This window comes from Bos taurus, chromosome 2, assembly GCF_002263795.3.
Source record: "Bos taurus isolate L1 Dominette 01449 registration number 42190680 breed Hereford chromosome 2, ARS-UCD2.0, whole genome shotgun sequence".
Lineage (NCBI taxonomy): Eukaryota > Metazoa > Chordata > Mammalia > Artiodactyla > Bovidae > Bos > Bos taurus.
Window position 1 is genome coordinate 124124891 of NC_037329.1, and position 243793 is coordinate 124368683.

The 243793-nt window shown below is 49.5% G+C and overlaps 2 protein-coding genes and 1 non-coding gene across 18 annotated transcripts; 2 read left to right on the forward strand and 1 right to left on the reverse strand.

Moving 5' to 3' along the window:
• Nucleotides 1-112293: 112293 nt before the first annotated feature.
• PTPRU (protein tyrosine phosphatase receptor type U) lies at nucleotides 112294-200788 on the reverse strand. 4 transcript variants are annotated; one of them, XM_024976162.2, is made up of 32 exons: nucleotides 200590-200788; nucleotides 183057-183188; nucleotides 179807-180078; nucleotides 179208-179289; nucleotides 178987-179102; nucleotides 178361-178535; nucleotides 177458-177751; nucleotides 161995-162303; nucleotides 157988-158097; nucleotides 157492-157693; nucleotides 157055-157157; nucleotides 154358-154631; nucleotides 153357-153393; nucleotides 152294-152432; nucleotides 147535-147564; nucleotides 143802-143959; nucleotides 133003-133193; nucleotides 132227-132302; nucleotides 131660-131736; nucleotides 129941-129958; nucleotides 126025-126061; nucleotides 125340-125437; nucleotides 125143-125259; nucleotides 124232-124386; nucleotides 122673-122808; nucleotides 121270-121419; nucleotides 120205-120378; nucleotides 117555-117695; nucleotides 115316-115441; nucleotides 115035-115192; nucleotides 113692-113827; nucleotides 112294-113479 (listed from the first exon to the last, which is right to left on the reverse strand). In XM_024976162.2, the coding sequence occupies exons 1-32, from the start codon at nucleotides 200660-200662 to the stop codon at nucleotides 113417-113419; spliced, it is 4359 nt and encodes a 1452-aa protein (XP_024831930.1). In that variant the 5' UTR covers nucleotides 200663-200788; the 3' UTR covers nucleotides 112294-113416. The 4 variants fall into 4 exon arrangements, with proteins under 4 accessions (XP_024831930.1, XP_024831937.1, NP_001178423.1 ...); XM_024976169.2 differs by lacking the exon at nucleotides 147535-147564; NM_001191494.1 differs by lacking the exon at nucleotides 129941-129958 and having other exon boundaries at nucleotides 200590-200662.
• Nucleotides 200789-207675: 6887 nt separating this feature from the next.
• On the forward strand, nucleotides 207676-243532 carry MECR (mitochondrial trans-2-enoyl-CoA reductase). Of its 13 annotated transcripts, none has more exons than XM_059891948.1 (11): nucleotides 207802-207884; nucleotides 215173-215398; nucleotides 223821-223918; nucleotides 224363-224494; nucleotides 232860-233003; nucleotides 235576-235678; nucleotides 236931-237033; nucleotides 238326-238399; nucleotides 241231-241291; nucleotides 241421-241493; nucleotides 242128-243368. In XM_059891948.1, the coding sequence occupies exons 3-11, from the start codon at nucleotides 223873-223875 to the stop codon at nucleotides 242397-242399; spliced, it is 1008 nt and encodes a 335-aa protein (XP_059747931.1). In that variant the 5' UTR covers nucleotides 207802-207884; nucleotides 215173-215398; nucleotides 223821-223872; the 3' UTR covers nucleotides 242400-243368.
• LOC112443602 (U6 spliceosomal RNA) lies at nucleotides 209135-209238 on the forward strand. Its single transcript, XR_003031992.1, has one exon. It is a non-coding gene; the product is annotated as a U6 spliceosomal RNA (small nuclear RNA).
• Nucleotides 243533-243793: the final 261 nt, after the last annotated feature.

The window sequence follows — 243793 nt, forward strand, 5'->3', positions numbered from 1 at the left end:
AGCAGAACTGCTCCAAAGAGGCAAGGGTGGAGCCAAGATATATAGGAATGTTTCCAACAAAGACTAGGTAGTTGGAACATCAAAAGATTACTGTTAATTAAAGAAAACCAGATATCTAAGAGGAAGAAATGGTTGGATAGCATCACCAACTCGATGGACATAAGCTTGAGCAAACTCTGGAAGATGGTGAAGGACAGTGAAGCCTGGCATGCTACAGTCCATGGGTCGCAAAGCATTGGACACAACTTAGCAACTGAAAAACAGCAACAATAAGATATCTTAAGGAATTTAACATTTTTGTATGAATGGGAAGTCTGGGCTCATTGAACTCTTTCCTTTGATGTACACTTCACCTATCTGGGCCCCATATCCCGTGTCTCATCCCAAGTCCCCTCAGGGGGCATATGGCGGGGGCAGGGGGTGGCTGTAGTGGCTGACTGCTAGATGGCAGGCAAATCCTACATCCATCCTGAGTTCCCTCAGAGCTCACTATTAGGCAGCTGTAATGTAGTACTTTGGGCTTCCCTCATAGCTCAGTTGGTAAATCATCTGCCTGTAATGCAGGAGACTTGGGTTCGATTCCTGGGTCGGGAAAATCCCCTGGAGAAGGAAATGGCAACCCACTCCAGTATTCTTGCCTGGAGAATCCCATGGACAGAGGAGCCTGGCAGGCACAGTCCATGGGATCACAAGAGTTGGACACAACTTAGAAACTAAAACACACACAACACAATGTAATACTTTGATGGCTGCAACATCCTTTACTGCTATCATAGGTTGCATTTTTAATGCACAAGCCATTACTTATACACTAGTGAGTTTTAATGGCACCCCACTCTGGTACTCTTACCTGGAAAATCCCAAGGATGGAGGAGCCTGGTAGGCTGCAGTCCATGGGGTCTCTAAGAGTCAGACATGACTGAGCGACTTCACTTTCACTTTTCACTTTCATGCATTGGAGGAGGAAATGGCAACCCACTCCAGTGTTCTTGCCTGGAGAATCCCAGGGACGGGGGAGCCTGGTGGACTGCCGTCCATGGGGTCACACAGAGTCAGATACGACTGAAGTGACTTAGCAGCAGCAACAGTGAGTTTTAAATTGTTTTACAACAGAAGCTATAAGATCTCTGTAGGTTTGTGTTATAAATATGGTATTTTCTACCCCTAGATGGTATTGCCAAAATTAATTTGTAAAAGAGCTCTATTTAACCAACTTAAAAATAAGCACTCATATAAATTTAGTATTTCTAAATTCTCAGAAATATAGAAACTAACCCAAATGCCTTCAAGTTCATGTGATCTGAGAAAAAAAAACCTTTGGTAAATAAAAACTAACATGTTGTAAATGTGTTAACTGAATTAATACAGACATGTCTTTAGAGTTATCAGCATTAAATATAGAACTTTCATTCTACCTAGGTTTCATCAAAAGATCATTTGAATGCTGAGCAACTTCCACAAAACAACTTCTGAATACTGGTGGAGGACACCAGGCACCAGAAAGGCAGCCTCTTCTCTTCGAAAGGAGGTAAGACAAAATATAAAAGACAAAAGAGAGACAAGAGTTAAGGACGGAGACCTGTTCTGGGGAGGGAGTCGTGAAGGAGGAGGTTTCCACACAGTAGGAAATGCTCTCACAGGTGGATCTGTGGGGAGTTTTACAATCTCAGAAGGCAACATAACCGGGAGAAAAAAAAAATCGACAGAATACACACCTAACCACAACTGTGGAAAAGAGAACTTTCCCACCAAAGGCTCTAACCTAACAACCTAACAGGCAGCCCGGCCCGCTCACAGAACAAAGGATTGAGGGAATACCAAAGGAGAGCTAACCACTGTGAACCAGCTCCTCCCTGCCCAGAGGCAGAGAGGCAGACTTACCACAGCCAGAGCCGGAAGGTAAGGGGCTGCTGCATCTTCCACCAAACTGTGAGCAAGCTCCCAGCTGCTTACCACGTCTTCCTGAGATTCTGTATGGTTGACATCCACCAGGAGGGTCACAGCCTGAAATCAGCTCCCCAGAGGAGACACACGGCACACCTGAGATGATGCTTTCCCAACGTACCCAGGAAACCAAGCCACGGGGACTAGGGAGGTGATTAAGACACACAGCCCACTTGGGAGAGTGCATGCACCAAGCATCTGGTCGCCTGAGCTCCTCAGACCTGGGAAGGGCACAAAACGCAGGCCCAACCCACAGAGACTGAGCCAGAACTCTGTCTGAGTGTCTTCTATGGAGGTATGGGTCAGCACTGGCCTGCTGCCGGGGCAGGGGCTCTGGGTGCAACAGACCTGGGTATGGCATAAGCCCTCTTGGAGGAGGTCGCCATTAACCACACCATAGAACTGCCAGAATTTACACAGGTCAGGGGAAACAGACTCTTGGAGAGCACAAACAAAGCCTTGTGTGCGCCAGGACCCAGGATAAAGGAGCAGTGACCCACAAGAGACTGACCCAGACATGCCCGGAAGTGTCCAGGAATCTCCTGCAGAGGCATGGGTCAAAAGTGGCCTGCTGCAGCATCAGGGGCACTGAGTGCATGCAGCAGTGCATGCCTGGGACCTTTTGAGGAAGGTCACCATTATCTTCATTACCTCCACCATAATTTGGCCTCAGGTCAATCAACAGGGAGGGAACACAGCCCTGCCCATCAACAGAAGATTGGATTAAAGAGTTACTAAACATGGCCCTGCCCATCAGAACAAGACCTCGTTTTCCCCTCAGTCAGTCTCTCCCATCTGGAAGCTTCCATAAGCCTCTTATTCTTCTCCATCAGAGGGCAGACAGACTGAAAACCACAATCACAGACTAACCAAACTAATCACATGGACCACAGCCTTGTCTAGCTCAGTGAAACTATGAGCCATGCCTTGTAGGGCCACCCAAGATGGACAGGTCATGGCAGAGAGTTCTGACAAAACATGGCCCCCTGGAGAAAGGAATGGCAAACCACTTCAGTATTCTTGCCTTGAGAACCCCATGAACAGAATGAAAAGGCAAAAAGGTATGACACTGAAAGATGAACTCCCCAGGTCAGTAGATACCCAATATGATACTGGAGAATAACTCCAGAAAGAATGAAGAGACAGAGCCAAAGAAAAAACAACACCGAGTTGTGGATGTAACTGGTAATGGAAGTAAAGTCCAGTGCTGTAAAGAACAATATTGCATAGGAACCTGGAATGTTAGGTCCGTGAATCAAGGCAAATTGGAAGTGGTCAAACAGGAGATGGCAAGAGTGAACATTGACATTTTAGGAATCAGTGAACTAAAATGGACTGGAATGGGTGAATTTAACTCAGATGACTATTATATCTACTACTGTGGGCAAGAATCCCTTAGAAGAAATGAAGTAGCCATCATAGTCAACAAAAGAGTCCAAAATGCAGTACTTGGATGCAATCTCAAAAAGACAGAATGATCTCTGTTCATTTCCAAGGCAAACCATTCAATATCACAGTAATCCAAGTCTATGCCCTGACCAATAATGCTGAAAAAGCTGAAGTCAAATAGTTCTCTGAAGACCTACAAGACCTTCTAGAACTAACACCCAAAAAGGATGGTTGCTTAAATATAGGGGACTGGAATGCAAAAGTAGGAAGTCAAGAAATATCTGGAATAACGGGCAAATTTGGCCTTGGAGTACAAAACGAAGCAGGTCAAAGGCTAAGAGTTTTGCCAAGAGAATGCACTGGTCATAGCAAACACCCTCTTTCAACAACACAAGAGAAGACTCTACACATGGACATCTCCAGACAGCCAACACCGAAATCAGATTGATTATATTTCTTGCAGCTAAAGATGGAGAAGCTCTATACTGTCAGCAAAAACAAGACTGGGAGCTCACTGTGGCTCAGATCATGAACTCCTTATTGCCAAATTCAGACTTAAATTGAAGAAAGTAGGGAAAACCACTACACCATTCAGGTGTGACCTAAAGCAAATCCTTTACAACTATACAGTGGAAGTGAAAAATAGATTCAAGGGATTAGATCTGATAGACAGAGTGCCTGAAGAATGACGGATGGAGGTTTGTGACACTGTACAGGAGGCAGTGATCAAGACCATACCCAGAGAAAAAGAACGCAAAAAGACAAAATGGTTGTCTGAGGAGGCCTTACAAATAGCTGAGCAAAGAAGAGAAGATAAAGGCAAAGGGGAAAAGGAAATATATACCGATTTGAATGCAGAGTTACAAAGAATAGCAAGGAGAGATAAGAGATCAATGAAAAGAAATAGAGGAAAACAATAGAATGGAAAAGACTAGCGATATCTTCAAGAAAATTAGAGATACAAGGGGAACATTTCATATAAAGAAGGGCTCAATAAAGGACAGAAATGGTGTGGACCTAACAGAAGCAGAAGATATTAAGAAGAGGTGGCAAGAATACACAGAAGAACTCTACAAAAAAGAGCTTCACGACCCAGATAATCACGATGGTGTGACCACTCACCTAGAGCCAGACATTCTGAAATGTGAAGTCAAGTAGGCCTTAGGAAGCATCACTACAAACAAAGCTAGTGGAGGTGATGGAATTCTAGTTGAGCTATTTCAAATCCTAAAAGATGATGCTGTGAAAGTGCTGCACTTTCCACAACTCTGGAAAACTCAGCAGTGGCCACAGGACTGGAAAAGGTTAGTTTCATTCCAATCCCAAAGAAAGGCAATGCCAAAGAATGCTCAGACTACCGCACAAGTGCACTCGTCTCACACACTAGCAAAGTAATGCTCAAAATTCTCCAAGCCAGGCTTCAGCAGTATGTGAACCATGAACTTCCAGATGGTCAAGGTGGATTTAGCAAAGGCAGAGGAACCAGAGATCAAATTGCCAACATCTGTTGGGATCATTGAAAAAGCAAGAGAGTTCCATAAAAACACCTACTTCTGCTTTATTGACTACACCAAAGCCTTTGTGTGGATCACAAGAAACTGTGGAAAATTCTTCAAGAGATGGGAATACCAGACCACCTGACCTGCCTCCTGAAAAATCTGTATGCAGGTCAAGAAGCAACAGTCAGAACTGGCCGTGGAACAACAGACTGGTTCCAAATCGGGAAAGGAGTAAGTCAAGGCTGTATATTGTCACCCTGCTTATTTAACTTACATGCAGAGTACATCACGCAAAATGCTGGGCTGGACGAAGCACAAGGTGGAATCAAGATTACGGGGAGAAATATCAATAACTTCAGATATGCAGATGACACAACCCTTATGGCAGAAAGCGGGGAAGAACTAAGGAGTCTCTTGATGAAGATGAAAGAGGAGAGTAAAAAGTTGGCTTAAAGCTCAACATTCAGAAAAGTAGGATCATGGCATCTGGTCCCATCAGATCAGATCAGTTGCTCAGTCGTGTCCAACTCTTTGCGACCCCATGAATGGCAGCATGCCAGGCCTCCCTGTCCTTCACCAACTCCCGGAGTTCACTCAGACTCACGTCCATCGAGTCAGTGATGCCATCCAGCCATCTCATCCTCTGTTGTCCCCTTCTCTTCCTTCCCCCAATCCCTCCCAGCATCAGAGTCTTTTCCAATGAGTCAACTCTTCGCATGAGGTGGCCAAAGTACTGGAGTTTCAGCTTCAGCATCATTCCCTCCAAAGAAATCCCAGGGCTGATCTCCTTTAGAATGGACTGGTTGAATCTCCTTGCAGTCCAAGGGACTCTCAAGAATCTTCTCCAACACCACAGTTCAAAAGCATCGATTCTTCAGCACTCAGCCTTCTTCACAGTCCAACTCTCACATCCATACATGACCACAGGAAAAACATAGCCTTGACTAGACGAACCTTTGTTGGCCAAGTAATGTCTCTGCTTTTGAATATGCTATCTAGGTTGGTCATAACTTTCCTTCCAAGGAGTACGCATCTTTTAATTTCATGGCTGCAGTCACCATCTGTAGTGATTTTGGAGCCCAGAAAAATAAAGTCTGACACTGTTTCCACTGTTTCCCCAACTATTTCCCATAGATGGGACCAGATGCCATGATCTTCGTTTTCTGAATGTTGAGCTTTAAGCCAACTTTTTCACTCTCCACTTTCACTTTCATCAAGAGGCTTTTGAGTTCCTCTTCACTTTCTGCCATAAGGGTGGTGTCATCTGTGTATCTGAGGTTATTGATATTTCTCCCGGCAATCTTGATTCCAGCTTGTGTTTCTCCCAGTCCAGCATTTCTCATGATGTACTCTGCATATAAGTTAAATAAACAGGGTGACAATATACAGCCTTGACGAACTCCTTTTCCTATTTGGAACCAGTCTGTTGTTCCATGTCCAGTTCTAACTGTTGCTTCCTGACCTGCATACAAATTTCTCAAGAGACAGATCAGGTGGTCTGGTATTCCCATCTCTTTCAGAATTTTCCACAGTTTATTGTGATCCACACAGTCAAAGGCTTTGGCATAGTCAATAAAGCAGAAATAGATGTTTTTCTGGAACTCTCTTGCTTTTTCCATGATCCAGCGGATGTTGGCAATTTGATCTCTGGTTCCTCTGCCTTTTCTAAAACCAGCTTGAACATCAGGAAGTTCACAGTTCACATATTGCTGAAGCCTGGCTTGGAGAATTTTGAGCATTACTTTACTAGCGTGTGAGATGAGTGCAATTGTGCGGTAGTTTGAGCATTCTTTGGCATCACTTCATGGCAAATAGATGGGGGAACAGTGGAAACAGTGACAGACTTTATTTTGGGGGGCTCCAAAATCACTGCAGATGGTGACTGCAACCATTAAATTAAAAGACACTTGCTCCTTGGAAGAAAAGCTATGACCAACCTAGACAGCGTATTAAAAAGCAGAGACATTACTTTGCCAACAAAGGTACGTCTAATCAAAGCTATGGTTTTTCCAGTAGTCATGTATGGATATGAGAGTTGGACTATAAAGAAAACTGAACACCAAAGAATTGATGCTTTTGAACTGTGGTGTTGGAAAAGACTCTTGAGAGTCCCTTGGACTGCAAGGAGATCAAACCAGTCACTCCTAAAGGATATCAGTCCTGAGTGTTTATTGGAAGGACTGCTGTTGAAGGTGAAACTCCAATACTTTGCCCACCTGATGTGAAGAACTGACTTATTTTAAAAGACCCTGATGCTGGGAAAGATTGAAAGCGTGAGACGGAGACAACAGAGGATGAGATTGTTGGATGGTGTCACCAATGTGGTGGACAGGGAAGCCTGGCATGCTGCAGTCCTTGGGGTCGAAAAGAGTCGGAAACAACTGAGCAACTGAACTGAACTGAGGTTTGAGTATGCATGCTAAGTCATTACATATGTGTCCAACTATTTGCAACCCTATGACTATAGCCTGCCAGGCTTCTCTGTCCATGGGATTCTCCAGGCAAGAATACTGGAGTGGGTTGTCTGCCACACCCAGCCAAGGGGATCTTTCTGACCCAGGGATCAAACCTGCATCTCATGTCTCCTGCATTGGCAGGTAGGTTCTTTACCACTAGCACCACCTGGGAAGCCTATCTACCTAGGTCTGCTGCTGCTGCTAAGTCGCTTCAGTCGTGTCCGACTCTGTGCGACCCCATAGATGGCAGCCCACCAGGCTCCCCCGTCCCTGGGATTCCCCAGGCAAGAACACTGGAGTGGGTTGCCATTTCCTTCTCCAATGCATGAAAGTGAAAAGTGAAAGTGAAGTCGCTCAATCGTGTCCGACTCTTAGCAACCCCATGGACTGCAGCCTACCAGGCTCCTCCATTCATGGGATTTTCCAGGCAAGAGTACTGGAGTGGGTTGCCTTTGCCTTCTCCCTACCTAGGTCTACCTGAAGTCAATTAAGCTTATGTTATCTGTTACAAAATTTATCATCAGGAAGAATATTTTGGAATGATGGATGACTTTGTCTAATATCTCATGAAGTTTTCATGAGTAGTCTAAACATAAATGCTAGGAGCCAATGATATATATATATATATATAAAGATAAATGGGATAAGTGTTTATAGCTGAACTTTTTAAAATAATTGTGTGCTATGGCATGTATATGTCTTCAAAATCTTTTTGGTAACTTGGAACTTCAAAGCTTTATTAAATTTAATGATAGGAATTCACTGAATGTCTTGATCATTTCCAAATAAGATAAAATACTGAAACATTAATTGCTAAACGAGTCTAAGTTTACCTACTTTTGATGCCTTATTACAGAAACTATAGACATTTTAAACATTAAAATGTTTTATTAAATGTTTATTAAACAGTAATAAACATGTTTTGTGCCACATTTGAAAAAATGTGCTATGAGGAAATATATGTTTCTAGAAATTATTTAATATATTCATAAATTTTCAAGTCTAAAAAATGCCATTGTAACACTTTGCGATTGCTTGCTGCTGTGTGGTCGCATAGAAAAATCACTGGAGGTGTTCCAACTATGAGCCAGGAGAATCTCAGATTGCCACCGCCTGCCCGCACTCCATCTAAAGATGCTTCAAGTCTAACATCTAGAAATCTTCTTGATTGGCTACCTTCTGAATTCAACAACTGGCTTATAATTTGCTCCAGTAATTAACAATTGTTCTTTGTTTCCATAGCAGTGGCTCTTATTAAACACCTCATCTCTTGTGCAAAATAACATAGGCCTAACTTTGGGAGCCCACTTTCATCACCGCCTCCTGAAATGAGTTTAACTAAACTGACCAATTCTCAGGACTAAGTAACTGGTTCAGCAAGATATGGAATAAACTACCACTCAGCTACTAACCCTGCTTCTCTCCACTGCTGCCAGATCAGCTGTTAACATGAAAACTTTCAGAGACGTTTCAGAGGAGACATCTGTTGGAGCTCAAGGCAGGTCACCCCAAAGTGGCATATTCATTAGTTTGAATTAAAGCTCCTTGAGGAACAGCCAGTGGAAGAAGAACATTCTGATCCCCTCCCGCTTTGTCCCGCAGAAAATAAATCTGCGTGAAAGGTGCCCTCCCTGTACCAGGAGGTAGCAAGGCATCCTCATCACCAGAAATAGGGAATTTTGGAGCCAAAAAGGCTGTGTAAACAAATTCTGCTTTGGTAATTCACTAATTAATGACCGAGCCTGAGTTTCTTTGTCTTTGTCAATTCTTCACAAATTTGTTATTTCTTTGTTTAAAGCCTACAAAGGCTTCCTGCTTTGGTCAATTCTTTGAGTCTCGTGTTTCTATAAACTCCTGTACATACAAAATTAAAATTTAATTTTCTCCTGTGAATCTGTCTCGTGTCAATTTAATGACTAGACCAGCCAGAAGAATGTAAAAGGGGAGCAGAAAATGTTTTCCTCCTCAACCATCACATGTGGGGAAACTGAGGCTCAGAGAGAAGAAGTCCATGTACACAATTTGAACTGGAGTGTTTTCCTCCAAGTCTTGGCTTTTTGAACAGAAATCCCAGGCTCTCTCCACTAGCCCAGATGTTGAAAATCGGTTGCCTCAAGCAGGAACCTGATTCTTGGTGGAATTTGACATCCACAGTATAATAAAAATTTGGAAAATTTCATAGAAAAATGTAAGATTTCTGATTTCTCTTGAAAAATCAGGGAATTGAGACACTGCAACCTCTGGGAGATAGTGGAAGACAGAGGAGCCTGGTATGCTAGAGTCCATAGGGTCACAAAAATTTGGACACAACTTAGCAACTAAACAACAACAACATTCCAACAGTCCTACCTGGCAACAATTATAAGGAATCAAGCTCATCTTCAGGCTGAGCTTTGGAGTCCAGGTACAAGGGCAGCCTTGGGCATCATCTTGGGCTCCAACTGTATCATCTATATGATGAATATATCACTGATGCCTACCTCAAGGGTTGTCCTGAGCAGTAAGTGAGTTTAACACATGTAAACCCAGGTAGGATCATAGTTAGGATACCATTGTGTTCATTCTGGCTCTCCTCTGATGGGACCCACCCTCTCCTGGTGCCCACAGTTCCCCCCTCTGCCATTTATCTCCACTGCCTTCACCCTCTCACTCATGTATATGACCTGCCACCTGCCCCAAGCCATTAGATCTTGTGAACCCTGCACTCCCAGAGCCACTTCCCAACCCAAAGTGAGAAAGATTTAGGCTGAAAAAGAGCAGGACTCTGATGTGGGTCAGAAGTGTCCAGGCCAGAATGTTCTCAATGTGAGTTCCAAGCTGGATTCTGCTCCCAGACTGCGTATGTGAAACCGCGTCTGCCCCTGGGTGCCTTCACTAATCCATGTATCTATACACAGGTGGTACAGAGAGAATGGTCTGAAGGGGCAAGAGAGCCTGGGAAATGTCAGTGTGACCATGACGACAGGCACATCCCCTCCTGCATCCTTACACCTGGGGCTTCTCCAGGCTCCGCCCACATGATGCCTAGGATTTCCCTGAGCTCTCACTAGGAGCTCCAGGCCAGTGGGGGCAAAGAACCCCTGCTTCACTGTCCTGAAAAACATCCATCACCACCAACAGGATGGTATGAATGGTCCATCAGCTCCCATGGACACTGTCAGCGAAACCAAGCAGGGGGTCTGGGTGAACTTGGAGGGAGAGAGAAAGATTGATTTTCAGATTATCTCCCAATCCATAGTTGTCAAGGAAGAAAAAAGACCTAAACAATCGTAAAATTAAATCAAACGACTTTCTGGATGCTGAATCGCTTCTCTCCTGCCCACGGACACCTCCCGCTCATCCCTAGGGAGGGGATGATGCATGGGCTTGCCATGTGCCTGTGCCCCTACTGATCCCTCTGACCGTCCCTGCATCTCCGCAGTGAACAGGGATGAACTGTGCCCCTACTGTGTGCTTGGGATTCCCTGGTGGTTCAGACGGTAAAGTGTCTGCCCACAATGCGGGAGACCTGGGTTTGATCCCTGGGCCATGAAGATTCCCTGGAGAAGGAAATGGCAACCCACTCCAGTTCTCTTGCCTAGAAAATCCAATAGATGGAGGAGCCTGGTGGGCTACAGTCCATGGGGTCGCAAAGAGTCGGACACGACTGAGCGACTTCACTTTCACTTTTCTTTACTGTGTGCTTGGCCCTGTGCTTGGTGCCAAGAATCTGGAGGTGAGCAGGCAAACACCACCCCTTCCTCATGGGTCCACTGACCAGGGGGCAGTACCTGGCATTCAACAACCACCACACGTCCAGAGGCACTCCCCCTCCTCCTGTGAGTCTTCCTTCCAGAGTCTCCTCAGTGAGCCCACCCTGACCACCCAGCTTGAAACTTCAGCCCCCACCCCCGGATCTTTCAAGCTCCCAACCAGCTCTTATCACCTTCAAACATAGAGTATAATTTACTTATTCATTGTGTTTATTGTCTGTCTGTAATACACACACACACACACACACACACACACACACACAGAGGCTTGTAAGCTCCAGATCAGTGAGGACTTTGTTGTGATTTGTTTCTGATGTATCACCAGCATCTGCGATGGTGCCCGGCGTGAAGCAGGTGCTCAGGAAATATACGTGAAATGAATGAATGATCATTGACCTAGTCACTCTTCTCATCACCTCATCACCCTCCAGAGCAGTGACAGTCCTTGGCCCAGTGCCTGAGCTCAGCCCAGAAATGGGTGTCCTCTTTCTCAGTTGCCCTTGGGGGTCAGTGGTGGAAGGCGCTTGCAGCTCCAAGGGGGAGGGGAGAGGTGGGGAGGTGGTTTTAAGACTTGGGATGCAATTGATGGGACACTTTACCTTGTAGGAAGGGGAGTGAGTTTCAAAGAGTGTACTTGAGGGGTGAATGGGGAGTTGAGAACGTGCATGCAGCTGATGGTGGTGGTGGATTCAGGGAGGTGCTAGGTCTAAACTAGGCCCAGACAAGGAAAAAGAAGAGGAGCAGGGTGTGGGTCCAGGCCAGGCTGGGGAAGGGGCCAAGAAGGCCAGCAGGAAACACCCAGCCTCTCTGTGTGGTCCTCACTCTCCCTGTGTCAGGATGAGGTGAAGGGTGGCCCCCCAGTCCTGCACAGGGGCTCGGGCTCCAGCACAGCCCTTCTCCCTGCCCCTTACCCCTCCCCTCTGTTGCCTGCTTCACTTGCCCCTGGTCTGGGCTTAAGGGCCAGCTGAGGGCAGAGGGTGCATCACCTACCTCCAGGCTCTAAGACTAAAGTAAAATAAAGTGAAACTCGCTCAGTCGTGTCCGACTCTCTGTGACCCTATGGACTATACAGTCCGTGGAATTCTCCAGGGCAGAATACTGGAGTGGGTATCTTTCCCTTCTCCAGGGGATCTTCCCAACCCAGGGATCGAACTCAGGTCTCCCACATTGCAGCAGATCCTTTACCAACTGAAGTGTCAGGGAAGCCGAGACTGGCCTTTGGGCAACCCTCGTCTACCCCTATTGTATCTACTGGGAAACTGAGGCCCAGAGAGGGTGAGAAGCACCCTGGGTTTTTATCCTCCCTTGCCTTTCCTGCCTCTACAGAGTGGATGGACCTCAAATGGGAGGCCAGGGACCTAGACACTCTCCTGCTGTCTGTCCCTTTTCATCTGTGCCATTGAGTAAGATATTATGCTGCCCCAATTTCTCCATCTTTAAATTGACCCCAAGAGGCAATGTCTTCCCTGCTTTGAGCTGCACAAAATGGCACACTCCAATTTCTGCTCACACTAGATGATAATATATCTTTTGAACTGAACAGAACAAACCTCCTGCTTCTCCTTTGCTGGAGGGGAGAGGAACTTGGAGTTACTGAGCAGCTGCTACACACCAGGCTCATTCAGGCATATTATCTTACTCACCACAGTTCTAGGAAGGTTTCCCATCTTACAGATAGAGAAACTGAGACTCAGCGGTATAAAGCAACTTATTTTGTTTGTTTAGTCACTAAGTCATGTCTGACTCTTTTTTGCGACCCCATGAGCTGTGGCCCACCAAACTCTTCTGTCCATGGGATTTCCCAGGCAAGAATACTGGAGTGGGTTGCCACTTCCTCTTCCAAGGAATCTTCCTGACCCAGGGATTGAACCTGCATCTCCCACAGTGGCAGGCAGATTCTTTACCACTGAGCTACCAGGGAAGCCCATGAAGCAACTTACCCGGCCACCCAAATCCAGTGGGTGGTAGAACAGGGCTCTGAACCCACCTCTGGGTCAGGCCGAGTCCATTGTCCTCTTTGTGCCCACGGCCTCTGACCTCCTGTCCCACCTCTAGTCCTACTCTAGGGGGTCTTGCTGCCTCCTCTGTTTCCTCTACCAACAAAAGTGAAGGAGTGTAACTTCTCCCTGTCAGGCCCACTCTGGCTAAGCCCTTCCCTCACTGTGGTGAGCATTCCTTTCCTCTGATCAGGTCCCTAAGCTTGCAGCATCTTTGCAAATGGAGCTTCAGTTCAGTTCAGTCACTCAGTCGTGTCCGACTCTTTGCGACCCCATGAATCACAGCATGCCAGGCCTCCCTGTCCATCACCAACTCCTGGAGTTCACTCAGACTCATATCCATCGAGTCCATGATGCCATCCAGCCATATCCTCTGTCATCCCCTTCTCCTCCTGCCTCCAATCCCTACCAGCATCAGAGTCTTTTCCAATGAGTCAACTCTTCGCATGAGGTGGCCAAAGTACTGGAGTTTCAGCTTTAGCATCAGTCCTTCCAAAGAACACCCAGGGCTTATCTCCTTTAGAATGGACTAGTTGGATCTCCTTGCAGTCCAAGGGACTCTCAAGAGTCTTCTCCAACACCACAGTTCAAAAGCATCAGTTCTTCAGCACTCAGCTTTGTTCACAGTCCAACTCTCACATCCATACATGACCACAGGAAAAACCATAGCCTCGACTAGACAGAGCTTAGGGATCTGCAATTTGGGATTGTGGTCAGTTAGAGCCTCCTGACCCTCCTACCTGTGGCCAGTCCCTTGGATGCCAGACTCATTTCCTGCCACCTCGAGTAATGTGGGCAAACAGGAAAAAAGTGAAAGGAGAAAGGATTTAAAGTCATACATGCAAGACAACAGCAGTTAAAAATGCACACAGGTAGGTATGAGCACACACATGTAGATGGGCACATGCCCACATGCACACACCCGGCAGCTGCTGGCCACCTGGGCTCAGAATAACCAGCTGTGGCTGGAGAAACGTCTGGGATGGGGAGAAAAGATGGCAGAGGGCAGGGCGTGTGTGGAGTGCCTGCTGCATCGGATGCCTGTGGAGGCCCCCCTAAGCGCAGACCCAGGGGCTCTGGTCTCTGGTTCCAACTTCACCACTTGGTGGCAGTTAACTTCTTTGTGGTGTCCCCAGTGCGTGCTTTTTTGTTGTTTGTTTGTTTTTTGGCCACATCCTGTGGCATGTGGTATCTTAGTTCCCCAATCATGGATCAAACCCATGCCCCCTGCAATGAGAGTGCAGAGTCTGAATCACTGGACCACCAGGGAAGTCCCCTCAGTGAATTTGAGATGATCTTATTGCTTTTAAGTCAGATCATCCAAATGAAGCCTCCACATTTGGTGAAAACCTTTCATCTGCTGGGATGACAGACAGACAGAAATTTAATTTGATTTGCAGTCATACACGGGCCTCCCTGGTGGCTCAGACAGTTAAGAATCCGCCTGCAATGCGAGAGACCTGGGTTCTATCCCTGGGCTGGGAAGATTCCCTGGAGGAGGGCATGGCAACCCACTCCAATATTCTTGACTGGAGAATCCCCATGGGCAGAGGAGCCTGGCGGGCTACAGTCCATGGGATTGCAAACAGTCAGACACAACTGCGTGACTAAGCACAGCACAGTAGCACAGTCACACACATAAAAGGAAACCCGAAATATGCCATAATATGAACAGTGGTCACCTCTGAGAAGCGGAGTGTGGGTAACATCTTTCTAGTGTTTTCAAGAGACATGAGCTGCTTTCAGAGTCCTCTCCAAGCAAACCACACAAGAAGAGCTTACCCTGCAGCTGGCAACTTCCTCTACCAAGTCACCTGCTCTTCCCCACCAGTTGGCGGTGGATAATTGATAGTGGTGTGGAGGTCAGGGCTGGGTCTGGATCAAGATTGGTACTCAGGTCAGGAACTTTCCAGAAAGTCAGGTGCTGTTACCTGCATCGTCACAGCATTACTGCTGGCCTCTTTGCCCATAAACTCCCCAAGTGGGCAGAGGGTGCAGGTGAGCCCTGGGGATGGCTGCAGCAAGGCCGCAATGGCTGTGACTGACCATATTCAGGTGACCCCTATAGCCCTGGCCCTACAATAAGCCTGTGAAGTAGACGGTACTGGTCCCATTTGGCAGATGAGGAAGTTAAGGATCAAAGAAATGAATTGACTGGGCTGCGGCCACACAGCGATGTAGCAAGGTTGAGACGCCAATGCAGTGGCCACCAAGGCCTGATTTAAGGCTCAGAACACCCCAGTAATCTCCATCATCCCCCACAAGCCTCCTAAAATAAAAGTATTTGTTGTTGCTGCTGTTATTTAGTTGCTTCAGTCATGTACAATGCTTTGCGACCCGAATGGACTCTAGCTCACCAAGCTCCTCTGTCCATGGGATTTTCCAGGCAAGAATGCTGGAGTGGGTAGCCTTTCTCTTCTCTAGGGAATCTTCCTGACCCAGGGATTGAATCAGCATCTCCTGCACTGCCACAGGATTTTTTTTTACTGCTGAGTCATCTAGGAAGCCCTAAAAATAAAAATATGGCCTAGGGTAAAAGCAGCTTTAAGGCCAGAGCCCTGCCCCATGTCCAAATCATGGAGCAGCCCAGGGAGCCCTGCTCCAAAGCCCAGATGCCCCCTCATCTCTAGACAGCTTCTCAGATTTGACCTTGACCAGCCTGGAACCTGACCGCCCTGGGCTCACTCCCGCTTTGATGAGGCTGGCAAGAGGGCAGTGGACAGCTGGCTGGTCAGTAAGCCCCCAGCATGTCTCCAGCCATGGCCTCACTGAACTCTTCCCTCTTCACCCTTCCAAACACTCTCTTAGGGAAAAGAAGGCAGCCTACCTCGGTCCTCTCTCTTGTTTCCATACTGAGGATAGAGCTGGAGTCCTGGCACTTGCAGTGAATTCTATCTCCCTGAACCCTCACTTTGGCTGTCCCTGGAGATTTTAGAAACTAGAGCCGATAAAGAGCATAATAAATCTATGCATGGAGGGACAGAGGATTGATGTCACCTGTGCTCTTGAACCTCTGTCTCATTAAACCTCATCATAACTGGGGTGAGGGAAGGGATTATTATCTTACTATCATTGTACAGGAGACAGGGATCAAGACCATCCCCATGGAAAAGAAATGCAAAAAAGCAAAATGGCTGTCTGCGGAGGCCTTACAAAGAGCTGTGAAAAGAAGAGAAGCGAAAAGCAAAGGAGAAAAGGAAACATATAAACTTCTGAATGCAGAGTTCCAAAGAATAGCAAGAAGAGATAAGAAAGCCTTCTTCAGCGATCAATGCAAAGAAATAGAGGAAAACAACAGAATGGGAAAGACTAGGGATCTCTTCAAGAAAATCAGAGATACCACAGGAACATTTCATGCAAAGATGGGCACAATAAAGGACAGAAATGGTATGGACCTAACAGAAGCAGAAGATATTAAGAAGAGATGGCAAGAATACACAGAAGAACTGAACAAAAAAGATCTTCACGACCTAGATAATCATGATGGTGTGATCACTGACCTAGAGCCAGACATCCTGGAATGTGAAATCAAATGGGCCTTAGAAAGCATCACTATGAACAAAGCTAGTGGAGGTGATAGAATTCCAGTTGAGCTATTCCAAATCCTGAAAGATGATGCTGTGAAAGTGCTGCACTCAATATGCCAGCAAATTTGGAAAACTCAGCAGTGGCCACGGGACCGGAAAAGGGCAGTTTTCATTCCAATCCCAAAGAAAGGCAATGCTAAAGAATGCTCAAACTACGGCACAATTGCACTCATCTCACACGCTAGTAAAGTAATGCTCAAAATTCTCCAAGCCAGGCTCAGCAATATGTGAACTGTGAACTTCCTGATGTTCAAGCTGGTTTTAGAAAAGGCAAAGGAACCAGAGATCAAATTTCCAACACCTGCTGGATCGTGGAAAAAGCAAGAGAGTTCCAGAAAAACATCTATTTCTGCTTTATTGACTATGCCAAAGCCTTTGACTGTGTGAATCACAATAAACTGTGGAAAATTCTGAAAGACATGGGAATACCAGACCACCTGATCTGTCTCTTGAGAAATTTGTATGCAGGTCAGGAAGCAACAGTTAGAACTGGACATGGAACAACAGACTGGTTCCAAATAGGAAAAGGAGTTCGTCAAGGCTGTATATTGTCACCCTGTTTATTTAACTTACATGCAGAGTACATCATGAGAAATGCTGGGCTGGATGAAGCACAAGCTGGAATCAAGATTGCCGGGAGAAATATCAATAACCTCAGATATGCAGATGACACCACCCTTATGGCAGAAAGTGAAGAGGAACTCAAAAGCCTCTTGATGAAAGTGAAAGTGGAGAGTGAAAAAGTTGGCTTAAAACTCAACATTCAGGAAACAAAGATCATGGCATCTGGTCCCATCACTTCATGGGAAATAGTTGGGGAAACAGTGGAAACAGTGTCAGACTTTATTTTTCTGGGCTCCAAAATCACTGCAGATGGTGACTGCAGCCATGAAATTAAAAGATGCGTACTCCTTGGAAGGAAAGTTATGACCAACCTAGATAGTTATTCAAAAGCAGAGACATTATTTTGCCAACAAAGGTTCGTCTAGTCAAGGCTGTGGTTTTTCCAGTGGTCATGTATGGATGTGAGAGTTGGACTGTAAAGAAGGCTGAGCGCCAAAGAATTGATGCTTTTGAACTGTGGTGTTGGAGAAGACTCTGGAGAGTCCCTTGGACTTCAAGGAGATCCAACCAGTCCATTCTGAAGGAGATCAGCCCTGGGATTTCTTTGGAAGGAATGATGCTGAAGCTGAAACTCCAGTACTTTGGCCACCTCATGCGAAGAGTTGACTCATTGGAAAAGACTCTGATACTGGGAGGGATTGGGGGCAGGAGGAGAAGGGGACGACAGAGGATGAGATGGCTGGATGGCATCACTGACTCGATGGACATGAGTCTGAGTGAACTCCAGGAGTTGGTGATGGACAGGGAGGCCTGGCATGCTGCGATTCATGGGGTCGCAAAGAGTCGGACACGACTGAGTGACTGATCTGATCTGATCTGATCTGATCTCCCTTTTATTCAGTCCTGAATATTCATTGAAAGGGCTGATGCTGAAGCTGAAACTCCAATACTTTGACCACCTGAGGCAAAGAACGGACGCATTTGAAAAGACCCTGATGCTGGGAAAGACTGAAAACGGGAGAAGGGGATGACAGAAGATGAGATGGTTGGATGGCATCACCGATGTGATGGACATGAGTTCAAGTAGGCTCTGGGAGTTGGTGATGGGCAGGGAGGCCTGACGTGCTGCAGTCCATGGGGTTGCAAAGAGTTGGACACAACTGAATGAGTGAACTGACTGATCTCCATTTTAAGGATGAGTAGCCTGAGGCTCCAAGGGGCCTGTCAGGTCACAGCAGCAGAACTAGCCTTAGACCCCGGCCAGAGTGATTTCTGGTGCTGGAGTGATTTCTGGCGCCCATCCAAGAGTGGGCCTAGGATGTCTACACTGCAGGGCTCTTTGGGGATTGCCATCATGAAGTTGCTTTCTGCAGGCTCTATTCTCAGTGCTCAATATGCCTTGTTACCAGAGGCCATCTGCAGCCACTGTCACCTTCATGCTTGCACGTGTCCAGAGAGGTGGGCCACGGGGGACATGATCCCCCCATACAGATAGGAAAACTGAGAAAGGACAGCATGCGTGAGCCGTCCAATGTCCTGCAGTCTGTTTGACGCCAGGCTTGGACTTCCCTGGTGGCTCAGACAGTAAAGCATCTGCCCATAGTGCTGGAGACCCGGGTTCGATCCCTGCATTGGAAAGATCCTCTGGAGAAGGAAATGGCACCCCACTCCAGTACTCTTGCCTGGAAAATCCCACGGACAGAGAAGTGTGGTAAGCTACAGTCCATGGGGTCGCAAAGAGTCGGATGTGACTGAGCAACTTCACTTTCACTTTCTTTTTTAAATTTTTTTTGTTTAAATTCTAAAACAAAATTTATTTTTTAATATAAATTTATTTATTTTAATTGGAGGCTAATTACTTTACAATATTGTATTGGTTTTGCCATACATCAACATGAATCCGCCACGGGTGTACACGTGTTCCCCATCCTGAACCCTCCTCCCTCCTCCTTCCCCATACCCTCCCTCTGGGTGGTCCCAGTGCACCAGCCCCAAGCATCCAGTATCATGCATCGAACCTGGACTGGCGATTTGTTTCATATATGATATTATATATGTTTCAATGCCATTCTCCCAAATCATCCCACCATCTCCCTCTCCCACAGAGTCCAAAAGACTGTTCTATACATCTGTGTCTCTTTTGCTGTCTCGCATACAGGGTTATCGTTACCATCTTTCTAAATTCCATATATATGCATTAGTATACTGTATTGGTATTTTTCTTTCTGGCTTACTTCACACTGTATCATAGGCTCCAGTTTCATCCACCTCATTAGAACTGATTCAAATGTATTCTTTTTAATGGCTGAGTAATACTCCATTGTGTATATGTACCACAGCTTTCTTATCCATTCGTCTGCTGATGGACATCTAGGTTGCTTCCATGTCCTGCCTATTATAAACAGTGCTGCGATGAATATTGGGGTACATGTGTCTCTTTCAATTCTGGTTTCCTCGGTGTGTATGCCCAGCAGTGGGATTGCTGGGTCATAAGGCAGTTCTATCTTGTTTTTTAAGGAATCTCCACACTGTTCTCCATAGTGGCTGTACTAGTTTGCATTCCCACCAACAGTGTAAGAGGGTTCCCTTTTCTCCACACCCTCTCCAGCATTTATTGCTTGTAGACTTTTGGATTGCAGCCATTCTGACTGGCATGAAATGGTACCTCATTGTGGTTTTGATTTGCATTTCTCTGATAATGAGTGATGTTGAGCATCTTTTCACATGTTTGTTAGCCATCTGTATGTCTTCTTTGGAGAAATGTCTATTTAGTTCTTTGGCTCATTTTTTGATTGGGTCGTTTGTTTTTCTAGAATTGAGCTGCAGGAGTTGCTTGTATATTTTTGAGATTAGTTGTTTATCAGTTGCTTCATTTGCTATTATTTTCTCCCATTCTGAAGGCTGTCTTTTCACCTTGCTTATAGTTTCCTTTGTTGTGCAGACGCTTTTAATTTTAATTCAGTCCCATTTGTTTATTTTTGCTTTTATTTCCAATATTCTGGGAGGTGGGTCATAGAGGATCCTTCTGTGATTTATGTCAGAGAGTGTTTTGCAGAGCTAGAACAAATAATTTCACAATTTGTATGGAAATACAAAAAACCTCGTATAGCCAAAGCAATCTTGAGAAAGAAGAATGGAACTGGAGGAATCAACCAGCCTGACTTCAGGCTCTACTACAAAGCCACAGTCATCAAGACAGTATGGTACTGGCACAAAGACAGAAATATAGATCAATGGAACAAAATAGAAAGCCCAGAGATAAATCCACGCACCTATGGACACCTTATCTTTGACAAAGGAGGCAAGAATATACAATGGATTAAAGACAATCTCTTTAACAAGTGGTGCTGGGCAAACTGGTCAACCACTTGTAAAAGAATGAAACTAGACCACTTTCTAGCATCATACACAAAAATAAACTCAAAATGGATCACAGATCTAAACATAAGACCAGAAACTATAAAACTCCTAGAGGAGAACATAGGCAAGACACTTTCACTTTCATTCTCACTTTACTATGCATCCCAGAGCTCCAGCCCCTCCGCTAAAGATGCTTGCAGTGAAGATGAAATCAACCATATTGTCCTCTACATCTCAATCTTTAGGTTACTGAAGAACACCCAGGAGTGAGTGTGTCTGTTAAAACACATGTTCTGGGGCCTGACCCAGAGAGTCTGACTTAGTAGAGATGGGGATGGAGCCAGGGAATCTAATTTTATACATGGCACACCCCTTCCCCAAGGTGCTTCTGGCAGGTCAAGCACGTGTAGCCCACCCTCAGAGAAACACTGGCTTAGCGGGTTCGAGGACCCATTCTCAGTTCTGTATGGACATTTTATAGCCCAGGGTTTAAGGTCTAAGATCTAGATTCATCCAGTTTGGACCAAAGGACCACCTGTTCCACTCACCAGCTTGAACCCAGGGGAAGTTACCTCACTGTGCTGTATCCAGGGTCCCCACCTGAAAGCAGGGAGAATAATAGCACCCCCCTCATAAGGTCTTGGGCTGCCGTCTATGGGGTCACACAGAGTCAGACACGACTGAAGTGACTTAGCAGCAGCAGCAGCATAAGGTCTTTGCAAAGTATATTGAGAACTTAGAATAGAGCCTGCACAGAATGAAGCTTGTGATGCAAACCCCAACATCCTAGGCCCACTGTTGGATGACACAGGCATAGAGATGAAATCAGTTGCATAAGGACACACAGCCAATGAGTGACAGAGCTGGGACTCAGGGAACAAAGTGCTCCTAAGTGCTGGGTGACCCTGCTCTGATGGCACAGACTCCCTGGTCCCGCCCTTTGCACCCACACCTGTTAGGGGAAGCACACTGATTGAAACCGCCCACCCTGGCCAGGTACCATAACAACCATTGGCATGAGTTGTTTCATGACAGGAGGTGCTGGTAAGGGACACGGAACTAACAAGCCTCCACCAACCGGAAGAGTTCAGGAAAGGTCAAAGGGAGACACCACTTGTCCGACCACCTGCCCGAATCCTTCTCTCTGTCATCCATCTTGGCTGAACAAGGCGTGCACCACCAGGAAGTACTCTGAGTCAGAATGATTGGCTAAAGACAACCCGGAAACTAATCCCATCACCATAAAACCTGAGACTGTGAGTCACGTGGCAGAGCATTTCTCCTAGGTTCCCTTACCTTACTGCTCTCCACCCGGGTGCCCTTTCCCAATAAAATCTCTTGCTTTGTCAGCAGATGTGTCTCCTCGGACAATTCATTTCCGAGTGTTAGACAAGAGCCCAGTTTCGGGCCCTGGAAGGGGTCCCCCTTCCTGCAACACACCCACAGGGCAGTGCCACGCCGGAGGGAGTCAGGAGAGGCCCCTTGGTGCTAGGTAGAGATTTGCTACAGAGACCGTGTTCTTCTTAACCTGCACCAAGCAAGCAGCCCCTGGTGCAGCCTCTGCATTAGGTAAACAGGGAATCTGAGGTCCAGAAAGTAGGAAGAGACATGCCTGAAGTCACACAGCGAGAGGGCACAGAATCAGGCCCAGGCCGCCCATCTCAGCCACCTCTGGCTGGGAGGACTCCTGGAGGCAACAGTAATCCTGGCAACCTGTGCGAACGTGACCCTGCTGTGCTAACATTCCCTGCAGCTCCCCCTCCTTGTCCAATGTTGATTTAACCTGTGGTTTTATGGTTAATCATCTCGTAGTAAATCTCTGCTTTAATCTCCCACTGGGCCACCCAGGCTGTCCTTTTATTAGGGAATAAATAGTGCAGGTACTTTGTGCCACATTGCGGCCAGCGAGGGGAGCTCGGCGGTGGGAGGAGAGGCCATGGAGCCTGGAGGAGCTGTGAGGCCCTGAGGACAAAGAGAGGTGTGAGAATAATCCCGAGACGCCGGGTGTGGGGGCACGGCTTGTGCCAGACACAGAAATTGCGACAAAGGACTTCCCTGGTGGTCCAGTGGCGAAAAATCTGTACTCCCAGGGCAGGGGGCCTGGGTTCTATCCCTGGTCAGGGAACTAGATCCCACATGCCACAACTAATACCCATCGCACCAAATAAACAGAAAATACATTTTAAAAATATTTTTAAGTTGTGATAAAATTGGCTTCTGCTCCAAAGCTCTAGTGTTCTTGCCTGGAGAATCCCAGGGACGGGGGAGCCTGGTGGGCTGCCGTCTATGGGGTCGCACAGAGTCGGACACGACTGAGGCGACTTAGCAGCAGCAGCAGCAGCCAAAGCTCTAGGTGAGATTTTTATATGAAAGAACAGCTGACAGATAAGCCCCCCCACCCCGCCCTCCCTCCCCTCCACACTGCTGCTCATGTTCTGTGCTGTCTGAGGCTAGCCAGGCCCTCTCTGGGCCTCCTGGAGCCTGAGGAGGGGCTTTGGTAAGTGTCACTCAGGGGTGACCCACCCACCCAGTGTAGTGAGAATGAGCAGACAAAGGCCAGATCAGAAGGAAGGTCCCCTGACACAGCTCTGAGTAGCCCTGGTGTCAGTCTGGCCCCACCCAGCTTCCCTGCTCCCTGACCCTCTGAACAAAAGGAGTATTGGACAGCAAGTCAGAAACCTAAGCCTCTTTCAATTATGGTTTCTCAAGGTATATGCCCAGTAGTGGGATTGTTAGTCATATGGTAGCTCTGGGACTTCCCTGGCAGCTCAGCTGGTAAAGAATCTGCCTGCCATGCAAGAGACCCTGGTTCAATTCCTGGATCAGGAAGATCCCCTGGAAAAGGGATAGGCTACCCACTCATTATTCCTGGGCTTCCCTGGTGGTTCAGACAGTAAAGAATCTGCCTGTAATGCAGGAGACCTGGGTTTGATCCCTGGGTTGGGAAGATTCCCTGGAGGAGGGCATGGCAACCCACTCCAGTTATTCTTGCCTGAAGAATCCCCATGGACAGAGGAGCCTGGGGGCCTACAGTCCATAGCGTCGCACGGAGTCAGACACGACTGAAGCAACTGTGCATGCACACACATACGGTAGCTCTATTCCTGGTTTTTTTTTTTTTAAGAAATCTCCACACTGTTCTCCACAGTGGTTGTATCAGTTTACATTCCCACCAACAGTGCAAGAGGGTTCCCTTTTCTCCACATCCTCTGACCCATGGCACCCCACTCCAGTACTCTTGCCTGGAAAATCCCATGGACGGAGGAGCCTGGTAGGTTGCAGTCTATGGGGTCGCTGGGAGTCGGACACGACTGAGTGATTTCACTTTCACTTTTCACTCTCATGCATTGGAGAAGGAAATGGCAACCCACTCCAGTGTTCTTGCCTGGAGAATCCCAGGGATGGGGGAGCCTGGTGGGCTGCCGTCTATGGGGTCGCACAGAGTCAGACACGACTGAAGCGACGCAGCAGCAGCAGCAACAGCAATGGAGATGCAGACATAGAGAACAGACTTGTGGGCACAGTGTGGGAAGGAGAGGGTGGGACAAATTGAGAGAGTAACATGGAAACATATATACTGCCAAATGTAAAATAGACAGCCAGTGGGAATTTGCTGTGTGACACAGGGAGCTCAACCCAGGGCTCTGTGACAACCTGGAGGGGTGGGATGGAATGGGAGATGGGAGAGGGGTTCATGAGGGAGGGGACACATGTATACCTATGGCTGACTCATGTGTATGGCACAAACCAGAAAAAGACTGTAAAGTAATTATTCTCCAACAAAAAAAACTACCAAAAAAACTGAGCCTGTCAACTAAAAAAATGCAGAAGGCTGCAAATAAAAACAGAGCTTATTTAGGGTCTTAAGAACTACAGTTTGGGAAAAAGAGATTGAGTTAAAACAGAGTGTTCTGGGGGAGAGAAAGTCAAGGGATTATTAAGAAAAAGGCCACAAGGCTGTACTCTGACACAAGGAAAGAAATATTTGTCCTGAGGTGATGGCTGTCAGGAGCTGTTTTAGGGTAAGGGTCCCATAGTCATCTTGAGTTTCTGGCAGATGCTCTGGATGCTTTCCTAAAGATGGCAAGTGGTCAAAAGGTCGGATTCCCTCCCAGCTGGGATGAGCATAAGTCACCCTTCTTCAGCTGCAATTCAGAGAGCTCCCTTAGCCTTGCAAATGGAAGTGAAAGTCGCTCAATCGTGCCCGACTCTTTGCTACCCTGTGGACTATAAAGTCCATGGAATTCTCTAGGCCAGCCTACTGCAAGGGGTAGACTTTCCCTCCTCCAGGGGATCTTCCCCACCCAGGGACCGAACCCAGGCGTCCCACACTGCAGGCAGATTCTTTACCAGCTGAGCCACAAGGGAAGCCGGCCGACCCCACTGTTATTTTCCTTTCACAAGCTTCAGCCCAGCCTGTATGAGATGATTTGCTGTGTCACCTTGGAGTAGGGTCTTCCTCTTTGGTGTCTGAGATATCGTGATATATATATAAGAAATATATATAAGAAATTTTATATATAAAATATATATAAATCTTTGGTCTTCACTGTTTCTGACACAGAGCTCCTAAAACCAAGAATTTCCTAAGCATTGAGAGCAATAAAGGTGTCATGTTGTATGAATGAGATGACGTTTTTGGAAAGCACCTAGGTTAAACCTCAGGACGGGGACTGGTTGCCAGGGGAACCAGCCATGTGATTAGAAGGTTAGAACTTTCAGACCCTCCCCTCCCCCAACCCCCACCAACCTCCAGGGAGCAGAGAGAGGCTAGACTCCCAGTTCAATCACCAACGGTCAGTGATTTAATCCACTGTTCCTGTGTAATGAAGCTTCTTCCCACGCGCCTTGCCCTGTGCATCTCTTCCACGTGGTCATTCCCGAGTTATATCTTTTTATAATTAACCAGAAATCATTAAGCGTGTGTGCTCAGTCATGTCCGATTCTTGGTGACCCCCATGGACTATAGCCTCCCAGGCTCCTCTGTCCATGGAATTTTCCAGGCAAGAATATTGGAGTGGATTGCCATTTCCTACTCCAGGGGATCTTCCTGACCCAGGGATCAAACCCATGTCTCTTGTGTCTCCTACACTGGCAGGCAGATTCTTTATCAACTGCACCACCTAGGAAGCCCTCGAAATAAACCGGTGATCTAGTGAGTAAAATGTTTCTCTGGGTCCTGTGAGCCACTCTGGCAAACTAATCAAATCTGAGGAGGGGGTCTTGGGACCCTCCCATCTCTAGGCGATTGGTCAGAAGCACAGGGGACAGCCTGGACTCACCACTGGCATCCGAAGTGAGATGGCAGGGAGTCGTAGGAATGAGCCCTTCATCTGTGGGACCTGACGCTGTTTCGGGGAGATAGTGTCAGAACTGAGTTCATTACTTGTGGTGTGGGAGAAAGCATCTGCATCGGATGCCTCGTCTGTAAAACGAGGGACATGCTGGGGATGTGCTGGACCCCTGTGTTCTTCCTAGGGGTCCAGGTGCTGAGATCCACTGAAGGGTGGTCCACCCAGTGGGAGGAAGGTTTGGGGACTGGATGAGGTCTCTCTGCCCAGCTACCCGCCCCCTCCTCTCCGTGCCCCTCCGTCTCCCTCCCTCACCTTGGGGACCCCATCTGGCACCGGCCTCATCCCCCCCGCTCCCCAGATGCAATGCAAAGACTTCAGCGCAGCTCAGCCAGGATGCAGAGAACTGAATCTCTCCCTCCAGATGGCAATGTCCTCTCCTGCTCCAAGCCCTAAACTTAGACGTGTTAGAGCTGAAAACCAGAAGCTCTAGCTGCTCCTTCCGGTAGCTGTCAGCCCACAACCTGTGCTTCAAAAAGCGGTGCTGCAGAAGAATTGGAAGCAGGGTCGGGAAGAGCTCTCTGCACACCCACGGGCAGCGTTACTCACAACAGCTAAAACGCAGCCCAACCGGCCATCAGCAGATGAGCGGATGAGCAAAATGTTGTCTATCCCTGTGATGGATAGGGCCCAGAAAGGTCTTAAAAAGGAAGTTCTGACACATGCTATGACACGCATGAACCTATGCTGAGAGAGACAAGCCAGAGATAAGCCTGGGGGAAGTGAGGAAAGGGGGGATGTTATTTAATGGGGATGGAGTTTCAGTTTTACAAAGTAGAGTTATGGCAATGGATGGTAGTGAGGGTTGCACAACTTTAAGAATGCATTCAGTACCACTGAACTATAAAAATGGTTTTTATATCTGAACCTTAAAAATGGTTCAGATCAGGCTTCCGTGGTGGCTCAGTGGTAAAGAATCCACCTGCCAATGCAGCAGACACAAGTTCTATGCCTGGTCCGGGAAGATCCCACCTGCCTCAGAGCAAATAACCCATGTGCCACCACTTCTGAGCCTGCACGCTGGAGCCTGTGCTCAGCAAGGAGAGAAGCCATCCCCATGAGAAGCCCGGGCAACGCAACTAGAGAACAGACCCCACTCTCCGTAACTAGAGAAAAGCCCACGCGGTAACAAAGACCCAGCACAGCCAAAAATAAACAAAATTATGTTTAAGAAAATGGCTAAGATGGTTAATTTTTTATTATGTGTATTTTACAACAATTAAAAAAAAATAAAGATAAAAAACAGTCCAAATAATAATAACAACCACTCTATTAACTAGTGGACATTCACCACCAAAATGTCCTGGGCACCGCTTTAAATAATTCACATGCAGGAATTTATTTACTGCTTACAACAAGCCTGTGAGAAAGAAACTTTTACTTCCATTTTACAGATGAGGAAACTGAGGCAAAAAGAAGCTAGGTAACTTGCCCAAGGTCATGGGGGCTGGTAATAGCTGACCAGAACTGGACCAGAGACTCAGACTCTTGAATCCTCACGGTAACCCATGGGACAGCCCTCACTAGCCCTGATTTCCTGGACTGTTTGTGGATTTACCCAATAAGACCCCAGGGGGAGGCTCAAGAGAAGCTGGGGAGTATGGACGTGGATTCCACAGGAGGATGAGGATTGGCCCCCATCAGCTTCTTCCCCATGGTCCCCAGAGCTTCCCAGGGCAGCCCTATGGAGAGTGAACCACACTCAGCCTGGCCTCTGGAGCTCACATCCTACAGCATGGGGAGCTGCAACTCGGCACTGGGGAGTCTGGTGGCTACTGGACTCACCCAAGGTTGAGGAAGTATGTTCTGCATTCAGTGAGGCTAGACCAGGAGCAGCTTAAAGAGTCCACGAGCCCTGAGAAGGAAAGTCACGGAGAGACTCAGAGATTTCCTGCTCTTAATAAAGGGAATGACTAGGGCTTTCTGGGTAAGAGAAAGTTTCCGAGTTTGGTCACCTGCAAGGAGGCCAGAGGCAGTTCTGGCCGAGCCCAGGGAAGTCAAATGTCAACTCTGGCCTCCCATCCTCAGGAAGGTCATCAGGCCTGGCCCTGGTCACCACCGCCTCCACAAAGTGACGGCAGCAGGGACCGGCTTTCTTCCCTGTGCCTGGTCAGTGCACCCAGACCTTCCCAACCTACTTCAAAGATTATTACTGTCTTAAAAAATCAAAAAACATAAGAGCTGCCATGGGACAGAAGGGAAAGAGGAGGGCCTACAGTCAGGCGAGTCTCCGTCATTTTCTAGCAGATGAACTTGTGGCCTCAGACAATTCACGTCTCACTTCTGAGCCTCCGTTCTTGGGCTGCAAATGGAAACAATGACCCGACCTCGCAGACCACGTGAGGTTGAAATGTGATCACAGCCGGTGAGGGTGAGGGTTGACCCACGCTTCCATCACCTCTTTGCTCTTGATGGAATGTCTCTTCATGACCCAGGAAGGGAGGAGGTACCAGTCAGTGAAAAGGAACAAGAAAACATTTAAAAGTAAAACATTCCCCCATGCCTAAGCTTTGAAAGCAAAACCTTCCCTCCAGGTTCAGGAGAGGACCCCCCCTACTGGGTCCTGGCTCTCTGCCACCTTCTTCCCACACTCAGGGGTTCCTACTTTGCTTCTGTGCCTGGACCAGAGCCAGACAGACACTTGGAGCCCTGCCAGCCACTGAGCCGCTGCCCAGAGAAGGGCCAGGCGCCCAAGCAGCAAGAAGGATCCAGGAGAGAGGCCAGAAGCCAGCAGGGAAGATGGTGCATACGGGAGTGTGTGTGCGTGTGTATGTACTCGTGTGCGTGCATGAGACAGAGACAGAAAGACGGAAAAGAGAGAGTGACAGAGAAGGAGAAACAGAGAGAGACGCAGAATGAGAAAGACAAAGAAGGAAAATTAACTGTGACCCCTGTCTTGGCCTAGCACGCCCCTCCTCCCTGACCCCCTTCCGACCCCATCTTCACTCCAACACCACCCCAATCCCACCCCCAGCTCTGGTAAGTCAGCCCCTCTTCTGTAAGTAGTGGTGTTGATAGCACTGCCCCTGGGGTCCAGTGAACCATTGCACAGTAGGTCTTCAGCAAACATGGCTCTTCCCACACCCCTCCCTCAGGGGAAGATCTACTGGATGGAACCCGGGCTGCACGTCCCCAGGGAACAACTCACAGTAATCAGGATCCATCTGACGCCTCCATCACCTCGTCCAGAAAACCAGGACGGCTCTCAGTTGTTTATTTCTTAAATGCTTTGATGTTTCATTCATGAAATACAGTTTTCCTGAGGCCTCTTGAAATACACAGGCTGGAGTGAAGGATTTAATGAGAACTCAGGCCTGTGCTCCCTGAACGCTGCTCCCAGGAGGCTGTGTCTGTTCTCAGAGCAGGAGTCCCCATCCTAATTCTGCAAGGGGAGGAAGAGGGGGAGAACCCTCAGCTACAGGATGGAGTGGGGGTCATGGACCCATTTCACAGGGAGGCAAAGTGGAGTCACCTCAGCATACATAAACACACACAGTAGCTGGAATGTGGATGATAGTTCAGACTTTTCAAAGCAGCTAGGAAGTACCAAGAAAGACTGAGAGAATGAATGCAGGACATCCCATTCACAGATTTGACTTGGGTCCCAGAATGTCCCTGAGGATGGGGGAGGGCAGCTGTCATTATCTCATCCTTCTAGACAAAGAAGCAAAGGCTCAGAAATGTTAAGCTACTTTCCCAAAGACACACAGCAGCAGCTTGTATTCCTGGCTTCTGGGGAGTACTGAGTCCAACTCTCCTTTGACAGACAGGGAAGCTCAGGTTCAGAGAGTGATGATGATGAGCCCGAGAGCAGTGGCCAGGGTGGTCAGGACCCACCCCCAGGGTTTCTCTAACCCAGAACAGCCTGAGTCTCTCCATCCAGGCCTTCTCCTTCTCTCAGAACCCTCTGCACTCCCACCATCCTGTTCCCCTCCCATCAAGGTAACAAGCCTTGTCCCAGACCCTCCCTGGCCTTAACCTTGGGAGCCAAAAGTCTAGTGCTCCCAGGCCACTGGAGCTGTGCACCCTCGTCAGCACCCTACAGCCTCCAGGGAGCTGGTCCCATGCATCCTCCCCACCAGAAGGTCGGGGAACACAGGCCTCCCCCACAGGAGTTCTGTATCAGCCCAGGAAGTGGGCTGCAACCCCTCCTGACCCCAGGACTCAGGTTCCCAAGTCCAGTATTGAAATACCTCTCAGAGCACTGCCCCCAGGCCTCACTTACACACGTCCTGTGACAGGACACTCACTCCCCCAAGTCACCCACAACGGGGAGGCAGCCCCGACAGTAGAAAGCCTTTCCTTAGACTAACCTGAAGACTGGCCCTGTGGCCTGACTATTCTCTCCCAGACACAACTCTTGGGGCCACCCAGCCTGCATCCACTTTTCCTATGGCAGCGCTCTAAATATTTGAAGGAGTGACCACAGTCGCTCCTTCATTCATGAAACACTTACTGGAAGGCAGTAAGGCGGCTGCTTTCACCCATTCACTCACTCATTCATTCATCTCACTGGGTGCCAGGCCCTGGGCTGGCTCCCCCAGCACAGCCGGCGAGGCAGGTGGGTGGACCAGAAGTGACACACGATTTTCAAGTGCCGTGATGCGGTGTGGGGAGGCAAATAGCTGTGGAGCCCGGAGCCCTGGAAGGGGCCTTTGGGGAGGAAGCAGAAGGTGAAGGGAGAAAGTTGCAGGCAGAGGGAGCAGAAAGTTCCAAAGCCCAGAGAGAATTTGCCGCACCCTGGGGGCTGGAAAACAATGGGGAGAAGGCTGGGGCTTGGGATGGGGTGGTGAGGAGGGAGAGGTGGAGGGGTGGGCAAAGCAAGACTCTGCAGGGCCCCAAAGCCATGCAGCCCACAGCACCCTGCATCCCCTCTTCCCTATCTCCGTGACCCCCATGTCCTGAATGGTCCAAGAGGCCAGAATCCCCCTCACCTTGGTGTTCAGGACACAGAAGCCAGGAGCAAAGTAGGGAAAAGACCCCAAGGGTCTCCCTAGTCCAGGCCCAGGGGGAGCCCAGGTCAAAGCAAGAGGACACTGTGACCTGCTTCAAGCCCCCAGCACAAGTGCCAGGCCGGCCGGGCTCCCTATGAGCTTCAGGGAATCTGGTCCTCATTGCAGTCTGGCAGGATGGAATCACTAAGCAGGACGGAATCACTAACCCACCTGCCGAGCTGTTCCGTGAAGCACGTTCATTCACGTCCCGCACTCCCGTGGGGAGGAGATTATTGGTCCTGCGTGGAGGCGCCGTGATTTGTCCAGGCTCACCGAGGTCCCTGATCCCAACACTCAGCCTGGGTCTGGCCCCCACTGGGGCAATAAAAAGAGGCCAAGATGGGAGTGACAGGACAGCCCAGGCCAGGTAAACGTCCTGGTGGCCCGAAAAGAGCCAGCCGTGGCTCTGCCCTGGGCTCAGGCTCAAGCTCAGGCCCTGGCCAGCCCTACCCAAGGCTTGATCTCTGGGGGCTGGGGTCACTGAGGTCAAGGTCTCTGCCAGGGTCAGAGAGACCCAGGGTAGAGTTCTGTCTCAGGGATTCAGTGGCCGATCCTCTACTGCCTGTGGTCTCCAGGGAACTGGAAGCTGAGGGGGTGGGATTGCTGGCTGGGGGTTGTCAGGAGGGGTGCTGTCTGGAGACCTGAAGTAGTAGACAGGCTCTGGAGTCCGATGCTCCAGTTCAAATCTTGTCTCTGACCCTGAACACGCATGTCCTGGGTAGTCCACATAACCTGTTGAGCCTCAATGTCCTCATCTGTAAAATGGGCTGATAGCAGCAACCCCCCCATAGTCTGATTGTGAGAGGCCAGTTACCCACAAGGCAGGCATTCAGCAGAGTCAGAGCCCCGTCAACATCAGATGTGACTCCCTGGGAGCCCTGAGGATGTCATCAGTGGAGAGAACCCTGGGAGGACGAATCTGGGAGCCAGGCTCTGGCATTCACTCCCCTCCACACTGTGATCTTCCCCAAAGCTGTGACCCTTTATCTGTAAAAGGAAGATGTGTGTGTGTGTGTGTGTGTGCTCAGTTGCGTTTGTCTCTTTGCAACCCCAGAATCTGTAGCCCACCAGGCTCCTCTGTCCATGGAATTTCCCAGGCAAGAATACCAGAGTGGGATGCCATTTCCTTCTCCAGAGGAGCTTTCAGGGATTGAACCCACATCTCTTGTGTCTCCTGCATTGGCAGGTGGATTCTTTACCACTGCGCCACCTGGGAAGCTTAAAAGGAAGATGGTGATGCCCATTTCCCAGGGCTGTGGTGGGGATGAGATGTGAGAGCCCCTCCTCCACCCCAGTGCCTGGCACCAAGGAGGACCCAGTGAATGTGGTTGCCCCCCTTTCCCCATGAACTTGCCCCAGGCATTGCTGCAAAGGGGTACCTGTCCCATAGTCTGCATGAGGGGCCTGGAGCCAGGCCAGACCAGAAGGCGTTTGGTGCGTTGGCTGGTTGGTAATCCTATAAGCTGACAGCCAGTTCACTACCTGTGCCAGGTAGAGAGCAAAGTGCTTTACACAGATACTATCCCCCGAACCCTCCCAACAGCCCAACCAGGCAGCCGCTGATGCCCTCACTTTAGAGATGAGCAGATCAGAGGTGAGCAGTGACTTGCCCAAGGCCCCACAGGTGGCAAACTGCGGATCCCAATTAGAACCCAGCCAGGCTCCCCAAGAGCCCGCTGTCTCCGCCACCCACCCTCCCTACCAGTAGTAGCAGTGATGAACAAACAGGAGGTGACAGTCCCGGCTGTGACAATGAGGCCTGAAGGGACAGAACCCTCTGCTTCCCCTCCAGGAGGCCTCATGATTCAGCAGGAGGAGGCTCACCATCTGGCCCCACCCACAGATTCACTCTAGGACAGGTCTGCCCGGGACACTGTCTCCCACTGTTTTACCTATTGAGCTGAACAGGCAGGCAGGACAGAAAACGGGTACAGCTAGCACCCCTACAGGATGGCGATGGAGGAGGGGTGGGGGAGGGAGGCAGCTCTGCAGTCAGCACTAGATGCCGAGGACGCCTATCTGAGGTCACTGAAAAAAACCGTACAACATGAGGGCTGGGTTGTTGTTGTTGTTGTCCAGTTGCTCAGTCGTGTGCGACTCTTTGCGACTCCGTGGACTGTAGTACACCGGGCTTCTCTGTCCTTTACCATCGCCCGCAGCTTGCTCAAACTCCAGGAGCAAGTGACTCAAACTCATTGAGTCCATGATGCCATCCAACCATCTTGTTCTCTGTCGTCCCCTTCTCCTCCTGCCTTTCCCAGCATCAGGGTCTTTTCCAGTACATTGGCTTTTCACATCAGGTGGCCAAAGTATTGGAGCTTCAGCATCAGTCCTTCCAATGAATGTACAGGGTTGATTTCCTTTAGGATTGACCTGTTTGATCTCCTTGCAGTCCAAGGGACTCTCAAGAGTCTTCTCCAGCACCACAGTTCGAAAGCATCAATTCTTTGGCACTCAGCCTTCTTTATGGTCCAATTCTCATATCCATACATGACTACTATAGCTTTGGCTATATGGACCTTGTCAGCTAAGTGATGTTTCTGGTTTTTTATTATTATTATATTTTGTTATTTATTATTTATTTTTTTAATTTAATTTTATGTATTTTAATTGGAGGCTAATTACTTTACAATATTGTATTCGTTCTGCCACACATCAACATGAATCCGCCACAGGCGTACACATGCTCCCTATCCTGAACCCCCCCTCCCACCTCCCTCCCCGTATCATCCCTCCATGTCATCCCAGTGCACCAGCCCCAAGGATCCTATATTGAACCTGGACTGGATGTTTCTGTCTTTTAATATGCTGTCTAGATTTGTCACAGTTTTTCTTCCAAGGAGCAAGTGTCTTTTAATTTCATGGCTGCAGTCACCATCCACAGTGACTGAGTTTCAGTTTTATTCAAGGATCTTACTGAGGACTATAGCCTGGGAGACAGCCTCTCAGAAAGCCATGAGCAACTTCCCCAGAGAAGGAGGGAGAGAGGCCAGTTTATATGTGATTTCAGCTAAGGAGAATGTACACTCATGTACACATCTCGGTAGGAGGTCATTGCTAATCACAAGGACTAGATATCTCAGTTAATGATTTTAGTGCTTATCCCATTCCAGCATTCTTGCCTGGAGGGGTGGAGGGGAGGAGAGGAGCCTGAGGGGCTACCGTCCATGGGGTCACAAAGAGTTGAACACAACTAAGCAACTCACACTTTCACTGCCAGTGTGGGAAGATACAAGAATCCAAGTTCATGAAGAATTCATCCTAAAATATATCTAACTATCTAAGGGCCTGTTTTGCCTATTTTTCTAAAGCACAGCGTACTTCATCCTGTTCTTTGTCCTGAATTCCTTTCAGAGTGTCCTGTAGGTCAGTGGCTGCAGTGGCCAATGACTTGATCTTTGTAGAAGTAGGTTGCAGGCAACTTTCTTTGTTTTACACCAGGCCCCTCCTCTGGTGTCTTCCTCCACCCCCCCGCAATTCAGTGACCTTGTTCCTTCTCTCCTCATACTCTGCACCCTGGAACAGTTTCACTCTCAGTGTGTGATGGTGGGCAGAGGGGAGATGGCCATTATTAAGGCTCGCAGAGGTTTCCCTCATTTCATGGGATGGGGTTGGTGTTAACAGAAGGACAAGCTTTGGGGTGTATTGGTCTCAAATCACTTAAGCATTTTGGGATCCGTTTTTTCATCTATAAAACGGCATGATATGTGTTGATGCTTCTTGAAGTTAATGGACAGATTCATGTGGATTTATTACACTACCCCTTCCACTTTTGTATATGTCTGAGTTTAGTTCAGTCACTCAGTCGTGTCTGACTCTTTGCGACTCCATGGATTGCAGCATGCCAGGCTTCCCTGTCCATCACCAACTCCATGAGCTTGCTCAAACTCATGTGCATCAAGTCAGTGATCCCATCCAACCATCTCATCCTCTGTCATCCCCTTCTCCTCCTGCCTTCAATCTCTCCCAGCATCAGGGTCTTTTCCAGTGAGTCAGTTCTTCTCATCAGGTAGCCAAAATATTGGAGCTTCAGCTTCAGCATTAGTCCTTCCAATGAGTATTCAGGATTGATTTCCTTTAGGATTGACTAGTTTGATCACCTCGCAATCCAAGGGACTCTCAAAAGTCTTCTCCAACACCACAGTTCAAAATTCTGTATGAAATTTTTCATAATAAAAAAGCTTTTTTTTAATGGGATGATAAATCACACCTTGGTAGAAGGAAATAAGATAATAACACATGGAGAGTGCTCAGTGCTGGGCAAGCCTACGGCAAATTATCAGTGAGTACCAGCTGTTAAGATATTATTAAACCATCTGGCCCAAGCCCCTGTAATTGTGTGAAGAGGGAAACCGAGACCCAGAGAAATCAAGAGATGTGCTTCAGACTCCAAAGTTGCAAATGGGGGACCGGAAGGAAGGCCAGGGCCCTCAAGGCCTGCATCCCTCACCTTGCTGGGTCTCAGCCCCATTGGGTTTCTTCGGGGTGTCCTCAGAGAGATAAGCAAATCCTTGGCTTCAAAGGGTAATTTTCTAAGAGAGGCAACGTTCCCTGTCTCTGGTACTAGACACAGAACCATGTCAGTGCCCTAACAGAGCCCCTGGATTAGGAAGGGTATTGTGGGGAGTGAGCTCAGACACCCACTAAGCATCTCCTGCATGCCAGGCATGATGCCAGGCTCTTTAAGTCAGACGATGCTCAGATCCTAGCTCTGCTGCTGGCTTGGTATGGCCTAAAGCAAGTCCTTTACCTCTCTAAGCCTCTGAGTTTTCTCATCTGTGAAATGGGAACATAAAGAGTCACATTAAGGGAGGTTGTAAGGAATAAATGTAATAATTTATATGAGGCACCTAGCACACAGTTGGAGCTCACATACTCTAGTTCTCATCCCCTTGGCACTGACTAGATGGGTGACCTGAATGACCCCTGCCCCCTGGCTCCATCCCCTCCCCCCTGGCTCCATCCCCTCCCCAAGGGAACCAGCCTCAGATCTTCATAATCCTCCCCCACACAGCAGGTATCTAGAATACCACATTTTCTCTGTCTGCTCCTTACAGACCAACAAGGCTCATCCTGAGGGCCAGGCTGGGGGCATAGTGGGTGCGGGGGCGGGCAGGGGGGCAGGGAGGGGATGCACTTTGAGAAATAGTCAGAGGAGGGGCCGGTAAGCATGACTGGGAACAAAGAGAATCTACCCTTCACTGATTCGAGCCCAGATGACAGTGGTGAGGATGACGATGGTGGTGGTGAAGATGATGGTGGTGAGGATGGCAGTGGTGGTGAGGTAATGATGATGATTCTCACAGTGAAGATAACAGGGAAGATGATTAGATCAGGCAGTTACATGGTAATGCTGTGTGCTAGGCAGTGTTTTAAGTACTTCACTTTTTCCAGCAACTCTAAAAAGCTTGCATCAATATTATCCCCATTTTGTAGTTGAGAACACTGCAGCATAGAGAGGTTAAATAACTTGCCCAAGGTCATGCAGTTGGTAACTGACAGTGTTAAGATTCAAACCATCTACACGAGCCTATGTATTTAAGCCCAGTGCTATGATAATAATGAGATACAACAATGGACACAAATAGTGAGAGAAGAGAAACATCATTAAATGTTGATAATGTGCCAGGGGCTGTTTGCTTTATATTATCTCATCTAATGTTCACTATTGAGCAAACTCTGGGAGATGGTGAAGGACAGGCAAGACTGGCATCCTGCAGTCCATGGGGTCGCAAAGAGTCAGACACGACTTAGCGACTGAACTGAACTGAATTTTCACTCCATTCCTATGAAAAAGGTAGTATTCCCTCCATTTTACAGATGGGAAACTGAGATTCGGAGAGAAAGAAAAATTGGTCCAATGGCTCAGTGATGAAGGTGGGGTTTGACCATGGCCCTGGCAGACCCCCGAGCTTGTGCTTTTAACAGCTTTAAATAGCAAAGGATGTAGTCTGGAGTCCTTCTCTGGAGTCTGGAGACTCAGGATCATGCTTGGCTCTGTTCCTCATTCACTGTGTGACCTTCGGCAAGCTGCTCACCCTATCTGATCCCTGCTAGTCCTCAGAGTCCCTCCCACCCCTTCCAGTGCTGCGCCTCCATTTCACACCTGTATTCAGGACCCTCTCCCCTCCCCCTCCCCCATAGCTCACATGTCTCTTAAATCCAGCCATCCAAAGTCAAGTTCCTAGACACTTCCCAGCAGCCCCACTCAAAGAAACTGCCCACCTGAAGTCACTACTCCTGGGTCTTCAGGCCTTGCGAAGTGTCTGGGGATCAGAGTAGACACGTTACCATCTCCAGGTCTGCCTTTTTCGCTTTTGTCCTCCCATCACCACTCATTATATGCAAATTGAGCCAGGTTTCCCCCTAATAGCACAAAGAACAGAAGCACAGGACTTCTTTGTGCAGACCCAGTCTTGAGAATCTCAGCTATGATGCTTTCCATGTGATCTTGGACAAGTTTCTTTACCTCTCTGAACCTCAGTAATATGCTTGCAAATTGCAGTTAACAATAGTACCTACCTTATGGAGTGGTTGTAAGAATCAAATATGAAAAGGTAGTATCGAGTGTCTGAGTGATACAAATTCTCAAGTAATGGCAGCTGTAGAATTATTATTCTCTGTCCCTCCTCCACGTTCACCATTCACCCCGGTTCAGGCTCCATCTCTCCTCTGTCCCTGCCTAATGAGATGACCTCCTCACAGGTTCCCTGCCTGAGGTTCCCCACCCTGCCTCTCCTCATCCATCTAGCTCCCCATTGACTTTCCTCTCCTTCAAGTCCTTTAGGGGCCCCCACTGCAGGGTTGCAACGCGGCTCTCGAGGCTCTGCTTCATGGCCCCATCAGCCACTACCTGCATTGCAGCTCCGGTTCCCACCACATCCCTTCTGGTGACTAACCACCAGGCCAACCAAGCTCATCCTCAGGCTCCCTGACCAAGGGGTCCCACTGCCAGCCCTTTGCTCAGACTCTTCCCTGGGTTGAGCACACCCTTGTGCCCATCCCCACATCCCATCCAAACATCAGGACCCAGCTTGAGTCTGCTCTGATTTCTTACTTTACTCCTAAACCCTGGGTAAGAGTTCTCCTTCTGCTTCCCCCTTCCGACTTCCAAAACAGTTCCCTGCTCTTTCCCCATGTATAGCATGTATCACAGTCTATTTAAGTGTTCGGCTTACACACACGCACACTATATTCTCTGCAGCATGTCCCCTCCCCTCCAATGTGAGCTGGCCTGTCCCTGCTCTGACCAATTGTGTTTGGCAGAGGTAATGTGAAGCCAGCCCTGAGCCTCACATTTAAGGGGTCTGGAAGCTCCTGCCATGATCTCTCATTGGCCCAAGTCTCCATGTGAGAGTTCCACCTCTCAGGATGTCACTGCCCTGTGGGGAAACCCAAGGCAAATGGAGAGGTTCTGGAGGCAGAGATGCCCCATCGTCAGAGATGATAAGCTCAGAGCTCCAGGAGGCCCAACTTGAAGTAAAGGAGTGAAGCGGCCATCTCAGGAGGGGTCCTTGGAGCCAGCATTTCCCCTAGCCAACCCCAGGCGGTCCAGCTGAGCCCTTCCCCAATCCCTGACCCACAAAATGGTGATCAAAATAAAATAGTTGTTTTAAACCACCAAGTGTTATGATGGTTGTGTAGCAATAAATAGCCGGAGCAGAATCACCTTCCCCGGCTGAGCAGGACTCAGCCCCTCCCCCGCCTCCACGTTCTCAGGCCCAAGGTCACCTCCTCAGGAAAGCCCACCTGGCCCTCCACATGGGGTCAGAACAGGGCTCTGTGTGTTCCTCCCCCGCTGCGCTCCTCCATCATGGTGTCTGCTCGCCCCCATGTCCTGAGAGTGTGGCATCACCTCCATCTCCCCTCCAGACCGTGCACCCCCACTGTATCACCAGCCTGGCACATACCAGGGTTCAACAAATACATGGGGAGCGAGTGAGCATGTCTGTCTGAGAGGTGGTACCATCTGTCCCAGTGCCACGTGCTGAGCAGGACCAGATGGCAACCCCAGCTCTGCCTCCCAGCACCAGGCCCGATTCCCTCCAGATGACAGGCTGGATTCGAGGGTCTTGGTCCCTCTGCCAACCTTGAGGCCTGGTCCCTGGCTCTCCCCCTCCATGGAGCCCCTGGCAATGGCCTTCCCTGGGAGGGGACTGGAAGTGCTGGGTGTAGGGGAGGGAGAGAGCTGAGCCAGGCCGGGGGACAAGGCATCAACCTCCTGCTGCCCTCTCCCCACATCCCCCCAGCCTGTCTCGACACCACCTCCAGGAAGCCTCCAAGGCTCCTTCATGACCACCACAGCTTCTCCATCTACCATTTCCCTGTGGGCCTGAGGCCACGCTGGGGCTGCCTTGGAGTCCTGACTCCTCCTCTATTTGTTGTGCCCTCCCCCCCACACCGTGCACTGTCCTCTGATTCTACAACAGCCTCCTTTTACTAATGAGGAAACAGAGGGTCAGAGAGGCTGAGCAACTTACCCAAGGTCACACAGGAAGCGGAAGGAGCAGGACTTGGGTTTTGACGCTCTGGCTCTGAGTCCAGTGCGTTTCCCACCACATCGGGACAAGGTGACTCAGGAGCGCCCCTGAGATTTTCAACCTATTCCTTCCCTGAGAATCACCTAAGGGCCTCCTTCCTCAGAACATGAAGCCCAAAAATATGAGTCCCAGACCAGACCCCCATGTTGGTGTCAGCAGCCAGTATGGGGTGGGAGGAGTGAGCAAGTCAGAGAAAGAGTGTGCATGCTTGCTAAGTCACTTTAGTCACATGCGACTCTTTGTGACCCTATGGACTGTAGCCCACCAGCTTCCTCTGTCCATGGGATTCTCCAGGCAAGACTACTGGAGTGGGTTGCCATTTCCTCCTCCAGAGGATCTTCCCAACCCAAGGACCAAACCCACGTCTCTTGCCCCTCCCGCATTGGCAGGCAGACTCTTCACCATTAGTGTCATCAGAGAGAGAAATTAATTGGTTTGTTGAGAAATAGAGACAGAAATATCAGGCAGCCTTTACAAAACACAGACACCAGGCTCACAAACACATAAACACAGACATCTATTCACATGGAAAGAAAAAGAGAAACATACAAAAGGGAAGAGATGGGACGTGTGGAAATCAGATAATAGATATAAAGAGAAAGGAGGAAGATGGCGGAGGAGTAGGTGGACAAGGAGTACATCTCTCTCCAATGATACAGTGGGAATATACCTTCAGACACAGAAGTACATGAAGAACACCAGCGGAGAACGAACAGGAGTACCTGACCAGTGGAAAAGAATATACAGAACCACACAAAACTCAGTAGGGTGAAGGATCTAGGGGGAAAAACAAGAATGTTAGTAGGACTGGATCTGCCCTCAATGGGTGGGGGAACTGAAGCAGGGGTCCGATCCCCACATTGGAGCAACTGTCTGACTCATAGAAGAAACATTTAAGGCTGAGAGTGAAACAGCTGATTTGTGGCAGCCTAATGGGACGACTCTCTTGCTTTTTAAATAATCCAGTGGATGTTGGCAATTTGGTTTCTGGTTCCTCTGCCTTTTCTAAAACCAACTTGAACATCTGGAAGTTCATGGTTCACGTATTGCTGAAGCCTGGCTTGGAGAATTTTGAGCATTACTTTACTAGAGTGTGAGATGAGTGCAATTGTGTGGTAGTTTGAGCATTCTTTGGCATTGCCTTTCTTTGGATTGGAATGAAAACTGACCTTTTCCAGTCCTGTGGCCACTGCTGAGTTTTCCAGATTTGCTGGCATATTGAGTGCAGCACTTTCACAGCATCATCTTTCAGGATTTGAAAGAGCTCAACTGGAATTCCATCACCTCCACTAACTTTGTTCGTGGTGATGCTTTCTAAGGCCCACTTGACTTCACATGCCAGGATGTCTGGCTCTAGATGAGTGATCACATCATCGTGATTATCTGGGTCGTGAAGATCTTTTTTGTAGAGTTCTTCTGTGTATTCTTGCCATCTCTTCTTAATATCTTCTGCTTCTGTTAGGTCCATACCATTTCTGTCCTTTATCGAGCCCATCTTTGTATGAAATGTTCCTTTGGTATCTCTAATTTTCTTGAAGAGATCTCTAGTCTTTCCCATTCTGTTGTTTTCCTCTATTTCTTTGCATTGATCACTGAGGAAGACTTTCTTATCTCTTCTTGCTATTCTTTGGAACTCTGCATTCAGATGCTTATATCTTTCCTTTTCTCCTTTGCTTTTCACTTCTCTTCTTTTCACAGCTATTTGTAAGGCCTCCCCAGACAATACCAGACCACCTGACCTGCCTCTTGAGAAATCTGTATGCAGGTCAGGAAGCAACAGTTAGAACTGGACATGGAACAACAGACTGGTTCCAAATAGGAAAAGGAGTACGTCAAGGCTGTATATTGTCACCCTGCTTATTTAACTTATATGCACAGTACATCATGAGAAACTCTGGGCTGGAAGAAGCACAAGCTGGAACCAAGATTGCCGGGAGAAATATCAATAACCTCAGATATGCAGATGATACCACCCTTATGGCAGAAAGTGAAGAGGAACTCAAAAGCCTCTTGATGAAGGTAAAAGAGTTGGCTTAAAACTCAACATTTAGAAAACGAAGATCATGGCATCTGGTCCCATCACTTCATGGGAAATAGATGGGGAAACAGTGGACACAGTGTCAGACTTTATTTTGAGGGGCTCCAAAATCACTGCAGATGGTGATTGCAGCCATGAAATTAAAAGACACTTACTCCTTGGAAGGAAAGTTATGACCAACCTAGATAGCATATTAAAAAGCAGAGACATTACTTTGCCAACAAAAGTCCGTCTAGTCAAGGCTATGGTTTTTCCAGTAGTCATGTATGGATGTGAGAGTTGGACTGTGAAGAAAGCTGAGTGCCGAAGAATTGATGCTTTTGAACTGTGGTGTTGGAGAAGACTCTTGAGAGTCCCTTGGACTACAAGGAGATCTAACCAGTCCATTCTGAAGGAGATCAGTCCTGCGTGTTCTTTGGAAGGAATGATGCTAAAGCTGCAACTCCAGTACTTTGGCCACCTCATGCGAAGAGTTGACTCATTGGAAAAGTCTGATGCTGGGAGGGATTGGGGGCAGGAGAAGAAGGGGACGACAGAGGATGAGATGGCTGGATGGCATCACCAACTCGATGGACGTGAGTTTGAGTGAACTCCGGGAGTTGGTGGTGGAGAGGGAGGCCTGGTGTGCTGCAGTTCATGGGGTCGCAGAGTCGGACACGACTGAGCGACTGAACTGAACTGAACTGAAATGGAATGAGAAACAGACAGCCCTTGAGGCAGCCATACACATCCCAGACAGGTCCCCTGGAAGGTGCAATCCCAGGGTGAGGGATTGTGGAGCAATCCCAGGGTGAGGGCTGCTGCTGACTGTGGAGAGATGGATCGGGGGGATGTGAGGCAGGAGACTGTGGTGAGAAAGGCCTGTGGAGGAAAGTTGGGCAACCATGGAAGCAAGGTGATACTGCTGAGGGGGTGGAACCATCACTATAGCCTCTCCCCACACACCAGCATCAGCAGCTGAACAATACAGACTGACCCATCAAACGCCTGAGGCACTAAACTACAGAACAGGACCCCACCCAGGGTGTCCCTTTAAGTGCCTGATGTGCCGATCTACAGAGTAGGACCCCAGCCAGGGGGGCCTCTCTATGTGCCTGACACAGCGAACAACAGAGAAGGACCCCAGGCAGGGGAGCTCTCTAAGTGCCTGAGTGGGCAGAGCTAGGGAGAAAGACTGGCCAAAGAGGTCTTCTGATCGCCAGCTACAAGAGGCTGGAACAAAGACTCTGATAAGGTCATAACTCCTGGGGTAGAGGCAGTCCGTGTCCCTGCACACTTTTGCACCACCAGGGTCCCCGTGAGCCAAGCAGCTGTGCCACCTTCGCACTCAACTCTCACGGGGGCAGAGTTGCCACAGGCAAAAAAAAATCTTGCATCTATGCGCACAGGGTCACTTCGGTTGTGTCCAACTCTTTGCGACCTTGTAGACTGTGGCCTGCCAGGCTTCCCTGTCAGGGGGGGGTTCTCCAGGCAAGAATACTGGAATGTATTGGCCAATGCTGATTGCCATACCCTTCTAGAGCACTATATTTCCTGCTGCCCTAGCCGCCAACTCCCCTGAGTACCTGGTGCTGCCAGAACCCCTGTGACCCAAGCAGCTGCACCACCTCCACACCTGGCCCTCACAGGGGCAAACCCAAGTCCTCCAGGGCAGACTCAGGAGCAATCCCCAGTGAATGACCCACATGCAGAGGTGGAAATAAAACCACAATTGAAATCCAGGGGCAGTATGGCTAAGGAAGAAGACTCAAAACCTTCCTACCAGCTGTATAAGCTGCAAATTAAATCCACATGATCAACTAGGCAGACTCGGTCTGTGGAATATGTAAAAGGATATTGAGAGCTCCCACAAAAGAAAATGCATTAATTCTGATAGCTGTGGATATTGGAGGCAAGAACACACAGGAGTAGGACCAGATTAGAATCTCACCTGCCCCCACAGCAGGTCCAGAGATCAGCACAGTGTTGGAGGGCATCCTAGGGAGGTGAGGTGGACTGGGACTCCCAGCGAGGGAAAGGACTCTGACAGCAGTGACTCAAGAAAAACATTTATTGTTATGTTTTGACTTGTTCTGTAGATTCTTTCGGATTTTTTTTCTTTTTCCCCCCCTCTGTTGTAGTTGTCAATTTTATTGGCAGTATGAAATCTAACTAAGCTTTTTTTCTTCTCAGTCACATTTTTTATTCTTGTTATAAACCTCTGCCTCTATGTTGGGTTTTTACAGTTCTGTGGAGTTTTCCTTTTCTCTCTCTCTCTTTTTAATTTTAATTTTTAAACCTATTATTTTTCTACATTTATTCCTTTGTTTTTACTACTGTTCTTTTCCCCTTATAGTTAATTTTTACTGTATATGAATCTTCTTTATCTACCTCTATTTTACTTTGCATATCTATTTTATCTTTTCTTTCTTTCCTTTCCCGGCAATGTATTTGTTAGTTTTATTTTCATTGCTTTATTCTCCAACTGGCACCTTGCTTTATTTCTGTTTCCAGTTTTTGCTTTAGTTAGTTTTGTTTTTAATGAGTAGATATAATTTTTGGTTTCCTTTGTTTTCTGGGTCAGTCTATTGTACTTTATTCTTGTTGGACTGTTTTGATTTTGCTTATGGGTGTATGTGTATATTCAGTCACACTTTTTATTGTTCTTATAAACCTCTGCCTCTATGTTGGGCTTCTGTAGTCTGTGGAGTTTTCCTTTTTTTTTTTTTTTCTTTTCTTCTTATAATTTTAATTTTTTAAACCTCTTATATTTTTTCTATATTTATTCCTTTGTTTGCCTTTCTTACTATTCTTTTCCCCTTGCAGCTAAACTTTAATGTATATAAATCTTCTTCATCTACTTCTATTTAACTTTGCATATCTATTCTTTCTTTTCTTCCTTTCCTTTCCTCTCAACATATTTGTTAGATTTGTTTTCATTGTTTTATTCCCCACGTGGCACCTTGCTTTAATTTTGTTTTCCAGTTTGTCCTTTAGTTAGTTTTGTTCTGGTAAATATAATTTTTGATTTCCTTTGTTTGTCAGGTCAGTCTGCTGAACTTTATTTTAGTTGGACTGTTTTGACTTTGCTTTAGGTGAGCGCTGAAGAATTGATGCTTTTGAACTGTGGTGTTGGAGAAGATTCTTCAGAGTCCCTTGGACTGCAAGATCCAACCAGTCCATTCTGAAGGAGATCAGCCCTGGAATTTCTTTGAAAGGAACGATGCTAAAGCTGAAAGTCCAGTACTTTGGTCACCTCATGCGAAGAGTTGACTCATTGGAACAGACTCTGATGCTGGGAGGGATTGGGGGCAGGAGGAGAAGGGGACGACAGAGGATGAGATGGCTGGATGGCATCACTGACTCAATGGACGTGAGTTTGAATGAACTCCAGGAGTTGGTGATGGAGAGGGAGGCCTGGCGTGCTGCGATTCATGGGGTCGCAAAGAGTCAGACATGACTGAGCAACTGAACTGAACTGAACTGAATGGGTGTATATGTATATGTGTATATTCCATTATTTTAATTATTATTTGCCTGCTTTTGTAACTGACATTTGTCTGGGGTTCATCTTTGGTTTCTTGATTTTGGATATTTGTTTTAATCTCACTTAATGCCATAACAAACCACTTGTGGAATCTTTGTTCCTGACCAGAGATCAAGCCCTGAGCCTTTGGAGTGGGAGCACTGACTCCAAGACTCTAGACCAGAGAACTAACCCTAGGGAGTATCAAGTAGTTAGAGCCCACTTGAACACAAGACCTGGCATCACCCAACCACCAGTAGCACCCTGTGCAGGATGCCTCATCTAAACAAACAAAACTAAAATATAAACCAAATCATCAGCAGACAGGATTACTACCTCACTCAGCCTTGCCCATCAGAGGAAAAACAAGCAAACAAAACTCAGCACAAATCTCACCCTATATGAAACTTACACAAACCTCTGGACCAAACTTAGGAGGGAAAAAACCAAAAAGAAGAAAGAACTCAATCTTGAAGCCTGAGAAAAGGAGACCTCAAACACAATAAGTTAAAAATAATAATAATAATAACAAAAAGGCAGAGAAATACTACACAACTGAAGGAACAAACTAGAAACACAGAAGTCCAAATAAATGAAGAGGAAATAAGCAGACTACCTGAAAAAGAATTCAGGATAATGATAGTAAAGATGATCAAAAAACGAAAACAAAATGGAGAAAATGCAAGAATCAATTAACAAAGACCTAGAAAAATTAAAGAATAAACATACAAACAACACAATTACTGAAATTGAAAATACTCTAGAAGGAATCAATAGCAGAATTTCTGAAGCAGAAGAATGAATCAATGAGCTGAAAGATAAAATGGTGGGAATGACTTCTGAAGAGCAGAATAAAGTAAAAAGAATGAAAAGAACTGAGGACAGTCTCAGAGACCTCTGGGACAATATCAAATGCACCAACATTCGAATTTTAGGAGTCCCAGAAGAAGAAGAGAAAGAGAAAGGGTATGAGAAAATTTTTGAAGAGATTATAGTTGAAAATTTCCCCAACATGGAAAAGGACATAGTCAATCAAGTCCAAGAGGTGCAAAGAGTCCCATATAGGATAAATCCAAGGAGAAACATGCCAAGACACATACTAATCAAACTAAAAAAGACTAAACCCAGAGAAAGAATATTAAAAGTACCAAGGGAAAAGTAACATACAAGGGAAACCCCATACTTTTACAGCTGATCTTTCAGCAGAAACTCTCTAGGCCAGAAGGGAATGGCAGGATATATTTAAAGTAGTGAAAGGGAAAAATCTACAACCAAGATTACTGTACCTGACAAGGATCTCATTCAAAATTGATGGAAAAATAAAAAGGTTTTCAGACAAGCAAAAATTAAGAGAATTCAGTACCACCACACCAGCTTTACAACAAATGTTAAAGGGACTTGCATAGTCAAGAAATACAAGAGAAGGAAAAAGATCTACAAAATCAACCCCCAAACAATTAAGAAAATGGCAATAGGAACATATATATCAATAATTACTTTAAATGTAAATGGATTAAATGCTCCAACCAAAAGACACAGACTGGCTGAATGAATACAAAAACAAAACCCATGTATATGCTGTCTAAAAGAAATTCACTTCAGACCTCAAGACACATATAGACTGAAAGTGAGAGGATGGGAAAATGTGTTCCATGCAAATGGGAAGCAAAAGAAAGCTGGAGTAGCAATCTTCATATCAGACAAAATAGACCTTAAAATAAAGAAGATTACAAGAGATAAGGAAGAACACTACATAATGATCAAGGGATCAATCCAAGAGAAAGACATAACAATTGTAAATATCTGTGCACCCAACACAGGAGCACCTCAATATATAAGACAAACACTAATAGACATAAAAGGAGAAATTGACAGTAACACAATAATCGTAGGGGACTTTAACACCCACTCATACCAATGGAAAGATCATCAAAGCAGAAAATTAATAAGGAAACACAAGTCTTAAATGATACATTAGATGAGATGGATCTCATTGATATCTTCAGGACATTATATCCAAATACAGAAGAATACACCTTCTTCTCAAGTGCACATGGAATATTCTCCAGGATAGACCACATCTTAGGTCACAAATCAAATCTCAGTAAATTTAAAAAATTGAAATCATATCAAACAACTTCTCCAACCACAATGCTATGAGACTAGATATCAATTACAAGAAAAAAAAAAGTGTAAGAAACACATGGAAACTAAACAACACATGTCTAAATAACCAACAGGTTACTGGAGAAATCCAAAGGGAAATCAAAAAATTTCTAGAAATAAATGACAATGAAAACATGCAACTCCAAACCTATGAGATGCAGCAAAAAGCAATTCTAAGAGGGAAGTTTATAGAAATACAATCCTACCTCAAGAAACAAGAAAAACATTGAATAGACAACCTAGCTTTACACCTAAAACAACTGGAAAAATAAGAACCAAAAAAAAAAAAAAAAAATAGTAGAAGGAAAGAAATCATAAAGATCCAAGCAGAAATAAATGAAAAAGAAATGAAAGAAACAACAGTAAAGATTAATAAAACTAAAAGTGGGTTCTTTGAGAAGATAAACAAAATTGATAAACCTTTAGCCAGACTCTTCAAGAAAAAAATGGAGAAAAATCAAATCAACAAAATTAGAAATGAAAAAGGAGAGGTTATAACAGACAATACAGAAATACAAAGGATTATAAGAGACTATTATGAACAACTATATGGCGACAAAATGGATAACCTGGAAGAAATGGACAGATTCTCAGAAGAGTTGAATCTTCCAAGACTGAACCAGGAAGAAATAGAAATTATGAACAACCCAATTACAAGCATTGAAATTGAAGCTGTGGTCAAAAATCTTCCAAGAAACAAAAGCCAAGGACCAGATGGCTTCACAGGAGAATTCTATGAAACATTTAGAGAAGAGTTAATGCCTATCACTTCATGGCAAATAGATGGGGAAACAGTGGGAAAAGTGGCTGACTTTATTTTTCTGGGCTCCAAAATCACTGCAGATGGTGATTGCCACCATGAAATTAAAAGACACTTACTCCCTGGAAGGAAAGTTATGACCAACCTAGACAGCATATTAAAAAGCAGAGACATTACTTTGTCAACGAGGTCCGTCTAGTCAAGGCTATGGTTTTTCCAATGGTCATGTATGGATGTGAGAGTTGGACTATAAAGAAAGCTGAGCACAGAAGAATTGATGTTTTTGAACTGTGGTATTGGAGAAGACTCTTGAGAGTCTCTTGGACTGCAAGGAGACCCAACCAGTCCATCCTGAAGGAGATCAGTCCTGGGTGTTCACTGGAGGGACTAACATTGAAGCTGAAACTACAATACTTTGGCCACCTGTTGTGAAAGGCTGACTCATTTGAAAAGATTCTGATGCTGGGAAAGATTGGGGGCAGGAGAAGAAGGGGACGATAGAGGATGAGATGGTTAGATGGCATCACCAACTCGATGGACATGAGTTTGGGTGGACTCCAGGAGTTGGTGATGGACAGGGAGGCATGGCGTGCTGCAGTTCGTGGGGTCACAAAGAGTCAGACACGACTGAGCAACTGAACTGAACTGAATGCCTATACTTCTAAAACTCTTTAAAAAAATTTTCAGAAGAAGGAACACTTCCAAACTCATTCTATGAGGCCACCATCACCCTGATACCAAAACCAGACAAAGGCAACACAAAAAAAGAAAACTACAGGCCAATATCACTGATGAACATAGATGCAAAATCCTCAACAAAGTTTTAGCAAACAGAATTCAGCAACACATCAAAAAGTTCATACCATGATCAAGCTGGGTTTATTCCAAGGATGCAAGGATTCTTCAATATATGCAAATCAATCAATGTGATACACCATATTAACAAATTGAAAGATAAACACCATATGATTATCTCAATAGATGCCAAAAAAGTTTTTGACAAAATTCGGCACACATTTATGATTAAAACTCTTCAAAACATGGGCATAGAAGGAACCTACCTCAACATAGTGAGGGACACATATGATAAGCCTACGTTATTTTCAGGGGTGAAAAACTGAATGCATTCCCCCTAAGATCAGGAACAAGACAAGGGCACCCACTTTCCCCACTATTATTCAACATAGTTCTGGAAGTCCTAGCTGCAGCAATCAGAGAAGAAAAAGAAATAAAAGTAATCCAGATTGGAAAAGAAGAAGTAAAGCTCTCACTGTTTGCCGATGACATGATACTGTACATAGAAAACCCTAAAGATTGTATCAGAAAATTGCTAGAGCTAATCAGTGAATTTAGCAAAGTTGTAGAATACAAAATTGATACACAGAAATCACTTGAATTTCTATATACTGATAATGAAAAATCAGAAAGAGAAATTAAAGAATCAATCCCATTCACCATTGCAACAAAAAGAATTAAATATCTAGGAATAATAAGCAGAGCCATTACTTTGCCAACAAAGGTCCATCTAGTCACGGCTATGGTTTTTCCAGTGGTCATGTATGGATGTGAGAGTTGGACTGTGAAGAAAGCTGAGCACTGAAGAATTGATGCTTTTGAACTGTGATGTTGGAGAAGACTCTTGAGAGTCCCTTGGACTGCAAGGAGATCCAACCAGTCCATTCTGAAGGAGATCAGTCCTGCGTGTTCTTTGGAAGGAATGATGCTAAAGCTGGAACTCCAGTACTTTGGCCACCTCATGCGAAGAGTTGACTCATTGTAAAAGACTCTGATGCTGGGAGGGATTGGGGGCAGGAGGAGAAGGGGACGACAGAGGGTGAGATGGCTGGATGGCATCATCGACTAGATGGATGTGAGTTTGAGTGAACTCCGGGAGTTGGTGATGGACGGGGGGCCTGGCATGCTGCAATTCATGGGGTCGCAAAGAGTTGGACACGACTAAGTGACTGAACTGAACTGAACTGAAACTTACCTAAGGAGACAAAAGAACTGTACACAGAAAATTATAAGACACTAATGAAAGAAACCAAAGATGACATAAACAGATGGAGAGATATTCCATGTCCCTGGATAGGAAGAACCAACATTGTGAAAATGACTATACTACCAAATGCAATCTACAGATTCAATGTGATCCCTATCAAATTACCAATAACATTTTTCACAGAAGTAGAACACAAAATTTCACAATTCATATGGAAACACAGAAGACCCCAAATAGCCAAAGCAGTCTTGAGAAAGAAGAATGGAGCTGGACCTTCCTGACTTCAGATTATACTACAAAGCTACAGTCATCAAGACAGTATGGTATGGCACAAAAACAGAAACATAGACCAGTGGAACAAGATAGAAAGCCCAGAAATAAACCCATGGCTACCTTATACTTGACAAAGGAGGCAGAATATACAATGGGGCAAAGGCAGCCTCTTTAATAAATGGTGCTTGGAAAACTGGACAGCTACATGTAAAAGAATGAAATTAGAACACTTCCTAACACCATACACAAAGATAAACTCAAAATGGATTAAAGACCTAAATGTAAGACCAAAAACTATAAAACTCTTAAAGGAAAATATAGGCAGAACACTTGATGACATAAATCAAAGCAAGATCTTCTATGACCCACCTCCTAGAGTAAAGGAAATAAAAACGAAAGTAAACAAGTTGGACCTGATTAAGCTTAAAAGCTTTTGCACAGCAAAGAAAACTATGAGCAAGGTGAAAAGGCAACCCTCAGAATGGGAGAAAATAGTAGCAAATGAAACAACTGACAAAGGATTAATTTCCAAAATATACAAGCAGCTCATAAAACTCAATACCAGAAGAACAAACAATGCAATCAAAAAGTGAGAAAAAGACCTCAACAGACATTTCTCCAAAGAACACTTACAGATGGCTAACAAACACATGAAAAGACACTCAACATTGCTCATTATTAGAGGAATGCAATCAAAACTACAATGAGGTATCACCTCCCACCAGTCAAATGGCCATCATCAAAAAGTCTACAAGCAATAAATTCTGGAGAGGGTGTGGAAAAAAGGGAACACTCTTGCACTGTTGCTGGAAATGTAAACTGATAGAGCCACTGTGGAATATGGTATGGAGATTCCTTAAAAAACTAGGAATAAAGCCAACATATGACCCAGCAATCACACTCCTTGGCATATACCATGAGGAAACTAAAATTGAAAAAGACACATGCATCCCATTGTTCATTGCAGCACTATTTACGATAGCTAGAACATGGAAACAGCCTAGAAGTCCATCAACAGATGAATGGGTAAAGAAGCCATGGTATGTATACACAATGGAACATCTCAGTTATAAAAAGGAATGCCTTTGAGTCCGTTCTAATGAGGTGGATGAACCTAGAACCTATTATACAGAGTGAAGTAAGTCAGAAAGAGAAAGATAAATATCGTATTCTAACACGCATATACAGAATCGAGAAAAATGGTACTGAAAAATTTACTTACAGGGCAGCAATGGAGAAACAGAGAATAGACTTATGGACATGGGGAGAGGGGAGGAGAGGGTGAGATGTATGGGAAGAGTAACACAGAAACTTACATTGCCACACGTACAATAGACAGTCATTGGAAATTTGCTGTATGGCTAAGAAACTCAAATAGGGGCTCTGTATCAACCTGGAGGGGTGGGATGCGGAGGGAGATGGGGGGTAGGTTCAAAAGGGAGGGGATATATGTATACCTATGGCTGATTCATGTTGAGGTTTGACAGAAAACAACAAAATTCTGTAAAGCAATTATCCTTTAATTTAAAAAAGAGAGAGAGAGAAAGAGGAAAAAACAGATTCAGACAAGAAAGGAACAACAAAGAATAAGAAATAGCCAGAGGAAGATCAAGAAAGAAACACACAGAAATGGGTTGAAAGGTACGAAATCACATGAACACATATACAGAGACACAGACAGACATGAAGAGAGAGTGCCATTGTGAAAGGAGGTGAAATTCAGATAGAGACAGAGGCTGAGAGAAAGAGACTCAGAGACATACTGCCAGGCAGATGTGGACAGACAGACAGCCAGCCATATGGAGAGACAGAGGTGAGTTACAATAGATACAGGCAGAGGGATAGAGGACTAGGTCAGGGAGATAGAAAAGGCCATAGTGAGACAGAAGAGTGATGGGGAGAGGCTGTGAGAGAAGCTGGGAGGTAGAGGTGGAGGGAGCCAGAGGGATGCAGGAGCCGGCAGCGCCCAGAGCATCAGATGCTAGGAGCTCACCGTCTCCTCCACTGCCCACAGCCTTCTTTTCTCCACCACTTCCTGACTGGCTCACAGGAGCCTGCACTGTCAGTAGAGTGGAGAAGGTCACTCTCCCAGGTCAAGCTGCCCCAAACGTGCTCTGCCCTCCACCTGGAGCCCCAAGGACCAAGAGGTGTTGTGGGCGCATCTGCATTGAGCTGGGCTTTCTCCTCCGTCCTCCCCTTGAACCAGACTCATTGATGGAAGGACAGAGACCTGCCCAGCATCCATTCCCACCCCTAGAACTCAGAGCTGCTCGGTTCTCCATGCTGGTTTCTGAGCCGCAAGGACAGGGGTGGGCACAACTGAGTCCCCCCAGCAAGCCTCTGCAGACTCCCCTCATGGGTAAGACACTGCCCCTGCCCCGGGACGCCCACACAGGAGGCAAGCAGCCCCCCTCACATGCCCCTCGCTGGCTGCATGACTGTGGTGTCACCTGCCCTTTGGAAGCTTCAGTGCCCACCTCTGAAATGGGTGATAAGCAGCCTACCTCATGAGTAGGTAGTGGATGCCAGTGAAGGGCCTGACACAAAATCTGGCATATAGTAAGTGCTCAGTAAACACTGGCTTTCTTTTATTGGAAAAGTCTGAAAAATACAGAGATAAAGACAGAAAGCGAGGCATAGCCAACAAGAGTTAGAGAGTCCTGGGAAGGGAGAGGTCATTCTAGCTGGGTCAGAGGAGACTTTGGTGGCATTTGAATCAGGCCTTGGCATATTTTAGGGCTTCCCTGGGGGGTTTAGATGGTAAAGAATCTGCCTGAAACGTGGGAGACCTGGGTTCAATCCCTGGGTCAGGAAGATCCCCTGGAGAAGGGAATGGCAACCCACTCCAGTGTTCTTGCCTGGGAAATCCCATGGACAAAGGAGCCTGGCAGTGTATAGTCCATGGGGGTCACAAAGAGTTGGACATGACTGAGCAACTAACATTTTGGAATATTTAAAAGTGAGAGATGGAGATGAGTGGAAGGTAAGCATATACCATCTCAGAAGGAGTGATGCTGATGGACTTCATTCTGTTGACCACCTGGATAGGTTTGGATCTATGCAGGTGCAGTAGGAGCAGAGAGCTGGATGGTGTGAGTAAGAGAGAAGAGCTTGGAGCCCCCAGAAGCCATCAATTAAGGGGAATGGGGAAAGAGAGCAGTGATGGATGGAGGGAAATGGCACCACTGTCACAAGACAGGTCCCATAGGGTGAAACTGACAGGGACTTGGGCCAATGATTCCTAAATCTGAGGATGACAAAGGGACCCCAAGAAGCTAGCTTACATCTGATCGTATACAAGTGCACACTTTACTAGAGAAAAGATCCATAGTTTTTACCAGATTCTCAAAAGAATCTGTGTTAGTTTGGACAGGCCAGATTTATGCTTAGTAAAAAACAGCCCCAAAGCTCCCTGGCCGGGAGTTTATCTCTTTATATCTCATGAGTTCCACTGTGACTCTCCCTTAGTTTTAACCCAGAGATCCAGACTGTTTTGAGTTTATACCTCGACCATCTCAACGTGCTGCCTCCATGACCGCCAACAAAGAAAGAGCTGGTGTCTTCCAGGGGCTTCTTACTGCTGCAGTCCATAGGACACATCACTTCCAGTCACTATTCCTCAGTGACTAGCTGTAAGGGAAGCTGGGAAAACCTCCATGCTCCTGGGCAGCAGGGAGAGGTCAGCATTGATGAGCACCGATTATGTCGGGGACCCCCAAGAAAGTTAGGAACCTTAGTTTCAGAACAGTGAGTCCCACACTCTCATTTATAGACCACCTGCCTCACATGGTATTCTGAAAGCTCTGGGTAAATGCGGATCCTAGGCTATGTCTTAGAGAGTTATGTGCTAACGTCCAGGAACCTGTGTTTTTAAAACATTCATAGGTGAATGTACAGAACCAGTTTGGCAACCCCTGGAGTGGAAGGTTCTCTGATCACAGGGCTGGGAGTTGCCTCAGAGGTCATCCAGGTTAGAATCTTAAATAACCTCCAACTGGCTTGCTCTCCTCTCCCTACATCTTCAGGCTGCTGGAGTGAAGTTACAAAACCCTCAGTCAAAGTTGATGCCCACTGTCACTTGGAATTCCAGGCCCAGTCCTGTGCTCCTCATGCCAACACTAAGGTTGGGCCCATTTTATTGATGTGATAACTAAGCCACAGAATGTCATACTGAATCTGGGATTGCTGACCCCACTCACGTCTGATGTGAGGAAAAGTCAGTGTCTGGCCCCAGATGCCCTCAACTCCACTCCCAGGAGATATGGTTCCCCGGTATTTTCCAAGGCAAGTGGGCCTTTAAGACACAAGGTGCTCAAAAGTACTCAAACACCCACATTATGGCCAGTTCTCTCCCTGCAACCATTGTTTAATTCCTCCTGGAGAACAAGACTGGAAAGACAGTGCTAATTTAATTTGCCGGAATGAATAAAGATAAGACAGTGACTGAGGGTGGTGAAGCGCTGGGAGCAAATAATTCACATCCCCGAAACCCGGCTCCTTCCATCAAGACTGCCGTCCCCACACTCAAGCTGATTAAGCCAGGACGATGACAGTTAATTACCTTCCTCTGTCACTGAGGAAGGCTGGCTTCCCCCAGCCAGGCCATGGGCATGAGGGGATTTATAAATGGGCAAATGAGATCAAAGGGAGGAAGGAAGGAGCAAGGGTTCGTGGACCCCTCCAGGGTCAGCAGTATGTGGGTGAGGAGGGTACTTGGAGAACATGTTCATTAGTTAGCAGTTCATCAATCAGCCCCCAGGGCTTGGAGTCCAGTGCTCCTGGTAACTGTGTATGTGTCCACCTGGAAGCAGGTTCGTCACTGAGCCCAATGACCAGCTCGATCCAGAACACAGGCAGCAGCATCCATTGTGTTCATAGACGGCATCACCAGTGCTTGTGGGACATTTCACCTCCCAGGAAACAAGAAGGCTTTCCATTGGTGCACACATGGACCTGCCCATCAGCCAAGCAATGAATATTTTCCTGGCACATGTTGGGCGTTGCTGTGAGGGTGTGTGGGGATTACAGGGGGCTGGTTCAGCACTTCTACATCACATGGTGAGATGTAGAAGCACCCCTGCCCAGCTGCTAACTAGTTGTATGATCTTGCCCAAGTTTCTTCTCTAAGCCTCAGTGTCTCCATCTGAGGAATGGGGACAGTCGTGGCACCGACTTTATAGAATTCTGGGCGGGAGGCATTGAGAGATTGTGCCTGGAGAGAGCCCAGCTTGGCCCCCAGCCCATAGGAAGGGCTCCAAGATCATGAGTTACCATCAGTGTCACTACCACGAGGATCATATGCATCCTTCCCGAATGTGCTCATGTGCTCACCATGAAAGTGAAGGGAGGGGGCCCACTCCTCTGGTTCATGGATCTCATGGGCAATGGCATTTAAGACCCCAGGGAGAGACTTCTGTGTCACCTCCAAGGTGCCTTGCCACCTTCCTCTGTGGCTCACAGAGTGAGGACTCAGTGCCCAGGCGGGAGGGAGGGAAAGCAGGTGGAAAGCCGTCTCTTGAGAGTTTAGACTCTATGCAAAGCTGGAGACCTACTTTGCTGGAACTGAAAACAATTTGCAGCAACACAAAAGGAGACATTAAGAGAGCGCCAGGCACCCTGCAAAGAAAGGGAGGAACTGATTTCGGGAGAGCAATTTAAATGCAACTAAAGCCTGAACACATTTTCCAGGGACCCGGCTTCCCTTCACGTAGAATGAAGTGCCTGCATGATGTGGGAGCACCCCTCCCCACAGTTGTGGAGACTCTGTGAGCTGAGTTTCAATCTCCTTTTGTGTGGAACCTAAGATGAAGACAGCTGGTCTTGGGACCTGGGATGCGGAGACCCCGGAACCTGGGTCAGATAAGGCTGGAATTTTTCTGGGGGTTAGGGAGAAGGCAGAGTCACAGCCAAAGATGAAAGGAATTTGGAGCTGAGAAGGCAGTACCAGGCATGGGTTCAGGGGTGACCTTGTCTCTGAGTGGGGAGGTTCAGGGGGCAGGAGCGGGTGGGACGGAGCTGAGTTCTGGGTTCAGAGCGAAAGGCTCAGGATAAGACTGTCAACAGTGAGGTGGTGGGAGGTAGTGCCAGGTATGTGAGGGGACCAGAAGCTTAAAGAAACAGCGGCCTGGTTTTTAGAACCCAACCCCAGCCCCAGCTCAAAACTGGGCTCTCTGACCCCTTGGGAGACTAAGTACCCGTGGATCGAGGAAACCCCACTATTGTGGGGTATCAACCAAGAAGACACAGAGGCTACAAATAAAAGGTTTTTGGGGGGTCTTAGGAGCCGCAATTCGGAGACACAGATTCAGGTAAAACCAAAAGAGTGTTCCGGGGGAAGAGAAAGAGTCAGGGGCTTACAAAGACAATGCCACAAAGTTAAGTTGTCTGGAAAGAATTATGATCAACCATGACACAGAAAAGGAAATACTTGTCTTCAAGGGATGGGCTCTCATGAGTTGCGTGGAACAATGACTGGTTCAAACTTGGGAAAGGATGTATATTGTCACTCTGCTTATTTAACTTATATGCAGAGTACATCACCAGAAATGCTGGGCTGGCTGAATCACAAGCTGGCATCAAGATTGCCAGGAGAAATATCAACAACCTCAGATATGCAGATGATACCACTCTAATGGCAGAAAGTGAAGAGGAACTGAAGAGCCTTCTGATGAGGGTGCAAGAGGAGAATGGGAAAGCTGGCTTAAAACTCAGCATTCAAAAAATGAAAATCATGGCATCTGGCCCCATCACTTCATGGCAAATAGAAGAGGAAAAAGTGGAAGCAATGACAGATTTTATTTTCTTGGGCTCCAAAATCACTTCTTAAAAGATGCTTGTTCGCTGGAAGAAAAGTTTTGACAAATTTAGACAGCATATTGAAAAAGCAGAGGTGTCACTTTGCCGACAAAGGTCTGTCTAGTCAAAGCTATGGCTTTTCCAATAGTCATATATGGATGTGAGAGCTGGACTATAAAGAAGGCTGGGCGCTGAAGAATTGATGCTTTTGAACTGTGGTGTTGAGAGTCCCTTGGACTGCAAGGAGATCAAACCAGTCAATCCTAAAGGAAACCAACCCTGAATATTCATTGCAGGGACTAATGCTGAAGCTGAAGCTCCAATACTTTGGCCACCTGATATGAAGAGCCAACTCATTGTAAACGACTCTGATGCTGGGAAAGATTGAGAGCAGGAGGAGAGGGGGTAACAGAGGATGAGATGGTTAAATAGCATCACCAACTCAAAGGACATGAGTTTGAGCAAGATGAGAGAGATAGTGAAGGACAGGAAAGCCTGGTGTGCTGCAGTCCATGGAGTCAGACATGACTTAGCAACTGAACAAGGGCCCGATAAGTATCTTGAGTTTCTGGAACTTTGGACAGACATTCTGGATGCCTTTGATAAGACAGTAAGTGAGCAGAAGGTCAGATTCCATCCAAACTAGGACGTCCATAAGTCTCACTCCCTCCATGGCCTTCTGGCTCTGTTTAGAGAGCTCTCTTAGCAATACCAGCTCTGTTTTGATTTTCTTTTCACAGAGAGTTGGGAATGGGAAAATTTGTGGAAATAAGCCAACCCAAAAACTTGACAAAAGGGATTCCCAGATTCAGGAATGGGGGGTGGGAGTGGGGAATGACTCCCCAAAGTCTCTGTATCTGTTTGGATTCTTTTCAGCAAGTATTCACAGCCGTCCACCCTACTGATGCAGAGCTTGGCCATGTGACCTGTTTGGGTCCAGAGAATGTCAGTGGATATGACAGGAGGCAATTCTGAGCCAAGTCGTTAAGGAACAACCCACGTTTCTGCTCTGCCTCTTATGCTTGCCCCAGTTTTGAGGAGCAGAACATACCTTCAGGAGCCACTGATCCACAGAGGTTTATCTCAGGGCCCAGCAGGAAGCACAGGTGAGACACAGGACTGGAGATAAACAACACAGGAGCCAATATTCAATTCATGAATCACTCAGTTTATTATACACAATTAGCACATGACACAGGTTAGTCAATGTAGGGGAAAAAAGGAATAACAAACCTCTCCTGGGAGAAGTCTGGGATGGAGACGTCTCTCAGCATGAGCAGCGCTCCATGGTCCAGCAGAGGATCTCGAGACTATTGTGGGTGGGGAGCCTCCTTCAGTTCTAACAGGGCCTCTGGCTGCAGCTCTCAGCAGCACGGAGTCAGATCCTCCAGTGAAGAGCTGGAGGAAGTCATTCAGCTTCATTCAGTTCTTCAGTCGCTCAGTCGTGTCCAACTCTTTGCAACCCCGTGGACAGCAGCACGCTATGTTTCCCTGTCCTTCACCATCTCCCAGAGCTGGCTCAAACTCATGTCCATTGAGTCAGTGACGCCATCCAACCATTTGGTTCTCTGTCAACCCTTTCTCCTCCTGCCCTCAATCTTTCCCAGCATCAGGGTCTTTTCCAATGAGTCAGCTCTTTGCATCAGGTTGGCCAAAGTATTGGCGCTTCAGCTTCACCATCAGTCCTTTCAAGGAATATTCAGGGTTGATTTCCTTTAGGATTGCCTGGTCTGATCTCCTTGTAGTCCAAGGGACTCTCAAGAGTCTTCTCCAGCACCACAATTTGAAAGCATCAATTCTTTGGTACTCAGCCTTCTTTATGGTTCAACTCTCACATCCATACATGACTACTGGAAAAACGATAGCTTTGACTATATGGACCTTTGTCAGCAAAGTGATATCTCTGATTTTAATACTCTGTCTAGGCTTGTAATAGCTTTTCTTTCAAGGAGCAAGCATTGTGCTGTCTTTTTATGGTTACCCCCTGGAAGATGTCTTGATTCTATCAGCTTCTCCTGTTCAAGTGATGTACATGATTCATCAAACTTCTTATCTAAAGCAACACTCTTAATTTATCACCCAAAGACACAGTCCTATAGCATGTCAAAACAACCACATTGGCCACACTGACTCCATTTGAACTACTTGTTCATCCACCCAGTCATGTCTGACTCTCTGAAACTCCATGGACTGCAGCACGCCAGGCTCCCTGTCCCTCACCATCTCCCAGAGTTTGCCCAACTTCACATCCACGAACTACTATGAACTACTTAACATAGGTTAAGTCCCATAAGTATCACACAAGATGAGTAGGAGTCAAAACAGTAGAGGATGAGAGGCACATGGAGCAAAGTAAAACCCAGCCCACGGTCTGGATCCAAGGGCCTCCACCTCAGAACCCAGCATGGGCTGCCCAGCCAGTGTACAGACCCATGAACAAGAAAAGCCAGTGCCCACTGCTGTAGGTGCTTCAGGGGGCGCTTCACACAGCACTACGATGGCAATGGCTGTGTGATATTGTGATTTATGAGAAACAGCTATTTGATCTTTGTCCCCATCCTTGGCACAGAGCTCCTAACTCCTTTGGAATTTCATAAGTGATGAGAGTGATAAGGCTGTTTTTGTTTCATTCAGCTGGGACGGGTCTTACTTGCGGCCCGTGAACTCTTAGTTGCAGCATGTGGGATCTGGTTCCCTGACCAGGGATGGAACCCAGGCCTCTGCTTTGGGAGCCCAGAGTCTTAGGGACTGAACCACCGGGAACGTTCCAAGGGTCTCTTTTATTATGTTAATGAGGCAATTTTGGACCCCACCCAAGGATGAGATCTGGTTGCCAAGAGAACCAACCGTGTGATTAGAGGATTAGAGTCCCATCTGACTTCCCTGGAGGGAAGAACGGCTGGAAATTGGATCAATCGTCAGTGGTCAATGATTTAATCAACCATTATATAATGTACTCGTTGTGCTTGTGCGCTCGGTTGCATCTGACTCTCTGCGACCCCATGGACTGTAGCCTGCCAGGCTTTTCTGTCCATAGGATCTTCCAGGCAAGAACACTGGAGTGGGTTGCCATTTAATTCTCTAGAGGATCTTCCTGACCCAGGGATCGAATCTTCGTCTCCTGTGTCTCCTGCATTGCAGGCAGATTCTTTACCCACAGAGAAACCCCAAAGAACAAGGTTCAGAGAGTTTCCAGGTTGATGAATACACAGAGGTGCCAGGAGGTTGGTGCACCTGGAAAGGGCCTGGAATCTCTACATCCCTTCTCACATAGCCTGCCATCTGCATCTCTTTTTCTGGCTGTTCCTGAGCGGTATCCTTTCATAACAAACCAGTGAGGAGTGGGATGGGGAGAGGGGGTGCGGATAGGATGGAGGCTAAAGAGGGAGAGGCTACATATACAGTTATGACTCATTCGAGTTGTTGTAAGGCAGAAACCAACACAACATTGTAAAGCAATTATCCTCCAATTTAAAAATAAATTAAAAAATAAAATAAGCCAGTAGTCTAGTGAGTAAATTGGTTTCTGAGTTCTGTGAAGGGCTTTAGCAGATTAAGCGAACCCAAGGAGGGACCTGTGGGAACCTCTGATTTATAGCCAGTAGGTCAGAACCACAGGGTACAACCTGGACTTTCCACTGGTGTCTATAAAGTTCGGGGCAGCGGGGGTGGGGTGGTTGGCCAAGGATGGAAACTCTGCCTTGTGGGGCCAAGACTTTACCCTGTAGGATCTGAGACTATCTCTAGGTAGACAATGTCAGGACTGAGGTGAATTATGGGCCAAGCTGGTGTTGGAAGATTGCTTGATTGGGGGGAAAACACACACACATGTAGAACTGGGAGAAGAAGTACTGGCTGGCAGACAGTCACACAGCAAGTCAGGGCTGAGCTGGGCCAACCCAGGCAGCCCCAGAGAGTAAAGAATACTTCCTCCTCCACCTCTGTCCCCACAGAGCGTCATGCCTCTGACAACGTGCTGGCCGAGATCTCCCTCTCAAGAGGCTGTGTTTGGACGCTCGCACTGGATGTGCCCTCTCTGGGAAGCCCTCCATTAAAGGCTCAGGATGCCTGGAAGGGATGTGCCAGCCTCTCTCTCTCTCCTGTCAGCCAAGTGGGTCCCTCTCAGACCAGGCAGCGACACTGCAGGGGCCTGACAGGGTCAGCAGGCAGCCATGACGCAGAGCAAGCAGGGAGGAGGGCTGGGTAACAGCACATGTGGCAGTGCCCTGGGCTGGGTGGGTCACAGGAGGCAGGACGTGCAGGGTGCCAGGTGGGCACTGCACCCAGGGGACCACTTTCCCACAGGAATGAGTTCTGTAGGCAGGAGCTGTGCCCTGCTCCACATATCCATCTCTGTGACCCTGGGCAAGGGACCTCAATGCTTGGGGCAGGGAAATGAGAATAAAAACACCCCCCAGGACTGCAGGGCAGAGTAATAAATCTTGAAATAAGCAACAGGCCCAGCCCAGAGCCTGGCAGGTGGATGGTCCCTGACAGCGGGACCTCCCTCCTGCCCACTGCCAGGACACCCCTGCCGGGGTCACGGCTCCACCATCACGCTTCTGGGACTTGTGTCCTGCTCCTCTGGCTCCTGGCTGTGAGACCCTGGGAAAGCCCCTCTCCCTCCCTGAGCCTCAGTTTCCTCATCTGCAAGATGGAGAATAATAACACCTCCCTGCAGATCAAGGTGAGGACTCGGTGAGGTGATCATTGTTACGTGCCGGCTCACAGCCTGCACGAAGTCACCGCCATCAGAGGCAGCTGCTGTCCCCCAGAGCAGGGGCTCTGCGGGGCCTCTTAGAGAGTGAAACCCTGGACCACAGGAGGGCTGTTGTTCCCAGAGTTATCATTCACTCACGGCATCCCTTCCAGAATCCCCCCTGGGATCCACGGCTGTCTGTCTCCTGTCCCTAACACCGCCTCTCTCCCTCCCCATCTAGCTTTGACAGAGCAGGTCTGGAAAAAGATACTCTGTTCACGTGAAAATTTCACAGAGAACAGTAATATCTTCTACCTGATGATGACAAGAGCAAAAATATACCAGCATCCTTGCATTTTGCCTTTATGAACAAGCAAGCTGCCCCCATGTGTGAGGGACTCAGTAGAAACTATTCAGGGACACATGAGTCTTCCTTTTAAGCCACATTATGTTAAAAGCAGTTTCCCCTCCACTACATGTTACCTTCTCTCTCTCTCTCTTTTTTTTTTTTCTTTTGGCTGTGCTATATTTTAGTTACAGACACGCATGCAGGCGCTCAGTTGTGGCATGCAGAATCTACTTCCCTGAATAGGAATCAAACCTGGGCCCCCTGCATTGGGAGCACAGAGTCTTAACCACTAGACCACCAAGGAAGTCCCTTTCTTTTCTTTTTAATGAGAGGAACCCTTGTTCATTATTATGGACTTAATTATTGTTGTTTAGTCAGTAAGTCCTGTCCAACTCTTTGTGACCCCATGGACTGGGGCCCAAGAGGCTTCTCTGTCCATGGAATTTCCCAGGCAACAGCAGGAGAGTGGGCTGCCATTTCCTTCTCCAGGGGATCTTCCTGGCCCAGGAATTGAACCCACATCTGCTGCATTGCTGGCAGACTCTTTACCACTGAGCCACCAGGGGGCCTGAGTGGTCTTAATTAAGATCTGCCCCAAAATCCTACATTGATGCCCTAACCCCCAGTGTGATCAGCATGATCGTATTAGGAGATGCAGCCTTTGGGAGGTGATATGGGTCAGATGAGGTCATGAAGGTGGGGCCCCCAGGATGGGATTAGTGCCCCTATAAGAAGACACCTCAGATTGCTTGCTCACACACTCTGTCTCCCACCTTATGTGAGGATGGCAAGAAGGCAGGTTTCTGCAAGTCCCCTCACCAGGACCCAACCCTGCTAGCAACTTGATCTGAGACCTCCAGCCTCCAGATCTGTGAGAAATAAATGTCTGGTGTTTAAGTACCCATTTGTTATAGCAGCTGAGCTAAGACGTTCATTCTTGTGAATGATCTGTTAAGGGAGATGAATCTAGGAAATTCATATACTGATGGAAAGCTATGGCTCTTTAAAAAAGCATTCATTTGTGGTGTAAAATACAGCTGAGTGAGAGTGTACAAACCCAGGCAAGGTCGATGGGCCATTACGGCACAGGCTGAATAGCTTTGCTGTAGAGCTGTCTGTAATTACCTGCTCCTAACTGGTGCTCAGGGCTTCTGTTTCTATTCATTCCATGCAGGGAAACTACAGGTCTGGTGGTGTCTGTCGCCCCTTCAAGGCCCCAGCTGCACCCTGTCACCTGCACCCTCTCTGCTGAGCTCAGATCCTTTCTCTGGTTGACTCCAGTCTTGGGGCTCAGGCCCAGGTGGTCCTATCTCTGGATCTTTGTCCACGGCCTTGGCACGGGGCCTGTGGTCTTGCTTTCCCTAAGGACTTGGTGCAGCAGCTTGGGTCTCTCCCACTTCAGAACCGAGCAAATGTCCTGGCATGTGAAACAGAGCTCACCTTCACACCATCCCCCAACCTGGGGCAAGGTAGATCCCTACCCTGGACCCCAGACATGAAAGGACCCTGCTTTTTCCCTCCTCTGGCCCTGCCTCTCCTCATAGGATGACAAACATGTATAGCCAAAGAAATATGCCCATTGGAGACTAGCCCCTAATTTAGACAATGGTTTGAATTCTTGGGGCCTAGAAGTCTCTGCCCAAGTAGCCTGAAGGGCTTCCTGACCCAGGTGGGCCTCTGTCCTGGGTCTGTCCTCCTGAGAGTGAATACATTGGGAGCATACCCCAGGCCTGAGGGATTCTGAGGGATACTGAGGGGTTTGTGGGAGTCATGGAAGGAGTTCAAAGATGTGCCCTGGGGCCTCTACACCCTCAGGGTGTGGGACAGACCTGGGAACAGAAAGGGAAGGAGGTGGGCCCATGAGGGGCTAGGGAGGATTCTTCCTGCACCTCCACATCTGGGCTGGAACCCCGAGGGACCCAAGAACCTTCAGATCAAACCTGGCCTCCTGATTTATTATACAGTTGACTCAGTCAAGATAACAAATAGAATATATATTATTTCCAGTGCACCGGTGTGATTCATCATTTTAAATATTTAGGAACGAGGGCCTCCACCAGGTGTGGTCTGTGCCCGTCAAATGGCAGGGGCAGCCAGCAGCACCTGTAGCATGTAGACGACGTGCTGGGCCCTGGGGTCAGTGGGGGAGAAGCGGGTCTCTGGGAGGTTACGATCACTGCCTCATCTCTGAGTGGAGGCACCTGATCTGGACGAGAGGCAGGTGGAACCCTCACGGGGTCATAGGCTCTCCCTCTGCGGGCCCAGCGCAGAGCTCAGCCATCCATGGGGGTCCTTTTATCACACTGGGTGAGGGGTCTTGCTCTGCTTCAGGGTGCCTTCAATGCTGTTCCACAGAAAACCAGGGCCCTGCAGGAAGAGAGGCTGGAGAAGGTGGCAGAGGCCCCATAGCTGGGCTTATGGCTCCATCCTCCCACTCTGCCTCATTTATTCCTCCCAACCAGCCCATGAGAGGGTACGATCATCTTCCCATTTGCAGGTTAAAGCACCTGTCCTGGTCACACTGTCAGCACAGAAGCCCCCATCCTCCACTGTCAGACCAGGGCCCCTACAGGGGCCAGCTGAGTGTCAAGAGCAAGTGTCCAGAGCAAGTTTCGAGGCTGATATGGGCAGGAGCTCAGGGCAGTGAGCAGATCCCAGTCACTCCTGTTGCAGCCCCTGAACTTTTGGTACCCAGCACAGGTGTAGCAGAGAGGGAGCATCCCCTGAGACAGAAGGCTGGTGAGGGGATGAGAGCTGTGGGACCCAGGTGGCGAGGCTCCTCCAGACCCCTTCAGCCTGGTCTCTCCTGTTTCCCCAGCCTCGTTCAGTCACTGACCTTCCTGCTCTGTTTCCTTCGCCCTCCAGCATCCAGGGCCTTGTTTCAGTCTCCCAGGATGCACCAGGCTCCCACCCACCACAGGGCCTTTCCACGTGCCCTTCTCTCTGCCTAGATCACCCTCCTGGTTCGCATAGCTCTTCTTCCTCTTCCCTAAGCAGGTCAAGTCCGTATTATCGTTTGTTTTTCAGAGCATCAGAGCCCTCTCCCGCGTGGCACTCACCCCAGGCGCAATGAATTAAAGATGTGGGCAGTGAGTCATCCAGTGCCTCCCTCCTCCAGGGTCCCCAGGTCCGCCTCTCCAGCATCAGAGTTCCTGCACTAGAAATATGGCATGGATGAACAAATGGAGAGGATGAGATCTGAGCTGAGCCTGTGACTGCAGCCTGGAACCTCCCACAGCCCCGTATCATCAAGCTTCTCCAGTCCCTAGTTGGAGCCCTTACCATTCTGCTTCACAGATGGTCCTGTGTCTGCATTGGCCTCCCCATCCAGACCAGAGACTCTGAAGGGGGGATTCCCTCCAGGGTCCCAGGGCTCACCCCAGTGCAGGACTAGGGTGGACTAGGGAGGGTGGGTACAGTGAGTGTGTGTTCAATGAAAGGAGGGACTTTCAAGAGGAGGGAGGCCCCAGGCTCTACTCAGAGGCAAAAGCTCTGATCCTCAGTGTTGTGTGGTAGCCTGAATGGGAGGTGAGTTTGGGGGAGAATGGATACATGTATACATATGGCTGAGTCCCTTTCCTGTTCACCTGAAACCATCACAACATTGTTAATCAGCTCTACCTCAATACAAAGTAAAAAGTTGTTTTTTTTTTTAATTGAAAAAAAAAAAAATCTCTGGTCCTTTTGCAGGCTGAGCTATGGTGTAGACTCTCCCCAACACACACGCACGCACGCACACACATGCACGTACGCACGCGCACGCACGCACGTACGCACGCACACGTCTATGGCACAAATTTGGCCGCAACCCTCAGAGGTCCTGGGGGAAGATACAGGAAACAAGATGGCACCCGGGAGCCGAGGGGATGGGAGAAAGGCTGTCAGGGTAAGAGCATCAGGGAACTGGGGCCTCCTCTCTCCTCTGAGAAGAAGCAGGTGGTGGCATGCCTGAGACCTCTGTCTAGTGGTCTGGCTTCCGTCACAGCTGTGGAGTTGGCAGTAACTGAGAGGCATCGGTGGAGTGACAGCTTCTAACTCATTCCCACCCCCTTGAGGCTGACATCTTAAAATTCATGGAATCACAGCACCTCAGGGCTGCAAGGACTCCCCTAGGCACTTGCTAATAACCTGCCATGGCAGGGACTGGATTTATTATCATGTGCATATTTGCAACCGTTTACACACACACACACACACACACACACACACATGAGAATTTTATCTTTACCCACTCAGCTTCTCCCCTTCCCTTGCCCTCTAAATGAGAATGTTATCTTTGCAAGACGGTTTCTGATGTATGTGTGCACCCACTTACAACACAGAGAAGTGAAGGGAAAACAAAGAAGAAATCAAGACTGAGGTGCTGGTCCTATGAGGTACAATGGGGAAGGCAGAAGAGGGGAGACAGCAGCTCAGCAAGCTGCGGGCTGGAGAGATCTGGAAGGTTCGGCTTCTGTGAGGCGCTGCAGTTCCCCAAAGGTGAGGAAGGGGACCTGGAGAAAGTGTTATGGAACGTACAAATTGCATCCCCTTTAGATTCCATCATGAAATGGAAGTAATAAGAAGTGAAGTAAAGTGAAAGTCACTCAGTCGTGTCTGACTGTTCGTGACCCCATGGCCTGTAGCCTGCCAGACTCCTCTGGCCATGGGATTCTTCAGGCTAGAATACTGGAGTGGGTAGCCTATCCCTTCTCCAGCGAATCTTCCCAACCCAGGAATCAAACTGGGATCTCCTGCATTGCAGGCGGATTCTTTACCAGCCGAGCTACCAGGAAAGCCCAGAAGTAATATAGGAATTCCTTTTTATTTTTTTAATTTATTTTAATTAGAGGCTAACTACTTTATAATATTGTGGTTTTTGTCATACATTGACATGAATCAGCCATGGGTATACATGTGTCCCACCATCCTGAACCACCCCCCACCTTCCTCTCCACCCCATCCCTCTGGGTTGTCCCAGAGCACCAGCTTTGGGTGCCCTGCTTCATGCATCAAATTTGCACTGGTCATATATTTTACATATGGTAATACACAATTGCACTCATCTCACATGCTAGTAAAGTAATGCTCAAAATTCTCCAAGCCAGGCTTCAGCAGTACATGAACCGTGAACTTCCAAATGTTCAAGCTGGTTTTAGAAAAGGCAGAGGAACCAGAGATCAAATTGCCAACATCCACTGGATCATCGAAAAAGCAAGAGCGTTCCAGAAGGACATCTATTTCTGCTTTATTGATTATGCCAAAGCCTTTGACTCTGTGGATCACAATAAACTGTGGAAAATTCTGAAAAAGATGGGAATATCAGACCACCTGACCTGCCTCTTGAGAAACCTGTATGCACGTCAGGAAGCAACAGTTAGAACTGGACATGGAACAATAGATTGGTTCCAAATAGGAAAAGGAGTACGTCAAGGCTGTATATTGTCACCCTGCTTATTTAACCTATATGCACAGTACATCATGAGAAACTCTGGGCTGGAAGAAGCACAAGCTGGAATCGAGATTGCCAGGAGAAATATCAATAACCTCAGATATGCAGATGACACCACCCTTATGGCAGAAAGTGAAGAGGAACTAAAAGCCTCTTGATGAAAGTAAAAGAGGAGAGTGAAAAGGTTGGCTTAAAGCTCAACATTCAGAAAACAAAGATCATGGCATCCGGTCCCATCACTTCATGGGAAATAGATGGGGAAACAGTGGAAACAGTGTCAGACTTTATTTTGGGGGACTCCAAAATCACTGCAGATGGTGATTGCAGCCATGAAATTAAAATACGCTTACTCCTTGGAAGGAAAGTTATGACCAACCTAGATAGCATATTCAAAAGCAGAGACATTACTTTGCCAAGAAAGGTCCGTCTAGTAAAGGCTATGGTTTTTCCACTGGTCATGTATGGATGTGAGAGTTGGACTGTAAAGAAAGCTGAGCGCCAAAGAATTGATGCTTTTGAACTGTGGTGCTGGAGAAGACTCTTGAGAGTCCCTTGGACTGCAAGGAGATCCAACCAGTCCATCCTAAAGGAGATCAGTCCTGGGTGTTCTTTGGAAGGACTGATGCTAAAGCTGCAACTCCAGTACTTTGGCCACCTCATGTGAAGAGTTGACTCATTGGAAAAGACCCTGATGCTGGGAGGGATTGAGGGCAGGAGGAGAAGGGGACGACAGAGGATGAGATGACTGGATGGCATCACCGACTCAATGGACATGAGTTTGAGTGAACTCTGGGAGTTGTTAATGGACAGAGAGGCCTGGTGTGCTGCGGTTCATGGGATCACAAAGAGTCGGACACGACTGAGCGACTGAACTGAACTGAACTGAATATACATGTTTCATTGCTATTCTCTCATATCATCCCATCCTTGCCTTCTTCCACATAGTCCAAAACTCTGTTCTTTACATCTGTGTCTCTTTTGCTGTCTTGCATATAGGGTCATTGTTACCATCTTTCTAAATTCCATATATATGCGTTAATATACTGTATTGCTGTTTTTCTTTCTGTCTTACTTCACTCTGCATGATTGTTGATTGAGGCCTCAGAGGCGGTGCCACAGAAGATGCAGACCAAGTGCTCTTCTGCCCCTTCCCAGACCCAGCGGATCGCCACACCAGCACGTGCCCTCCCTCCGGCGGCCCTCAGGGGACTGTGCTGGGCCGCAGCAGACGGCAAGAACGTCCAAAAGTGACGGTGTGGGAGATTCTGTCCATGGGAGACCTTCTGTGGTCCACAGACTTGTCACTCGACTCGGACAGATCTACCAGTCCGGGCGAGACAATTCTGCGGCGCTCCAGGCCCAGCGATGAGTGGTGAAGCTAGACGAGAGCTTCCGCTACATGATCCGAGTTTATCTGCTGCAGGGTTGGGACATGGTCACCAACGCCTTGGGAGTCTATCATCTAAATCTCTTTCTAGCTTTCCTTTCTCCAAAAGTGGATCCCTCCTTAATGGAAGATTCAGGCAGTGGCCCCTGCATTATCAACCAAATAGAACGAGGGGTTCCAGCCCTTCATCCGTAGGCTCCCAGAGTTTAAGTTTTGGCACGCAGAGACCAAGGGCACCCTCATGGCCGTGGTCCGCACCTTCTTTGAGGTGTTCTGGCCCATCCTGGTGATGTAGTTCATCAGGGAGTTATTTTCTTTCTAAAAAAGAGCTTCAATTATTTGTAACTGAAATACCAGGTTCTTGAAGAAACTGGCATTTAAACTGAATCTCATTGATTTACTTTCCAATTCCTGTCAGGCATGCAGACGCTGTAATAGAGCGTGGGCTGGGGGACAGCCAAGCGGGCTGGGGAGGGCGGGCAGGCAGCAGCCAGGGCCAGACCCACGGAGGGAGCCAGGATGCCTGGCTGATGACTCTGAGGATGTCTGCCAAGGCCGGACAGCCACGTGGAGAATGCCCACCATCCTGGGTGGGTAGACGCTCCAATAACTGCAAGTTCCAATGCCAGTTTCCCAGTTTCATCTCAGGAGAGATGTGTCGAGTTGGCCTCTACCATAATGACTCAAAACTTTGTTCTTAACCACCATGATGGCTTTTAAGGTCAGTTATACATTAATGTATTATAATTTGGATTTATAAATATATTTAAATATTATATTATATATTATAAATAATTGTATTTGTATATTATAACCTATTAATATTATAAATAGGTGGAGCCCGTGGTAAAAAACCTGCCTGCCAAAGCAATTGACCTAAGAGACTTCAGTTCGATCCCTGGGTGGGGAAGAATCCCTGGAGGAAGGCATGGCAACCCACTCCAGTATCCTTGCCTGTTGGCAGCACCGAGGAACCTGGTGAGCTACAGTCCATAGGGTCGACACGACTGAATCGACTTAACATGCTGCTGCTGCTAAGTTGCTTCAGTTGTGTCCGACTCTGTGCGACCCCATAGACAGCCGCCCACCAGGCTTCCCCATCTCTGGGATTCTCCAGGCAAGAGTACTGGAGTGGGGTGCCATTGCCTTCTCTGTAACATGCATGTGTACCATATTTATATTATAAACATTTGGAATTGTAAATATATATTTTAATTGTGATTATTTTGGCACATTTATTTGATATGTGAAGAGTTGTTTTAATTTAAATGTGTTCTCAAGTAGCAGCCCCATTTTCAGAAAAACCTGGCAGGAGTGGCCAGTTCTGTGGGTTTTAATGCACGCACAGCTTCTCTTTCCACAGGGAAGCAACTCTGACCTGCATGTCAACTTTTTTAATGTAATAAAAAACCAATACTTGTTAACATTTTACCAAGTGACTTTTAAATTCCAACTTTATTCAAGACATTGTCCCTGCAAAGAAAAATTGTTGATCACTGGACTATTTCTTTGGATACAACACTGAGTTGAGACTGGGCCCCACGGAACCCCAGTTATAATCAGCTCATGGCATCGTGAAGGATGCAGACATTTTTCAGGGGCAGAGGTGAGATTGTGGGGATCATCCCAAGGGCCCAGGACCTGTCAAGGCAGGAGAGACACTGCATTAATAAGCTCTGAACCAAGAAGAGACTTTACTTGTAGAAGTTCATTTTAAAGTCAGAGAGCTTGTGGGACAAAAGTGAGGAACAAAAGACTATCTTAAGGAGGGTGATCAAGTTAGCATTTGTTGGGTGCATCACTGAGAGTCAGGTGACAGTCTGGCCAGTGGATGTCACCTCCCCCATCCCACAGAGGTGGAAATAGCCTCCGAGAGGGGAATAGACTCGCTCAAGGTCACACAGCCTGGCAGTAAGGAGCTGGGCGCAAACACTGCCTGCCTGGCTCCCCCTTAAGCTCTTTCCACTCATCCCTGGGGCAGAGGAGGGGAAGCCAATGTGAAGCTTTGGAGGATCTGACCAGGAGCTGAAGGGGTAGCAGAGGTCACATGTGAGCTGGAGTTTGAAGGAGGAAAAGAATTCTGAGCAACAGGGGCTAGGACATGGGTCATAGATGAGGGAGGGGCATTCCAAGTGGAAGAAGCTACATGAGGCTCAGCTCGGAAGTGGAAAAGCCGAGGGTATTTGGGAGTGGGGGCAAAGAGGGAAGTGGGGTTTGGTAGGATCAGCAAAGGGAGAGGTAACAGGAAGGGCAGGGCAGGTGGGCCTTGACCAGGAAGTCCCTCCAAGGTCACAGCTTTGCCCAAATCTTCCAGCCCCCTGGAATGAAATGGGTGAACTCAGCTTGAGTGTGAAAGCTTGGGCCTATTTTTTCAGCCCTTCAGACTCCAGTTCTTTCCCTGCTCTTATAAGTAGCCAACTGCCAACCCTCCCTCGGAGCCCTGACCTCTCCCACAGGCCCAGCTCCGCACATCCAGGTTCAGCTGGCCCAGCGGATTCCATCAGCCTGCCCTGAAGCCCATCGCCCGGCCTCCTCAGGCTCTGCATCATGGACAGCTGTGAGCCAAGTTACAGCTGAAGTAAGTGATGAGAGTGGCTATTGGAGGTGCTCACCCCTCCGGCCTATTGTCCAGATTAAAGCCACATTTTCCAAAAGCACTGGCAGAATGAAACCCTCCCCTGCCTACAGTCCACCAATGGCTTCCCATCCCAGCATCTGTGGCCATTGAAGCCACCCGTGCTCCCACCTCCCACTGCCACTTCTACCCTGTTATTCCCACTGTGGGAGGAAATTAGTTTTCAGGCTGTGCAGCTGCTGATTTACGACTCACTCCTAAGCCACCCACCAGCCTTAAGCACAGGCCAGGGTTATACACACTGTGTGTCCACCTGACCACTCCCCCAGGCTTCCCATCATCTCCACTGCCCCAGGCTTCCCATCATCTCCTCTCCCCCAGACACAATCCAGTGTCCCTGTGTTGCTCTGTGGTCCATGCTGTCTCCTGGGAGTCAGGCCTCCTGCTTTCCTTCAGCACATCTGCTGGTCTCTCTCCGGGAACCCAGTCCAGGGCACTCCATCTCTGCCTGCAAGTCAAGGAGCGTGTCACCGTCAGCTCAGGGGCCACACTCAGCATCTCTCAGTGGGAGATCCGTTCTGGCTGGTTGGCAGCCACCACCTTCCAGACCCCTGGGTCTCCACCATGCGCATAGGGGAGTCACAGGGGAGTCCTGGGGACGGCGTTACTGTTGTCAGAGAACCTTTGTGAAATGCAGAATCCCCATGAAAGTAAGCACATCATGCTCTCAGCATTCTCCAACTTCCCTCCCACCCAACTGGGTGCTGAGTCCTGGAGTCAGGCCTCGTCACCAGGATCAGATGCTGATGTCATCAACAGTACAGGCTCTGGATTTGGCCGGGCCTGACTTCAAGTCCTGTCTCCGCCTCTCGAGCCCTCGGGCGACCTTTGATCACTTTGGACCTCAGCCTCCCATCTGTTCTTGGAGCAAAAGATATGAAGGAAAAGACAGGGTGACACTGGCTGCTTCAGAGGACAGAGGAGAGGATCCGGTGAAATGAGGCTCAGAACCACTGGCCCTGAGCCTGCATGTAGGAGGAGCTCAGCACCTGTTGGCTGTTGTCACTGTCCCAGGGGCAGCAGGATGAGGTGGTGACAGGCCGGGTGTGACCGTGGGCTCCACCCCTCCCTGGTATGTGGCCAGGCAAGCTACTCAACGGTGCTGGGCATCAGTCTCTGCATCTGTAGCATGGGGAGGATGGTGCGTCTGGCGGAGTCATTGCAAGTATTCAGTGAGTACTCATGGGTAAAGCACTTGCTCACGGCACCTCCGTCTGAGCCCTCCCCACCATATTCACAGTAGCTCTTTCTGGGCCGGTCAGCCTCACCCAACCCCAAGCCCCCCGAAGGCAGGGCTGGTGTCCCCATTCAGGTGGCCAGCTCATCCTGTTTTACCTGGGACTGTCCCAGCTTCAGCACTGAAAGTCTCATGTCCCAGGAAGACCCTCAAGAGCCAGAAAACCAGAAGAGTTGGTCACCCTCTTCTCCATTTGTGCATTCCTCCCCAGCTCCAGCTTTGTCCAGCTGATTCCCCAGCTTTGTCCAGCTGATTCCAGCTTACATGTCGCTGCCTCCGAGAGGCTGGGCCTGACCTGAGACGTATGTCCCCCTCCTTCCTGGTCCCTGTGTCACTCATCACATTAATGTCTCCATCTGTTCCCCATCCTCTTCCCCAGTTCAGGAAGGGAAGCTCTCTCCCCCTCCTCCACAGGATTGCCAGGACCCACTTAAGATCTGGCGTGTAACTGGTGGTGCTCAATACATAAATCAATGTCATTCATTTATTAAGCACCTACTATATATATGCCAGGCCCTCTCTAGGCACTGGGGACACAGCACTGAGCAGGACAGATTTAACATCTTGGGGAGGGAACATGGGCAGTGGGCAGAGCGAGATGGACAGTCCAGCCCGGTGGTGTCAGGGGCCTTCCTGGAGGAAGTGGTGTCTCAGGTGGGGTTGTGAGGATGAGCAGGGGTACGCAAGTCACAGGAGGGGAAGAGGGCCCCAGAAGACCCGCCAGCGGAGCAAAGGCTGAGAGGACAGAGGAGGTAAAAGGGCCCAGCAGAGTCAGGGTCCCTGAAAATTCCAGAAATAGAGTTGCCCACTGGCTGTGTGCTGGAGAAGGAAATGGCAACCCACTCCAGTATTCTTGCCTGGAGAATCCCATGGACAGAGGAAACTGGTGGGCTACAGTCCATGGGGTTGCAAAGAGTTGGACACGACTGAGCGACTGCCACACACACTGGCTGTATTTAGCTGGAGCCATTTTACGCAGAAGAGAGCCAGGCCTGGAGAGGTTAATGGGCCCACCCAGGTCACCGGGGGTCAGCGATGGAGCACTTGCCTGGGAGTCCACTTCCCCAGAACCCTGGCCACGCCTCTTTCACCTCGGGTCTTTCTCTGCACACCAGTCCACCCCAGCCTCTGTCACGCTGATCTTCTTCCTCTTCTCTAGCAACTCCTCTTTCACCTTCCACCTTGGCGGCTAAGGCAATTTCTCAATGTCCAGCCAAAGGGGTAATACTGATCGGATTTGATTTAAGTAATAAAACATTTGCTGGCCCAGCCATTCAGTCGGGAGAGCTGGGAACAGAGGTACCTGGCCGCAGACACAGGCATCAATCTTGCTGTTTTCCCACCATGAGGCCTCAGAGGTGCTGACTGGGGGCTTTGGGGCCAGCGGCTCTGGGGGTGGATCCTCTGTTCCCAGGCTGTGTGAGTCTGGGTACATGTCTTCACCTCTGGGAGCCTTGGCTTGCTCCTGTGGAAAGTGGGGCACCACTATGTACCCTGCAGGGGTTGTCATAAGGACTGGAGATGTTGGAATGCTAGCTGTCTTGGTTCTGCCCCCTTCACTACCTCTTGCATCAACCAGCACATCTCAGGATCGTTCTGTGTAGAAAGAAACAGGTCAACACACCTGTCCAAGTTCTCCAGGCCCCAGGATAGACCCTACCCATCCTCTGAGCCCCTGTGTGCAGGTAGGGAGGATGGCTCATTGGGCAGAGACTCAGGTTCTAGATTGCCCCTGCCCTGCCCCCTGGAGCTGAGCCCCTCTCAGCTCAGATCCTGAGGTCTCACCCTTCTCATAGTACAAGGGGGTGGTTGTCCCTACGTCTGGGGCTTGTTGGGGGATGCAGGCACATAAAGGATCACCTTGCCCCCAGGGCGGTGCTGCCCTGTGTTCTCTGATGACCATCAGCCTTCTTAGTTTCTACCCCCATCGTCTCCTCTGCAGGTTCTCTTGGGGCTGAAGCTCTTCCTCCAGGAGCAGGAGGTCCCTGTTCTCATGATCCTCCCCTGTCTGGACTCTTGAGTCTCCCTCAACAGAATTTAGTACCCTTTTCCAGCCTGGAGGTTTATCATTTCCATTTTGTTATTCAATCTAGACCAGCACTGCCTTAGAGATCGTCTAGTCCAATTCCACCATCATCAGATGGGGAAACAGAGTCCCAAGAAGTCATTCAGGAACTCAGAGCTGAGATTAGAGCCGGGGAAGCCCAGTGCCGAGTCCAGGACTGTCCACCTCTCCAGGCGGCCCCCTTCTGATGCAACCTCCTCTGAGACCCTCCCCTGGGGGACTCCACGAGCATCATCCCCAGGTCAGGAGAGGGCGGATCCACCCTGCCAACTCACAGTTTCTCCATCTATGAATCAGTTACAATCATCCCTGCCTCTCCAAGGAACTGGGAGGAGAACCCTGCTCAGAACTGTCCCCATCAAGAAACACTGCCTGGATGGACACAGAAAATTCAGGAGTGGTTTAAAGGGTCAGGCACAGGGTCTTCAAAGGAGCTAATGAATAAATCATGAGTCATTCAGAGGTATCTGAAGCTCATCCACCTTCACTAGACTAATCCTCCTCTCCCATGCTCTCCTTCCCTCCAGCAGAGGTGGGGGGTGAGAAATAAACAGCAGTTTCCCCCGCACCACCACCCCTCAACACACACACACACGTCTGCCTCTGTGCAGACATCACCCATTGGGCCAGCAGGGCCAGGAGAGGGAACCCAAGTCAGCCTCCCTTCTAGGATCAACACAACACTAATACCATCAGCTACTGTTTATTGAACACTTACTATGTGCCACGCATCATCTTATTTATCCCACAAGAAGTGATTTAAACACTGATTAGCCTCAATTGACAGAACTGTAAGAGAGTCAGACAGTGGCACAGAAGAGAAACGACAGGCTCTGAGTCAAACTGGCAAGAGTTTGAATTCCAGCTCCAGCACTTGACCATTGTGAGGCTTTAAGCAAGTTATTCAGCTTCTCAAAGCCCAAGTTTCCCCCATCTCTAAAAAGGTGAGTAACCACCTCGCTGGGCTCTTTTGAGGATCTCGTGAACAAGCAGGTCAAGGCCTAGTAATCATTCTGCACACAGTGGCCTTGGTTATTCATATTATCGTTGTTGTCAAAGCATTACTCCTGTGTTATTTCTTTCCCCTGTGCCACCCTGGCTGCCGGTGCTGGGAGAATTTGGAGCTGAAACCAACCAGAAAAAGAACATGAACTTCAAGTGGCTCGGAGAGTTAAGACTTCCCTGCTGGGAGGGAATCAGCACACACGCACGCGCGCGCACGCACACACACACACACACACACACACACTTTTCCTCCAGCAAAAAGAGGTGCTGCTGCTGCTGCTGCTAAGTCGTGTCAGTCGTGTCCAACTCTGTGCAACCCCATAGATGGCAGCCCACCAGGCTCCTCCGTCCCTGGGATTCTCTAGGCAAGAACACTGGAGTGGGTTGCCATTGCCTTCTCCTAAGAAGACGGGGCCTAAGGGACGGGGCCTTCTTCCTGATGGCAGCTCTTGAGCACTCTGCCCTTCCAATGGTTGCACGCTCCTGGTGTGTTGCCCATCTGGGTCAGGATCCTATTTGCCGGCACCAAAAGGAAGGTAGATGAAGCCTGGGCAGCCAGGATGCCCAAGTGAGGATTCTCCTCTTGGGATTTAGCTTCCACTCCTGCTTCAAGAATCTGTTCTCTGGACTTCTCTGGTGGTCCAGTGGTTAAGAATCCATCTGCCAATGCAGGAGACACCGGTTCAGTCCCTGGTCCAGGAAGATTACACATGCTGCGAGGTCACTAAGCCCATGCACCTCAACTACTGAGCCTGTGCTCTAGAACCAGTGCATGGCAACAAGGGAAGCCGCCACGCAAGAAGCCCGCATACCACGACTTAGACAGTAGCCTCTGCTCGTCGCGACCAGAGAAAGTCCGTGCACAGCAACAAAGACCCAGAGAAGCCAGAAATAAACACATAAATAAAATCAAAAAGAAAAAAAAAATCTGTTCTCGACCTGCAAAACTGTCTCAGTACTCTTCCCAGAACCTCGCATAAAGGGGACAGTCAGATGTTTATTAGATGAACACACACAGTCTAAGATGCTATAGTTCTAGCTACCTAAGATTCTGATTCTCAGATTCTGTGGTTCGAGACTCTTAAACTGCTTGTGCTTTCAACCAAGGATCCCAGGCTCAAACACCAAGAGGAGACAGGCAGGGAACGTGTGTGTGAAATGGGCCAGATATAAAGGCAAACACATCCAACTGTGTGATGGGGACAGGCTGGGAGGGTCTGGGGAGCCCAGTCCCATCATAGCTATGACCCGTATGAGAACGGTGTGGCCAGATCTTTTGATTTTTTAGGGCAAAGCAAACAGCTAGGTTTTTTTTCCTTTTCTCTATCTTGTTGTTGAATAGCCTCATTTTTAAACCTGCTATGTTTTTAAAAACAATAATAGGAGAAACTGGGTACGGGGCTTATGGGAACTCTCTGAACCATCTTTGCAACTTTTCTGCAAATCTAAATCTATTCCAAAAGAAAAATTTTATTAAAGGGAACAAAAACACCAGGAGGGCCAAAAGAAATAGACCTGTTAGCAGAATCAGCCCCCAGGCAACCGTTTGCAAACTCTATTTTCAATAGCAGTAAAACTGGGCACTAAACTCAAAGCCAGGCCTGCAGTCTGAACAGCTGACGCACTCCCCATGACCTGGCCAGGCTGGGGAGGCAGAGTCCACACTTAGAGGATGGAGGCTGAAGAAGACAGGGGACAGGCAGAGAAGACCAGGTGAAGGGTGTGGGGCTGGAGTAGGGGGTTCTGGGTAGACAGTTTAAGTTGAGAGGATGTGGAGAAAAGGGGACCCTCATGCACTATTCCTGGGAACCTCAGCTGGTACAGCCATTATTGAATACAGCATGGAGTTTCTTCACAAAATTAAAAATAGATCTACCATGTGATCCAATTATCCCACTTCTGGACTTGATCCAGGTCCACACCCTGACTCTGCTGCTTACCAGCTGAGTGACCTCAGGAAAGTCACTTCCTCTCTTTAGACCTCAGTTTCCTGATCTGTAATATTATGAAGATAATGATTTCTTGGCCTCGGATGCTACCTGGTCCACCGCGTCAGCACAGCAGGCACAGTTTCTCAGGCTCAGGGGAGCAGGGCTCCCACAGGCAGATCTGGCTGGGGTCCCAGCTTGGCACAGCCGGGCTTTGCCTCTGGTTTAGCTGACAGCTGGCAACCCTTGCTGGTAACACAGCCCGTCGTTCCCAGAATCTCAGCCCTGCAGTTTCTCTACTTCTCTGTTCCAGATCTTGCTTCCCTTGCTGAGTAGGGTTCTCCTCCTTGACTCTGGCTTGTTTTAGGCAGAACCTTTTATTGCACAGGGCAGAGCACAGAGAGTTAAAGTCATGGTATGAGGACTTACTGACCCAGAAAACTGGAACCCATAGGACGTGGAACTGGCGTCACAGGGATGACTAAGGGCAGAGGCTTTACCCTCTTCCTCCCTTCCCTCGGCTCTGCTTCCTTCTGTGTCAACACCCTTCTCAGGCAAGTCTTATCCTCACCAGGGGGAAGATGGCCACCAGCGACGCCAGGCTTAGCTGGTCCTTACAGCTGTGTGATCCCAGAGGGAGAGGGCCTGTCTCCCTCCCAGTGTCCATATCAGACGATCCTGTTAATAAGAGAGAAGGGAAGGGTCTGGACAGACCCCTCAGAGCTCCTCCAGATGAGCTAAAGCACCCTCCCTTCACAAGACCTAGGGAGAACAATGGTCTGTCTCCCTGGTGGAACTGTCGTCCATGCCCCCCCAGCCCAAGAAGGTGAGCTGTGAGGTTGATGGTGTCAGTAAGGGCAGGGTGGGCTAGATCAAAGGGCTCAGAAGACAGTGGAAAATTTGGAAAAGGCAGGAATCTGCTTCCAGTCTTTCTGATCAGAAACAGGAAACAAAGGGACATCTGAAGGGACTGGAGGCCAGAGCTCGATCTCCCACCACAGTCTCCAGGGGCCCTGGAAGAGATAATGCCCCTGGCCTTCTCCTGGGCTCTGGGTCTAGCCAGGCTGCCTCCTGTACCAAGGGGGCAAATGAATAAACAATAGGAAGAGGGGTGCCTTAGAATAAACCAGGATTGGGGAAGACCATCCCCAAGAAAAAGAAATGTAAAAAGGCAAAATGGTTGTCTGTGGAGGCCTTACAAATAGCAGAAAAAAAGAAGAGAAGCTAAAGGAAAAGGAAAAAAGAAAAGATAAACCCATTTGAATGCAGAGTTCCAAAGAATAGCAAGGAGAGATAAGAAAGCCTTCCTTAGTGATCAATGCAAAGAACTAGAGGAAAATAATAGGATGGGATGACTAGAGATCTCTTCAAGAAAATTAGAGATACCAAGGGAACATTTCATGCAAACATGGGCACAATAAAGGAAAGAAACGGTAAGGACCTAACAGAAGCAGAAGATACTAAGAATACACAGAATACACAAGAATACAAGATACAAGAATACACAGAAGAACTGTATAACAAAGATCTTAATGACGCAGATAACCACAATGATGGGGTCACTCACCTAGACCCAGACATCCTGGAATGTGAAGTCAAGTGGGCCTTAGAAAGCATCACTACGAACAAAGCCAGTGGACATGATGGAATTCCAGTTGAGCTATTTCAAATCCTAAAAGATGATGCTGTGGAAGTGCTGCACTCAATATGCCAGCAAATTTGGAAAACTCAGTAGTGGCCACAGGACTGGAAAAGGTCAGTTTTCATTCCAATCCCAAAGAAAGGCAATGCCAAAGAATGTTCAAACTACCACACAATTGCACTCATCTCACATGCTAGTAAAGTAATGCTCAAAATTCTCCAAGCGAGGCTTCAACAGTACATGAACCAAGAACTTCCAGATGTTCAACCTGGATTTAGCAAAGGCAGAGGAACCAGAGATCAAATTGCCAACATTCATTGGATTATCAAAAAAGCAAGTTCCAGAAAAATATCTACTTCTGCTTTATTGACTACACCAAAGCTTTTGACTGTGTGGATTACAACAAACTGTGGAAAATTCTTAAAGAGATGGGAATACCAGACCACTTTAGCTGCCTTCTGAGAAATCTGTGTGCAGGTCAAGAAGCAACAGTTAGAAATGGACATGGAACAACAGACTGGTTCCAAATTGGGAAGGGAGTATGTCAAGGCTGTATATTATCACCCTGCTTATTTAACTTATATGCAGAGTACATCATGTGAAATGCCGGGCTGGATGAAACACAAGCTGGAATCCAAGATTGCCAGGGAAAATATCAATAACCTCAGATATGCAGATGACACCACCCTTATGGCAGAAAGTGAAGAGAAACTGAAGAACCTCTTGATGAAAGTAAAAAAGAAGAGTGAAAAGGCTGATTTAAAACTCAACATTCAAAAAACCAAGATCATGGCATCTTGTCCCCTCACTCCATGGCAAATAGATGGGGAAATATGGAAACAGTGAGGGATTTTATTTTCCTGGGCTCCAAAATCACTGCAGATGGTGACTAAAGCCATGAAATTAAAAAATGCTTGCTCCTTGGAAGAAAAGCTATGGCCAACCTAAACAGCATATTTAAAAAGCAGGGACATTAGTTTGCTGACAAAGGTCCATCTAGTCAAAGCTATGGTTTTTCCAGTAGTCATGTATGGATGTGAAGGCTGGACCATAAAGAAAGCTGAGAGCCAAAGAATTGACGCTTTTGAACTGTTGTGTTGGAGAAGACTCTTGAGAGTCCCTTGGACTGCAAGGAAACCCAACCAGTCCATCCTAAAGGAAATCAGTCCTGAATATTCATTGGAAGGACTGGTGCTGAAGCTGAAATTCCAATACTTTGGCCACATGATGCAAAGAACTGACTCATTGGGAAAGATCCTGATGCTGGGAAAGATTAAAGGCAGCAGGAGAAGGGGATGACAGAGGATGAGATGGTTGGATGGCATCACCAACTCAATGAACCTGAATTTGAGTAAGCTCTGGAAGTTGGTGGTGGACAGGGAGGCCTGGTTGTGCTGCAGTCCATGGGGTCGCAAACAGTCAGATATGACTGAGCAACTGAACTGAACTGAACTGACTGGGAAAGATTAAGTATCAGTGCATGAGCAAATCACAAAAGGAACCAATCAGCAGGAAAAACCATCAGCTGCACCAATCAGATGAATTCGTTTTTCAGCCAGTCACCTGTTGAGAGCTGCTATTCAGAAACAGGGAGGGTGGCGTTGGTGCGGCCTCCAGATGCTCAATGAATTTGGGCTTCGAGGAGTCTCCCCACTTCCTGCAGCAGAGGGTACTCTCCTACTGAACACACAAGGACAAAATGACCTTCCATTGAATGGAAGCCTTCATCGCAGGCAGGGAGAGGGGGGGCCAAGCCTGACATTTCAGTGGTGCATTGAGACACTCCTGTCTCCAGGCCCCTGATGATGTCAAAATGTTATGATTTTCCTGCAAGAAATGATGAGTGGAACCGAGTGGAATTAAATATCGGCCTGACTGGAGAGGTTGCTGGGGAGTATGTAGCCATGGTGACAGCATCCATGCTGTCTCACCACTCACCAAAGGGGACACGGGAAGCTGGGAGAGGAGGGGCCTGTCAGACCCTCCTGGGGACCCCACCCCTGAATCTCTGTCTCATCCAGAAGACTGAGGACCCCCTACTTTGTTAATTCATTCCCTCCCTCATTCCATATGTTTCCCTAGCATCTATTTTGTTCTGAACAGCATGACATGTTCCCTATCCTCAGATATCCTATGGTCTAGCTGAGGACGGAGACATAAATAGATAAGCTAATGAATATAATCAGAAACTGGAATGTTTATTGTGAAGCGAAAGAAGAGAACAACATGAAGGAGAAGAAAATCAGGCTTAAATTAGGGGTCTGAGGAGGGCCTCCCTGAGGGAACATTTGCACTGAGACCAGAAGGATCAGCAGTCAGACAAAAATGAAGAGCTCTCCTGGTGGCAGTAACTGCCAAGCAAAGGCCCTGAGGCAGCAAGGAGGTTGGGGCAGCCCAGGAATAGAGGCTGCCAGGGTGGCTAGAGCAAGGCTGGAAACTGACAAGGACCCAGGTCAGGAGGGACCACGTGGTCTAGAAGTGGTTCATCTCAAGACAGGTGGGGGTGGGAGAGCTTTAAACTGGTTTGTGATGCCATCAGGCCCTTGTTTTAACCTCTTTTGTCCTCCCTGTGGAGAGTGGACTAGGGGAGGGGAAAGGAGGGAGAAGAGCATTCCAGGAAGAAGGGACAGCTTGCAGGCAGTCAGGTCAGTCCTGAAGAAGCAGAAACTGCCAGCAGGTGGGAGCATGGAAGGAGAGGGAGGTGCTTGAGATGAGGGTGGGGATTGGATGAGATTCTGTTACGGAGGGCTTCACAGGTGCCTGTTTAGTTCAGTCGCTCAGTCATGTCTGATTCTTTGCGACCCCATGGACTGCAGCACGCCAGGCTTCCCTGTCCATCACCAACCCCTGGGGCTTACTCAAACTCATGTCCATAGAGTCGGTGATGCCATCCAACCATCTCATCCTCTGTCATTCCCTTCTCCTGCTGCCTTCAACCTTTCCCAGCCTCAGGGTCTTTTCCAGTGAGTCAGTTCTTCGCATCAGGTGGCCAAAGTAGTGGCCTGTTCAGAGTGTAGCTTTTTAAGTGGGGGAAGTAACATGATCCAGCTTTTTCTAAGTGCCCCTTAAGCTCAGCCTTACTTTGTCCAACAGTCACTCCTGAATAAGGTGTTAGGAGGCTCAGCTCCTATTGGATGGGAAGGGGAGGGAGGAATCCTCAGATAGGGACATTAGGGCCCTGGCTCTGTCCTTCTCAGCTGTGTGAGCTTGGGTGAACTCCTGAACCTCTCCGAGCCTCATCTCCCTCCTCACCAAGCAGGGCTGAGACCCTCACTCTATCGGCCTTCCCTCAGGGTCTGATAAGCACTCATGTGTGGCTCAGTCCTCAGTGCTATCACCCATATCATCATGAATCCATCTTCCCGAGGGAAGGGGTCATGACTACATCCGTGGGAGGCAGAAGAGCCGAGGGCGTCTCTTCCATTTTCCAGATGGAAAAGCTGAGGTGCAGAGAAGGAGCATGACTTACCCAAGGGTGGCAAGTGGCAGGCAGCAGCCAGGAGACAGAGGCTGAGGATGCTGGCCTGTTAGTGCTGGTGTTCTCTGGAGCCCAGTGGATATGAATTCACATCCCGTCTCCTAGTCACAGGCTAGGCGCTTGAGTCAGGTGACCCAACCTCTCTGGATCTCAGTCACCCCATCTGCAGTTTGGTAGAAGTTCAGAAGGACTGAGGTCACCCCATATGTGGAGCCTGGCACAGGGAAGAAACTATTTAAACTGACCGAAAGGACACTGCCTGAGAGAACTACTCTCCCCACCTAGGGGTCAGTTGCCCCAAGTCCCCCCCACACTTGAATCTCTCATCTCCCACTTGGCTCTTGGCAGGATCCACTGTCATTTCTAAGCAGATGTAACAGTAACAATAATTATGCTCATCCCAGTTCACAGACCCACCCTCCCAGCAGCGCTTGTCAGCACCAGCTGGACTCCCCCCACCTCCCCAGAAAGAAGGGTGCTCAACGCTGTCACAGGGCAGGACATCCAACCCACACACCATGGGACTCTGAGCGGGCCAGCCTTTCTCATCCTCAGCCTCAGGTTCCTCATCTGCTCAAAGCAGGTATTGAAAGGTGTGAAGTGTCGGTCATACTGGGCAACCAAGTTCTGAGGATGTTTATGGGATGTGTGTGGGGTCACGCCCTCTGACCTTATCCCCCTCCCCTCCCCCCAACTCACAAAGCAACAGCCATCATGACCTTCTGCCATTCCTCACACAGGCTCTGCCTACTCCAGCCCCAGGGCCTTTGCACTCGCTGTTTCTTCTGCTTCCCTCAGGTATAACCAGGCTTGTCCCTTTGTTTCATTCAGATCTCAGCTCAGACATCCCTTAGAGTGTCACCCACCCCAGCCTACCACTCCTAGACCCCCTGAATTTGTCCCCCCTCCAGATTCATGTGTTCAAGTCCCAACCCCCAGTACCTTAGAATGTGACTGTATCTAGAGACAGCACCTCAGTTAAAATGAGGCTGTTAGGAAGGGACTTAATCTAATCTGACTGCTGTTCTTTCTCTGAGAAGAAGAGATTGGGACACACAGAGAGACACCAGCGGGTGTGTGTACACAGAGGAAGACACAGCAAGAAGGCGGCTGTCTGCACACCAAGGAGAGAGGCCTCAAGGAAAACTAAATCTGCCAACACTTTGATTTTGGACTTCTAGCCTCTGTAACTGTGAGAAAACAGATTTCTGTTTCTTAAGTTACCCAGTCTGTGGTATTTCATTAAGAGAGCCCACATAAACTAATACAGCCCCCAACTCTAGTTTATCTTTCTGTATAGCACTTACCAGCTCCAACATTTTATATACGCACATGTGTGGTTATTATTTGCCCTTTCCCCACCCCATACACCAGGAACCCCATGAGATCAGGGACTTAGTCTGTTCTGTTCTGTTTCCAGGAATAGTAAGCAGAGAGTAGGTCCTCAGTAAGTGAAGAAGTTGGAGCCAGATAGCCCTGAGTTCAAGTTCAAGCCCCTTCACTCCCTTACACTATAACCCTGGACTGCATCTTGAGCTCTCTGAGCCCAGTGTGTCTCCTCTGTAAAATGGACCTAAGAATCATGCCAGACTCAGGAGAGGATGTGCCACTGTAGTGGATTAAGGCAGGCCAATCGCCTAGTGCAGCGCTTCAGAAATTAGAGATAAATTGTTGCTGCTATCTTAACAGCAGTAAGTCCATTCTTTCATCCATTCCACAAACACACTGACATCTTTTCTGCTGCCAGATGCTGGGAACGTGGAAAATCAGGCTTGGCTTCTGACCTGGAGGTGCTCCCACTTTAGTGAGGGAGACAGAACAAGGAATCAATAATGAGGGGCCATGAGCAGAGACAGAAATAGACTCTTCAGTGAAGGTTCACAGAAAGGAGGGTGTAGAGGCTGGGTCTTGAGGAATGAGTAAGAGCTCTCCATGCATCCAGGCAGAGGAAAGTATGCTAGTTGCTCAGTCATGTCTGACTCTTTGTGATCCCATCCTCCTCTGCCCATGGATTCTCCAAGCAAGAATGTTGGAGTGAGTTGCCATTCCCTTCTCCAGGGATCTTCCCAACCCAGGGATGGAACCCAGGTCTCCTGTACTGCAGGCAAATTCTTTACCATCTGAGGCATCAGGGAAGTTAGGCAGAGGAAAGGGCAGGTGCAAAAACAGGGATGGCTCTTTGCATGGTGTGTTCCTAGTTAATGTCCGTTCCTCTGCCTAGCTGGTGAAGGGCCAAGGAATTTAGACCAGGATCCAAGGACAGCATGGAGCCTGGAAAAGATTTCCAGCCAGAGGGACCTGGTCAATTTTGTGCTGTGGAGGACCACTCCAGGGCAGAGTGGAGGGTGGGCTGAAGGGGAAATGTTTAAGGGCAAAGAGACTGTCAGTGCACAGAGCTGGGGTATGGCGGGGTGGCAGTCAGCCAGAGGGCCAGGAAGGAGCCCAGTGGTGAGGGTGAGGCCCAGGTCAGCTCAGGAGAAGCAGCCAGGCCAAGGGGCTTGATGTGGAAGTGTCTGGGCTGCAGGATGGGTGTCCCCCGCAAGGTAGAGCTGGACTGACTGGCAGGGCTCCATGGTTATGATCTCAAAGAGCTGAGGCAGGTCATCAGTGTGTCATCTTCACAGTTCACAGGGAGTCAGGAAGGAACATTCTGTCAACCAGAGCCAGAGCAGGAAACTTGATAGAACTGGAGAAGTTTCCTCCCACAAGAAAGCCAAAGGGAAATACATTTGTTTTCATGACACATGTTTTCAGGAGCCCATGTGCTTGTTTTTGTACTGGAGAGCCATGAATGGAAAATTCCACCTAGCTGAGACAGACACTTCCTCCTCCAGGCACTAAACAATAGAGGAAGCTTCTGTCCTAAGTTACTGGTGCCTGAAATTCTGCTATTGGAGCTTCATTCCTAAAGCTTGAGGCTTTGTCCTTTGTAAAAACACAAACAACTCCACAGGAGTCGTGTCTTCAACACGGACTTATTTTCATTAATTCAACAAATATTTATTGACTTCTTTTTCTAAACCAGGCAGTACCTAGAAGCTGGGAATAAAGAGATTAATTAAGACTTGTCCAGGTCCATACCTTTGTTTTAAAATGATTAGAGAAGACAATGTAGGTGACACAAACCTTAACACTTCATGAAGCAGGAAGTCTGTGTTCTCAAGGGTCCAGAGAACTGCAAACTGGGGCAGAAGGCAGGAAGCATTTATAAGATAAAGAATAAAGAACAAAGAAGAGAAAAACAGAAAACCAATATAAAACAAGGACGAGAAAAGGGGAAAATAAGAAACAAGGAAAAAGCCTAGAGTCCAGTGCTGGCTTGGCCTTTGGGGACTGGCTTATTAGATACACTGCATTTCTGGTCAAGTGGAACGTTACCTGGGTTTCATTATGCTGATGTAGCACCCTGGGCAGGAGTGGCTTGATCTTGGGCCTAGAGATTTATTTCAATACCTTAAAGGAACTGGCAAACTCTGTGTGTAGTGCGCGGAGGAGGGGGGAGGCTGAGGGGGGTTGGCAATAGAAAATCTGACCTTAATGGTGCAGCAAATGGGAACCCCCAGCAGAGGTAACTCATTTCATAATTGCTAAAGGTGAAGCAGGAGCTGCAATCTAAAGAGTGAACTGGGTTGGGCTGGGAAGGACAATCCCAGCTAAGGGGCACAGCCAGGAAGAAGGGATGGAGTCCTGAGCCAGGGTGGTGGGGAACAGGAGACTCCATGCCTCTCAACAGGTTTGGACATGAGGCTGGACATGAGAGATGTGGCAGTGAAGACTTCTCATTGACTGGATGTTATTACCCATCTCAGGTGGGAGCATCTGTCACAACCTTTGCTGCTGTCACCCCCAGCTTCCAACTCACCTCCTCCCAACAATTCCACCACACTCCTTGGCTGAGCTGCCGGCTTCCTCAGTCAGGGGATGTGAATGATTTGCCCTCAAGTCCAGAGGTGGGGCCTGATTGGCTTAAGCCATCAGCCCACTCCATCCTGCTGGTAGGTGATTGGTTTGGGGCAGGGCACATGATCCAGCTCAGGCCAATGAGTGGGGAGATGCTTGCTGAGCTTTCTGGGAAAAGGATTCACCTCTCACCTCTGAGGGTCTTCCATGGTGGCTCGGATGGTAAAAGAATCTGCCTGTGATGCAGGAGACCTGGGTTTGATCCCTGGGTGGGGAAGATCCCCTGGAGGAGGAAGTGGCTGGAGAGTTCCACAGAGGAGCCTGGCAGGCTACAGTCCATGGGGTCACAAAGACTCTGACACAAATGAGCAACTAACACTTTTCACTTTCTCCCTTCTGAGAGAGCTCCCAGAAGGGTGTTCTGGCTCCATGGAGGGAGGGAGGGAGGAGTTAGGGGCAAAGATGACACTGGAGGAGAGAATGTCAGAGAAATGGAGCCTGACTGGACGTACCTTGTAGGTCTCAGTTCTCCCACGTTTGTTTAATCCATTTATTGTGCCTGTCAGTGCAGGAGACATAAGAGACATGGGTTCAATCCCTGTGTTGAGAAGATCCCCTGGAGAAGGGAATGGCAACCCACTCCAGAATTCTTGCCTAGAGAATCCCATGGACACAGGAGCCTGGCAGGCTGCTGTCCATGGGGTCAAAAAGAGTCAGACACAACTGAAGTGTCTTAGTACATTGTTACCTTCAAGTGAAAAGTTCCTAACTGAAGCAGGGCATTTCTGGAGGAGAGACTTGGATAGAACTGGAAAAGAGGTGCCACAACCTGGGGTAGGGTGGAAATGGTCAGATCCCATTTCTCTTTGATGCCATCTCCATGAATAGTACTTAGGAGTCAAGATCTTTCCCCCAGAAAATACCCCCTGACCCCTATCACTGCCCTATGTGTGATGGACTGGGAAGCCTGGCATGCTGCCATCCATGGGATCACAAAGAGTCAGACATGACTTGGCAACTGAACAACTATGTCACTGCCCTGGCTCCTTCTCAGGGATCCCAGGTGTCAAGAGTCCTGGGTTCCATCCTAAGCCAGCCAGTTGCCTGACTGTGGGGCTCTGTGTGAATCATACTCCCTCTCTGATGCTCCATTTGTGATTCACCCACGAGCCCCTAGACTGAGCTCTGGGGCGATGTCCAAGCAGCCCCAGAACCCAGGGCAACCCTGGCCAGAGCAGGTATCAGTTGGCTTGTTGATCAATCAGTATGGGAGCTGTACCTTCCAGCTCTTACCTCCTATGTAAGGGGACCAGTTGTTCCTCTGTTCACCCAAAATGCTTCCTGGAGACCCCAGCCCCATCTTAGAGCAGCAGAAAGAGATTTCGCTGGGAGAGATTCAGCCTGCAACCTGCATAGTTCAGCTCACACAGAACCTCTAATGCTATTAAAGGCTCACTGAAACACAGTTGATCTGTAGAGTGAGAAAACAAATTCCCCAAAAGCTCAACCCTTTACTTTCCGGTTGCAGCTGACCTGGGGCAGTAAAGCTCTAAGACTCTTTCCTCAGTCTGCTCATTGCAGGCAATGATGAAGAGTCTATGCTTTGACAAGAATCAAAGAGTGAAATAAATTAATGAGATGGGTTGCGGGGAGGTCAGGGGTGGTTTCGGGGTGGGCGGAGGATCAATCTAGGTTTATTCCTTTGCTGGGTCGCATGGGTTGCATCTCAGAGTGTACGACATGTGTGTGTATTCACAGGCAGGCTCAGAGAAGGCAGGGATGGAGGGAATCATCTTCTCCCAGGAAGAAAAGCTACAACTCAAAGAGCACTGAAGGGTGAGTCAGGGGTTCAGTGGGATCCTATATATGTGTGGCATGTGTGTGTATATGTAGCCCTTGTGTGAGATGTGAGGGTGGGGTGGCCGTGAAAGTGGTAGAGGAAAAGGAGGAAGTAGCACATGATGGTGTGAATTCCAAGATAAGTGTCTTGAGCTTCATCCTGTGAGCACTGTACCCCACCACACACACACACACACACACACACACACACACACACACATATAATACACTTGCCAGAGGAATTTTTCAGGTGTGCCTAGCAGTACAAGAAGCCATAACATAGGTATAGGACATCTTCCCTCTGTTTCAGTTTTACTCTAATACATGAAAAATACCATTGTTTTGTATTTTGTATTTTTTTTAACATTTATGTATTTGGCAGCATTGCATCTTAGTTGCGGTGCACAGGATCTTTGTTGCAGCATGCGGGATCTTTCATTGCAGCACATGGACTCTCTAGTTGTGGTATGCGGGCTCAGTATTTGTGGCACATGGGCTCCAGAGCATTCAGGCTTATTGATCGTTGCTCTGCAGCATGTGGGACCTCAATTCCCTAACCAGGGATCGAACTCACATCCCCTGCATTACAAGGCGAATTCTTAACCACTGGACCACCAGGGAAGTCCTTATATTTTGTATTAAAATAATCATGGGTATAATATAAATAGCAAATTATGCATATTTTTGAAATATTAAATTGGAGAATTCAAAGAACCTGTTATCCTGGTTTGGGGTCTTGATGAAGCACTGTCTGCATTCAGACCTTTTGGTAACCTGGTGTTCCCTTGTCATGCCAATTAGCAAGAAACTTCCAGTTCCTGTTTCTCTGGGGCAGGCTGGAGGGCGGGGCGGGGCGGGGCGGGGCTGTTGAAGGGATCTGTCCATGGTGCTGAAGCAGGATTAAATCATTTCAACAGGTAAATTCAGATCTTTAAGTCTCTGATCTATCTCTATCTTGTGGAAGATGAAGAGGGCAGGCTCAGATCTCAAGAAGCTGAGAAACCCTAAGGGCTGGGGAGTGAATATTCCTTACTACTTACCCTTCAGTCCAGGAGACAGAATCCTCAGGGCAAGGCAGTGATGGAGGTTAAGGAGGAAAGCTGGAGACCAAGATTACAGCAATTGTGTGTGGCATTCACAGACCTCAGGGTAAATGTTTTGTTGAGTTTGGAGACTTTTTTCAACTTCCTAAGAACCATCCTGGGTTCTTGAAGAAGCAAGAAACCCAAAGTTGTGTGTGTGTGTGTGTGTGTGTGTGTGTGTGTGTACATGCATAGGTACGTATCTGACTGACTGCATGTAATAGATTCTCCGAGATGATACATCTCTCATATTAAACAATTGGCATCTCATAAGTCAGCTACTCAAGAGGGAAAATCTAGGGCAAATGTTTAGCTGAAATTTTATCCCAATTCAAAAATGTAATCATTCCATGATAATTTTTAAATGTATGAAAATAGCGAATCACTATGCTGTATAACAGGAACTAGTGTTGTAGGCCAATTACACTTCAAAAACAAACAAACAAACTCATAGAAAAAGAGATCAGATTTGTGTTACCAGAGGCATGGGGTGGGGTGAGGGGGAACTGGATGAAGGCAGTCAAAAGTTACAAACTTCCAGTTATAAGATGAATAAATACTAAGGATGTAATGTACAGTATGATAAATATAACACTGCTGTATATTAAGAGAATAAATCCTAAGTTCTCATCACAAGGAAACATTTTTTTCTGTTTGTTTAATTCTGTATCTATATGAGATGATGAATGTTCATTAAACATCATGATAATCATTTCATGATATATACAAGTGATTATGCTGTACACCTTAAACTTATACAGTGCTGCATGTCAACTATATCTCAATAGAACTGGAAGAAAATTTAATAAAAACAAAAATTAATTAATTATTTAAATGTGTTAAATTTAAACACATCTAATTTTAACATTCTGAGTTTTTTCAGCTTCACCCATAGCTTTCTGGTCATAGCAACCAGGTAGACATGCTAAAAAGAGAAATATCTGTCATCCCCGAGAGAAGGGTTCCCCTCTTGGTGGATGTCGTGGGGAAAGCCTGCAAGGATTTCATAATCCCAGGAAGCTGGAAAACCCACAGCTCAGTGCATCCTTCCTTCTGGCAGGCACTATCCTGGTTGTACTTCCTGTCCAGCTCATCAGGACTGCAGGGAAGGTCCCCTCCCCCCAGGCCCTCAGTCCTCAGGTGCTCTGCCCTCCAATCTTGCTAGGCCTTCGACTCCTGGGAAACTCCAGCCTGGAGATGTGGTGCTGATCAACTCTGACAGGTGGTCAAGCCTCAGTTTCAGACGTCTGGGTTGGAGTCTGGGCTCCACTCACCCACTGGGGAATTGAGGGGATGTTGTTTCACCTGCTGCATCTTGTTTGATATCAATGCTGACTCCAGTGAGTGCCCAGGGTGTCTGCACATGGTCAATGCCCTGTCACCCCCCTCTCCCATCTCTCTAACATCACACCGATTGTTTATACATATGACAGTCATTTGATAGTCACTGACATTGACATTTCTTCCTGGTTGATCTAATGACTTTAAATCTGCCTTCTTGTTATTTTAATCAATTTAGCCATCATTAGCACATGAATTGTCCTTATTAATATAATTGCTGTTAACCAATAAGAATAATTCCTGCTATAATCAGCACAGTATGTGTTAACTATATTTCTCTGCCTGTATGACCTGAGTTTCTGTGCTTTTTCAGGCTTCTGTCAACTTGGACAAACCCACTTGCTCCTCTACTTGAACAAGGCTCTCATCTTCCAGTATCCACAGTCACTGGGATGGATTCTGCATCCCCTTCTGAAGAACACAGTAATCTGTAGATTTACAGCTACTTGCTCTGCTTATGTGGCCACTCTAGTTATTGTGTATTGAAAACTTATTCTGGGTCAGGTGTGGTGCCAAACACTTTGCCAAGATTATCTGTAAGAAAGAGGCACCATTCTTATCCCCATGTTACAGATGTGGGAACAGGTTTAGAACGGTTGAATGACTAGTGCAAAGTCCCTCCATATGATAAGTAGATGAGCAGGCCTTTGATGTCAGGTCTTTCTGATTCTAGAGCCCACACCTTCTGCTTGCATTTTGCATCATTGAAAGGAAATAGTCACCCCCCTCCAGATACCCCTTCTCCTCCTCTTTGCCCTCTTCTTCCTCACCTCCTCTTCCCTTCACCCCTTTCTCTTCCTCCCCACCTGTTTGTAAATCACCACTTTCTCCCTTCCCCTTCCTTCAGCTTTTGCCTACAGCCCAGCCCTGCCAAGATCCCTTTCAACAGGCACCCTGAGATTTGACGTTCCACATCACTTGCTGTGACAGCAAGAGGGAAATGGCTTCAGAGACAACCTCACCTCATGGGGAGGGAATCCAGATTTAAACCCCTTCCCAGGGCCACCTGGGAGACCACATGGGTTTCCCTTCACTCCTTCTACAGATTAGATGTGGAACTAGCTCTATCCTCAGCGTCACCTTGCTGCAGACGTGGGAGTGATGGTAACACTGACCCTGAGGTTATTTTCACACGACTGTGTCAAGGAGCTTCTGGACATCAAGCGATTCTCATAGCAAGGAATCTCATAGCAAGGACCCTAGGAAGAAGAGCACTGTACCCCTTAAATGAGAAAACTGAGGCTCAAAGTGATTTTTGGAAGCTGAAGGATTCTAGAGGTCATTAATCTTCTATTTGACAGATAAAGAAACTGAAACCCAGAGAGGGGTCACCAGCAAGAAAGAGGCAAAACCAGCCCAGAGTCTCTAATCTTCAGGTCCGTGTCTATAAAAAAAAAAAGGCGGGCACAACCTGTGAGTCTGTCCACGTGTTCGTGTTTTTTTTGTTTGGTTGGTTTGGGGTTTAGTTCCATCATGATTTCCATCCTTCCTGGTCTTCTGAGAAGTTGGAGGGGGGGGTGGTTGGGGGCAGATCTGTGTGGATTCAGACTTAGGAGTCTGAGGTCTACCACCAACTCAGTGTGTGTGACCTTGGGCAGCCTCTTCTTTGCCTTTGTGCTCCTCAGTTTTCTTATGTGTGTGACAGAACCAGGTCACTGAGTTTGAGTTCCCCAGGTAATCTGGATGTACTCAGAGCATCTCGTTCCCCCGGGGGTTTCAAAATTGGACATGGTCTTCATGACCTCTTGGCTTGGCAGCAGCTGATTCACTTCCCAGCCATGATTTTATTTCGTCCTGCTGGAAACTCAGCTCCATGCACTTGGGCTGAATAAGTTGATTTGTAGAAATTAACATTTCCTGGGGCTGTTCACATCAGAAGCAGCAAGTCGTTGATCTGAACTTCTGAATGGGCTCGGGAGTCCAGCTGGCACAAATTCATCCCTCCAATGTGACGTCTGCTAGACGGTGACACCGAATTATGTCACATTATAATAGCGTCTCCCCAGGTTCCCAGAACCTTTATTTAACTGAAGTCGGAATCTCCCACCAAGAGACCCACTCCCCTCAATGAGGACTTTTCCTGGTGGGCAGCTTCCTGGGAACTGATTGCAATGGCGTTATAGAGGACAGAACGGGTGTTGATGACAGAGGGAGGGGCCTCAGGACCCTCAGGGAGACAGGGAGCAGGGATAGACCCCCTGACAGGAGAGGAGAAGGTGGGGATTGAGGGGGCCACACTGATGGGAGAATTCACTTCACAGGGTCTGTCATCCAGGGTAGGTGCCTTCGAGATTCATGTCCATCATTTACCCAATTACTTTCTCACCCCCTCACTCAGCAAACTTCTTGGCCGGTGATGGGACAGGTAATGTGCCAGGTGAAGGAGACACAGGGGTGATGAAGAACTTGCCTTTACCCTCGATGGGGCTGACAGTCTGGTACAGGAAACAGAGGCTCTGCCTCAAGAAGTACAATAAGAGGCCCCAGGGACCAGAAGGAGGGAACACTGAACTTTCTTGGGGGGCAGGTAGGGCAGGCGTGGGTCTTAGGGTGGGGCTCCCAACTGGACCCTGAGGCAAGGGCTCTAGTTCCAGTAGCTCATCTGGGAGGTGGGCCCGGGAGTACACGTGAGGACTGGAGACGCTGAGCAGGGCAGGGAGGAGGGCCAGGGAGCCTGGGTCCATGAGCGGGCTCGGTCCTGCTGGGGACCCTCTGAGGAAGGAATAAAAGAAATGCAGTCACTTGGGTGGGAAGCTGTCAGCAGGCCCAGAAATTTCTGTAGCTGCAGGAGAATTCAGAAAGTCGGGGGGGTTGGGGGGGTGGTGAGGTGGGAGATCAATAGCATCTGCTATGGCTTCTTCGAAAAGCTGACATTTGAGCTGGATTTGAAGCGTGACTAGGAGTTTTGCAGCTGGAGTAGGCGTGGGGAGTGGCTAATCCAGGCAAATTGAAGAGTATATGGATGGGAATATGTGTTAGTCATTCAGTCGTGTCCAACACTTTGTGAACCCATGGACTATAGCCGGCCAGGCTCCTCGGTCCATGGGATTCTTCAGGTAAGAATATTGGAGCAGGTAACCATTCCCTTCTCCAGGGGATCTTCCCCACCCAGGGATCAAACCCAGCTCTCCTGCACTACAGGCAAGTTCTTTACCATCTGAGCCACCAAAGTGGCTTAAAGGGCCAGAGGGTTTCAAGAAAATAATTTATTTTAAAATTAATTATGGGGGAGATTTGAGCAGCCTTTATGCGGGGAAGCCGTAGGTAGTAGAGTTGGGGAAGTTGACAAATGTGAGAGACAGAAAACACTCAATAGGGACAAGCCCTGGAAAATGCAGAAAGGAATGGATCCAGGGGATGGGAAGGGATGCCTTCCATCAGAAGAGAATATTTTCTGTTCCTGAGATGGTTAATAATGCTTTTCCTGAGCTGAGGGAAAATAGGTTTAGCTGTAGGAGCAAAGGGAGTACCCAAGAAACTCAGTTACCTGTTGAGAGTGAAGGAGTTGATTGATGATTGGGATGGGCGAGGGCTTGTGAAGGTGGAGGACTTGAATAGTCCTTGAAGGTAGGGGAGTAGAGCAGATTACGGGAAGGCCAGAAGAAGGATGGACGATGCTGGAGCCAGCTTATGTTGGCACTTACTTCCTGGCAGTGTTGCCAGTACTCATTGAGTACAGTTTTCTTGATGGCTTCCTGGCAGCTCAGAACAAAAGTTGAGAAAGCAGATGGCTGCATTGGAAAATGGCTGGGATTTGGCAGGGCAGGGTGGCAAGAAGAGAATGCCAGCCCCCTGCAGGCACACGGGATTCAAGGCAAGGGGACAGGACGTACTGGCTTCCTATCTCCTTTGCTGTCCTTGAACCAAGAAGAATGGGTGACAGTGGACTGTCATTCAAGTTCTGCTGCCCCCTTTCTGTGTGACCCTAGGCAAATCGTTCCCCTTCTTTTGGATCTCCATTCCTGTATGTTACTTCAGGACTTCTCAACCTCAGCCCTACCAGCATTTGGGGGCAGATGATTCCTTATTGTGGGGAACTGTCCCGAACATTATGGGATGTTAGCAGCATCCTTGGCCTCTATCCACTGGATGCCAGTAGCAGAAACACACACCCATTGTGACAACCAAATGTCTTCTCAGAAGCAAAACTGCCCCAGTTGAGAACCACTGTCCTAATTGGAATAAGAAGACCTGTCCAGTCACACCATGTGAAAAATGGGTCCCGAGAGGAACACACAAAATAATGGGAGCTGAAGCCAGCAGAAAACCTTTGACAGCTGATTAGAGATGTATGAGTAGCTATTTATCACAACCTCAGCTCCATTTTCCCACGTAAAATACATGGCTCACAGGCTGCACTGGGTCTAGAACCCAGGCACCCTGCTTCCGAGAGCCAGGCTCTTTCCAGACTACTGGTTTTGTGAAATTCCATCCTTTGGCAAGACGTCCTTAGAGGATCCTACGTCCTTGTCCTTGTACAGTGGCTGGTTGTTCAAGATGGATCTGAAAGAGGCAGAGGTGAGAAGAAAGGCCAAGACAAGAACAGAAGGGAAGGACTTCCCTGGTGGTCCAGTCGTTAAGACTCCACACTCCCAATGCAGGGGAGTTGATCCCTGGTCAGGAACTAGATACCATGTGCTGCAACTAAGACCCAGCATGACCAAATTTTTTTAAAAAAGAAAAAAATTTAAGAACAAAAGAGAGCTCAAATCTCCCAAAGGTTGACATGAAGAGAGCAAAGGAAACCAGGGTGGAGTGTACTTGAGTCAGGGTCTGTTCAGGAGGAAAAGACCACACCAGTCATTTGAACATGGAAAATTTACTGTAAATAAGTGTTAATTAGAAAAAAGGGTTATCTACTAAAAGGAGTAAACAGGATACTAAAGAGCAGAGAACAGCAAATGTAGGGAAATTTTACTACCTCTAGCAATGTCCGAGAGTGTGGCTGAAGCTGGTCTGGAAGAGTGGCTGCTGGATGAGCAGAGCATCACCATGGAGCTGGTCCCCAGTGGCTGCTCAGGTGAGTACCACCGGGCAGCTCCCACACTGAAGGAGGTCTGAACACAGAAAAGCGTCTTTTCATGCCATCGCCTGGCAGCATCCCTCCAGTGCCCTCTATTGACAGATATTGGCATTGCACCAGCTGGCAGAAAGAAATGTTAACAGGGTCCAGCTCCAGCATCACAAGCAGAGCAAAGAAGGGTAGACGTGGAGCTGAGAGAACATAAAGTGACAGCTGCCACAGTCCTTACCTTGGGCCAACCAGCTTCCACATACACCTTCCATGCACTCTGGAACTTCCACTCTGGTAACCACTCTGTTACCACCTAACAGGGCACAGTTATCCCCCGTGCAAACACAGAGGTTCTCACACATGCCTCGATGTGAGGAGATCTAGAGCTCCAATGTCAGTGTCTCCATTACTGACTATATGAGTGACTCCTCAAATACAGCACAGTCACACTGAATATTCTGTTTCCTACAGACTAAATTGTACAGTTAACCTCCAATGACTTATATATAGATAATAATAGGAAGAAGGAGAGAAGAGAAGAAAATGGTTAACATATGGACATAAACTTATAAACATAACAAATGGAGCTACTCTAGTCCTCATTTCTGTAACTAGTCAAGCTATAATTTATATTAACATCTATTGCTATCTGTACCACATTTCCTCCCCCTCAGCCAGAACCTCAGCTAGTTGGAGTTTTGGCTTTTTTTTTTTTTTAAGGAAGAGTGAACCAAAGCTTCATTCTTGAATGGTATGACTCCTCTCAATTACTCTGCATTTTTGTGTTGCTTAAGTTTTTCGGTTCTATTTACAGTTGGATGCAGAAGTATTAAGAGGTGCCCCAGACAATCCTTAAGTTCTATGTATAGTCCTCTGTACTCTCACTGTGTGGCAGCAACCCAATTTCCCCTTGGAAAAGACCCTGATGCTGGGAAGGATTGAAAGCAGGAGGAGACAGGATGACACAGGATGAGATGGTTGGATGGCATCACCGACTAGATGGACATGAGTTTGAGCAAGCTCCAGGAGCTGGTGATGGACAGGGAAGCCTGGCATGCTGCAGTCCTTGGGGTCTCAAAGAGTCAGACACGACTGAGCGACTGAGCTGAATCAGGATCAATCCTTCTGTCCAGTAGAGTAACCCTTTTTTGGCTTTGGTGTTTGTTCAGTGATACAAAGATCTCAAAAAGCTACATGGCAGTCTCCTCCTTCTGTTTACCGGAACCATCATGGTATCCTCTGGTATGCCCTCTCAGGAAAAAAGATCTCCAAGCTGGAAGAGCTCAAATTTGCTACAACAAGAAGCAACAATTCTGCAAGTGTGTGAGAATGAGAGTGAAAAGTGCCAGTCATCATTTACTGCTTCTCAGCTCCAAATCCAGCCTTCAGGGCCTGCTCGTAATACTGGAATAGTTATCCTTACAAGCATGATGTTGATCTTTGTCAATAGATGGCACTGATAGTATACAGGACACGCTATCTGATTTCACTGCCCTCTGCTTCTTCTTGCTCCTGCAGCACCAGGTTGGGGGGCAGGACACTTAGGAGACCACACCCCTTGTGGTATCCGCAGCAACTGCGCAGCTGGCTTCACAAAGGCAAGGTTGATGGGAGCCCCAGCTCATTTCCAAGAATGTTCCCAGTCCTCCCTAATCCTAAACCTAATCCCAATTCTGTGGGAAACTTCTTAGCAGCCAGTTCTTCAGTGGGCTTCTCAGCAAGTTCAACAGCAGTTACCCACAGGCAACTTCAGAAATTCATCAGCACCCCAGCAGGCCGCTCTCTGCCTACTAACCTTGGCCTGTTTGCAGAGCCAGATCACCTCTGCCCTGGGCAACCCAGTGAACTTTTCTGCCATCCAATGGGCTGCTTCCACGCTCTGTCCAAGGGTCTGAATTCCACTCGGGGAGGATCCTCCCTCCCTCTCAAGTTTTATTCCTTGCACACTCTCCTTCCAGCTTAGTTGTATTCTTTAGAGTTCTTTCTTGTTCTCCTTTAGTTAATTTAATGTAGTTTCTGTCTCCTGGTTGGACCTTGGCTGACACAGAACACTCCCATTTCCACACCTTGATTAATGGATCCATGTATTCTAATGATGAAGGAGGCAGCCTTATACAATGGTGTCTGATTCAAAGCATACCTTACATCCTTTCAGGATTTGTCTGCCAACTGGTGCCCTACCTGATCCTTCAATATGTCATTCCACCTTTCAATTAGGCCATTCACTTCCAGGTGATGAGTTATATTGTAAAAACTAATGAATTTCATGAGGATGTGCCTACTGCTCCACTTCCTTTGTTACAAAATGAATTCTTTGAGAAGAGGCAATTTTGGGTAGAATACCATGATGGTGGTATGCTGTAAGTACTTGGATGATGGTGTGGACAAAAACATTACAGACAGAGACAGCATATTTGTATCCAGGAAAAAAAATATCTTTTCCAATAAGGAAGTATCTCCGCGCTGTACAGGACAGAGGAGATAAAATGAAATCAACTTGCCACCAGGTAAACAGCTGGCGTATCCAGGGAAAGGTGCTGTATCATAGGCTTACGTTGGTCTTTTCCACTGAAAGACTGAGCACCCAGCAACGGCGATATCCAAGGCAGCCATTGGTGGTGGTGTTGTTCAGTCTCAGTCGTGTCGGACTCTTTGTGACACCATGGACTGCAGCACACCAGGCTTCCCTGTCCTTCACTATCTCCCAGAGTTTGCTCAAACTCATGCCCACTGAGATAATGATGCCATCCAACCATTTCATCCTCTGTCGCCCACTTCTCCTCCTGCCCTCAGTCTTTCCCAGCATCAGGGTCTTTCCCAACGAGTCAGCTCTTCATATCAAATGGTCTGAGAATTAGGGCTTCAGCTTCTGCATCAGTCCTTCCAATGAATATTCAGAGTTGATTTCCTTTAGGATGGACTGGTTTGACCCCCTTGCTGCCCAAGGGCCTCTCAAGAGTCTTCTCCAGCACCACAATACAAAAGCATCAATTCTTCAGTGCTAAGCCTTCTTTATGGTCTAATTCTCACATACGTACATGACTACTGGAAAAACCATAGCTTTGACTATATGGACCTTTGTCGGCATTAGTAAGGGGAAATTCATGTTTTTGAGCCCACACATGTCCTCCATTCCTGCCACTAAGGACACTTTATGCACAGTACCACTGGACAGGAACAGGGACAGCTCGGTAAGCAGGGTAACTGATAACCACGAAGCATGACATACTGTTCCTTTGATAACGGAAAGCCTCCAGGGCAGCAGATGCCCATCAGTGAGCATTCATGTGGGACACAAATCTTCACAGTCTGTACCCATCCTGAAGAGTCCATCCTCGTACCTCTTCCCCAGAATTCCTTGTCACCAATTTTCCAATCCCATTCCTTCCAAGTCCCTGACCATCCAGCCAAACCATACCATTAACAACTGCTCATAAATCTGTGTAGATTCCTGCTCCTGGCCATGTCTAATCCCCAAACACAACCAAATATACTGCTTAAAGTTCTACCCACTGAAAAGATTTTCCTTTACCACTCTCCTTCAGGGTCACCCCCTGATGGTCTTTTAATGCTGCAGTCTTCTATTTTGAGGTGGTACTGACATATCATGGAGCAGCACCTGTACACCAGGCTTAAGTTTGTATTTCTCAGCTAACTGGCCATAAGGCACTCCCCACAAAGCCATCAGCAAGATTTGAGGAAGAGGAGGCAATGAAGCAGGAGTCTGAATTCATACAGCTTACTCATATCTCTCAGACTTGCCCAAGCATGGTCTCTTTTATACCACTTCTATCTGATGATAGATTGCTGCTGCACAAAGTTAAATTTATGGCTAGCTGTGTCAGGAGAATCCTAAATGGGGTCTCAGGCAGCATGGTCACCTACTATACTCTCTTAACCACAGTTCAATAGAAAACTAGAAACTGTTTCTCAAAAAGGAAAGTGTTTTACGCAAAAGAGGGTGTAAAAAAAACCCTAGAAGGGACGTCCCTGGTGGTACAGAGGATAAGAATCCATATGCCAATGCAAGGGAAATGAGTTCAACCCCTGGGCTGGGAAGATTCCTCATGCTGCAGAGCAACTAAGCCCGAGTGCCACAACCACTGAGCCCGAGATCTAGGGCCCACAGGCTGCAGCTATTGAACTCACGTGCTGCAACCACTGAAGCCCAAGCGCCTAGAGCCCATGCTCCACAGCAAGAGAAGCCGCCGCAATGAGAAGCCCGTGCACCGCAATGAAGAGCAGCCCCCGCTCACCACGACTAGAGAAATCATGCAAGCAGCAACGGAAGCCCACAGCAGCCAAAAATGAATAAATAAATATATCAATACACAAATAAAAATACTGTGAAGATGTATTGTTGGTCTTTCCGGGTAAAGGAAAACTGATTTTGATGGTCTTCACAACTTGGTTTGGGCAAAAAGGCAGTATCTAGGTCAATGGCTACATACCAAGTGCCATGCTGAGTTGCTCCAGTAAAAATACTAGATCTGGGATGGCTGCTGCAGTAGGAGTTACTTCCCAGGTGAAGTAGATGAAGAACCTCATCATTCTTCAAAACTCATCATATGTCTGCCCAGGCCAAACAGACAGGTTAAATGGGAATGGCATGGGAATCATCCCCTTTGTATACTTCAGCCTTCTTCATTCTCTGAACTTTCCCCAGAGAGAGAGAATTGCTTTCAATTTACTATCAGGGGTAGAGAGGAAGTTCCAGGAACTTCTACTGAGCCCTGCCTTTCACAGCTTCCCTCACTTCATGAGTCAGAGACCCAAAGTGGAGATTTCTTCCAGCTTCCAAGTATGTGTACTTCAATTACACGTTCTGGAATTGGGGAAGTGACCACTGGACACATCTGAGCTAAGGATCTAATGCCTGACTCCCTAAGTTTTCACTTTGACTGGTAGGCCTCAGTGCCGTTTTGCATCCCCTGTCATTTATAACTTTATTGCTATTTCTGTCTTAGGCATTCCTTTAGGAAAGGTGTATGGATTCATTACATACTCTAATGTATTGTCTATAGATTATAAGAGAAAATCAAGTATCTGCTGATACTTTTTAAGTTGACCTGTCTTTATACTTAGAAATGTCTCTTAATAGTAGGCTTCCCTGGTGGCTCAGATGGTAAAGACTCTGCTGCAATGCAGGATCCCTGGGTTGGGAAGATCCCCTGGAGAAGGAAATGGCAACCCACACCAGTAATCTTGCCTGGAGAATTCCATAGACAGAGGAGCCTGGCAGGCTACAGTCCATGGGGCCTCAAAGAGTCAGGCATGACTGAGAAACTATCATTCACTCTGGCATTCTGAATTATCATAAATTCAGAGCAGTGTCTAATAATCTCCAAGGTCTGTGTACCTTCCTTTCCCAAGTGCTTAGCCGCTCAGTCATGTCCAGCTCTTTGTGACCCTTTGAACTGTAGCCCGCCAAGCTCCTCTGTCCATAGGATTTCTCAGACAAGAATATTGGAATGGGTTGTCATTCTCCTTCTCCAGGGGATCTTCCAGACCCAGGGATCAAACCCACGTCTCCTGTGTCTCCTGCACTGCAGGCAGATTCTTTACCCACTAAGCCATGGGGGAAGCCCCTTCCCAAGTGCATTTGTTTAGTAAATGGACACAGACCCATCTGGTGAAAGCTTGGAGGAAGATTTATGGTACATACTCAGAGCACTGCTGCAGGAAGCTTCTTCGAGGGCCTGGCCTTCTCTTCAGTCATGGGGCTCAAATCTGTCTCTAAACTGATGAAAAGCCACCACTCTCCAATGTGGTGAGTCAACTCAGGCTTAGGCCACCAGTCTCAGAAGTTGATTGGCTGTTTTTTTTTTTCTGTTATGTAAATCAAGCGATACTCGAGTAGTCTGTCCACCTGGCTCATTTCTAGGGCTGCACTGGTCAATTCAGTTCAGTCACTCAGTCGTGTCTGGTTTTTTGCGACCCCATGAACTGCAGCACGCCAGGCCTCCCTGTCCATCACCAACTCCCGGAGTTCACCCAAACCCATGTCCATCAAGTCAGTGATGCCATCCAACCATCTCATCCTCTGTCCCCTTCTCCTCTTGCCCTCAATCTTTCCCAGCATCAGGGTCTTTTCCAATGAGTCAGTTCTTTGCATCAGGTGGTCAAAGTATTGGAGGTTCAGCTTCAACATCAGTCCTTCCAATGAACACAATTAGTTACTACTAATTGATTTCTATTGGCCAAGGCATTCTGATTACTGCTACATTCCTGCTGCCATTTATGGTAAATGCACTCACCTTGTCTTTGGCTGTTAAGTACTTAAGTACCGTCTACCACTCCAGGACCCTACCATCCCCGTGAAATCAGGGAGCCCATCTGAATACAGCATCGTAACATCTGGTCTACAAAGATGAACATCCACAGAGTATCTTAAGGATGTAGGTTCTCACCTCATTAATATGCCTTTCAAAGACTTATTTAGGAAAGTGTGTTTTGGAATGTTCATGGAACATAGGTTAGGGGTGGCTGTGCAGGTCACATATAATAAATCCACTACAAAATCCTGTATCCTTAAGCCTTTGGATCAGAGGAAAACATAGGCAGAACACTCTTTGATATAAATTGCAGCAATATCTATTTCAATCCGTCTCCCAGTGTAATGGAAATAAAAACAAAAATAAACAAACAGAACCTAATTAAACTCAAAAGCTTTAGCACAGCAAAGGAAACCACAAACAAAACAAAAAGACAACCCACAGAATGGGAGAAAATATTTGCAAATGAAGCAACTGACGGAGGATTAGTCTCCAAAATTTACAAACAGCTCATGTGGCTCAATACCCAAAAAACAAAAACCCAATCAAAAAAATAGGCAGACAACCTAAATAGACATGTCTCCAAAGAAGACATACAGATGGCCAAGAGGCATGTGAAAAGATGCTCAACATCACTAATTATTCAGTTCAGTTCAGTCACTCAGTCGTGTCTGACTCTTTGCAACCCCATGAATCGCAGCACGCCAGGCCTCCCTGTCCATCACCAACTCCCAGAGTTCACTCAGACTCACGTCCATCGAGTTGGTGATGCCATCCAGCCATCTCATCTTCTGTCGTCCCCTTCTCCTCCTGCCCCCAATCCCTCCCAGAATCAGAATCTTTTCCAATGAGTCAACTCTTCGCATGAGGTGGCCAAAGTACTGGAGTTTCAGCTTTAGCATCATTCCTTCCAAAGAAATCCCAGAGCTGAGAATGGACTGGTTGGATCTCCTTGCAGTCCAAGGGACTCTCAAGAATCTTCTCCAACACCACAGTTCAAAAGCATCAATTCTTCAGTGCTCAGCTTTCTTCACAGTCCAACTCTCACATCCATACATGATCACAGGAAAAACCATAGCCTTGACTAGACGAAACTTTGTTGGCAAAGTAATGTCTCTGCTTTTGAATAACTATCTAGGTTGGTCATAACTTTCCTTCCAAGGAGTAAGCGTCTTTTAATTTCATGGCTGCAGTCACCATCTGCAGCGATTTTGGAGCCCCAAAAAATAAAGTCTGACACTGTTTCCACTGTTTCCCCATCTATTTCCCATGAAGTGATGGGACCGGATGCCATGATCTTCATTTTCTGAATGTTGAGCTTAAGTCAACTTTTTCACTCTCCTCTTTCACTTTCATCAAGAGGCTTTTTAGTTCCTCTTCACTTTCTGCTATAAGGGTGGTGTCATCTGCACTAATTATTAGAGAAACGCAAATCAAAACTACAGTGAGATGTCACCTCATGTCAGTCAGAATGGCCATCAGCAAAAAATCTACAAACAATAAATGCTGGAGAGGGTATGGAGAAAAGGGAAACTTCCTACACTGTTGGTGGGAATGTAAATTGGTGCAGCCACTATGCAGAACAGCATGAAGTTTCCTTTAAAAATAGAGCTAACATATGATCCAGCCATCCCACTCCTGGGCATATAGTTAGAGAAAACACAGTTCAAAGGGATACATGCACCCCATGTTCATGGTAGCACTGTTTATAATAGCCAATATTGGAAGCAACCTAAAGAGCCACCAGCAGATGAATAGGTACAAAAGATGTGGTGCATATACATACAATGGAATATTACTCCACCATTAAAAAGAATGAAATAATGCCATTTGCAGCAACATGAATGGGTCTGGAGATTATCATACTAAGTGAAATAAGACAGAGAAAGACAAATATCATTTATTATATGATATCACACATGTGAATCTAAAAATAATGATATAAATGAACTTGTTTACAAAATAGAAACAGACACACAGACTTAAAGAATGAACTTATGGTTACCAGAGGGGAAGGGTGGGGTGGGGATAGAGAGTTTGGGATTGACATGTACACATTGCTATATTTCAAATGGATAACAAAAAGGATCTCCTGTAAAAAACTTAAAATAAAATAGATTATCCTTCTTTAAAAAACCTTTGGAGTCTTTTCTTCCAAATTATTCCTTGGAAACTCTAGTCTCTCCACTCTTTGAATGTAAGCCACTTTCAAGTCCAAGTTTCAGTCAACCAACTACAATGTTAGAGCCACCTTCAGCTGCACGAGCTGACACTCTAAATCTCAAGTCTACACCCATGAATTCAGAATGATTTCGTATTCTTCCCTACCCTTAGCATCAACTCCTGTATACATTCCCCAGGATGATGTCAAATCTTGGCATTCTTCTATTGTATAAGCGATCTCCCCCAGACCACAGTGTGTACCTGATCCCTTGGAGCACGTTGAGATTTGACCTTTGTGATGGATCTAATGACAACAAAGGACGCATATGTTATGTCTTCAGGAGAATGGTCATCCTTTTTCAAGGTATCTGTCCCATATCACAGGGTTTTCAAACAAAGGAAAACTAGTCTGTTCAGATATAAGAGGGAAAGTTCTTTCCATTGGTAAAGGGAGCTTCAGAGTGACTCTCCATTTCATCTGAGTCCAACCAGATGTCTCTACCAGCTGTTTCAGGATCCCATTCTTTCCTAACTTATGTTCAAGCTCTCATGTGAGAAACTTGGCAATGCTATAAATCTCACTGACATTTAAATTCCGTGACCCACACCATTAAATTTTATATTTTCTTTTCAGCAATATCAGCCCTGTGGCTACATGAAATAAGATTTTTTTAAAGATGCCGCAGAAGCTCTGTGGTTCTCAAACCATGATTTGAGCTGAGAATTAAATGACCTGAACTTATTTTCTTTCGAGTAAGTGCTCCAGTGCCTTCAAGAATCCATCCCACACCACAGTCTTCGCAGTCATAATTACTGACATGATGGTCAAGTGCAGTAGTCAGTTGGGCTCCCCAGACATTTGCTTCAGTTAGCATTCCATCAAAATCCATCACAGGTGATCACATAATTATGATGCCACTATGCTGCTGATTACTAGCATCCCAAGTCCCATTGGCAAGGTGCTTAGCGCTATGCTCAAGCCCAAGGGCAATGAAGCCAATCAAAATTCCACCACTGAAGGTCTGTCTCCTGAGACCACCCCTGCTCCCAATTCTATATCAATTAGAACCCAGTCAAGAGACAGAGTTCAGAACCCATAAACTGAGCATGAAAATTTTTAATATAAAGAATTATTAACTAGCATAGGGTAGTTAATTACCAACAGGAGTAAAAGAGGACTCTGCTGCTGCTGCTGCTGCTGCTGCTGCTAAGTCACTTCAGTCGTGTCCGACTCTGTGCAACCCCATAGATGGCAGCCCACCAGGCTCCCCTGTCTCTGGGATTCTCCAGGCAAGAACACTGGAGTGGCCTGCCATTTCCTTCTCCAATGCATGAAAGTGAAAAGTGAAAGTGAAAGTGAAGTCGCTCAGTCATGTCCGACTCTTACCGACCCCATGGACTACAGCTCACAAGGCTCCTCCGTCCATGGGATTTTCCAAAAAAGAGGACTCTAAAGGACCTGAAAACAGCAAGAAAGAAACACCCAGAAGAGCAACTTCCCTGGTGGTCCAGTGGTCAAGATCTCACCTTCCATTGCAGGGGGTGCACGTTTGATCCCTGGTTGGGGAGTTAAGATCCCACATGGCAAAAGCCCAAAATATAAAACAGAAGCAATGTTGTAACAAATTCAATAAAGACTTTTTAAAATGGCCTACATCAAAAGAAAATGTATGTTTTAAAGAAAGAAATATCCAGAAGAAAAAGTGGGCTGCAGAAAAAAAAAAAAAAAGTTGTAATATATCTAGGCTGAGGGAGAGTGAATAATGATGGAACTAAAAGACAGGAAAAAGCCCTCCCTCAGTACTGGAATCAAGATTGCCGGGAGAAATATCAATAACCTCAAATATGCAGATGACACCACCCTTATGGCAGAAAGTGAAGAGGAACTAAAAAGCCTCTTGACGAAAGTGAAAGACGAGAGTGAAAAAGTTGGCTTAAAGCTCAACATTCAGAAAATGAAGACCGTGGCATCCGGTCCCATCACTTCATGGGAAATAGATGGGGAAACAGTGGAAACAGTGTCAGACTTTATTTTTGGGGGCTCCAAAATCACTGCAGATGGTGATTGCAGCCATGAAATGAAAAGACGCTTACTCCTTGGAAGGAAAGTTATGACCAACCTAGATAGCATATTCAAAAGCAGAGACATTATTACTTTGCCAACAAAGGTCCGTCTAGTCAAGGCTATGGTTTTTCCTGTGGTCATGTATGGATGTGAGAGTTGGACTGTGAAGAAAGCTGAGCACTGAAGAATTATGCTTTTGAACTGTGGTGTTGGAGAAGACTCTTGAGAGTCCCTTGGACTGCAAGGAGGTCCAACCAGTCCATTCTGAAGGAAATCAGCCCTGGGATTTCTTTGGAAGGAATGATGCTAAAGCTGAAACTCCAGTACTTTGGCCACCTCATGCGAAGAGTTGACTCATTGGAAAAGACTCTGATTCTGGGAGGGATTGGGGGCAGGAGGAGAAGGGGACGACAGAGGATGAGATGGCTGGATGGCATCACTGACTCAATGGACATGAGTCTGAGTGAACTCTGGGAGTTGGTGATGGACAGGGAGGCCTGGCGTGCTGCGATTCATGGGGTCACAAAGAGTCGGACACAACTGAGCGACTGATCTGATCTGATCTCATCTGATCAGTACTCTTGCCTGGAAAATCCATGGACAGAGGAGCCTGGTAGACTGCAGTCCAAGGGGTCGCGAAGAGTGGGACACGACTGAGCGACTTCACTTTCACTTTTTACTTTCATGCATTGGAGAAGGAAATGGCAACCCACTCCAGTGTTCTTGCCTGGAGAATCCCAGGGACGGGGGAGCCTGGCGGGCTGCCGTCTATGGGGTCGAACAGAGTCGGACACGACTGAAGCGACTTAGCAGCAGCAGCAAGACCAAAATTCAGACCTCTTCAGGGAGGATGTGAGGAACACAAGCACATGCAGCCTCTAGTGGCTAAGAACTTTGCCAGGGAGTATGGGCTAGAACTGGAGAGTGAAGCTTGAGGATATATCAGAGCTGGTCCACAAAGGCCACTGAGGTCTGGCTCCTGTGCCGAGGGAAAAAAAAAAAAAGATGGTGGAGGATCAGAACCTGAAAGAGTTGCCCACGCCGTCACCTCGCAATGTCCCTCTAGTGCCCCCTACTGGCAAATCCGAACATTGCTCCCACTGGAAAAAACTATTTACAGGGTCCAGCTGCAGTATCTCAAAGCAGGGCAAAAAAGGGTGGATCTGAAGCTCAGAGACAAAAAAGAAAAAAAAAATAGATAACTGGTACTGTGGGAGAGACAGACATGGAAGGGAGCAAAGAGTCTGTCAGGAAAAGAGGCTACAGGGGCCAGGGTTTCTCCGCCTTTGGCAGAGGAGGGGCAGACAGAGGCTGTAACCCTGCAGAGCAAATTCTGTCCCCAGCCCACTTCAAAAGGAGAATGCAGTCACAAAATAAACACAGCCCAACAAAGCCACATTGTTCAGCTTTCAAATGAACAGAAAATAAAATTCCTGGAAAAGTTCCCTCTTCCCACCCCTGGGAGCAAGTAGGAAGTGAGTTAGGATGCATTTCATTTTTCTTCAAGAGGCTTTCTCAGTTCCTTGGTTCCTGCTGCCTCAGGCCACCTCCACCATCTGCAGATTCAACAGACATTCAGACGTTCATTCAACAGCGTTGTCAGCAGGCCTACTAGGTGCCAAGCAGTGAGTCTGGGAGGCTTTTTAGCTGTGGGCCTCAGCTAGGCCTGCTTACATCTTTCTGTGGCTGAGCCCAGCTTGAGCGAGTGTTAGAGAAATTACAAGTTAATGTGGTTCGGGTTCAGACTCTCCAAAATTTCTATGAGGATTTTAAGAGCAAGGGCTTTGGAGTCAAGTGACATGGGTTCTCAGTCTGTTGTTTCTTCTTTTTTTAACCACCACCCCACACACACACACCCTCTGTCTTGGCTCTTTAGTGACTGTACGACCTTAAGCAATTCAATTCTCTGAGCCTGTTTCCTCGTGTATCAAGTGATTTTGGCAATATCTACCTCAGAGTTGCTGGAAAGATCAGGGATAATGTCTGTATTAAATATAATCCAAGGTGTCCAGGTCTTCACACCAAAGCCCAAACCACACCCTAGGTTTCACCAGACCCAGAGAGCAGATGCTTAGGCCAGGGGCCTGGCACCACCACCAAACAATGCCAGCCCATCACCACTGATATTGAACCATCACTGCCCCACCTAGTTCTACCTCCTTATTGGACAGACCAGAATACTGAACCCCAGAGAGGGCAGGTGATGATCCAAGGCAGCCCAGCATGGTGCTGGCCAAGCCCACACTGGAACCAGGCCTCAAATGGCATCAAGCCACGTGACCATCTGAAAAAACTAAAAATAATGTGCTTCAGGGTATGGACTCTGGAACAAGGCAGGCCCGAGTTCAAGTCCTCTCTCTGAAATTTCCATTCATTCAACAAATATTCACTGAGTATCCGATACAAGCCAGGCACCCATGCTAGTGCAGGGGACACAGAGGGATCTGATCTACACAACTCTGACTCTTGCACAGTCTAGAGGGCGAGACAGTGAATAAATAATCAATGAATAACCAAGTTCATCACCAGCTTCGGGAGAGTGAGGAGGGACATACAAAGGGTAAGGCCCTGAGACAACAGGTCAGTGGGGCAGGGGTCCCTGTTGGGGCCATCAGGGAGGGGCTCGTGATGGGGGGTGTTGCTAAACTGGGACCTGAACACCAAGAAGGACCAGCCATGCAGAGGCCGGCAGAAGGCACCCAGGCAGAGAGCTCGGAGCCATGAGAAGGGAGGCCCAAGTGAGCAGAGAAGCAAGAGGGACACGCGGAGAGAAGGCAGAGCCCTTCAGCCAGGGCCTTCAAGATCACCCCAGGAGCTCAGCTTCGCCCACCGAGTGGTGGAGGTCGCGGGGGGTCTGAGCAGACCAGTGATGGGACCTGGCGTAGTTGTTCGAGCGACCACTCTGGCCACCACTGTCAGTCACTCCAGGGCTCTGTGACCTTGGGCAGGTCACTTAAACTCTCGGAGCCCCAACCTTGGACGCCAGAGTCTCTGCTCCCACTGCCCCATCACAAGGCAGTTCTGCCCACATAACAACACCTTTCTTTCTGCACTGGCCTCCACCCTGAGGGTGTCTATTAATCCCCTGTCCAGTAGAGGTTGACAGGGGAGGTCAGTAGGAGCCTGGTAACAGGGAACAGCCAGGCCCCTCTCTCAATCAGGGCCTTACAAATGGCCTTAGCATCCATCAAAGTCACAGCTCCATCTCCTGGGTGCCCAGGATGTATAACATGTCCCAATCAGGGCCCGGCAGAGAGGTGGTGAGAGGTAATAATTACCTTGGCAGGTTCCTACAGCCAGATTTATGATGACATAAAGAAAAAAATTTAGCTCCAGGCAGTAAATAGGCAGCTGGCCCCTCAGCACTTGCAGAGATTCTAATGACTGGAGTGGGGCAGGTGGGGCCTCTACCCCACGTCTGCTCCCCCTGCGGCCCTGGGCAGAGCCAGGCTGGCCCATTCAATGTCTTTGCTCCAGGCCACTTTGTCCGAGAGGCCACCGGCTCTGACACATTTCACAGCCTTTGAAAGTCAGTGCGCAGGCCACCAATCACATTTGGCATTGCATCAAGGGGTCCCCTGGTTTCCGACACCCCCAGGCAGGCCGCAGTGCAGCTACAGGCGCAGCCTTTGGAGTCAGCCTGATGTAGGTTCAAGTCTGAGCTCTGCCGGGCAAAGGCTATGACTTTGGGTGAGGAAACTGCCTTCCTGAAACTCTGTTTCCTCATCTCTAAAATGAAGGGGTAGCCTCTACTTTGAAGGGCTGTTGTATGGATTAAGTAAGAGACAAAGGCTTCAGGTGCTAAACGACTGGGCAATGGTGAGCACATTTACTATCCAGGGCTTCAGGATTATGATAAGAGATGGTGAGTCTGAGGGCCAGTAATGTCACGGTGACTCTGCTAGTTCTTTTCAAACATTTTATCTCTAGACTTTGCAACCAATCCTGCAAGGAGGTAATGTTATGTCCCTTCTCTAGATGAAGAAACTGAGCCTGGGGTAGTTCAGGGACTCGAGCAAGGTCACCAGCTGGGGGGATGTGGGAGCTTGGCTTGTTGATTCTGCAGCCTGCACTCCTCCTAAGCTCCTCTGAAAGCTCGAGTAAGGCCAGACAGACAGGCAGAACCTCCCTCCCTCCCTCCCTCCCTCAGGCCAACATTTCCTAAGCATCTGCTTCAAGTCCAGTACTTTGCCAGGCAATGGATACAATCAGGTGAACACGGAAACACTTCCTGCCCTTAAGGAACTCAGCACCTGATGGAGAAGCAGGACCGCTGACCCACTGCACAGAACTCATATGTATTAGTTAGCTTTTGCTGCATAACAAAACAATCCCCAAACCTCCTGGCTTAAAAGAACAATTTGCTATCTCTTCCAGTTCTAGGGGTCGGTTGAGCAGTTTCTGCTAAGCTTAATCATGTGGGTATACTCACCTGACAGGTCAGCCTGACCGGAAGGCCCAAGATGACCTCATTCACCACATGTTGGTTCTTCTCCATGTGCCCTTGAATCTCCCAGTAGGCGAGACAGGCTTCATTACACGGCAGAGTGCCAAGAGGGCAAAAGCAAAAGCTGCAATGCCTCTCGAGGTCTAGAAGCCAGAGCTCGTGCTACATGCTAAGTTGCTTCAGTCACGTCCGATTCTCTATGACCCTGTGGACTGTAGCCCACCAGGCTCCTCTGTCCATGGGATTCTCCAAGCAAGAATACTGGAGTGGGTTGCCACACCCTTCGGCAGGGGATCTTCCCAGACCCAGGGATAGAACCCACGACTCATGTCTCCAGCATTGGCAGGTGGGTTATTTACCACTAGCGCCACTTGGGAAGCCCAGAAGCTCACCTGATGTCAATTCTGCCACATTCTGTTGGTCAAAGCAAGTCCCAGATAATGCTTGGCCGGTATCTATGACATACATTTGTGGCCCATCAGGTAAGTCTTAGTGGTCAGTTCAGAATGAATGGGAAGGTCAGCTTGTGCCCTCGCTAAGTGGGATCATAACCATCAAAAGATTTTTAATTCAGATTAAAGGATATTGAATTGTGAGGGTTTTAGAATGGACTGTATTCTTCAACCAATGGAGAAACTGAGGCAGAGTCAGTCAGTGTGGACAAAATCAGTACATCATAGTGCCAGTCTCCACATGAAGAAACCAAGGCCCAGAAACGATGAGTCTTGCCCATGTCCTACAGCAAGTTTGTGACAGAGCCAGGGGTGACTTGAGTCCCTGCCAGCCAGCTCACTCCTCCTCCAAGACTGGGGATGGGCCGGACTCGGGCAGCTGAAGTGGGTCCACCCTGTCCGGTCTGTGTTGTGTTTTAAACGGACCTCTTTCCACACACCCGCCACCACACAGGCACTTAATCACTGTCTCATTTCATCCTAAATAGAACTGTCTCCATTTTACAAATGGAAAAGAAACCAAGGTCGGGAGAGGCAGCTGATTGGCCCAGGGTCTCACAGCCCTGGGGGACCATTTGTCTGACACCAAAGCCTGAGCTTCTCAGGAGGGACCCAAAGGAGCTCAACCTAGATCCAAGCCCACAGGGGCTGAGAGGCAGCTCCATGGCCATCAGAGGTCTCGGGATAAAGCCTCCTGTCTGAGTGCTTCAGAGGCTTGGGTGGAGCCAGCTCTGCAAGTGGAAGGCCCCTGAATGATGCTCGGGTCCATGCCTCTCCCCCCATTTTATGGATGGAAAATCCAAGACCAGACCGGGGCCCTCCCATGGCACTGGGAGGCTGGGGGCAGGTTCCAGTCAGGCTGGTCAGACACATAAAAGGCTGCTCGGTGGCATTCAGAGAGCACGTTTATTTACAAAGCGCTTTACAAACAACCAGTTTATGCCTCCCCACAGCCCCCTGCGAGGTAGGTCAGTAGTCATATCTACAGTTTACAGATGGAGAAATTGAGGCACGGAATGGGGGTGTGGCCTGCCCCATTTTAAAGAGAACTTCCCACCCACCCATCAAAAAATAAACAGAAAAGCATTGATCTTCCATCTCAAAATATACCTTCTTTCTCCAAACCCTAGGGGGTGGTGAGCACCCCTGACAACAGCGCCCCAGGAGGCACCCTGACCAGGAGCCACAGGGACCTCAACCCCAGGGGCTGTCGTGCAGCCTTGCCGATTGTCACTGAGCCAGGCGGAGCAGGACCCAGCCAGTGAGGCCTGAAGTGACAGGCAGAGGGGGCTGAGGTGAAGTCATTCTGCAGACATTGGGTCAAGCAAGAAAGGGACCCCACACAGGACAGGGTAGGGATGGGCAGATCCTGGTTTGGGGGAGGTCAGGGCACATTCAGGGATGCAGAAATTCGGGGTTGGGGGGATCATGAGCAAAATATCCCTAGGGCTGCAGGGAGGCGAGGGGTGGAGAAGGGAGCTGAAGTTGCCCCTGCGAGGACCAGTCTGAAGTGCCTACTGGAGAATCAGGGCAGAGTGTGGTCTCCCCAAGACCTGCAGGGGCTGGCCAGATGGGATATTAGATGCCAAGCCCCAGTGCACGCTCTCCCCACGTGGGGCCAAGCTGGGTGGAAACCCTGGCCTGCCATTTGCTCTGCAGGGCTTCACTCATCTCTGCCAAGGGCTGGGATGCAGTCCAGGGGCTTGGGTCTGGGGCCCCCTAAGCTGGCAGTTCCGAGCCGGCCACTCTGCCAGGAGGTGCCAGGGCTCTCAGCAGGCCTGCAGGACTCCGTGAGGCAGGCTTGGCTGCAGTCTTGCTAAGCTCCTCCTTGGCCCACAGCCTGCTCACGGCCGTGCTGAAAGGCCCTGCCCACAGTGGAAGGGGGCACCAGGCTGGCCCAGCACCCACTCCAGTGCTTTCCCTGGGGGCGCAGGTCTTCCTCGTGGGTCCGCTGGGGATGGTGGGCCTGGCCCTGAGTGCGCAGTGGGTGCCCCAGGCCAGGGGCCCCTGCTATCTTGACTCCAGCCCCTCCAGGTACTCCAGGGCCACGTCATAGCAGAAGTGGTACTGATCCTGGGAGAGGGACAGGAGTCACCAGCCAGGTCCCTCTCTGCCCCACGGTCAGGGAGAAGGGGAGAAATGGGGGTGATGCTTTCCCACCACAGGACTAGACCCCAAGGCCCAACTGTGGGGCCCAGATACGGGAGAGGGTATCCGAGGGGGGCCTGGTAGGGAGTGGACCAGGAGGTTGGAAGCGGACAGGCAAGGGGTACAGGGCTCCTCACCAGGGTCTCCACCATATTGGGTTTGTAGTTCCTAAGCGTTTTGGCAGCAAAGAAAACGTCCACCAGGTTGTGGCAGCGGATCATTTCCAGGACCGTGGCGCAGGCGCAGAAGGTGCCGCTACGGCCGCCCCCATTTCTAAAGGAGAAACATGAAAAGATTTGGGGTTGGGCTTGCGGGGTAGGGTGAACTCAAAGATGGAGAGCAGGGCCAGGGAACCCAAAAGAGAGGAGTCCGGGAATCCAGAAGGGAGGGGCCAGGACACCCAGAAGGGAGGGGCGGGGCCTGGGACCCTAGAAGGGAGGAGTCAGGGAACCCAGAGGGGAGGGGCTAGGAAACCCAGATGGAAGGGGTCAGGGAGCCCAAAGGTGGGCAGCAGGAAGCGCTGGTTAAGGGGGTGGAGTCAGAGGATAAAGGACTAGCATCCCAAGCGGAAGGTATCTAGAACAGAACCTCTATGAGAAACAGAGCAGATTCTAAGAACAAGGAATCGAGACACACTCCAGGAGAAAGACACCCAGACAAAGTCAGTGACAGAGGAGCGCTGCAAGGCAGCAAGCAAAAATCCAGGCAGCAGAGTGGAAAACAAACACTGAGATCACCAGTCACCCCCAGTATCACAGACACAGCCTCAAGCGCACAGAGACACTCCCAAACGGGCGGCACCGCCAGGGAGACCCTCTGATTCCCCCAGCCCTCTCCCTCCTCTGCTCTCTGTGACCCGGGGCGGTGCTTCTTTGGGAGATGAGGGACAAACCAGGCCCTCTGTCCCCTTCCTGAGGGGCATCTCCCACTAAAACCAAAAGCCCTTGAGAGGGCCAGGCCCTGCCTGACTCAGCTCCCTGCCCCTGCATCCTGTGTGCCCAGCCTGGCACTAGGGTCAGTAAGTGCTGAAAGCATGAAAATGTGGGGGGCAAAGGAATGAGTGCACCCAGATGTGAGTGAATAGATGAACCTGTGAATGAGGCATGTAAATGAATGCACGAGGAAGGAAAGAAAGAAAGTACATGCATGCAGGCATGAACAAAGGCCAGGATTCCATTGGCTTAAAAAGTGTACCACTACCGTATCATGGGTTCATCTATTTACACAGGACTCTCTCCAATTAAACTGGCAAAGTCAAACATCACAAAGAGGCTATACTGGTCACGCGTTTAGGATGGAGTCCACACCCTGGAAAGTGACAGGGCTCCTCCAAGGAAGGCAGGGTCAGCTTTATGGGGCCATGCTGTCCGGAAGCTCAGGGCTGGGATGCCAGCCCTGAAGCCCTCTCTCACCCCGACCTCTGCCCCTGGTCCATGGCGCCCCAAGCCCTCTTCCCACCCAAGGGCGGGCCGGCACTCACAGGCAGTGCACGATGGTGCGCCCGTCCCCACTCTCCGCCTGCCACTTGTCCACCGCCGCCAGCAGGTGCAGGAAGGCCTTCTTGGAGTCAGGAGTGTCCCGGTAGGCAGACCAGCGCAGGAACTGGAAATGTCGCACCAGCAGGTGCCCCTCCTGCATCTGGGGCGGAAGCAATCAGCCAGGGGACCTGAGCACCAGGGTTCCACGGCCCCCTGGGGACCTCGAGAGGGTCCAGCCCAGCCCCCACCCAGGTTCTCATCCTGGAGCTCCCACCCCACTCACCCGAGAGATGTTCTGCACCCGGAAAACTCGGGCCACCAAGTCCTCGTCCGCTGTGCCTGACACGAACTCCACCTCCATGAGGCCATACTGCTGCCGGCCTGGCTCCGGCCAGTACTGTGGGCAGGGCTGTTGTGCAGGATGGGAAGGCGAGCTGAGCTGAGCCGAGCTGGTGGGGCAGCTGCTGCTCACACCCACCCCCAGACCTCCATGTTTGCCCAGGAGCCCACCACTCACTCCAGACTCACGTTCAAGTCCCCCCTCCGCCCCCCAACATCCCACCACTCACCTATCAAATCACAGTGTACACCCGCCCGGTGCGTTTGTACTGATACACTCAAATCAGCAGAGACAAACTCTTTGTTGTGGGTTCATTGACACCGCTGTGCCGCTAGACAGCTACACCTAACACCCTCACAAGCACATACACCTCCCCCTGGCTGCCTTCTTCCAAGGACAAGCCTCAAATGACCCCCGCTCACCCCAGCACCCCTGCCCCGAGGCCTTCTCTCTCGCTGCCTCAGCCCTCCAGCATCAGCTTACAGACATGGGGTGTCCCTCTGTTGCAGCACAGCTTAGCACCCCCCTACTCCTGCCCCAGGACCCCTCCGTGGAGTCAGGGTCCTAAAGGTACCCCCCTCCAGGTCACATTCTCAAGCCAGTGGAGGGACAGGGAAGGCACAACCCCCTTACACACAAATATGTGGGTCTTCTGGGGAGCTGGTCTGAGGCCCCAGCCCTCCAGTAGAGCCTTCTAGCAAGGCTCTTCCTTCCTCCGAGCCCCAGTTTCTCCAGCTGTGAAATAGTCCCCGGGCTCCTCCCAGGCAATACCCTGCTCCATCTGCCTCCCTCTCTGACCATGAAGGAAAGACACCACCTTCCTCTTTCTCCTGGGGTCCTGGAAACTCCTTGCATTCAGGCCTTTGCACATGCTGCTCCCTCCCCATGGACCACTTGTCCCCCATCTCTTCACCAACTCAACTCTACCCTTCCGGTACCTCTCAGCTCAGACATTACCTCCTCCAGGAAGCCCTCCCTGATACACCATCCCCCAGGCTCCTCTGTGTCCCTGTACCAGCTCCATGGTAGCCTTCTGCCTCTGCTGTCATGATCAGTTTCAGTACCTGCTTCCCCTAAATCATGAGATCTGGGAGGGGCCACATGTACCCCTTCCACCTCCCCACCAGGTTGATAGGGAGTGGCCCATGAGCAAAGGTGGTTGAATGAATGAACAAATATGTGACTAGTGAATGACATCTCTGTGAGCCTCCCTCTGGGTCCCTCCCCTCCATCTTAGTAAGGGCAGGGTTCATGCAACATGGGACTCCCTTAGACCTCTGCCCAGATCCTGGAGCCCATTACCCTGAAGTCCTAGGTCATTTATACCAACTGCCTGACTTGCAAGGAGCCCAGTTAACAATCTTCTCCAGGCGGCCATCTCCATGCTGTCATGCTCATCTTATAGCAATGGTCATATGGAGCTGGAAGGCGGGGTGTCTGGACCTCCCAGGAGTTCCAGCTTTTGGAGCCCCAGAAAGAAATGAGGGGAGCTGCCTCAGGCCGAGATCACTGACCACATTCTGGACCATCCTCAGAAGCAATGGTCACCTTCATCATCTTCACCCCTGTCACGTACCGAGCACCTGCAATGTGCCAGTCACGGCACAGTGCTAAGCATCCCACGCACATCTCACACCATCCTGATGATAATCTCATGACGGAACAGGTGCTGAGATAGTCCCCATTTCACAGAAAAGGAGACTGAGGCTCGAAGAGGTGTATTAACTTACCCTAGATCAAACTGTCAGAAAGTAAGGAGGCTGGACTTCTACTCTGCCTCAAAGGCCCCCATGATTAGCTGAGTGACAGGAAGCAGAGGCTCTGGGAGGAGGCAGCCCCAGGTAAGGGGCACAGCTCTGCCACTTCCCAGCTGTGTGACCTGGGAGAAGTCCCTCCACCTCTCTGGGTCTTAATTTTCTCACCTGCAGCCCATAAGTGCAGAGCAGAGTCCCTAGTATACATCAGATACTGCCTAAAGAGCAGCTGCATTTCTCTGGGCTGAGCCTGGTTTTACAGACAAGGAAACCGAGGCTCTGGGAGTGGGTTGGACACATCTGAGGCAGCTCAGCAAGTAGGCAAGGTGGCAGAGCTGGGCTCCAACCCCTGACTTTTCCCATGTGCCCTTGAACAGACTGAGGCCTGGGCAGCAGGCAGCTGGCCGCCTGGCCAGCGGAGCCCTCACCCAGGCGGAGTTGGACTGGTGCAGCTGGTTGAGCATGACGATGGAGGTGCACCCGTAGTCGTAGACCAGCCGCCAGAAGTCGGGAGTGGTGCTCTGCAGCGGGTGGAGGGTCACAATGAAGGCCGCGCTCCGGGTGTAGCTCTGCAGGGAAACCAGGACTCAGCGCCCAACACCGCCAAGCCTCTGCCCCACTGTCCTCCTGCCCTGCCCACCCCAGCTCCACCCCACAGGACCAGGCTGCCTCTAGGGACCCAATGTGGAGTCTGGCTGGCACCGTGGGGCCTGAGTTGACAGGGTGAGCCCCCAGGCCTCTAAGGCCCAAGCCCATGGCCCCCCTGAGCTAAATAGCGGAAGATTCCCAATAGGTGGCAATGGGAGCTTGGGCGTGGTGGGCAGAGGCTGGCCAAGCTTGCTCCCTGCTATTCGCACCTGCTGTTGCTGTTACCTGGAACAAACTTCCCAGGTGTACAGGGCTCTCCCCTCACTTCTTTCTGGCCATTCCTTAACTTCAACCGCTTCAAAGAGGCCCTCTTTACCAATTCATCAAAAATAACCACATGCATACCCCAAAACCCACATTAAACACTTCCTCTATCTGGTTGCTTCTTTAAGAAATTAACAGTAACTGACAGTCCATTGTATACTTGTTTGTTGACTGTCTCAACCCATTTCCCCAAAGGCAAGGTTCAGGAGAGCAGATTTTTTTCAGGGTGTGGCCTGTGACCAGAACTTTATAGGAGTTCAAGAAATATTTTTTTAATAAACAAATATCTAGGTGCCTTCCAACTCCATGGATGAAGGGTCTGGACCCCAACTCAAGCCCCCAGACCAGTGACCAGTACTGACCCCATTCCCTACTCCTGACCTTGCCCCACCAGGTGAGCCAGCCACAGCCCTCCCCCCATTTCAGTGCTCCAGCCCCAAGTCTCCTGTACCCTGCCCTGTCCCTGCTGTGCCATGTCCCCTCCCTCTCCTGATGGTCTTCTGTTACCACCCCCTCTCCCCAGGACCCACCAAAGGCTTCCTGATTGGCAGCTCCCCAATGCCCAGCCCAGCCAGACTCTCCAACACTCAGGCCTGGGCACCCAGTGGGGCTCCCTGCAGACTTAACCACCAAAAACGGCCCCCACCTGGCCCCCAGATAAGCTCACCGCAATGCAAGCAGCAGGGCCTGGCTCATAAGCCTCAGGCCCTGCATGGCTGGGATCAAGTGTGACATTATCACAGCCCCAAGGAAGCTTCTCCACCGGACTGGCCCATTCCCACCAGGCCAAGGAGCCCAATGTGACCCTCTCCAGCTCAGGGGCTCAGGACGTCAGAGAGCCTCCCCTCCATCGCCCCCATGTGCAGACGGGCACACTGAGGCCAGAGAGCAAGCCGAGAGTGAGGCCACAGATTCCAACGTCCCCCTCCAAAGCTCACCAGCACCCTAGGCCACCTCCCCAGGACCCCAGCCCCTTCTCCGTTCACTCCCTTCAGTGGCTGTGACTGCTCGCCCCTGCTTGCCTTCAGCTCACTCCAGGAAGCCCCTGGGGAAGGAAGTATGGGAGCTTTCTCTCTTTGGAGAAACCCCACTGTTCCCTGCACCGCTGTGCCAAGAGGCTCTGGCTAAGAACTGGGCCAAGAAAAGCCCGTCTGCCTCATCTCTGCGATGGGGGAAGCTCCCTCCCCACAGCCCTCATCTCCACGTGGATGGACATCCAGTGGTGACATCCACCTTCACAGGTGGATTTGGGACAAGACCAGAAGTGCTCAGCTTCTGAAGGGAAGGCCCTCCCCTTCTCTTTCCAGGCCAGCTCTTCCTCAGAAGCTGTGCATTTAACTGTTGCCGCTCCCACCAACATGTAAAGGCCTGCCCCTTGCGGGGAGGGGCTCCAGCTGGACTACTGAGTCTGGGAGGACAGGTCTCCCCGCCCGAGGCTGAAGGAGTAGCCATCCACGTAGCCACACAGCTGAAGTCACCTTCTCCAGTCTCACCAGTTTCCTTAGAACAGTAACATCTTACCTCCACCTGTGTGCCCTGTACCTCTCTCTCAAACTGGTTCCATTTAGGAAGGAATAGGGGGTCACTCACAAGACTTGTCCCCCTCAGGCAGCGGCACCCTGAAGTTATTCACTGGACCCTAAATTCCCTGGTTCTGTTTGCAAAGCCCAATAAAGGGGGTGGAGCCTCCTGAGCTGGGAGTAGAGGCTTCTAAACAGCTCCTGAGTCCTCAGACCACTGGGCATGGGGAGCAAGTAGCTACTCCAGGCCAGGTTCCTGGGCAGGCTCTAGCTCCACCACCCCAGGACAAGCTCCCCTGGCTCCAGATACCAAATCTCACGTCCCAACCCCAAACCCTCCCAGCCTCCCCAGCCAAAGCCCTTGAATCATTCATCCTACCCCAGGTTCTGCTGGGCCTAACCATGGAGACAGCCGTGCCTGAACTCCACCACCCAGATCCCTACTCAGACTGAGGGTAATACCTGAGGGGGAGCACTGGTTCTTGAGTGCCCTGAATAGAAGATCCTTGGTGCGGGAGGAAGGCCACCCAATGGGCCGCCCCAGAAAGGCAGAGGGCTCCCCTAACCTGAGTCCTCCCTGGCTCCTGCACCTTCCCTCACTGCTGGGTGAGGGTGTCCCAGAGCCCAGCCCACCCCCGCGCCTCACGTCAGTCAGGGCCGCATTGATGTAGTTGTTGGGGTCCCCGTCCGTGGAGACGAGGAAGGGCAGGCAGCGGTCAGGCGGCAGGACATCCATGCTGCGGTTCTTGTCCCGGTTCCGGGGCAGCAGGGCGATGCTGCACTCCTCCACATCCAGCGGCGGTGTGACCGAGTTCAGAGTCTACAGAGAGGGAGAGGAAGGGAAGGTGATGTCCTGTGTTTGTGGGGTCTCCTCCCCGCATGAGGCCCCATGAAGGAGACTGGGCTGGGTTATTATGCCCATTTTATGGATGGAGAAACTGAGGTCCAGAAAGAAGAGAGAGAGGGAGGGAACCCAGGCTCCCTGGATTCAGGCTGTGCAGGGCCCGGATGGAGCTCTGGAGACTGGAGTCTGCCTCCTCGCCACCTGTATACTGTAGACAAGCTACTCTATCTCTAAGCCTCATTTTCCCTCTGCTGTAAAATGGAATAATTATTTGCCTACCTCAAAGGATTGCTGGGAGAATAAAGTGAGATAACACCAAGCCTGGCACGTGCACCACCTTCAATACACAGAAGGCACCGTAAGGATCACTCCCAGGAGCCAAGCCCTGAAACCCCAAGTCTTCCACAAAGCGGACTCCAGGGCCCTGGCACAGGTGGCCATCTTCCCGGGCCTGTCAAGGAACGCCTGGCACAGGAGCAAGCCGAGGACTCTGGGCCACCTCCCCTCCCCTCCTGCCTTCATGCCTCAGGCATCCTGACTCATGGAGTCTCCATTTCTTCCTCTTGTTCTTCTTGATGTTGTTTTTCAGTCACTCAGTCATGTCTGATTCTTTGCAACCCCATGGACTGTAGCCCACCAGGCCCCTCTGTCCATGGGATTCTCCAGGCAAGAATACTGGAGTGGGTAGCCTTTCCCTTCTCCAGGGGATCTTCCCAACCCAGGGATCGGACCCAGGGCTCCCACATTGCAAGCAGATTCTTTACCATCTGAGCCACCAGGGAAGCCCCCTACAGCACTGAGCGCCTCCCAATGCCACACACATGCTCGCTCACGAACCACACCTATACACACACACTCATGCCCCACCTGGAACTCCTCCCGCAGCTGGGAGGAATTACTCTGAGGGTCAATGCGGATCATTTCCTTATAGGTGGCCTTGAATTCGCTGACAGGGATGGTGGTCTCCCCACACAGGCAGGCCTCCAGGATTGCATCATGGATAAAGATGTACTGCTCCTAGAACAGGAGGAGAGAATATGAGGAACCAGGAGGGGAGCAGAAGTGAGAGACTTCAGGGTCAGGAGGAGGCAAGTTCAAAGTTGCGGCTGGGGTGCTCTGAGGTAGAATCCAGCCATGTGTTACTCCATGTGGGACCCACCATACTTGAAACAGCCTCCACGGATATTTGTTCATTGATCTCACATTGCATCCCATAATAACCCTACGAGAAGCTCTGAAGGTGAGGGGACAGCCCAGGGTCACACATCTAGAGAGGAGACAAACCCAATAAGCAGTATGTCTTGACTGTAGAACTTATGACCTGGGCCCAGTGCTGTGTGACCTCACCCAAGTGAACACGATGGAGCTGAGCTTGGGAAGACCCTGAGAGGCTGGCAGCTGTGCGATGACCTAGAGGCAGGGGACGGCATGTGATGGGGAGGGAGGCTTCAGAGGGAGGGAATATATGTATGCATATGGCTGATTCATGTGGTTGTACAGCAGAAACTAACAACACTGCAAAGCAATTATCCTCCAGTCTTAAAGGATATCCTAGGATAAACCTGGAGAAGGCACTGGCACCCCACTCCAGTACTCTTGCCTGGAAAATCCCATGGACGGAGGAGCCTGGTGGGCTGCAGTCCATGGGGTCGCTAAGAGTCGGACACGACTGAGCAACTTCACTTTACTTTTCACTTTCATGCATTGGAGAAGGAGATGGCAACCCACTCGGGTGTTCTTGCCTGCAGAATCCCAGGGACGGGGGAGCCTGGTGGGCTGCCATCTATGGGGTCACACAGAGTCGGACACGACTGAAGTGACTTAGCAGCAGTAGCAGTAGCAGTATGATAAACCATTATAGAAAACAATATTCAAAAGAAGAATGTATATATGAGTAACCGGATCACTTTGCTGTACAATAGGAATTAACAACGTTGTAAATCATCTACGCTGTTGTTCAGTCACCAAGTCATGTCCGACTCTTCGCGACCCCATGGACTGCAGCATGCCAAGCTTCCCTGAACCTCACCATCTCCCGAGGTTTGCCCAAGTTCATGTCCACTGCCTCGATGATGCCATCCATCTCATCCAAATCAACTGACTTCAATAAAAATAAATTTTAAAAGAAAGAGGCTGGCAGGCCAAGTCCAGGGATGGGAAAGGACAAGGCGACATCCTAGGACACCTTTCTGACACCCTCCACCAGCTTCGCGCTCCCACACGAGGGACTCTTGTCCTGGAGGGGCTGTGGGGGAGGGCTGCACCCTCACCTCGGTCTGGATCATGTTGACGCGCCGGGAACAGAGGGTCTTCACGCAGTTGTAGATGTCCACGACGCCCTCACACTCCGCCATGTCCAGCATCACATCCAGAACGATGTAACACCCTGTGCGGCCAGTGCCCGCGCTGGGGAGAGAGCACCCGGGGGCCAGGTCAGAGGCCTGGGGAGGGAGCCCAGGACCGCGAAGAAGAAGAGAGGAGACCTGGGGCCCTGGGCCATATCTACACCACACAGGCGATGGGGGACATGGCGGAGCCTAAGAGGAGGCTGCAAGAGGAGTTCCAGGGAAAGTGACAGAGGACAGAGGGGGAGCTGGGCCTTGGGGATGGAGAGGAAAGAAAGGGTGGAGAGAATGCAGACCCAAAACCAGCTCAACTTGGCAGCTGTGATGGGGGAAGAGGAACAGAAGTGATGTTCAGTGTAACCCAAGAATGTTCTGGTCTCTTGGATGTCTGGAAATCTCCTACACATCCTTCAAAGCCCTACACACTTAAACCCATATTCAGTGGAGCCTCCAGGAAATGTCAGGCTTTTGAGTTCCCAGAGCAATCTGGGCGGACTCTTACCAAAACCCCCTTCCCTCTCCGTGGTCACTGTTTATGGGGCTGTCTCCCTGCCTCACTGTGAGCTCCTTGAGAGCTAGATGGGGTAGAACCCATCTCTGGAATCCTCACATTTAGCACCAGGTAGAGCAGGGTTGAGAGGAGGGGGGAGGACAAAGATGACACCAAGATCTCAAGCTTGAAAATGGTGAGAGCGACGTGTTGGCCAGGACACACAGCCAGTGGGTATCCCATATGCCACTGATAGGGGCTGGAATTAGTGAAACCACTTTGGAAAATTGTCCACAGTATCTAGGAAGGCTGAACATTCACAGAGCAATTCCACTCCTACGTACCTACCTCCCAGAAATGCAAGTGTGTGTGTCAGCCAAAAGACATGCAAGAGAATGTCCTTAGCAGCACTGTTCATAACAGCTCAAGGCTGGAAACCACCCAAATGCCTCCCCACAGCAGAATGGATAAGCACAGGGTGGTTTGTTCACACAGCAGAATTGGATACAATATGGATGAACCTTACAAGCATAAGGCTGAGAGAAAGTCAGACTCCAAGGAGCACCTGATGTGTGATTCCACTGATACAAAGTTCAAAAGCATGCACAATGAATCTCAGGCTTAGAAGTCAGGAGAGCGATCACTCTGGAAGGGAGGAGGTGGGGTACAGGCCAGAAGGGAGTTCCAGGGACTTCTGGGTTCTGTTAATGTTCTGTTTCTTGATCTGAGTAGTGCTGAGTCCTTCACAGTGAAATTGGGGAAATTCCTAAAGCTTACTTATTAGTACAATAACCCATAATAATCAGCTACACTTCTCAGTGTGCACACAACGGTGCCAATCCCAGAGCCGAAGCTCAAAGGGCAAAGGGCACCAGCGGGTCATTCTCCCCTGTCCTCTGCCTCTGAGCAGGATGGACTCGGGCCCGGTCTCCTTTAGGAACCTCGGACAACCTCGTTCCCCACCCCCTTCTCCCTGGGCTCCCCAGCACCCCACCTGCAGTGGATGACCACGGGCCCAGCGTCAGGGGGCGTGGAGGCCTTCACACGCCGGATGAAGGCCAGCAGCCCCGTGGCGTGGTAGGGGACGCCGTGCTCCGGCCAGGCCGTGAAGTGGAACTGGCGGACCTCGTGGCGGGCAGAGTAGCCTCTCTGGGGAGATAACAGAAGTGACAGTCAGAGCCCCTGCCAGCGTCTACCAGACACCTGCAGTGTGCCAGGCACGGGAGTGAGCGTCTCACCGCAGGCACTCAGTTCACCCCAATGAGACTAACGAGGTGGGTATTAATGACTCATTGTACAAGTAAGAAACCTAAGCCTCAAAGACGAGAAACCGCTTGCCCAAGACAAAACACACGTTAGGCAGGGGTTGGGCCAGGATCTGCAAGTCACCCACTTCCACCACCTGCTACACAACTGCCTGAAGAGATCATTTTGATGCTCTCAGTCTTAGTTCAAAGGAGGAAAACTATCCTTCCTCTGAGGACTTTATAGACAGTCAAATAAGACTGTGCCATCCCTCACCTGCGGCCTTTCATGAGTGATGTAACCACTCTTGAGCCTCACTTTCCCTATCTGTAAAATGGGGCTAATGGCAAAGGCCTAACCCACGGACTGAAGCAGGCCTGAAACAACACGTGTAACGAGCTGAGCACAGCCGGGCACAGAGCAGGATCGGCACCTGGCAGCTGTCCTCATCGTTCTCTACGTGCGCACCATCCTCATCATCTTGACTTCCTCTTGCAGTCAGCAGTCAAGACGGCCACCTTCCCATCCTTTCACAGTGCCCCCTGCTCGGGATGCAGAGGGCCACCCCCACCCTCCACTCCTGGGCTGGGGGGGCGGTGTGGGCCCTGCCCCACCTTCTCAGGCACCCCAGCAGGGGCCTGGTGACCACAGGAGACTCACCCGCTCCAGGGCAAAGCTGCGCACGACATACTCGGCTAGAGTCTCTGTCTTCACCAGCGTGATCTTGATGTCCCCGTACATGTCAGAGTCCTCCGGCCAGTACCGAGAGCATTTCACCTGGAGTCCCCAAGGGGCAGGCTCAGTGGGCTCTTCACTGCCCCCACCTGCCACGCCCCCTCCCCCGGGGCCCCACTTACCCTGCCCACCTCCACCAGTTTGGTGATCATGACAATGCTGGAACAGTGTTCCTGCCATACCATGCGCCAGAAGTCGTAGACCATCTCAGGCTTTGGCCCTGGGGCACAGAGAGGGCTTGTCTCTAAGGCCAGGTCTCCACCCAGGCCTAGCACACCACTGCCCACACCACTGATGCAGGCCAGGAGGGTCCTGAGCCCCAGTGGGGGCTTCATGCTCACCCCCACACACCCCCATCAACTGTCCTTGGGGTGGTCATTATCAGAGAGAGCCTGCCTGGAGACCCCGGTCATCCTGAGTGGAACCCAGGAGGAAGAGCTGGAGGGCCATGGCACAAGCTTCCAGGAGGGATAGACAGACGGACAGTGGAGAGGATAAGACACAGCCCAAGGGACCCAGGCAGCCCCCAGACCAAGAGGCACAGTCCACACCCATGAGGACCGAGGCTGGCTGACCCTTTTGCATGCAGACAGACAGGTGGACCAGGAGATACACACAGACAGCAGACGTCGGGAGACACAAACACAAAGAGGGAACAGATATGGATGTCCAGATTCCAGAAGATCCAGACAGACAGACAGATGGAAGGCAGACAGGGAGGCAGGCAGAGCAGCAGGGAAGGCAGGAAGGCAGACAGAGGGCACTCAGCACACTGGGGCGGGGGTGGGGGGAACATGGGCAGAGTACCTTGAGTGGCTATGAAGTGATTTGACCTGTGGTAACCCTGGAACAGGAGAAGAGGGTGTGTTAAGACCCGGAGGATTGGCCCCTCACTTGCTCAGGCCCCTCTGCCCTCCTCTCCCAGCAGCTGCACACACAGCCCCCACTCAGGGAAGTGCCCCACCCTCTTGACCTGTCCTTTGCCCATCCCCAAGTAAGGAAGGAAGTAGAGCCTGGATACCAGGGTCGTGGGTTTAAACCCATCTTTGCTACGTGATCCAAGGGAAGACACGACTCCTTCACAGGCCTAGAGGGTCTCCCCTTTCATAATTGGGGATAATTGTCTGTAATCTGCTTATAACCCAGCTGCTCTTTGGAGACAAATACATTGCAGAGTCACCCTACCTTGTTCCCAAAGCCCCAGAGACCCTAAGCAATCCCAGGCCCCAGGCTGGGTCTTGTCAGTTATCTCAGCCCTGCTCAGGGCAACCAGAATGGGCAATGTCCCTCCCCACAACCCGGTCACCCAGGGCTTGGGGTGGCCCAATGAAGGCTTCAGGTTAGGAGCAAGTGAGCACAGGAGTTGCTCATGGCCCTTAGATAAAATGTTTTTTAAAATCTTCAAAGTCAATAATAATGATAATAACGATAATAAATAACTTACATAGTTATTTATTAAAATAATAATAAATGTTTGAGGCCCTGTTATGGACACATACTGTGCTAAGCACTTTACCTGTATTATCTCCCACAAATGAGGCCAAGAGCTACTTTCATCTTCCATCCCCAGAGCGCCCAGGCTGAGAAGTGGAACCAGCCAGACTCCACTCCCACCCTGAGGCGGGAACCACCCATGAGATCTTGCCCACATGAGACACCCAGGGAATCGATGCAGGTGACACGGGATAAGTAAGAAGCATTGCAGAGCTGGTGCAAGAGACCAGACACTGGCCTCAAGTTCACACCCTCAACACAGCTCCCAGCAAATCCTTTGACCCAGTGGGCTTCCCAGGCCCAAGGGGCCCTGCAGTCAGACTGCCAGAGCACAAATCCCAATTCTATACAACTCCTGCTAAGTGTTGGGCAAATTCCTTTATCTCTTTATGTCTATATTTTCACATCTGTACAACAAATAATTATAGTATTTATCTCCTTGGGCTGCTGTGAAGGGTAAAGTTACACACATTAAGGGCTTGGCACATGGCAAACACAAAGCCAGTAGTTAATCGAGAGTCGCCTTTATTACTGCTACCACTTTAAATGTCAACAAGTATCACTGAAGGTCTCAGTGGTGTGAACATCGAGAATTACTGGGCAGACAGCAGTGTACAACAGCAGTTAACAATACAAGTCTTGGGTCAGGCTGAGCTGGGTCTCTGCTGCCAAGTAGTAACTGTGTGATTCTAGGCACTAAGCAGGCACTTCTCAGCCTTTAATGTGCATGCGAATCTCCTGGAGATCTTGTTAAAAGGCAGATTCAGATTCAGACGGTCTGGGGCGGGGCCTGGGATTGTGCATTTCCAACCAGATCCCAGGTGGTGCCAAGGTGGGGCCTCAAAACACACTTGGAGTAGCCAGGCTCTCTGACTCTCTAAGCCTCTGTTCTCCTCCAGAATATGAGAATAATACCAAGACACGCACTTGCTGTATACCTACACGTTCCCATGAAAATGACCAAAACACAGTCAAAGTTACCAAGAATGAAGAGCCTCCCAGAGTCACTCAACCCTCACTACCGGAACCTCTCCAGGCCTAGCCTAACTCCTTCCCACTGTCTCCCCAGCCACGCCTCTGCTTCATTTTAGGGGAGATGCTGGGCAACTGGGGTCAGAGGGGGCGCTCGGCAGAGGTGCTGCCAGTGTTGCCCTCCACCTCCAGCCTGAGTCAAGCTGGGAACAGGCTACTCCACTAAAGCCAGTTTGCCTGAGACTCTCACACGAGGGCCAGAGTCTCCAGTGCCCAGCATATTGCCAGCACCCAACTGCTAATCAACACATACAGCAAACAGCTCAATACTTTTTCAGACAGATGGCTTTCAATATCTGCATGTTCACTTTTTAGTTGCACATGTGCATTATTGCACAATTACGTCACACAGAGGACAGTGAAATGGAAAGTTTTAAATGATCAGATGCTAAAGGAAGATAAGGAGGCCACCGTGAGCACACCCGCTTTAGAGACCAGGATTAGAGAGCAGGGGTGCTCCTACTCTGGGGCATCAGCATGTCCTAGGAGCCTGTTCCTGGGCAGACACTCGCCCCTCCCTGGTGCCTTTGGGCAGAGCTAGGAGACTGACTACCTGCACAGTGGGCAAGGCCCCTGGGGCATCCCAATGCCCCCAAAGAGAGAGATCCAGGGTCTCATGTAAGGGTGGGAGGGTCTCATGTAAGGGTACAGGGCTCAGGTTGGATTTGAGGCCCCAGCTCTGCTAATCCAGAGCCTTGGGGCCATGAGTAAGCCACTCAATCTTTTTAAGCCTCAGTTTTGTCATCTGCCAAGTGCAGGTCTCGACCTCATAGAGTGTGGCAAAGATGACATGAGGTGTCAGAAATGCCTGGCACAGAGCACGTACTCAGCCAATAATGTTTTTGGTAACAGGCCTTTGAAAATGAAATAAGCCATGTCCCCTCAGGGAATTTCATAAGAGTCTGGCAACAACTAAATGAATGTGTCATGTGGAGATTGAGATGTAAAAACGTATAATGATCTAGGGATTACTCAGCCGTCCAGCGGTTAAGACTCCACACTCCCAATGCAGGGAGCACAGATTCAATCCCTGATTGGGAAATTGATTGGGGAACTAAGATCCCATAGGCCACGCCGTGTGGCCAAAAAATTTAAAATAAAAAAAATTTTTAAGTAAAAAAATATATATAATGATCTATATTCATCACCTCCTAATGGGGGTGCTAAGGCTGAGTACACCCATTGCCTTCTGTGGGTCTAATATTCCATGTAAGTTTAGCAACTTTACAAATCAACTGTGTAAAGAAACTCAAAATAACGCAGAGGGTATCTAGGAGCACTTAAGGAACAACTGTCATCTCCAGCATAAGCGACAGCAGGGACCTTACACTTTATATATTAGTGCAAGGCCCCAAGCATATACACGTTGTCTGAAAGTCTAATAATGAGTTGTATTTTTGCAATCAGAAAAAAGCCAGACATACATTTGTAAAAGAAAAAAGAAGATAAAATAGACAAGGTACCCAAAAAAATAATCCCATCAGGTATCAACTGTTACAAAAGTTACATTAAAAAAATCAAATGAGAGGACTCTGCTAGATGAAATTTTTTTTTAATTCTTATAAGGCCCAAACATAGCAAAATTTTTTAAGATAAAATACCCAACTGTTCCCCCAAAATAAAACATTCAAATTAGGGCTAAATTTGGGGCAAAGTGGTGAGGGTTGAGTTTCAAGCAAACTGATCACAAAGGGTTGTAACACAAGGGAAATTACTATTAAAGGGGAGTGCCTGGGGCCACCCCTGCTCCCTGGAAGGCCCGGACCCCCAAGCAGTGGGGGGACAGGGCACCCAGGGCAGCTCCTGCCACCCGACCACTCCCAGACCCACAGAAGGTATGGTTAATGAGGACTCATAGGGCACAGGGAGCTGGGGAGAAGGGCGACAGAGGTGGTGGCCAGGGAGGTGGCTAGGACCTGGGGAGGTACCCGGACACTGCAGGCCCCCCCTTAGGGTAGAGGAGATGGAGGGCATTGTTTACAACAGGGGTCGTGTCAAACTTTCAGTCCCGGGGGCCCCTGACCAGGCTGCTGAAGTGGACGGTTGGTGCTGGGCACACAAGTGGAGGAGAAGGAAGACAAAGACGAGAGAGAGAGAGAGAGAGAGAGAGAGAGAGACAGCCAGAGACTGTGAGAGAGCCTGAGATACGGCCGGTCAGACAGACAGGAGGAGGAGGAAACGGGAGAGAGATACTTACTTCACGGTTTATCCGAATCTTAATGATTCCAGTGAGGGAACAGGACAAAGCAAAAGAGACAGATATTAGGCCAGAGGCAGATGGAGGTGGACGGCGGAGCACAGGAGTGGCTGGAATGGGTGATGCCCAGCAGGCGTGGCAGAGCAGAGACGGGTGGCCGGGCCTGGGCAAGAAAAGGGCAGGGGCAGGGCCCTGGCAGGGCCGCAGGAGAAGCCGACTAGGGCCTTGAGGACCCCGAAGCGAGGCCCCTGTCCCTGTCCCCAAAGCTGCCCAAGTCTGAGAGGTGAGGCCAGGTCCGACCATACTGCAGCCTGGGGAGAGGGTGGGGGAGGGGTGGGTGGGCGAGAAAGCAAGGGATTCTGGCAAATATGGGCGAGCGCATCTGGCCACCAGGAGGAAGTGAAGAAGGAGAAGAGAGGTCACCTCCACCGTCCCTGATTGCCCCCCGCTTCCAGATACACCTCTGACCTGGCACACTGGTCCTGCCTGAGATTACCCTTCCCTTCCCTCTCCAGCCACCTAAAGCCAGCACAAGCCCTCTGCCTCCATGCAGCCCAACACAGCTAAAGCTGACCCCACCACTACCTTCGTGGTACGATGCTGAGAAAGTCATTCACTTCTCTTTCCTGGCCTGTGACTGCCCATCTAACCTGAATTCATTTTAGTTGTATGTTTATGAGCCTCCCCGACTAGAATCTACGGATTCAAGGAAAGCAGGGACTATGTCTCCTTTTTCACAGGTGTATTCCCGGTGGCCAGCACAATGCCTGGTACACAGAAGATGCTCAAAATATATTTAACATCTAACGAATGAATAAGTGATTCTCTGCACACTTGACTTGCTGCCGGTCGGGGAGTCTGATCAGCGTCCCTGGGCCTGTCCTGTCCCACTCTCATCCACACTTGGGGAGCAGATTCATCGCCTCTTCCTCACACCCAAGCCCAGGCCCCCCTGGCTGCCTGCCCTGTCTCCGGCCCCTCCTCCATCTGGTCCAGCCTGACCAGTAGCTGCTGCAGCTGGCAGGACAGCCGTGTCATCAGCAGCAAAAGCTCTGGAGACCCCGACCAGCTGAGATGCGGCTCCCTTCTTGACCATTTGCAAGCTGGGTCACCTAGAGGAAAAGTGGCTTCACCTCTCTGAGCCCCAGTTTTCCTCACCTGTAAAGTGAGGCCACGATGCTGACCACAGCATAGGGTGGTTGTCGGGATTATAGACAATTAAATATTTGGCATAAAGTGCTTAGCACAGTGCTTGGCACACACTACATGGTCAGTTAACCTGAGTTTGTCACAGTCCAACACTTCCAATACTCCCTGACGCCCCTAGGAAAAACGCCCAGCTCCTCAGCCTGCCATTCGAGGCCTTCACAGTCCAGCCCCTGCCTGACTCAGCCTGACTGTGTGCCGTGAGAACCCCACCTCCAGCCTCGGGGCCCCTCACGGAGAAGGGACCTGTCCTCACCTCTAGGCCTGGCTGTCTGCCCTCTTGCCTCCATTCTGCTTCACTCACACTCCACCCCAGGGAAGCCCTCCTGACAGCCACCGCCCACCCTGTCCTCCCCTCCGCTGAGCTCCCTGGCACTGACTGCAGGAGGTGGGGGCGCTCAGAAATCCAGCCATGTGAACCCCGACTTCTTCCCTGCCGGCCCCGCCCCGCCCGGACAGTGAGCCTGGAGCGGCCAGGGCCAGTCGGCGGACACGACGGGCTGAGGCACTCACGTCTATGTAGTTGGCGTTAATGTAGTCGGCGTCAGGGTCTCCCAGCATCGGGTGCAGCTTCACTCGGTGCCGATCGTCTGGAAACACAGAGCACGTGGCCGTGGGGTGGGCAGGGGCTGAACTGGGGAGCCCAGCCTGGGGGCAGTAGCGGGGAGGCTTCCTGGAGGCCAGAGCCAGGGCACAGGCAGGGCAGTCAGGGAACCTAGAGACTCAGGGCTGACCAGCGGGCCCTCCGTACTGCTGGAGGTAGGACAGGCCAGTGCTTAGTCGGGGCTGCAGCGTCAAGGAGGCCCGAGGCCCGGTGCTGCTCCGGCAAGTGTCAGCTGTGTGACGCCGGGAGCGGGGCTTAACCTCCCAAGCCTCAGTTTCCTCATCTGTAAAGTGGGAGTTCTACTACATCCCACGTCACAGGACTGCTGAGAATACTAAGTCAGATGAGGAGCGGGGTGCTCAGCGTACAGCCTGGCCTGCAACAGGCCCTCCATAAATGGCTCACTCTGCTCTTCTCCCTCTTCCTGCTTCCTCCCACCCACTGCCCCCGACCGCAGGCCCTCCCGCAGGACTCACAGGCAGGCATGGGCTCCTGCCGGCCACCCTTGACCTTGTCTTTCTTCTTTGTAGCATCCCAGCCTTCAAAGAAGCTCTGTCAGAAGGGAAAGGCATAGTTAGTTGCGGGGAGGGAAGCCCCTCCCCTCCCAAGAGCCCGACCCTGACAGGAGGAGGCAGGACCACGGTAAGGGTCAGGTTCAGGGTTAAACTTGGGGCCTGAGATGAAGTCACTGTATATTCCTTTATATGTGAGGGACTAAGTTTAATACCGAGCAGTGTGGGGAGGGGAGTGAGAAATAGAGGGGGAAAGAGGTAATTATAGTTCAGAGACATTTCAGAATGAAGGTTAAGCTTAGGTCAAATCCAGGTCTGAGCTGGGATGAAGGTAAAGGTGAGGGTCAAAATAAGTCCAGACAGAGGTAGGATGGGATTCGAGTCAGAGTTCAAACGGAGCTCAGGATGAAAGTTAGGGTCAAAGTCACACTGGGGTTTAGGCTGGAGGTCAGGGTCAGTATTGGTGGTCAGGTCCACATCAGGGATAGAAAAAGGATCCTGGCAGGGTCCAGACAGAGACCGACATAAGATTCAGACACTTTTTAAGTCAGAGTTAGGATGAGGGAGAAACCAGGTCAGGCTGAGATTAGGGCCAAGGTCAAGGCCAAGAAATTAGCTTAAAATGGGGACTGTCAGGGCAAGGATCCATCCGGGGACCAGCTGAGGGCTGCCAGGGTCCACAGTGAGGAGGAGCCAAGGGAGGCCCTGGCGAGGGGTCCCAGCTGGACGGGGGCAGGCACCTCATACTCCTGCTTGAAGCCATAGCCCTCGGCCGTCTTCATCTGGTTGATGTGCTGCAGGAGATCGGCCACACGCACCGCGGGGTGCAGCTGCCCCGTGTGATACGGGGAGCCCTTCCGGCCACATGGCCGCCGCGGTGAGCCCCCCAGGAGGCTGCTGGCCTCAGTGACCCCACTGCCGCGCTGGTCTCCTGCAGCCAGAGAAAGGGAAAAGGGGTTCCTGACGTGCACAGGCCCCAGCCGGGGGAACCCCACATGGACTCAGGGGAGCTGAGGGAGGGATGGGAGCACAGCCAGCGTGGAGGATGTCCGGGTTGTTTGCTGGAGCCAGGCAGCTGGCTGGGCCGCCCTGGGTGGCCCTGGACGAGCCCCTTCCCTGGGGCATCCCGGTCTTCGCATTGGTAGAATGAGGGGATCGGGCCCCCCGCTCTGGGGACCCTTCTGGCCCAGCCCTGAGGCTGGGATCCCTCACCCCCTTACCCTCCCGGGCTCCCCAGCGAGGGCCCCCTCTGTGACTTCATCCACTGCCTGCAGGGGGCAGGGCTCAGCAGAGCCCAGACATCCCCTCCTTCCTCCCCCTCTTCCAGGGAACAATCTGAAACACTGACAACTCCCAGCAATCACCCCATTCAGACAAGCAAGTCCCAAAATTAGCTGCCGTTGCCACCCCCTCCACAGATGAGCGGGAAGCACCTGAATAGAGGCGTTTCTCCAGCGCAAGCATTTCCATTGTCAGCCTGTGTGGCAGCTCAGCCCATGGAGAGCAGGTGGAGAGGTTCACGCTGCCCCACACTCCAGAAAACCATCCCTTCCCCGTGGACCACCACTCCCCAGCTCTCCTGGCCAGCCTCCCCAAGAACATCCCACCCTGGTCCCCAGGGTCAGGTCCTGGGATGGAGGAACAGCCCTGCTCAGCCACACCTAGCTTCCAACACTCACTCCCACACACTCAGCATGTATTCCCTCCTCCTGGGCTGGCTGCTGTGCAGGGGCTTTCTCTGCATGTCTCACCACTGTTCTCTGCCCAGCTCTGAGCCGGCAGGGGCAGGCGGAGGACTCCCAGGGGGCCTCCCTTCCCAAGTCTTCACACATGGTCTTCCTCTGCCCCTCTCCCCACTGATGCCCGGTGAACTCATATCCATCCTTCAGGTCTGGACTCTTAATTCCCAGTCTTACTAATGGGTGGAATGAATGCAGTATTCAGACAGACACTGCAACCCCACCCCGGGTAGCTCCACTTCCCCAAACTCCAATCTCTGCCTCCTCAAATCAGGGAGACTGCAGGCCCTGCTTGGGTTCCACTTCCTGTGCCAAGGTTTGAAAGCTGCCTCCAGGTAGAGGGGCGATGCGAGGCAGGTGCTTCGGTTTGTTTTGCTTTTCTCAGGAATCACAGTGGCAGACTGCCTGGTGCCCAACGTCTGAAAACAACTGTTTCACATGTTTTATCCAGATTTCCAGTTGCTTACAGCTGGAGGGCAAGCCACGTACCAGTTACACACGTGTATGTGTGTGTGTGTGTGTGTGTGTGTGAGTTACTTATGTCTCTTTGTGACCTCATGGACTGTAGCCCACCAGGCTCCTCTGTCCATGGAATTCTCCAGGCAAGAATACTGGGGTTGGTTGCCATTTCCTTCTCCAGGGCATCTTCCCTACCCAGGGATCAAACCCAGGTCTTCTGAATTGCAGGCAGATTCTTTACTGTCTGAGCCACCAGGGAAGCCCACCCATTACACATTTGTGGTCAAATGCCTCAAGCTCTTCATTTTTTAGGTAGAGAAACTGAGATCTGAAGAGGAGAGATTTGCCTAAAGTCGTGGCTGCCCAAGTGTGTTCCAGAAAATACTGGTCTTGCCAGATGACTCACGTATTCAACAAAGAGAAGGTCATGGGGAGGGGTTCTGTGTTTTAAAGGAGTTTGTGAAATTCTGGTTTAAATAAAAATAAGTCGGTTGTTTTCCCCTGTGAAACCTCCTAGGGCTTCCAACAAGTTAGTGCGTATTTTAAATCTCCAAGAGATGGGTGGGAATGGCAAGGTTTCACCTCCGTCTTTTACCACCGACAGTTTGTTTGTTTCATGAAATATCCTCAGGGGAATACAGTATACTATGGCGATTAAGAGACAGTATCTGGTGTCAGACAGGCTTCAGATCAAATCCCAGCTCTGCATGTAACCTTGGGGATGTTACTTACTCTCCAGAAATTTCCCTTTTCATATGGCAAATGAAGATTAAAACTGTTACTCTCCAATCTGATGGTATAAATATTCAATGTGCATGCACGCTAAGTCACTTCAGTCGTGTCTGACTCTTTGTGACCCTGTGGACTGTAGCCCGCCAGGCTCCTCTGTCCATGTGATTCTCCAGGCAAGAATACTGGAGTGGGTTGCCATTTCCTTCTCCAGGGGATGGATCTTCCTGACCCAGGGATCAAGCCCAGGTCTCCTGCGTATCCTGCACTGCAGGCAGATTCTATACCAAGATTATGTATATACAGCACCCATCCCAGTGCCTGGCACATGAGCACCTGCAGATGGGGCTGTGGACATCATCGGGAGTTTCCAGGAAAAGGAGGATCCCCCTGAGTCTCAGAAAGCCAGGCCAGATGGTTGACAAGAGGTGGCCTTTCTGCCCGGGTCCTTCTCCACCACTGGATCCTGGTCTAAGACATGACAATTCTTAGAGCATCCACAACAAGCACACAAGACAAACACACAAATTTCAAGCCAAAAAAAAGATTTCTGGTGGTTCAAAGATCTCAGAGATGAAGGGGATCTCTGAGATCTCTGAAGGGGTCTCTAAGGGTTCTTCACGGAAACCGTGTTGAAGCTCCATAGTGAGCTCTCCAGGCAGAAAATCCAGCAGCTCATCTCAGAGATTTTGAAAGGCTGAAAGCCCTGATACGGCCTCACAAGTAGGCATGGAATCATCTGGCAATGGCTGAAGACGAGCAAACGCCCCCTCTGGTTGGGAGGAAGCCAGAGCCAAATCTGGGCAGCTTCCAGGTAAGCCCGAGAGCAACACAAGATGTTCTCCAAACAAGACCACCAGAGGACAAAGGATGATGAATGATGATGCTGCCAAGAAGATGCTCCATTTCCTGGGCCCAGAGAAGACATGTCCTTACTCTTCTCACCCATGCATTCCCATGGGATCTCTCTCTCTCTAACACACACACACACACACACACACACACACACACACAGATCCTGAGGACTAGCTTGCCCACACAGCTGGAAGCCCCTGAAAGGATGAGAGAAAGGAAGGTAAGAGCCAGCCCTCAGCTTCTTGTCTTTCTCCAGCTCCATAATGATTATGGGATAATTTGGGGGAGTAACCACTGGATGCTTGCTCCTTGGAAGAAAAGTTATGACCAACCTAGACAGCATATTAAAAAGCAGAGACATTACTTTGCCAACAAAGGTCCATCTAGTCAAAGCTATGGTTTTCCCAGTAGTCATGTATGGATGTGAAAGCTGGACTATAAAGAAAGCTGAGCACTAAAGAATTGATGCTTTTGAACTGTGGTGTTGGAGAAGACCCTTGAGAGTCCCTTGGACAGCAAGGAGATCCAACCAGTCCATCCTAAAGGAAATCAGTCCTGAATATTCACTGGAAGGACTGATGCTGAAGCTGAAACTCCAATACTTTGGCCACCTGATGCGAAGACCTGACTCATCTGAAAAGACCCTGATGCTGGGAAAGATTGAAAGTGGGAGGAGAAGGGGACAACAGAGGATGAGATGGTTGGATGGCATCACCAACTCGATGGACATGAGTTTGAGTAAATGCCGGGAGCTGGTGATGGACAGGGAGGCCTGGTGTACTGCAGTCCATGGGGTTGCAAAGAGTTGGACACGACTGAGCGACTGAACTGAACTGAACTGAACTGAACCACTGGACAGCTGATGTTTTGCGGGGAGGACTGGAGGCCCAGAGGAAAGAACACTGAGTGTGGAGTCAGAGAAGCCTGAATGTGAATTCTGACTCAAGTCACTTGACCTCTCTGGACCTCGGTTTCCTCATTTGAAAATGAGGATCCTTAGATTTCCCTCAAAGACAGGCATTTCCCCCAATTCCCATCCACCCTTGATGAAGACAGGCCACCAGTTATGCAACCAACAGCACACTATACTCCTTCACTATCTGCAATTAGCAAGCAACTTTAAAGAAACACAACCTGTAACAATAGCTAACAATATCTAACATACTGAGGGCTTTCATATGCCTGGCATGATTCTTAAGCCATTCAATCCTTAGAATATCCCTATGATGTAGGTATTATTGTTATTCCCCTTGTTACACAGGGGCTTCCAGGGTGGCTCACAGGGTAAAGAATCTGCCTGCAATGCAAGAGACCTGGTTCAATCCCTGTGTTGGGAAGATCCCCTGGGGCAGGGGATGGCTACCCACTCCAGTATTCTTGCCTGGAGAATTCCATGGACAGAGGAGCCTGGCGGGCTACAGTCCACAGGGTCACAAAGAGTCAGACACGACTGAGCGACTTACACTTTCCCTTGTATGGCTTCCCAGGTGGCGCCAGCTGTAAAGAACCCACCTGCCAATGCAGGAGACATAAGGACACAGGTTTGATACCTGGGTCAGGAAGGTCCCCTTGAGGAGGGCATAACAACCCACTCTATATTCTGAGGCCAGAAGGGTTAAGTGCCCTGCTCCTTAAGTGGCAGCATTAGGATTTACGTTCAGGCCCATCTGACTCCGGGACCCTATTGTCTTCCTCTGATTTCCTCTTCCTGATAAGCGGGCATTTGCGGTGTCAAATAAGGGGCATTTATTTGACGAACCATTTGGCCAGAACCCTCTGGTTTCCCATAGTGGACAAGAGCTCTGGAAGGATGAGAACCCAGAGGGTATGAGGGTTTCAGGGCAGGATCAGAATCCACAGGGGCACATTCCAACAACTTGGGAACATCCCAGCTCAACATTTACTCAGCATGGGAAGTCCCTATTTAAAATTTCCATACTAAGGTTGAATCTAATCAACATGGTTCTAAACCACAAAAATCTGGCCTCTTCCTAACAAAAATCTGTTAGGAAAAGAAAAGTAGCAGCTAGACCAGGACGCGACATAAAGAAAGAGAGAAGCCTTAAGACTGAGCTTCAGTCTCCTGAATACATCTTGAGCTTCCCAGCCGTCACACCTTCCCCCTGCATCCAGCATCCTGCCTTCAGTGTCCACCCCTCCTCACCCCTCATCAAATCTTATCCATCTCAGCTGAAACCCTGACCTCCCCTGCCCAAAGGTGTGTCTTCTCAAGACTATGGCAACACATTGTCCCCACCTCCCCAGCAGTTAGCCCAGTGCTGAATCTCCTGGGTCCATCTCACCTCCCAACTAGACAGTGAGCTCCTTGGGTGCAGAGCCCATGTTTCCTGCCTCTCTCCGTCTCTCCTTAGGACTCAGCAGCAAGATGCATGCCCACACCACCCCCACCTCCCACTCCCCCCAAAACCCACTTGAGTTTTCAGCCCAAGCAGACCTCGCCAGGTTGTCCTCTGTGCATTTACACATGCTGTTCCTCATGCACAGATGCCTTTGCTTCCCCGTCTCTGCCAACCCAAATCCTACCCGGTCCACCAGGCCTGCGTGATACAGCCCAAACAGCAATTTGCAATTCAAAGAGACCTGCATTTAAATCCTGACTCTGCCACCTTCTGGCGGTTTGACCCAGACAAGTGATTCTCCTCTCTGCATCTGTTTCCTTGTTTGTAAGATGAAGAGTTGATTAACAGCTCAATGGCAACCCACTCCAGTACTCTTGCCTGGAAAATCCCATGGATGGAGGAGCCTGGTGGGCTGCAGTCCATGAGGTCGCTAAGAGTCGGACATGACTGAGCGACTTCACTTTCACTTTTCACTTTCATGCATTGGAGGAGGAAATGGCAACCCACTCCAGTGTTCTTGCCTGGAGAATCCCAGGGACGGGGGAGGCTGGTGGGCTGCCGTCTGTGGGGTCGCACAGAGTCGGACACGACTGAAGCGACTTAGCAGCAGCAGCAACAGCAGCACGCAGGGCTGTAGTTAAATTTAATGAGGGAAGGTCACAAAGAACATCATGCAAGTCAATGGACTTGAAAGCATAAATGAAATGGACACATTCCTAGACAAGACACATTCCTTTTTCAAGACACTAAAAGTGTCTTGAAAAAATAGAAAGCTTGAAGAGGAGCTCTTTCTTCCTTTAAATAAATTGAATTAAAAGTTTTAAATGTTTCCATAAAGAAAACAAAAGAAAAGGACTCTTGGTTTCACAGATGAATTCCACCCAACTTTCAGGGAGTTGGAGCCAACAACTCCAATCTTCTGTGATAAGGAAAAAAGAGACAAGATCTCCATGCATTTTATAAGATGAGTAGAATCTGGATACCAGAAACCAGACAAAGATAGCACAAAAAAGACAAATTACAGGCCAATCCCACTGGGGAATACAGCTTTAGAATCTTGAACTATATTATACTAAATCCAAGAATTCATAAAAAAATATTACGCATCAGACCAAGTTGAATTTACCCAAGGAATGGAAGGTTATTTTAACATTAGAAAATCTATCAATACAATATTGTAAAGCAATTATCCTCCAATTAAAAATAAATAATTTTTTAAAAAGGGAAAAAAAGGAGAATCTAAAACTGTCACTCACCTCACTAACAAACTAAAGGAAGAAAAATGACATTATGAGTAGCTTCTAAAGAGTCAAACAAATAGACAAATATAACAATACAGAAATAGACTCACAGGCATGGAGAACAAACTAGGGTTTGCCACAAGGGCAGGGGGTAGGAAGAAAGGCAAAATAGATGAAAAGGATTCAGAGGTACAAACTACCAGTTATAAATTGTAAAAGCCACAGGGATGTAATACACAGCACAGAGAATATACCCAATAATATTGTAATAACTTTCTGTGGTGTATAATCTATAAAAATATCAAAGCACTATATTACATACCTGAAACTAACAATGCTGTAAGCCAACTATACAATAAAAAAAGAAAGTTTATCAAGGTGGATGCATATAAGACCAATATCTATCCACACAAAAATCAATTGCATTTCCCTATATGACCAATACTTAGAAATATAATATTCTAAAAATGTACCCCATGTGCGCTGGGAACACTGGACATCCATATGCAAAAGAATGAAGTTGGACCCTTATCTAACATCATACACAAAAAGTAACTCAGAAAGGACTAAAGACCTAAATGTAAGACCTAAACATAAGGCAAAAGCTTCATGACACAAGATTTGGCGAGAATTTCTGGGCTATGATACCAAAGGCATAAGCAAGAAAAGAAAAAAACAGACAAAATGGACAACATCAAAGCGTAAACATTTGTTCATCAAAAGATACGAATCGCAGAGTAAAAAGGCAACCCGCAGAATGGGATAAAAATGTTTGTAAATCATTTATCTGATGAGGATTAATATCCAGAATAAATATAGAACTCCTAAAACTCAACAGCAAAAGGACAAACAGCCCAATTCAAAAATTCTCCAAATAAAGTACACAAACAGCCAATAAACTCATGAAAGGATGCTCAACATCACATCACTCCAGCATGAGGGAAAAGAAAATCGAAACTACGAGATACCATCTCACATCCATGAGGATGGCTGCTATAAATTTTTTTTTTTCTTTAACAGAAAGCAAGTCCTGGCAAGGATGTGGGGAAACGGGAACCCCTGGGCACTACTAGGGGGATGCAGAATGGTGCAGCCACGGCGGAAGACAGTATGGCAGGCCCTCAAAAAATCAAAATAGACCTCCTATATGATCCAGCAATTCCATTTCTGGGTATATACCCAAAAGTACTGAAGGCAAGGACCCAGAGAGATATCTGTATACACCCACCCGCTCCAGTGTTCTTGCCTGAAGAATCCCAGGGACGGGGGAGCCTGGTGGGCTGCCGTCTATGGGGTCGCACAGAGTCGGACACGACTGAATCGACTTAGTAGCAGCAGCAGCAGCATGTTCATAGCAGGCTTCCCTGGTGGCTCAGGCAGTAAAGAATCTGCCTACAGTGCAGGAGACCTGGGTTCCATTCCTGGGTTGGGAAGATCGCCTAGAGAAGGGAATGGCAACCCACTCCAGTATATTCTTGCCTGGAGCATTATTCACAATAGCTAAAACTTGGAAACCACCGAAGTGTCTATCAACAGGCAAATGGGTCAGAAAAGCAAGCATATACATACAACAGAATATTATTCAGCCTTAAAAAGAAAGGCAATTATGGAAGTTCCTTGGTAGCCCGCAGTGGTTAGGACTCTGAGCTTCCACTTCAGGAGGCACAGGTATGACCCCTAGCCAGGGAATTAAGATCCCTCATGCCATGCGGTGCAGCCAAAAACTAAAAGTTAAAAAAATTAATTTTTTCAAAAAGCAATTTTAAAAAAGGCAGTTCTAAAAGATGCTACGACATGGATGAACTCTGAGGACATTATGCTAAGTGAAATAAGCTAGTCCCTAAAGACAAGTACTGAATGATTCCACTTATATGAGATAGTAATCAAAGTCACAGAAAGTAGAATGGTGGTGGCCAGGAACTGAGAAGAGAGGGAACAGGGAGTTTAATGGATGTCGAGTTTCGGTTTTACAAAATGAAAACCAATCCTTAGATTCAATGCACATTCCGCCAACAAAGTTTTCCAAGGAATTTGAAGAGATGATTCTCAAATTTTTAAGGAAAAGAATGAAGGCAAATATATCCAAGACATCCTTGGTGAAGAATAAGGTTGAGAGGGCTTGATGTTTCAGATATCAAGACCTAGATACCTATGGTAATTAGCTAGTTTGGTACTGACACAGGAATCACCAAACTGGCCTATGATAAAGAACAGGGAGCCAAAACATAGCCCATATATATATGGAAATGTGATATATGATACGGGGTGGCTCTGCAAATCAGTGGTGAAAATATGAACTATAATACCTGATGCTGGGACATCATCAGGTATTATGATGATGGTTTTCCGATGGTTTTCAGTTGGTTTTCCCTATAGAAAAAAAATAATTTATATCACATACAAAAATCAACTACAAATGGATAAAGACGTAAAAGTGAAATGCAAAATATTAAAAGTTTTAGAAAAAAGTAAAAAATGTCTTGCAACTTTGCATACAGAAGAATTCATTAAACAAACACAAAAATAGAAATCAAAAAGGAAAAGACTGATGAACTTGACTAAATCTACACAAAAATTTGTTCATCCAAAGACACTATAAATAACCAGTGAAGATGAGCCACAAATTGGGAGAAGATATTTGCAATTCATAAGAGACAAATGAGTCTCATCCTAAATATATAAAGAACTCCTAAAAACCACTAAGAAAGCAACAGAAAACCAAACAGAAAATTAGGTAAAAGACATGAACAGGCATTTTACGGAAGAAGAAACCTGAATGGCCGATGATGATTTGCAAATATGTTCAACTTCATTAGTAATCAGAGAAATGCAAATTAAGACTATAGAGAATTACCATCTTTATACAAACTAGTTTGGCGAAAGTGAAGAAGCCTGGCAAGTTTTGATCTCGATGTGGAGTGATGCAAACTCTTACACCCTGCTGCTAGGAAGGAACACAGGCAAAGACGCTTTGGAAAACAATTTGGCCCTGTCTCAGAAAGCAGAACAAGCACATACTTTATAATCCAGCAGCTCTTATTTCCAGAAGCTGCTGTGCAGGTGCATCTAGAGATTCATTTAAGAACATTCACAGCAGCCTCGTTTGTAATAACAAGAAAACTAGGAACAAATCAAATGCCCGTGGATGGCAGGATGGAGAAATAAATTGTGATATATTCATACAATGGAAAACTATACATCAGAGAAAATAAATGAACTATAGCAAAACATCCACCTGGGTAAATGTTGGAAACATGGTGTTGAGCTGAAAAATAGAGAGCAATTTCATTTTTATCAAGCTCAGAATGAGCGAAATTATAGAATGCACTGTTTGGGGACACATGCACACATGGTAAAAATTACTCCCCAAAAGCCAAGAAAGTTATAAACATAAATTTCAAGGGAATATTTACATCTAAGAGGTAGGTAAGGGCTATGAGAGACGCATTCAGATGACTTTCAAATTCACCAGTGGGCTTCAGCAGTGTTTATTGTATTATTACGACTTCATGATTTTCCTAAATAGTCTATTTCCTTTTGTACAAATCAGCACTAAGTCGAATCAAAAGATGTGTGATGAAGCGATTGATGAGAAGCTCCTAACATATACAGCTGACTCACCCTCCTCTCCCTGCAGGCCAGCCATAGCACTAAATGATGTATATACATTCTCATTTAGTCTCCCAGCAGCACCACCAGCAGAGACAATCTTCCTCCTCATTTTATACACGAGGAAGCAGACAACCAGAGAGGTTAAGCCACTTGCCTCAGGTCACACAGCTCAGGGGACCTGAGATGCAAACCGAGGTCTAACTCCAGAGCACTTCCTTTCACACAGAAGGAAAGAGATGGCTCTGACCCGGCAGCAGCGCTCCCTTCCCTGAGTCTCCAGAACACTTCTCACAATTAACATGGGAACTCACACTCCTTTTAGATGAATCTATGTCTAAGACCTCCATTTTCCTAAAGCTCCTCCAGTGCAAAGATAACACCGGTGCCTTCTCTGTATCCCCAGGGCCTGTGCTGGTACCCAGCAGGATGCTTAGTCCTGTGGTTCGGGGTGTTACAGAATCTGCTGATGGGGGGCTCTGTGCTGTTGGCTCAGGAGTCTGGGGCAGGAGTGCCTGGGGCCCACGAGGAAGGGGCAGGCACTCACCCCGGGGGCTGTAGCCATGGGCGTCCATGAAGGAGAGGCCCAGCCGCTCATCCTCCTGCAGCGTGCTCTGGTCCGTGAAGCTCCGGTCCACAGCGCTCATCATGTGGGTCTTCTCCTGGCGGTAGTTGACGGTGGCTTTGGTCATGTTCACTGGCTTCCTGCAGAGGAGGGTCGATGGGAGACATGGGTGCTCAGCTGGACAGGACAGCACCCAGAGGTGGATGGGGAGACCCGGCAGTCAGGGGCCTTGAGGCCAGGAGCCAGTCTAGAAGCATCTCTGGGTGCTAAAGGGACTCTGGCCCCACCCTTTGCTCACCAGACCCGGAAAGCTGCCTCTTCGCCCAAAAGGGACCGGGCGGGGTCCCTCATGCTGGGCAAGATTGAAGGCAGAAGGAGAAAAGGGTGACAGAGGATGAGATGCTTGCATGGCATCACTGATTCAATGGATATTGGTTTGAGCAAACCCTGGGAGATAGCGAGGGACAGGGAGGCCTGGCATGCTGCAGTCCACGGGGTTGCAAAGAATCAGACACAACTTGGGACCTGAACAACAACAAGGGTTCCTATCCATGGACCTTTGCTGAGAGCGTGCTGCTGTCCATGGGGTCGCAGACACAATCAGACACAACTTGGGACCTGAACAACAAGGGTCCCCATCCATGGACTTTTGCTGAGAGCAAGGGATGGAGCAGTGGTGGCCTCGGGCTGGGATATGCCTCCTAACTCTCACTGGGCCTGAAGGCTCAGAAAATGGGGAGGACAGTCACGCGAGGCCTACTGTTGTGTCACAACAATCACCGCATCCACCACAAGGAAGACGGCTGCCCAGCTCCGGCCCCTGCAGGCCCCACACATAACCTTCCTTCCTCTGGCCTCACCAGGCAGCTGCCCTGGGACCTCTTCCTCCCGCATGGGAAAGCACTGCAATTCTCCTTCAGGCAGAGGGTCTGGCTAGAGCTCGGCCAGTCTCAGTGTCCAGTGTTCAGTGGACACGGAATAAATTCCAATCACGACTTTTTCTTACCCCCAGGAACCCCAGGATGGTCCTCCCACAGGCCACACTAGACTTAAGTAATCCACACAGCATCCATATTCCTGTCGCTGCCCACCAGCCCATCCAGCTGCCGGAAGCTGCAGAGGGAGAAGGCCCAGTCCTTCCCAAGAAGGGGAGCTTCTGGAGAGGACCCTGGGCAGGGACCCCTGCACAGCCCAGGTCTCCAGTCCAGCTTTAGATGTGGATGGTAGTTTGCAACCCCAGGGAACATGGAGGAAAGTAGGAGGAAGAACAGGGATGGGAAGGCAAGGATCAAGGCTCCACGTCTGAGGGGCTGAAACACAAGCAAAGGGAAAGGATGTGGGAACGGCGCTGAGACTGGAAAAGAGCCGGGACCCGATCACAGGGAGGGCTCAAGACCAGAGAACCATTCACCTGCCCAGCCCTACAGCATGCAGGACGCAGGGCAGACCTGAGAGAGGACTTCCAGGTCATGCGGGCTCAGGGACACTGGTCATCGTGGAGATGAAGAGGATAGTGTGGGACTCACTCTCCCAGAGAGACAAACTCCACTCAGCCCTTCCCAGCTCCAGAGCTGCTGGGGGCAGGGGAAGGGACAGGATGACCTCTGGATGCCCCTCCTGCCAGGACGACAATGTGTTTCCTCTGGGAAACACAGGAAAGAGGGCTGTGTGTCCGTGCTGGGGACCAGTGTGGCTATGCACTGCGGTGGGTGTGCCTTTCCCAATCTGAGTCGGCTCAGCGGGCCCAGGTCTCGGACTCCCATCCACCTTCAGGCTCTGGATATCTCCCTCACTCCGGCCCAGGGCAGAGCCAAAGACCCTTTGGGGGCAGATGAGGAGAGGTCTCTGTGGCTGTGACCTTGAGCATCAACATAAGGGAGAATGTGGAGGAGGAAGGGAGGTGAAGAGGGAGACGGGGGTGGGACAAGAGAATTAGGAGGATACAGAGAAGGGAGAGGAGGGAAAAAAGGCATAATGACAAGGAGAGAGGTGGGGAAGGAGACGGGGGGGCGGGGGACAGGTCAGACACCAGCGACCACAGGGACGACAGACAGAGGGCCTCGGACAGAGGACAGCCCGTCAGGCTGGCTGGACCCTGGAGCCCAGGAGGACCCGTCCCGAGAAGATCCTGGCCTAGGAGGCAGTCTGCAGCGGTGAACCACAGGGCTCTGTTCCTGCCCAGGCCTCCTGCTCTACTTGGCAGAAGAACTTCAAACATCAACCAACCAGATCCGCAGACAGAGCCAGGGGGGACACTGCATTGTGGCCTCCAGCCGACCTCAGGGTGCAATCAAGCCGATGCTGTGTAATATGGACAACTCGGAAAAGTTCTGCATTTAGGTTCAAAATTAAGTGTTCTGTGACAACCCAGAGGGGTGGGATGGGGTGGGAGATGGGGACATATGTATACCTATGGCTGATTCATGTTTATGTATGGCAGAAAGCAACACAATACTGTAAAGCAATTATCCTCCAATTAAAAAAATTTTTAAGAATATGAGGGTTCAGGATGGGGAACACATGTATGCCTGTGGCGGATTCATTTTGATATTTGGCAAAACTAATACAATTATGTAAAGTTTAAAAGTAAAATAAAATTTAAAAGAAAAAAAATAATAAATTAGTTTAAAAATAAAAAAAAATAAAAAAAAGAATATGAAAAGATTACAAAAATGTGTGTAACTGAGTCACTTTGCTGTACAGCAGATATTAACACAACATTGTAAATCAACTACACTTCAATAAAATAATGTTTTTGAAAAACAGCTGCAGAGTAGAGGGAGCAGGAGCGCTGCCTTGTTAGGAGCTCAAGGAACAGCTGAGCTGGAGGCGCCACGTGTGTTGACGGGGGTGTGGTTGCTGGAAAAGCCAGTGTGACAATGGGTGATGTCGATGCAAGAAGAGGGTCCAGGGAGGAGGTGAGAGACCACCGTCCTCTGGGCTGGCCTGGGGCCACCTGGGCCTGCTCTGCAAGGAGGGGCAAGCACGGGTGCAGGGGAATGATCTGGAAGGCTTGCAGGGTCAGAGATCCCAGAGGCGGAAAACAGAGCAGCATCGGCAGGCCGTGGAGTTAGACGGGTGCCCGGGCTGCAACCCCGTCTCTGCATGCCCTGTGACTTCTGACAAGTCCTTAACCTCCCTGAGCCTCAGTTTCCTCATCAGTGAAATGGGGCGATCACAGGGCCTCTTCTCGGGGTTATCGTGTGGTTTCTGTGTGAAGAACTGAGCTTAGGGGAGGTGTGCAGGGATCGGTGGGTCTGAGGAGCTGGGCCCAGCTGGAGAACGGCTGGAGGTGCCCTGGGAGCTGCCCTGTCTCTGCCCCCAACATGCATGCGTACACAGGCTGTGGACCCAGAGCAGGACCCTAGCAAGGACCTTCCTGGACGTTAACTGAGGTCTGATTTCGGGAGGTCCCGACCAGCAGGAGTGGCTTGAGACACAAGGGGCTGCCCTGGGGTCAAGAGGACAGGAGGCTCTGGGAGGTCCAATGACTTGTCTGGGGCGGCTCAGAGAGCTGGATCTGAACCTGAGACTTGGCACAGAGCAAGCGCTCATGACCTCCACACAGGAGGATGGCAGGGAGAGGAGGGACAGCAGAGGAGGGAAGCTCAGAGGCAGAGTGGCCGTGGAGGAGGTGCTGACTCCAGGCAGGGTCGGGGCGGGGGGGAGGCGCTCCCCAGGAGGGGCGGGGCCCCCGGGCAGGTGCGCTACTTACGGGTAGTAGGAGTAGGCATAGTGGTTTCTCCTGGCAGCGTGCAAAGAGAACACACAGGTGGGCCACGGTTCGTGCATGAGGTGGGGCCCAGGGCAGCACCGCCAGCGGGAGGGGCCTGGTGCTTTCTCTGCTGGGGACAGGGCTGGCCTGGGACCGAAGGGTCAGAAGGGCCTTCTCTGACCCAAGGGCTGGCCCGGCTCCTTCCAGAACCTTCCCCAAGCCCACTGCTGGAGTGAGAGGAGGTGGGGAAAGGGCTGGGAGGGAAGCAGAGCTTTTACACACATGTGTTCACAAAGAGAAATACACATGCAGACATGTTCATGGATACACACACTCACATAGAAACACATGGACTCACTCATGTACTTACAAACACAGACCTATTACATACATGCAGACACTCAGACACATGTTCTCAAACACACAGATTGACACACAGAGATACCTACAGAGACATATATTCACAAATACACACTCACATAGAAACACATGGACTCGCTCATGTACTTACAAACACAGACCTATGACATACATGCACTCAGACACATGTACTCAAACACACAGAGATACATACATAGACATATATTCACAAACACACACTCACATAGAAGCACAAGGACACACTCATGCACTTACACAGACCTACATGCAGACACTCAGACACCTGTACTCGAACACACACACTGGCACACACAGATACATACACAGACATAAGTTCACAAACACACTCACACACAGATGCCTGCACTCACACACTCGAGGTAACTGTGCAGTCATCCTTGCAGACCACCCCCGGCAGTCCCCATGCCACCCCCCTGCCCCCCGCAGGCTCCACTGCCCCTGAAGGGACAGCCCTCTGCAAGCTGGGAAGAAATGAGCGGCCGGGATGGGGAGGGGGGCTGGACGCCAGGGGGGCCCCCCTCAGCCACCCGGACTGCCCCTGGGTGTGGGGTCCACTAAAGGAGCCGCGTGGCGCCCTCGTGAGCACCCAGAGCACAGCTGGGCCAAGAGCCCTGACGGGACCTCGAGGCACCGGCAGTGGGGTCGTGGGGCAGGTCTGATCCCACCTCCCCGGCGAGGAGCCGGGTCCCAAGAGTCATGTCAGTCCGCGGCTCACAGGGGGTCAGCGAGAGTCCAGACCAGGCCCAAGACCCTGACCCCAGAGCCAGCCCCTCCTGAGGCCCCTTCCAGGCCCGCTCCAGGGTCCTCCACTCACCCGTGCCCACGTCACCCCATCAGCAGGGAGGGGAAGGCAAGGAGAGGGGAGGGGAAGACAGAGGCCCAGCCAGGGCGGGAGAAACATGGTCGCACAGCACGTCTTCCATCCTAGGGACAGAGTGGGGGTCCAGGGCCCTGAGCTGGTCAGAGTGGCCCTGAGGGCAGGGAGATGGGCTGAAGGAGTGGCATTCTTCTGGTCTCAGCTGAACTGTCATAACTTCAAAAGGGCCGATCCTATGGACTCCCCCACAATCACCAACTTCATTAGTTCCCCCTTTACTCTCTCTCTGCCCCTTCACCCTGACACCCTGGTCTTTTCACAATTTGTGCTTTTTTTAGTTTAATGCCAGACTCCCCATGCATAGCCACAAAGCACAAGAGGACCGCATCGTGGTTGCTTTTGCCCACTGGGGATCCCCAGGGCCCAGGACAGTGCCCAGGGAATATGCATTCCCTCAATACAGATTTTATTAAACCGAGTAATCAATAAATGAAGAAAAATAACTAAAAGAACCCCATCTTTATGAGCTTCTATTTTCTCCTCTAAACAAGTGAGGTTAAAAATAATCCCCTCCTGGACAGCAAGCGTGCACCCAGCCCTTCCCTGCCCCTCTGCTTGCTGGGCTGGGGCGCGGGTTCAGGAGGACCCGAGTATCCATAAGTCATACACAGAGCACCCGGGGGACACACAGGCAACAGGACAGAACCTCCTCTGCCTTCATGCAGTTCTCAGTCCAGCAGGGAAGAGAAACACTGAGCAAAGCCTGTGAGTATGTGAGTGAAGGGCAGGGTGGGGTGGGCAGGGTGGGGGGAGTGCTGCAAAGGGAAGTGGGAGGGTCTCTGGAAGCAGAACTAAAGGGTCCAACTGGCCTGGGGCAGCCCAGAGTTCCCAGGGGCAGGTGCATCCAGCCTCACTGTCCAGGGGGCAGGATGAAGAAGCTGAGACCTGCTCCCAGCCACCTCCACCCCACCCCCGGTGCCTCCTTCCTCCAGTAGGGTGCACGGGAGCTCCCTGGGGGCTGCTCGCCCTTAGAAACCTCCTAATCTGTCCATTTCATCCATACCCCAGGCTGAACTGAACACCCCCATCCCTGCCAAAGCTGCTCTGCCCCATGGCACCCACGGTGCAGACTGAGGGAGCCCTCAAGAGCACAGTGAACCCGGAAGGCCAGGTAGGATTCGGGGGAAAGCAGCAAGAGGCTACAGAATGGGACTGAATGGCTTTTAGAGGATCTAAGAAGGGACAGGGCAGAGGCAGGTGGCTACGGGGAAGGGATCCTAGAGGCTTCCAGTAGCAGCTGCATGAAGTGGAGGGCTTCCCAGTGAGGCTCTGGTAGCATCTCTGACCCATCCATCCTCTCTTGGGCCTGGCACTCTCTTTGCTGGGGTGGGTGACCTTCCCTACTTTGCCAGTCTTCCCTCAAGAGTAGATCTGGAGAGACTCAAATACCGCCTGCAATTCCCCGAATCTGACCCCTCCCCTACAGCCCTCTATCTGTGCCACTCCCCACCCCCCAGGGCCTCGCCTCCTATAGGAACTTCTTGTGCCAGCCGTGGTGAGGCCCTTCACATGCCAGGCCACAAGGAGGATGAGCTTTGCGGTCAGGCCTGGGTCCAGTCAGGACCTGCTACTTAAAGTGACATGGGCGAGTCGCTTAATAATAGTTTCCCGACCTGTGAAAAGGAACTTAGATCTGCTTTGTGAGTCAGGATCCAGGAAGGAAAAATTCCCTGATGTCTCCCGAGTGCCGGAACAGCGCCTGGTACACAGTAGGTGATCAGTAACTACGGTTCTAATGGGTGATGTGTGGAGAGCTCTTGGCACAGCATAATACTCATTAAATGACAGTTTAAATGATTTTGCCTCAGGAAGCTTCACAGGGAACAATCAGAGCCTGATGCCCTGAACAGACCATCCCAGCACCCCACTGCTGGCATGCCCCCACCCCGAGACTCTTGGGGAGAGTCTCTTTCCTGCTGGTGCCTGGCCTCAGGCAAGGGGGTCCCTGCCCAGTTCTCCCTCTCTCCCTGGATCCTGCTTATCTGCTCCTGACAGCCCAGAGACCCAGAGCCAACCCACCCACACGTGCCCAACTTGGCAGCAGCAAGGGTCGCAGAAGCCAGAGCCCAGGAGGGGAGAGGATGGAGCAGGCTCTATCTCTGGCTCCCGGGTGACCTTGGGCAGGTCTCTGCCCCCTCTGGGGCTCAGCGTCTCCATTCCTCAACTAAGGGGCTTGGACCACAGTGTCCTGGGGCTGCCTGGTAGGGAATGAGGTGGGGCAAGGAAAATGAGGTGGGGCAGGGTCTCAGAAGCCCACCGAGTTCCAAACCAAGGCTCAGTCTTTAGTGCCCCATGTACTGGCTCTCAGGAGAGGTTTATTTAGTGTTTCGAAGATAGGTTCTGCTGCTTTTGGAAGATGGGAAAATCACTAGGCTAGACATCCTTGAGGGAGAAGGCAATGGCACCCTACTCCAGTACTCTCGCCTGGAAAATCCCATGGACAGGGGAGCCTGGTAGGCTGCAGTCCATGGGGTGGCTGGGAGTCGGACACGACTGAGCGAATTCACTTTCACTTTTCATTTTCATGCATTGGAGAAGGAAATGGCAACCCACTCCAGTGTTCTTGCCTGGAGAATCCCAGGGATGGGGGAGCCTGGTGGGCTGCCGTCTATGGGGTCGCACAGAGTTGGACACAACTGAAGCGACTTAGCAGCAGCAGCAGACATCCTTGAACTACAATGGCAGCTCTCAGTGTCCAGGTTCAGAGCCTCCACAGTTCTAAACTTGGAGATTCTCAGAATCTCACATCCTGGATTTCTAAAACTCCAAAACAGTTTAAGTTCTAGGTTCTAAGATAGGCTGGTATTCACTCCGCCCACTGTGAAATGTACCCGAAAGTGCCTCCGACACAAACATGAGGCTGGACCTTTGAGGCCTGGGAAATGGCAAGGGCAGGAAGGGAGGTCTCCTCTGAGTCACAGGCCCAGAAGGACTCCTCAGGGATCAACAGTAACAGAGTCCAGGGCAAGCTGAGCCCAAGAGAAGATGGAGCCTGAGAAGAGCCGCTGCTCAGGGTCCTCGGCGTGAAGGGGAGTGAGCCCCGCCCCCCACTGCTCAGGGACAACACGCCAAACCCGTGGTTAGGGCAGACGAGACGGCAGAAGATCTCTCGTGCACTGAGGATGCCAAGTCAGGTCACCTCCTCACCATCCCCATCAGAACAGCCCAGCGGGCACAGTCGGGTGGGGCCCACTCCCAGCACGGCTCCTTGGCAGCGGGCACTGAGAGCCTTTCCCTGGACAGGGGCACCTGGCACCGGCCAGACCTGGGCTCCAGCCAAGCCACTCTGGGTCAGCTCCATCTGCAGAGTCTCGGGCTTCCCCTCACCGGCTTGGGTCGATCCACAGGCCTGATGCCCAGGTTGGCAGCCCTCCACACGCCCGCCAGGCGGCTGCCCAACCAACCCTTAGCCTCCTCTCTGCTCACCCGGCCTCGGACAGGCAGAAGCCCCGGGTGGGCCAGGGCACTGGCCTCACTCACCCCTTTCGGATGATAATAATAATGGCCCCCAGTAGGAGGATGAGGACAGCAAGGCCCCCCGCACAGATGCCCAGGATGAGTCCCATCTCCTCCGACCTCTGGGACACCTCCAGGGGCTGTTTGCTTTCCTTGCAGGCAGCTGGGGAGAACAACACAGGACAGAGGATCAGAGTGGAGGCGGGAACCACCTTCCCCCTGCTTGCAGAGGTCTAAACTCCGGGAGTTGGTGATGGACAGGGAAGCCTGGCATGCTGCAGTCCATGGGGTTCGCAAAGAGTCAGACGTGACTGAGTGACTAAACTGAAGCCCCAAGGAATAAACCAGGCTACACAAACAGGTGCACAAAAACATCTGCCCATCATCCTCAGCACATGTCCCGCCTTTCAGTCAATCAGACCCATCTCTCACCGTCCCTCCCACCTTCTGCATCCTCCGGTCAGAGGCCTTAGGTGTCCTGTGCCCCTATCTGGAATAGCTCCTCATCAGAACAGCCCAGCAGACACAGGACTGTGGTGCCCACTGCGATGCCCTCTCTCCTGCCTCAAATCCTCCCCATCCTTCAGTGGATGGGGGATGGAGGATGTGTACGGGGCCTTCAGACGCAGCCTCCTGCCCTCCTGGGAGGCAACAAGGGAAGAGAATTACGTATCGAGGGCTCGGTTAGGGCATCTCAGGACTGGAAACCACCCACATTCCCCATCTGGGAGCAGAGTCAGTGCTACAGGGTCCATGCTATCCCCCTTCTCCTCCCCACAGGAAAGGGGGCAGATACAGACTCCAGGACCAGGGTCCAGTACCCACCACCCCATTCCCAACTTCAATGGCTCACCCTCTGCCAGGCCCCTTCTGTGACCATAGTGGTGTGAGGGTGTGTGCCCAGGCTGGGAGAAGAAGCCCTCGAGATGGGGCACATAAGGCCCAAGAAGGGAAATGTTTCCTGGCCCCCACCAGTCTGCCAGACCTCCCGCCTCAGCTCCCACAGCCCTGAGTGCCCAGCGTCCACCTCCCCAGAGCCCAGCAAGTAAGAAACCTTCGGCGGAAGGACTGAATCAGGGGGACTTACCCTTCCGGGCGAGGCGGATGCAGTTCAGCCGGGTCTCCTGGAGGCACAGATGGAGCGGGTCTCAGCACCGCTGAAGCCAGGACCTGACCCTCCCCAGAGGCAACCTTAGACAGGCTGTCTTGGCCCTGGTCAGGGTTTTTCTGGTGTGAACTGTAACTAAACACACCCCACCAGCAGGAGGGTCGACGGGGAACCAGGGACGGAGGGGCCAAGAAGGGGAGGGGTCCACAAACAGACCGATGCCTTAGGAAAGTGGAATGAGATGGGTGGGAACAGGAAAAAAAAAAAAAACAAGGAGTGGGTAAGGAGGAGGTGCTCAGAAATGAGGGTAGTGCTTAGGTCCAGAGGTCCGCTTGGCCAGGGGGCAGCCTGGAAAGGAGCGATCCGAGGAGGGAGGAGCCTGGAGAAGGGCGGGGCTTCAGGGAGGGAGGAGGCGGGTCCTAGGCTTCAAGGTCAGGTGAAAGCCAGACGAGGAGAGGGACACCCTCTGGAGCCAGAGGAACCTGAGATGGAAGACCAGGGCCTCAGGAGGCGGCAGGGACCAGACTGGGAGCTTGGATAGAAATGAATCCGGGAAAAGCCCACCAGGCTCCTCTGTCATCTCTGGGATTCTCCAGGCAGGAATACTGGAGTGGGTTGCCATGCCCTCCTCCAGGGGATCTCCCCGACCCAGGAAATCAAACTCGGGTCTCCTGCATCGCAGGCAAATCTTTTACATCTGAGCCATCAGGGAAGAAGCCCCTGGAAAGGGTTAGTACTGGAGAGAAGGTGTCTGGGGTTAGGAGGGCAGGGCTCAGATGGGTAGGCAGAGGTGCACAGGGCTACGGGAGGCCTGGGCGCAATATGGGGAAGGAGGTGGGGAATACGGTTAGTGGGAGGCGAAGGGTGGAGGGGTAGAGGATGGGGCATTGTCTCCAGCTTCTGTAGCAGCCTGCTCCGGCCTGTCCTGAGCCTGCCCCCCTCCCCTACCGCCCCCACCACGACCCTGGCCGGCCCCTCACCCCCTTCAGGTGGCTTGCTGCCTGGAAGTAGATGAGATAGGCCTTCCTGGGCTCAAGCGGTGGGTTCCAGAAGCCGCGGTAAGTCTGGTTGTCACCCACGGTGAAAGGCATGGCCTCAGGCAGACTGCTGGCCGCCAGTTCGGCCCCGAAGTAGTGCACCAGGCCCCGGGCCAGCGCTGCATCGAAGGTCAGCGGCACCGGGAAGCAGTCCTGGCTGCCAGGCTCCCGCCGGAGTCTCCGCGGCCGCTCCTCCTCCACAATCACCTGGTACACACTGGACATGGGGAGGGGACAGGGCAGTGGTCACAGTGGCCAGAGGACAGGGAGAGCTATCTGGTGACTAAGGGTGCGGACTTTGGGGTCAGGCTCAGGACAGCCCTCATCTCAGCTCTGGGCAAGTCACTTAGGCTCCCTGGGCCTCAGTTTTCTCCTCTGTAAAATGGGAATGATTACAGGGATGGCTGCATAAGGTAGAGGTGAGCAAAGAGGCAAGTTTAACAAGCAGCCAGTGCCTGGCAACTGTTATTACTGTAACTAAGGCTGAAACTATGTGGGCCCTGCTCAAGCCAACAGAGCCCTGAAGCTCCACCCTGACTCCTAGGGCCTGGGAACCTCAAGTCCCGGGCTCCAACCAGGTTCCCAACTGTTCCCTCTAGGCCTCAGTAAATTCGAGTAAGACACAATGCATTCATTCATGCAGAAAGTTTTTACTGAGCTCAGACATGAGTCCTACGCTGGGCACCTGGGGCTCTGGGCTTCCTGGAACTGGCCTCCAGTGGGGGAGCCAGTCACTGAGCAGGCAAACGAGGTCACACTAAACCTACGTCTCAAATACTCTCCCAACCCAGAGGCAGCCCTGGGTCTGCAGCTCTGAGCCTACCATCTCCCAGGCCTGATGGCTGATTTGTGTTCCCTGGTCTCTGTCTCCCGATCCCATCTTGTGTGTGTCTATTTATTTTCATCACCATACTGAATGGCCTTGTCCTATGAGCTCCTCCAAATCCTCTGTGGAACAAAGCCAAGAGTAAATAAATGAATGCTGACAAATTTAAATCTTTCCACTCCCAGCCTCAGTCACGTCTGGGCGTGTGACACCCCATACTGACAGCCTGCACTCTGGGAAAGTAGAAATGCCTTTTCCTTGCTCTCCAGCTGTTTTTTTTGTTTTGTTTTGTTTTGAGCTCCCAAGTTAGGAGGGAATCACCCTAGCACCCTAAGATTTAGGCCAGACAGGTTCATCCCATCTTTAGCCAGCCCAGGCCCCTCTCAACTCCATTTCCCAGGCCGAGGTCAGGCCTCCTCTGGCCCCAGGTCCCGCCAGGAGATGCTAATAATCATGAAGCGTGAACAAAGCACATCTTGATCTGGGACAATCACCATAAGGCACAAAGGAAAGGGAGGCTCAGAGAGGTGAAGGGACATGTCCAAGGTCACACTGTCATCGGGCCTCTCCACCTCACATGGTCCATTCCTCGCCCCATCCCAGGCTTGCCTGAGACGCTGACTGGGCTGCTCACAGGATCCCCCAAGGGGACAAGGAAAGGAGAAGGTGCTTCTTTTTTGGAGTAGTTGGGTCCCCAACTCCTCCCAATTCAGAGGCACCAGTGTCCTGAGCCTCCTGCAAAATGCCAAATTCCACTGAGCTCTGCAGACTTCTTCCTGCAGCTCCCGTTAGTGTCTGGGAATCAGCCCAAATCAGACTGTGCAGTAGCAAATATAGGGAGGCAAAGCAGGAGGAAAAAGTGAAAGCGAGGAGGAGTGAGGAAGTGAGTGAGTGTCAAGAGCACCTGGGAAACCCCCTGCCACCTTAGGGGGTCTCAGTAGGACTCTCTCATGGCCAACTGCAGGCTGTCACCCTCTCCTGGTGCCTGAGCTTTTATGGGAAGGAGGGGGTGGACCAGAGGGCCAGGGAGGCTCCATGACTTCAAGGAAAGGTACAGCCTGTACAGGCTTTCAAATCCCAGCGCTATCACTTACCAGGCGTATGGCCTCAGGGGCACATTATTCAGGCTCTCTGAGCCTGCTTCCTGATGCGGAAAATAAGGGTGCTGATACCCACTCCACCGGCTGCCGTGAGGATCAAATGACTCATGCAGGTAAAGTCCCTAAGATGACGTCTGGCCCACAGGAAGTGTGTGCACACATTGCACAAACACACTCACACTCTCACATACACACACATCACACCCACAATCACACACACACACACACACACACCCCATCTTATCTCCAGCACCTTCTCCCCAACAGAAACAGTCACTGCAGCATCTGCTTTCTCTGCAAAGAAGTAGGGAAGCCAAGCTCTCAGACACTCCAGAGAGATGACCCCATGTGGCCAGATGCCCTAGCCTTCCAGAAAACTCATCCTTGTGTCTCCCTCGACAGGAACCCCCAAAGGAAAAGCTGGGGAGAAATAAAGCCCCAAGGTGTCAGAGGTAGGTCCTCTGGAGAGATCCAAACAATCTCCTGTTCAAGATCTTGTGACAGTCACCACCAGACAGCCCACGACCTGAGGGGAGTGAGTGCCAGCCTTCCACCTGCCCAGGATCACAGAACATCCTCCTCCTGACACTCTGAACTCTGAGGAGGAGACTGAGGGAAGACAAGGGTGAGCGGGCCTGGGTTGGGGTTCTGGGTCAGAGGACAGGCCTCTTTTACCGCCCTGACCTCCCGCCCCTCCGTTACACGCATGCCCACCTGATGGGCGCCCCGCGGCCCTGTGCCGGCCTCAGAAGCACGGTGATGGTGTTCTCAGACTCACCCAGCGGCGACGGCATGTCAGCATAATCAAAGCTGGGCGCTGGGGGAGGGGACAAGGACATAAGCCCGGAGCCTGGCCACTCCAGGAAGGCCAGGCCTCCAGGCTCCTTGACCTCTGCCATCAGACCGCTTCCCCTTCAGCCTCTGCCTCCCTGTTCCCTCTGACCTGAGCTTCCCTGACCCCTGACCTCAGCCCTCGGATTCCACCAACCATCTCCAGAACCCTCTGAGTTAATCCTCCCTGACCTCACCCTCTAAATGGTTCATTTATCTCAGCAGGAGTCCTCCATTTCCACCCCCAAGAAGCCCCACCTCCGTGCCCAGGGGACTCTGGCCCTCCCCAGAGGGGCCAGGCAATGTCAGGCGGGGCTCACCTGAGATGTTGGTGGTGATCTCGGTGAGCGCCGCCTGGCCGAAGCCTTTGCCCGTGCGGGCCCGCACCGAGAACAGGTAGGTGGTGCCCGGGTGCAGGTTAGAGAAGACATGGTAGGTCTCGTTGCGGAGCTTGGAGATGGTACGCCGTGGGCCCGGCACGTTCACCGCCGGGTCTGACGACTCAACACTCTGGTAGCTGATCTAGGGGCAGAATGGGCAAGAGGCAGGCTCAGGGGTGGGGAAGTAGCCTCCCACCCATCATGGTTCAGGTGAGCCAGGGAAATGGCTGGGCAAAGGCGGAGGCTTGGGGGAACCGTGGGTACCCTCAGCCCAGGCCTCTGGGTACCTTTGCCTTCTGCCTTCAGGTCCCCCATCACCCATAGGGTATGGACCCCAGCCACAGCTGAAGGAACTCCAATGATCACCTCTGTTCTCCCACCCCACACACTGCCCTCTCCAACCTGTGGGCCCACCGTCCACCAGGGCCCAACCCACCTCATACTGAGTGATGAGGCCATTGGGTTCCTGGGGCTCCTCCCACTTGAGGAAGATCATGTCCTCCAGCGGAGTGAAGGTCAGGGACTCAGCCGCAATCCCGCCAGGCACTGCGAGGGAAAGATGACACGGGGCAGGGAAAAGCAAGCTTTGGAACCAGATTCCAGCCTTGCCATCTCCTAGCTGGGACGCTTGGACCACTCAGCCTCTCTGAGCCTTGGCTTCTTCACCTGTGAAATGGGGATGATAACAACACCTCCTCGACCAGAATTAAATGATGTGATGTACATAAAGCCCCAAGGCAAATACCTATCAGCACTCTCATATGGTCCGGCCTACGTCTGAGCGCTCAAAAAGGGCAGCTGGCATTTTCATTACTGTGCAGGAGGCATTTCTCAGGAAGAATGAATGCTCCTATTTTGTTCCAGCTGAGTGGTTTTCAGAAAATACAGACATTTGCCAGAAAAATGAAAACAACTGCCTTACAGTGGCAGGATTATGGGTGGAGATGTTTTCTTGTCTGAAAATTACTAATTACACAAACAATATGTTCAATGTAGAAAATCAAAATAAGCATAAAGAAAAGTAATGGTACCGACAGTTCCATCACCCAGAGATAAACACTGTCAACATTTCAGCAGAAGCCCTTTCAGATATGGTTTTGTTTTGTTTTTGTTTTAAGGTATCATCTTCACAGCTGGCTCAAGGAATTTCCTCTAGGAAGAGAATGGCCTCCTTTGTTTGGGAAAACACTTTGATAAACCTTTGTGCGGAAGCTGAACTTCTAAGATAGGGGAAGGCGGAAACCAAGATAACAGCTCAAGAACCTTGGGTTAAAATTAAGTTAACCAGGCAATTCCACTATTCACCCACCAAAACGTTAAAAGGAAAAAGACAATTCCAAGTGCTGGTGAGGATGCAGAGCAACTGAAATTTTCACACACTGCTAGTGGGAGTGTAATTCAACACAACCGCTTGAGAAAACTGGATATATCTCATTATGAACACAAACCCTGAAATCTAGCTGTTCCACTCCTAGGCATAAACCCATCAAAATTGTGTAGATCTTCAAAAAAAAAAAAAGAATCTACAAGAATTTTATTTGCAGCACAATTTAAAATAGTTGCCGCCACCGCTGCCACTAAGTTGCTTCAGTCATGTCTGACCCTGTGCGACCCACAGACAGCAGCCCACCTCTGTCCCTGGGATTTTCCAGGCAAGAACCACTGGAGTGGGTTGCCTTTTCCTTCTCCAATGTAAAATAGTTGAAAGCAACCCAAATGCCTAACAATAGTAAATAGGATGAATAAATATTCACATAATGGATTATTCAGCAATGAGAATAAATTCTCTAGAACTGTACACGCAACTTGGCTGAATCCCTCAAGCATAAAGCTGAGACAGAGAAGCCAGTCATAAAAAGAATATACACTGATCAGAAAAGGTAAAACCACAGCTACAGTCCTATTGGAAGGACTAAACTCCCAATGCTGACAACACCTCCTACTGGAGAGAATTCTGAGTACATGCTACCCCAAAATATGTCACTTGGAATAAGGATTATCTTGAGTTGAACTGAGAAGGCAATATAGGAGCATACACAAGAAAAAATTCTCTACCTTTCCCCTATTTGCCTAAAAGTAGGACATACATTTGCACAGGTGCCCCACCCCCCGACCTGGTAGGACAGAAGTTAATCATGGAGAAACCTCTGGACCCTTATTAGCCCAGAGGAATCTACATAACAAACTTTACTGACCACCATTAGTTTCCCCATACATTTGATTTCCCCTAATTTGCGGCCCCTAGAAGTTTGAAGTCCTTTTCTTTTGTCTTGTCACTTTTCTAAAAATTCATTGTTCTTGGGTTAAGATGCTTTATAAACCCAAGTTCTTACCACTCCTTTCAGTTACTCATCACTGAGTACTCCCTATTATATGCAAAGCGTGTGTTCATAAACTCCTGTTTCCTATAATGGAAAATAATCTGAATATATATATGTGTGTATATATTCATACATATATACATTATATAAGCTTTTGAAAGATTAATAAAATTTATTTTATTATATATAATAAACTGAATCCCTTTGCTTATGCCTAAAACTAACACAATATTGCAAATTAACCACACTTCAATTTTTAAGAATATATAACAAAAAATAAATAGAATTTATAACAAAAATTTGTTTAATATTTTTATCTTGTTAATCTATCTTTGCTCAGTCAATTTACAGGATCTGAGCCAATGAACCTCAGATAGGTTAGGAGAAAAAAGTTAAGTTTCTCCTCCCCTACATTTACAATGATTTAGGGTAAACCCCTCCAGACTTCACTCCCACCCCCAGCAAACCCTCATCAGTGCAGGGCACAGGGCATACACGCTTCCTCAGGTGAGTGGGGTTTTCTGGAAATTGAGAAAGGCCTTGAATTTTATATCTGGGCCACTGCTGTGCAGACAGAAAATTGTACATGTGAGGAAACAAACAAACAAAAAAACTATTAACCAAGGAGCTTAGGGATACCTGGGGATTTACAGCAATCTGGAGGAAGGCTTTGGACCTGTGCTGAGATTAGAATGTAGCTGTTAAGAAAAACAGCTCTCAAACAGATGGCCAGGTTTGAAACCCAGCTCTGCTACCCATCTACTAGTAATGGGACCTCATCGGCAAAACAGGAATGGTAACAGTAAACAGCCAGACAGGGTTGTCGTGAGGTGCGTGTGCATTAATATATAAAAAGCGTTCTGAAACTAATGAATGTGAGCTTGATATAAGTGGAACAGTACACTCAACAATGACAGAATGCACATTTTTTTCAAGTAGATATGGAACATTTACTAGAATTTAACCATATATCGCTGGTGGCTCAGCTAGTAAAGATTCCACCTGCAATGCAGGAGACCTGGGTTTGATCCCCGGGTTGGGAAGATCCCCTGGAAAAGGGAACTGCTACCCACTCCACTATTCTGGGCTGGAGAATTCCATAGACTGTATAGTCCATGGGGTCGCAGAGTCGGACTGAAAGACTCACTCACTCACAACCATGTATCAGGCCATAAAGCATGGATCAAATTTCAAAAGACCAAAATTAGAGCGTGTACTCTGACTATAGTGTAAGCCAGAAATCAATAACAAAAAGATAATTAGAGAAATCCCAGTCAGAAATCAAACAACATAATTCTAAATAACCCTTGGGTCAAAGAATGAATCATAACAGAAATCAGAAAATATTTTAAACTGAATGATACTGAAGATAGGATATAGCAAAACTTGTGTGATAAAGCTAAAGCAGGGCTGAGGGAAATTTATAGCTTTAAATGCATATATTAGAAATGAAGACAGGCTCAAAATCAATGATCTAACAAGCTTCCATATCAAAAAACTAAAAGAACAGCTGATCAAATGCAAAGAAAGCATTTTTAAAAAGAAATAGAACAGAACGAAAGTATAAAATTAAAAAAATAAACTAGGCCAAAATTTGGCTCTTTGTAAAGATTAATAAAATGTATATACTCTTACCAAGAACAAACATGAGAAAAAAAGAGAAGATACAAATTTCCAATATCAGGCATGCAAAAGGGGATAGCATAATAGATCCTTCAGACATTCAGTAAATATAACAAGAGAATATTATAGCCAACTTTATGTCAAGATAGTTGAAAATTTAAGTGAAATGATCAAATCCCTTAAAAACTCAGTACACCAAAACTTATACAAAGACTAGAAAGTCTGAATATTCCAATATCTATTTTGAAAATTAAAATTGTTATTAAAAACCCTGCCACAATGAAAACCCCAGGTCGAAATGACTTCCCTGGTAAATGTTCCCAAACATTTTAAGGAAGAAATTATACCAGTTTTACCCAAAGTCTTCCAAGGAACAGATATTAGTATCATTACTCTGTTACCATACAGTCGGCTTAAACCTAAGCAAAAAATCTCCTACAGGAATTTCAGTCTCAGACACGTAGCGTCTGTGGGCACCAGGGATCAGGAGGCCTCTTACCGTCCTCGTCTGTCTGGAAGGTGACTTCCTTGCCCTCTTTGCGCCCCTCGGGGTTAGTGAGGACGAGCCGCACGTGGACATTCCGGTAGGGCAGTAGGTTCTTGATGGTGTAGCGGCTGACACCCCGCTCCATCTTCACACACTCCCGGACGGTCTGGTTGTGGCTGCTGCCCAGGGTGTAGTGATAGCACAGGGACACCGAGTAGGTGTGGCAACGGGTCACGTTGTAGCCCAGCGGTTCCCACTGCAGGGTCAACTGGCGGGCCTGGATCTCAGCAAAAGCCAGGCCTTTGGGGGCCCTCATGGGCTCTGGGGAATCCGAGTAACAGAAAGGGTAGAAGAAATAGGAGGAGAAGTAGGATTAGAGAGAAAACATCAGGCAGCTGACTAGTTTCAACCCTCATTTGCCCCCAAGAGTCCAAGAGACCCCTCAGTGCAGCAAAAAGGGAATAAAGTGTATGTTTTGGAGTCAGGCAGGCCCACATCTGAATACTGGCTCTGTCGCTTGCAGCTGACAACTACTGGCTAAGTCACTTTATCTCTCTGAGCCTTAGTTTCCTCATCTGCAAAATGGGATAATAGGCTCGATCTCATAGGATGGCTGTGAGGTTTAAGGTAAAACATGCAAAGCACGTGTAGCAATGGCTAATACACAATGTGAAAGTGGCTCAGTCATACCCGACTCTTTGTGACCCATGGACTATACAGTCCATGGGATTCTCCAGGCTAGAATACTGGAGTGGGTAGCCTTTCCCTTCTCCAGGGGATCTTCCCGACCCAGGCATTGAACCAGGGTCTCCTGTATGGTAGGCGGATACTTTACCAACTGAGCTATGAGGGAAGCTCCAATACACAGTAAGCCATCAAAAATATTAGCTATAATTTTTTTAATAATACAGTTTACTTCCTATTCCAAATTCCTTCTGAAGGAAGTTAAGACAGTCTGAACCAACCAACTGTTGTATTTTTCTTCATTCTCTGTTAATTCCAAACTTGTTCTAAAACAGTTTACAGTAATATGTACAATATAATAATACAGAGAAGTCAGCATAATGGGGGAAATGAGAGCCAAATAGCTAAATAATGCCAGAGAATGTTAGGAAAATAGAAATGCATGCCATTAGGTCCCACATGGAGCTATAAATATAAGGCTCAAATTAGGTGATGAGTTCCCTGGCTGCCAAAGAAAAAAGGGAAATACAATCTGTTCTATAAAGATGATGATGATGATGGCTGTAAACATTCTTGGGGGCTTTGTCTGTGCCAAACATTGCTCTAGAGGCTTTAAAATGCTTTATCTCATTTAACCTTCCCTGTAATCTAACAGAAAGCTGCCATTATTAGCCTTGTCGTGCATGTAGAAATAGAGGCACACAGGAGAGATTAAGTAACCTTGCTGACTGCCACACAGACAGTAAGTAGTGAAGCTGGAATCCAAACCTGACAGGCCGGCTTCAGAACCCACGCTCTCAGCCACCACTACTCTGCCTCCGCACGAGGAATTCACTGTCCAAAAACTAAAAATACATAAAAATAAACCAGGAAACTTCCTTGATGATCCAGTGGCTAAGACTCCACTTCCCAATGCAGGTAACCGGGTCCGATCCCTGGTCAGGGAACTAGACCCTCGCATGCTGTTACAGAGATCAAAGATCCCACGTCCAACTAAGATCTAGCACAGCCAAATAAGTAAAATATTTTAAAAATAAATAATAGAATCAGTTCTAATGAGGTGGACGAAACTGGAGCCTATGATACAGAGTGAAGTAAGCCAGAAAGAAAAACACCAATACAGTATACTAACACATATATATGGAATTTAGAAAGATGGTAATGACAACCCTGTATGCGAGACAGCAAAAGAGACACAGATGTATAGAACAGTCTTTTGGACTCTGTGGGAGAGGGAGAGGGTGGGATGATTTGGGAGAATGGCATTGAAACACGTATAATATCATATAAGAAACGAATCGCCAGTCCAGGTTTGATGCAGGATACAGGATGCTTGGGGCTGGTGCACTGGGATGACCCAGAGGGATGGTAAGGGGAGGGAGGTGGGAGGGGGGTTCAGGATGGGGAGCCTGTGTACACTCGTGGTGGATTCATGTTGATGTATGGCAAAACCAATACAATATTGTAAAGTAATTAGCCTCCAATTAAAATAAATAAGTTTAAATTAAGCCAAATAAATAAATAATAAATGAATAATAGTTCAGTTCAGTTGCTCAGTTGTGTCCGACTCTTTGCGACCCCATGGACTGCAGCACGCCAGGCCTCCCTGTCCATCACCAGCTCCCAGAGTTTACTCAAACTCATGCACATTGAGTCGTTGATGCCACCCAACCATCTCATCCTCTGTTGTCCCCTTCTCTTCCCGCCTTCAATCTTTCCCAGCATCAGGGTCTTTTCAAATGAGTTAGCTCTTTGCATCAGGTGGCCAAGGTATTGGAGTTTCAGCTTCAATATCAGTCCTTCCAATGAATGTTCAGGACTGATTTCCTTTTGGATGGACTGATTGGATCTCCTTGTAGTCCAAGGGACTCTCAAAAGCCTTCTCCAAATGAATAAAAAGGATATCTTTTTAAAAATTAATTAATTAACCACACCAATGCCTCTGGAGAGGCAGCTACCCAACATACTGCTGCTGCTGCTAAGTCGCTTCAGTTGTGTCTGACTCTGTGCGACCCCATAGACGGCAGCCCACCAGGCTCCCCAGTCCCTGGGATTCTCCAGGCAAGAACACTGGAGTGGGTTGCCATTTCCTTCTCCAATGTATGAAAGTGAAAAGGTAAAGTGAAGTCGCTCAGTCTTGTCCAACTTAGCGACCCCATGGACTACAGCCTACCAGGCTCCTCCGTCCATGGGATTTTCCAGGCAAGAGTACTGGAGTGGGGTGCCATTGCCTTCTCTGACATAAGGCAAGTGCATATTACTGTGCTTCATAGCCTCTTGAGGATTCTATAGGACCAGAATGTTATCCACATTTTATAAGTAAAGAAATCGAGGCTTCTTTACTTGGGGGCTCAGGCCCCAGTCCTGCATCTGCACTGAGCAGCTGTGCAATCCTAAGTAAATCTCTGGGTGTCAATTTCCTCATCTATAACATGACGGACGAAGCCACAATTACTAATGATCCTCTTCTCTCTTGCCCTCTGACTGTGCAGGTTCTGTGACACCTGCCAAGTGTCCCCAGTTAGAGGATATCAGGACACACCTTAATAAACAGGAAAGAAAGTCCTAGTGCTTGGCCTCTTAAGATGATTAAGTATGACCCTATTATCGTTTTCACATGATTAATTTGCTCAGGATGCTCCTTACAAAGACAATGCAGAGAGAAACATCAGGCTGCTCCTCACTTGTGAGCGGATGGGTAGGTGCACTGGCCAGCACAGTGCAACTTTCCTTCCTTCCCTGGACCAGAGGCAAGTGGCCGTCTCCAGCCATACATCAGAATGCCACTGAGAGATTTCGGCACCTGAGAGTAAGGCTTACCTCTTGACTTCTTACAGAGAGCCTGGCTCTCTTATCCCCACAACAAGGCAGACCCGATCCTCACCCGACAAAAACGTTAATAGGCTGATTCCCTGCTCACTGCATCTTGAGGGCTGCTAACTGCAAGCCCACTTACCACACTTGTCTTTTCTCTGCTGTTCCTGGGCCATGGAGATTCTCCTAATGCTTTTCTATATAGTTTTGTTATAACTCATTGTTCTTATCTGTTTAGAAAGGAATGGGTGAGTTTTGTGTGTGTTCACTCTGCAGTCACTCTGCCATCTTGTTCAGAGGTCTTTGCTTTATTTCCTGAGACTTTCTGGCTCTGGTCCTGGCTGCCCGACGTGTCCTGTCCCAGGGTGTCTGTGTCTGTGCCTCTGTCTGTGTCTCTGTCTACTAAAGCCAAGTACCATGGATTTACTTGCACTAGTGAGAGTGGATCTCGGTTCCCTGAAGCTCTGCTCACATCATCCCCACCCCTGGGAAAACCTGCTCCACAGCCTTTACCATCCTTCCAGGTTTGGTGGAAGCACACTGCTTCCTTCACCTTCCTGCAGCGTTCAGACAAGGACACGAACCATCAACTGCAAACCGGTGACACAGGCTGGGCTGGGACCATGACCAATGAGATGGTAAGCGTCTCAACCAAAAGGAGCAGCTGCCGCTCAGTTCCGGGCCAGGTTGCCAGATCTTCCCATTAATGAAGCCAGAAATTCCAATTTTTTGTGTGAAATCTCCAGATTTTTAAATACTGGCAACCTACTCGGGTTTTTTTTTTTCAAACCATTTTGCCAGGGGACCTCCCTGGTGTTCCAATGGTTAGGACTCCACACTTCCAATGCAGGGGGTGCAGGTTTGATCCTTGGTCGGGGAACTAAGATTCCTCACAGCCAAAAGAAAAAAGAAAAAAAAACAACAGTTTTCAGGGCACAAAATGGTAACCTCTAACTTGAAGATTGAAACTTTCACCCTCATGCTTAAGTATTTCATTCTCCAACAGCTATGCTAGCCCCCTTCCTGCTGGCTAGACAGAGGGGTCTCTGAGAAGAAAGCGCACTTTTTCTTTCTCTCCCCACCCTGAACAAATTTGGGCAGATCCAGAGGCTCAAATAGTTTGTTGACTACAGGCTGATATGTTGATTGAGGGGTGTGAATTCATGAGTCTCTCTGTGTTTCCAAAAACCATCTGGCACCCAGACACACGCTCTTCGGCTGCCAGCATACACTGGCGAAACAGAACCTGGGGGCCTCAAAGCCCCAACCCTCTAAATTCCACAGGGCTGTAGGCCACTCAGAGGTCAAAGGTCTAAATGCACATTTTTTTTTTTTAAACAAGAAGGCTAACAGTTAACATCTGTTAAATTAGCCCCCAATGCGTTGATTTTAATGATGCTAAGGAGCACTCAATAACCCTGAAATATTAACTGTTGCTTGAGGAAGGGGCTTTGGAGTGGGATTGGGTACAGCAGAGTTCAAATCCTATCCCCACATTTCATTAGTTCTGTGACTTCAGGGAAGTGATTTAACTCCCTTTGAACACCAAGTTCTTTAACTAAAAAATGGAGATATAATAACACCTACTTTGAAGAGCAGTGTGAGAGTTACATGAGATGGTGTGAGTCTAACTCATAGGAGTTAATTAATATGTGCACGTTAATGGTGAGATACGGTGTCTGTAGCCACGAAAATAAAAGATGTTTGCTCCTTGGGAGAAAAACTATGACAAATCTAGACAGTGTATTAAAAAGCACAGACATCACTTTGCTGACAAAAGTCCATATAGTCAAAGCTATGGTTTTCCCAGTAGTCATGTATGGATGTGAGAGTTGGACCATAAAGAAGGCTGAGTGCTAAAGAATTGATGCTTTCGAACTGTGGTGCTAGAGAAGACTCCTGAGGTCCCTTGGACTGCAAGGAGATCAAGCCAGTCAATCCTAAAGGAAATCAACTCTGAATATTCATTGGAAGGGCTGATGCTGAAGCTGAAGCTCCAATACTTTGGCCAACCTGATGCAAAGAGCCAGCTCATTGGAAAAGACCCTGATGCTGGGAAAGATTGAGGGCAAGAGGAGAAGGGGACGACAGAGGATGAGATGGTTGGATGGGCATCATCAACTCAATGGACATGAGTTTGAACAAACTCTGAGAGATAGTGGAGGACAGAGAAGCCTGGAATGCTTCAGTCCATGGGGTCGCCGAGTCACACGTGATTTAGCGACTGAACAACAACAAGGATAAGATATACCCTTATATATAGCAGCACCCTTTATGAAGTGAAGTGAAGTCGCTCAGTCGTATCCAACTCTTTGCAACCCCACGGACTGCAGCCTACCAGGCTCCTCCGTCCATGGGATTTTCCAGGTAAGAGTACTGGAGTGGATTGCCATTTCCTTCTCCAGGGGAAATTCCCGACCCAGGGATCGAACCCAGGTCTCCCGCATTGTAGGCAGACACTTAACCGTCTGAGCCACCATGGAAGCCCAAATAGCAGCAGTATAAATTAGTACAACCACTTTTTAAAGCAATATACATCAAAGCCCTTCCTTAAATCACCTCTGACTACTTACGTGAAAGAAATAATTCAAGGGGGGAATATAGCATGATCAGCACTAAGTTTTTCAATACAGTATTATTCACAATAATAAAAATCTAGAGGCAAATAGCCCAGCCATATGGAGACACTCAGTGGACTCCTACAGACAATAAACACAATTATAAACAACATAACACAAGTAACAACACCAAGAAAAGGAAGTAGAGTGCAGAACACTTTCCACATCCCAATGACAAGGGGTGTGAAATGTGTACTGTAGGCATATGGGCAGAGATTTGCAGGAGGCAGGAAAACTAAAACAGCTGTTGGGCTAGGATGGTGAGATTTAGAGTGATTTCTTTTAAATGCCTCTACTGGCGTTATATTATTGTTTTTACAGTAAATAATACTGTGGGAGGGGAGTTTCATGGAGCCCAAAGAGATGACAACACAGCTGGCCAACAGCAAAACTATGGGTCAAGGCGCCTAAGCAAAGAGGGGGTGGTGATGCAAACGAAGAGAAACATGTGATTAAGAGGAGCAGGCTGAGTTGTTTGGATCCTGTCTGCCTGGTCCCTGCTAATTTAACAGCTTCTGTCCCAGCCAGGCCATGTAAAGTGTTTAGCAGTGCCTGGCACAGAGCGGGTACTCAGCCCACGATGGCAGCTATGCAACTCTTACTGGTAGTAAGGTGGTGGCGGTGGTTTCCAACATGAGACTGGAAGTCAGGACATTCAAACCTTGGTTCGGACTCTGCTATGGACTCACTGTGTCGATTTGGGCCAGTGACTAACTCGAAATTTCAATTTTCTCATCTGTAAAACGGGAATGATCAATAGCTGTCACCATGAAACTTGGGTTCTTAACTTACTGTATAGTCACAGGCAAGTGCCTTCCCATCTCTGGGCTTCCATCCCCTCATGTGCACACCAACAGGAGTGAAAGAGAGACTCTCTGTGCACCCCAGGCTCTGATTTCTTTCATACCAAGTACCTAACCAGAACTGGCCTTGAAGAGTTAAAAACACCATAACAATAATAGTTGTCATTCACTGAGTGTTCACTGTGAGTTAGGCACTCAGCTTCACAGGCATTTAATACATTTACATGCAGTCACCTCTAGTTAATCCAAAACTAGAGGGTTGCACAATTCAGGCTTCACTGCTCCTCTCTTTTCCATCTACACTTATTCCCTAAAATCTAAGGACTAAATCAGGGGTTCTCAACCTTGGCATTACTGACATCTCAGACTAGATAATTTTTTGTTGAAGAGGCTGCTTATACACCGTAGGATATTTATCACCTTCTCTGGCTTCCTCTATCCCTAAGATGCCATTAGCACCCCACCCCCAGTTGTGACAACCAGACACTGCAGATGACTCCTGGGAGACAAAATCACCCCCACTAAGAACTACCAGCATAAAAGATCTCATCCAGTCTCATGGCTTTAAATATCATCTACACCATGTCTATACTGACGACTTTCAAATTTATATCTGCCGCCCAAACCTCTTCCCTAAACCCCACACTCGTAAATCCATCCGCCTGATGGATATCTCCATTTGAACGTCTAATAGGCATCTCAAAGTCAACATTTCCAACACAGAACTCCTGATCTATGGCACCTCGTCACACCTGCTCCTTCCACAGTCTGCTCCCTTGCAGTAAATGATAACTCCATTCTTTCGGCTGCTCAAGCAAAACGCCTTGGAGCCATCCTTGACTTCTATTTCGCTCTCTCACTGCATATCCAATCCATCAACAAATGCAGTTAGCTCTGCCTTCAAAACAAACCCAGAATCTAACCACTTTCACCACCGCCACCACTTCCTCCCAGCTCTCAGCCTCCACCATCTCCCAGCTGACTTGTTGCAGTAGCTTCCTCACTGGTCTCTCCTCTGATCCCTTCGCCCTCCTAGAATCTGTTCTCCACAAAAGGACAAAAGTGATCCTTGTAAACATAGGAGGTGATGTCACTCCTGCTCTCCAAACCTGCAATGGTCCCCCAGCCCATCCAGAGTAAAATGGCTCTGGGTCCATATCCCCAGTATGACTTTGACCTCCTCTCCTGCCAGCTCCCCTCAGTCACTAGACCACAGTTATACTGGTCTCCTTGCTGCTCCTCACATATGCCAAGCATACTACCGAACTCCCTGCTATTAGGTCAGCCTAGAACGCCCCTTCCCCCAGCAATTCCTCTAGCTTCCTGTGTGTGGCTCTGTCCCTTACCTCCTTCAGGTCTCTGCTCAAATGTCACCTTCTCGGGTAAAACAGTCCCTGAGCCTTTTTGAAATAACAGTTCTCCAAACCTCATACCCTCCCCCTTTCTGCTTGTTCTTCACAACCCTGATCATCAACTGACAATCTATATATTCCACTTGTTTACTACTTCCTCCTGCCAGAAAGACAAAGAAATGCAAGAAGACAAAATGGCTGTCCGAGGAGGCCTTAACAAATAGCTGCCAAAAGAACGGAAGTGAAAGGCAAAGGAGAAAGGAAAAGATGTATACCCAACTGAATGCAGAGTTCCAAAGAATAGCAAGGAGAGATAAGATCAGTGATCAATGCAAGGAAATAGAGGAAAACAATGGAATGGGAAAGACTAGAGATATCTTTAAGAAAATTAAGAGATACCAAGGGAACATTTCATGCAAAGATGGGCACAATAAAGGAGAGAAATGGTAAAGACCTAACAGAAGCAGAAGAGATTAAGAGGTGGCAAGAATACAAGAACTGTACAATAAAGGTCTTGACGTGGATAACCACAAAGGTGGGGTCACTCACCTAAACCCAGACATCCTGGAGCATGAAGTCAAGTGGGTCTTAGGAAGCATTACTACAAGCAAAGTTAGTGGAAATGATAGAATTCCAGTAGAGCTACTGAAAATCTGAAAAGATGATACTGTTAAAGTGCTGTACTCAATATGCCAGCAAATGTGGAAAACTCAGCAGTGGCCACAGGACTGGAAAAGGTCAGTTTTCATTCCAATCCCAAAGAAAGGCAATGCCAAAGCATGTTTAAAGTACCTCACAATTGCACTCATTTCACATGTTAGCAAGGTAATGCTCAAAATCATCCACGCTAGCTCTCAGTACGAAACTGGGAATTTCCAGATGTACAAGTTGGATTTATAAAAGGCAGAGGAACCAGAGATCAAACTGCCAATTTCCAGTGGATCATAGAAAAAGCAAGAGAATTCCAGAAAAACCTCTGCTTCATTAACTATGCCAAAGTCTTTGACTGTGTAAATCATAACAAACTGTGGAAAATTCTTATAAAGATGGGAATACCAGACCACCTTACCTGCCTCTTGAGAAACCTGTATGCAGGTCAAGAAGCAACAGTTAGAACTGGACATGGAACAACAGGCTGGTTCCAAATTGAGAAAGGAGTACATCAAGGCTATCTATTGTCATCCTGCTTATTTAACTTACATGTAGAGTACATCATGCAAAATGTCAGGCTGAATGAATCACAAGCTGGAATCAAGATTGCTGGGAGAAATATCAACAACCTCAGATATGCAGATGACTTCCACCTAATTTCAAAAAGTGAAGAGGAACTAAAGAACCTCTTGATGAAGGTGAAAGAGGAGAATGAAAAAGCTGGCTTAAAACTCAGCATTCAAAAACCTAAGATCATGGCATCCGGTCCCATCACTTCATGGCAAATAGATGAGGAAAAAACGGAAACAGTGACACTTTATTTTCCTGGGCTCCAAAATCACTGAGGATGGTGACTGCAGCCATGAAATTCAAAGACGCTTGCTCCTTGGAAGAAAAGTTATGACAAATCTAGACAGCATATTAAAAAGAAGAGACATCATTTTGCTGACAAAGGTCCATATAATCAAAGCTATGGTTTTTCTAGTAGTCATGTATGTGAGAGTTGGACCATAAAGAAAGCTGAGCACCAAAGAATTGATGCCTTCCAACTGTGGTGTTGGAGAAGACTCTTGAGAGCCCCTTGGACTGCAAGGAGATCCAACCAGTCCATCCTAAAGGAAATCAACCCTGAATATTCATTTGAAGGACTGATGCTGAAGCTGAAGCTCCAATACTTTGGCCACCTGATGCAAAGAGTCTATTTACTGAAAAAGACCCTGATGCTGGGAAAGACCGAAGGCAGGAGGAGAAGGGGGCAACAGAGAATGAGTTGGTTGGATGGCATCATCGACTCAATGGACATGAGTTTGAGCACACTTTGGGAGACAGCGAAAGACAGGGAAGCCTGGTGTGCTGCAGCCCATGAGCTCACAAAGACACGACTTAGTGACTGAACACCAACTACCCGCCAGAATGTGAGTTCCATGCAGTTTGGGCATGAGGAACTCATACACTAGCAGCCTTTGTCTATCTTGGTCACAGTCTTATATCCCTAGCAACTAAACAGTATCTGACTAATAATAGGCACTCAATAAACATGTGTTGAATGAATCTTCACATTTACCCTGTAAACATTATTATTATCCCCTTTTATAAAACAACAGGACTAAAGTTGGAGAGGTTAATCTGACACAGGTCCTTCAGCTAGAAGGTAATCTCCCCTAGAATACTCTTACCCACCACCCAAGGGTCTCTCCAAGTGCGGCATTAAACTGTGATTTAGATGGTTCTCAGATCAGCTCTTAAAAACACATGAATATTCATTGGCAAAAAAATAAACCTCAACCAAATTCTGTAGCTTATCTAAAAGTTAACTCAAAATGGATCATGGATTTATTTGTAAAACTATAACACTTTTATTTAAAAAAAAAGAATAGAAGAAAATCTTCAGAATCTAGGGCAATGCAAGGAGTTCTTAAATTTGACACTAAAAGCATAGTTCATAAAAGGAAGTTTTGATAAACTGGCCCTCATAAAAATTTAAAATGATTATTCCATGAAAGCCCAGGTGAAGAGGAGGAAAAAGACAAGCTAAAAGCCAGGGGGAAATATTTACAAACTATATACCCAAAAAAGGACTAGTATCTAGAATGTGTAAAGAATTCTCAAAGCTCAACAATAAAAAATGAATAATCCAATTAGAAAATGGGCAAAGACATGAATAATTCATGAAGAGGATATACGGATGGCAAACAGCACATGAAAAGATGTTCAACATCAGTAGGCATGGAAAGTGAAAGGTGCTCAATCGTGTCTGACTCTCTGCAACCCCATGGACTATATAGTCCATGGAATTCTCTAGGCCAGAATACTGGAGTGGGTAGCCTTTCCCTTCTCCAGAGGGATCTTCCCAACCCAGGGATCGAACCCAGGTCTCCCACATTACAGGCAGATTCTTTACCAGGTGAGCCACAGGGAAGCCCATTAATGTCACTAGGCATTAAAGAAAGGCAAATTAAGACCAGGATGGGATATTACTACACACATCTCAGAATGGCTAAAATTTTAAAAAAATAATAATAATAATGGACAACACCAAATGCTGGCAAGGATGTGGAAACCTGGATCATTCATATATTGCTGATGAGAATATAAAACAATACAACCAACTCTGGCAGCTTTCAATAAAACTGCAATAAATATGCAATTACCATATGATCCATCATTTGTATCCTTAGGCATTTAGCCCAGAAAAAAATGAAAAATTATGTTCATGCAAAAACTCGTACATGAATGCTCATGGCAGCTTTACTTGTAACAGCCAAAAACTGGGACCAGTTCAGGTGTCATTCAACAGATGAATGGTTAAACAAACTCTGGTATAGCCACACCATGGGATATTACTCAGCATTAAAAAGGAATGAACTATTGATTTATACAACTTGGATGAATCCCCAGGGAACTACACTGACCAAAAGAGTCAATCTCACTGCTGAGACGATTCAATGAGAAAAGAATAGTCTTTTTCATAAATGGTGCTGGGACAACTGGACACCCACAAGCAAAATAATGAGATTGGACTCCTACCTCACACCAAATCCAAAAATTAACTCAAAGTGTGTCAAGGACCTAAATGTAAGAACTAAAACTATAAAACTCTTAGAAAAAAATAAAAGTAAATCTTCCTTACTTTGGATTAGGCAAAAGTTTTCTAGATGTGACATCAAAAGTCCAAATAACAAAAGAAAAAGTAGATAAATTGAGCCTCATTAAAATTAAAAACCTTTGTGCTTCAAAGGACACATCAAGAAAATTAAAAGATAATTCACAGAATGGAAGAAAATATTTGCAAATATATCTGATAAGGGTCAAGTATCTGGAATATATAAAGAACTTTTACAACTCAATAATTAAAAGATAAAAACCCAATTTAAAAATGAGTAAAGGATCTGAATAGACATTTATACAGAGAAGGCATACAAATGGCCAATAAGAACATGAAACTTGTTTGATATTATTAACCATCAGTTCAGTTCAGTTCAGTCGCTCAGTCGTGTCCAACTCTTTGCGACCCCACGAATCGCAGCACGCCAGGCCTCCCTATCCATCACCAACTCCCGGAGTTCACTGAGACTCACGTCCATCGAGTCAGTGATGCCATCAAGCCATCTCATCCTCTGTCGTCCCCTTCTCCTCCTGCCCCCAATCCCTCCCAGCATCAGAGTCTTTTCCAATGAGTCAACTCTTCGCATGAGGTGGCCAAAGTACTGGAGTTGCAGCTTTAGCATCATTCCTTCCAAAGAAATCCCAAAGCTGAGAATGGACTGGTTGGATCTCCTTGCAGTCCAAGGGACTCTCAAGAATCTTCTCCAACACCACAGTTCAAAAGCATCAATTCTTCAGCGCTCAGCCTTCTTCACAGTCCAACTCTCACATCCATACATGATCACAGGAAAAACCATAGCCTTGACTAGACGAAACTTTGTTGGCAAAGTAATGTCTCTGCTTTTGAATAACTGTCTAGGTTGGTCATAACTTTCCTTCCAAGGAGTAAGCGTCTTTTAATTTCATGGCTGCAGTCACCATCCGCAGTGATTTTGGAGCCCCAAAAAATAAAGTCTGACACTGTTTCCACTGTTTCCCCATCTATTTCCCATGAAGTGATGGGACCGGATGCCATTAACCATCAAAGACATGCAAAACCACAATGAGACACCACTTCATATCCACCAGGAGGGTTATAAACAGAAGACAGATAATAATGAGTGTTAGTGAATAAGTAGAGATACTGGAACCCCCATACACAGCTGATGGGAATGTAAAGTGGAATGGCTGCTTTGCAAAGCAATCCAGCAGTTTCCTAAATGGTTAAACATAATTACCATATGATGTGTATATGCTATACCCTCAGGAGAAATTAAAACATATGTCCATACAAAAATCTCTACATTAATACCCATAGCAATACCATTCATAATAACCAAAAAGTATAAACAATGCAGATGCCTTCCAACTGATAAATGTATAAGTAAATTATGGTATGTCTACACAATAGAATATTATTCAACAATAAAAAGTACTAAAGCATGCCACAACATGGACAAACCTTGAAAAAGTATGCTACGAGAAAGAAGCCAGTCACAAAAGACTACATATTATATGATTCCATTATATACAAAATGTCCAGAAAGGCAAATCTATAGAGACAAAAAATAAATTAGTGGCTGTCTAGGGCTGGAAGTATTAACGGGACATGAGGGGAGGGGTGGACTGCTAAAGGATACAAGCCTTCCTTTGAGGGAGGGGAAAATGTTCTAAAATTTATTGTGGTGATGGTTGCACAACTCTGTGAATATACTAAAAACCACTGAATTATACACTCTAATGAGCAAACTGCGTGAGATGTGATTATATCTCAATAAAGCTATTACCAAATTAAAAAGGCAATTCAAAAGATTACATACTGGGACATCTCCGCAGGTTTGGTGATTAAGAATCCGACTTCCAATGCAGGAGACATAGGTTTGATCCCTTGCCTGGGAAGATCCCATATTCTGCTGGGCAACTAAGCCCATTTGCCACAACTGCTGAGCCTGTGCTCTAGAGTCTGTGTGCCACAAGAGACACCACCACCATGAGAAACCCTTGCACAGCAAATAGATTATCCCCTGCTTGCAGCAATCAGAGAAAGACCGTGGGCAACAATGAAGACCCAGTGCAGCCAAAAAGAAATAAATACATGTAAATAAAGTGAATAAATATCATGCGAAGAATTGACTCACTGGAAAAGAACCTGATGCTGGGAGGGATTGGGGGCAGGAGAAGAAGGGAACAATAGAGAATGAGATGGCTGGATGGCATCACCAACTCGATGGACATGAGTCTGAGTGAACTCCAGGAGTTGGTGATGGACAGGGAGGCCTGGCATGCTGTGATTCATGGGGTCGCAAAGAGTCAGACACGACTGAGCGACTGAACTGAACTGAACCAAAGAAAAACCTAAAAGGTTATATACTGTATATATATATAATGTATGATTTTATCATCTATACAACATGTTTTAGAAATGAAGAACAGATTAATAGTTCCCACGGGGTTGGGGTGGAGGGACAGCAATGATACAAAAGGGCAAATCAAAGGATCCTTAAGCTGATTGAATTGTTCAGTATCTTTTGACTGTGGTGGTAGATACACAAACCAACACTAAAATAAACTGTATGGAACTAAATATACACACATACACACAAATGAGGACAAATGAAACTGGGTAAGTCTGAATAAGATCTGTGGATTTTGTCAATGTCAGTATCTTGAGAGTAATATTACACTACAGTTTTGCAAAATGTTACCATTGCAGGAAACAGGGTAAAGTGAAAAGGAAAATCTCTTGTATTTTTCCTTATAACCACATATGAATCTTTTATATGGCAATAAAAATTCAACAACAACCACAAAAATGCTGAAATCACAGAGTAAGAAAATCATTCTGTTCTCAGTCTCTCTTCTGATTAAACAAAAAAGTCTCCTCTGGTGCAGGTGTGCCATCGCTCATAACAGATGCTTTACCCTTTTAAACAAGAAAAAGCAGACCTCAGACTTAAATGCCCAGGTGAGAGAATCCAGCTAGAATTTAATAATATGCTTTTATTTTATGCTGTTTAGTTGTTTATTTTATCTAGATGATACAGTGTAGAATTAAGAACAGAGATTCTGAAGCCAGCCAGTCAAGAGTTCTAATCCCTTACTGTTCTGCTACTTACTAGCTGTGTGACTCTGAGCCAGTCACTTAACATCTCTATTCATGATAATCTGTACAGAGGTTACAGATTTTACACCTCATCTGTAAAATGGGTACTGACAAGAGTACCTAGATCATGGGGTTGTTGTGAGTTTTAAATATGACACACACACATGTGTCCTTCACAGAGTAAAGTGTTAGCTATCATCCTTTTCTTTACCATAACTGGGATGGAGCGAAAATCACAATGGTTCAGAAAGTTTGAGAAGCACAGAGGGAGGCCATACTACCCTCAGAATGTGCCCTTTGCCCCTCGGTTGCCCTGAGTCCATACTTGGGTATCCGGAGGAGGTAATGAAGCCAGGAAGCACCCACCTGCGCACTTGGTGCGGCTGACGAGGGGCGGCCCCGGACGGCCGGTGCCACCGTCTCCCGGGCGCGTGAGCAGCACGCTGATCTCGTACTCCGTGTCGGGGTCGAGGTGCCACAGCTTGTAGGTCTGCAGGCTGACGGCGTGCACCTCGGCCCACGGGCCGCGCGCCATGCGGTACTCAATCTCCTTTCGCACGATCGGCCCGTCGCCAATGATGGAGTTGGTGTTGAGCTGAATGATGAGGTAGGTGGGACCGGCGCGCAGCAGCTGCGGGGGTGCAATGGGGGTAGGGGGCTCTGCAAGGAGATGGGGGAAAGACGGAGCCAGACGGATGCCGCTATGAATCCCTGGCTCCCAGTTCCTCATTCTGCAACACCCAAAACCCCTAGAGCCCTCCTGGTCCCTCACCCCTACCCTAGGCTCCTCATGCAGCCCCCCAAGTCCTCGACTAGACTGCTTCCCCTCACTAAATGCCCAGGCCCTAAGAGACGCCGAACTCCAAAAGCCGACCTTGCCCCTCACCTCACACCTTCTCCCTCACTCCCTTCCAGATCCCGAAGTCCTCGCCTCTAAGGGCTGACCACTTGTCAGTTCGGGTCAACCCTGGGAGGCCCACAGCCCGATCCCGCCTCGCCCGGGTCACACCTTGACCCAGTCCGCACGCGGGCCCACCTCTCAGAGGGACCTCCTCCCCACCCTGACCTTCAATTAGGACTGGATCTCCCAGGAAATGACGCCCCCTCCGCGAGCCCGGCCCGGGAGGTCAGAGCACACCAGGAGTGGGACGCGGCCTTCCCTGCCCGTCCGCGGGCCACGCCCCATCGACGAGACTCCGCCCCCCAGTAGAAGCCACTCCCACCCCACCTTCGCCCGCCCCGCTCCTCGGAGGCCGACTGCTCGCTCACCCTTTACGATCAGCTCAGCGAAGTTGGAGACGCCCGCTCCACGCGGGGCCTGGGACACGCAGCGGTACAGGTCCTGATCCTCGCGGCTCACGGCGACCAGCGGGAAGGTGGCCAGGAAGCGCCGGTGACTGATGTGCCGCACGCCGGCCGCGGGCACCAGGGCCCCGCTCTGTCGCTGAGCCGGGAGAGGGACCAGTGGGTCAGGGGAGCCGGGGAAGAAGGGCCCAGATCTCAGTCTGACCCGGGCGAACGGAGTGGTAAACTGTCCTGGCCCCATTTCGCCATCCCGAAACTACCCAGGGACGTGTGGGATTCCTGGAACCAGCCCTGCCCTAAGAAGGTGTGGGGCCCGATTACGGGAATGTGGTCGCTCTGCCTTGGTGGCGGGGTGTGGTTGGAGACGGGGGATGGCGGGGAGGGGGGAACCTGGAGCCGCGCTCTGATGTCGGAAGAACGGGGCACTCAAGAGGGCAGAGAGCCTAGAATGAACCAGGACGCCTGTGTTTGGGCGCTGGAGAAGGACAGAAGGCCTCAGCCCTCCGCAAGGGAGCTTGAACTTTTCGTAAGAAGCTGGCTAAGGTCCCCCCAACACACACACACCCCGGGCACCCCCAACCCCCGCTCACCTGCAGAAGGAAACGCTCGGCCTCCGCTGCTCGGCCTGCCGCCATACACTGGAACGAGGCGTTCTGGCCCGCGTTGACCTCCACGTCGCCCAGGCGGGAGAAATGCGGGGCCTTTGCTGCCGGAATAGAGCCCTGGCGTAAGCTGGGCCAGCGCCCCCCTGTCGGCAGGAGCCGTGGCCGCCCTCACCCCTCACCTTGCGCCCCACGGGGCCAGGACTCACCGCAGGGGTAGCTGAGAAGCAGGATGTCATCTAGGCCCATGTAGCCCCTGCGGTCTGGGGAGACAAGGGCCTCAAACAGCACCTGGGGGAGGCAGGAGGGTCCCTGTCATCTGACATTTCTCCAGCCCTGCCCACAAGAGCCCCCTTTCAAGCTCTGCTCCAGCCCCATCCTCCCCAACAAGCAGAGGTCAGCCCCAGCTCACAATTACCCTCCATACCAAGCCAGCTGGTTGTGGCAGAGGGTGTCAGCACGCAGAGCTAACAAGGTCAAGGCCAGAGGTTCCATCCAACCCGGATGGATGTTACCTTCAAGCCGCAAAACTTGGCAGCCAAGACAGGGTTTCCAAGTCAGCACTATTCCAACGCACCCCTTCCCCAGTCACAAACTATCACTGTTAACAATGACCTCTGATGCTGAACCCAGACTGAACCATTACTGAAGAACCACAGACTGGCCACTGACCTTGACCACAGATGGACTCCTGATGCTGAACACTGACTAACTCCGACCTTGGCCACTTGGTTACCCTGACCTCACACTGACACCCCACTCTACCCACACTCCCAATCACACTCACCGCAGACTGAACCCAGCCCACCTGATATTCATTAGGCCAGAAGGTGCTGACAGCCAGTTCAGCCTGGTGCCACTGACGGCCGTGGGATCCAGTCATATTCCATACAGCACTGCCCAGGGGACCCCCATTGACACGCACATAAATGCCCAAGGTGCCCGGGCTGTGCCCATCCCGGCTGTACAGGAAGTAGCTGAACTGCACACAGTGGGTGTCATTCTCGCTCAGGCTCTGGAAGATGACATGGGCCCGCTGGCCTGGAGCATGCTGGGAAGCATTGACCACCAAGTAGGAGCCTGGAAAGAGAAGGGGAAGAGGCAGGAGCTGAGAACGTAGGGGAGGACCACGGTCAGGTGGGCACAGAGGAGGAGGCAGAAACAAAGGACTTCATGTGGAGTCAGGGGGCCTGAGTTCTGGTCCCAGTTCTGACTTATGGGATAAGTCCCTCCATTTCCCTGCATCCCTTTCCCAAAGGAAAGGCTTGGAGCAGCAACAAACACACAAATCTGGCTTTGTCAAAACCCTTTATTGCTCCTCACGTCACCCCTAATGACCTCCATCCAAGCTCCTGTTGGTCCGTGTCTTTTCCCACATACTGAGCTGTCCTGGGAGACAGGGACTATGACAGTCATCTCAGGAGTCAAGAGTCTGGCACATGACAGGCCCTCAAAGTCCACCTCTTCTGAAGCCCCCCCACCCCTGCATCCCCCTACGGGTGTCTGTCCTGGCACCTGGATCATTAATAAAGTGTGTATCACTCTCCCCACCAGCCTGTGGAGCTCCTCGGGGCTCCACTGTGTTGCCAGCACAGGTCTGCAAGCTGAAGGAACATACAGAACAGAGATTGAATGAAAGGACTCTAACTTCCCTTCAGGCCCCCACCCCCCTGAATCTAAATTCCTGGGATACAATTTCTCTTGATTTCAAACCTGGAGAAAGGCAATCCTGTCCCTTCCCCAGAGATCCAGGCTACACGCTGGGAAGGGGAGAGGGGGGAGTGGGGCAGAGGGGGAAAAGGGAGCTGGACTCCTCCGGACCTGGCTGAGGGATTATGGCCTCCCCTCTGTGGGGAGAAGGCCCCAGCAGCTGCCAAGAGGGTGCCCAAAGCCACGCAGGGCTGCCTCTTCCCAGGCTTGGCCACCGGCCAACACAAGCTCATTCAGATCCCAAACCACGAGGCTCCCTGCTCCAGGAGGGCTCTCCAGGGACTCCACTGGAGGGAATCGCATTCATCTGCGGGAGCCAGAAGCCTGTGAAGAAGGCAGCTCCTGCATCAGTCCTGGTGGGGTCGTAAACAAAACTCCAGATCCCCATCCCACCCAGGAAGGGATGCATCCCAGCCCCCAGCACAGTCTCTCTTGGCCCACGCCTCCATCCTCTCTCCTCTCCCTGTGAGCAGCTGTGTGTGCATCTCTCTCCCCGTTTCAATCTGACACTTTGTTCTTGCCTCTTCCTCCTGCTCCCTCTGCCTCTCTCTCTTCTTTTCCCTAGTTTTTTCTCACTCTGCATCCCTCCCGCTTCTCTCAGCCACTCCCTTCATCCCCATTGCCCCACCCTCTCTTCTCTCCTGCTCTCTGACTTCAACGATGAATCCCCCCTCCTCCCTTCTCTCTCCACCCCCAGCTCCCTTCCCTAAAATGTGACAGAGACTCCATCCATCTGGCTCACCACTGCATCCCTAGGATCCAGCCCAAGGCCCATACTGCATATGAAATTTCTCATCCCCTTTTCTCACTGGGTCTGTCTCTGGTGGTGTGGGGGAGACAGAGAAGCTGAACCTACACAAAGTGGTCAGGACTGTAAGAGGTGAACTCAAATCAGCCACCTTGGACCTGAAGGCTAACCCATCTCAGGCCAAGGCTGGGCCCTGGGGATATGAAGTCGGCCCACTCAGCATCCCTGCCATGGTGGGCACCTTGACAGCTCACTGTCACCCAGCTCAGACTTTGACACCTGCCAGGACAGAGGTCAAACAAGGAGCTAAGAGTCCTGTGAAGGCAGAGACAAATGTCCCATGGAGGGCAGAGTGTGAGCAAACGCACAGAAGCAGGGAGACACCAGAGGGCTCCAGGAGATGAGGCTGGGGTAGGAGGCCAGGCTGCAGAGGTCAGGTCGTGGAGGACCTCCCTCCTGCTGGCTTCAAGTCCTGGCCCCACAGTGAGAACCTTTGCTGTCCCTCCCATGCACTCTTGACAGCAGATGTGATATTGGCCATTCTGTGAGCTGACCAACAAAGGTCCTGGCTTCCTACTGTGACAGGGCCAAGGGGAGGGGCCTCAAGCTATCCAGTTCTGGGTTCCCCCAGCAAGCCCATTTGGTTTTCCTACTATGCTATGTCCTCTGATCCAGCCTTTATCAGTAAGAAAGGTGACAATCTGGCCTCCATCCATCTTATCCTCTTCTTAATCCCCAGTTGATTCTTTACCCAATGGCAATTGGTGGATCTTAGTAGTTAGGCCCCTCAAATATCTCCAACAATTGTTTCTAAGCATTCATTGAACAGGCCACCCCTGGGTTATGTACATTACAACACTATAAAATGAATTATTCTGTGCCCCATTTTACATTTAAGGAAATGGAAGCTCAGAGAAGTTAAGTGACTTGCCAGAAACCACACAGCAGGTAAAGTGATGAAGCCAGGATCTGAAGCCCAGGCTTCATGACTCAGTGCACTCGAGGCCATCATCAGGGTAGAAGGCCAGGACTAGGATCTATGCAATTAGTTTCCTGACTCCCAGTCCAGTGTTCATGAAGCCAAATGCTCCTCATCCTGAAATAGGGACTTGACAAGGCAGAAGCTGGGAAAGACCTGGGACTTGTAGGAAGAAAGGGGCAGAGGAAGGGAAGGTTTTACACACATCTAGCCCTCAGGGCGACTGCTCTGTCAGCATCTTGACGTCCTGGGGGACCAGGATTCAGTCACAGGGAGAAGGAAGCCTCCCTGAAGGTGGAGGATTTAGGAAGACTTGGCAGGAGTAAGGAGGATCCTGAGCTAAGCTGCCCCAGGAATAGCGGGAGGTGGGCTTTATCCTAGAGTTTACAAGGGTCTTTGAGGACTTGAAAACCTGCGCCCATTTTACAGGTAAGACTACCTGATGTACACCACTGGTCTGAGTCCGGGGACCTCCACATTCACAGTGTCATATGTGTCACTACAGAGCAGATGAGGCCCAGAGAGGTTACGCAATGGACCCAAGGTAACACAGCCAGTGGGTAGGCGGCCTGGCCCTGGAAGGAGACAAAGGAGGAACGGTGACTGAGGGTATAGGCTCACCGTGGGGCAGGTCCGCAGGCGCCCGGGTGCCGGGGTGGATCCGCACCTGCTCCCACTGGAAGTCGTCGTACTGGGCCTGGCTGTACTCGCAGGGCACCGCTGGGTCACTCGTCTCCTCAAAGGTGCAGCCAGCTGTGAGGGCAGGACCTGCTTAGCCCAGGCTGGAGTGGAGGTGCTGGCCCAAAGGTCTCCTGGGCTACCCTCCAGGTGCCCACATGGTCCCCTCCTACTCAGGCCCACCCTCCTCCCCTCCGTCTCCTCAAGCCATCCCCCAACTGCTCCCTCCAACAAAATGCTCCCTCCCCCACCCTCTCCCCCCACCAAGGCCCTCTTTCCATTGTCTCCTCCCCATGCCAAGACCTCCCACATTGCCCACCCCCTCCAGTGGTTCCAAAACCCCCTACAGCTCAACCACGCATTAAAGACCCTCCTCAGCAAAAACTGGTTGTTATTACTCTGTGCGTGTGTGTGTGTGTGTGTTTGTCACTCAGTCAAGTCACATGGCTACAGTTCCTCTGTTCATGGAATTCTCCATGGCAAGAATACTGGAGTGGTTGCCATTCCCTTCTCCAGGGGGATCGTCCCTACTCAGGGACTGAACCCAGATCTCATGCATTGAAGGCAGAGTCTTTACCATCTGAGCCACCAGGGAAGCACGTTATCATTATTACTATCCTTTAAAGTCTCACGACAACTCATGAGATCAGGACAAGAATTATCCCCATTTTATAGATGAGGAAACTGAGGCCCAAAAAGGCTAAGTGACTCCTTTAAGGTCAATCGGCAGGTCAGTGACAGAGGCAGGGTTTGAACCAAGATCTCCTGACTGATGGTCAGTGTTCAGCATCTTTGCAGAGAGAACAGAGAGTGGGCCCCAGGACTGGCAGAATCGATCACCCTAAGCCAGCCTTGATGGCATCTCCTTAAAAATAACAACAATTGATCATGTGACTTACAACAAGCCCAGCACAATGCTAAATGCTGAGTGTGGAGTCCCGTTTAGGCCTCGGCTTCTGAGTAGGCACCACTACTGCGTTACTTCTACTTGATGAATGAGCTCAAGGGATGCCCACCACCCAAAGTCACCCAACTGAGGTCTCTGCCTGCAGGAACATGGCAGGCAAAAACACTGTCATGTGAGGTCCAGGCACCAATGACTACAGGAAGCAAATTCCCAAGATTCTGAGCCACTATGCACAGTTTAAATAAGGAGAAGGGGAGGCAGGAAGAGGGGACGGAAATGGATGCTAGTCCTTCGGTTGGTAACGAGGTCCACGTATCTTAGCTGGCTCATCAAAGCCCCGACTTGGATCTAATAAACCTGAGAACACCACTGGTTCAGGAAGTAACTGGTGCTTGCACTCTCCCCTGAGCTGGTGCAGCGGTAAAGAATCCACCTGCCAATGCAGGATGATACAAGAAACTGAGGTTTGATCCCTGAGTCAGGACGATCCCCTGGAGGAGGAAATGGCAACCCACTCCAGTATTCTTGCCTGAAGAATCCCATGGACAGAGGAGCCTGGTGGGCTTGGACTGAGCACATATTGCCACCACTACCAGGGGTAAACCTGGGCATCTGAGACCCAGGAAAATGCCTGGATGAGCGGCCAGGAAGCAAACACAAATCACGCCAGGCCCTATCCAGCCACTGGTACTTCTCCCCACTTGACAGACGAGGCAACTGAGGTTCCAAGGGGTGAAGGAATTTGTTCACAGTATAAGGTGGTAGATAGGTAAGTGGGCTTTGGCATCAGACAGACTTGTGATTGCATCTTGACTCTGCAATGTACTGGTCCTGTGACCATGACCATTGCTCATCTTCAGCTTCTCCATCCACATGGGGGTTTGTTGAGGATTCAACACAGGGGTCCACTTAGCACAATGCCGGCACATGCAAGCACTCAGAAGACAGGAGCTCTGCACCTGAGCCGCCTGAGTAAGAGAAGCAGAATTTGAGCCCATGGTGATCCGAGGCTGAGGTCCACACTCCCCACCAGAAAAACCTTCACTCTGAGAAGGAGCAAATCTGAGCCCCTTCTCAGCCTCGAGGAGAGGAGGGATGAGCAACAGAGAGTAACAGGGATTGAATGCCACATGCCAGGCACAGCGGTGGGCAGCTGCACACATGGCCGGTGGCCTGACTTTCAGGAGGCTCTGCTGTGCCCTCTGCAGCAGGGGACCTCTCCAGGTTGTCACAGACCACGTGAAGCAGCCCCTTGAACTGACCCGCAAAAGCCAGGCATGCACAGGCTCACTGCTGTTGGGGGGGGGTCTCCCTTTCCTCTTCACGGACCCCATCAGGGTGTAAAATAAAGTGGACACGAGGCTGGCACAGAGTGGATGGCACAAAATAATAAAAGCCTCGCTTCAGAGCTGGGGCGGGACATTGGCTGAGCACTTTGCCTCTTTGCATGAAGAACTCTGGTCAGCATGTGCCCTGTAGCCTATGGAAGGTAGGTTTTAACCCCATCTGTGCTGGGGAGGCCTTGGCTCTCCCCCTAGAAAATGACCCATAGCACAGCACAGAGAGAAAACAAGGCCAGTAGAGATGGTCAGGGAGGGCTTCCTGGAGGAGGAGACAGCTGACTCCATTCACCCTGAGCTGAGTCTGTGCCTGAGGGTTTCAGTCAAGGCCTCCCTGAGCCAGATGAATTGCAATAAAGGGAACCCCAAGACCTAGTGCTGCTGGGGTTCAGAAGGACCTGGGGTTCAGGTCCTTCCTGTTCCCTCACAAGTAACAAGGCAGCTGTCCCACACATGTCACCCGTGGCCCTAGGGCGAGCCTGAGAATGCCAGCCCCCTGGCTTCCTCCCATCCATTCTAAGCCAGGCCAGGCCACGTGAGCTGTCAAGACTCCCAGACTAAGTGATCTGGCCAGAGGGACCCCCAGACTGTCTGACCTTAGCCAGGGTAACCTTCAGACTGCCTGACCCAGGTCAGTGACACCCAAACAGACAGACCTGAGCCAGTGGCCCCATCCAGATGACCACCAGACCATCTGACTTCAACCAGACTGACTGACCTCAGACCAGCTGACCACAGCCAGAGTGACCCCTGACCGCTATCAAATAATTCCAGCAACTGACCCCACCAGGCTGACTGACCCCAGCTGACTGTCACCACTCAGAGCATCCCCTTCCAGAGGCAGAAGGATTCCTCTCCCTGACCCATGTCCATCCCCAGTCCTGAGTTTCTGGGCCAGGCCCATTCCAGCCACGGTCCTTAGAGGGTAACAAATCTGGGGCCAGGCTCTCCATGGAGAGCCCCACCCTGACCTGGTCCCCAGCTCACCCTGGGATGGGAACAATCTGCCCTCCCAGATCCTGGGAAAAGCCCCCATCACCTCCAGTCTGGATGGCTCAGGAGCTATAAGTCCCAAAGCCAGGTCCCCGCCTCTGCTAGAGACCCAGCTCCTGCTGGGGGCCCCCAGCCCAGAGGGAAGAAAATAGATTAGACTTTGCATTAAGAGCAAGAATGGTCAGGAAATCCCTCCCGGCTCCATCGACCCAGACTTGGGCCCAGACATGCACACACACATCAATGCAACCATGAGGGCTGCCACCTGCCACCAGGACCTGCCGTGCCACTATCCCTCAAAGTAACTCACAAGGTAGGTACTATGATTATTCCCATTTTACAGATGGACACCAAGGCACAAGGAGGTGGAGGTGGCTTGCCCAAGGCCACATCTTAAGTCCGAGAAGCTGGGATTTAAGCCATCTATCTTCATTCAAGAAGACTGGCCACATGTGCCAATTCAGTTCCAGTCACAGGACATCCATCCACTGACAATACAAAGCAGGCCCCAGGTTGGCACCAGTAAAGGCACATGGATGCTTAAGACTCTGCTCTGCCTTCAAGGACTTCCTAGTTAGAGTGAGGTGAGGGAACAAGACAAAACAGAAGAGTCAAGGCCATGGTGGTGGGGATGGGGAGGTGGTCAGCGGAGGAAGGCAGGTGCAGGGGGAAGGTTTCCTGGAGGTGGGTGCATCTGAGCAGAGCCTGGAAGGATGGGTGTCACTGTGGCCAGCAGAGATGGAGAGAGGCGTTTGAGGAGCAAGGGGAAGTAGTGGGTAACACAGTTCATCCAGGACACAGAGAGGAGCCCTGACTGGCCAAAGCAATGGGAGATGAGACTGGTGGGCAGGAGGCTGAGGCCAGATCTAGGAGAGCCGAGTGCCAGAGCGAGAGGTCCGGCCTCGTTCTGAGTTGGGAAGACACAATTCGTATTGGAGCAGAGAAGCTCCTGGATTCAGATGAGACAAGTGATACATCCTATAAGCCACAGGTCCTCAACATTTTTGGGACCGGGGACCAGTTTCATGGAAGACAATTTTTCTACAGACAGGGCGGGAGGGTGGGGGCAGCGATGGTTTTGCGAGGATTCGAGCACATTTTGTTCATTGTGCACTTTATTTCTATTCTTATTACATCAGCTCCACCTCAGATCATCAGGCACCAGATCCCGGAGGTTGGGGACCCCTGCTATAAGCCATGAGGAGGGCAGGGGGCTTCTCCAGAGGACACTATAGGGTCAGAAGTGGGATAAGTTATCAAGGGGTCTGGAACCAGATGTCAGAAACCAGTGAGGAAGGGACCTCAAATGCCCATCCTGGACACAAACAGCACACGTTCCAAGCACACCGACAGAGATGCACAATGCACACGCGAGTGCATGCACACACACACACACACACGCTCAAATGTTCACACTCTCTTCCCCCAGCCTCATCCACGCTTTGGGGACAGAGTCTCAGCTGGGGACAGGGAGAAAACCAGACCCTTCTGTGGGTACAGCATCTCTGCCAGGGCCTCCCTGAGAGGGTGGGCTGAATCAACCCAGGACCCCCAACAGCTCCCCCAGCCTCAGCTCAAACTGGCCCAGCTACATTCCTCAGCTAATCTCCCCAATCTGGCAGGCGGTTGCCTGAGCAACCGTCAGCCACAATTTGGGAAGGGAGGATGATGGTTTGTCCACATCCGGCTGGGCTCTGGATGAGGTGATGTAAGGGGCAAAGCAACCTCTGCAAGAGGAACCAGAGTGTAGGAGGGGGTCTCCACCCCTCCATATGCATGTATTTCCACGCACAGATGTGTGTGTGTGTGTGCATGCACACACGTGCACATGCCAGTGAGAGTGATGGCCTGGTGCTGACTTGTGAGCACTCGACTGGGAGGCAGGAGGCCTGGGTCGAATTCCCACTGAGCCTCTAACTCCCTGTGTGACCTTGGGCAAGTGGCTTGCCCTCTCTGAAGCTCCACTTGCTCACCTATGAAATGAGAATGAAGATCTCGGTGACTTCTAAGGCTGCTCCACCTCTAGAATTCTGATCCCATTTGTGTGAGCATGCATGTGGGTAAGAATAACTTGAGGGCAGAGAGATGCTAGGGGGACAGGTATGTGAGGGGAGCACAGGTCTCAAAGTGTGCGTCTCCCAGGCAGCGCACTGTGAAGCTGTGGGCATGTAGGCGTCTGTTTACATGCGGGGGTACGGTCAGCAGCAAGTGTGTGCCTAAGGGGAGGCGAGTGTACGCGGTGGGTAGAGGAGAATGGTGCATGTGTGTGCGTGTGTGCCTGTGCGTGTGGGCACCACAAACATGGAAGCACCAGACTTCCTCCCCACCAGACAGGGAATGGTGCTCTGTGCCAACTATGGCTGCCAGCCAGCATCAGTGTTTTCCAAAGACCCTAGGTAAACAGAGTCTGTTTGCAATGAGATTTTTGTTCCCTTTGGTTTGTCAATAGAACATTCAGTTCCCAAGGGATGGCCCCAGGAGAAACAAAACTCCTCCCGACGGATTACAAATTTAGGGGCTGGCCTCATACCCTACCCCCGGCATAGCCCCAACCCTGGCCTGGGGAACTCAGATACAACCCCAAGGATAACACTGGCTCATGTCATCATCTGAAGCCACACCCCCTTTCTAGGTAGCCCAACACCACCCTGGAACCAACACAGACTCACCCTTGGACGTTCCTGCCCAACCTAGCCCCATCCCACGTTCTCCACGCCAACAACAGCTCCATCTCAGGCCTGTCTAACCTCCACCTCCTCCCTTCTTGAGGTCTCTTTGGCCTTTGAACACCATCCCCAAGCCCTGTGTATAGGAAAATACCAACCAAGGCTGGACTTACTGACGGCACAATCCCAGCTGGTTCCTTTCTCTCCATTTTTAATTGAAGGATAACTGCTTTACAAACTCATGTTGGTTTCTGCTGTACAACAACGTGAATCAGCCATAAGTATATATATTACATACGTATTACATATGTATGTATACATCATATGTATTAATACATGCCCTCCCACTTGAATGTGCCTCCCACCCCCATCCCACCCCTCTAGGTCGTCACAGAGCACCGGGCTGAGCCCCCTGTGTTATACAGCAACTTCCCGCTAGCTACCAATTTTACACGCGGTGGTTTATGTATTTCAGTGTTATTCTCTCAGGTCGTTCCACCCTTTCCTTCCTCCACTGTGACCACAAGTCCATCCTCCACATCTGTGTCTCTATTCCTGCCCTGAGGATGGGTTCATCAGGACCATTTTTCTAGATTCCATATATATACATTAATATGAGGTATTTATTTTTCTCTTTCTGACTTACTTCACTCTGTATAACTGGCTCTAGATTCATCCACCCCAGTTCAACTGACTCAAATTTGTTCCTTGTTATGGCTGACTAATATCTCATTGGAAAAGACCCTGGGAAAGATCGAAGGCAGGAGGAGAAGGGGAAAACAGAGGATGAGATGGTTGGATGGCATCACTGACTCAATGGACATGAGCTTGAGTAAGCTCCGGGAATTGGGGATGGACAGGGATGCCTGGCATGCTGCAGTCCATGGGGTCACAGAGTCAGACACGATTGAGCGACTGAACTGAATATTCTATTCATATAAATACCACAACTTCTTCTGATCCTGACCAACCCTACCCAGACTCAAAGACCATGATTCCAGTCCAGAAACCTGGCCCAGCCCACTTCACTGCTCTCCTGGCCCAGATCAATACAGCCAGACATTAGCTAGGGCTCCCTGGCACTGCTCCCCAGAGCCCTAAATAACTGATGATCAATTAATCAAGGGCAGGGCTGGCAGCAATATGCTCACTTTCTAATCACACAGCATTCAGCAGAGCTGCAACCAAGAAGATTACCCAGGGCCAGGCCACAGGGTGAGAAAGCTGAGGTTTACCCTCTACAGGAGCCAATACAGAACCCAACAGTGCCAGCATCCTTCCAGCTCTACTAAGAAGAGAAGGAAGTCAGCTACAGCAGAGGAAACTTCAGCCAGACCTACTCCCCAACTCCTGGATCAAAAGCACAGTAAGCCCCAAAATTAACAGCAGGGCTGCCCTATTGTTAATAAGGGGAAAAAATAAAAGACACTTGCTCCTTGAAAGAAAAACTATGACCAACCTAGACAGCATATTAAAAGCAGAGACATTACTTTGCCAACAAAGATCCATCTAGTCAAAGCTATGGTTTTTCTAGTAGTCATGTATGGATGTGAGAGTTGGACTATAAAGAAAGCTGAGCACTGAAGAATTGATGCTTTTGAACTATGGTTTTGGAGAAGACTCTTGAGAGTCCCTTGGACTGCAAGGAGATCCAACCAGTCATTCCTAAAGGAAATAGGTCCTGAATATTCATTGGAAGGACTGAGGTTGAAGCTGAAACTCCAATGCTTTGGCCACCTGATGTGAAGAACTGACTCATTGGAAAAGACCCTGATGCTGGGAAAGATTGAAAGCGGGAGGAGAAGGAGATGAGAGAGGATGGATGGCATCACCGACTTGAGGGATATGAGTTTGAGTAAGCTCCGGGAGTTGGTGATGGACAGGGAAGCCTGGCTGCAGTCAATGGGGTCACAAACAGTAGGACACGACTGAGCAACTGAACTGAACTGAAGGGGAAGACATGGGGCAAGGCTGGACTCCAGAGGCAAAGGGCTGAAGGGAGGGCTGTTCTGTGCAGAGGTTCAGTGGGCAAAGAGTCCATGGACCCTGGTAGTACAGACACCCTGTGTCACATAAAACCACAGTGCAGTCCAGTGCTTAAGACCCCGCACTTCATATGCAGGGGATGTGGGTTCGATCCCTGGTCAGAGAACTAAGACCCCACATGCCACATGGCATGGCCAAAATATTTTAAAATAATTTTTTTAAGTGCAGAGTAGAGAAGCAGAGGGCTATGCATGAACATGTGCAGTGCAAAGACCTGGATTTCCAATGGTCCCATGGAGAGAGAGGGCTACGTGACCCCAGTGTCGGGGTGCAGTGCAGCAGTTCCACACTGCACAGAGGCGGAATGCTGTTACACAATGCACGGGAACAGAGCCAGGGTGCACAGACCTCACACGGCACCAGACACAGCACAGCAGGACGGGTCGGTGCCATGACGCACCGGAGAGGTGCCCCATCCATCGTGGCCATGACCCAGAGCTGCTCGGAGGCACAGTGCACCAGTGAGCAATTAGAGGTACACTGGGCTGGCACTGGGCACCAAGGGATAGGTGTATAGAAGAACACCAAGGGGGTCCACCCAAGCTTCACTAGGCTTGGCACATATTGGCGCTCCATGAATCCTCACCGAAAGGATGTCTAGAGGAGGCAGGCTTAACACACAGATATTTGGCAAAGAGAAGGACATTGTGCAGTGCAGAAGGAACTGCCGGTGCTCCACACAGTCCCAAGGAGCACAGAAAGTGTAGACTCGAGAGCAGGGCGAGAAAGTGACACCGAAATGGAATGTCGTGAAGACACCAGGTGAAACAGGGAATTCGGTGCAAACGCTCTGGATCTTGAAATCCTAGAGCGCCCGAACAGGTGAACAGGTACAGTGCAAGGCAGAGGCCCAGGACAGTGAAGGTGTGCAGGGCACAGGTGCATCGCCAGGTGCTTGCAAAGGTAATGCAGGTAAAAATCCACACCAGTCCAGAGCCCTACAAAGTGGCCTCAAGCTGCAGTTTAGCTCCCAATTTCTCGGGCAGCATGCAGTGGGAGCCAGAGGAAACCTGCAGTGAAGCCGTTTGAAGCAAAGACATTGCTCATCTGGGGCTGCCTACAGAATCCTGGGAAGGACACCGGCTGACACCTCATGGCTCTACAGGGAAAGGCCGAAATAACACAGGGGCGGTGTTAGAGCGGCAGTGGTGCAGGCTGCAGGGCCAGTCCAGGAGAAGGCGCACCTCTGGGGCAGCACAGTGGAGCAATGGGACAGAAGTGCTGCGCCGGCAAGGGATGCTGTCCCGGGACAGCAGGATGGGGGACCGCAGACAGGCTGCTCCCGCCCATCCCCGATGCAGTGCAGATGCCCACGGCGACCATGCAGCGCCTACAGAGGCCACGTGACGCAGATGCAGCATCGTGGTAGCATGCCATCTGTTGGCACAGCACAGGGGTGCATTGTCAGAGACCATGCCCGATTCCAGGAGAGTCCACAAGCCCGACACAACACCGTCATCTGATGGTCACGCAGCACAGAAGACACAGAAGAGAGCCGCAAAGACACAAAAGGCAGCACAACAACAGGACACAGCACAACGGGACATTGCAGACGGAGCGAACAGACACGCACAAAAGTCCACACAGTCAGTGCAGCGTGGAAACGAACAGAGTGCAGCATGCAGCGTAAGGCTGAGATGCAGAGCAGTGCATGGATGAAATCCAGTGGCCTCGCCTTGAGGGGATGGGTCCAGGAGCCCCGGAGAGCACACAGCCAGAGCAATCCAGGGCCGTGATGCAGGGCAGTTCTTAGCATGAGGTCAAGAGGTGGCACACACCTCCCATGGTGCTCTGGACAGCAGGGGAGCCCAGACCCCAGAAAACCCTTGCGTCTACAGCTCTGCCAGGCTGGGTTGACCACCCTACAGGTTGGGGGCTGAGGCCCCATCCACCCTGTGGGCTTCCCCCTCTCGCATCTCCCATCCCCAGAACCTTCCACCCCAGTGACTCTCCAAGGGCACAGGATGAAGCCACCGCCACCCACAGGGCGGGCAGCCAGAACTGAGCACACGGTCCAGGTATTTCTATCTGAGCAGGGCCCCAGCGCGCTGGCAGGCGAACAATGAATTCAGATTCTGCTGAAAAGCTTTTGGACAATTAAAGCACATCCCCTGGCCCCCAGCCCAGGGCTGGGCAGTGTGGGGCAGGAGGAGAGAGAGACAGAGAGGGACACCTATTGGACTCGGCCCTGGTACCGAGTGGGTGGGAAGTGGATGAACAGGGAGGGAAGTGGGCAAAAGGCTTCCCAGACCCACTGAACCTGGATGGCCCCTCCAGCAGCCCCATCCCCCCTCCCAAGCCTGGATTTGATCAGAAGCCAAGAACAAGCTTTTCTGAGCACATAGGATGCTGTACCACATACACACACACTTAATAACAGTTTAGCACACGCAGGGCTTATCACATGCCAGAACCTGTTCTAAACTATACACGTACGTGTATAAAATACATCCTCACTACAGTCCCATGCAGTATGTTCCATTATCATCTCTCCTCTCACAGATGAGAACACTAAAGGGTCAGAGAGGTCAAGCAACTCGCCCAAGGGCTACGTGGCTAGCAGTGGGAGAGCCAGGATTGGAACCTAGATGGTGTGGTTCCCAAGCCACACTTCACCACTACACTCTAGGTACGCACACACACACACACACACACACACATCCTGAGCAATGTATGGCCCACCCTCTCAGTTGAGACCCCCCATCCTGTCCAAATAGGTTCTGATACTTTCCAGTTGTCACCTTTTGTCCCTCAGCTGTCCCATTTCCCCTTCTAGCCACCCCCCATCTATTCCCCCACCCTCAGTTGTCCCAACACCACCTGTCCCCTCATTCCCAGCTGTCCCCATCCCCCCCAGTATAGCTTTATTGCAGGTTATGTCCCATCCCCCCTCATGGTTCCCCACCCCACAGCTGTCATTCCATCCCTGGCTGTGATCTTGCCCATCAAATACCTCAACACGCCTTCCCAATTTCCCTCTCCCAATCCTTCCTCCCCTCTACTACGCGTGCACACGTGCGTGCTCAGTAGTCTCAGTCGTGTCCGACTCTTTGTGACCCCATGGACTGTAGCCCACCAGGCTCCTCTGTCCATGGAATTCTCCAGGCAAGAATACTGGAGTGGGTTGCCATGATCCAAGAATACTGGAGTGGGCTGCCAGGGGATCTTCCTGGCCCAGGGATAGAACCCGCATCTCCTGCGTCTTCTGCATCGCAGGCGGATTCTTCACCACTGACCCAGCCCTTCCTCCCATCCTAGTGGGGAAGGAGATGGGAAATGCTGCAGCCCACTGAATCATGTGCACTGTGGGAGAAACCTGGTCAACCGTGCCAGAAAGGGTCTGAGAAGGCTTCCCTGGGGAAGCGACATCAGAGCTGGACTCTGAAAGCTGAGCAAGAAGGCAGGCTTCTAGGAACTGAGGCGGGTGGGAAGGGCATTCTTGGCAGAAGCCACAGCATGTGCAAAGGTAGAGAGGTGTGAAAGAGCCTGGCAGGTTCTGGGATCAACACTGGCCTGGTGAGCCTGGAGCCAAAGGCGGACAGGGAGGAGCGGGGTCAGGGGAGGAGAGCTATAAACACAGAGGAGTCATGGAGAGCAGGGACTGGGTCATACACGGTCTTCTCTGCCACCTCAGGCTTTGGCCCCTGGGCGTTGGAGAGCCTTCAGCTTACAGCAAGGGAGTGGCAGCATCCTATGTCTGCCTGAGAGGCCATTCAGATCCCGGGATGGTGGAAGCAGGCAGACGGCAGAACGGAGACCAAGGAGGGGGCCACTACAATGGTCCAGGCAGGGAATGAACGGGCTGCAGAGAAGGGGGCATGGATTCAGCAAAGCCTTCTTCAGTGGCCACAGAGTGACAGTCCAGCCACTTGGTGAGGTGTCCAGGCCTCACTAAAGATGCTGTAGGCCTTGCACCTCTAGACCAGCACTGTCCATGGAGTTTTTTGCAGTGATGGAGATGCTCTTGACCAATACGCAGCCTGACCAATACAATAGTTACTAGCAAGAGGTGACTCTTGAGGACTCAAAATCTGGGTGGTGAGACTGAGGGACTGAATGTTTATTTAAATTAAAATCTAATAGCCAGGGACTTGCCCAGTGGTTCAGTGGTTGAGAATCTGCCTTCCAGTGCAGAGGATGTGGGTTCGATCCGTGCTTGGGGAATTATGATTTCACATGCCTGGAGCAACTAGAGAATCAGCGCAAGGCAACTGGAAAGAACCCCGCAAGCCACAAAACAAAGATCCAGTGTAGACAAAAAATTAGTAATCGAATAGCCACCTGTGAAGGAGTAGCCGCCAAACTGGAGAGTACACGTAGAGAACAATTCCACCATTTGATAAAGTTCTAGTGACTATCTATTAAGAAGCAGAACCACAGGGGCTTCCTCCAGAGGGCCCTGGCGCTGGGGACTGTCTGAAAATCAGGAGGCCGGCCCCCTGGAAGGCAGCATCACAGGCTGGGTTGGCACAGGCCCAGGCCCTGGTCCACAGTGCAGCAGAACCACAAGGACATTCCCCACCCAAACATGCACACCCCTTTCCTGGAGATGCAGACACCTAAATATACACCTAGACACACTGACCACGGAGCACCTTACAGCCAAGCCCACCAACACCTGGATACTCCAACACAGGCACACCCCATTGCTGGATACATAGATACCCCAGACCGAGACACATTGGTACCCACACCCAGGCATCTGGGCAGCCCCACAGCTGGGCACAAGGCAGCTACAGTCCCCCACACCCATTAACCTGAGGATTCCCAGCCACCGGCGTACACCCACCTCCAGATCCAGAGACACTGAGATATTCTTATGTTGACACATCCCGATCCTCCCACATCCGGGTCCTGGGACACCCATGCCCAGATCCTGAGATGTCACCCACCCAAAGAGCTCTGCACCCAAACTCCAGGGATCTAACACATGGATACCTGGACACCCAGCATCAGGCTCCCCGGGATCAGAGCAGCTGGGTGCCTCCTGACTCGGAATTCAGATCCTGCCACACAGGGTGAACAGATGGCTAGACCACCCCCACCCCCCACCTCCGAGAAGCCATACATGTGTCCTGTGCCCCAGGCTACAATCATACAATCACAGACACACACACACACACACCATTCTAAGGGTCCAGATGTCAGGGTGACACCTGCACACACCTCCCCCGGCCCCCCGCCGAACCCCACCTGCAGGGTCACCACAGGAGCAGCACTCCCCGATTCCTGGGTTCAGGGGCAGCCAGGACAGAGGCTGAGAGGAGGACAGAGGACTGAGGGAACCCCACCCTCCCCCCACAGGGCCCTCCCCCTCCTCCCCAGACCAGACGCTCACTCAGAGTGACGGTTGGGACTCTGATGCCTCTCACCAACTGCCGAGCCTCCAGGACAAAGAGCTGAGACCAGGGGTGACACCAAGCCCTGCTAGCTGCTGGGGGGCGAGGGTGGTTGTGGGAGAGGGGGTGGCGGACAGCAGCGGGGGGCGGGGGACTCGCAGGCAGAGAGATGACCTCTCCAACTCCCAGTTCCCAGATGACACTCTCTGTGTGGCCTTTGCATACAATACCATCCCCCCCCAGCAGAATTTTCCAGATTCCTGGAGGGAAACCTACTTCTTCAATCTCTACTTTCAGTGGAGTCGGTGCGCCCCCATCTGGCATCTCCAGCTCAGAACTTGACCCCCTGGACATCACTCATTCTTTCCTGCCTGGTGTATTTATTCAGCAGGAGTGGGCCAGGCCTCGTACCTGGCAGTTAAGATTCAAAAGTGAGCTAAACACCCAGTCCCTGTCCCCACTGAGCTCATGGTCTCTAAGGGAGAAAAGAGCAATAAACTGTAATTACAATAATTACAGTGCTGTGAAAAAATCCAATCAACACCCCCCTCCTCCCTTCTTGGACTAGAAGAGGGAGTAACCAAGGAAGGCTTCAGAGAGGAGGTGATGTCTAAGCTGAAACCTGAAGGAGGAGCGGGAGTTCACACAGTGAGGAGGTGGAGTTAGAGAGCTCTGGGGAGAAGACACAGCTTGTCCAGAGACCCAGAGAGAAGACGGAGGGCAGTGGGCATTTACTGGGTGTTGGGAGGTGGGTTAAACTGGTCAGAGCACAGGATGCAAGGCAAAGAGCACAAAGCGGATGGGACTGGACAGGCAGGCAGGGGTCAGAGCAGGCAAGAGGACCTGGGGAAGAGATTTAACTGGTAGGTAATGGGGTGAGCTTTCAAAGGGTTTCAAACCAGGATTTCAAATGCGTTTTAGGAAGATCCCTGATACTAAGGAGGGAGGAGTGGAAGGAAGAGCCTGGAGCCTGCCTGCACAGGAAAGATGGGTAAGGATGGCGAGAAGGGGACAGATGAGAGAGATCCTGAGATGGCATGAGGGTCAGGTGCATCAGGATACAGGAGAACAGCTTGGAGGAGGGAAAGGTGTTGAAAGAAAAAGGAGGGCACAAGGCTCCCCCAACAACTCTAGCTAACCCAGTCCTGCATGACCTGCCACCCCCCACCCTGGTCTGGTTTAGCTGAAGAAAGCAGGGCAGGATGGCGGCCCACCTGGAACAAGCAGGGCATCCACCCTGGGTTTTCCCTGGCACCAGAGCTGGGCAGGAGGCTGCCCAGGAGCTCAGCACCCCCCACTCTGGCCACTATCACGTCTTCCTGCTGAGTCCCTCCCCCATCCCAGGGAGAAGGGCCAGCTGCCCAGACAAGCCTTTATTGCCCAACCTGAAACCACTGGGCAGCCTCTCCCTCATTCCTGCTGTCCACAGCGCCAGCAACCAAAAGGACAAAATGAGCTAGAACGCAACGGAATAAATTACTGCCAGATTTGCATGGCTCAGAGACATCACCACCCACCCTTTGGGGGGAGGGGGGACTCGGGAGGCCCTTTCAGGGAGCTGGGCTGACTCAAACCAGTTCGGGGACGCGGGGAGATCACATCCCTTCTACTCAGGGCTTCTGAATGAAGCTCAACAGTAATAGCTACAGGTGTCAGGAACTGTGGAAGAGAAGTGACTTGCCCAAGGACACAAGGACAGCAAATGGCAGAGGCAAATTTGAACCCAGGTCCCCCTGGCTGCAAATCACAACCTCTGGGGCTCTGTAGCCATCCTCAAAACCGTCTTTTGTTCCCTGGCACTCACAGACAGAGGCTTTCTTTACAATCTACCAAGTACCATACACCTTTATCATGAAGCCCATGGGACAGAGCAGAAAACCGGGGTCCCAGGAATGGAAGCAACTGGCTCAAGATCTCAGTCCCCAACCTCAGCCGTGGGTAGTCCCTCCTGTTAGAAGAGGGCGGGGGGTGGGGGGGGGGCACATCTGAGGGTTCTCAGAATCAAGGTGATGGAGGTAGGGATGGGATTGCATGTAGTACCTCGGTTTGATCTCAGAGTGGGGGAGGGGGCAAAGTCGCTGCAGGACAGGGGTAAGTGTTGGGGGAAGATAAGGAGGGAGGTCGCCTTAGGGGTACTCTCCGGCGCTCAGGGGTCAAAGCTAAAGCTGTGCGCGACGGCCTGGGGCCGCAGGGTCCGGCTGACCTCAGAGTCAGTGGCAGGAGAGGCTGCCGGCGCCCTGGGAGCTCCGCCCGAGAGGTCGGAGCGGGCGGCAGGGCAGCAAATGCGATCGGGAGAGGCCAGTTCTTGGAGACCGGCGGCCTGAAGGAGGCTCCCTGGGGCCGAGGTGGCTCTGCCTGTGTCTAGGCTCGGAAACCCGTTGGGGCGTCTCCCCGTTACTCGGGTGCCCCGGGTACCAGACTGGAGCCGCCCAGCCAGAGGGCGCGGGGATGCTGAGGCCGCCGGGAGGGCACAGGCCACCCCCGCCACAGAAGGGCCATCAGAAGCAACTCCGCAGGAGAGGGCCCCCAGTGTGGCATCCCAGGCCTCCGGGTAGGATGGGGGGTGGGGGAGGCGGGGACAGACACATGAACACACACAGCCGCCGCCGACACACGGTCCACAGCACACACGGACACACAGCCACAGCTCTGGATACACACATTCAGAAACGCGATCACACGTACAACTTCACACACACACACACACACACAACACACCTCCAAAAGACTCCACTCTCCGAAACACACTGAGAGAGACAGCGCGGTCACACGGCACCTAGAAGCACCGAGACACACGCTCACACGCGTACACTCACACCCCACCAGCCCGGAGGCCGTACAAAGTTGCGGAGTCGACGGAGGAGGCGGGTGTCCCAGGAGACCCCGGCGTCCGCGGCGCCTCCAGCGCGCAACCGGAGGGGGCGCCGTCCGGCCGCCCAGAGCCAGGCCCGGCCCACCCGGACGCACCCCCACCCCGCCCCGCCGCCTGGGTGCAGCCGCGGCCCGGTCCCCGCACGATCTCCCGGCCGCACGGCCCTCCCCTCCCGCCGGCCCCGGCGCGCCCCGCAGCCCCCCGCGGCTGCCCCCACCCCGCGCTGGGCCCTCCGGGCCCGGGCCCCGGCGCCCCGCAGACCCGGCGCCGTCTCGGATCCGCCACCAGCCAACGCCGCGCTGAACTTGCGAAACAACAAACAGCCCGACATGTCGGAGTCGGCGGCCGCCGGGCCCCCATCCCTCGCTGCCAAGCCTCAGGCCCGGCCCGACCGGGGAGGCAACTGGGCGCCGCCAGGACAACTTGTTCCGGGGCCCGCGCGCCCCACGCGCACACCCGAGGGACACACACACAACACAACCTGCACCGCCCCCTCGGGCGGCCCCGGCCCGGGGCACACATTCAAGCCGTGGTCCAGGCGAGGACCACACTCGCAACATTCCTGGACACGCAGCCAGCTTGCACGAACACACTCACATCCGCTCCAGACACGCTCCTACACACGCATTCCCGGCACACTCGGCATTCACTGGGACCCACGCAGCCCCCGGCGGAGCACACCGCCGGCCCCAGACACACGTACACATCGCGCACACGGCGCGGGGACACACTCGTTCCGGACCCGTTCCCACGCCTTCACACACGTACACGGATCTCACAAGCACACACATCGCACACACGTCCTCTGCTCCCCACGCGGGCAGAATCCACAGAGCACTCTTTGCCACACGCAGAACAAAAACACACAAGCCATTCTCGGACATACAACAAACAACACTCCAGGCTAGGGTACACACAAATGCCCAACAATGCAACACATCAGCAGAGGCAACTCCTGCCACACAACCGAACTCGGATGGACACACAACAGACATACAATCCTACTTGGCCCCACACACACACTACACAGAGGCAGACACGACACTCGGCGCACACCCCATGCCTTTATGCACACAACATTCACCCCAACATACTCGTGGACACACAACACACACAGCACCTTTTCTTGCACATCCCTCAGGACACATTCGCAGGCACACAACCCCCTGAGCACACGATCGCACATACAACACTCAAGACACCGGGAGCAAGCTCGCCACGTCCGGTCATCCAACACTCCCACTTTCTTTCGAGATACGCCACCGGCGCCAGGGCTCGGCGGGGCAAACTGGGTCCGACCGACGCGCGCTTACCTGCCGGAGTCTCGGTCTCGGGTGCGCAGAGCTGGAAGGTGAGCGCCAGGAAGAGAGCCTGGGCGCGGGCCATGGTGCGCCGCCGCCTGCCCCGGGGCCCGGCGCGGGGGGGCGCCGCCGCCGGAGCCCGAGCCGAGCCCGAGGCGAGCCAGAGCCGGAGCGAAGCGGCGCGGCGCCGAGCGGGACTGGCGCCGAGTCCAGAGCGGGAGCCCAAGCAAGCGGGTCGCTGACGTCAGGCTCGGCCGCGCGTTCCTCGGTCTCGAGGCGCCCCCTACTGGCAGCCGCGCGCTCCCCTGCCCAGTCCGGTCGCCGGCGGCCCTGACGCGCCCCGCCCCCACTCCCGGCCCCCTGCCTGGCGGTCCGGGCTGGGCCTGGATTCCCAGCCGCCTCACCCGCACCGACGTGCTTAGGTGAGCAGATCCACTCCTCTGCTCATTGCTCGCGCCTAGCTCGCACACAGCTCTCCGGGACAGAGACCCAGGGACACAGAGCCTCTCAGTCCTACCCAATACTTGAATCCCCTCTACCTCGATCTCTTTCAGTGCACATCCACACTTATCTCCAAGGACAGGGAGCTCATCACCTACCAAGGGCAGGTGATGGGGTCTTGGAAACGCTAGCTTTGAGTTGTTCGTAGTATTCCCTTCAGTTAAGTTCAGTTCAGTCGCTTAATCGTGTCCAGCTCTTTGCAACCTCATGCACTGCAGCACGTCAGGCTTCCCTGTCCTTCACCAACTCCCGGAGCTTGCTCAATCTCATGTCCATCGAGCCGGTGATGCCATCCAACCCTCTCATCCTCTGTGGTCTCCCTCTCCTCCTGCCTTCAATCTTTCCCCGCATCAGGGTCTTCTCAAATGAGTCAGTTCTTCATATCAGGTGGCCAAAGTATTGGAGTTTCGGCTTCAGCATCAGTCCTTCCAATGAATATTTAGGACTGATTTCCTTTAGGATGGACTTGTTGGATCTCCTTGCAGTCCAAGGGACTCTCAAGAGTCTTCTCCAACACCACAGTTCAAAAGTATCAATTCTTCAGCGCTCAGCTTTCTTTATAGTCCAACTCTCACATCCAGACATGACTACTGGAAAAACCATGCTTTGAATAGATGGACTTTTGTTGGCCTTTATCATCCTTTCAATGTCCATGGGATCTGTAGTGATGTCCCCCCTTTCATTTCTGATATTAGTAATCTGTGTCCTTTCTCTTCTTTTCCTAGTCTGGCTAGAGACTTATCGATTTATTAATCTTTTCAAAGAAGCAGCTTTTGGTTTGGTTGATTTTTTTCTATTGATTTCCTGTTTTTCATTTCACTGATTTCAGCTCTAATTTTTATTATTTTCCTGCTTCCCTGGCATTCGATTTGCTCTTCTTTTTCTAGTTTCTTAAGGCAGAACTTTAGATGATTAATTGCAGATCTTTTTCCTTTTCTCACATATGCATTCAGTGCTATAAATTTCCCTCTATGCACTGCTTACCCAGCATCCCACAAATTTTGATAAGCTGTGTTTTCATTTTCATTTAGTTTTCACTTATAAATATGTCAAAAAATTTAAATTCCTCTTGAGATTTCTTTGACCCATGTGTTATTTAGAAGTACATTATTTAATCTCCAAGCATTTGGGGATTTTTCAACTCTCTGTTATTATTTCTAGTTTAATTCCACTATGATCTAAGCGAAATCACTGTATGATTCTTTTCTTTCAAATTTGTTGTGTTTTATGGTCCAGTAGGTGGTCTATCTTGGTAAAAATTCATGTAATCTTGGGAAGACTGTATGCTCTGCTGTTGTTGGATGAAGTAGTCTTTATTTATTTAGTTGCGGCATGTGGGATCTAGTTCCCTGACCAGAGATCAAACCCTGGCCACCTGCACTGGGAAGTCAGAGTCTTAGCCCCTAGACCATCAGGAAAGTCCCAGAAGTAGTTTTTAGATGACCTTTATCTTTAGTTGATTGATGGTGTTGTGGAGTTTAATTATGTCTTCCCTGAGTTTCTGCCTGCTGGACATGTTTATTTCTGAGAGAGAGCTGTTGAAGTCTCCAGCTGTAATAATGAATTCAGCTATTTCTCCTTGCTTTGCTGGCTGGCTTTTAAAAAGTTCTTTCTCTTCATGCCATGAAATCTACCCCCCTCACTGACTCTCACTGATTCTAGTCTATCTCTGGGCTACACAGGTTAAGTCCATTTGGGCCTCTGCCCAGTATAAACCCTTGTACAATGACTACAAACTAGTTGTCCATTTCTACAGAAGACCAGGTGCCTTCTGTGTGTTTCACCTATATGGATTCATTTAATCCCTACCACTATTTTTCCCATGACATAGTTGAGAAAATTAAGGTACAGAGAGAGAGAGTGACTTTTCCGAGAACATGTGTAGTATGCAGCAGCTCCGAGACTTGAATCAAAAACATCTGGCTTGAAATGAATAGAAGCTGAGGTCTGTCTCCATATGGAGCAAATCAACAAACACTAGATACCAATTTATCTGTTCAACAGTTGCTCTAAGCCAAAGTGAAGGTATAAGATAGATAAAAATCCCTCCCTCATAGAGCTTATATTCCAATGGAAAGACAAGAACAATATACAACCAAAAAAAAAAAAAAACAAATTCTCTGGTGTGTGAGACAGTAGTATACTGGAGAAATGGGGGAGATGGGACCTCCCTGGTGGTCCAGTGATTAAGAATCCACCTGCCAATACAAGAGACAAGGGTTCATTCCCTAGTCCAGGAAGATCCCACATGCCAAGGAGCAACTAAGTCTGTGCACCACAACTGCGGAGACTGCGTGCTGCAACTACTGTAGACCAAGCACCTAGGGCCTGTGCTCTGCAACAAGAGAAGCCTCTGCGATCAGAAGCCGGCGCACCACGATGAAGAGTAAGCCGCCGCTCACTGCAACTAGAGAAAGCACATGTGCATCAACGAAGACCCAGCACAGCCATCAGTAGATAAATAAAAGAAGGAAATGGAGAGAAACTGTAGGGGAGAGGGGACTGTTGCTGTTTTAAATGGAGCACCTACTCTTGTGGCATATTCATTGTGTGTCTGCAGCTTTAGAACACGAGCTCCCTAAGGGCAAGGACTCTGTCTTATATCCCACTGCTTGGTATCTGGCCTATATTCAGCACTCAAGAAATATTGAATGGATGAACGAATGCAGACATGGTTCTTGCCTTCGTGAAGCTTACATTTTCCCGGGAGAGACAAACAGCAAACACACAGAGAAAAGACAGAAAGGACCATCCAGAAAAGGAAACGCAAGGAGAAAAATCTGATAAAAAAGAAGCAGCAACCAGGGATGCTGCCTTTTGCAGAGGACGGTTACAGAAGCCCCATGGCAGGAGTTTACCGCTGGTCCCATTTTGAGGGGATGTGGAAACTGAGAAAAGCAGAAAAGTTTTTTGGGTGTCTCAGAAAGCATAAGACACTTGCCCAAGGTCACACAGCTAATAATGGTGGGTCCAGAGCTCAGACCTAGATCAGACTGATTCCACGGCCCTCTTTGTGCAGAGGAAGACTATGGGCAGAGACTGAGCTGGAAGGAGAAAAGGACACACGTAACAGATGGACAGATGAAAAGAGAACATTCTGGTCCACTTGAAAAAGACCATAGGCTTCTCTAATCCTTGAGAGAAGAAGGAAGGGAAACGGAAAGTCTTGGCCTGAAGTGACTAAATCTAGGGAAAAGGAGATGGTACCACCGACAGGCTCAGGCCACGAGGAAATTCAATTACTTTCAACTCATGGAATATTCATGACACCTACCCTGTGCCAGGCCCCATATTGGGTGCTGGTGTCATGGAGATGCACTAAATGTGGCCCTACTCCTGCCTGGAGGGGGAAATGGGCACATAAATAAATAAGAGACTATGTCCCAAAGGTCATAACACCAGCCCAAAGAAAACCCGAAGTCACCAGGGCTTGACTCAAGGTAAATTAATTACAATGAGTAGAAATTTTTTGTTGTTATTTTAAGGTGTTTTTCCTCCATCTATATTTCTGAAGATTTTAAAACATGTCAGTAGTGTGAGAGAATGATAAAATTAGCATAGAACCATAGTTTTGTTTACAAGTTTAAGTTTAATATGTCAATAGTTCACAGTTTTCTAATACAAAAAACTGTAGCTTCTGGTTCTCCCTGAGTATTGAGTAATCATGGAAGGATTTTAAGCAAGGGAACAACAAAATCTGGTCTTTCTCTTAAAAAAAGAAAGTAATTCTGGAGGCCTAAGAAAGAAGGAAATGGAGAGAGAAAGAAGGGAGAGAATTTCAGTTAGGAAGAAGACTGTTGACATAGTTCAAATAAGAGCTGATGTCCTGGGCCAAAAATGAGGGCTATCGTGATACACAGGAGACCACATCCAGCCCCCAAAGAGGAAGACAGGCTGGGTGAGGCTGGGTGACTCCCCAGGCTTCCTGGATGAGCTGCCCAGGGAATTCAGAGGAACCAGTTTCATAAAGAAGATAAAATCAACAGTTCAGTGTCACCTAGGGAGTCTTCCAACAGAAACAGAACAGTGGGTCACTGTGAAAATAGAAGATAGGCAAGACTGGGTGGATGTGGAGAGGGGGGCGGTGTGTGTACTGTGGGACCAAGTCTTCCTCCCAGTATGGAACACTAATTTTTTCTAATAATAAAAATAAGTAGGGGCTTCTCTGGTAGTCCAATGGTTAAGAATCTAAGTCCAATGGTTAAGAATCCACCTGCCAATGCAGGGGACACAAGTTCAATCCCTGGCCCCGGAAGATTCCTCATGTGGTGAAGTAACCAAGCCTGTGTACCACAAATACTGAGCACACGAACCGCAACTACTGAAGCCCACATGCCTAGAGCCTGTGCTCCACATCAAAAGAAGCCACCGCAACGGGAAGCCCAAGCACTGCAACAAAGAGTAACCCCTGCTCACCAGGACTGGAAAAAGCCCGAGCGCAGCAACAGAGATCCTACGCAGCCGAAAATGAGTAAATAAATAAATAACTTTGTTTAAAGTACAAACACTTTTGAGCATGTACTGTAAGCCAGTCTGGGTGTTTTACAGATGATATTTCTCATTTAATCTTTACAATAACCCCCGATAACAGTTATCAAATGCTTTCATGCCAAACATTGTGTTAAATGCTTCAAGTGAGTAATAGTTCACAATCACCTTGAATCAGATACCAGTATTTCCTTCATTTTAAGGATAAGGAAATGGGGACACAGAGAGTCCAGGTGACTTGTCCAAAATCAAATGGCCAAACAGTGGCAGAGCCAGGACTCAAAGCCAGGTTTGCCAGAATGCAGCAGGTGCGCCCTTTGACCTGACACTTTCTTTTCTTCCTCAGAGGAAAGGCTCTAAATTGGCAACTTTGAGGTCAATAAAACCCAGTGAAAGGAATTCTTCCTTATCTTTTCAAGTCTTGGTTCAGTGTTTCTCAAGCTTGTTCCCCAGGCCACCTGCATCAGAAAATTCTTGAGAGCTGCTTGTAAGAAATGTAGATTCAAAAGAAAAAAAAAGGAAATGCAGATTCCTGAAGAATTATGGCAACTAAACGTAACACGTGATCATGAATTGGGTCCTGATCAAGAAAAATTATATTCAAGGGATAACTAATTAAAATGTGAACAAGATTTTGTGATTGTGCAGACTTGTTGATTTCTTTATTTTGATCATTTTGTTATACATGTTATACATGATATTAATTTCTGGGGAATCTAGATGAAGGTATAGAGAGAATGTGATTATTTTACAGATCTGAAATTATGTGAAAATTAAGTTAAAATTTTTTTAAATATATTAAAAATGTAGTTTCCTGGATCCCTCCCCTAGATTCTAATTCAGGTCTGAGATGGGACTTCAGGTGGTTTTCATGCATATTGAAGATTTTGAGTCACAGGACTGTCTCCAAAACCACCTCCTCCAAGAGCCCCCACCCCCACCTCAGTCCCAAAACACCTCTCTCCTTCAGACTCCAGAAGTGCCCTCTGTCATGCCCTAATATTCAACTAGGGTTTTAGTTATGCTTGTGTCTTCCTTCCACAAATAATGTGCTAAGCATCTTTCTTGGGTTACACCTCTTTACACCACATTTCCACAAAGGTCTGCTTAGTCAAAGCTATGGTTTTTCAAGTAGTCATGTACAGATGTGAGAGCTGGACCATAAAGAAGGCTGAGCACTGAAGAACAAATGTTTTCAAACTGTGGTGCTGGAGAAGACTTTTTAGAGTCCCTTGAACAGCAAGGAGATCAAACCAGTCAATCCTAAAGGAAATCAATCCTAAATATTGACTGGAAGGACTGATGCTGAAGCTGGAGCTCCAATACTTTGGCCACCTGATGCGAAGAGGTGGCACTCACTGGAAAAGACCCTGATGCTAGGAAAGAGGGCAGGAGGAGAAGGGGATAACAGAGGATGAGATGATCAGATAGCATCATTGACTGCATGGACAGGAGTTTGAACAAACTCCAGGAGATAGTGAAGGACAGGGAAGCCTGGTGTGCTGGAGTCCATGTGGTCGCGAAGAGTTGGACAGGACCGAGTGACTGAACAATAGCAAGGAATGAGAACGCTGTCTCACAGTTTCAGTCACTTGCCCGAGGTGGCCAAGCTAACAAGCGGCAGGTCTAGGATTTGAACCTAAGTCAGCTAACTCCAAACTCAGTACTCGTACCACCACATCTACTTACATCTACTCTACTTAGTGTAGGGAAGTAAGGTTTGCCACCCGACGCTGTTAGAAGACAGCTGGGATTAAATGAAATAACGCCTCTTTTGAACACAGAGAGCTTTATGTTCACTGTGAGGAGAAACTGAGGCCAGGAAAGGGGAAATTGTCTTCCCCCAAATCAAACATCAATCGCACACTTTAAGCCAGTCCCAGCTTTAAGCCAATTTCTAACGTTAGGAGTTCAAGCCTGGGAGGCTCAGAGTCCCCGAGACTCCCCTAACTACTTCCGCCGATTATTCCTGGTTTCCCACGGAGTTTCACCTAGCGCCAGCGCCAGCTGCGGAGGACCGCGACAGCCCTTTAAAAGGAGCGAGGGGCGTGGTCACCTGGGGGGCGGGGCCGGGCGCAGGCGAGCGGTCGCTGGAAGATGACGTATCTCGCAGCGTCTGTCTCTGAGTTGACTGGAGGGAACATGTGGGTTTGCGGGGCGCTCTGCAGGACTCGAGCCCCGGCCCAGCTAGGGCAGAGGCTGCTCCCAGAGTCCCGCCGGCGGCGGCCTGCCTCCGCCTCCTTCTCTGCCTCTGCTGAGCCTTCCCGGGTCCGGGCGCTGGTCTATGGGCACCACGGGGACCCAGCCAAGGTCGTCGAGTAAGACACGGCGCCGAAATGGGGGAAGGGGACTGGGGTTGGCAGGGGGGTATTAAGATGGGCTGTGGGGAAGGGAGACTGGAAAGGGAAGGAGGGTCAAGGCCAGAGGAGGAACGCAGAGAATAATAGGAAACTGTTGCCCAGGTGTGGTAGCTCAGAAAGTCCGTACTTGAGGAAGTTGAAAACCTGGCAGGCACGGCTATGGTGACAGTGGCTGACGTTCGCTGATCCTGTACTCTATGTGGGCCAATCTGTATGTAAATGGATGCTCTCATTTAATCGTCACAACAGCCCTTTGGTGTAGGTACTTGATTTAGCCCCATTTTGCAGATGAGAAAATGGAGACATGAGAAGTAAAATCACTTGTCCAAGATCACACAAGCCAGTAAGTGGCAGAGTCAGAATTTTTGAACCCACAGCTGTCTGACTGGCCTACGTGAATTCCTATGCTCTATTGTTTTATGGAAGGAATTTTCAGAATACTTTTTTATCCATTTGGATCTTCACTTCTCATAGTGAAGTAGATCAGAGATCATTGCTTCCAGTTTGCAGAAGGCAAGGGACTTGTCCAAAGTGATTTAGCTAATAAAGATTGGAACAGAGACAGGAATTCTTGGCTCCTGAGCCCTGTCTCATGTGATTTCCTCTCCAGTACACTGTGTGTGTGCCTTTAGCTAGTTGAAAAGAGCTGTTGTTTTGGAGCCATACAGACCTAAGGTCAAATACAGGCTCGGCCTCTTAGTAGCTGTTTGATCTTGGACAAATCACTCAGCCCCTCTGAGCCCTTGTTACTTTTGTGATTATATCCTAAAATTCTGTTGGATCTTAATCCATGATTTTTGCATGTGGCTGAAAAAAACAGTATGTGAATTTTCAACAATTATACATCTGCACATAAGTGCTTATAGCCATGCAGGAGACCTAGTGAGGTCCGCTAGCGGTACGAGGGAAAAAGCACGGATCTGGAAATGAGAAGACCTGGGGTCAAGTCCTTGCCCTCCCTGTCCTAGCTGTGTGTGTTTAACAAGTTACTGAGATTCTCTGAGCTTCAGTTTCACCACTTCTAAAAATGGAGACAATGTAGTTATAGCTCATAGTGCTAATCAGCTTCAATAAAAGGAATACTCTTCACCAAAAAGTATCTGCATACTCTCTTGTTTAAAACTCTTTGATTCCCAGCAAATGGTTTGATTGCTTTCCAAATGACAGACAAACAAGGAATTATTTTGATGATTCAAATTCAGGCTAGAGTGCTGGCTTCAGCAGCTCAGATATTAAAATTGAAATGATATAGAGATTAGCATGGTCCCTGCACAAGGGTGACACGCAAATTTGTGAAGTGTTCCATATTTTTACTTAAAAAATACAAGCTAGATGTCTTGACAGCTGAAGAGGATAAGCCTCAGATATCAGTGCATGGTCATGCACTCGATTAGAGCAATTGAAATTTTGAGAATATACATCAGTCAGTAAAACCCAGTTTGTATGTTGATCATAGGTGATAAATCACCATGTTGGGAAGACATCTACTGAGGACTGCTGTCATGAGTTGGTAAAACTCTGATGAACACTCTTTTTCCAGGAACACACCCCTAGTGAGAACAAGGTAGTGCCTCTCACAGGCTTGCAGTTTTTATGTGTCTGCTTCAGGGCCCGCCACAGACAAGGAGCTCCAAAAATGTTAGTTGAATCTGAATCTAGCTTCTGTAATAAGTGTACCTTTTATTGAGTTCTGTGGTGATGAGGCGAGTGTCTCCGATGTTCAGGGACCCTGAGAAAGGCATGGGAAGGTTAGGCAGCCAAGCGCAGCTGCCTCCTGGTAGATTCCCAGCCCTTGGAGAGCCAGGGAAGCTATTATAGAACAGACTGATCTGGTTGCAGATACCACTTAGGAAAAAGAGCTTCTCTTATCTCCTTGTGTGGAACCCTGGTCATTTCCCAGAAGTTCAAAGCACGGTCTTTCCACGAAGCATTGTATTATGACCTGGCTGTGTTCGGTCTTAGTTGTGGCACGTGGCGTCTTCACTGTGTCATGTGAGATCTCTAGTTGTGCCACGTGGGCTCTGGAGCGGGCGGGTTCAGTAGCTGGCAGTGCGTGTTCTTAGTTGCTCTGTGGCATGTAGGATCTTAGTTCTCCAACCAGGGATCAAACCCACATCCCCTTATTGCCAGGCGGACTTTCAGCCACTGGACCACCAGGGAAGTCTCCATCATCTGAGTTTTTAAACCTCTCCAAGCGACTCTGATGCCCCAGCCAGGGTTGAAAACCATTGCCCTGTGGGTACAGACTGAGGCAGGCAGGAATTCTCTCTGCCCCTAAAGGACAGCCTTCCCTTCTGACCCAGATTCAGGCGACCTAAGCATGGACCGAGGCCAGAGACTGGGATTCTCCTCTCTGCTGTCATGTCAGGTGGTGTAGGGTAACCACATTGTCACAGAATCAGGTGTCCTTTAAACATCCCGGTGACTGGATGTGTCAGGTTACACTGAGTGGGGTCACGTTGTCTGAGCAGAGTCCCAGCAGAGTGTTCCCCAACCTGATGTGACTTGTAATGCTTACACTGTGGGCCGAGTTCTGGGCACAGCAGGGAGGAAGAGTTTGCTCAGGTCTGAGTCAGGGGCAGAACTCCTCAGAATGAGGCCTCCAGGGACCTCCTGTTCTCCTGTCAACATTCTGAATGTCCCTCTGTTTATTCCTCTTGCCCCCAAACATTCCAGCTGTTCTCTGCCAAGACCTTTTCCTTTAGTCTCTTAGTAAGTGTCTTTCTTTTACCCCCAAATGAATCCCCTAAATAAGCACTTGGGTCTTTTTCATGTAAAGAATTAAACTGCTGATCTAAATGAAATAAGACTGTGGGAGAAAATTACAAACACGGGAGAATTACAAACATTCCAGAAATTTCCGAGGTCCCCATGACCATCACCCCTTGTGCAGAGTTCTGGATTCTCTATCAGATAATTCCCAGAAGCTCCAGTGTCCACTTTCCTTTTGTTCCTGCAAGTCCCCTTTTAGAACTCGCCATTCTCTGGATCTTGTGGTAATGACAGCTCTCATTTACTGTGTACCTACTAAGTGGCAGGAACTGGGCTAAGGTTCCCCACATATGTTATGGATTTTTAAAATCACAGTAACCCAGTTTTGGTCATTGCTATCACCATTTTACAGGTAAGAGAGCTGAGGCTCAAGACACTTGAAGGTCACTTGCCCACGATCACACAACTAGGATGTCACTTTACCAACAGCCCATGATATAGACATAGACCTGAAGAAACAATGACCGTCATCTCAAATGTTTTTTGAGCATGAGATGGAGTATAAAGTTAGAAATAAATTCATAAGAGAAGGTGAAATTATTGGTCATTCAGGTGACCCCAAGACTCTGCTCTTCATTGGAAGGGCAGCCCCCCACCCCCACCCCATCCCCTGGGAAGACGGTAGGAATGCTATTCTCTGTCTCATCCCCTTTTCAGGATCCTGAAGTTTTCATAAAACAGCATCGTCGTCATCATGGCTTTCTCACCTGCCTGCTGCTAGCACAGAATGAAATAAAGCTGTGAAGCCTTTGGACAAATACCCATTCTGTCTTAGCCAGATGGAATTAGGGGGAGCAGGTGGTGGGGACCCAGGCTGTGTAGGTAGTGAGTTCTCACTCTAGGCCAGTTTACTCTCAGGGGATTTCTTCTTTTTAACAGTTGATGTCAGTGTTTAAAACTGAAGCTCTATGCAAGTGACTTGGTTTTTAAACCAGAATTACAGTAGTTTGAGAAAAAATTTAGCATTCTCATTTGGCACCCTGTTGAAAGAACTTGGATTTGTTTGCTTGTTTGTTGGTCTCCTGGAGCTCTTCACTGTGGTCATGAGTGAAGAAGGAGGGGACAGAACTCACTGTGCACCTACGATGTGAGCCAGCATTTGTTCTTTGAGGGCCTACTAAGTGCTGGGTACTGAGGTGAATAATCCGTAGACTTTGCCCTCCAGGAGCTCACACTCTAGTCCAGGAGATGGTCCGGGGTAAGTGCTGTGATAGAATCGCTGGACGCACAGAAGAGAGCACCCACCCCTGTCAGAGTGCTGTCTCTGGAGACACAAGGTCTCGGCTGAGCCCCCAGAAAATCTGGGGCCCTATACAAGGAGTGAAAATAGAAGCGCCTGCATGGGCAGAAGCCCAGAGGAAAGAGAAAATGTGGGGTGTCTGACTGATGACACGCCTTGAGTGCGCTCAGTATGTGGTCCTTGAGGGAGGGATCTGCAGAAAGAGGCTCAGAAGGGACGACCCTTGGTCACAGGCTTCAGACCCTAGCTGGATTTCGTATCCTGTGACGCACTTTCCATTACCTTCCCTCTGGACTTGACACTGCACAGCCAGCTTTAGGGCCCAGTCCTTCCACCCCTGTCTCCTCACTCTTGCCTCTGAGAGTCAAGGGTGGTGGCACACCTCCAAGGAACTGCCCCTAGACGCGGCCGGGGCGTGCCGAGTTCTTCTTGTCTGGCCTCTCCTAGCAGCCCCTGTGTGGTCTAGGCCTCTCCTAGCCTGAATGGTGGGAAGGGTCTTCATTTTAGAGAAGCAAGAGCAGAGATAACAGGAGGCTAATCTGTGGCTCATGGGGTGTCGACCAGGACCACTCGCGAGAGCACTGGTCCCAACCCTGCCACTCACTGGTAGAGGGAGGATGTCACGCCAGTCTCCCTTCTTTTCAGTTTTGATGTTCTTGTTTTGCTTTTGTCTTGGGGTGGGGGGGCGGGGGGCGGGGTTGGGTTGGTTTCTTTAATTGAAGTATAGTTGATTTAAAATGTTATGTTAGTTTCTGGTGTACAGCAAAGTAATTCCGTTTATATATATATATATCTTTTTTTGTATTCTTTTCCATTGTGGTTTATCACAGGGTATTGAATATCTTTCCCTGTGCTATTCCTTTTTTTTTTTTTTTCCAGTTATTTTTGATAAAGAAAGGGATTGACCAAGGTAAGCTGTAGTAAACATGGGCAGTCCTGGGACTTCCCTGGCCGTCCGGTGGTTAAGACTGAACTTCTACTGCAGGGGGTGTGGATTTGATTCCTGGTCAGGGATCTAAGATCCCACATGCTGTGCCATGTGACCAAAAAAAAAAAAATAGGCATGAGGGGGGGCATCCCCACTACCCTTGTCTTCTGTGACAAAGCCAGTGACAAAGCTTCATAGCTTCCTTTTCTATGTACCTCAAACCTACACTCCTTTTTGCCTCATTCTCCCCAAACAACACTTTTTTCTGCCAAGACAACACAAGGCCTCAGCATCCTTCTCAATGTATTCCTGTATCCATGGAAATGATTATGAGGCTTGAGTCCTCTGATTCAACAATTGTCCAGTTCTGACGAGTCTGGGAAGCTGAAGCAGACACCCTGCTCACCAGGATTTGCTCCGGCACCCGTCCCGGGAGCAAGGATGTGGCTTGAAGTAAGGGGTCCTGGGCACAAGATTTCACCAAGGGGCCCCTTTGCCATCAAAGTCAGCAGCCCACCAGGCAGGGGCTGTGTTGTCATCATACCCAGCAAAGAGACAAAAGCGGCTGGCTGCAGGCTGTGGCCCCATTTTCCTCTCTGAGGCAACACAGAGAATTGTTGTTCTTCAGTCACTCAGTCATGTCCGACTCTTTGCAACCCCATGGACTGCAGCACACCAGGCTTCCCTGTCCTTCACCATCTCCTGGAGCTTGCTCAAACTCATGTCCATTGAGTCGGCGATGCCATCCAACCATCTCATCCTCTATTGCCCCCTCTCCTCCTGCCTTCAATCTTTCCCAAAATGAGGGTCTTTTCCAGTGAGTCAGCTTTTCGCATCAGGTGGCCAAAGTATTTGAGCTTCAGCTTCAGCATCAGTCCTTCCAATGAATATTCAGGATTGATTTCCTTTAGGATTCACTGGTTTGATCTCCTTGCTGTCCTAGGGACTCTCAAGAATCTTTTCCAGCACCACAGTTTGAAAGCATTAATTCTTTGGCACTCAGCCTTCTTTATGGTCCAGCTCTCACATCCATACATGACTACTGAAAAAACCATAGCTTTGACTAGATGGACCTTTGTCGGTAATGTCTCTGCTTTTTAATACACTGTCTAGCTTGGTGATAGCTTTTCTTCCAAGGAGCAAGCATCTTTTAATTTCATGGCTGCAGTCATTGTCCACAGTAGTCTTGGAGCCCAAGAAAATAAAGTCTCTCACTGTTTCCCCATCTGTTTGCCAGGAAGTGATGGGACTGGATGCCGTGATCTTAGTTTTTGGAATGTTGATCTTTAAGCCAGCTTTTTGACTCTCCTCTTTCACCTTCATCAAGAGGCTCTTTAGTTCCTCTTCACTTTCTGCTGTAAGGGTTGATGTCATCTACGTATCTGAGGTGACTGATATTAGCCCTCAGCAAACTAAGCAGCAGACTCTGCAGCTTCCTTCAAGCAGATTCCCTGATGTTAGCAGCTGTAGAATATTGGAGGCCCGCAAGCTTTCTGGTAACCTTAGTGGAGGGAAAGAAGGAGTTTGAGAGGATAGAGAGAGATATCTTTGCCAGTCCTGAGTAGAAACTTCCAGAAGCTGCCCCTCAGTCTCTGATTCCCTTCCATTCAAAGTGGTTGTGCTTCAGAAGAAAAGCCCTGAACGGTGGGAGGGCCAGAGGACTCTGAGGTGGGGACACTAGAAGAGGCACAGGGGGGCAGGCGGGAGTGCCTGCACACCATGAAACATGGTGAGCTTTGCCCCCTGAAAGGCGCCTTCCCTGAGAGCCCAGGACTCCATCCGAACCCCACCAGCTGCAGCCACTGGCATCTCCTGCTGGGGGGCAAGCTGGAGAACTTCATTACTCCACGGTGGCCCAACTGTGCCCTGCTTATTAATGGTAAAATCAAATCCCACAACAGCGTACCCAGCACGCCTAGCACTTTACTAAATCACAGAAGGCGGCATGTGTGTGACTCTGGGGATTGGAGACAGACCCGGGAGAGCCACAGAAGACATCCGTCACCTTCAGCCAGCACCCTGTGATGGAGCGCACGTTCTTGGCTCTCTGTGACGAGCAGAGGAGAAAGCCTCCCTGACCCAGGATAGGTCTTCCTGCAAAGCACTTTGAGGTGATGGAGTGGAAGATTCAGGATAAGGACAAATGGTTGCTAATTAAATGCAGAAGGCAGGAAAGATATCTTAGCAGAGCTGGCTGGTGCCCATCCAACACAGCCAGTATAACCGAGCCAGTCCCCAGAGTACTGGCCTCTTTTCCCCGCCTCTCAAAAGGCTCTTTCTTCTGCCTGCTTTTGTCTCCCTTGTAGTTCATATGGCATCACAGGTGTACAGCCTTGGCCTCAAAGGAGCCATTGTGACCTTATCCCGTCTGGGATCTGTCGAGTGAAGGCAGAGGCAGCCCTCCGAGTTGCGTGGCGCCATCACGCTCGCGGGGCAAGGTACTGAACAGTCTTGGGAAAGTGACTTGAGATCCAGCCAGACTGTGTTTGGGTGCCTCGCTTGCACTCCATCACACAACCACCCGCTCCTTTGGTGAGTTGAAAGATGAAAAACAAGGAAGAAATTGCTATCATTACACTCAAGGTTCAACTCCTGGAATTCAGACCCAGCCCAGTTTTCCTTCCTGTCTCTGCAGAGCGGTGTCCTTGACGACGCAGTTAGAACTGTCTGCAGGAACAGCAGTGTCTGGCATTGATGGCATTCCGTGGAGCAGGCTGGGGCTGGTCTCCCTGGTGCGCGGCAGCTGGACCAACACAGCTCTCCCCCAACCCCCGCCTGCCCCCCGGGTGGGCAGCCTGTGGCAGGCCCGTCCCGCCCTCAGCCACCTGTGTTTGCAGCTTCAACTTTCCACCTCCTGCCCCTCGCCCCGCCCCTCCCGCCGCGCAGCTAGGCTCCCACAAGACAAAGGAGAGAACTGGGAGTGGGTTGCAGCGCTTTTTAAACTCCCATTTGGGGGCAGATGGTTCCCCTGTGTGCTGTGAGGGTCGAGTTCCCGGCCAAGCTAACCCTGGAACACAGGAGGACACAAAGCCACGTGGGTTTCTTCCCAGGAGGACTTTCCAGAGCCTTCTTGACTCTAATGTGCAGTCTGAATCTTATAAAGGGAGTTTAGTGTTGCCCAAAAGTATTGTGCCTCAAGGAACACCTCATAGTATCTCCCAGGACAAAGATTCCACACCCACAGTGTAGGGAGTACCGGCTTAGCGTTGGACAGTCTGAGCTTTGGGGTCAAGCTTAAGATCAAGTCTTGCTACTTACTGTTAAACCTTGGGCAAGTTACCTAACTTTCTGACTTGCAGTTCCCATCTGAAAATTGGGGTGATAACGCTGTCCAGATATTTTGAGGACTAAATATTGTCTTGTATATAAAGCTAATAAGCACAGTATCTGGAGCTCAAGAAGCTGTTAACATTATAGTTTAACTGTCCAGCTAGATCACCCAGCATAAGTTTACCTACTACCCTAGATTCCACATACACACAGCTGACTCCCAGCCCCAGGCATCCAGCACAGAGTACCCTCTCCTCCACAACACACTTCTGGCCACCTGCTTCAGGCTGCAGATGTTAACACCTTCCTCCCAGCTCCACGCCACTCTTTCCTTCCTCCTATCTCAACATCCGGTTGCCCAAACCAGAAGTCTGGGAGCCATGAAAGATCCTCAGCCACTCCTCCATGGAATCAGTCACCCAGTGACATCAATGCCACTTCTTATTAAAGGGATTCCAGGTTATCAAATTCTCTCCATTCCCACAGCTCCAATCCAGACTGCATCTGGGCCCGGCCCATAGTCAGGTTAGACTCTTTGCCATTCCTACTGGCAGGAATACTTCTTTCGGTCCGCCCCATAAACTTTTGTTTATCCTTTAAGTTCCAGCTAAGGTGTCACAGCTTCCAAAGTCCCTTTGCTAACCCTTTGCTCTCCCTCCAGCCAGTCCCAGTCCCAGTGTTTTCAAACGTTGAGTCCCCACGCCATCAAGCTCCTGGGCAGGAGATACTTTTTTTTTTTTTCATCTTTAAAGCCCTTGGCACAGTACCTGACACTTAGTAGGAGCATCAATAAATATTTGTTGAATTAAATTTACTCAGATTTTCCAAAAAGTTGCCTTCCTCCTTTGAGTGATTCGGTGACTATTTTTCCAGAGGGAGATAGCCAGCTGTTTCAAAGATTTCCTTGGATGTTCCCACAACTGGCAACAGCTGCCATTTATCTGGCCTCTGCTGTGTATCAGAGACTCTAGCAAGTGCTTTATGTCTGTACCTCATCTAATCTGTGAGCTGACTTCTAGTGTGCTCCCATTCCACAGATGAGTACTGTGAGGTTCAGCTAGCCAGTCAGTAACCAAGGTAGGGTTCACACCCAGAACTGCCTCTGTAACTCCATATCCATGTTCTACCCTTCATCTAGGAACTGAGATCTTGTTGTTGTTGTTCAGTCACTAAGTCGTGTCTGATTCTTTGTGACCCCGTGGACTGTAGCACACCAGGCTTCCCTGTCCTTCGCTATTTCCCGGAGTTTGTTCAGACTCATGTCCATCGGGTCAGTGATGCCATCTGATCGTCTCGTCCTCTGCTGCCCCCTTCTCTTCCTGCCCCCAAACTTTCCCAGCATCCAGGTCTTTTCCAGTGAGTCAGCTTTTCACCCAAGTTTTGGAGCTTCAGCATCAGTCCTTTAATGAATATTCAGGATTGATTTTCTTTAGGATTGACTGGTTTGATCTCCTTGCTGTCCAAGGGACTCTCAGAAGTCTTCTCCAGCACCACAGTTCAAAGGCATCAATTCTTCAGTGGTCAGCCTTCTTTATGAGATCTACTTATATTCTTATCTATGGTCATCTATATTTTTAAGAATCACAGTCTTAGTACAGATTTGATCTGCACTTTCCCTTGAGGAAAAGAGGCGTGGGTTTTTGCTTAGATTGAACTCCCTTAAGGATAATATCCATTTTTATTTGTACCCATCCTACACCAGTATTTTCCTAAACAGCCCAGGACTAAAAAGAGTAAATACTGCCTTAATAGCCAAGTCCCTGTGCTGTGAGCTCTGCCCATGATTCCCTAAATGTCTGCTAGCTTTACAATACATTTTCTCACTTAAGAGGAAAATAAGATTATTTCTTTAAGAAGCATTCTCAAGCACTGCTTTGGTCCCAGACACTGCTAAACACTGAGTTAAGACTAAAAGTCTTAACTTTTAGTTAAGCTCATGCCCCCCATAAGCTTACAGTCGAATAAGGAGACAACATATATTCTGACTGTAAAACTCAGTGATAAGTGAAAAGAACCCTCAACTGAGTCTAAAAGACTTGGATTCGAATCCAAATTCATATCTGCACTCCAAAATTCAGAAAGTTCTGAAAATCAACAGTTTTGTTTTTTTTTTTCATAACTCTTTTGGAGGCAAAAGCTGATCTAAAGTGAAGTTTTGATGGAGCCACTATTCAATCCACTTCGTGTGTGTATTCCTACATTTTGCTGCAGAAACAATGTCTGTTGGGAGTGCTGCCCATCCCCCAGGGTGGGTTGCAGATAACACAGGAGCCTGAGCTCTGGAGGATGTCTTCCCCCAGAAGTTGGAAAAGGAATGTGAACTTCTGCCTTGTTGTGATGGGTTAAAGAAAATGCTTGAAAAAACTTCGTAAAGTAGAAAGCAATGAACTTGTGTAAGATGGTCGTAAATGGTATAGATAGTCACACCATCCATGTAATGGGAGCACTCAGAGTGGAGCAAGTGATTTTTATTGCTGCAGAGCCTAAGAAGAAGGTCAAAGATGCCTTGAGGAAGTAAAATTTCATCCAGGTCTTAAAGGGTGAGTTGAATTTCTCACTTCGCAGAGAAGCTGTGGAAAAAGGAATCCTGGGCTGAGGGAGGAACATGTAGAAAATGTGCAGGAAAAAAATGTATTTAACTAGCTTTAGTGCACGGACTCTGTCAGCTTACAGAAAAACTCTGATTATGTGTCGCAATGCAAGAGAGAAGCAGTGTGGATAATACAAAGGGACAACGAGGCCACGATCCATTTGCTCTGGGCAGGAATTTTCTCTAGAATTCAGATTTGTACATGTGTTCTGGGCTGAGGCCTTCCTGCTTATCCTGGGAGGGGAGGCTGGCCCCTTTCATCTCCCCAGGCAAGGATTGAAGACACCCACCTCTCCAAACTGGTGCTCCTCCTACAGCCTCCTCTGCCTGGTCTGGGGTCAGCCCTTCACCAGCTGGCTTCTCCAGTATCACATTGCCAGGTTCAATTCAGATCAGCCACTTACTACTTCAGGGGGCCTTAAAAAAGTTATCTACCTCTTTGGCGCCTTTGTTCCTCAGCTATACAATCAGAATAATAGTATGAAAACTCGCATGGAAAGCACTTAGCTGAGCGCCTGGCTGGTGCACACTCGAACAGTAGTTATTATTGTTACAAGGACTCTCCCTCCTCCAGATAAGTATAAATACGTACATTTCTTAATACCTAACCTACAAGGGGAAAAAAAAAAAGCCCTTTCTTTATTCTCTCTGCCCTAGTCATCAACTTCTTCTTAGGTGACCATTTTCTGTAGAGAGTGTTTCTACATTATTTTGATTGATTGCAGCTGTTTTTCAGTCATGGTAATAACCATCTGCTGATGTCTATGTGTAGAGTCTTCTCTTACGTTGTTGGAAGAGGGTGTTTGCTATGACCAGGGTGTTCTTTTCTGCAAAATTCTGTTAGCTTTGCCCTGCTTCATTCTGTACTCCAGGGCCAAATTTGCCTGTTACTCCAGGTATCTCTTGACTTCCTACTTTTGCATTCCAGCCCCTTAAATGAAAAGGACATCTTTTTGGAGTGTTAGTTCTAGAAGGTCTTGTGGGTCTTCATAGAACCATTCAGCTTCAACTTCTTCAGCATTACTGGTTGGGGGCATATACTTGGATTACTGTGATATTGAATGGTTTGCCTTGGAAACGAACAGAGATCATTCTGTCATTTTGAGATTGTATCCAAATACTGCATTTCAGGCTCTTTTGTTGACTATGAGGGCTACTCCATTTCTTCTAAGGGATACTTGCCCACAGTAGTAGATATAATGGTCATCTGAGTTAAATTCACCCATTGCAGTCCATTTAGTTCACTGATTCCTAAAATGTCGACGTTTACTCTTGCCATCTCTTGTTTGACCACTTCCAATTTGCTTTGATTCACAGACCTAACATTCCAGGTTCCTATTGCTCTTTACAGCATCAGACTTTACTTCCATCACCAATCACATCCACAACTGGGTGTTGTTTTGCTTTGGCTCCATCCCTTCATTCTTTCTGGAGTTATTTCTCCACTGTTCTCCAGTAGCATATTGGGCACCTACCAACCTGGGGAGTTCATCTTTCAGTGTCCTAACTTTTTGCCTTTTCATACTGTTCATGGGATTCTCCAGGCAAGAATACTGAAGTGATTTCCATTCCCTTCTCCAGGGGACCACGTTTTGTCAGAACTCTCCACCATGACCCATCCGTCTTGGGTGGTCCCACACAGCATGGCTCATAGTTTCATTAAGTTAGACAAGGCTGTGGTCCATGTGATGAGTTTGATTAGTTTTCTGTGACTGTGGTTTTCATTCTATCTGCCCTCTGATGGAGAAGGATAAGAGGCTTATGGAAGCTTCCTGATGGGAGAGATTGACTGAGGGGAAAACTGGGTCTTGTTCCGATGAGCGGGGCTATGTTCCCTCCCTGTTGTTTGAACTGAGGCCAAACTATGGTGGAGGTAATGAAGGTAATGGCAACCTCCTTCAAAAGGCCCCGTGCATGTACTGCTGCACTCGGTGCCCCAAACGCCGACCCACAATGGATCATGGATCACCATGGATCATTGTGGATGATCATTGTGGATGATTGTTGGATCATCAAAAAAGCAAGAGAGTTCCAGGAAAACATCTACTTCTGCTTTATTGACTACGCCAAAGCCTTTGACTGTGTGGATCACAACAAACTGTGGAAAATTCTTCAAGAGATGGGAATACCAGACCACCTGACCTGCCTCCTGAGAAATCTGTATGCAGGTCAAGAAGCAACAGTTATAACTGGACATGGAACAACAGGCTGGTTCCAAATCAGGAAAGGAATACATCAAGGCTGTATATTGTCACCCTGCTTATTTAACTTCTGTACAGAATTCATCATGCGAAATGCTGGGCTGGATGAAGCACAAGCTGGAATCAAGATTGCCAGGAGAAATATCAATAACCTCAGATATGCAGATGACACTACCCTTATGGCAGAAAGTGAAGAAGAACTAAAGAGCCTCTTGATGAAAGTGAAAGAGGAGAGTGAAAAAGTTGGCTTAAAGCTCAACATTCAGAAAAGTAAGATCATGGCATCTGGTCCCATCACTTCATGCCAAATAGATGGGGAAACAGTGGAAACCGTAGCTGACTTTATTTTTCTGGGCTCCAAAATCACTGCAGATGGTGACTGCAGCCATGAAATTAAAAAACGCTTGCTCCTTGGAAGAAAAGCTATGACCAACCTAGACAGCATATTAAAAAGCAGAGACATTACTTTGCCAACAAAGGTCCATCTAGTCAAAGCTATGGTTTTTCCAGTAGTCATGTATGGATGTGAGAGTTGGACTATACAGAAAGCTGAGTGCCAAAGAACTGATGCTTTTGAACTGTGATATTGGAGAAGACTCTTGAGAGTCCCTTGGACTGCAAGGAGATCCAATAAGTCAATCCTAAAGGAAATCAGTCCTGAATATTCATCGGAAGGACTGATGCTGAAGCTGAAACTCCAATACTTTGGCCATCTGATGCAAAGAACTGACTTATTTGAAAAGACCCTGTTGCTAGGAAAGATTGAAGGCAGGAAGAGAAGGCAGGACAGAGAATGAGATGGTTGGATGGCATCACCAGCTAAATGGACGTGGGTTTGAGTAAGCTCCAGGAGTTGGTGATGGACAGGGAAGGCTGGCGTGCTGCAGTCCATGGGGTGCAAAGAGTCAGACACGACTGAGCGACTGAACTGGTCAGTCATGGTAAAGCGTGTCCTCCCTTGTGTGTGTGCTGTGCTCAGTCGTGTCTGACTCTTGGTGACCCCATGGATTATACAGTCCATGGAATTCGCCAGGCCAGAATACTGGAGTGAGTAGCCTTTCCCTTCTCCAGGGGATCTTCCCAACCCAAGGATCTAACCCAGGTCTCCCAGGTTGCAGGCAGGTTCTTTACCAGCTGAGCCACAAGGGAAGCCCAAGAATACTGGAGTGGGTAACCTATCCCTTCCCCAGGGGATCTTCCAGACCCAGGAATCAAACTGGGGTCTCCTGTATTGCAGGCGGATTCTTTACCAACTGAGCTATCAGGGAAGTCTGGCCAATTCTCCTCTGTGTAAATTTCATCATTTCCAGGAGCCTTCATTTCCTGCTTGATAAATTGGGAATATTTATACTTTTGTCACAGGAATCTTAGATTATGCATTTAAATCCTTCAGCACAGGGATTTCCCTGGTAGACCATGTTTAAGATTCCATGCTTCCCCTTCAGGGGCACAGGTTAGATCCCTGGTCAGGAAACTAAAGATCCTGAATACCAGCCTGACTCTGCCAGAAAACAAAAGTTAAGCCCTTACCACAGGACCCGGTGTATAATAAACACTTCATAAATACCTGTCACCTTTATTACTACCAGTGCAAGCCATTTCTTGGAAATCACACTTTTATCCTTAGCAGAGCCTCAGGTATAATTAAAAGGTCAGATTACAGCAGGAAGCGGGTAGAATTACATCAGCTTAGGAGTCGCACAGAGTTGGACACGACTCAAGCGACTTAGCAGCAGCAGCAGCAGTGAAGTGACACTGTTGCCGAATGCTGAGAACCTCTGGTTGGCTGTTACATGTGCCTTCAGGAAGTAAAAATAAGGAGAATTATTGCTTAGCGAGTACATTTGGGCAGAGAAAAGCACTGCAAACAAGAAGTCTTAGAGGTGTAGAGAGAGACAGAAAAGGATTCTCTAATAATTAAAAGCCATGAGGCCCCATTGGTCTGTTAATAATACACAGATCAGCCCTTTCTGGTTGGAAGGTCTCCTTTTATTAAAAAAACAAAAGTACCACGTGGGCATTGCCACTGGGCAGGTTTTACCCATTAACCAACATTCCAGTGGATACAGACCGTGGTGTCTAGGGCGTAGACATTATGAGCAGAGGCAGTAACCGTACAGACTTGAAATGGAAAGAGCCCTTGGAAGTGATCAAGTGCTCGTGAAGGTGATGGTAACATCACCCCCATTTTACAAATGAAGAAATGGAAGCCTGGAGCAAGGGAGAAACCTGCTCTTGGTGACAAAGCCGTCTGAGGTGGAGTTTCACACTGAGACCAGCAACTCTCCATCCAGCATCCTTTCTGACAGACCAGGATCCTTGTCATGAAGGGACATCTCTCCAGGGGCCGAGCCACAGTCACCCAGGGAGTTCTTTCCCACCTCCATGAGCCATCTCTCTTTTCCCCTCACCACTCTGCAGCTAATGGAAATGTCTTCCCTATGTGTGTTGGAGCAAAAGGAAAAATCGGAGAACAAATGAGCCATGCAAGGGTTTCCCGGTTGTTCCTTGGGGTGCCCCTTATCTGGAGATTCTGATTCAGTGGGTCAGAGCTGGGGTCTGAGAATCCATAAGATTAGTATACCAGGTGAATCAAGCAAGTTTGGGCAACACAGGGCTAACCCAGGCCCACAGGAGTTCTAACCATTTTCTGCCCTGGAGTGGGCAGTGGGGTCAAGAGGTCACCAGGACTGTCCACTTGTAGTTAATGAGAGTTAACCTGTATCCTGTGCGAATTCCTTCTAGCTCCTCTCTCCTAACAAAACCCTCATCCCTGGGCACACAATGGCAGCTCAAAAATGTTGCTGCCTGACCTACTTTGGGGAGATGATCTGAGCAAAAGACTCCCTGTCTAGCCTGGGTGACATGAACATCTCTCTGGCTTTGTGCTTAGACTGAAGAACCTGGAGCTGGCTGCTGTGGGCGGATCAGACGTCCATGTGAAGATGCTGGCGGCCCCTATCAATCCATCTGACATAAATATGATCCAAGGTAACCTTGGTTTCTGTGGCTTATGTTAATTGGCTTTTTTGCTTAGCCGCCACCTCGTTTTCATTCCTCCCCAGGTGTGGGTGTGAAATTCCTGTGATTAGCGGCAGCTGTTCTCCAGATGAGGCTGTCTGCACACTGTGTGAGCCCTCTCCAGCCTCCCCTCCCTGGAATGTGAGGCTTTTCAAGAGTTAGGAAGATTGCAGTGGGGGAGCAAACCAACCATTGTGAAGTGTCGGCAGTATGCTGGGCTCAATCCCTGTGTTATCTAATCTCATAATAACCCTTGAAAGCGAGGAGTACATCCCCCTTTACAGATGAAGACGCTCAGGCTCAGAGAGGTTGGTCAGTCGCACAGCTGGTCAGATCAGGCTGAGGGCTGACTCCAAAGCCCATGCTATCACCACCCAAGCTTCATGGATGACCCTCTGTGCTCTTCTCCCTTAGGAAATTACGGCCTCCTTCCCCAGCTGCCTGCTGTTGGAGGGAACGAAGGTGTTGGACAGGTCGTAGCCGTGGGCAGCGGTGTGACCGGGGTGAAGCCAGGAGACTGGGTGATCCCAGCGAATCCTGGTTTGGGTGAGTTTCTCCGTGTGTCTCCAGCATGTGTTGTTTCAGATCCTATTTCACAGACACGGTACACATTTCCTCCTTGTCTCAGTGTAAGAAAGCACAGGATTTATTACTAGGTCCATACACCCACCTCCAAGGGGATGGAAGCTGGGCCAGGAGAGCAGCATGTTTCTCTTGCTCAGGAGGCGGTGCATCAGCTCTCAGCACTGTGCACCCGTGTTGACTGGAGCTCTTACATCCCTAGGGAATGAAGGGTGCAACGGGGAATCCAAGAAGGCAGCCCCTGCCCTCCGGGAGGTTAAAATCTAACTGACGAAATCTCCAAATCAACAGCCTCCACAAAGGGAGTGCTGCGGGCTCACGGAAAGCAGAGGGCACCTCTGGCAACTGTGTGTGTGAGAAAGACAGTCTCGAGGGCTTCAGGGGGAGGCTTCATTGGCAGGGACCTCTGATGGATGAATTTTGTAGGTGGAGATGAGCCCTAACTGGTGGCATTTGGAGAACACAAATGGAGCAAAGACACAACGGTGACTTTTGGAAATGGAGGAAAACTCGGTGTAGCGTCAGCAGACGATGTGCCGCGGGAAGGGTCTGCAGAAAAAACTGAGGGGGGAGGTCACAAAGCAGGTGGGGCCGCCTGGGAAGGCCCTGCATAAGCCACGCTGCGGGTGAGGAGTTTCTCTGATAGGCGTGAGGAGTCTTTGGTGAGATGTGTTTTTTAGCACTTGATGGGTTTTGAGGCACAAATGTCACACAGATGGATCCTGGCAGCAGCCACGAGAGGGAAGCAGGGCTGATGTTCACCCCATTGGACGTATGAGGAGCTGAAGCCTAAGAAGAAGCCCTTGTCCAAACTCAAACAGCAGATTGCAAAGAGAGCCCCCTAGACTCTGGTCACCTCTGTCTTTCCCACTTCTCTCCAACATGAGGACTCTTGAGGTTATAAATTGCAAAGAGTCAACTCAAGCTTGCTTTGCCAGAAAAGCAGTTAATTGGTTTGTAGAACAGGGAGGTACAAGAGATGGAAAGTTTCAGGCACAACTGGATCTAGAAACCCCAAGGCTGTGAGAGCTTTTTCTCTTGTTCTCATTAGCCCTCCGATGGGACCTGTCCCCACAGTGATATAGAACTGGCAACAAGTACCCACCACTCCTTTGGTACCAGGCTCTGTTATAAGCGCTTTACCTCTGTTTATTCACGTGCCCACAGCGTGAGGTAGATATTGTTATTATTCCCATTTTGCAGATGGGACAGCAGTAAATGTAAAGGATGAAGCAACTTGCCCAAGGTCACCGGCTATTAATTGGTGGAGCTGAGATTCAGACCCACTCTGATACACACCTTTAGTGGACAGTCCCTGGCAGCCTGAGGCTTACGTCATCCTGAGAGCAAACGGAAGAGCGTGTCCTCCACAGTGTGTCCAGCACAACCGCGCCCATCCCTCAGAGAGCTCTGACCAGCCCACCTGGGTCTTTGCCCATCCACGCACCGATCACCAGGGGATGGGGCTTGGGCCACTCACGGTTGCCCCGGCTGAGCCTCTTGCCAACATGTGTGGTGTAGAGAGGGGGGCCTTGCAGTTGACAATCCCAGAGGTTAGGAGGGAGCAGTTCTAGAAAGAAGAATGTACCGGGCAGGAAAAAAATAGTATCAGGAGTCTACAACGCTCCTTCCTTTTGTGAGATCAGGGAGGCTTCCAAGAATGGCCTTACCCTCTCCTATACCCCTCTTCCCCCCTCCACCACCCCACGCTGTGAAAGAGCCATAGCCAGGTGAGCAGATTGAGAGCTGCCAAGATTCACAGGCTACGATTGGTGCTTCGGGCCACACACTCCCCTTGTGCAGAGTGAAGGGCCCCCAACGTGGGTCAGACACAGCCTCTGCCCTCCACGTGCCCTTGGCTGGGGGTGGGAAGACGGCACTTACTACAGTGCAGTGTGATGAGTGCTGTCATCCCAGGGTGAACACATAGGCAAGAGCTCCCTGTCTTGGGGAGCGTCAGGAAGGGCTTCCCAGAGAAGTAAGGCTTGAACTGGGTCTGGAACGGGTCCCCAGCCCCGCCCCACCCCACCCCCGGGGGGCCATGCACCCGATCCCGGTCTGAGGCTGTTAGGAACCAGCAGGAGCTTCATCTGCTGCTTTCCCACCACTCGTATTACCACCTGATCCTCCACCCCCGACCACTGCTGCAAAAAAAATTATCTCCCACAAAACCAGCCTCTGGTGCCAAAAAGAGACCAGCGGAAACACAGCCAGGGGCAAAGGTGTGGCGATGGGAGAAGGCACAGCGCCCTCCACACTGTAGGCCCCTCAGTGTGGCTGGGTCACAGCGGGGCGGGGGCGTGCAGAGAAGCAAGATGAGGCTGGAGAGGTCAACAGGGCCCTGGTCATGGAGAGCCCACGTCCATAGTCAGTGTGTGGAGGTGGGGGGCGCTGATGAAGGGTGAAGACGAGGAACAATTTGATCAGATTTGTACTTTACAGAGAATGCTCTGTAAGGGCAGAGCGGGGAGTGGGGAGCAGGAAGCCAATGAGGAGGTGGCCAAGCAATCCAAGCTTCAGATGATAAGGGTCTGAACAAACAGTGCTGTGGCATTGGAGAGACGGGTGGACAGAGAAGCTGGAGTAAGAGGGCTTGGTGATTAGATGGGAGAGAAGAAAGGACACGGGCCAGGTGTATGTGGGTAATTGCACGTGTGTGGTGGGGGCATAGCCAGAACTGGGATTTCTCCCCCAGAGAAAAGGTGATTCTTCTAAACCAGGTGCCAGTCGGAGAGGATGAGGGTTTTATCATTGTCAAGATGATAATTAACTCTGTTTATTCAGTAAACATCTTGTGAGCACCCGTGGCGTGCGGGGCTCTAGCATGTAGCACTGAACAGACAGTCTTTCTTCTGGAGAAGACTGCAGTTGAGTAGAGTGGCCGTCATTAACCAGAGAAGTCCTCAGCTGGCCAGATCTTGGTCATCTCTCATGCTATGAGCTGCTCAGCTGTTGCTGTGCCTGTGGTCAGCCTTTTCCCCAGACCCGGGGGAGGCAGGGCCAGAGAATGTGCGAACTGACTTGCCCATTGGAAATACTCAGACCCCCCTGAGGCACCTCGGGGCCTAGCAAGCACTGGCCTGAGAGTCAGATGCAGGCTCTCCTTCCACCACCAACGCTACCACCCCCGCCATGACCTTGTTTAAATCACAGTGACCTTGAGCCTCAGTTTCCCCATCTCTAAAATAGAGCTAATTATCGTTGCCTTGTCTGTCTCTACTGAGGGAATACATACAATGGCCTTTGCAAACACTAAATTTCCATATGCATTAGATGGGAGGTTGGCAAACTTTTCTTAAAGGGCCGATGAGTATATATTTTAGACTTTGCAGCCCATTCCACTTCTGCTCCACTCTGCCATTGTAAATAGCCATAAACAATACACTAAAAAGTGGGCTGTGTTCCAGTGAAACTTTATTTACAAAAACAGGTGGCGAGCCAGGTTTGGCCCATGATCCATAGTTTAGTGACCCCTGCATTAGAAGCTGCAGACAGTTAAGGCTTGGGTGCACGTGAGTGGGGACTGGGAGCCCTCAGAACTCAGGCTTGGGAAATGCCGATCAGAAAAGGAGCCCATGGGGGCTCCACACGTGCTGTGTACCGGGCACAGTAATAGTCTATGCAGCCTTCACACTGTAACAGGAGCGTTGTCCTCTGCATTTCATGGATCAGGAAAACTGCAGCTCAAAAAGGGTGACATGATCAAAGTCACACAACTAGCGAGCTGCAGAGCTGGGGTTTTTAAGCAGCCTCTCTCCAACTCGAAAGCCCAAGGGTTTCTACTTTCCCCTGAAAGCCCTGGAGGCTGACGTGGAAGCTGCCCCCATCCCACTCAGGTTCTCTTAAGAAGAGGATTAGCGATTGCCAAGCCCCAGAAATCTGTGTCAAGGGCTGGATTTCCATTGTCCTGCCATTAAGAGGAATTAGAAAACACCTTTGATTTCATGCACAGAGAGCCATTCACTAAGTGTTTGGCACAGAGTAGAGTACAGTAAATGTTGACTAAGATGAAGGGGGTGATGATTATAAAGATGATGCTGAAATCTGAAAAGTAGGCTGCCCAAAGCCCAGAGAAAGACAAGACAGCTTCTGGACTTCAAAGCAGCCCTTCAGTTTTTCAGTCTCTTATTTTCTCAGCCAGCAGTCTTCTCTGGGATTGACACAGCCTTTAGTAAAGAGTGTTCCTGCCTCCTGACCCCATTTCCTGGCCCCTAAAGCCCACCTTGTTTCTCCCCTCTTGCAGAACACCTAACAGCCTGTCCCCTGCTCCCTACCCTGGACCACAGTAGAGCCAGGGCAGTGGGTCATGAGCGCATAATCAAGAACTTTGAAAGGATAGGCTGAGGAACCCTGAGACACCACGCCAACAAGGCTCCAAGTCGTTTCCCTAAGGTGACCCAGCAAGTCCTCCGCAAGCCAGGGCTTGAATCTGCGTATTTCTGACTCTGGTTTATGTGGGTACCTGCCTGCAGGGGTGAGGACGTGTCACCCTTCACCCAATGCTTTTCACCCAAAGCTTCTCACATCCTGTTGATTCTATCTTCAAAACATAACTCAAATCCATCTACTTTTCTTCATCCCTGCTACCAAAGTCTAGGCAACCAGCACCTCACTTCTGGGCCCCTCCAATAGCCCCCTGATTAGCCTTCCTATGTCTACTCTGCCCTTTCCCCACATCTTTTCCACATAGCAACAGAGTGATTTTTTATTTTTTTTGAAGTATAGTTGATTTGGGGCTTCCCAAGTGTCTCAGTGATTAAAAATCTACCTGCCAATGCAGGAGATGCAGGAGACCCAGTTTCAATCCCTGGGTCAGGAAGATCCCCTGGAGGAGGAAATGGCAACCCACTCCAGTATTCTTGCCTGGAAAATTCCATGGACAGAGGAGCCTGGTGGGCTGCAATCCATGGGGCGGCAAAGAGTCAGACACGACTGAGCACATCACACGTACTTGATTTACGATGTTGTGCCGATCTCCGCTGTGCAGCAGAGTGACTCAGTTATACATTTACAGACATTCTTTTTTTTCTATTCTTTTCCATTATGTCTTATCATAGGATATGGACTATAGTTCCCTGGCCTATACAGTAGGACCTTGTTTATCCATTCTAAATATAACAGTTTGCGTCTACCAACCCCAGACTCCCCATCCATCCCAGTCTCTTAGCCTCGCCCTTACAGCAGTCGCAAATCTGTTCTCTATGTCTGTGCGTCTGTTTCCGTTTTGTCGATAGGCTCATTTGTGCCATAGTTTAGATTCCACGTGTAAGTGATATCCTGTGGCATCTGTCTTTCTCTTTATGAGTTACACCTCACTTTTTAAAATAATCTCTAGTTGCAGCCACATTGCTGCAGATGGCATTGTCCCATTCTTTTTTACGGCTGGGTAGTATTCCACTGTATATGTGCACCACGTCTTCTTTATCCGTTCATCTGTGGATGGACATTCAGGTTCTTTCCATGTCTCGGCTGTTGTGAGCAGTGCCTCTGAAAACATAGGAGTGATGTATCTTTTTGAATTATAGTTTTGTCTGGACATATTCCCAGGAGTAGGATTGATAGATCATGTGGCAACGCTATTTTTAGTGTTCTGAGGCACCTCCATACTGCTTTCCATAGTGGCTGTGCCAGCCTACATTCCCACCAGCGGTGTAGGAGGGTTCCTTTTTCTCCTCATGCTCTCCAGCATTTGTTATTTGTCAACTTTAATGATGGCCATTCTGACCAGTGTGAGGTGGTACCTTATTGTAGTTTTGATTTGCATGTCTCTAATAATTAGTGATGTCGAGCCTCTTTTCTCGTACCTCCTGGCCATCCATACACCTACAGCAACAAAGTGATCTTAAACCGTAAATGAAGTCGCTCAGTTGCGTCCGACTCTGCGACCCTGTGGACTGTAGCCTACCAGGCTCCTCCATCCATGGAATTTTCCAGGCAAGAGTACTGAAGTGGGTTGCCATTTCATTCTCCAGGGGATCTTCCCGACCCAGGGATCGAACCCAGGTCTCCCGCATTGCAGGCAGACGCTTTATCATCTGAGCCACCAGGGAAGTCAATAATAATTAGTGATGTCGAGCCTCTTTTCACGTACCTACTGGCCATCCGTACATATGCGGCAACAAAGTGATCTTAAAGCGTAAATCCAATCACCTCAGACTTATTTTTAAAATTAGAAGCTTCCTGTTCACTAAAATCCATTCTTCACGCCCTGACCCAGAGTACAACACGTCACATAGAGTAAGGTTAAGTATTGTTCCATGAAACTTTGGCTTCTGTTAGGTATGTGTGTGTGTGTGTATATACGTAAATGGACTGCGTTAGAGTGTAACACGCGGTTACTGTAGGTCAAGATCTTGAAAGGGGTACTTCCCTGGTAGTTCTGATGGTAAAGTGTCTGCCTGCAATGCAGGAGACCTGGGTTCAATCCCTGGGCCGGGAAGATCCCCTAGAGAAGGAAATGGCAACCCACTCTAGTACTCTTGCCTGGAAAATTCCATGGATGGAGGAGCCTGGTAGGCTACAGTCCATGGGGTCGCAAAGAGTTGGACACGACTGAGCAACTTCACTGGTTCATGACGTCCATCCAGCCAGTGCCACATCGGCCGCATCTCCAGCCACTCTTCCCACCACGGTTTCCCCTCCAGTGTGTATTTGTCCTGCTCTGCTCCTATCTCTGTCCTGCTTAAGAGTCTGTGCTTCTTACTTCATGGGAATGTTCACGGACTGAGTGGCTGCATCTCTTGCCTTCACCTCTCAGCCTGTCCCCTCCTCAGAGAAGCTGTCCCTCACTCCTCGTGTCTGAAGTCATTTTCTCCCCGTTTCTCTCTCCCTGTATAACTTACAACACTCATACTTGCTCATTCATGTCTCTCCTGTTCTGCTCCACTGGAGCAAGTGCCCCACGAACACCAGAAGCACATTGTTCAAGGGCCTGGCTCACAGCTGGTGTAGGATAAGTATCTGCCCAGGGAACCAGGTGACTCGGGGCAGGTCACAGCCTTGGTTCCTGCCCTCGAGTGAGGCATTTAAACTGGACATTTTATTATTCTTTTGTCTGGAACTGGAACGTGGGTTCGGGGTTCAGTTCAGTTCAGTCGCTCAGTCATGTCTGACTCTTTGTGACCCCATGGACTGCAGCACGCCAGGCTTCCCTGTCCATCACCAACTCACAGAGTTTACTCAGACTCATGTCCATTGAGTTGGTGATGCCATCCAACCATCTCATCCTCTGTCATCCCCTTCTCTTCCCGCCATCAATCTTTCCCAGCATCAGGGTCTTTTCAAATGAGTCAGTTCTTCACATCAGGTGTCCAAAGTATTGGAGTTTCAGCTTCAGCATCAGTCCTTCCAATGAATATTCAGGACTGATTTCCTTTAGGATTGACTCTTGGATCTCCTTCTCCAATACCACAGTTCAAAAGCATTAAGTTTTCGGCACTCAGCTTTCTGTATAGTCCAACTCTCACATCCATACATGACTACTAGAAAAACCATAGCTTTGACTGGATGGACCTTTGTTGGCAAAGTAATGTCTCTGCTTTTTAACACGCTGTCTAGGTTGGTCACAACTTTTCTTCCAAGGAGCAAGTGTCTTTTAATTTCATGGCTGCAGTCACCATCTGCAATGATTTTGGAGCCCAAAAAAATAAAGTCTGTCACTGTTTCCACTGTTTCCCCATCTATCTGGCATGAAGTGATCGACGAGATGCCATGATCTTAGTTTTCTGAATGTTGAGTTTTAAGGTTGGGGGTTAAGGAGCCTTTTTTTCCCAGTTTACAGGGTTGTTTCATTTCCCGTATATCATGTAACCTGTGCAGCATCTCTCGGGGAGACCACCCAAAGCTCTTCTTGCAGGTGTCATCTGCACATTAGAGTAACCAGAACTCAGTCCCTGTGCTCAGACTAGCAGACCGGCAAAGCCAGGCCCACACCTAGGCTTCGACTATGACCTGCATGCTTTTTTCCATAATACCATCCCGAGTCACCCTGCCTTAGGTGAGAATGAGGCCTGAGCGGGAACCTGGGGCTTTTGCAACTTCTCCTGCCCCGATAATGATGTGGCTCTCTCACCCTCAGAGTCCAGTGGTTTGAGATCCTCCACCTCCTGCTGTGTGACACCAGCTCAGTCTCCCGGTCACTCATGTGGGGTTAACAGTCTCCCTAACCTAATTATCACCAGGGCTCAAAGACATTCAGAAAGACCTCAGGGTTTCTTTTTTTTCCTCCAAGCATTCCTTAAGCCCGCTGTCCTCAGCGCCTGTCCACCGAGGAGGGGGAGCTGGGGTTGGGCATGGAGGGGTCCTTCCTTACTCCCCTGGCCTCCCCCAGGAACCTGGCGGACCGAGGCTGTGTTCGGCGAGGAAGAGCTCATCACAGTCCCAAGTGACATCCCTCTTCAGAGCGCTGCCACGCTGGGCGTCAACCCCTGCACGGCCTACCGGATGCTGGTGGACTTTGAGCGGCTGCGGCCAGGTAGGCCTCGTGGTGGGCCAGCGGGCCTGGCCCACGGGTGTGACCCACGTCCCGACCCCCGAGGCCTGGGAACTTACGGGTGACGGCCCGCGAGGAAGACGCCCCCGACCTGGGTGAGTGTGTCTTTTGTTGCTTTAGGTGGAAGGATGTCAGCTTGGGTCCTGGAAAACAGGCGGAAACCCCACGGAGGCGCACACCCTGGAAAACCGCTGAGGGGTCACATTCCCTCGAACTCGGGGTGGAATTTTGTCACTCAGCAAAAATCGTGTGGCGCTGTGCTGAGCTCCGGGACTGCAGAGCTCAGACAAGACAGACACAGTCCCTGTGTTTTCAGTAAAATGCTGAACTTAGCGTTAGTCTTGCCACTCAGCACGGCCAGAGCACTTTCCAGTCCACATACGTGCCCTCCCATGCATCGCCCGTCAAATGCACTGGGCCGTCAGAGCGGCGAGCTGAGGGCCCCAGTCGGCCTCACCGACTGGCAGCTGACCTCTCAGATCAGCAGACTCTTCATCCGTGAAACAGGGAGGCAAGGTTCTGAGCGCTCACAGAGACATGCCAAGCAGCCCTCAGCCCAGGGCCTGGCCTACAGAGCGGTACAGGGGCACCCCTGGTACCATCTTCCCTCTTGATAAAGGAGGAACCTGAGGTCCAGAGAGGTAGATTATTCACCCAAGATCACTCAGCAAGGAAATGACAAAGCCAGGTGTTTTATTCAGGGATTCCCTGAAAGCAGAGCCTAAGACAAGGACTGAGGGCAGATGGGTCCCTGGGAAGGTGACCCCAGGAAGCAAGAGTGGGGGACTGGAGCCAGGGACAAGGAAGGGGGAAAGGCCAGTGAAGGCTGGTTCCCGCCATGGGAGGCCAGGGCCCAGTCCTGCTGGGGAGCCTCCAGAGACCCTCACAGAATCCTCCTCAGAATTAACCTCCGAATTACAGGAGGCTGGGCCAGTTACCCACCACCTCCCATCTACCGTGGTTGCAGGGTTACCCTGCACACCACACATATCCAGGAGCAGGCAGGGCCCTAGAGATCGCCCAGCCCATCTCTGTCGCGCTGATAAGGCGACTGAGGTGAGAGATGCAGGAGGGTGGTCAGCTGAAAGCCAGTGCCAGCTTCCTGCAGAGACAGATGCAGGTCCCCCAGTTGTGGCCAAGCAGCCTTGGGTCTCTCTAGCGGAGAAACCCAGCAGGTGTGATCTGGGACCTTCGCTTGAATCCCAGTGCAGCAGAGGCTGTGGTCACCTGCGTCCCCTCCCCCCAGGCCCCTCTGGTTAGGACTGTCGCTGTAAGGTCCAGTCAGGCCATTCTGGCACCACCCACGTCAAGTGCCAACACCACGTCTCCTCTTTCCTGCCCCAGGGCTGGTGTGAAACATGATCTTGACCCATGATAACAAATAACACTGTACACTGTCCTCCAGTACATAGACATGTATGAATATATATGTAATGGAAACCAGAGTTTCATGGAACAGTATTTACCCTCACCATGTGTGATACACTCCACTATTTTTTATTCTATTTTCCTCAAATTTAACCATTAAGGAAAAAAAGTTCATAACCCACTAGGTTGGTTTCATAACCCCTGGATGAGGTAGGCTGACCCTAGCTAAGAATGATGAGCCTTCTTCCAGAAAATCCTCTGTCTCTAGCATGAGGTCCCTGCTGCCTCTCTAAACCTAGCTAGCATTTCAGAGGACTGGAGCCCCTCCCCAGACATGATGGCCCTGGACTCTAATGAGGAGCACCCCGGTGGGTGCTCCTGGGACCCCTCTTTTATGGAGAAGAAACTGAGGTTCAAAGAGGTCAGGGCTTGCCCCGCCCCATTCAGTTCTAGTTACAGTCGGTAAAAAAGCCGGGACTCAGACCCTGGTACGTCTCATTCCGGAGCCCGTGCTTTCCCAGCACAGCCCACACATCCCCACTCAGCTCAAGTGCAAAGTTAGGCCTGGGCTTTGATCACAGACCCTGATTCAGGAGCTGCCAGTTTCTCCATCGCAGCTCTAATCCCATTCCAAGACAATAGCGCATCTTCCCTCAAGAAGCCACAGGTTGTTGATAGAAAGGGACTGAGCTACAAGCTGTAAGTCGAGGCTGACCAAGAGCCTTAACAGAGTTGACCATAGAGTGCTGTGGGAGGGCACGGGGGAAGAATCTAGGAAGGCTTCACATAAGAAGCCACACTGGAGCTGTGCTTTTATGGTATATAGGATTTCAAAACAATGGGAGAGAGAGGAGACATTGCAAACCAAAGAAAGAACCTAAGCAGAGACTTGACCTAAGAGCTGGGAGGATGATGAAGGATACAAAATCATTGACACGGCAGGGGCTAAGTTGCATCCAGAGTGAACTCTGAGTTGCCGAATCCTGGCAGGCATCATGGGTGCTGTAGAGGCCTGGGGCGCCCTGGGAGGAGAGAGCAACACTCCCAGGACTGAGAAGGCTCAGCCGCCAGGTCCTGAGTCCCTTCAGAGTCTGAGAACTCCACCTCTGACCCTCTAATAGGATCCTAGGCTGAAAGCCCTTGACCTGTTACAGATCTCGACTTGAGTCTCTTCCCGACCCCACAGGGGATTCCATCATCCAGAATGCATCCAACAGTGGAGTGGGGCAAGCGGTCATCCAGATCGCGGCCGCCCGGGGCCTGAGGACCATCAACGTGCTCCGGGACAGGTGTGTGGAAAGGCCTGATCCCAGCCCACCACTTGGGCCTCTCCAGCCCGGCACCCGCAGGTGCCCGAGTCTCCACCAGGTGGCGCCCTTGCATAAGCGGTCCTCCTTTCCTGCAGCTGCTGCTCGCTAAGGGCTGAGTCAGCCTCCAGCCCTCAAGTCCAGTGGTTTGGGGCTATAGGATGTTTTAGTCACTCAGTCGTGTCCGACTCTTGCGACCCCATGGACTGTAGCCCGCCAGGCTCCTCTGTCCATGAGATTCTCCAGGAAAGAATACTGGAGTGGGTTGCCATTTCCTTCTCCAGGGGATCTTCCCGACCCAGGAATCGAACCCGAGTCTCCTGCATTGCAAGCAGATTCTTTCCCAACTGAGCTATAAGGGAAGCCCCGGGGCTATAAGATGAGTGACTGAAATGTAAAGGGAGGGCAGGAAGGAGGTAGAGAAGGCCCTCACTCCCAACCTGAGTTTTTAAGATGCTTGACTTCTGATAAGCCCATGCTTTCAAAACCACAGTTCACACTTGGGAATGTTTTAAGCTGTATTTCTTTCTGTGAACTGACTAACCCAAGGCCCGTTTCCCTTGCATTTGCGTGATGCCTTGAAGTGCACTAAATACAGATGTAAAGGAGACGGGGCAGGTTTGTCATCAGAGAGAGGAAGCCACTTGCTCAGGAAGAAACAGCAAATCAATGACAAACTTAAGTTTCCTGACTCTTTCTCTCTCCATCGTATCATCCAGCCTCCTTAAGCCTCACTGTCCACATACGTGGCTGGGTCAATCAGGGAAGTCCAGCCTCATTAGGAGAACTGATACTCACGCCAGTTCCCCATCCCCTTAGTTGTGCTAACAAGAATTGCTCTGTTTGCCTTGGTAAACAGGCACAAAGCCACTCGTGGGCCAGGGTATGTTTGCACAACACTCTGAAGAGCCTCTTGAAAAGACGGGGGAAAGGAAGCGGAGTTTTGTCGTTTCAATAGAAGAAATCAGGAAGTGAACCAACTCCTCCCGGGGCCAGATGGTTTCTAGCTTCTTTGGGACCAGTAGGAGCGGTAGCAACCACCCAGCGCTCTCTCACACCAGTGAGAAAACTGAGGCCAGGAGATGCTGGAGTGTGCTGAGACTGGGTGGCTGGGCCCGGTTTCCCACAAAGAGAAACTCCGGTTCTCATACCTGTGGCAGAGGGGTCCTGGGAGCCTCTGGTGGAGAAAGTGGGCAGATGTGACCGAGGACCCTGGATTGTGTTTGGTTTCCAGACCTGACCTCCAGAAGCTGACCGACAGACTGAAGAATCTGGGGGCCAACCACGTTGTCACAGAAGAGGAACTAAGAAAGCCTGAGATGAAAAGCTTCTTTAAGGTACCAGTGAAAAGGGACCAGGCCCATCTCACTGAGAAAAGGCAGTCACTTGAGTTCGGTAAGCTGGGCACTGGCCCACTGTTCGTCTCCAGAATCCCCCCTCCATCTCCTTGTGGCTGGGTAAAGCCCATTCCCTCAGTCAGGGGACAGCACGCAGTAAGTGCACAGGGGCTGAGGGGACAGCGTAGAGACAGACAGGGTCTAGGAGACCCCGCCTGATTTGTCATTTTGAAGGTTTCTGATGGGCTACATCAGCCTACACCTCCGACGTGAGTCTCAGCTGGGAGAGGGGCTATGGTACGGGAGGGAAGAGAAAGGAATGAAGTCACGTTTATGAGGCACCTGCCGTATGTTTTTTACCTGAAAACCCCCACGGCAGCTCTACAAAGTAGGTGCCGTCTGTTTTATAGATGAGAAAATGAAGACTCAGAAAAGACAAAGGACTTTACCGAGACCACACAGTCAGAGGTAGTGAGGAGTTTACCCAGACCACACAGTCAGAGGTGGTGGGGTCGGGGCTGGCCTGAGCCTCTCCAGACTCAAAAGCCCCTCAACCTGCCCAGCACCCCTCACAGTGATCAAACCACATCCCGTCTCTAGTCACTGACCCCTGGCGGGGCTGGACACACTCACCTGAGAACACTTCCGAAGAGTAGGTCAGCATGTCTGATAAAAACCAACCTGTAAGTGCCAAGGAGAGGGGACATGAAGTCTGTCAGAACACAGCACAGATGCCCTCTGTCTGTTCTTTCCAGAGGTGAGTTTTGAACAAAATCCTCCCATGGACAGAGGAGCCTACCAGGCTACAGTCCATGCAGTCGCAGAGTCTGACACGACTGAGCAACTCAATAACAACACTGCTGATCCGTGGGCTTCCCAGGTGATGCTAGTGGTAAAGAACCCACCTGCCAAGGCAGGAGACGGAAGAGACGTGGGTTTGACCCCTGGGTCGGGAAGATCCCCTGGAGGAGGGTATGGCAACCCACTCCAGTATTCTTGCCTGGAGGATCCCATGGACAGAGGAGCCTGCAAAGAGTCTGCAAAGAGGTGACTGAGTATGCCTAAAACAGATAATAAGATTAAGCTGGTAAAGAAAAGGCCCTCCCCAGACTGAGTTTGAAGGCCTGAGGGTCCTACTTTTCACTCCCTCCAGACACAGCCCTTGGGCCAGGGAAGTGCGGTTTGCAGCAAGCTTCAAGCCACCCTCCCCTTCACCCCCTCCACACACACATACGCACACACTCCACCCCACAGAGGGGTAGCTCACTCACTGCTGATCTCTTGTTTCCCAGGACGTGCCCCAGCCACGGCTTGCTCTCAACTGCGTTGGCGGGAAAAGCTCCACGGAGCTGCTGCGGCATTTGGCGTAAGTCCCTCGGCCCCTCGGGTCCAGTGCGCCGGCGCCCTCCCGGGCTGTAGCCAGGAGGACCACCAAGTGCCAGTGGCCAGTGCAAGCCAAGGCCAGGTCAGCACACCCCTGGGTAGGAAGATGGAACCCTTGTCCCATCCTAGTTATCTGGACCCGCCCCTTCTCAGCCTTCTTTACAGATGGCCCCGAGACCCGTCTGGCTTTGTCTTCCCGGGGACCCCAGTAGTAACTGCTAGGCCCTCTGTGAAAGGGGAGCAGTTAAGGGTTCATAACCTAGGGGCATCTGAAAAAGTCCTAGAGTATTAGCTTTTAAAAATAGATTCTAATTTTAAAGGTAACATTATGCCATTATTACAAAACATCTTGAAAGCATGTAAAAACACAAAGGAAAATTAAGCACAAAACTGACCTACCGTCCTGCCACAGAGGAGGATGAGCACCGTTGACAGTGCTGACAGCGTACATCCTTTCATCCTTTTTTCCTTTCACATAAACTTCTGGAACGGAAGGGCGCCTTAAGGGACACCTCCCAGCTAGAGCACCAGTGTTTGTTAACTCCTGTTTGCTAGCACTCACTTTAGCCAGGGGTACTGAGATGACTGAGCCACCGAGGGAACACTCTAGAACGCACAGACTGGATGGGAAAATGGGTCATGAGATCAGAGAGCTGGGGTAACAACCACAGAGCATGTACCACGCACCAGACTGTGCAGAGTGTGTGACGTACCTCTCCCGCAACTACCTGAGCAAGGGGTACCGCTCCCACCCCATCCAGACAAGGCCCGGAGAGGGCAGTCAGCTTGCCCGTGCTGCTGTGAGCCGAGCACACCTCTTCAGCACGACTCCGGGCAGCCTCCGAGGCCAACTGCCATCCCTGCGTGGCCCATCGTAGGACAGTCTTGCTCAGTGGTCACAAGTGTAGGCTTTGGAGTCAGAAAGGCTGCTGCTCACTAGCTGGGGAATCTATGTGATCTAGGCAATACATGAAAAATGATCTGAGCCTCAGCCTCTTCATCAGTCAAATGAGGGGATATAAACCTTTTCTACCTCAGAAGGTGAGTCTAAGGGGCTCTGAGGTCCCCACAGAGCGCTGTACAAATGAGAGGTGGGTCCCCACTTTCTCGACTGTGAAAGAGGCATCATCAAAGTCCTCCCTTGGGGTCACCCTGAGGACTCATTGGCCAGCACATGTGAAATGCTCAGACCTGTGCCTGGCACATAGTAAACACCCAGTAAACAGTAGCCATTCTGATTTTTAAAAAAACAACAACTATATTTTGTACTGGGGTATAGCTGATTAACAAACAATGTTGTGATAGTTTCAGGTAAAAAGCAGACTCAGCCATACATGCATGCATGTACATGTATCCATTGTCCCCCAAACTCCCCTCCCACCCAGGCCGTAAGCAGTAGCCATTCTGATTAAACCAAGTGTAGTGGAGAAGGCAATGGCACCCCACTCCAGTACTCTTGCCTGGAAAAATCCCATGGGCGGAGGAGCCTGGTAGACTGCAGTCCATGGGGTCGCGAAGAGTTGGACATGACTGAGCAACTTTACTTTCACTTTTCACTTTCACTTTTCACTTTCATGCATTGGAGAAGGAAATGGCACCCCACTCCAGTGTTCTTGCCTGGAGAATCCCAGGGACGGGGGAGCCTGGTGGGCTGCCATCTATGGGGTCGCACAGAGTTGGACACGACTGAAGCGACTTAGCAGCAGCAGCAGCAGCAGTGCTGGCCCACAGAGGGAGGGCTCAGCTCCGCTCCCTGCCACAGGAGCTACTCTCCAGAGCTGGGCGGCAGATGAAGGAACTGAAGGCCAAACTGGCCCCGAGCCTCAAGGACAGAGAGTTCCCTGCCCCTCGCAGCAGCTTCTGCCCTTCTGGAGTTCACCAAGCCTCCCTTGTGTTGTCCCAGAGTGAACCTCAGCTCATCCTGCATCAGCAAACTCCTGTAAGAGCTGGGGGAGCAGGAAGAGGCACACAGCTTAAGTCAGGCACGTGAAGACTTAGCTTAATGGTTTTAAAATGACACAAGCCCCTCTCTCCTCTTTGACCACTGGGGGTGTCAGACAGCAGGTCCTGACACTCACCATCGTCCTCTGCACCGTCCACAATATCCCTTAGCATCCTGAGCTGCTTCCATCTCACTGGTCCTTTGAAAGAGAGTTGCCCAGAGAGAGAGGCGGCGTGGCCCACTGCCCACTGCCCAGGGTCACCCAGGCACATAGTAAACACCCAGTAAACAGCCGGAGCAGAGCCCAGCTGGACTCAGGTCATGAGCTCCTTAGCAGAGCACTCTTCCTTGCAGCTCTTCCTCAAAGCCTGGGCACGAGCTTAAATCAGTGGGCTCCCCACCCTGGTTAGACATCTAGGTCATCTGCAGGGGGTGTCTGCTTGCTTCTTTGTTTTCTGTTGTTTTTAATATAGATCCTTGCACCTGATTCACTGGGTCTGGGGCAGGCGTGGGAATGTGTATTTTTTTTTTAACCCTTCCCAGGGATTCTGGGGGCTTCCCAGGTGGCGCTAGTGGTAAAGAACCTGCCAGTCAATGCAGGAGACGCAAGAGAAGGGAGTTCAATACGTAGGTCGGGAAGATCCCCTGGAGGAGGAGATGGCAACCTCAAGATGGTATTCTTGCCCGGAGAATCCCATGGACAGAGGAGCCCAGCAGGCTATATAGTCTATAGGGTTGCAAAGAGCCAGACACGACTGAGCGCGCACACACGCAGGGCTTCTGAGAACAAGGTTCAGGAACCAGGGTTGGAATAGACGGTGCTGTAACGCTGTCTCTACCTGTGACCACTCTGTTCTCTCTGGACTCCTCAGGCCTGGAGGAACCATGGTGACCTATGGGGGAATGGCCAAGCAGCCTGTCATCGCCTCTGTGGTAAGCTGGGGTCTGAACACCACAGTCGTCTAGACTCGGGCAGTGCCCCGCGCCTGGGGGAGTCTGTCCCTTGAGCCTGAAGTTCTTGCCCTCAGAGCACCTTAGTGCCTGTCCTTCCTATTTCCACAGAGCCAGCTTATTTTTAAGGATCTCAAACTTCGGGGCTTTTGGTTATCCCAGTGGAAGAAGGACCACAGTCCAGGTGAGTGGATGATAGCCCTGTTACCAAGGGTCACACGAGAGGGCAGTGCCTACTCAGAAGTGACCAGCGACTCTGAGCCCAGGAGAGGTGATCAGAAGCCCCCCACCCCAACCCCAAAACAGGATAAAGGATAACAGCCTCTAGAAACAACTACAGTCAGCAAATAGTTTTAGGCTAAAGTGGGCCTGTCCTCAAGGGGACCACTGAACAGGACAGCTCCTGCCGCCCTCCCAAGGAGCTGACAGTGGGGAAGACTGCCGTGAACGACAGCCCAGTAAAGAGAACAAACTCTGGAACCAGCCTGCCTGGGCTCAAATCTTGCTTCCACCATCACTAGCTGTAGGTTCTGCCGAGCCCAGCTTTGGGACATCAGGCAAGTTACTTAACCCCTGCCTTGGTTTCAGTGTCATAATTGTTGGGACTTCCTGGCAGTCCAGTGGCTAAGACCCCTGCAGGGGGTTGTCGTTGTTCAGTCACCAAGTCATGTCAGACTCTGCGACCCCATGGACTGCAGCACACCAGGCTTCCCTGTCCCTCACCATCTCCTGGAGTTTGCCCAAGTTCACGTCCATTGAATTGGTGGTGCCATCCAACCATCTCATCCTCTGCCACCCGCTTCTCCTCTTGTCCTCAGTCTTTCCCAGCATCACCAGTGAGTCGGCTCTTCCCAGAAGGTGGCCAAAGTATTGGAGCTTCAGCTTCAGCATCAGTCCTTCCAGTGAATATTCAGGGTTGATTTCCTGTAGGACTGACTGGTTTGATCTCCTTGCTGTCCAAGGGACTCTCAAGAGTCTTCTCCAGCACAGCAGTTCAATCTCTGATTGGGAAACTAAGATCCCACATGGCCTCAAGGCTCGGTCAAAAAAAATTTTTTTTAACAGTCATAATTGTTTAAACTATTGTTAGCATGTTTGACAGAGGCGGAAACTGAGATTTAGAGTGGCTAAGTCGATTGCCCCGAGTCACGCCCACCTAAAGAGTGTGCAGCCAGGATGTGAACAGCCAGTCGCTCTGACTGTAGACCCTGAACCAGACACACTCTCCTTCCTCTCCCAGAGGATGGGTTCCCCAGAGTGTGACCACCATCGCTCCCAGGCTGAGCCTGAGGAATGATGTGGCCTTCTCCCAGTGAAGGAGAGGGGAGTGGTCCTGTGAATGGGGTGTTTCAAGCAGAGAAAACAGCATGTGCAAAAGGCTATCAGAGAGGGTGGGAAGCTGGTTGTGACCAGATTATGGGAGGCCTTCTAATCCTCTTTAAGGAGCTCAGACTCTATCTTAAGGGGAAATGGGAAGCATGGACAGTGTTTCAAGCAGGAGATACAATTCAGTTTGAATATCGAATGAACTAATGTCTATGAAAAAGCACTTCTTAGGCCAGGCCTTCACTTCTCATTTTCCTCTGCCATCCTGGGTCCCTAAGTGGGAGGCAGGCCCCGGGAGGGGACCCTGGTGGCCTCAACAGGAAAGGTCCTGAGGGAGTCTCAGGCTCTCAGGGAAGGCTCTCCACCCCCAGCAGAGCTCATCTGTCTGTGCCAGGCACCACCCACCCCCTCCTCCTCCTCTGGCTTCCCGCCCTCGCACCATTCGGGACTCCCAGCTACACCCAGTCAGGTTCTGTGCCTGGCAGCCACCACCTGCCTGTCAGCTCCCGGGGCCGCTGCCCGAACCCTATCCCCACCCGGCTCTCACTGTCCCGAATTCGAATTCGGCTCTCACTGTCCCGAATTCGGGCGGGCAGGAACCAGGCTGCCTCCACAGCCGCCACGCCCCGGCCAAGCCCAGGCGTCTCGCAGCTGTGTAGGCCTCCCTGGAGCCCGGCCCCAGCTCCCACCGGCAGGGAGTCCCACGGGTCATCTCCCCGCGTCCTCCAACCTCCCACAGACCAGTTCAAGGAGCTGATCCTCACACTCTGCGATCTCATCCGCCGAGGCCAACTCACGGCCCCCGCCTGCTCCGAGGTCCCGCTGCAGGACTACCTGTGTGCCCTAGAAGCATCCACGCAGCCCTTCGTGTCTTCAAAGCAGATTCTCACCATGTGACGTAATAACCCCAGAGCCAAGCGGGAGGGGAGATGGATCAGCAGGACTGGTTCGGGCCCTCCCCCCACCCCCTAGTTGGGCCTCCACCGCCCACAGGCTGCACCTCTCCCCACTGTCCCTTCTGACTCAGAGAATTGGGGGGCCGGCCTCAGGGTATTGAATAAAGTCTGAACCTCCTAGGAGGAAAAAAAAACCCACAAACCAACAGAAGTCCTCTCTGGAGAAGGACCATCCCCAGGCACTCACCATCTCCCAGCACGA

Bases quoted from the DNA above. Each gene is read 5' to 3' on its own strand.
- PTPRU (XM_024976162.2), bottom strand. From the start codon at position 200,662: ATGGCCCGCGCCCAGGCTCTCTTCCTGGCGCTCACCTTCCAGCTCTGC. The intron at 121,420-122,672 runs GTGAGGGTGCAG...CTCCTGTTCTAG, and splicing joins TCAACATGATCCAGACCGAG to GAGCAGTACATCTTTATCCA. The intron at 115,442-117,554 runs GTGAGGGCTCCG...CCTGCACAACAG, and splicing joins ACCAGTCCAACTCCGCCTGG to CCCTGCCCACAGTACTGGCC.
- MECR (XM_024999357.2), top strand. From the start codon at position 207,709: ATGTGGGTTTGCGGGGCGCTCTGCAGGACTCGAGCCCCGGCCCAGCTA. The intron at 223,919-224,362 runs GTAACCTTGGTT...CTTCTCCCTTAG, and splicing joins TGACATAAATATGATCCAAG to GAAATTACGGCCTCCTTCCC. The intron at 238,400-241,230 runs GTAAGTCCCTCG...TGGACTCCTCAG, and splicing joins GAGCTGCTGCGGCATTTGGC to GCCTGGAGGAACCATGGTGA.